Genomic DNA, 287,885 nt, shown 5'->3' with positions numbered 1-287,885 from the left:
AGTAATTCATGTCTTACATAATCAACAGTTATTTACAGTTTCAATTATAAATGATTAAGTGTCCTGTTCCCAAGAGTTTGTTAAACAGTGAAATGACCCCTTGATTTTAGCATTCACACCCAATAATGTGAGGATAATTGTATGCATTTACTTATATTTGGCATGCTGATGTTTTCTTGCAAAAATTATCAAATAGTTTCAACTCTTTGTGACTGCATATACTCTCTTCAAGCCTCATTAAAATATGATTTAAGGTCACAGATATCATCACAAAGATTATTATACAACAATGATACTGTATCAAGCAAGCAATCAGGATTCGACTTAATCAGATAGTTTAATATGAACACTTCTTGTTACTTGCTGCCTTATATCCAAACTAGAGTAAATATTGTGACTAGAAGTTTTTTCCTGCATGTATTACCATTTAAAAGAGGGTCATGATTCTGAAAAAGTGAAGACATTCACATGTAGCTTTTATTATTCACATATTCTATCTGACTATTTTGGAAATCAGAAAAAATGGAAAGCAGAAGATAAATTGTATATGCACCATCATAGTTTCTTTTTTCTAAAGTAAAGTGTTTTAGACCATTTTATAAAATCATGAAAGTCCTAAATTATAGAAATTATAGAAAGACTAGAAAATTGGAAAAATCCATAGTCTTATTAATAATTAAATATTTCTCTATTTTATTTTTTGAGATGGAGTTTTGCTCTTGTTGCCCAGGCTGGAGTGCAATGGTGTGATCTTGGCTCTCTGCAACCTCCACCTCCCAGGTTCAAGCGATTCTCCTGCCTCAGCCTCCTAAGTAGCTGGGATTACAGGCATGCGCCACCATGCCTGGCTAATTTTGTATTTTTAGTAGAGATGGGGTATCTGTATTTCACCATGTTAGTTAGCCAGGCTGGTTTCAAACTCCTGACCTCAGGTGATCCACCTGCCTCGGCCTCCCAAAGTGCTGGGATTACAGGTGTGAGCCGCCACGCCCAGCCAATAATCAAATATTTAAAATATGAATCTTAAAATGTAATTCTTGATTTAAGAATGAAAAAATATTTTTTGTTTCTTGAATTAATAATTTTTCTCCCACTAACACATAATAATTATTTTCATTTTGTTTTTAAACTTTTATGTAAAATATAACATATATACAATAAAGTAAACAAAAAATATGTGAATTATTACGAAGTAAATATGCCTGGGTATCCAGTGCCGAGACCAAGAAATAGATCATTATTAACACTCAGAAGACTGCCTCATGATCCACCAAATCAGTATTCCTTCCCTCTGTCCAAGATATAACCACTGTTCTGACTTCTCAAATTGCAATATAATTTTGTTCTGTGTTTGCATTTTATGTTAACATAATCATATAGTACTCTTTGTGTTTGGCTTCCTTGCCTCAATATTACATGTAGGAGATTAACCCACGTTGTTCTGATGTACCTGGAGGCCATTCATTTTCACTGTTTTATAGTATCCTGATACATGACTGAAACAATCAGTGAAAATTCTAGGCCATTATCTCTTCAAGTATTACTTCTGCCCTGTTATCTCCCTTTTCTCCAATTACACATATAATAGACCCTTTTACCTCTTTACTATATCCTGTACGTCTTCTATACTCTTTTCTATATGTTCTATTCATTTGTCCCTCCATGCTTTAGGTTGCTTATTTTCTTCTCACTTATCTTCTAGTTTACCAATTCGTTCTTTAGTCGTGTCTAATTTGCTGTTGAATCTATCCATTGAGTTTTCTGTTTTGACTAGTGTACCTTTTAGTTAGAGTTCCTAAATTTTTTATAATGTCTAGTTTTCTGACAAAATTCTTAATCCTGTCGTTTATTTTTTTTTTTTTTAGCTTAGGCAGCATATTTCTTTTGAATTCTCTTTTTCTTATCTGGATTCTCTGAGAATCTGTTTCTACTATTTATTGCTTATTTTGTTAATTTATCAAAAGTGATCAAGTTAATTTATCACTTCATGTGTTTATTTCTTTGTAATTGAGTGTTGTTTATTAGCTTTTAAGATTAGTAGAAATAGTTTGAGGCTTAAGATACTATTATCTTTATTCAGAGAAGACTTGCCTTGGTATCTGGTAGGTAGATAAAAATTCTAGCAATCTTAGATCATTTAAATACATTTATTTCATTTTTAAGTAGATTCCACTAGGAGAAAAGAGGATCTAAATGCCAGGCTCACCTCTCACGTTCTATTCAACTGCACAGGATAGAATGATGTAAGTGCTTCAGAATGATGTGATTGCTGTGAATCCAAAATCTCCCATATAATGTTGGTCAAACGTATAACTGTCTTAGCCACTCTAGGTTTTCTCCTTATCCTCTAGATCTTTGCCCTAAAATTCATGACTGCTTTGCTAGCTCTTTGAGATCTTCAACAGATTAAAAGAAAAATTGTTTAGCCCCAAATATTCTGGCTGTTCTTAAGAGTTAATACAAGTTACCTGATATACTTTTACTGAAATCAGAACCTGTATTTCTGTAACAATAATATCTATAAATGAGGCAGAATTTTATATTATAAATTTATAACACACAGGTGTTTAATAACAAAGAAACACTAATAGATTGATATTAAAAACTATTAAAGCAAACATTGACAGTGTTTTGGAAAAGGCTGTTTTTCCATTTATCTGTATACTTTGAGGTACTGTAGAATAACAATTAAGAAGTTGGGCTCTGGATCATATTTTTTGGATTCAAATCTCACACCTGCAACTCACTAGTTTTTGTGACCTCAAGCATGTAATTTAACCTATTTAGACTTCACTTTCTTCATCTGTGAAATGGGTATAATAAATGTTTTTACTTCAAGGTTTGCTTGGGTGATAAATTAAATAATTAATTAAAAGCACTTACAATGATTCCTGCATTTATCCAACATGATAAAGTGTTGAATATTATTATTACATTCTATAATGTATTATTATACATCAAAAATTAGTAGATAATTTTGTAATGTATTATCATATTGACTTCTTTCTATAATTATTATTTAATTAGTAAACAGATTGTGGTTATTGAACAAAGAAAATGATCATTCAATGATAATATCCAATTGAATGGGATGGGAACGTGTAATAGTTTTTGGAATTGTGGCATATTCACATCTCTTATATAATTCAATGCCATTCAAATTTGTAAATTACTCTCTAAGCCACTTGATTCAAGTCAGTGTACTTGGCAACTGGGTGGTTTCTATGTCCTCCATACAGCCAAACTAATATGTGATAATCCTGAGGAACTTCTTGCCAATTTACTTGTAAATCTTATTTCTAATAGCGAGGGTTTACTTGTGAGATTTATCTTCTATACATAGAATATAATACAATTTACACTAACTTGAATTTTTCACATGTTAAATTGCAGATGATATTATCCTTGCCTGCTAATTTAATTGGGTCCTAGACTAGTAACCTATCTCTGTATTTATTCATTTGTTTGCAGGCAAAACAATACATGGACCCACATACATTTATGTATTTACTTATTAATTTATCTGTGTAATTAATTTATTTCCTCTTGTTTTTCTGGAGAAACACTTTATATTGATAATGACAGAATACTCTGAACATTGGAAGAAAGGATTAGCCAGTAAGGCTGCTACAACATCAGTAAATATTAACTATAAACGATCAAATATAAATATATTGGCCAGGCATGGTTGCTCATGACTGTAATCGCAGCACTTTGGGGAGGCCGAGGCAGGCTGATCACTTGAGGCCAGGAGTTTGAGACCAGCCTGGCCAGCATGGGGAAACTCCATCTCTACTAAAAAATACAAAAATTAGCTAGGTGTGGTGGTGCACATCTGTAATCCTAGCTACTCGAGAGGCTGAGGCATGAGAATTACTTGAATCCAGAAGGTGGAGGTGGCAGTTAGCCAAGATTGCACCACTGCACTCCAGCCTATGCAACAGAGTGATACTCTGTCTTGAAGAGAAAAGGAAAGAAAAGAAAAGAAAAGAAAAGAAGAGGAGATGAGAGGAGAGGAGAGAAAAGAACAAGAACAAATATATATATATACCTTCTCAAAATTCAAATTTTACGGAAGCATGCAATTTAAAAAATGATTTAAGAATATTTTAAGCAGAAGTACTATATTTTTAAAATAATATTAATCGAACTATAATGTTAGAAAGTTTGGTATATAAACAAACAAGTTTTGGAACACTTTTAGTATTGAATTTAGTGAAGTAAAAAAATGAACGGAATGCTAGCAGGATCAATTCAGTGCTTAATAAGTATTTTTCTATTAATAAAAAAATGGTACCTCAGAAGTAAAAAAGAGTGTATAACATTGACAAATTTGAGTCTACAAAAATTGAAATTGTCTACATGGCAAAAGATACCATAAAACATTAAAATATAGAAAATCATTTGTGAGACAATATTTGCACGTCATATGTACAGTAAATGTAATCAACCCTAAAAACCAAAAGCTCTTGTAAGTTAAGAAGACAATACAAGGAAAAACTATTCAGTACAAGATTGAACAAAAGACAAAGCAAGCCACTGACAAAAACAGAAATGCAAATAGAAAATAAATGTACAAAAAAAGTATTCATCTGAAAGAACTACATATTGAAAGCTCAATGATATTTCATTTCCACCTATTAGATAGTTAAAACTTAGAAGACTGAAAACATTCAGTTATTTAGAGGGTGAAAGAATGGATATTTTCATGCATTGTTCTTAGAAGTTAAATTGCCACAGTTTTTGGAATATAATCCAACAATATCTACTAAAATTAAGAGTATTTGTTCCCTTTGACATCACAGTATATTTTGGGAAATCTATCTTAAGGACATAAACCATAAATATGTGAGAGTATATATGAAGCGATATGTGAATCAGCATTGTATTCTATGACAAAACTTGCAAACAAACTATTTATTGAGAAATGTTAAAGAAATTATAGTATAGTTACTATTCAATCTAAGGAATATCATGCATCTGGTAATCATATCGATATGCACAAGATATTAGTAAGAGGAAAATAAAAGCAAGACAAAGACTAATTTGTATAGCCAAAAAAACCACTCTAATTCTCAGGAATTTATTTTTCTTTCTGTTTGTATTAATACAGGAAAAAGTTAGAAAAAACATGTGCCTAGCTATAAATATTGGGTATTTTAAAGGGAAGAAAGGAAGGCTAGGAGAAGATAAGATTTGTTATTTTTTTCCTTACCATACTTATGTCATTCTATGTTAAAATTAGCATGTATTGCTTTTGTAATTTGAAAGTAAGTTCTAATAGAGCATAAAAAATAAACACAACAAATGTGAAAGCAAAAATTTCCTACTAATAAAAGATTTTGTAACGGTAGTTTTCTCTTATATAGATAAGATTATTCAAATTGTCAGCTATATTTGTTCATTAATTATAGTTGACATTATTATGTAATATAATTCAAATTATTTTTCTAAAAAACAAGCACTTTTATTTTTATCATGCGTCAAAAAGAATTATCATTTTATTTCTGGCTTTCGAAGGCTTGCAAATATATCAGACTAATCTTAATTCTGTTCCTTAGAATCTTCAGTAAAAACATCATTTTATTAACCTTTCCATGAAAATTTATTAGAATCCTCTCAAATCACTCCATCTGATTTGGTTGTACAACTTTTATTTTTATTGTACCACTCTTCTATGTTTAAAAATAAAATATTAGTGTCTAAACTTATACTGTAAGTACTATGAGAATAACTGGGCAGAGAGAAATCAAGAAATATTGAGTGAATAATTAGGATAACTAACTAAAAGGATACAGATCAGTTTTCTTCTTAAATGTATAATAGATGACTAGAGGTATAAAATAAATAATTGTTTCAAAGAATGGAGGATGTGGTAAAGGTAAAATAACATTAAACAAGTTGCATGTTCTGTGGATACAGTATCACTTCTCTCGTACTGTTTCAGAAGCTGAATTTGTTGCTTTACTTTTGGGATGTGTGGCACGAAATTTCTGAGAAGTTAATTCCCAAATTCAATTACTTTTTCTCAATTCCAATTTATTTAATATTGTTGGCAAACTTGGATGATTTTGTATTCCCATGTCTGGTGTGTTAGTTATCTGTGGTTCCTGTAACAAATTCTCGCACTTGGTAGCTTAACACAACATAATTTGATCATTTTACAGTTCTAGAGGTCAGAAGTCCGAAACAGTCCCACTGGACTAAAGTCAAAGTGTTGGCAGGGCTATATTCTTTTCTGGAGGCTCTAGGAGAGAATGCGTTTTCTTTCCTTTTCCAGATTCTAAAGGCTGCCCATGCTCCTTGGCTCTTGGCTTCCTTCCATCTTCAAAGCCAGCAATGGCCATTCAAGTTTGTTTCACATTGTATCATTCCGACACTGAGTTTTGCCTTCATTTTCCACATTTAAGGACCCTTGTGGTTAATTGGGCCTATTTAGGTAATCCAGGAGAATCTCCGTATTTTAAAGTCAGCTAATTATCTAACTGGCAACCTTAATTCCATGTGTACACCTGATTCCCCTATGCCAAGTAATCTAACATACTCACAGGTTCTAAGGATTAAGCTGCAGAAACTGTTTGGGGTCATTACTCCATCTACCACATTGTTTTGTTGCATAACAATGAAATAGATTAGGAAGAATCAGAAATAATAAATCTTTTAAGAAAAATTTTGTATATTACTGTTTTTAATTTCACCTTCAAGGAAGAAAAATGTGTAGGTATACTTTGAGATAGAGTATTTTAAAATTTTTTCTTTGAAATTTGGATATCCCAAAATTCACGTGGTCCCAAACTCTGGAATTGTTCATTTTACTAATTATTCCTGAATTACTGCACCTTCTAAAATAATTTGTATTTTAAAAATAGATCAATTTCTTTTACTGTTTATACTTTAAAAGTAGATATGTTCTTCATTTAAATGAAAGAATTATTTAATTCAAAATTAATAATTACTTTTGCCGAAGTACATTTTGCTGGCAAAAAAAATTGTTACAGACTCATGTCTCTGAGACCAGTGTATCGTTTATCTTCTCATCTGATCACTGGTTACTTTTGCAGCAAGATTATTGAGTTAGCTAAGGCATGGCTCCTTAGGCAACAACAGAAGCATGATTTAGAGGTCATCATTTCTAAAAACGACTGTGTATGTGCAAAGAAGGAAATGTCAAGCCCCCCAAATTTCTCTCTTGCAAGAAATAAATAGATAAAAACCTTCATTCCATTCTATTTATTTAATTTAGTAATGAAAATATTGTGCTTATATACCACTTACACTCTCCAGAGTTCTTAGAAATCTTGTTTATGCTAACTTTGGGGACGAAAGAAGAACAATGGGAAGTGTACACTAGACTAGTCGATATTAAATGCATTATTGCTATTCTTAAATTAATGCATCTTTGTTTCACTTTCCTAATTTGCAAAATAGAGAGAGAATGACGTTTGCTTCAAGTACTTTCTAGCTCCAAACTTTAATAATTTAAAAACCTCTTTTCTTGAAGACTAAATTCTACTTAGCATCAAGAAATTGACAGTTATAGTTATCTAGATAGTTCTTCTCACTATTAACTATACCATATTTAATAATTATCAATGAGAGTAACCATCATTTTCTCAAAAATGAGTTTTACAAGCTATTCTTTGCTAACTAAGAAAATTGTAAGTACACAGGATACCACTTAACACCTGTCTCGAGGGATGATCTTCTTGCAATTTCATGGAAAGCAACAAGCTTTTGCACTGGAGCTTTTCTTTGCACTGGCATTTTTCAAATGTGGAGTCGTGGGGGAGGAATCTCTGCTCCATCAGTTTTCTTGGCACATCAAGAAAAGTGTGTCTCTCTCACCGTTTGTTACTTCCTGGGCCTTTGGACCACAGAGCTCCACGTCCACTGACATACATGTTGTTTTCCCCCAATATTTCAAATGCTATTCTTTCTGTAGGTCTTAGAAATTCATTTTGCTTTCTTTCCTCTATAAAATTGCCATGACTAACTGTGTACCTAGAGAATCCTTCCTTCACAACTCTGTCTAATAGGTGGAATGCAATCATTCTTCAGAGTAATCATTTATTTATTCACTCATTTACTTTCCTGTTCAACTTACAACTTACCTCTTTAAATTCTTTTGAGTGACTTGCTCTCTCACTATGCTCTAGTTAAACTGACTTCTGTTCGGTACTTCAGACATGCCAAGATTTTTTTCACCTTGAAATGATCGCATGCACTGTCCCATCAGTCTGGACTGCTCTTCTCTTCTGCCATCCACTGTTCAAGGCTGGCTCCTTCTCATCTTAAATGCTGCATTCTCAGAGGCGGCTTCTCTAAGCATCTTATGCAGACCAGTTTATCTCTTTGCCTGCCACAAGTTAGGTTTTCTGTATATTTTTAACTTTCTGGTAGAATCCTATCAGTTCATGAGCAGAAGACCTATCAAGTTGGTATCGAATACTTAAGCACTCATTCGAGGAAACAGGGTCAGTCTGTCTGATTTACTCCCAAGCCTCTGAAGTCATCACATGAACAATGTTCCAAGAAGTCATCATCTGTTCCCTTAAAGCCCTGGCAGGGATCTTTGTGATTGTACATAGTTTGGTCTTTTCTCTTTCTCTCTTCAGTGACTTTGACCTCTCTATCCTTCTTTTCCAAAATTAACTTCATTAGCTTTAGGAGAATGGTAGATGTCTTAATCAGCTTGTGCTTCCATAACAAAATACTACAGACAGGGTAGCTTAAACAACAGACATTTATTTCTCATAGTTCTGTAGGCTAGAAAGTCCAAGATCAAGGTGCTGGCAGATTTGGTCCTTGTATAGGGCCTTCTTCCTCACTTGCAGATGGCTACCTTCTTACTATGTCCTCATGCAATTAAAACAGGAAACTTTGGTGTCTCTTTCTCTTCTTATGAGGATACTAATATCACAGGGCTCCATCCTCATGACCTCATCTAATTCTGATTACCTCCCAAAGGCCTCATCTTCTAATGCCATTACATTGGGCATTAAGACTTCAACATATGAATTTTGGGGAGACACAAACTATATTAGTCCATTTTGTGCTGCTAGAACAGAATACCACAGACTGGGTAATTTATAATGAGCAGAAATGTATTGCCTCACAGTTCCAAAGGTTGAGAAGTCCCAGATCAAGGGGCTAGCATCTGGAAAAGGCCTTCTTGCTGCATCATCTCATGGTAGATGGTGAGAATGTAAGAAAGGATCAGAGAGAACGAGAGATAGAAAGAGAGAGAGAGAAGGGGACTGAACTCCCCTTTTTATAACATATCCACTCTTGCAATAACAACATTAATTCATTCATGAGGACACCAGCCTTATAGCCCAATTACCTCTCAGTAGGCCTCACCTCATTGTTGCACTGGGGATTAAGTTTCCAATACACTTTTGGAAGATATATTCAAGCCATAGCATGGACATTTAGTTTATAACATAGGCTTCCTTTGTTATTCCTGCAGCTTGTGCCTGCCTTCAAAGATGTTACCTATGGCCGCAACAACAACTTTTGTCAATTGAACCTGGTTACCATTTCTGCTATCTTCAATCACTTTTTGGACATTGTTTTAGAGCAAAGTTTATAACCATGACATATATGTGGAGAATTTATTTTCCTTTCCTGCTGATACATCTTTAAACATTTTATTCCTACAGCTCTCTCATGATATTTCTTATATCTTTTCACATAGAGGCATTTTTGGCACATCGCAGTCCCTAGGACAGAGAGGAAAAGATGCTTTCTTTTTCATATCAGCTATCAGTCTTCTAAGCATCTCAACGACCTATTCTAATCAAGGCTGAAAAGTGTCTCCCTGGGACAGGTCCAGAATTCCCTGTATTTTTGTGCCTTCTGAGTTTCCCCAAGTAGCTGGATAGCATACATTGTTCTGCCCAATCTATTAGATGAGCCTGCTTCTTTTACAGCATGCCCAAACACTTTAGGGAGGGATGTCAAAATGTAAGACTTCGGCCACTTTTATACATTTTTTTCTCCTTATTTCTATAGGTAGAGGCTCAATTTTTTTTAAAGAAAAATCAGTATCTGAGTTTGTGTTTAAATGTCACTTTCTAGACATCCCTATTTCACAAGAGCTCCCTGGAAACTGCAGAGGAATCACCATCTTCAGCAAGCTTTATCAAGAATGCATTCATGAGATTCCCACTTTAAACATCCAGCCAAGCACTTTTATGTCTGTCACAGGGGCTTTAAAGGAGAGGCTGAAGAGTTCTCATTTTCAGCACCATCTCGGCTGTCGGTATTTCCCAAACCTGCACTGATGTCTGAGAATCCACATCAAAACTATTGCATCTGTCCTCAAAGAATGTCACAACTATTATTCTAAAATGCTCATTGCATCTATTTCTAGGGATGGTAATGATGACTCTGTACAACTAAGATAGGATTAATAACAATGCAGAGTTGAACTCAATTATCAAGCTCTGGATATTTAGTTGTCTTATTGAGAAAATCTGAAATTGGAGGGGCATAAAAACATGAAACTGTTTTACTTTTTTTCTCCTTGTCACCTTTAAGGAGACTTATGGGAGACTTAAAACTTTCCTGTCACTTTTGTATTGAAAAAAGTCCAATCTGGCCTAGATTAGTTTAGAATTTCAGTTTCATTTTTTATCTAAAACTAACACTCCTTTTTTTTTTTATTATACTTTAGGTTTTAGGGTACATGTGCACAATGTGCAGGTTTGTTACATATGTATCCATGTGCCATGTTGTTTTGCTGCACCCATTAACTCGTCATTTGGCATTAGGTATATCTCCTAATGCTGTCCCTTCCCCCTCCCCCCACCCCACAACAGTCCCCAGAGTGTAATGTTGCCCTTCCTGTGTCCATGAGTTCTCATTATTCAATTCCCACCTATGAGTGAGAACATGCGGTGTTTGGTATTTTGTCCTTGCGATAGTTTACTGAGAATGATGTTTTCCAGTTTCATCCATGTCCCTACAGAGGACATGAACTCATCATTTTTTATGGCTGCATAGTATTCCATGGTGTATATGTGCCACATTTTCTTAATCCAGTCTATCATTGTTGGACATTTGGGTTGGTTCCAAGTCTTTGCTATTGTGAATAGTGCCGCAATAAACATACGTGTGCATGTGTCTTTATAGCAGCATGATTTATAGTCCTTTGGGTATATACCCAGTAATGGGATGGCTGGGTCAAATGGTATTTCTAGTTCTAGATCCCTGAGGAATCGCCACACTGACTTCCACAATGGTTGAACTAGTTTACAGTGCCACCAACAATGTAAAAGTGCTCCTATTTCTCCACATCCTCTCCAGCACCTGTTGTTTCCTTACTTTTTAATGATGGCCATTCTAACTGGTGTGAGATAGTAACTCACTGTGGTTTTGATTTGCAGTTCTCTGATGGCCAGTGATGATGAGCATTTTTTCATGTGTTTTTTGGCAGCATAAATGTCTTCTTTTGAGAAGTGTCTGTTCATGTCCTTCGCCCACTTTTTGATGGGGTTGTTTGTTTTTTTCTTGTAAATTTGTTTGAGTTCATTGTAGATTCTGGATATTAGCCCTTTGTCAGATGAGTAGGTTGCAAAAATTTTCTCCCATTCTGTAGGTTGCCTGTTCACTCTGATGGTAATTTCTTTTGCTGTGCAGAAGCTCTTTAGTTTAATTAGATCCCATTTGTCAATTTTGGCTTTTGTTGCCATTGCTTTTGGTGTTTTAGACATGAAGTCCTTGCCCATGCCTATGTCCTGAATGGTATTGCCTAGGTTTTCTTGTAGGATTTTAATGGTTTTAGGTCTAACATTTAAGTCTTTAATCCATCTTGAATTAATTTTTGTATCAGGTGTAAGGAAGGGAACCAGTTTCTGCTTTCTACATATGGCTAGCCAGTTCTCCCAGCACCATTTATTAAATAGGGAATCCTTTCCCCATTTCTTGTTTTTGTCAGGTTTGTCAAAGATCAGATAGTTGTAGATATGTGGCATTATTTCTGATGGCTCTGTTCTGTTCCATTGATCTATGTCTCTGATGTGGTACCAGTACCATGCTGTTTTGGTTACTGTAGCCTTGTAGTATAGTTTGAAGTCAGGTAGCGTGATGCCTCCAGCTTTGTTCTTTTGGCTTAGGATTGACTTGGCGATGTGGGCTCTTTTTTGGTTCCATATGAACTTTAAAGTAGTTTTTTCCAATTCTGTGAAGAAAGTCATTGGTAGCTTGATGGGGATGGCACTGAATCTATAAATTACCTTGGGCAGTATGGCCATTTTCACGATATTGATTCTTCCAACCCATGAGCATGGAATGTTCTTCCATTTGTTTGTATCCTCTTTTATTTCATTGAGCAGTGGTTTGTAGTTCTCCTTGAAGAGGTCCTTCACATCCCTTGTAAGTTGGATTCCTAGGTATTTTATTCTCTTTGAAGCAATTGTGAATGGGAGTTCACTCATGATTTGGCTCTCTGTTTGTCTGTGATTGGTGTACAAGAATGCTTGTGATTTTTGTACATTGATTTTGTATCCTGAGAATTTGCTGAAGTTGCTAATCAGCTTAAGGAGGTTTTGGGCTGAGACAAGGGGGTTTTCTAGATATACAATCATGTCATCTGCAAACAGGGACAATTTGACTTCCTCTTTTCCTAATTGAATACCCTTTATTTCCTTCTCCTGCCTGATTGCCCTGGCCAGAACTTCCAGCACTATATTGAATAGGAGCGGTAAGAGAGGGCATCCCTGTCTTGTGCCAGTTTTCAAAGGGAATGCTTCCAGTTTTTGCCCATTCAATATGATATTGGCTGTGGGTTTGTCATAAATAGCTCTTATTATTTCGAGATATGTCCCATCGATACCTAATTTATTGAGAGTTTTTAGCATGAAGTGTTGTTGAATTTTGTCAAAGGCCTTTTCTGCATCTATTGAGATAATCATGTGGTTTTTGTCTGTGGTTCTGTTTATATGCTGGATTACATTTATAGATTTGCATATGTTGAACCAGCCTTGCATCCCAGGGATGAAGCCCACTTGATCATGGTGGATAAGCTTTTTGATGTGCTGCTGGATTCGGTTTGCCAGTACTTTATTGAGGATTTTTGCATGAATGTTCATCAAGGGTATTGGTCTGTAATTCTCTTTTTTGGTTATGTCTCTGCCAGGCTTTGGTATCAGGACGATGCTGGCCTCATAAAATGTGTTAGGGAGGATTCCCTCTTTTTCTATTGATTGGAATAGTTTCAGAAGGAATGGTACCAGTTTCTCCTTGTACCTCTGGTAGAATTCGGCTGTGAATTCATCAGGTCCTGGACTCTTTTTGGTTGGTAAGCTATTGATTATTGCCACAATTTCAGAGCCTGTTATTGGTCTATTCAGAGATTCAACTTCTTCCTGGTTTAGTCTTGGGAGGGTGTATTTGTCGAGGAATTTATCCATTTCTTCTAGATTTTCTAGTTTATTTGCATAGAGGTGTTTGTAGTATTCTCTGATGGTAGATTGTATTTCTGTGGGATCGGTGGTGATATCCCCTTTTTCATTTTTTATTGCATCTATTTGATTCTTCTCTCTTTTCTTCTTTATTAGTCCTGCTAGCGGTCTATCAATTCTGTTGATCTTTTCAAAAACCAGCTCCTGGATTCATTAATTTTTTGAAGGGTTTTTTGTGTCTCTATTTCCTTCAGTTCTGCTCTGATTTTAGTTATTTGTAGCCTTCTGCTAGCTTTTGAATGTGTTTGCTCTTGCTTTTCTAGTTCTTTTAATTGTGATGTTAGGGTGTCAATTTTGGATCTTTCCTGCTTTCTCTTGTGGGCATTTAGTGCTATAAATTTCCCTCTACACACTGCTTTGAATGTGTCCCAGAGATTCTGATATGTTGAGTCTTTGTTCTCATTGGTTTCAAAGAACATCTTTATTTCTGCCTTCATTTCATTATGTACCCAGTAGTCATTCAGGAGCAGGTTGATCAGTTTCCATGTAGTTGAGCAGTTTTGAGTGAGTTTCTTAATACTGAGTTCTAGTTTGATTGCACTGTGGTCTGAGACACAGTTTGTTATAATTTCTGTTCTTTTACATTTGCTGAGGAGCGCTTTACTTCCAACTATGTGGTCAGTTTTGGAATAGGTGTGGTGTGGTGCTGAAAAAAATGTATATTCTGTTGATTTGAGGTGGAGAGTTCTGTAGATGTCTATTAGGTCCACTTTGAGCAGAGCTGAGCTCAATTCCTGGATATCCTTGTTAACTTTCTGTCTCGTTGATCTGTCTAATGTTGACAGTGAGGTGTTAAAATCTCCCATTATTATTGTGTGGGAGTTTAAGTCCCTTTGTAGGTCACTGAGGACTTGCTTTATGAATCTGGGTGCTCCTGTGTTGGGTGCATATATATTTAGGATAGTTAGCTCTTCTTGTTGAATTGATCCCTTTACCATTATGTAATGGCCCTCTTTGTCTCTTTTGATCTTTGTTGGTTTAAAGTCTATTTTATCAGAGACTAGGATTGCAACCCCTGCCTTTTTTTGTTTTCCATTTGCTTGATAGATCTTCCTCCATCCCTTTATTTTGAGTCTATGTGTGTCTCTGCGCGTGAGATGGGTTTCCTGAATACAGCACACTGATGGGTCTTGACTCCTTATCCAGTTTGCCAGTCTGTGTCTTTTGATTGGAGCATTTAACCCATTTACATTTAAAGTTAGTATTGTTATGTGTGAATTTGATCCTGTCATTATGATGTTAGTTGGTTATTTTGCTCGTTAGTTGATGCAGTTTCTTCCTAGCCTCGATGATCTTTACAATTTGGCATGTTTTTGCAGTGGCTGGTACTGGTTGTTCCTTTCCATATTTAGTGCTTCCTTCAGGAGCTCTTTTAGGGCAGGCCTGGTGGTGACAAAATCACTCAGCATTTGCTTGTCTGTAAAGTATTTTATGTCTCCTTCACTTATGAAGCTTAGTTTGGCTGGATATGAAATTCTGGGTTGAAAATTCTTTTCTTTAAGAGTGTTGAATATCTGCCCCCACTCTCTTCTGGCTTGTAGAGTTTCTGCCGAGAGATCAGCTGTTCGTCTGATGGGCTTCCCTTTGTGGGTAACCCAACCTTTCTCTCTGGTTGCCCTTAACATTTTTTCCTTCATTTCGACTTTGGCGAATCTGACAATTATGTGTCTTGGAGTTGCTCTTCTCAAGGAGTATCTTTGTGGTGTTCTCTGTATTTCCTGAATCTGAATGTTGGCCTGCCTTTCTAGATTGGGGAAGTTCTCCTGGATAGTATCTTGCAGAGTGTTTTCCAACTTGGTTCCATTCTTCCCGTCATTTTCAGGTACACCAATCAGACGTAGGTTTGGTCTTTTCACATAGTCCCAAATTTCTTGGAGGCTTTGTTCATTTCTTTTTATTCTTTTTTCTCCAAACTTCCCTTCTCACTTCATTTCATTCATTTCATCTTCCATCACTGATACCCTCTCTTCCAGTTGATTGCATCGGCTACTGAGGCTTCTGCAATCTTCGCATAGTTCTCGAAACTTGGCTTTCAGCTCCATCATCTCCTTTAAGCCCTTCTCTCCATTGGTTATTCTAGTTATCCATTCGTCTAATTTTTTTTCAAAGTTTTTAACTTCTTTTCTATTGTTTTGAATTTCCTCCTGTAGCTCGGAGTAGTTTGATTGTCTGAAGCCTTCTTCTCTCAACTCGTCAAAGTCATTCTCCATCCAGCTTTGTTCCATTGCTGGTGAGGAACTGCGTTCCTTTGGAGGAGGAGAGGTGCTCTGCTTTTTAGAGTTTCCAGTTTTTCTGCTCTGTTTTCTCCCCATCTTTGTGGTTTTATCTACTTTTGGTCTTTGATGATGGTGATGTACAGATGGGTTTTTGGTGTGGATGTCCTTTCTGTTTGTTAGTTTTCCTCTACCAGACAGGACCCTCAGCTGCAGGTCTGTTGGAGTTTGCTGGAGGTCCTCTCTGGACGCTGTTTGGCTGGGTGTCAGCAGTGGTGGCTGCAGAACAGCAGATTTTTGTGAGACCACAAATTCAGCTGTCTGATAGTTGCTCTGGAAGTTTTGTCTCAGAGGAGTACCCGGCCGAGTGAGGTGTCAGTCTGTCCCTACTGGCGGGTGCCTCCCAGTTAGGCACTCAGGGGTCAGGGACCCACTTTAGGAGGCAGTCTGTCCGTTCTCAGATCTCCAGCTGCGTGCTGGGGGAACCACTACTCTCTTCAAAGACAGAGACATTTAAGTCTGCAGAGGTTCCTGCTGAATTTTTGTTTGTCTGTGCCCTGCCCCCAGAGGTGGAGCCTACAGAGGCAGGCAGGCCTCCTTGAGCTGTGGTGGGCTCCACCCAGTTCGAGCTTCCTGGCTGCTTTGTTTACCTAAGCAAGCCTGGGCAATGGCGGGTGCCTCTCCTCCAGCCTCGCTGCCTCCTTGCAGTTTGTTCTCAGACTGCTGTGCTAGCAATCAGCGAGACTCAGTGGGCATAGGACCCTCCGAGCCAGGTGCGGGACAATCTCCTGGTGTGCCGTTTTCCAGGCCCATTGGAAAAGTGCAGTATTAGGGTGGGACTGACCTGATTTTCCAGATGCCGTCTGTTACCCCTTTCTTTCACTAGGAAAGGGAACTCCCTGACCCCTTGCGCTTCCCGAGTGAGGCAATGCCTCGCCCTGCTTCGGCTCGCGCACAGTGCGCTGCACCGATTGTCCTGCACCCACTGTTTGGCACTCCCTAGTGAGATGAACCCGGTACCTCAAACGGAAATGCAGAAATCACCCGTCTTCTGTGTCGCTCAGGCTGGGAGCTGTAGATCGCTGCTGTTCCTATTTGGCCGTCTTGGCTCCACAGACTTTTTTTTTAAGATGGGGTCTTGCTCTGCCACCTAGGCCACAGTGCAGTGGTGCAATCATGGCTCACTGCAGCCTCAACCTCCTGGGCTCAAGCAATCTTCCTGCTTCAGCCTCCCAAGTAGCTGGAACTACAGGCATTTGCCACCATAAACAGCTAATTTGTTTTTTTGTAGAGGTGGTGTCTTGCTATATTCCCCATGCTGGTCTCAAACTCCTGGTCTTAAGCAATTTTCCCACCTCAGCCTCCCAAAGTGCTGGGACTACAGGCATGAGCCACCATGCCTAGCATCTTGTCTAAAACTCTTATCCTTCCCTCACGGATCAGCCTTGAATTCTGTGTGGAGGTAAAGATGTTCCTAGATTTATCAAAATAACAAAACAAAAACAAAAATAAAAGTTGCCCAGTTACATTTGAATTTCAGATAAACAACTTTTTTTTTTTAGTATAAGTATACTCCAAATAGTGCTTGTAGCATACTTTAAATTTTTTTGTTTGTGTATCTGAAATTCAAATTTAATGGGTAATCTTGTATTTCCTTTGGTAACCTATTCTATTATTATAGCCTCTGGATCCTCTGGGGTCTTTGGTGCATGATGGTGAAAAGAAATGAGTATCTTTTGTGTAACTGAGCACAAGATTATAAGCAATTCCTTCTTCATTGTTTCTCAGGGTTCTGTTGTGTTGCCCTGAGTCACCGATTTGCTACAAATATTTGAGCCCCAGGCTTCTGTTGGCCTGGAAACTTAAATACTTGATGAATCAGAGGAAACTTCAGGATAACTGGGACCAGGATTTCTGGGACAGTCTCTTTTCTTACGTGAAAACCTTCAGAGATGTTCTTTAAAATAATATTGGCCAATATTGTTAAGAAAACTACACATTTGCATGTTAATATTAATTTTATTTTTAATCATGTGATGAATAATTAAATCCTGAAATCACTTTTGGACTACTGACAATTTTATTATGAAAACACTTGAATGAGCTGATGATGCTTGTAATTTTAAATGAAGCCAGCACCTGAAGGCCTCAGATAAAATTTGTATTTCTTCACTCTGTCAAATGATGGGTAGTATACCAAAGTCACAAAGACATTTTTCTGAGTCCAGAAATAAAATATTCTTCATCATATTGATTTCTGGTGCTGCTTATTTTGCACTTTTAAACTTGTACTTTAAATAGTTATCACATGTGCAGATATATACAGAGGTATGCTATATATATAAAATGCATATAAAGTATTCCTATTTTTTGAGGCATTTTAACAAACACAAACAAAGACAAAGACAATATCATCTCTCTACCAACAGTGAATGGGCTTTCCCTGTAACTGGACATACTGGTGTTCAGATATTTAAAATAGGGATTAATGTTGGATTGTTAATACTTCAACTGGGATTTGAAATACAGATGCATATGAGATGGATTCTTTATGACCTACCTACCAGGTTGAGCTCAGATGGTTTGTTATTGTTGTTGTTGCCATGGGAAGGGTACAAAAGACAATGGTAGGATGAAATCAGGGAGATAAATTGATATACAGATGAAGCTTAGGCCATGTAATAATAACTAAGTACCTATGATATAGAGTTGTTTCAACTAAATAAGTTTGAATATATTAAAACACTTTTGAGAATGTTAAGTATTATAGCCAAACATAATTATTTCATGTTTTATAATTCTGTTTCTCTCTATTTGAATATAAATATTGACCTAATAATCTGTGCATGGCAGGAATTCTTATTTTAAAAATTTGCAAAGATTTAAGGGGACTTTCTGAAAAGTTCTTGGAAGCCTTATGGTTCTAATTATGCCCCCTGAATAGAATGCAATTTTCTAAAAATTTTCTTTGGAGCGATGCAGATTTTAGTGAATAATATGATTTAGTGAAAAGTTTGAAGACTTTTTTATTGAGAAACAATATTACAAAGGTAAATAAAGACATATTCCTGGGCACCCTTAAATAAATATAGTGGAATAAAGTGCAAGATAAAAATCTACTTAAACACGTAATTAGCTTGGCTATTCTTTATTCTCCCTATTCTTTACTTCCTAATTGTTATAATACTGACAATGTTATTTTTTCATAAATTTCTATTAAAGCTTTTATTTCCCATATCATAGAGATAATGGTCACAGATATTAGTAGTTTCTGATTCCTTATCTCTCCAAACTTTACCTTGATATTGTGAATAAATTTCACAGAATTAATTTCAGAATAAAAAGGGAAAAACCATAATTTCTGGTCATGTTTATGCCTGTTTGTGGTTTATAACCCCGTAAGTTGTCAAACTTTGTGTTCAGTTTACAGATTTTGAATACAAATAAAAAATTACACATACTGTATGATTTTTAGTTCTGTGACTTATAATTGACACACATTCAAGTGTTGGTGGATATATATAAGTATATAATAATTAAATATATATGTGTGTGTATATGTAAATTTTCAAAACATAGAACCATAAGACTAGATTTCTATTTTACTCATGATGTCATATCTCAGTGGTAACAGTAAGATGTAGTTTATAGACAAGGTATTTTATATATTAGATTATTGGAATTGTGAAGAAATAATCCCTTTGTTGAAAAAAATTGAGGTCTCACATCTGTGAATACTTTGTAAACCACAAAAAACATAACATCCAAAGTTGGTCTGACAGCTGAAGATCAAGGGCACATATCAAACTAAAAAACAGACACAACATCTGATTTTTCATTCTAGCAAGACATAGCTCATATTACAGTTTATGTCTTTTCTAATTGATTCAGCAGGCCTGACATTGAACTGCACATAATATAACCAGTTTGATGAGGTGCAACCTATCCTAAGGTTACCAGGTAACTTAAAAAAATTACACATATGTTCCTAAGTCTAGGGCTTCAAAATCGGACACAGTTAGTTGCAAATATATTTGAAAATGAAGTTTTCAATTGCTGTGCAATTTTAAGAGTTACTCTGCTGAAAAGGATGAATAAACAGCATACCAGAGACAGAATGAAAATATGTTCATATTAGGAAATACTGTATTATCATAGTACAGAAATGATTTTTGCATTTCATTAATGAAACAAAAATTTGTTTACTTTAAAATAGGGAAGTGAACTAGATGATTGTGTCATTTCCTTTCTAGCTTTAAAAGTCTGTAAGTAAATAACAAAGGTCAATATCACAAAAAAATAAAACAGTAAAGCCAAATGGAGATTTTCTTCTTATACTCTACTACTTGAATCTTTGCTCTGCCTTTTCCTTTCAAGTGATGTTTTCCTTTCAAATGATGTTTTCCTTAATATATCCTAACATGAATAATCAAGCTTTTGTGAAGCAAAGAACTGAGTGATGAGATAAATAAGGACAAATCCAGAAAGGTAGCTGATGTATTTATAGTCATACCATCTTTGTTCATTTTACTTTGAAAATGGATTTATTTGTATGTTGCTAGCAAATTTCTTAGCAAGGCAACCTCTGAATCTACTTTAAAGTTGTTGGAAGAGAGGAGCAAAAAATAATCTGATTCCCATTCTCTCTGATATTTTCCTTTCCATTACAAAAAGCCATTTGAAAAAAAAAATGTTTAGAAGCTGTTACTTTTGACAGCCACTGCAGAAAGTAGCTACCATTTCTGTACCTCACACAGCTGTCAGGCATGAGAACCCAGGAGCATCTGCTTGAAAAATCCCTAGTGTTATCTAAAATGAATTATTTCTAATAAGTCATTATTTGCCTCTGGCATCCTGGTCTTCAGTGTTGAATGTCTCTCCTGTCTGAATATGTTTTCTACAACTATTGATAATCAGAGCTGATGTGGACAGAGATCACTATAAAGAAATATACTCTTCAGAAAAACTGTGCCAATGTTCATACTTGGAAAATGGGTGTGATTTACTAAGATGATATATTTGTGTTTGCTTTTTGATATGTCTCGTAGTTCTCTTTGCATTTATAAGCTGAGAGTAGAAAAACAGAGGTTCAGAAGCAAAGGAGAGAGGGAGAAGCTGGCAAGAATATTTACATCCTAATAATGTAACAAACTACCCTAAAATACCACCATCCTTACCTCTCCCTCTCTGAAAACATATTTAATTTTTATAATTACTTGAGTGAATTATTTTTTAAAAGCATGCAGTTGAAAATTTATGTGCAGTATTTGTATTTTATCAGTTTTTCTCTGAAAGCTTTCTTGAGAAATTATTTTCCTATAATGATCAAGACAATATTCATTACAGAAGCATTCTAAGTAGAATAAATTATAAAACTGCTTAGAGTAGCACAGTTTATAATATAATTCCATCAGCAGTGTAGCACTATAGTATGGATTTTCAATAGTGAAGTATGAATGCCATAGATATTTAATACAGAATATGATGACTAAATGAATTATTTTTCTGAATAATTTCTAATCAAAATAATTGTATGAAATATTTAGAAATTTTTGGTAGAATTTAGAAACAAGTCAGGATTGTGTCAATCCATCCATTTTGCAGATGAGAAAATTGAGACCTAGATAAGATAAATCATTTGTTTATTGTCCCATTAATACCTGGTACAGAATAGACATGCAGGACCATTCTTAATTTATCAGACTCATTCCCAAGTGTAAGAATGCTTTTAGAATACAAGACTGTCATATGTAATTTATCAGACTCACTCCCAAGCCTAAGAATGCTTTTAGAATACAAGACTGTCATATTAATATGTATCATGTGTAAATCTCATATCAGAAAAATTTTACATGACTTCATACTGAAAAACCTGTGTAACATTTCATAGTCACTCTGATGTAACATAAGTAAAATATCTTATGATTCTTTTTTTTTTTTTTTTGAGACGGAGTCTCGCTCTGTCGCCCAGGCTGGAGTGCAGTGGCGCAATCTCGGCTCACTGCAAGCTCCGCCTCCCGGGTTCATGCCGTTCTCCTGCCTCAGCCTCTCCGAGTAGCTGGGACTACAGGCGCCCGCCACCACGCCTGGCTAATTTTTTGTGTTTTTAGTAGAGACGGGGTTTCACCGTGATCTTGATGTCCTGACCTCGTGATCCGCCCGCCTCGGCCTCCTAAAGTGCTGGGATTACAAGCGTGAGCCACCGCGCTCGGCCTTATGATTCTAATAAAGGTTTTGATTCATGGCACAATACTTTCTAAATACCAAGGTGATTTATTATTTGAACATTGTGGGTTCTTTGTGTAATTGTATACTCCAGTTCTTAGACATACAGCATACAATTTATTAATGGATAGAAGGTTTTGCTTTGGAACTTCAGACCTGTTAAATGGAGGAAAAGCAGTAGTTTGAATCTTTGGAATATACATCACAATAGTGCAATATTTAGTATATTAAAAATTTGAATTTCATAATCAAATTTTTCTTATAGTTTTGTTTGATCGTTGATGATGTATTATCATTCTTTGGGACATGTTAGCAAAGATGCAGTCTTCTTCATGTAGACGTCCTTAGAAGGTTACAATTTATAATACATTGGAACTTTGTATGGAACAACAACAGAGACTTCAGATAAAGTTGCTACTTCCTAAGAATACAGAATCCAAAAGAGAGAATAACAGATGTATTCCTAAGCATACTTCTCTATACAAAGAAAAGAAATGAAGAATATTAAGAGGTCAGGGTATACACAGTTAAGTTAGAAGTTGAAAAGAGATGGAGTCAACCTGAAAAAGCTTCAGAAAATAGGTATACCTGAAACAAACATTTAGACATAAGATACAATATGCTTTCCTGGAAATTGGTCCAGAAGTAAGAAATAGCCCTGGGATTTAAAGGTCACTCTGAAGCAAGGAAAGCATATTGCTAGAGAGAGTATAAAGCAGAGGCTAGTGAGACATGAGATTGACGGTGTAGAACTGTATAGGAAGAGAATTAGACATTAAAGAGACGTGTATGCACATGACTTCTAACTGTATACAGTCCACACTGTATGAAACACAGAATTGTGGGCAAGAGCATGACCCTGGAAGCTCAGCTCTGTATTTAAAAGTTCTCTGTAATTGTAAAATGTGGAAAATAATTCTACTTGCCAAATGTTTAGCACTTATTAAATTCATATTTTTTGCCAGGAACAAAGCACTTTACATATATAAATTCATTAGACATCAGGATAATCCATTGGAGTAAGTTTTAATGCTTTTGTTATGAGGATTAAATGGACAAATAAATGCCAAGAACTTAAGTGAACTTCAAAAGTTAGCAATTAGGATGATCATAATGAAATGCTCTTCAAATGAAAATAAACATAAGTTTAATCAAGATCTAGTTATACCATTGTTGGTAGTGATATCACCAATGTCAAGAGAGTAAATGAACCATTACAGCTGAAGCTATTTGTGAATTCAAGCTTCATTTTAGTATCTGGAGATCAGAATAAATCATCTTGTAAGTGTTCTGATGCTTCACATTTGTAGATCAACTATTTTTATTTGTTCATTGTCTTTCAGGAAGTGCCTTTTTTCACTGCACATAGATATGCCTTGAAAATGGATTTTTAATAAACACATGTTTGGTTTTGGCTGCCTGTTTCTGTTTAAAATAAATGTAATATAACAAAATCCATTGAGTGCAGCAAAATTTCAGATTCCAGTTGAATTTAGTTAAATTTCCACCCCTTGTCTACATCAGTTTTGAGTGTTTTTCTCACGTGCCAAGGGTTACCCAAAATTGCAGCCTGCTTAACAGAGCTTTGTAGAAATAGTTGGGCCCAAGTTTCTTCAACATGTTGGAGCAGGCACTGCTTCTAAGAGACTAGAAGCTAATGACTTTAGCCAAAGCTGAAACTTGCCTTCATGTCTCCCTCCCTGATCTGTGACATAGACCAATTAGAGTTAAATAAGGTTGCTATATTGACACCTATAACATGCAAAACTGGTGCCTGTATCAATTGCAATGAAAGAAAAGAGCAAAAGACTGATGCCTCCTGATTATTCACCCTAGGTAATGAGGAAACAGAACGGTATTTTTTATTAGATTTTGTGGGTTTTGATTTAAATATAGTGTAACCTTAAAAGTTTTAGCTTTTCCTAGTTTTCAAGTATTTTATTTGTATATTTTAATTTAGTCATTTAAAATAATTTTTAATCACTAAAGCAATATGAAGTACGTGATGAAGTCATATGTCAACTAGGCACATGATCACGATTCTTAAGAACCTACGGTTGTGCAAACATTAAGGATATATTTTCAACGTATTTTTTTTTAAAAGAATAAAATGACATAAGTCCTCAACTACAAAATATTCTTGAATATCATTAGGAATTATTTATGCAATACATTCACCTCAACATGGTGGTATTTTGTCTGTTACAATTAGGTTGCAATTTTTAGACATAATTTTAAAGATAATATGCTAAACTGAAGAACATATTGCAAAAGTGGAGAGTTGAGCTCTGATGCTTTTCAGATAGGCTAAAAAATAAAAAGGGAGTAAATTTTGAAAAATATCTGTGAGACTAAAATGATGATTGCAATAAAAATGCAGGAATAAAATATAGACTGTGTTCCTGTAAACTGGTAAACCTCTTTGGCTGAGCTCCAGGTAATGTCCTTTCTGTGTGAGCATTTGTTGTTCAGGAAGATGCAATATGCACATTGAGATGTCAGGAAAACGATCCCCTCTAGAATCTGTTGACAGCAATTCAACTCTAACTCCGAGAGCACATGTGTGATCTGATATTACTCATCCAGAAGACTTTTTTTTTTTTCATACTCAGGATGTTTTCTCCATTTTTATTTTTAATTTATTTCTTACTACAGATAATTTGTGTTGACTCATTTTTTCCCTCCATTCTCCTTTTGTTTTCAGTGTTTATTTCTTTTGAGCATGGCTCTCTGCTTTATTACTTAATCAACTTTAGAAATCAGATTCTTCTCTGGTCTGACTTAAATCTCATGTGAATATCCTGATTATTATTATACCATCCTTTATCAGCAGAAGTGATGACTGCCTTCTACAACAACACAGAGGATGTTTTTTTGCAAAGCTACATCTGGAATTCACACATGCTTAAGAAACATAAAAAGAAACCATTTCTCTTTATTGGAATTTGTATGGAGTAGAAATACATTGATATATATTTCAACTACTAATTTTTCTCTGGGGATGCCAGAAAATAATGCGGTTTTGGGTTTCAAGACTTTAAAAATGGTGTCAGATTTTCCACAGTTGAAGAGGCAATATAACAGAATGCTGAGAACATAGACTTCGGAGAGAGACATCTTTAAGTCCAAGTCACTTCTCATGGGACTTACCATCTTCAGATTTCCTTAAACTCCTTGAGACTCTGTTCCCTCATCTGTAAAATAGGGATTGTAGTATATACGTCACAGGATTACCATGAACATTAAGTGGAATCATGTGTGATTAGCAAAGTAAAACATCACCAGTGGAAGATGACTATTATAAAGAGGGTGGAAATTTTATCAAATGGCAATAAGGAGTTTGGAGCTGTTCCCATTATATCATATATTCCAGTCATACTTGCCTTTGCCACATGAAATGTGAGGGGTAAAGTAAATGAGCCAGGGATGTGTAAAAATTATTAGACAGGAAGCCCCGTCAACAACCTGGTCCTGACAATGGAGAACAGTAGAGGGGAGTATGCTATTCAAAGGATGGTAGAAGGGGTTTACAGTGAATGAGGGGCCCTGGTCTGGCTCTCCCTCATTTGAGAGAAAATGAAAGCATCAATTTAAAAAAAGGCACCAGAATATCTTATATCTCCGTGGCATTGTTCTAGGCAAAGGGGATGCAGTAATGAACAAAGGAGACAACATTTTCTGATTTCTCAGAGTTTATAAATGTGTGGCAAACACAGGCAATAGATAAGAAAAACAGGTAATTTATAACATATGATAGAAAAGGAATAAGTGCTCTGGAGAAAAATCAACCAGAAAGTAATTGAGAATGTTGTGAGGAGCAAAGGGCTATTTTATCCTGGATGGGCAGGGAAGGCGTCAGTGTTCATGAATTGAAAGAGATAGGAAACCAGCAGATTTCTGGGACTAAAATGTTCCAAACAGAAAGAAAAGCAAGGATAAATGCATTTAGGCAGGAAGAAAGATGGCATTCCCTCAAGAACAGCACAAAAGGCACTATGGGAAGTGGACTGAGGAGTAGGGGTGGAGCAGCCGCTATCAAAGAACTGAGGGACCTTGCAGGCCATTGTAAGGACTTCTGCTTTCCCTTAGCCTGAGTTGGTAAGCCAGAGGAGAGACCTGATAAGACTTACTTTAGAGCAACATTCACTCTGGCTTCTCTGTTGCAAGTTCTCAGTGATCTGTAAAGGAGATTAGGAAGATAGTTTGTTTAAAATCTTAACATGTGAAATGGTAAAATAAATGGTAAGAATAGTAACACATATTTATTCAAACTTTTACTATATACCAAATATAGATCTATCTTGTATAGATTTAATATTATATAATCTCATTAAATTCCTCCAATAATATGACATATAGTACATATATTAGCCTTATCTTATGGGTGGGAAAAACAGTTTACAGAGTTAAGCAACTTTTCTAAGATCACAGAGCTAGTGAGTTGCATTGAGAAGATCTGGTTCTAGAGTTCAGACTCTAATATGTCTTCCCCTACAGGACATTAAATGAGATCTAACTATTTTATACCTATGTGTGTATATAAATTTTTTAAAATTCAGTTCTTTCCACTATGCAGTTTAATTATTAGTGTTTAATCAAATACATTGCCTTTTGTATTAATGACCATGAGTGAATAAAAATATCTCCACAGATCCACATACTGTATTTTGTAGCAGGGACTGAAGGTCACCAGTTTTCTGTAAATCATATCAAATATTACTTAAATTAGCAAATGGATTATCAGCTATGGTAGAGTATTTAAAACACTAATTCATAAATGTAGGCTCTGTATATTTTGACAGTGTTTAGTTGGTATAGATGAATGGTAAATATGCTTTTTAAATGTGCACTATATTCCTTTTTTCATTTTGATTCATGATTTGGAATCTTGATTAAGTCTTTCCAGGAAAACAGCAGATTTTAAAGCAGATTAGAGTGAATAGATATTTGCTTTAAATCTAAGCCCTCTTTGAAATGTCTTCCGCTCGGGTTCCACTGATATGGTTAAAGTTCAAAGTGCAGTGATTGTTTTCAAAGCTAAACATTCTTCAAGAGCCCTAAAAAACTAGTTTAAAATGTTAGTGGACATATGCACATAGTAACAAACCATAGCTTTAAGTAAGTAGAAGACACATCTCACTTCGCATTTCATATAGAGAGGCTCATCCTAGCTTATTATAGACTCAATAATACCACCCTAAAGATGTCCATATCCTAATCCCGGAAACCTGTGAGCATGTTACCTTGTATTGCAAAAACAACTTTACAGATGTGGTCAAATTAAGAATATTGAGATGGAGAAATTATCCTGGATTATCTGGGTGGGCTCAATGTAATCATAAGCATCCTTTTAAGAGAGAGGCAGAAGACCAGAGAGGGAGAGAAATAGAAGATCTATGCTGCTGCTTTTTTTTTTTTTTTTTTTTTGAGGCAGAGTCTTGCTCTCTCTCCCAGGCTGGAGTGCAGTGGCACGATCTCGGCTCACTGTAAGCTCTGCCTCCCGGGTTCACGCCATTCTCCTGCCTCAGCCTCCCGAGTAGCTGGGACTACAAGCGCCCGCCACCATTCCCGGTTATTTTGTATTTTTAGTAGAGACGGGGTTTCACCGTGTTAGCCAAGATGGTTTCGATCTTCTGACCTCGTGATCTGCCCGCCTCGGCCTCCCAAAGTGCTGGGATTACAGGCGTGAGCCACTGTGCCCGGCCTAGGAGATCTATGCTTCTGTTGTCTCTTTTTGCAAAAATAGTCAAAGCTATTTTACTCAACTTTTCCAGTTAGGCACTGGGCTGAGTAATTTATGTTCTTTACGTTATGTATTTCTCAGAGCCTTATGAAGATGTGTTAGCTCCATGTAACAGATAAGAAGACCTGGGCTGAGTTGAGTGTGTGTGAGTGACTTGAGGTGGTAAAGGAGAATGTTTATGGGACCCTGGCTCCTGAGGGTGATGAAGGGTCCAGGTCTCACAAAAGAGATGCAGTCATGGTAGATCTCTAGTCCCAGAAGAGAGAATGTGTGGAGAAATTGAGACAGAAACTTATTAACATGGACTAGGCTAGCATATGGTGGGCTTGGAACAGTAGTAACAGGCTGGGCATGTAGGTGAGCAGGGGTATCTGAGGACCTGACCACTGGAAAACGGTAAGAAGGCTTTCTAATCACAGCTGCTCACTGAATGAGGCTGATCACTCACTACCTGCTCTCATCATCACCCTGGGGTAGCGCTTGAGAGAAATAAACCCTCCAATGACAGTGAATCTAGAAATAGGGGGAGGAGTCAAGAAGATGCCACAAGGCTACAAACAAAAGGATAAGTTGTCAGTTTTTACCAAAGATCCCCAACTTATTAGAAACGCTACTGAATAGTTATGTAATTATTCTAAAAACACATGGAATAAAAGGCTACTCTCTCAGAGGAAGCAAGGTATACTTTGAAGCCTTCCATGCCAAAACAAACAATTAAACCAAAACAAACAAAAAACCTTCCTATGTATACCTCTAATTGATTTTAATTAGAAAATAATCTCTTTGAGGTAAAGGCTTATAGCAACCATTCACACTTTGCATGAAATTCTCCAACAAAAATTTCTTTTTCTTTTTTGTTATAGGTAAAGAAAAATAAGTTATCAGTGAAGAAGGAATTATTTTGTGTCATGGGGCACTTTAGTGAAAATTGGATACAATTAGGGAAGTGGAATAGAGCAAGATATAACAAAAATATTCAACTAAAAAGGGAGGAGGGAAGGATGATCAAAGGATACTAACAACAAATTTTTCCTAATTTTCCATTTTAAGTGTGCCACTGAAAATTTTCTCTTTGGAAGACTTTGTGTGACACAGATTGCCTGTACGTTATCTTTTAAAACAGGAAAAATGTTTTGGTTCTGTCAAATCCGTAAAATAGTTGGCTCCAATTTCTTTCTCTCTCATATTTGAAAATGTGTCACAGAAACATGAGTTATTGTAATTGGATGTTTTTCTCATGGCACTCTATCTTAGTCCATTTGGGCTGCTATAACAAAATGTCATAGACTGAGTAACTTATAAACAGCAGAAATTTATTTTTCACAGTTCTGCAGGCTGAGAAGTCCAAGATCAAGGTGCAGGCATTTTTGGTGTCTGGTGAGAGCACATTTCCTCATTCATAGATGGCAGCTTCTTGCTGTGTCCTCACATGGTGGAAAGGGCGAGGCAGCTCCCTGGGGCCTCTTTTATAAGAACACAAATCTCACTGAGCCCTCATGATTTATTCACCTCTCTAAGGCCCCACCTCTTAATACCATCACATAGTGATTAGTCTTTCAACATATGGATTTTAGGAGGACATATACTTCAGACCATAGCATACTCTCGATTAAAATGACCATAAAACCCTCAGCCATGCACATCTATTTTTTAATGGCTCCTTTCTATTGCTCCCTACCTACCTATATATCTTATTTTCTCCCTTCCTTCCTTCTCTGCCTCCTTACCTTCTGATCTGATTAGGCTTTGTGTCCCCACCCAAATCTTATCTTGAGTTGTAATCCCTAGGTGTTGAGGGAGAGACCTGGTGGGGGGAGATCAGATCATGGGGCAGTTTCCCCTTTGCTGTTCTGATGGTTTTTATGAGTGTTTGCCGGTTCCTTTCTTGTTCACTTCTTCTTCTCCTGCCACCCTGTGAAGAGGTAACTTCTGCCATGATTGTAAGTGTCCTGAGGCCTCCACAGTCATGTGGAACTGTGAGTCAATTAAATCTCTTTTCTTTATAAATTACGCCCTCTTGGGCAGTTCTTTATAGCAGTGTGAAAACGGGCTAATACACCTTCCTTCTTTCTTTTACTTAACTAGAGGACATTACCTTAAGTGAAGCAACTCAGAAACAGGAAGTCAAGTACTGCATGTTCTTACATATAAGTGGGGGCTAAATAATGTGTACACATGGACATAGAGTGTGGAATAATAGACATTGGAGACTTGGAAGGGCAGGGAAGGGAGAGGGGGTGAGAGATAAGAAATTACTCTAGGGATACAATGTACACTATTTGGGTGACAGTCAAGACTAAAAGCCCAGACTTCACCACTATATAATAGATCCATGTAACAAAACTGTACCTGTATCCCTTACATTTATACCAGTTTTAAAAATGGAAAACAATGTTGTCTCAGTTTGCTAGGAAAAGATATGTGATACTAATAGGTACAAGATGAACCCTTATTCCATTGTTGAATATGAAGACTTCAAAGCAAAAACTGGTCCAATTTACTCTTATTCTTACCAAGAAATATAAGTCACAAAAATGTGATCAAATAACTAGCTATGATAAATGCACTGAATGTTGCAGCTGGGCATTCAACTGAAATGGCTGCACTCTGACTTGACACTAGTAGAAGGAAAAGGCCTCATTACCAAATTCAGAACTTGCTTTTAACATCGAGGTTTGAAAAATTGAGTTATTGCCTGTTGTGCTGTATTTGAGGGTGTAATCACCAAGCATTGCATAACTACCTGCTGTACTTCAAAACTGTACCCATGTGCTCTCCTGAGTCAGCTTTACTTATCATCTTCCCCCTCCTTCTCAGCCTTCTCATGAACAACTGTCAAGTCTTTTTTTCTTTTCATTTCTTTTTCAAAAACAATGTTAGTTCCGTATTCATTGACACTTTCCTACCACGTGATATATGTTGTTGGCTAGCTCCAGCCTGGCTTTCCTTTTTGGTTCTTTCACAAGCTGTTGTGCATGTAATCATTGTAGGGCTGGATAGGACAGACGGCTAAGTTTCAGTTTGTTCATTTATTTGGCAGAATGATCAGTTCAAAATTTTAGAAAAAGACAGAACAAATGCACCATATTGATGCATTTTGTCATTTGAGTGGCTGCTTTAGATGTTCTCATCTTCACCAATCACATTCATTTTTCCTATTTCTTTCAACTCAGCCCCACTCCTCCTCACCCTGACTCCCCACACAGACATGCACAATCGATTTGACTTTCAGGGGTCATAATTAGGCTTGCAGTTTTGAGGTTTCTGCTCATGGATTTTACCACTTAGCCAAAGTCTTAACATTCTTTTTCCTTCATCCTCACATTGCATTACACCATATATTTATATTTTTACTACAATTCTGGAAACTGATGGATACACACACATACATGCACATGCAAACTGAATAAAAGTTGCACTCTGCTATTTGCTGGAGAGAATTCCATTATGACGGTTTCAACACAGCACTGTTACTGGAAGTCACTAGTCAGGACTTTTAAACCATTTATTCCATTTATTCTAGCGTATTTTACCTTTCAATATTGTTCCTTGTAGACTTTGTTCTGTTTGCTTGCCCTTTTTTTTATGTTTACTTTTCTTTTACAACTCTGCTTTCAAATTGTAAGAAAGAAGAAAAAAATAACCTGTTAATTTAAGAACTGAGAAGGAATTCCTCTTAGGTGAAATGAATATGTTTCTTGAGACCAGCACCATGGTAGACCATCCATTTGGTTGAACAATGAATGATTCTCAGAATAGGAATAGGCTGGGTAAGAAGTGAGGCAAAGCGAAACATATTTCTATGAATGGTCACGTGAGAAGCATTCTGAGCTTCTCTAGGCAGCCTGAGAACAAGAAAGAAGATGAAAGTAGGTGGGGAACGACAGATCTAGAAACTCAGGCAATGGTTGACATTCTATATTAAAGAAGGGTGAAGCCTCCAATGTCAGAAATGGCTAAGAGGCTTTAAAATCAGATATAACTAATTCTTAATTCCAAGTTGTTCCCTATGTTACTATAATATGGAAACACCCCTTCTCCAAATTGCTTTGCACCAAAACTTCACACTAGTCTGCTAGTCATAGATAAATATACAACTCCAAGTGGCTGCTATTTGGGAGTGTGAAATGATTGGGGGTGGTGTACAGTGGGTGAAGAGGTGAGGAAAATCAAAGGCATAAGCAAGAAGCAAAGGCAGGGTAGTGATATAAACTTCAGCAAAAGTAACATTTCAGTGCCAATGGTGGCTGGCAGAAATTTAAGTGCCACCACTTCTCACTCTAAATCTGTAGCAAATATGAGAAGTGAGATTTGTCAGCTTTATTTAAAATGTCTTCAAGGCTGTGGAGTGCTTATTGCATCCAGGAGCTGATTTTTGCATTACAATATAAACTGCATTTAGAAAAGAGCTCTGAGTATATCCCATGATAGCAGTTTTAAATTGTGCATTTATGTGTATTGTTAGACAAAAGAGATAAGAAGAAACAGGAGGAGGGAGGTAAAGAAGAGAAGAGGAAGAAGAAGGAAAAAGGAAGACAGGAAAAAGATGTGCCAAAGTTGTTTTCATGTGGAGAGCATGAACTTTCTGCTACCGCCCCTCTCTCCTCCTCCCTTCCTTTTAATCCTCTCTTCTTTTATTTTCTTTTTCCCTTCTAATATGGTTTGGATTTATGTCCCCATCCAAATCTCATGTTGAATTGGAGGAGGGGCCTGGTGAGAGTTGATTGGATCATGGGGATGGATTTTCCCCATGCTGTTTGCACGAGAGTGAGTGAATTCTCATGAGACTTGATGGTTTAAAAGTGTGTGGCACATTCCTCCTTTGCACTCTGTCTCTTCTGCCACCATGTGAAGAAGGTCTTTGCTTCCCCTTCGCCTTCTGCCATGATTATAAGTTTCCTGAGGTATCCCTGTCATGCTTCCTGTTAAGATTGTAGAACTGTAAGTCAATGAAGCCTCTTTTCTGCATCAATTACCCAGTCTCAGGTAGTTCTATATAGCAGTGTGAAAACAGACGAATACACCTTCTTTTATTCCTCCCTTTTTTCCTGCCCTCCTGCTCTCATTGTCTTCCTGGCAATGAAAGAGAACAGATTGCAGTAGAAATGGTATGTAACAATTTTGAAGAAAGGCAGCTTTTAATCAGCAACACCTGTATTCTCTTTGGTTTTACTAACATCATGCAGGAAACTAATTGTGAATTAGTACTCATATGAGTCTCTGAATCTTCAGTGGGATGAAGTATATTTACCTAAATATGGAGGGCAAGTGTAGGTTTCTTAGTGAAGAGCTCGTCAGACGTGGGAGAAAAGTGGGTAAGAATGAGGAAAGGGCTTAATAAAGTTTTTGGAAATACAGCATTGGTTTTCAGAGAAAAGCTGTATGGGGCAACTGGGGCAAAATAATAAGCAATTGGTGGAAACTGGTAGTGTTCTTGTCCTTTCTCAAGGATACCAACCCTGCCTTTCAGACCATTTCCCTGTTATTTAGACTCCTATTGGTCTTCTTGTTGTCTCTTATTACAATTGAAATCAATTTATTAGTTGTGTCTTCTCTACTACATTGTAAATTTTATGATGGCAGGGACTGTAAATTGCTTATACAGTGATAGGCACTTACACACTCTTATTAGTATTATTATTAACCTCTATATATCCTCACCTAGTATAATGCCTGGAACACGGTAAATAGTCATTAAATGTTTACCTAAAGAAGGAATAAAATGACAGATGCAGAGGGGAGACACTTAAGCTGAAGAGGTCAATGAACTGACCCAACGTGTCCAAAGTGAATATTCTCACCTAAGGGCTAATTGTCAATCGGGTATATATGACTTTGTATATCATTTACATGCCTCCTAAGGATGTTCAAGTATAAGGAGAATTTGCTTAGTAAAATTAATTCAAATATTTATTAACATAAACAGATTTTAAAAACAATCTAATTTTAGCAAAATTATCTTACATTTTTTAAAACTTTAAAATGTATTTAGAGTTCTTTGTGACAACTCGTGGTGAGTTAGTCATTTTAATAGACATCATTTTAGTGAATTCTGGCCCTGAATTTCATATTGAGATTTTCATATAACTCATAATTGAATTTAACTAGATTTGAACTAATTGCTTATTACTTGTTTTATTTAAGAGATTAAAATGTATGGATTTGTTTATGTTATGGACTAAGATTCTTGCCCCCACCCCCCAAACTTCAGTAATGTTTTTGTCTTTTTGTAACTATTTCCTGTGGCAAATTCCTTTAATAATCACTTTTCCCACTGCAAAGTGTGAAGTACAAGGTCTCTAACAAATTATTCAAGTGAATGTTGACGTAAATTACACTGTAGATAGGCTGTCATTAATGACGACGGGTGTGTCCTTTTCAGAGACTATGATTTCCTGCTTCTTAAAAGAACAAGGATTGGAAATCCAAGTGGAGACTTGCTTGTGGTTACATTCTGATGACTCAGTATCATGATTGAAATCAAGGACCACATTTTTTTGATAGGTTGAATTTTTGAAAAGGAAACAGCACCATAGTTATGGTATTTCAGATGTTCATATGACCTAAATTTATACATGTATTTAAAATTTTCTTACATTGCTTCTATATATTTTCTCTGGAGTTTACACATTTCTATAAAGGAAACATACTACAAAAAATTAAAGATTTTAATGACCTTATTTAAGGTGTTTTGAAATTGCTTATTTATGAATGATTTTAGTTTGTCTAGGTTTAATATAACCTCAACAATCTGTTACAAAACAGCACTTTCAGCATTCTCTGATAATTCATAAAAATTTATATTACAGAAGGCTGAGTACTCTTCCCAAAGTCTCTTTCCTTTTTCATGTTGGAATTTAGGCTTAGTTGAGTGAAATAATTACAGGCAAGACTGGACATATCAAACCATTCCAAGGATTCCAATGATTCTGTTGTGCTGTGGAATGAATGGTGTTCTCTGGCATTTAAGGTAGTTTGAGATGGCAGACTATTTTGTTGCATAATTCAATAGAAATTAATTCAATTCAGTTTTATTGATGAAATAATTAAAACCTACAGAAAAAAAGAAAGTAACAAACACACAATGCACGATTTAGGTTTAACAGAATCTATTTTGCCATGTTCCTTGAGTTCACAGCTTATTTTTACTTTAAAGAAATAATACATTGAGGATCTCAGCAAAGCTTTATCCCTGGAACCCTCCCTTCTCTTGCCTGATAGGCAAACTACTCGCTATTCAGGAATTGGTAATAACCTAATGTTCTTTTATTAAGTATTGAATGAATTCATAAACAATATGCAAAATTGTATTGTGTACTTTTAAACTTTACTTAAATAGTATCATACCCTATGTATCTGACTGCAATTTGCTTTTCTCACTTAACTTGGTTTTAAGTTGTTAATGCACTTTACCAGTAAGAATACACCACAGTTTGTTCATTTCTCTGTGATGTTTCTGCATTTTTGCTGTGATAAAAAATACTGCAATGAAGGATCCTTATACTTGTCTCCATTGAGCACTTGTAAAGAAATTTATTTAACGTAGATATATGGAAGTGTAATTCCTAAGTCATAGGGCAAGTGCGACTTTAACTTTTCTAGATATTTCTAAATTGCTCCCTAAAGTCATTGCATAAATTTACATTTGAAGGTCAATATTTAGGTTTCCTTTCCCCATATCTTCATCAACATGTGGATGCTAATCATCCTAAATATTTGCCAACTGGAGAGAGGTGAAACCTTAACTTTTATTTCCTTGTGTAAAGTAGCTGGTTAAGATTTGTTACTATGAGACCAGAAGATACAATTACTTCTTTTTCTTTTCCATAAGACCTCTGGCATGAGGAATGACGTTCATTATATTCCTAGGTTTATGACACAACATTATTAGTCCAGGCATGGCCATATTTTTGCGTATCTGTTTGTGTATAAATAATGCCGTGGACACCCATGACCTCTTAAACCCCTCTCCCTTTGCATTCCTCAGCCCTAAAGTTTACTTTGCCTTTTAGGAATTTGAGTGTGTGTGTGTGTGTGTGTGTGTGGTTTGCATTTGCTTGTTGCTAAACTTTATAAAGAGAGTATCATATTGAATTGCTTTGGGGGTTTTATTATGTTAAGATTTTCCCACGTTTTTGCAGGCAGTTGTAGTTTCTTCTTTTTCATGCTCCATTGTGTGAATAAAACACAATTCATTTAACATTCTCCAGTTCAAGGCAATTAGGGTTGTTTGTAATTTTTTGCTTTTTGATTGTTCTTGTCAACATCTCTTGGTGCACATGGATAAAGTTTTCTCTTAGTTAAATTGCTATGAGTAGAATTGGTGGGTTTGGGGTATACAGATTTCTACTATACTGATCTTTGAAAGGTTTTGTAAGATCGCCTGTGTTAATTCTGTGTAAGATTTTAGCAACACTTCAATTTCTTTCCTAATGGTAATGCCATTTAGGTGTTCTATGTTCTCACAAGTTAGTTTTCTTAGGTTAACTTTTAACAAAGATATGTTCATTTCACCTAGGTTTTCAATCTAATTTGAACAAAATTATTGATAATATTTGCTTGTTCTCTTTATAATTTCAGTTGTATCATTAGTACTGTCTCCTTTGTCATTCATAATATTATATTTGCATTTTCTGTCTCTATCTTTTTATTCATCAGTATTACCAGAAGTTTACTTTTTTTCCTACTCTTAAAATAGCTAGAATTTGTTGAATTTTTCTATTTTATCTTCGTCTATTTTGTTATCTTAATTATCTCCTTTACTTAACTTTCTTTGGACCTATTGCTTGCTTTTAATTTTTTATGTTGGACAGTTACTCTTTAATTTTTAGTCTTTCTTCTTTTCTAATGTGAGCAGTTAAGGCTGTAAATCCCCCTCTCAATGTGGCCTAAGGTATTCCTCACACATTTAGATATACTATTATTATTATTATTCACCTCTAAGAATTGTAGTATTTCTTACCATTAATTTTTCTTTTAGACCAATGAGTTTTAATGCAGATTTTAATTTTCCTGTTTCTAACTTCTAACTTAATTGTGTTGCAGTCAAAGTACATGAATTGTATAATAGGTCTTATCTGAAATATTTTGAGATTTCTCAAATGTCATAGGATGTAGGCAACTGTGGTAACTCTTCCATATGTGTTTGAGAGGAATGTGTTTTTTCTACTAGTGTTTTCTTTGATGAGACTATATTAGCCTGGGAAAGTGGAAGGAAACAGATGAGGAGCTATGTTAATATCTAGGTATAATGCCATATAACTTATAATTGAATTTGTGGATTGTACAATTTTGAGACTGATGAGGTAAACCTGACTCAGATGAGATACTGATATATGCCAGATTTGCTTACATGTAGATTGCTTTCAGATCTAGAAAGAGAAGGTCGTAGTAACAGAAAGCCTGGGCCACCTCACTCAGCTTTCTTGTATGTTATGGTCTGCAGGTGGTGAAAGGAAAACACCATCTGTGCTGAAGAATGTAGCTAAGATCTCTGTGGTATACCTTGACTGCATTTGCTTTCTTCTCTCTGTGCTTTAGGTAAGTAAACACTACCTGATTTTCACAAGCAGTGCCAGTCAATGTTTATTATTGACAAATGTCAACAAAGTGATTGTGTACCTGACACATAATTTTTTCAATGCTGCTTCACCAGCCGGAATTCTCCACAGCTGGTGGTGCCTCTGCCCAGGCTTCGCTGGGGCCACTGGGCTCTGGCATCTGGATGAGAGGGAGACAGTGGCACCCCGAAACTCAGAGATGCCAGCAACCGTGGAGTCCCAAAGGGTGTTACAGCTTTTGCTCAGGGAGTCCTGAGGTCTGAGCCCCAAGGAAGTGTTACAGCTCTCTTTCGTTCCTGCTGCCTGAGCTTGGTGAAGGGGGGTTTGCCACACATCTCGTTTGGTCCCACTGCCTGCAGCTCAATGAACGGGGGTGTGTGGTGCCCAGCGGTTTTTTCACTCCTGTAGCTTGACGAGCAGGAGTGTGTGTAAACAGCACCTTTTGCACCTGTTGTTCCACAGTTTCCGGGTTCTTGTCTTCATGACCAAGAGGAATGAGGTATGGTGGACATCAGAGGGCGAGCAAGGCAGAGAAGAATTTTATCGAGTGACAGAAAAGCTCTCAACAACAAGAGGGGACCCAAAGTGGGTAGCCCCAGGATGAGTCCAGGATTTTCATGGGCTCATAATGGGGAAGTGCATGCTGACTGGTCCATGGGCAGGCCTAGAAAAAGCAACATTCAATTGGCTAAAAGGCATGGAGGAAGTTTTCACTCTATTTGTGGGCTCCACCCAGAACTGGCAGCTCAGGTTCTCAGGCTTCAGGCTGTCTTTGGTTTGAAGGTTAGGCTTCATCGGGGAACCTTCCCTGTCTGCCTAGGGATGCATCTGTCTCCTGTTGCTATCATACCTAAGGTCACTTTTTCATGTGTTCTGCCATTTAAGCTTTCTCTTATTTGAATAATCTGATTAAATCCTTTGTCCTTTCTATCTTGAATTGTTTGCTTTTCCTATACATTTCCACACACACAAACATATTCTGGACTTTACAACTTTCTCTTAGATGCAAAACAAATATGGTCTCTTGGATATGGACTATTTCTATATAGTAATTTTAATGTACAGAAAATTTTTAATTTAACGTCATACACTTACAGATACTTTCCTTTATAGTTTCACTTTCTTTTTTCAATTTCACAATTCTTTAAATATTCTATTCAGAGAATACTATGTGCCAGGTACTAGATCTAGGGGTACAGCAGCAAACACAATAGTCAAAGTGCCTATTCCCTTCTAAGCACTGATAATAATTGATATAAAGAAAAGTAAAACAGGGTAATGATACAGCAAATAGTAAGCATTAAGTGTGGAGTTTCGTATTTTATATGGGATGGCCAAAAACAAGCCTTTTTGAGTAGAGCAGAGAACTTTTTAGGTGAGGGAGGGAGCAACCCATGTAGCTATTTGTCTTGTTTAAAATTTTTTCACTGCTCTGATGGCACAACATTTACTCCTATACATTCTTGTAAAATATTTTAAAAATTAGCTTTTCATATTCAGGTCTTTAATCTGTTTAAAATATTTTTGTGTATACTTTGAGTTAAGAATCTAATCTGAACTTTTACTATGCAGAAAGCCAACTATTTTAACACCAGGGATTATGTAGGCCACTCTGTCTCCACTGTTTTGTAATGCTTTCTGTTGTACACCTTTGGCTTCATATATAATTGAGCCTTTTAAAGTAAGTTTTCTATTCTGTTCTATTGGTCTACTTATTTGTTTCTGTACCAGGATCACTAGTTTAATTAATGTGTTTTTGCAATAAGTCTTGATTTCCAGTTGACTCTTTCCTCCTCTTACTAGTTTTTATTTTATAATTTATGCTGATTATTCTTGGCCTTTCATCTTAAAATAGATATATTTGAGTATGAACTTATCTAGATTTATAAAAATTTTTAAAAATATTTTATTTTCACATGTCAATTCATTTAATGAGGATTGCCATCTTCAAGCTATTGAGTTTTGTCATCCAGGAAAGGACATATATCCCTATGAATTTAAGTCTGCTGATAAATCCTTCAGTGGAGATTTTAATATTTTATAAAGTTTTTATTTATTTCTAGGTAATCTACGTTTTTCAGCTTTTAATACTTTTTAAAGGATATTTTATATATTTTTTGCTTTTGGAAATATAAGTTTTTTTGGTATAATGATCTGATATTCAGCAACCTTACAGGGCATCCTCATTATTTTAAATATGTTTGTTGGTAGAGTCTCTTCTCTTCGACTTTCTATTTAGACAATAATACTATCTGTGAATAACAAAAACTCTTTATATACTTTTTGTTACAATACTTAGCCATTTTATTTATTTTCTTTCTTGTCTGTTTTTGTTGGTTAAAATTCCTTTTTTTGTTTTGTTTTGTTTTTTGTTTTTTTTTGAGACAGAGTCTTGCTCTATCACCCAGGCTGGAGTGCAGTGGCGAGATCTTGGCTCACTGCAACCTCCACCTCCCGTGTTCAAGCAATTCTCCTGCCTCAGCCTCCTGAGTAGCTGGGATTACAGGAGTCTGCCACCATGCCCTGCTAATTTTTGTATTTTTAGTAGAGACAGGGTTTTACCACGTTGGCCAAGCTGCTCTTTAACTCCTGACCTCAGATGATTAGCCCACTTCAGCCTCTCAAAGTGCAGTGATTACAGGCGTGAGCCACCATGCCTGGCCAATTTCTAATAAAATATTTAATAGCATGAGTGAATATACATATTATTATATATGCATATATATCTTATTATATATGCATTATATATGCATATATATCTTATTATTATATATGCATTATATATGCATATATATCTTATTATTATATATGCATTATATATGCATATATATCTTATTATATATGCATTATATATGCATATATATCTTATTATATATGCATTATATATGCATATATATCTTATTATATATGCATTATATATGCATATATATCTTATTATATATGCATTATATATGCATATATATCTTATTATATATGCATTATATATGCATATATATCTTATTATATATGCATTATATATGCATATATATCTTATTATATATGCATTATATATCTTATTATATATGCATATATATCTTATTATATATGCATTATATATCTTATTATATATGCATATATAAAAATAATATACTATACATAAAATATATTAAATTTATCATTTTACCATCTTTTAGTTATACAATTACACAATTAAAGGATTCTAAAATATTGTGAATTCCATATTATGTACATTCCAGTATACAAATTGTAAATTCTATACCTATACAAATAAATTGCACATAAATAATACACAAAGGACTATGCTTATTTTCTATTGTTTAATTATCTTTCTAGTCTAAGATATCATATTAGATTATTATGAATTTTTAAATACATTATTAAATATGATTTGCTAATATTTTAAGTATTTTTGTTAACACTTTAGCATGCATTTATCTACATTTTAGGGAAGGCTGGACTTTCTTTTTCCATGTTTTTACTGTCTTTTTCTATTATTTGATATCAAAATTATAATAGCTTAATAAAAAAGAATTATGAGTTTTTCTACTTTTACTACTTTGGCAATAGTTTGCAACAGTTAGGAATTATGTGTCCTTTAAATGTTTGTGGATGTTTCCTATAAAATACCTATCTACTTTTTGTTGATTATTTTGTTAAATGTAGCTTTTTAACTGTTGATTAATTTCTAACTATTTAAAAATATATTCCAATTTTCTATTTATTTTTGAGTCATTTTGGTAGTATTGGTTTTTCTACAAAATTGTCCATTTAATCTGGCTTTTAAAATAAGTTGTTCTGAATTTGGGACCTTTATTAAGGTTTTTAAACCTGTATTTTGTTACTAGTTATTACCTGTATTTTTTTCTTAAGATTTACTTACGACTGTCTCTCTTTATCTTGAGCCATCTTGCCAAAAGCATGCTTAAATTTATTAGCTTTTCAGAAAAACAGTTGTCGCATTTGTTATTTCTCATCATTATGTTTAAATCTATTTCTGTTATCATGTTATCTACCTTTTCTCTACATTCTTGGCACTTGCCTCATTGTTTGTTACATTTTTGTGGTTATTAAAATCGGTATTCATTCACAAAGGTTAGATATCAGCGTTAAAGAGAGTATAAACTAAAAAGATTTCTCTTACTTTTACCCCCGTCTGCTCAATTTCTATGCAGAGATTTTACGTAATTATCTTTACGCACACACACACACACACAATTATTGCCCTTCTTTTGTTACTTAATATCAGATATGTTATATTTTAGAAATTTACCTATACCACTACATTACGAGATTAAAACAAATTTTTAAAGCTGGTTAGTATTTCATTGTATATTTGATAATTATTTAACTATTTCCTTTTGATGGATATTGATGTTTTTTCCAAACTTTTGCTATCATAAACTGTGATGCAACGGTAGTAGTTTGCTGCATCTGACTTATCTTTACATATATTTTTACTGAATCATTTGGCAACAAATTACATACACTATGACACCTTACCCATATATATTTCACATGCATCTCTGAAAGATAATGACATTCTCCTGTGCAGTCACGATTTTATTGTCACATCTAAGAAAATTAATAATTCCATATATAAATTAAAATACAATTCTTATTCATATTTTTTCAATTTTCCAAAATATATTGTATATATGTAAAAATCCGGGGTTCAATTAAGTTTGACAAACTGCATTAGGTTGTTGTATCCCTTTAGTTATTTTGAATCTAGAACACTCTCTCTCTCCCTTTTTACTTTTTATTACGCTAAGTTTTTGAAAATTCCAGGCCAGGCCGGGCACAGAGGCTCATGCCTGTAAGCCCAGCACTTTGGGAGGCCAAGGCAGGCAGATCACCTGAGGTCAGGAGTTCGAGACCAGCCTGAACAACATGGCAAAACTCCATCTCTACTAAAAATACAAAAATGAGTTGGGCATTGTGCCGGGCTCCTGTGATCCTAGCTACTCGAGAGGCGGAGGTTGAAGTGAGCAGAGATCATGCCAGCCTGGGTGACAGTGAGACTCTGTCTCAAACAGAAAGAAGGAAACAAGAAAGAAAGAGAGAGAGAGGAAAATTCCAGGCCAATTGTGGCACAGATTTTATCATATTCTGGATTTTTTGGATTGTTTTGTTTTCTCATCACTGGATTCAGGGTAAGCATTTTTGGCAAGAATTTTATGTAAAGTATATTGCATTATCAATATTGGTTATGTTAACTGGCATTATTGGTGATGTTTGCTTTGGTCATTTAATTAAGGCAGTGACAACCAGATCTCCCTTTTACAAAGGTACACTTTCCTTTGAAATGTATAGGTGATCTTTGGATGAATAATTCAAAAGTATGTGAATATTTTCTATTTTAATAAGATTTCACTCAGAGGTTTCCACACTCATTATGATGCTTATCTGAATCAATTATTGAATAGAATTGCAAAATCATTGATTTTCTAATTCTTTCATTCCTTTTACATTTATTAGCTGTGATTCTTTAAAGAACATCCTTTTTCTTTTTTCCCTTCTCTCTTCTAATAAAACTATACTCATCATTTAAAAAAATGTATAATAATTCGTTGCAGTCATTATCTTAGTGCTCAAATTATTCCAAGTTTGGTTAGAATATGCTGCTTCAAGAAAGCTTCTCCTTTTGACCAACTCTTATTTGTTAATGAGAACATTCTTGATTTTTGAAATTGCATTTCAGTATGATTAAGATTGAGCATCTTTGCATATGTATAAAAGCCATATGTATTTTTTTCTGTGAAGAATTTATTAATATCCTTTGCCATTTTCAGTTAGGTTGCTCATCTTTTTGTTATTAATTTGTATGAATTTTGTTAAATTTAAAAGGACTAGCACTTTGGCTGTGGTTTTAAATATATCACATTTTTGTGACATTATGATTTTATGTTTCAACTTTATGATTTTTTCTTTTTGCGAGAAAGATTTCAACAATTTATCTTGTTAAAATGATCTTTTTTTTTCGTGGCTTCTAGAGTTTGTGTCAGTTAGATAAACCTTTTGCACTCTAGATTCTAAAGGAATTCTACCATGTTTTATTGTAGGACTTTCTACCATGTTTTATTATAGGACTTTTGTGACTTTATTTTTACATTTATACCTTTGATCTATTATGATTTTATTTCTGTTGTACGGTATGAACAATTAATTCAACTTTATGTTTTTCTAACAGTTTATGTAGGTTTCCCCACTTCATTTATTAAAAAATAATTTTAGCTTTTGTTTTAGATTCAGGGGGCACATGTGCATATTTGCTACATGGGTAAATTATGGGTATATTGTGATGCTGGTGTTTGGGGTATTAATGATCCTGTCACCCAGGTAGTAACTGTCACGGATAGTAGCCAATGGTTAGTTTTTCAGTCCCCACCTCCTCCGTCCCTCTCCATTAAAGTAGTCCCCAGTACCTGTTGTTCCCATCTTTATGTCTATGTGTACTCAGTGTTTAGCTTCCACTTATAAGTGAGAACATGTGGTATTTACTTTTCTGTTTCTGCATTAATTTGCTTAAGATAATGGCCTCCAGCTGCATCCATGTTTCTACCAAGGACATGATTTTGTTCTTTTTTATACGGCTGCGTAGTAGTCCATGGTGTATAACCAAGCCTCACATCATTTTTAAATAGTTCATATTTTTCCCTCTGGTTTGAGATGATACTTTTATCATTTGATAAAATTCCAAATTTATTTGGGCCAATTTCTGGTCTTTAGATTCTGTTTTTAATGTACCTGCACCACCAGGTTTTAATTACTGAAACATCGTAGTATATTTTGATGACCTTGTATTTTCTCAATCTTTGTTTTTTAGTCACGAAAAGTTAATATTTTCATATAATTGTAGAATTATTTTTCCTAGTTAAAAATGTTCTTGGCATTTTTATTTGTATTATGTTCCATTTATAAAGTAACTTAAAAAATTGACAACTTATGTTATTAGTATTCCTATCGAAAAGCATGACATATCTTTCTATCTGGTCAAGCTGTTTTTAAAAAATATACAATTTACAGGCCAGGCACGGTGGCTCACGCCTGTAATCCCAGCACTTTGGGAGGCTGAGGCGGGCGGATCACGAGGTCAGGAGATCCAGACCATCCTGGCTAACATGGTGAAACCCCGTCACTACTAAAAATGCAAAAAATTAGCCGGGCGTGGTGGTGGGCGTCTGTAGTCCCAGCTACTCAGGAGCCTGAGGCGGGAGAATGGCGTGAACCTGGGAGGCGGAGCTTGCAGTGAGCCGAGATTGCGCCACTGCACTCCAGCCTGGGCGACAGAACAAGACTCCTTCTTAAAAAAAAAAAAAAAAAAAAAAAAAAGGAAAAGCATGACATATCTTTCTATCTGGTCAAGCTGTTTTTTAAAAATATACAATTTACAAATGTCTTGTTAATTGTATTCTTAGCTCTTAAATTCTTTGTTGCTATTGTAAATGGTATGATGCCTTTCATTATTTCATGTAACTTGTTTGTATATACAAAGTGTACTGATTTGGAAATTTATTTATTTGTAACCATTACCTTAAAATAGTTTAAATCATTGTAGGAGAGATTTTTGTTGTTGTTGATGAATGTTTTATTTTTTCCAGGTAATTAATCATAAAATAATGAGTTTTTGTGTTCTTTTTTTCGTTCTTTATGCCTTTTCTTGTCAGTTAATGCCTAGAAAATGATAAATGATAGAGGTGACAATATATTTCTTTGTCTTATCTCTAAGATTAAGAAGAGTACTGTAATATTCCCAAGTACTACAGGTTGCACAAAGCAGTTCATCCCTATTCAACTGTACCCTATCCCAGTCCGTCCCAGGTGAAAGTCTTAGTAACTGCAATACAGCAGCCCGACTGGAGCTATCCATACTTGGGCTCGTTACTACCATTTGGCAGGTGAGTGAGTAAACCACAGATTTTTTTGAGTCTGCCCTCTAGACTACGTTCAATATCAACTGTCTTAATTCAAGTTCTTTAGAAAAATACCACAAAATAAGGAAATGCTTCTGTGAATACTGTGGAGGGAGTGCAGGAAGCAGAACACGGAGGGGAAAGACAAAGAAAGGTAAAATTTCAGGTAAACGCCTAGCCTGATCCTGCAGATTGGGAAAACAACTCTGGAGGGCAAAATATACTTTAGAGATTGTCTCATCTAAAGGCAAGTACGTTGGACTGTCATATTCTCAAATCAAGGAGTGATCGGTTAACATCCCTTAACATTCCATAAGGGATGCAAACACCCAGGCATCCCTACTCTCTGCCCACATGGGAAAAGTGGCTCCGTTAATCTAAGCGCCGTCCTCTGAGGAGAGTCACAGGTATGCCTTTTTAAGCAAAAACAGAAGCTAAGGAACAAATACCCAGAAATAAGAAAAGTGGTATGAGAAAATCTCTATAGAACATCAACTATCACCTACAATTGATAATATCTTTTCCTATTGATTTAATATTGAGAGAAGTGTGTTGAATTTTAAACATTTGCTTATCAAATTTTCTTTGTTATTTTATTGTATCTGCTTCACATATTTTGTGCTGTGTTCTTAGATGCATAAAGATATTTTATCTGTACAATGACTCTTCATAATAGTTTTTGCTTTACGGATTTTTTAGCTCCTATCTTGTAGGAATAGCAAGCACTGAATATGCAAGGAGAGTTGCTGTAAGAGAGAACATCAAAGTGGAAATAAATAGTCAATTCCTGTATCTTCTCTTAAGCCAGAGTCAGCGAACTTTTTCTGTAAAGAGGCAAATTATAAACATTTCTTATTTGGCAGGCCATTTAGTCTCTTTTGCAGTTACTCAACTCTACTGTTGTAATATGAAAGCAGCCATAGAAAATATATAAATGAGTGGGCATGGCTATGTTCTAATAAAACTTTATTTATAAAACTTCCTGTCATTAGCCCATTGCACTGACCTTGTAATGCCTTATTTGCAGTTAAGATATTGCTAAACAAAGAGTTGGCAAACTACACAGGAGCTAAGAAAAATGTTTATATTTTTAAAGGGCTGTAACACACACACACACACACACACACACACACACGCAGATACACAGAACATGGACAGAGACAATGGGTAGCCTTAAAGCCTAAAATATTTACTAGTTGGCCTTTTACAGGAAGTAGGCCAATGTCTGCACTAAACTCACAAAAATGAGTCTGGCAGTTTTTCCTCCTGTTTTCACTTTCTGAAATAATTTCTTTAAGGAGTTTATTTATTTCATAAAAATTTGGTAGGCCTTACCTGTAACACAAGTAGAACCTAGTTTTGTTTGGTTTTGTTTTTTTGAGCCAGGGATATCCTTGATTAGCACCATAAATAGTTGCCCTTCCATTCAGTTTTTCTGTTTTTTCTAATGACATAATAGAATTGATTTATTTTCCAGAAATGTATCCATTTTATTCTGAGTTTCATATTATTTTCCATATAGTAGATCACTGTACTCCTTTATTATTTAAAAATTCTCTTTAGCTCTCTAAGATATTTTCTCTTTTTTTAAATTCACATTTAATATATTTCCTAATTTTTTATTGCTTACATTTGCCAAACCTGTATCTAAATTATTATTCTTTCTAAATAATTAGATTTTCCAGTTGGGAATGTTTTCTATTCCCCTTTTGTTCTTAATTTTTTTATTTCTGTAATTATCTTTTTTTCTTCTTTGACTATATTCTTTTTATTTAAATTTTTCTGTTGAATATTGAGCTCATTTCCTCTTTTATTTTCTGATGAATGTATCTCAAAGCTTTAAGTTTTCTTTAATCTACTCTAACAAATTTGAACATATGGTTTTCATTGTTATTCAGTTTTAAGTATTTTGTGAATTTTTTCTCAGGGCCTATTTTCTAATTTAAAGACAAGTTGGTAGTATGATTTTTTTTTTTGAGACAGAGTCCCCCTGTGTCACAATCTCAGCTCACTATAACCTCTGCTTCCCAGGCTCAAGCTATTCTCCTGCCTCAGCCTCATGCTGGGATTATAGGCATGAGCCACTGCACCCAGCTGGTAGTATGATTTTTAATTTCCAGACATATAAGGTTTATTTTATTAGTTTTATAACTATTAATTTCTAATTTTGTTGCATGTTTATAGTAAGAGTGTGTAGTTTACACTGTTGATTCTTTGGAACTTACTGGGGTTTCATTTTTGTCTTCAATACGGATAGTTTTGTTAATGTTTCATATATGCTTGAAAATAATCTTTATTTTGTATTTGGTGGATGGGAAATTCTCTATAAAGTAACTGTATTAAGTTGATTAATTATGCTCTCCAAATTTTCTACAGTTTTGCTTATTTGTCTGCTTGAGCAATCTGTTTCTGAAAGAATATCACAAATTTTCAACTATTGTGCTTTTTTTAAATAATTGAGTTATGACATAAATACAGAAAGGTATAACAATATAAATGTAGGCCAGGCACAGTGGCTCATGCCTGTAATCCTAGCACTTTGGGAGGCCATGGCGGGTGGATCAGTTGATGTCAGGAGTTCAAAACCAGCCTGACCAACATGACAAAATCTCATCTCTACTAAAAATACAAAAATTAGCTGGGCATGGTGGCGCATGCCTGTAATCCCAGCTACCTGGGAGTCTGAGGCAGGAGAATCGCTTGAACCCGGCAGGCAGAGGTTGCAGTGAACCGAGATTATACCACTGCACTCCAGCCTGGGCAACAGAGTGAGTGAGACTCTGTTTCAAAACAAAAATAATAAAATAAAATAAATGTAAAGTTCAGTGAATTTCAGAAAGTTAAAATATTCAGGTAATTACTACCCAGGTTATAAAATAGTACAATACCAGGACTCTAGAACTGTTTTTGTTCTCCCTCGCAATCACTAGAAATGCTTATCTCCAAAGATAACCAGAGAGTTCTCAGACTATAGAATCATTTCACCTGTTTTTAAACTTTATATAAATTGGACCATGCAGTATTTGGTTTTTTCTTCTGTCTTCTAACATTATGTGAGAGTCACCCATAATGTTTTTTTTATATCACTACTGTTCGTCCTTTTTTTTTATGGCATTGCAGTATTTCACTGAATAAATACAATGATACATATATCCGTTGTACTGTTAATGGACATTTGGGTTATTTTCAAATGAATAAAGGTACTAGGAATGTTCTCATCCATGCTTTTTGGCATATAGATGCCCTGCATTTTTGCTGGGCATATTCTCAGGAGTGGGGTTTTCTTGTTCAAAGGGTATGTGTCTGTTTAACTTTAAAAGATACCACCAAACAGCTTTCCATAATGGATGCACCAATTTGTGTCCCCCCACCAGCAGTGTAAGAATGCTGGTTGCTCCATGCTGTCAGTACTCCTGGTATTGCCAGTCTGTCTCATGTGAGCCACTCTCAGAGGGAATGGATGGCTTATTGTGGTTTCGGTTTTAGTTGCCCCAATAACTAATACTGTTGAGCAGTTTTTCACAAATGAATTGACTATTTTATTGAGCGTCTGTTCAAATTTCTTGGCCATTTTTTTATTGGGTTGTCTGTCATTTTCCTATTGATTTATACGAACTTATTATTTATTCTGGAAATGAGACCTTTGCAAATTGCAAATATTTTGTCCCATTTTAAGATTCACTTTTATAATCAAATAATATATTTCGATAAACTCAAAATCTTAATTTTAATGTATTACACTGTATTTTTCTCTTTTTTATATTAGGGCTTTATGTGTCCCTTTTAAGAAATCCCTGCTTGCACAAAGTTTAGAAATATATTCTGCATTTTCCTCTAGATCAGCACTGTCCATTAGAATTATAATGTAAGCCACAACTTGGAACCACAGATATGATTTTAATTTTTAGTAGCCATAATAAAAAAATAAAATAGGTAAAACTAAATATGAATCATACAAATTATTAATAACTTTTTTGTTATTTTTCTTTAAGACTTCAAGTTCTAGTCAGATTTCAAGGGCTGATAACCACATGTGACTAATTACTATCATATCGGGTGACCCATTTCTAGAAGCATTCATGATGCGCCATTCAAATTTAGCTCCATGATCCACATGCAATTGACTTTTGTGTGTATTATTAGGTAGTATACCTAGCAAGGAGACTAGGTAGCTTACAGAAGCAAGTGAAGATCTTCAGGATCCCGAGCCAATCTGGGTCCCTTAGGAACTAAGATAGGGCATGATAGTACTAGGACTTTCTGAATATCTCTAATTTCTGCATACTCTCTCTTATTCCATGAGGATATTTGCAACACGTCAGGGAACATGGCCACCAGTTGTTCTCAGGTCACATCTTTACAATCTCCAACAACAGATGAAAAAAGCTAATTCTAATTCTGTTTAGAAATATCCCAACTCAGGTAATATTCCAATACTCTGCAGCCAGAGCAATGGATTATTTTTGGCCAGGCCTAGATTATATGCCTGTATTTATAACCATGGGACAGAAATTGTTACTAGAAAATGGTAGCTACCACTATACATTATTTCTATTTCTATTATGAGATGCTGTGAGGAAGCTAGGACTATTTCTTGTGCACAATAAGCAGTAAATAAGTATTTGTGAATAACACTAGGATAGTCTCATAATTTGACAGCTATGCTTAAAATAAGGCCTAATACAGGACGAAAAATATGTACTCATTTGCTTTGAACACATTTTTATGATACACAAGTATTTGAGGACCATCCAAACTCTTAGTTTACAAGCTTAGAACTAGCAATTTTAAGAGTTCAAGGCAATTCAATATTTTCTTCATAAACTGCATTTTCTACAGATTTTGGGGTGCTTAGAAGAGGTACACTGGTGCCCTTAGTAGCAATGTGCAGCTTTGCAAACATTCTGAGTGGTGGCCTCTATCTTACATGAAAGTACAATCCTTTTGGTTTTCAGTCTAACATCAGCCATTTTTCTTCTCAATTTAAAAAAAATACTGTGAGGAGGAAAATGTTATTTAATATTGAAAGAATAATCGTCCTTTATAATTCATTCACTTTCCTATCTGAGTGGGGTCTTTGGCTCAACTTATGAGTTCAGTTATTTATAACAAAATTTAAAATTAAAGTGTGACACTGTGTTAATTAGAGAAAGTTGCTATTCCCTGAGATTCCTAGCGTCCTACTTTTACCTCATATTTCTTCAGAGCTAATATGTTTCTCTTATTGGGAAACAAAAGCTGCTCCCCCTTAGGTACATTAATCAGGAAAATTGTGTGAGTGAAAGGAGATGTAGGAGGAGGAAGAGAATTGGAAAGAAAAGAATCTCTATTTAGCTTCCTTCTTTGGGAATTTTAGCAAGATTGCATGAGGAAAATGATCCATTTTTGTTTTTTGAAAGACATAACAACTGAGAAAAAGTATTTATTTTGGCTTTATAAAAACTTTAACTTGGTGTAGCCAAAACCAATTATATAGAATTTAGATAGATAATTTAAAAAGGAGAAAATGTAGCCTCAATTATTTGGATGGCAAAGCATTGAGGTGGTGTCATTTTCCCGGGTGCCAACATAACAGAAAGTGGTTCTGACCTTTTCCATGCTACTTTCCTAATGGCGATTTCTCATTTCTTTCTTTGATCATCCTCACCATACTTGACTCCCTTCTTTCCCTGCCAACCTCTCGCACACAGGCCTTTTGTTTGTGGTTTTTGTTCAGAGATTCAGAAGCTTATTTAATGGTGCGTATAAAGGTAGCTTCAGGGTAATGATAACATTCAGTTCTTCTCACTGAATCCAAAACCACATGTAACTATAGCCAAAAATGATATCTAGGATTTCTTTTCTTTTCATATTTGTTTTTTCTTGACACTTGGTTGAGAAAGTTAGAAGGGTTTAAAAATGTTTTGCCTTTTTGACTATTGCAAAGTAAATATTTTAATTTAGCTTACATTTTTAATGCATTTTAAATTTATAATCATAATATAACAATAGTTTATATAGTGTGGAAAAAAGTCATACATAATATCATTACTTTCTATAACTACTATTCTGTTTTCCTTTACAGGCTTTTGCTATATGCATATTTTTATGTAATTGTAATTGTGTAATTTTGAACTTAGAAATTTTTTTTGGTAATTCAAAGGAACAACATGACAATGAAGAATATGTATCTTTTACATAGTTCAAAAAAATCACCTAGTGCTAATGAGAATAGGAAAATGACTATTTTCTGGAGTCATGGTGAATTTTATATTTGTCACACTCAGATGGTGATTTAAAATGCTGGTTTATTATGAGTAGTAAGAAATAATTTTATCTTTTAATGTTGAGGAAGGCTTATAGTTGTATGTATGTGACAGCAATATAAAGTGTAGAATCTTTTTAATTTTGTAAATATTGGATTTGACTGTATTGCCTTATAAAAAACTCAAAATAAAAAAATAAAAATAAGCATTACACAAATTATGAAATTCAAACTGTGTTGTTATAAACAATGCAGCTTTAGGATACATTCCACTCACAAAACAGTCGCGTGTAAAATGTTTTTATACATGCATTAAAGAAAAAGAAACTCCTTAAAATGAAGTAACTATTTCCTGTTTCATTTTTTTTGAACAGCTTTTGTTGCTCACTACGAGTTGCTTTAAATCTCTGGAAGGTCTGTTCCGCATTTACTACTTCTGGATTGGCTAAAATCTCTTTAAAGTGTGTGCTTTGTTCTCTAAAAAGCTTAGGTCAGTTGAGCAACAAGCTCCTCCTGTTTTTTTTTTTTTTTTTTTTTAAAAAAAAGAGCTGAGTAATGCTGGAGCCTTCTCATGTGGCTGATGCAAACCTGGAGAATTTGCATCATCATTTAGCTGTAGTAAGTTGGTGTGACAGGCAGGCGCTTAAATACAAGCCCACGAGGAAGCTGAGCTGGTTTGTAATGATAGGGCGGCAGCAGCAGCAGCAGCAGCAGTGGTGGAACAAGGAGGTGGAGAATTGAGAGCACGATGCATACACAGGTGTTTCTGAGTAGTAATTAGATCGCTGTGAAGGAAAAAGCACACCTTTGAGTTTTCACCTGTGAACACGATAGCGCTGAGAGAGACAGTCTGAAAGCAAAGAAAGCAAAGAGGAAGACATCGATCAGTAACACCAAGAGACACCAAAGTTGAAAGTTTTGTTTTCTTTCCCTCTGTTTTATTTTTCCCCCGTGTGTCCCTACTATGGTCAGAAAGCCTGTTGTGTCCACCATCTCCAAAGGAGGTTACCTGCAGGGAAATGTTAACGGGAGGCTGCCTTCTCTGGGCAACAAGGAGCCACCTGGGCAGGAGAAAGTGCAGCTGAAGAGGAAAGTCACTTTACTGAGGGGAGTCTCCATTATCATTGGCACCATCATTGGAGCAGGAATCTTCATCTCTCCTAAGGGCGTGCTCCAGAACACAGGCAGCGTGGGCATGTCTCTGACCATCTGGACGGTGTGTGGGGTCCTGTCACTATTTGGTGAGTGCGACTTTTTCTCTGGGGGGGCGTGGCTGTGGGGCTAGAAAGCTTGCTTTCTGGGAAAGCAAATGGTAGTTTTTGAGGAGTGAATGGATGGCAAAGGCCACACCAAATTTTTAAAATTTTTGTTCAGGTACGTGAACTACCCAGACGCAGCATCCACTGTTGGTGTGATCTGGAACACCCTCAAATTGCTTCCTACAGGCTGTACTTTCTTTTCCTGACTAAGACAGGCTATTTTCTGACTTTTCTCTGTGGTGATGAGAGCAAAGGCTAACTTTCATGACCCAGTAAAAAACATGCACACTTTCTGTGCCGGGCGGTTGTACACTTAGCTTGGGCATTCTGGCAGCTGGCATGATGAATGAGACACCTGTGAAGTGGAACCTGGCATGGCCTATTTAGACATAGAACAGAGTGTTCAACAGAAGTCTTACTGACTTTTTATTAGCCAAACAAATGGGTGGCAGTCTTTATAAAAATATTTTTTAAGTTCATGTCCTTGTCACCTCTTAATATCCTTTCAAAAGTCCTTGACATGGGAGAGATGTATGATGGCACATAACTCAATCCCTATCATAATGGGGTATATTGCAATGGCCTGAGCATATTTCAAATTACTTTTCAGCCTTTCATCTCTTCTCAATACCCATACACTTTTGCAATGTAAGTTTTAAAACTTCGGTTGGGTGTTAGTTTTCTGTGCTTGCCCAGATCTGTTTTTTTCATTGTATTTCACTTGTTCTCCAGGGACACAGATGATTCGTCCACCTGTTCACTAAATTAATCTGAAGGGAACTGGCAGAAGTATAATTATGAATTTTTCTTCAAAATTTATGTCTCTTCTATTGATTTGACAATTAATAGTAAACAGGTAAATAAATGTCCCCTTATGAAGTAGGCAAATTACTAGAGAGCTACATGAGTTTGTTGTAAAGATGATAAAAACTGGTGAACTGTCAAACATTAAATTTGATTTATGCTATGAGGATTTATTTACTCTTCTTGGGAAAGATTCTGTTCTTTAAAGTTGCTCTTTGTCTTAACTCTAGGACTAACACTAACTAACAAGTACTAACGCTAACTCTAGGACTAATTAACAAGTACTAACTCCTATTCCCATGTGTACCAATCCATTCATTCTTTCTACTCAGGCCTTGTGATGTTTTAAATCATTGATTTGAGACTCATCTAGAGAACTCAAATTCCATTTTTTTTTTTTTTTTTTTTTTTGAGACAGAGTCTCGCTCTGTTGCCCAGGCTGGAGTGCAGTGGTGTGATTTCGGCTCACTGCAACCTCCGCCTCCCGGGTTCAAGCAATTCTCCTGCCTAAGCCTTCCGAGTAGCTGGGACTACAGGTGTGTGCCACCACGTTTGGCTTATTTTTTGTATTTTTAGTAGAGATGGGGTTTCACCGTGTTAGCCAAGATGGTCTCGATCTCCTGACCTCGTGATCCACCCACCTCAGTCTCCCAAAGTGCTGGGATTACAGGCATGAGCCACCGCGCCCGGTCCTCAAATTCCATTTTTAGGAAGAAGTTATTTTAAATAAAACTTGTTAAAACAAGGTCATAGTATAGAAAGATTTATAGAGGAATTATTTGGGGTTTTTAGAGTTTGTGGTATTATTTATAACTAATGTGCTTTATTAAATATTCAGTAACAATTGTGTATCATTATTTCCCAGTATTACTTCCCATCTTTATAAAATAATTTGGAGTAATATCATTATGAAAAACTCTAATAGTACCCTTAGCCACTATTAATATTAAAATATCTCTGGTATATGCACTTATAGATAAAGAGAAACCTAATTGTTGATCATCTTAAATGATTTTGTGCACCCTCAGCCTTTAAATCTTCCTACAGCACTTTATATATTCAGAATAAATCAATATCTAATCAGAAAAACCACAACCAGTTTACTGGACTTTGCATACTTATGTGCATGCAGCTTCTACTATGTGATTCAATTTTTGCACCTAATAAAAGATTATTCAAATGTAATAAAATAGATCAGTATGAGTATTGCACCAGTTAAAGTGATGTTGACTTGCACTATGAAAATATGCTTATGCATAAGTATTACATATCATCTTAAGCAAAAGCTCAAAAAAAAAAATAAAAAGAGAGAAACAGCTAAGGAGACTAGCTAACATTACACTTGAGTTGGTATTCTTTGATTAGTAATTGCAAGGAGTGTGCTCTTGTATTAATCTACTTATCTTTATTTGCATTGTATTTGTCACTTGAGTTACCAGAAGCTTTTGGACAGGAGTGCCTCTCTTACAGCAAGCAAAGCAAAATGTGAAGAAAAAATAATCCTTCTTTTTAAAAAGACTCTAGAACTCTGGGACCAACTGTAAAGAATCTGTACATTTGGTTTAATACATATATATACTTTTTTTTAATTGAAGGGTCAATACATGGATTTTTACATCTTGTTTTGAAGTTTTTTCATCTGGGCAAAATGGTTATGAAGCTTGAGACCTTTAAATGAAAATGATTCCCCCAGAACTCAGTTTAAACTTAGGGCAACCATCCTGGAGTTTCAGCAAAGCATACAGAGGTCTAGGTATTGATTCTCTGACAATAAATTCTGAGGTACTTAAGACTCTTTCCAATAACAGTTTATATTGGATCCTTTTCTGGACAGCCTACCAACATGGCGAATGTTTCCCCATGGAGAGTGAGTTGCAACTAGTTAAAATTAGTTATAGGTAGATGAAATACATCAGTGTTCCCCAAATATTAGTCTGCAGACTAGTTGCTTTAGAATTATTTGTGCAAATTTTAAAATGATAGAGATTCTTGAATTTCTCTTGTGGACAATCTATACTCTCTTGATTAGAGTCTGTTTTTCATTTGCATGTTTTCGAATTAAAAATTATTCCCAGACTGAGCACGGTGGCTCATGCCAATAATCTCAGCACTTTGGGAGGCTGAGGCAGACAGACCCCTTGAGCCCAGGAGTTCCAGACCAGCCTGGGCAACATGGTGAAACTCTATCTCTACAAAAAATACGCAAAAATTTAGCTGGGCATGGTGGTGTGTACCGGTGGTCCCAGCTACTTGGGAGGCTGACATGGAAGGATCACTTGAGCTTAGGAGGCAGACACTGCAGTGAGGCGAGATTGTGCCACTGCACTCCAGCCTAGGTGCCAGAGCGATACCCTATCTCAAAAATTAATAAAAAATAAAAATTATTCCTAGGTGACTTTGATATCATGATAAGTTTAGAAATCAGATATCAAATATGTGACACTAAGATTTCACTGAATATCCAAATTATATTTATATTGGACAGTTCTGTCTAAATTATTACTAATCAGTAATACTTTTCTACACTTTTATTCTCAGAAGTAGATTGGAAAAAAATTGTGTTCTTACATTTGAGCACTTGGCAGTACAGATAGAACTTTTCACATACTGACAGGATATATTTTTTATTTTCTTGTTAATTACTCGAATTAATAAGTATAGCTATATTTCATGTGGTGCTTGCCATGTGTCAGGCCATGTACTGTCCTAGGTACCCACTGCCACATTTATACACACAACTCCTTTATAAGGTAGAAACTGAGATCTCCGTTTCACAGAGAGTGAAACTGAGGTTTTGGGGAGTTGCATATTTGTCCAATTTTATGTGAATTGTATTGTTAAATGTTAAAAATTTAGCTTATAGTTAATTCGATCTAAAGTACACAAATATAAATTATAGCACCTCATTTTAAAAAGTATATTCTGGGCCGGGCGCAGTGGCTCACGCCTGTAATCCCAAAACTTTGGGTGGCCAAGGCGAGCAGATCACCTGAGGTTGGTAGTTCAAGACCAGCCCGACCAACATGGAGAAACCCTGTCTCTACCAAAAATACAAAAAATTAGCCGGGCGTGCTGGCAGGCAGCTGTAATCCCAACTACTTGGGAGGCTGAGGCAGGAGAATCGCTTGAACCCTGGAGGCAGAGGTTGCAGTGAGCAGAGATCATGCCACTGCACTCCAGCCTGGGGGACAGAGTGAGACTCTGTCTCAAAAAAAAAAAAAAAAAAAAAAAAAATATATATATATATATATATATCCTGGCTGGGCGCAGTGGCTCACACCTGTAATCCCAGCACTTTGGGAGGCCGAGGTGGATGGATCTTCTGAGGTCAGGAGTTCAAGACCAGCTTGGCCAACATGGTGAAACCCCGTCTCTACTAAAAACACGAAAATTAGCCAGGCATGGTGGCAGCCACCTGTAATCCCAGCTATTCAGGACCCTGAGGCAGGAGAATTGCTTGAACCTAGGAGGCAGAGGTTGCAATGAGCTGACAGCGCCATTGCACTCTAGCCTGGGTGACCAGAAACTCTGTCTCAAAAAAAAAAAAAAAAAAAAAAAAACACCCAGAGTGTACACTTCAATAAACATCCAAGATAGCCTTTTATAGAAACAGACTGAGTCAGAACTCATTTTGTTGACAAAATATATCCTACAAATTAAATGAAATCTTGGCTGAGTGCGGTGGCTCACGCCTGTAATCCCAGCACTTTGAGAGGCCGAGGTGGGCGGATCACGAGGTCAAGAGATTGAGACCATCCTGGCTAACACCGTGAAACCCCATCTCTACTAAATATACAAAAAAATTAGCTAGGCGTGATGGCGGGCACCTGTAGTCCCAGCTACTCGGGAGGCTGAGGCAGGACAATGGTGTGAACCCGGGAGGCGGAGCTTACAGTGAGCCGAGATTGTGCCACTGCACTCCAGCTTGGGCGACAGAGTGAGACTCCGTCTCAAAAAAAAAAAAAAAAGAAATCTTGCAAAGGCATAGAGTCCATAGTTTTCTAAAGAGTGGATACAGCTTGTTCATTTTGATTTTCCACAGAAACATAATTTATTAAAAGTTTTCTCAAAAAATAACTCAAAAAACTTAAAAGCTAACTCAAACATTTGGACTAATGCCTTGTCTTGGTGTGAGGTTGTGTTCTTCTAAAAATAGGTCAATATTATTGATATCTCTCTCCTCTTTTTCCCCTATTTCCAGGCTTTCAGCTCAAAATTCTGGAACACATGATATTGTTGTAGACATGTATCTTTGTCATTTCAAGTAAAATTACAGTGTTCAAATAGAATAAACTAAATCTCAACTGTGAGGATGTTAGAAAAGGAACTTGGCGGGTCTTAGCCATTAGATGATAGTTATTTGTCTTGAATAAGGATGCCATTCAGACCAAAGGAGGTAGTTACATCTCAGGCAACATATAAACATTATTGTATCTATTCTAATGCTGGGTGTCTTGAAAATGTATTAAATTGGTACCATTTTGTGACAAATATTTCACAGGAGCCTTGTCTTATGCTGAACTGGGAACAAGTATAAAGAAATCTGGAGGTCATTACACATATATTTTGGAAGTCTTTGGTCCATTACCAGCTTTTGTACGAGTCTGGGTGGAACTCCTCGTAATACGGTAAGAGCATAGTAGAAAGAATTAAGAAAAAATAAACCAATTCATTCTTATGAATCACCTTGATTATTTTTAACTGGTTAGACATATGCATGTCATGTGACTACATGATAAAAATGTCTACCTCAGGATATAAAGCCTGTGATAAAATACCTTTCTGAATTAAGATATTTTTAATGCAATTTTGTCACTGACAAGCAGTTCACCAGCAATGCCAAACTTTTAAAGGTAGGTAGATACCTTTCTTTAACTCTCAGCTATTCTCTTTGACACTTCTAGGAGAAAGATGCCTACTTGAAAGAATATGAACATGAAAATTCACCTGGATACCTTTTGACCAACTAGACAAAATTAAATATTGAAGTTTTCTCTTATTGTAGATTATATCATTAAGGCATTTAACTTTACTTAGTCCTCGTGACGAAGACACTTCTGTGCCTAACAGCTTAGTTGGTCACCAAGTCTTATACTTCATAAAAAACAGAGTTTGCATGACAGAGTCAAATGACTCATTTCCTTATATTAAACAAATCAGGAACTACAGTTCCAAAAGTCTTTTTTGATTTTATTGTTGTAACAGTGTGTTTACATTCCTGCTTGTCTTGGTTTAAAATCACACTGAATAGTGCTAAGTCACTCTGAATAGCAAATTTCCTTCAACTTTGTGGGAAGCTTATGATGTCATACGAGCATTTCAGAGTATCACAGTTCCTTAAGGCTAACTACTTCGATAAAATGTGAAGTGCACATTCTGATTACAGAATTTAATGGATATTACTAGGGAAACTTGCTCTTATCAAACTTATCAAACATATGTGATTGAGAGCTCATGTGAGCTTTTATGGCTAAGTGCCAAATACAGTGCTAGTAAGTATTGACAACACTAATCATGAGTTTTACAGTGTTAGAAGTCTTTTTTTTAAAACAAAAAAAGATCTTCAAAGTAGTATATGCTTCATGAAGTCTTTTTCATTTTAAACAACTCTGCATTATTTAAAATTGTTATAATGAAATAATAATTTTTTCCTTTCCTGAAATTCCTGTATCGGGAATGTACTTTCTGTTCCTTTTGGTTATCTCAATCTTATCTGCTCTTCAAGGGTCATCTTAAATCCTTTCTTTCCCACAATTAATTTCCTGTTTATTCTAATTTATGTTATTTCTTTCATCTCTAAATTCTTCTGAAAATGCTTTCTGTACTTCACATTTGGCATGGAACATGATACCTTCTATTCTTCCTTAATATTTTAGGCGTCTATATTTTGTTTCCCTTTTAAAACTGCCAACATTTCAAGCATATAAAGATAAGATCTTTTTGCAACCCATATACTACTTAGGTCAGTGCCCCTTTTTTGGCACATATTAAATTATTTTTGAATAAGTAATTGAAAGTTTAAAGTTACAATGTATTGTGTACAACATACTCAGCATTCAAATGCATGTACTACTTATTTAGACTGCTGGCCTGTCAGGCTGTTGGGCTTTGGAGCTTAATACAGTTGGACTTGACTCCGTCTTCAGCCATGTATTAGTTGTGTAACTTTGGCTCATTGCTTGGCATTATGATGAACATGATCATTCCATATAAATATAGCTTATATCTTACAGTAGCACAGATAAAATATTCATATATTAATTTATTTATTCCACAAACTGCTACTGAATGGTAAATGGCAATAAAAAGAGATCTAAAATCAAATCAGCCACAATTTCTGCTCCCAGGTAGCTGATAATCAAATGTTACTTTAATTTAAAAAAAAAAAAAACTACATTTCTCTGTGTGTGTGTGTCTGTTGACAGAGGAAAGTACTTTTGTATTCCAGAAGCTTTTAAAATACGTTCATATATCTCTTTGTCATAACATACTCATATTGCTGAGTTGGCCTTTTAAATAGGCAGAATAACAAATGACATGAGGAGGGACAAAATATCTAAGTATGTAAACATTTCTCTTCTTTTACTAATACCTATAGTTCCTAAGTACTTCCCATTAAAATTATACCTTTAGATTAAGTTAGTATTGCCAGAAATAATCTGTAACACACAGATTTCAAGGAGAGAAATATTATCTATCTGTACACAGCAGGGGTCATTAAACCAAATTTACGTGTTCACTATATATTCAATATATATTGGGTTTCCACTATATGATAGACACTGTACTAAACACTGGAGATAAAATTGTGATTAAGATAGATATGATTTTGTACCCTTAGAGCTCAGAGTCAAGTGGGAGGAAATCATTATCAATCGAGAAATCACATAGGTAAATATAAAATTGCTACTGTGATAAGCACTGCAGAAGACAGGCCAAGGCTTCAGTATGAATATACTCCAGGAGATCTGGCCCAGTCAGAGGTTGGAGAAGCTTTGCCTGGGAAAGGAACATTGAACCAAGATCTGAAGTATAAAACATAGTCAATGAGTTGCAGAGGCTGCAGGCAGAGAAGATTCATATCCTTCTGAAGAAGTAGGGAGAGCTTAGACCAGATGAAGCATTGAATGCAATGTGAAGGCTTTTTGCATATCCTGAACATATTTTGAAAGCACTAAAATGACATGATCAGATTTTAAATTATACATCAAAAATTGTATAAATGATGGAGAATAGGATAAACAGTTTTGTTTGGGGAAGATGGGAGGGTGTCTGGGGAAAGAAGAAAATTAAAAACCTTATGCCGCTCTCCAGTGTCAGCCGGCCAAAGTTCGGAACATGTAATGGTGGTTGGTTTTCTGATAATCTATGGATCAGGCATGAATGTTGGGTAACCACGAGAAGAAAGAGAAGCTAAAAAGGAAGTTTGGCATAAGAAATTAGGTAATTGCCATCGGGCACGGTGGCTCACGCCTGTAATCCCAGCACTTTGGGAGGCCGAGGCAGGTGGATCATCAGGTCAGGAGTTCGAGACCAGCCTGACCAATATGATGAGACCCCGTCTCTACTAAAAATACAAAAAATTAGTCAGGCATGGTGGCATGCGCCTGTAATCCCAGCTACTCAGGAGGCTGAGGCAGGAGAATCGCTTGAACACGGGAGGCGGAGGTTGCAGTGAGCTGAGATCGTGCCACTACACTCCAGCCTGGGGGACAGAGTGAGACTCCATTTCAAAAAAAAAAAAGAAATTAGATAATTACACAGACTTGCATGTATATGGAAAAAAATATGCATTCATATATACATACATCTAAAATGAAAAGGTCAGTGTAATTTTCTCATAAAAATATTTGAAGAATTAAAATAGAAAGATGTATTACCTATATTTCTAAATATCTGAATTTATTTCATATTCTTGTCTCATTTATATTTTCTTAATTGTATAAGATTATAATAAATCTATTATTTTTAAATTTATATTTTATATCCGAATGTTACTATAGGATTAAGAATAATCACTTGACTTTGAGTTTTTGTCTGTACAGAAAAAATAAGAGTAAAACAAAGTCAAGTATTTAGGCATGTATTTGCAGGGAACACTTAATACTAATTTTTTTAGGTTGAGTGTTGTGTTCATTCTTTTGACTATGCCCTGACACATTAGATCTGTACGGCATTAACTAATTCATAATATGGCTGAAGTTTACTTACTGACTTTTTGAGAAAGAAGATGGCTTCCTGTAAGCCTAGCTCTGTCAAGATCTCATGTAATAAACCAGATTTTTAAGGAAAAGTCAAATATGGGAGAGCAGGGGAAAAGTTGATAGTACTTGCCCTTGTTCCCAAGAATAGGTGAAGTTTAAAGTCTAGCCACCAATGTTATAGGAAGTATTTCATTTGGAATGTCTATGGCAATCTAATCAAGTACGGAATTCTGAAAACTATAGACTTTCGTATTTAACATGTTCCATATGCTAAATACACTCAAGGTAGAAAAAATTAATGAAAATGCAATTTTTTCCCCTGTGGTTAACCTAAATATATACTTTTTTTTTTTTTTTTTAGCCCTGCAGCTACTGCTGTGATATCCCTGGCATTTGGACGCTACATTCTGGAACCATTTTTTATTCAATGTGAAATCCCTGAACTTGCAATCAAGCTCATTACAGCTGTGGGCATAAGTGAGTATTATAGCTATACATGTAAAAAAGGAAAAACAACACAAAAATGATTGAAGACAAAGTGTCTTTAGACTTTTTGCATTGCGGGATTGCCTCTCACATCATGTTCTTTTTGCTTACAGTTCCAAATTTCTACTGGAAGGATTTGGAGTGGAATCCAATATTGTATTCCATGCCAGTTTTGTATTTGGTCAATAGAAATGATGGCTAATCTTTTTAAATAGTAAAAATCACCTTACTAGTAAAATATTAAGTCTATTATACATGAACAAGACTTCTAAAGAGGAAATCCCAATTATTTTAGAGATTATCTGAATTGGAAATTAGCTATATATTGAATTATATCTCATGTGTAATCATGGAGTTACCTTTATGTAGTGGGTGTGTAAGTTGTGTTTATACATTTTATAGTGTTAGCAGCTGTCACTCCCAGTGTTATAATGTTAGCTGCCTGTTGTTGGTCATGAAAAGAGTTTTCTTTCAAGATTGATTATTAGTAGTATTTTCCAACTAGGTTTCTTTATGGTCTCCAAATTGAGAAGTTGTTCATCTTTTATCAATGGGCACAAATATTCATTGATTAAAAAAAGAAACAGAAGCATATGTACAAAATTACATGAGTGATATGAAGACATCTATGGCTCTAATTTCCCAAAAGATGCCAGGTACCAAATCCTTAAATATGGGAAAGGATAACTTAATTCTAGGTGCCATTTGAATCACTGTCTTAAGAATCAATATGATCACATTTAACCGAGTTTTAGCTACTCATAAAGAGAAAGCTACACAGGAATAACTGAACTACATAATCATGGAAGAATTTTTAGTTTGTATGGCTAAGGTGTTTCAATGGGACAATGCCTGGGGTATTGCCTGTAATTTACTTATTGCCTGTAATTCATTTATTTATTTTTAATTAAAACTTAAAAAATAGATTTAGGGGGTACAATGCAGTTGTGTTACGTGGATATATTGTGTAGTGGTGGAGTCTGGGCTTTTAGTGTAACGATCACCCAAATAGTGTACATCGTAGATATTAGGTAATTTTCATCCCTCATCCTCCTCCTACCCTCTCATCTCTCTGAGTCTCCAATGCCTATTATTTCACACTCTATGTCTATGTGTATACATTATTTAGCTCCCACTTATAAGGAGAACCTATGGTATTTGACTTTCTTTTTCTTTAATTCCACTTAAAATAGTGACTTCCAGTTCCATCCGTGTTACTTGCAGCAAAGACATTATTTTATTCAATTTATTAAGAACACAATAAAAAATGGTAGTTATTTATACTTTTGGAAAAACATCATTTGAAGTTCCATGAGACTAGAGACCTATTTATTGCTGTATTTCCAGCCCCTCGCTTAGCTCCTAGCATGTTGTTGGTGCTCAGTAAGTATTTGCTGACTTGATTTTCTGAGAAGTCTAAGAATGTTTTCTCCAGCAGAAAAGTCTATAGTCTGTTTACCTGTTAAACTTGGAGGATTAGATAGCTTCAATATGTTTCCAGGCAGTGGGAAAATGATAAAAATGAAATAGAGTTTGCTTCATATTATATTCAGATCTAGCAGTCTTAAGTTTTTGTGGGTTGAACCATTTTAGCATAGTGGTTACAGTTTAGGCTTTGGAGGCAAACAACCTGGAATTGAAACTTGGTGTTACAATTCTTAGTTTTGTGATCTTGTGCTAATTTTTAAACCTATTTAAGCCCCAGTTTTATTTATTAGGAAAATGCCTATGGAAAGATAATCTATTAATATCTTGAATGGCTGAAGGAAGATGAAATTAAGCCAGATTTTTTTAGGTCATATTCTTTTTCATTATTTTTTCTTTTTTTTTTTTAGCTTTTATTTTGAGTTCAGGGGTACATGTGCAGTTTGTTACGTAGGTAAACTCGTGTCATGGGGGTTTGGTGTACAGATTGTCTCATCACCCAGGTACTAAACCTAGTACACAAGCTATGTTTTTCTGATTCTCTCTCTCCTTCCATACACCCTCAAGTAGGCCCAGTGTCTGTTCCCCTTTGTGTTAATGAGTTGTCATCATTTAGCTCCCACTTATACGTGAAAACATACAGTATTTGGTTTTCTGTTCCTGTGTTAGTTTGCTAAAGATAATGGCCTCTAGCTCCATCCATGTTCCCGAAAAAGACATGATCAAAGTGAGATTTTTAAGACCTTTAACAGAGTGCCTTGCCTATAGAAAGTTCTTGATAAGTCCACTGTTCCACTAAAGGACTGGACTAACAGCCATTGTTATATTCACCATTTTCTTGTCCCTTGAATGACTGAGGCAGAATCACATCACAATTATTATATTTAAAAAAGGGAAGAGCAGGGGTGGCATTTTTGAGAGCTCTATAAATTGACAATAATAGTTATTAATTAAAAGCCATAACCAGAAGACTAAGTAGATTGCATGTAAACATTTATAAATCCACAAATTTTACTCACTTTGGAGTTAAAATTATATGAATAATAATGCTATATTTATGTTTTTATAAGTCTAGATAACTCTCTTCTTGTTTATCCCAATTCAATTAAACATTTTAAAGGGAAAATTTGTATCTCTGAGGATTAAATGAAAACTGCTCAAACTAAACTTTAAAACAGTTCTAGGAAAGGATAACCATGTTGGGATTTACAAAACCTCTGTAGTAGACATTGGTGACGGAATAGTTAACAAGGAGCCTGAGTAAATCTTAGATGAACCCAGACATTTCCTTCTATTTTTGCCATGAGTTATTACATTCATTTTTAAATTTTGATGTTCCTTTTGCAAGCTTGAAATTCTGAGAAAGAAATGTGTTCCCATAATCAGCAACAGTTAAAAAGCAAACTGGATATCCTTATGACTCAGTGGTAGATAATGTAAATCAGTGCCCTAACTGGGAAAGTCAAACTGTCTTTAAGAAAAATGTAGCTTTAATGGAGCAACAGCGGGTGGAGATGGAGATAGAGAAGGAGAAATTTATCTAGGGGCAAATCTCTCACATCCTGCTTCCTTCAAAGTGAGTCTAGGTGATTTTCTACCTGTTAGGGGTGGAAGGTTACCAAGATGTAGAAAATAGAGTTTAATTGCATGAATTGCTTCCCTGTGATCCCTGGGAAAGGAAACAGTTTGTAGTCATTTGAAATCTCTAGTTAAGCATAGAAAAAGGGCAAACCTGAAGGGTTTTACTACATCATAGAAAAAAAGAATTTCAAATTTTGTGAAATGTTAGCCAACCGTTTGAGAGATGATAATGGGATAAGGGTGGGGGGTTAAGTAAATACTAATTCACCCCCATTTTTTTAAGCACTGTATTTAATTTCTCTCAAATTTAATGAAGATAAAAAAGTTTTTGCTTATACAAATTTCATCTATTCCAGTAAACATGTCAGGTGCATGGAAGTTTAGATGGAAAATCTTATAGATTCACATTTGGCTGCTCTCTTATAGCCCAATATTGTAATTACTTTTTCTTTCTTTCTTTCTTTTTTTTTGAGACGGAGTCTTGCTCTGTCTCCCAGGCTGGAGTGCAGTGGTGTGATCTTGGCTCACTGCAAGCTCCGCCTCCTGGGTTCACGCCATTCTCCTGCTTCAGCCTCCTGAGTAGCTGAGACTACAGGCACCCACCACCACGCCCGGCTAATTTTTTGTATTTTTAGTAGAGACGGAGTTTCACAATGTTAGCCAGGATGGTCTCGATCTCCTGACCTCGTGATCCGCCCGCCTCGGCCTCTCAAAGTTCTAGGATTACAGGCATGAGCCACCACACCCAGCCTGTAATTACTTTCTTCACCTTCTGTAGAAGTTCATGAATTTTCACTGCTTTTATAGATTCAATAGGCATTGAAGTATGCTCAGTATTTAAAATATTTATCTGTTCTGTATTCCTGAAATTGGACTCTATATAATTATACACTTGAATGTCAGAATATTATAATACAAATATTCTCCTTAAGATATTAGATCTAGTCCCAGATCCATCCCTAACACCATCAATTGTTGGATATCAATTTCCTTGCTAGTTTATTTTATCTATATAAAATAAAGATGAGTTAAGAGCCCCATCCTAATTCTCAAACTTTTGAAAGTAATTGGGAGGAACAAGCAAAGTAACATTTGTGATTGTATTGTGAAAAAAATTAGCCAGTTCTACAAACGTATTACTTTATATTCTTTTTGAAATCTATATTTTCCTGGCACCATTAAATTACATAAAAGAAAATCTAGGACTATTTCTGTGTTAACACTTCAAACACAGCATATGAAGTGGCTGTGTTTAAATCTTTGAAATCTGGCTATACCTACTTCTTTTCTACCATAAGTAACTTACCAACACAACCAATTCTTATATACATAGTATTAAAATATACAAGTACTGCAGAACAACTATCATATACTTTAGGAGGATAACATGTAAAATGTGGAAACAAAGGGTCCTGAAATCCCAGCTAACATAAATACGAACTTTTGCAGAGACAAAGAGCCATCGTGAGTTTAAAAGAACTAGGTACACTAAGGGGATCATGTATGTCTTTTGAACTACTTCCTCACTGTTACCTGGGAACTAATGGTAAAAGTGTGGGCTCCAGAGTTAGATTACCTGGGCTCCAGACCCATCTTCACTGTTACTACCTATGCAAACATAGGCAAGTTAAACAATACCTCGAGTCTCAGCTGCTCATCTGAAAAATAAAGCCAATAAAATGACTATGTCATAGAGATATGAGGATTAAATAACATTATTCATGTAAAGTCTTTGTACAATGTCTGCCATAAAATAAGTTTGTATTTATATATCACTTAACATTTTTATTCCCAACAGTGAGATCCTAGATATAGACTGTCACTCTGCTTTTTAAAGTGTTTGTTGCTACCTGTCTTCTCTAAAATTAATGCATCCGGGAGACGAATGCTAATAAAAAGATAAAAGGAATCCAGGCAGCCATTACAAAACAGCAGTGAAACAACCCACTTTATCTCAACATGTAACATACATACACAGTATCCATATATTTTATCAGTTAAGCACAAAGTACTCAGAATTCAGAAGCCAAGAAGAACCTGAACCTGGGAGAAAACCCAATATATCTAGACTCTGTAATCTCACTCTTCAAAACCCAAAGACAGACTTGAATTACATAGTGCAGAAAGAAATACTTGCCAGTCCTTAAATCACAGCTTCAGTCCTTAACATTCCCCTAAACATCCTTTTCAAATATAGCTTCCTTCAAATATGTATTTCTTATCTCCAGGATTTATAGATATAGCTTCCATTGCCACATTTCAGTTCTTAGGAAACTGCACCATAAGTAAATAAAAACTATATATCCCTGTATTTTTATTTTGGTAAAATTTAAGGCGAGCATACAAAAAATGCCCAAACTGATACAATTATTTCCTCATGTGTGAAATTAGCAAATTGTTATTCAAAGGAAGTAAAACTCGGAAAAGAGGGCTGGCCCAGATTTCTTTCATTATTGCAATGTGGGTAGGTAGTATTTTTTAAAAGTATGTATTATTTGTTTCAGAAACTCAGAAAGCTCGTGCATTTAGTGAATCCCAAGTCCCTTTTCAATATTGTTGGATAAGCAACATACATAGACATAAATTTCACTGTAAAGACACATTATGAAACAGCAGTTATAGCCACTGGAGAAGCTTCACTGTGCCTGTCACTGGCTGCCTTGTTACTTGTTAAGCTGTGCCTTCAGGGTAATTCAGGTGCCTCTCAGCTGGAATTTGGTGTACCAAATAACGAGTACAATGTCTGGATGCTCAGATAAAGCAGGGTTTTGAGAACCCTTTGAAAAAAATTCATCTTTTTTTTTCTTAAAAAGTTGTATTGAGGTGTAATTGACACAATAAACCACACATGCTTTAAATGTACAGTTTGATAAAGCGAGATGTATGTATTCACTTGTGAAACTACCACCACAATCAAGTACCCAGCAATGGGATTGCTAGATCATATGATAGATTTATTTTTAGTTTTTTGAGTCCCTTCCATACTGTTTTCTATAGTGGCTATACTAATTTACATTCCCACCAGCAGTGTACTAGCATCTTAATGAGAATTTTTGTTAAGCTATCTGAGAGGAAAGCAGGGTGAGATGATCAATTCATAATAACTGTTTAATTTTGTCTTCCATTTGCCTAAGAAAACTTTACAAAGTATTTTTTAAAATCCCAAATACTCAGGTTTTTTTAATATTTCAATAGGCATTAGGTACTTATACTCTTTATGAAAGTAACAAAACCTCTTATTTTCAAACATATAGCTAGTTAGTTGTTCCAAAAATAAGAATGCCTCTCTCTCTCTCTCCTGCCTTCCTCCCTGCCTGCCTCTTTTCCCTTTTATCCTTCTCCTTTCCTCTCCTTTCTTTTTCTCTCTTTCTCTCTATGTAACAGTTCTTTTCTACTGTGGAAAGAACTTTCATAAATACAGAGTGCTTTGGGTTGTAGGAGCCCTATTTGAAAGAAAACACTGCCCTTTTGTTGCTGGTGGCCACATGAGACAATTTTTTCACTTTTACACCAATGTTGAACCTCCTTAATTAAAACAATAATCATTATTGTGTAATGACTCATCACACAGTCATTTGCATAAAAAGGAAAGGAATCACTGGATGATGGAGCGGGAAGCAGAGTTACACTAACTTATTTTCCATATATAAGTGCCTTATATTGGGGAGAGATAAATAATTTTATTTTTGTGATTCCTCTGATAAAATAATGCACTTTGTCATTGACAACAGACCTGTCTATCCCTTCATGTTTTCAGCTTCCAACACAGATGAAATATCCCCCCTTAGATGCCCCTGTAGCTTATTCAGAGGTTTGGCCTTTTTGATCATTCTCATAATTACTCCTTTGAAATATTTCTTCGTTAGTAACACCGTATTTCACTTTGTATGAGATCGTCTGATCCCTTATTTTTCCCATCTTGGAATTTTTTCCAAAAACAAAACGTATTTTGTTTCTTCATTTACTTCTTAAACTTTTTTCATCTTTATTGAGGTATATATGACAAATAAAATTGTAATTTTAGGGTGTACAGTGTAATGATTTTATTTATATATATATATATATAGTGAAATGATTGTCACAATCAAGTGAGTTAACACCTCTGTCACGTCATTTAGTTACCCCTCTTTTTTTTTTGTTTTGTGGCGAGAACATTTATTTCAAGTATACAATTCAGTATTTGAAACTATAGTCACCAAAATGCTATATGTTCATTATAAAATGTATTACACTGTTCCTAAAAATAAATTTTAAAAACTGAAAATTATTTAGTGTTCTATTACCTATAAACACCTGCTGTTGATGTTTTGGTAAATATGTTTCCAGATCTTTCTATTTCTCCTTCCTTCCTTCCTTCCTTCTTTCCATCCTTCCTTCCTTCTATCCTTCCTTCCTTTCCTCCTACCTTCTTTCCATCCATTCCTCTAACTTGCTGTATTGATCAGTAATATATCATGAATACCCTTTCTTGTAATAAATATTTAACTGTCTCATAATTTTAAGTGGCTGCATATAAACTATTAAAATGATATACCTTAATTAGCCTTCCTTTAGGAGGTTTAGGCTATTTCCATTTTTTTTGCCTTTAAAGATTGTATGTTGCTAACATTTGCACTGATTGTTAAATTCTGAAGTGAGCTAGTAACTACATCAGGCAATGAAAACTGTGAGGTGGACTCATTATTATATATAAGGAAAACTTCCAATTGCAATTTGAATAATAAGAATTCTGTAGGAGTTTTGTTTCGTTCTTTGAGAAATATGTTTACATTTTAAATATCTGTTTAGGGAGAATATACCTTTCTAATTATAAAGGTTATAGTTAATAACTGTAAATGTCAGGAATAAAGTAGTGTTTTGGGTTGTTCTAAGCATAAGCTTGTGGAAAGAGTATAAAGTTGAAATCCATTTTCTAGAATAACCTCAGTCATCCCAGTAGAGTAGGGGAGAAAGGTCTTAGAGCATCACCATTTCCCTTGTGCCTTAGATTTTCTAACTGAGGATCCAGTTCATTCATTCAACAAAAATGTATTAAGCTACCTGGGCCAGGCATGGAGCTGGATACTAGCAATACAGCAATGAATAAGCCTTGCTCTATCCTTGAGGTTTTCATGGTCCACAAGGGGTCGAAGGTGTAGTTATTGCTGCTTGGGAAATTGTAGACAGCATCAGTAAGAATGAAAAATTCTGCTGGCTTTGAACCCAATTTGCATCCTAGCCTGGTTAGTCTTTTGCACTCATCACTTAGAATATTGTGCTCAAGCCCTAAAACATATCTTGAAAAACTATACTTATACGGTAGGTTGAAAGCTGCCCCTTCACATGCTAATTAGAAAGAAGACAACCAAAAGAAAAGTGCTGCCTGAGGCTAGTCCTGAGAGTGAAAAATAAGATCTGAGCCAACTTCTACACTTCTTGCTCCTTCTTGAGTGTGACCCACATTGGCAGGCATACCATCGTGGAGACAGAAAAGAGTTGTCACATCAAGCTAGAGAGTCAAATTCAGCCATCTGATTGGATGCTGGGTTTGGTTAGAAGACGTTTTTATATGATTGTCAGAGTACACTGTCCACTCTTACATACAACGAACAAGAGAAGAATTCTTATTGTCCAGAGGTTTTATCCATGTTTCTCAAAGTTTAATGTGCATAAAAACCAGCTGGAGAACCTGTTGAAATGTAGACTTGTATTCGTTAGGCCTGGGGCAGGGCCTGAGATTCTGCATTTCTAAAACACTTCTAGGTAATGTCAACACTGCTGCCTCATAGATTGCCCTAGTAACAAGGACCTAAAATGTCTTTGTGCCAGTGAGAATTCACCTTTTGTAACTTCATCTATTTGTTTGCAGCTGTAGTGATGGTCCTAAATAGCATGAGTGTCAGCTGGAGCGCCCGGATCCAGATTTTCCTAACCTTTTGCAAGCTCACAGCAATTCTGATAATTATAGTCCCTGGAGTTATGCAGCTAATTAAAGGTATGGACTGAAAAGTAAATGCTTTTTAAAATACTTGTCTGCTTTTGGTCTTTTTTAACACTAACTTTTGCTTGTACTAATAGAATCCTTAATTAGTCTCTGCCTGTGGAACTTAAACTCTATATTGTCATCTAATTGATTTGAAAGGCTGCTACATTGTGAGTGAGTTCGTTTTTACAGTTGAATGGCAGAAAGAGGATTAAGACTGGGCCAAGCAACAAAATAAGGCATCAGTGAATTTTCTAGGTTTAATGGTTTGGAGTGAAAACTCGAAGTGGAAAAAAAGATCTGTCATTTAGTTTTAGTTAAAGATAAATATGTCTTTTTTTTTACTTTAAAATTGTCCAATAATAGTAATAAAAATTAAAGAGAAAAAGGTATCTGGAAAATAATAAAAGATGATCAATAATTCTTTGACTTTCTGGTTATTATTCCTTTTAAATTGAGAGTGGTATCCTCAAATGAGGAGTCAATATGGGAACGGCATTCCTAAACACCAAAATTATATCACAATAAAATAGTTGTAAAGCTTAATTTTTACTGTTACATTATTTTTAATATAAAATTTGCATTTCTGCGATTACTTGCTGTATAGAGTTTAACACTTAATTTAAAAAAGAAATTGAGAGGTGACATTTAGAGTTTTAGTTGTTTTAGGAAAAAAGACACATGCAGTTGCTTGGATTCAGTGGAAATTGTTGGAGGACAGAGATTCACATGTGGTATTTAATTAGCAACAGGAATATAGCAGGAAATAAGAAAGTGAGAAGAAATTGTAAAGGAATGACATAACTTGTGCATGTTAAGTATTTAATGTTTACATTGATATTGTCTGTTCCAAGAAAGGGAATTTATGGAGAAATTTAATGACATTGCAGAAGAATTACACAAGGCAAAAGGAAATGCCAACGTTTGGTAAAATCATCACTGTTGGTAGAAGCATGAAATAATGACAAACACTGAAAGATCAGCCACTCTGGAGCTGGGAAAGGGAGCTGCTGTTGCCCATTTAATAAGCCTAGTGGGAGATCTTAGAGCCCTGCTGGCGGAAATGCTTTTATGAAATCCAGCAACTGCAGCCAACGCAGAATAAACACAATGAAGATTTTGACCGTTAGAGCTTGCACTGAAGAGAAGACAGGAGCTTGCTCTTCTAATACACCTTGGCCTCCACAGAGCTAGCCTGCTCATTTCTATCTTGTTCGTTAGGAATGTAGGCACAGTAATCTGTTTTGTTAGTGCTTTATTTTTCTGAGCTAACTCTTCAGTCTTTTGTAAGGAGTTTCTTCAGTATTTGAAAAGTGCAGAATCTCTGGGTCACTGGCTGTTCTTTAATACTAGTTTAGATTCCAAAAGATTATATGCTATCCCTTGAAACTAAGATTTATTTTCTTTTTCTTTTTGGTGTAATGTAAGATACTATAGGTAGCATTATAGACTTTATTCAGTTTTTACCAGGTATTTATATATGTATATGAGGAAGGGTTTGGTTGCCCAAATGTTGCTGTACTGCAAATTCCCTGAGAGCAGAGGTCATGATATATCTTGAGGTTTTTTTGGTGGCTACAATACAGAGATACTTTAATCAATAATCATGATATCAATGTTTAATATGACAGGCTTATTCAGAGATCTCATGCAACAGAGAAAATCCCTGAGAATATTAGCATATTTAATGTAAATTTAACATTTTAGAGACCATTGTTAGCAGGTATGTTTGCTCGATTACTATAAAATTGTGATTTTCTTCATCTCTAACATGATCACACATTTTTCACATTAATCTGAAACTCTAGTAGGAGACTTTGTTAATACAGATTGTGCTTTTATTTCTATTCTAATCATATCCTGAAAGTAGTCGTATGTTATGTATTCACTTATGAGAGTTTGTTGAACTTTCCTTTGAATATTGACTTTAATCTTCACGAGACCTCTGTTATATAGCCAAAGTATTCCTGAATTCTAGAAACAAAATGCCTCTCTTTTGTAATATTCTCAAAATGGCACTTTTGAAGATCTGTGCTTGTGACCCAGTCTTTATAGAATTTGGTTTTTCTTATTGATTATTTGGTGCTTCACTCTAAGAAATATTACGCCTTTATGCCAAAGAGACCACAGATTATGATAAAAGAATATTCAACAGATGCTTTTATCTGAATTCCACTGTTTATATTTTTCTCCTGGAAGGACACAACGATGTTTTAGTAAAATGGGCATTTCTGAATTTATCGTGTCATTTAAAAAGTGAGCTATGTTTGGGAATCATTTGAGGGAAAAATTGTTTAGTATATAATTCAACATTCTCCATTTTTGGTCTTCATACTCACACATATTATATTTATATATATATATATGTTATGCCTGGGCAATGAATGGAGGAAAAACTGAGATTTGACATGGAAGAGAGAGTGTCTCATATACATCATCCACCCCCTGTCCCCCTTCTGTTAATTTACATGAAGTTTTATTTTAAAACAAAGTCTCACTTCCCATTTGGGTAATCTTATTTCTATTTTCTTTGGGTAATAGAAACATTTTTTTCTGCTTAAGCTTGAATATTGACTGACTAAAGTCAATCTGAATTTCTAACTTTTAAAACTATTCAAAAGATATAAAAGAAAAAGTTCCATTGTGATTCACAAAATAGAGAAAAAGGTGATGAATAAAAGTGTTCAATTCACATGCTGCTGCAAAATTTGTTGAAACCTATTTATTTTAGAGTTCATTATAATATCTTTTCAATATTTCTAGGAAAAAAACATGTCATTCTCTAGGACAGGGTCACAGGGTGAGTGGACTTTCTCTGTAAAGGACAAGAAAGTAAATATTTTCAATTTTTCAAGCTGTATGGTCTCAACTCTGCTATTATAGGCTGAAATGAGCCATAGGCAATACTTCATGAATGGGTAATACTTCATGTATGGGCATTTTTAACTTATAGATAAAGAAAACTTTATCTATAAGAAAGGCTTGCGGCCAGACACAGTGGCTCACACCTGTAATCCTAACACTTTGGGAGGCCGAGGCGGGCGGATCACAAGATCAGGAGTTCGAGACCAGCCTGGCCAACATGGTGAAACCCTATCTCTACTAAAAATACAAAAATTAGTTGGGCATGGTGGGGCGCTCCTGTAATCCCAGCTACTCAGGAGGTTGAGGCTGGAGAATCACTTGAACCTGGGAGGCGGAGGTTGCAGTGAGCCAAGATCGTGCCACTGCACTCCAGCCTGGGCCACAGAGTGAGACTCCATCTCAAAAAAAAAAAAAAAAAAAGAAAGACTTGCAGTTTGGGTTGGCACACATGGTCCTCAGGATTTTCCAACTTCTCTTCTAGGAGGTAGGCATCTAATGAACAACATGGGATAAACAGAAAGCAGAAAGGTAAATTGTGTAGGAAAGGGGTCCTGGGATTTATTTCTATCTCCTCATTAAGCACAGAACCTTGGATAACTCTCCACATTTTTTTGCCAAGCAAAACATTATCTTTTAAGAATTCTATTGTATTCATAAAGATTATAATTTACAGAAAACCCTTTAGTATTCTTTTATGGTCACAGTAGAGGCATCCTCAAACAGAGGATTATTTTTCAATGCCATTTGCATCTTTGTTATAAATTCATTAAAAGAGAAATGTGAAATAGTGTTAATGATCAATGTACTTTTGGGACCCCGTCTATAGAATGGGTACAGTATTGTTAAAGATGGCAATCAACAGAGAGTAAGAAATCTAGACTTAAAACAGTATGGTTCTCTGCACCCCCATGTTTCTGGTTAAGAGTGAATAAGAACCAATTCTTTGAAAAATCCTCAAATCAGTCTGTTCTAATTACAGGTCAAACACAGAACTTTAAAGACGCCTTTTCAGGAAGAGATTCAAGTATTACGCGGTTGCCGCTGGCTTTTTATTATGGAATGTATGCGTATGCTGGCTGGTAAGTTGATAGCTCCAGATCTGGTGGTTTGTGTAGTTCATTAATCCCATTATGCACTCAGATTAAGTGCCAAGCAAGGTGCCAGGCAAATGTGAATAGCCATAATCCAGTGTGATAGGCTTTACTTCAAATGAGAAATAAGGTATTATCCCCTCCACCAGGCCAATTACTTTACACATGACAACCAAACATAACAGGTTTCCAGTCAAGGTGACTGCTAGATTTAGTCTGATGTCATAAAAAACAAACAAATGCTGGGTCTTAAGATCCAATAAAAATTACTTGTAAGTATGTACCAGTAAGGACATAATAGTGCCATAAGGTACTAAAGAATAATACTTCGCTTGTCAAAAGCCCTTTCAGCTAAAGCTCCAAGGGTGTTTACAAATAGTGATTAATTGATTTTTTTTCCAGCTTCTCGTGAGAGAAGTAACTCAGATGTAGAAATAAGTATGACATTCCCAGAAGGTAAATGGTAATCTAAAGGCAGAGAAAGAGAAACCAAGATAATACAGTCAACTCTGCTAGACAGTCTGTTACATTTAAAAGGACCTTACATGTTCCTTAAAATTTCCCCAACATCTGAAAATTTAAAAAAGTAAAGATGATTAAAATCATGATGCCACAGATATATTTCCTTTGATGTATGTCCACCTGTGATACCTACCTTTCTAGTTAAGGCATTAAAACTTTGTATTTGTACCTTGTTTGTTCAGATACTTGAAAAACAGTAATCATGTAATCATGGATAAGAGTGGGACTTTCTCTTCAGTAAATTTTATTGACCTTGTAAGATTTAGTTGAGATGATGGTTGCAAGAAAGCCTACAAGGTATTATCTAATTATCAAAATCATTGTAGTAAGATTAAATTTCATTGTTTTGGGGTAAATCATGGCAATATTTATTTTTTAATTATCTATAAATCTCACTGTTATACAGCTTTAGCTGTGAGAATGATCTATGAGCCTGGAAGTAATATTAGGAAACTGCACTAGCTCAAAAATTATATGAATGCATTTCCAACACAAATATCATTCCTTTTGTTTCTTTAGTTTTTAAGATCTTACCTTCTAGCCAATGCATGGAATATGGATACATTTCAAAATGAATGGAGCGTTTACCCTATTAATCTCATTGAATTATGAAAATATGGTATTAGAGGATAATTAAGGAGTATGGGAATTTAAAATCTTAACATGGCCTTTGAGGCAAAATATGCTTGAAGATTGTTAGAAGATTATGGCTCTAAGGAAATCAGTGTAAAATATTTGTATATTCCCAGAATATTTTTATAACCATTATATGTAAGCATTCGTTTTGAATCACTCAGTATTTTTGAAGTCTTTTTGCTTTTGTCCGAAGCACAATGTGGTGCTAGACATCAAAAGAACTGAGCGTGATCACAGGGTTAAAGCAGAATCAACTGTTCTATGGCTATTCAGCCTGGATCAGAGCTCTGTGCCCTGGGGCTGAAGCCAAGCTACTGTGAGGGTCACTGGGAGACACCAGAGCAAAGTGGGGAGGTAGAGAAAGCTTTCAGCTACAGCCAAGTGTTGGGAGCCGGGCAATACGCAATCATGAGTGTGGAATGTGAAGATAGTCACAAGGGAGATTTGATTAATTCTGTTGAATGCAATTTCTTTTGCCTGCGAGTACCATAGATCTGTTCCCATGCAATCTTAAAATATTCTTTTAGCCTCCTCACTTTTCTAATACTCAGAACTAAAAATTCAGGTCACTTGCTTTATGTAGAGCAAAATTTCTCCGCTTATGTAGGCTTTTGAGGGCTGATGACTTTCTCCATGGATGAAGACCCTTTTCATTTTGAATTATTGTATTAATATTTAACTTTATTGATGCTGACCCCAAAATGTTACTCTGATTACAACGTAAAAGGGGTTTACATGAACCTTTTTTAATACTTTTACCCATATAATCCTCATGTCTACTCCCTATTTGAAAGACCAAAAACCACTGACTTCTTTATATCCTTGAGGGTTCAATCACAGTATTGGAAAATAAGTCCAGGATTTAAAATGGAATATTATCTGATACAAGTGGCTTATGTAGGGGACAGATAAGTAACTGTTTCTATAACAGGTTGTTGTGCTACCTGAATGCTGCTTTGTGAAGACGCAGAAATAATCTGGCTGTTAATCTATGGTCATCAGTCTTAGAAAAAGGAAGCTGTGTTTAGAAAAAAATATAGTCTTTTGGTGTGGGGTTATAGAGGAAAAGTTATTATCTGGATGTAAATGAAACAAGATGGAGGCAAAGAATTCCAAAGAGAGGGGCATTTATTCACTTGCCAAATGCGATCTTGCCTTTCTGACCTTTCTCTCGCTTTCAAGATATAATTACAAGACTGGTTTGTAGAATTATCAGTGGGGAAGTGTAGATGATTCTCCGCTCCCTGTGCTGCTGCTATGACAATGTTTGATGCCCCCCTAATAAAAGGGCATTGAAAATGAGTAAGTCAGAAGCAAAACAGCTATTGTCATCAGAGTTTACCGCCCAGCCTGTTAGCCTGTAAGTAAAAGCAGCAAGACCATTGTTGTCCTGGAGACCTTGCTCTGCTAGCAAGGAAAAAGATACCACCAAGCCCGGGGTGGGGATATGAATAGAGGAGGTTTTTGTCTCTGAGGAATGCAGAACCTTTCTAGAATGATAAAGCTACTTCACAGAAACTTGAGTAGGGGAAAAGAAATCATTAACCCAGTCAGGTCACACAGTTGGGTCAGAACAGTGTTAATAACATTGCCAATGTCTGCATTCAGAGAAATACATCTGCCAGTCCCCCTTGTGGCCCTGGGGAACTCAGTCCCATATCCTGATCCAAAGCTAAACATTGCTTGGTAGAGTTTTCTTTTTTTTTTTTCAATTGTGTGATAGAAAATCGTTTTCAGTGTCTTTTTCTCTTTCTTTTAAATCCTATCCTCAATGGATTTAGTCTTTCTAAAGCACTTGCTGGGATTATTTTGTACTATTGTGTCAAGTCTAATCTAAAGAATAAGCTTCTTTTGAAAATAATTCACATAGTTGGGTATTGGAACGCATTGCTAGCATTGCAGTACCTTTTATGCACAATCATGGAAAAGCTGGAACAATAGATCTTATGAGCATTCTCTAGAGTCCTTGAAGTGTTGTAAACCAAAGAGAATATCATGGACTCATTCCTGGAGACTAGAACGTAAAGGTGGATTTCCCACAGGATGTGTGAATGTTTGGACTAAAACAAGAAGCTTTCTCCTTCCCACCCACCATCCTGCTCCAAAGCCCCTTCCTTTTCTCTACTCCCTGGAGCTATGGCAAATATTTGAAATTGTGTTCTATTTTTCATAAATATTTTCTTTCTTGCTTTAACATTGTGGGAAAAGACTACTTTCTAAAACAACTGTTAGGAAGGAACTGGCTATTTTTGACATGAGAAGCCTAAAAGTATTTCTTGGGGTGTGTGATTTTTTCATTGGTGGTGGTGTTTGTTTTTTGCTGCGCATGTGTTTCTTTTTTCTTTTTTCTTTCCCTACTTCCCATTGCCTCAGGCTTATAGCAAACACATCAAACCCCTCTTGGAGTGCATATTCCAGATATAAGTACTGATTGTTGCTTGCTTTCATGGTGTAACTACAATCTCTATTTATAGAAACTTATTTTCTGGTCATTAGAAAAATCTTTGGCTGCTGACTTTTTAGATCACCGTTACTGCTACTGTTCTGTCAGCTCCTCAATTGTTTCTACTTAAAACAGTCCTTAAAATTGTAGACACTTTAACCTTGAACATCAACTGACTACTTGTGAATTTAGATGGTTTTATAAAGATGGAGCAAGACAGGTTTCTTCATCTTTGTTTTAGCTGGTGAGATACTTAAAGTATATTAAGAGCTGATGGACTTATATTCCAGCCACTTGATTTTAGATTTTAGAGAATTTGTACCTATGAATCTGTGCTCCTGCATACCTATGTAAAAGGTTACTTTTAATAATAATAAGATAACAGAAGATTATATTGAATATATGATTTTTTTTATTTCACAAAAATTTTCTAAGCATATGAAAGGAAAAGGTAGAAAAGTCTTTGCCTTCATATGTTTGGCTCTTTCTATAGTAATCCCTCTGTCACACTTCTACTGCAGAATACTAAACAGGTGCTCATTTTCCTGTGCCTAACCCCTCTGCCACACTTTTGTGCTTGTATACTATTCTCAGTCTGGAATGACCTCACACCACCTCACCAGGGTAAGGTAAAGCAATTCTTAAAGGTTCAGGTTGGGTGATGCCTCCTCTAGAAAACCTCCTTTGACCTACCAGGTTGGGCTAGATCTGCCCTCTGGCTCCCACGTGCTTGCTCAAGTATTGGACCTGCACTGTATCACACTACTCTGTGGGACATTCTATGAACTATGGGCTCCTTGAGACTATGGGCTTACCACTTGCATATCTCTGACACATGATAAAAGCTCCACAAATATGGCTTAATAGAAAAACGATTTATGGGAATATTTAGTTGTTAGATATTTTCATCTTACTATAAGTAGTGTTATAGTTTTCATAATTCTGGGTTCAATGTTAAATATTTAAAATTTGAGACTTTGGATAATGGTAAAATATATTAATAGTTTATAATTTATTTACCTATTTTTAGGTTTTACCTCAACTTTGTTACTGAAGAAGTAGAAAACCCTGAAAAGTAAGTAGCCAGATGTACCCTGAAATTTTTATAAAGAATAAAATTTAAGATTACATAGTTTAAAAAGCAGACTTGAAGAAGGAATTCAGTGTGGGCTAGTCAACCTTAACATCATCATCATCACTGTAATTCTCTTAGACAGATAAGATTTATTTGACTTTATCATAAATTATATACAAATAGCTTAATTGTATAGTCTACATTCAATACTAAGTTGTCTTTTAACCCGAAAATAGGAAATAATAAAGTTATATTTTAAGTAGATGATCCCATATAAACACATACATATAACTTAATACCCACAGGATAGCTTGAACTAAAAAAGTTGATTATTTCTAACAATTCATGTAATCTTTTCTCATAACTATCGAATTAAAGTGAGTAATGTAATTAATGGATGATTAGTTACAAAAGCTTAGAAATAACTGCAGAATGTTATAGGAACTTATAAATTTGGGGAGCTGGGTAAGTTTTACTCTTTCTTTCTAGGTAACAATTTGGTAAGTAGATGATTTGATGGTGATTTATGTAATATTTTCAAAATGAACTACCTTAGAGAAAAATGAATTATTCTTATAATTTTTTCATAAACTTTGGATTTTCTACAGGAAAAAATAATTCATGGGCAAAAGAGGGAAAATTCAGAAACTATAGTATAGTATAAAATGTAGACTAAATTATAAAGTTATTTAATTCATTTTACTTTATTGAACATCTGCGATGTTCCAATCATTGTGCTGGGAACAGCTTTCATGATGCGTAAGACTTGTCTTGAAGTATTTTATTGACTAGTCAATGAGTCAAATGTGTAAACAAATAAATGTAACAGTGTGATTGGTGCCAAAAGAGATTATTTATCCAGTTTTGCAAAAAGGAAAGAAGGAAATACTTAAGTGTATCTAGGGAGATGTTATTTATAATAGTGTCTCAAATGATGAGTAGGTGTTCCTTAGGTAAATATAAATGGGAGAGAAGAGGGGTATGGGGGGAGAGAGAGAGAGAGAGATAGAGAGAGAGAAGAGAAACACAAACAAACACACACCAATTTCTAGGAAAAAGAACAAGTACAAAGGTGCATCAGTATGAAATAGCCTGGACATCAAAGAATATGCCTAAGGGTTGACAATTCACACTAAGATAGACTAAGAAATTCTGGCACCTGGCATCTTGGGAAATGGTAAACTGATTAGATCTGGCCAAGTATCAGGAATGTCAGAGTTTAGAACACACAAGCCAGCAATTGGTATCTGATTCAACTGCTATGCAAATCAATATGTAATTTAAACATGTGAAAGGCTACTTTATTAAGAAATATGACCAATTCATGCCAGTATATTCATATTTATAACTGGAATTGTAGGTCAAGAGCACATATTTACCAAGAGCTAGTTCTTTCTAAGCATTACTTGGAAATGACAAGCTACCTTATGACTGTAAACCCATTGATTACAGAGATAAATAGGTTGGCCTGCCTTTTTAGTTTTTGAGAATAACTTGTATGTAAGCAGCAGCATAGAGAAAAGACAGTTCTTACTGGATATAATATAAAATATATATTGAATTTTTATTACAGGAAATAAATTACTATGGTTCATAACTATGTCTGTTAAGTCTAAAGACATTTTAAAGACATCAATTATTAGAATTTAACATACGAGAATATTTTTATAAGCAAAAGACAAATTGTAGAGTTGCATACAAGACCTGTAACATAACATTTATTATATGATATGTCAGTGGTGTAGATATAATTCATATTATCTTTAATATTATTTAACAGTTTAAGCGTGATTTTTGTTTGATACATGATGTACAATAATACTATTGTGTATATTAAGCATATCTTTAAGCTACTTATGCAATTATTACCTCAACCCAATTTTCTGATGTATTCCACTAAACTGTGTTCCATTTAAGGATTGTCTCCTTCTCTTCTTTAACTGAAGGGCCTTAGTTGCACACCACTGATAATGTCCATGATTTAGTGCACACAGATACTAAGGAACAGTGATGGTGATGTATTGATTCAGTATTTGTTTTTTTTTCTGTTGCAAAGAAATTCCCTTATCTCAAAAATGGAAATAATAATAGCACATACTTCACTGGGTTGTATTGATGAATTAATATGCATAAAGTGCTTAGATTAGTGACTGTCACTTTTTAATTTCTACATAATTGTTTGGTTGTCATTACTACTATTATTGTTATATACTTTATTAGAGCAAGGTAAATGTTATTCACAAAATAGTGTTTTCTAGAATTCAATATTCCAAGCAATTATTTTTCTTCAGAGCTTTTGAAAGAAATGTAAAAATTTCCCATTTTGAAGCTTACTCTCTAAACTTCTACTGTCAAACCTCATATGCATTTTTATCTCTATTATGCATTCTTGATCCATAAAATATCTTTATGTGATATCTGTGCTATCTTGATGCATGCATACGATGTGTAATGATCAAATCAGGATAATTGGGTATTCATCACCTCAAACATGTATCAGTTTTTTGTGTTGAGAATATTCCAAATTTTCTCTTTTAGCTAATTTAAAATATACTGTGTTTTTGATAACTACAGTCACTTTACTATGCCACTGAACATTAGAACATATTTTATCTAACTGGATTTTTGTTTTCAAAACCAATTTATCTTCCTTACTTTCTCCTTATACTTTATAACTTAGGTAACCACCATTTTACTCTCTACCTCCATAGGGTCAACTTTTTTTTAGCTCACACATGAGTGAAAAAATACAATATTTGTGTTTCTGTGCATGGCTTACTTCGCTTAATATAATGTCCTCCAGGTTAATCTATGTTGCTTCAAATAACTGAGGATTTCATTCTTTTATTGGATGAATAGTATTCTAGTGTGTGTGTGTGTATATGTGTGTGTATATATATGTGGTATATAATATATATATAAAAATGTGGTGTATATATACCATATGCGTATATACATATAAATGTGGTGCATATATATATATATATATATATATGACATTTTCTGTATCCATTTATCCATGGATGGACTCTTAGATTGATTCCATATTTTGGCTATTTTGAATAGTGCTGCAATAAACATGAGAATGCAGATATCTCTTCAGTATACCGATTTCCTTTCTTCTGGATATATACCCAGCAGCAGGATTGCTGGATCGTATGGAAGTTCTATTTTCAGTGGTTTGAGAGCCTCCATATTGTCTGTACTAATTTACTTTCCCACCAACAGTGAATTTTAGATTCAGGGGGTACATGTGTAGCCCTTAAATTTAAAATAAAAGTTTTTTTTATTTGTTATATGGATATATTGCATGATGCTTAGGTTTGGGGTATGAATTATCCCGTTACTATTGGGTATGGGGCATAGTACCCAGTAGGCAGTTTTTCAGATTTTGCCCCCCCTCTTGCCCTCCTTGCTCTAGTAGTCCCCAATATTTATTGTTCCCATCTATGTGTTCATGAGTACCCAATGTTTACCTCCCAATTATAAGTGAGAACATGCAGTATTTGGTTTTCTGTTTCTCTGTTAATTTGCATAGGATAATGGCCACCAGCTGCATCCATGTTGCTGTGAAGGACATGATATCATTCTTTTTTATGGCTGCATAGTACATGTATATGTACCACATTTTCTTTATCCAACCCACTTTTAATGGGCACTTAAGTTGATTCCATGTCTTTGCTATTGTGAATAGTGCTGCAATAAACTTATGAGTGCATGTGTCTTTTTCATAGAATTACTTATTTTCCTTTGTATATATACCCAATAATGGAATTGCTGAGTCAAGAAGTAGTTCTGCTATAAGTTCTTTGAAAAATCTCCCAACTTCTTTCCACAGAGGCTGAATTAATTTACATTCCCACCAACAGTGTATAAGCATTCCCTTTTCTCCACAGCCTTGCCAGCATCTGTTATTTTTTGACTTTCTAATAATAGCCCTTCTGACTGATGTGAGATGCTATTTCATTGTAGTTTTGATTTGCATTTTTCTGATGATTAGTGATGTTGAACGTTTTTTCATATGTTTGCTGGCCATTTGTATGTCTTTTGAGAAGTGTCTCTTCATGTCTTTCATCTACTTTTTAATAGGATTACTTGGTTTTTGCTTGTTGAATTGTTTAAGTTCTTTATAGATTTTGGATATTAAACTTTTGTCAGATGCATAGCTTGTGAGTAATTCCTTTAATTTTGTAGGTTGTCTGTTTACTCTGTTGATAGTTTCTTTTCCTGTGCAGAAGCTCTTTAGTTTAATTAGGTCCCACTTCTCAATTTTTGTTTTTGTTGCAATTGCTTCTGAGAACTTAGTCATAAATTCTTTCCCAAGGCCAATGTCCACAGTGGTACTTCCTAGGTTTTCTTCTTGGGTTTTTAGAGTTTGAGGTCTTACATTGAAATATTTAATTCATCTTGAGTTAAGTTTTGTATATGATCAAAGATAGGGGTTCAGCTTCATCCTTCTGCATAAGGCTGGCTGGTTATCCAAGTATAGCATTTATTGAATAGGGAATCCTTTCTCTGTTGCTTATTGTTGTTGACTTTGTTGAAGATCAGATGGTTGTACATGTGCGACTTTATTTCTGGGTTCTTTAACCTGTTCCATTAGTCTATTTGTCTGTTTTTGTACCTGTATCATTCTGTTTGGGTTACTGTAACCCTATAGTATGGTTTGAAGTCAAGTAATGTCATGCCTCTGGCTTTGTTCTTTTTGTTTGGGGTTGCTTTGCCTATTTAGGCTCTTTTTTGGTTTCATATGAGTTTTAGAATAGTTTTATCTAATTATGTGAACAATGATGTTGGTAGTTTGATAGGAATAGCATTGAGCCTGTATATTGCTTTGGGCAGTACTGCCATTTTAATGAGATTGAGTCTTTTAATCCACAAGCATGAAATATTTTTCCATTTGTTTGCCTCATCTACATTTTCTTTCAACAATGTTTAATAGTTCTCCTTGCAAAGATCTTTCACTTCCTTGGTTAGATGTATTTCTAGGTATTTTTTGTTGTTGTTTGTGTGGCTGTTGTAAATGGGATTGCATTCTTGATTTGGCCCTCAGCTTGAATGTTATCGGTGTATAGATATGCTACTGATTTTTGTACATTGATTTTTATATCTTGAAACTTTACTGAAGTTGCTTTAAACACAGAGAATGCTTCCAGAAACATTTATGGGTGAATATCAAGCACAGATGGTAAAATTACGTGGACTTAGCCCAGATGTGTAATTTGCATTATTTTTTAGGTAGATACAGTTCCAAAATACCTTTAGTTACAAGGGAGAATAATTACGATTCCATCTCCTTTGTGATGTGCCAAGATAAATGTGTTTCCCAATCAGTCATGGATGCATGTGTCCAGGTGTGCTGCAACATGCAACTTCCTGGCAGCTGGTGAAATGAATCATCTGCTGAAGATACAACACCTTTTACGGTCTTCCTCCACCTAGACAATAAAATTTTCCTAAATTTGTGACCTAATAGATGATAATTAATTTAGATTAGTGAAAATACCAATGTGTATTAAAATATATAGAATGCAGAGTAAGTTTCCATGATCTCAATTGACTACACTTTAGGTGTAATTTCATTTTGAGAAATCTTTCAAATGACCTACCATTACTCCACGAGATAACTTTTGAGCTGCTATTATAAGTATGTGGTATAGGACAGTTCCTTAAGTGTTGTATCAAATGAGAGACAAAGGTGGGCAAAATTCCTGTTTGTGTGATTACATTTATAATGTTAAGAAATTTTCCCATGATCTTTCTTACAATGTTTTCTTCTCCAAGAATAGCTTTGAATTTATGGAAGTAGCAATCTTTCAAATACAACAATTGCTATTGAACTTTTATAATAACATAAGAATATTGCATTTACCAATTATCTATAACATGATGGCTGACTCCACAAATTAATATATTACAGTATGGATTGTATTTTGAGGGACGTGAATGTCCAAAGTTTGGACCATGAAGTTAAAAGCCTTTCCCCCGCAAAATGGCATATATAGTAATAATAATTGCTACTGTGTACATTCGTTTTAAAAAATCGTAGTGTTTGTGCAAGTGTAATGAATTTTGCCTTATGACGTGACTTTTGCGGTGACTATGCAATCTGTCATTGTTCAAAAAGTTACACAGTGCAAAGAACATATCATTGAGATGTATAATGTTTGTAATCCTGCTCTTAGATTGATAAATCATGTCTTGTGTTGATGAAAGCCAAGAAATGAATTGCTTTTCTTTGACCTTGGGGGTCTGAGATTAGCCAGTTTGTCTATTAGCCTTGTTCCAGTGTTCTTCTCACTTCATTTATTCCTTCTGTTTTGAAGAGCTGGAAACAGTAGACTTAGAGGAAGTCAGTAAACCTTGATGTCATCAGTCATTTTTGAAAAACAGATTATCAACACACTCTGAATAATCAACTTTAATAGAAGGTTTAAATAATCAGAGTTTCATGTTTAATTAATACTTTGCCTACTTCCAATTTATATTAATTGATGCCTCAAAGTCATCACACCTTGTACCAATGAAAACTTCGAAGAAGTGAAACTTGCTTTGGGAAAAATGCCCAAAGACCTTTAAGGCAGTGTGATCAACCAGATTGGTCTACAAATGGTCCACAATCATGTTATTTGCATTCAGTTCAGATGCTGCAGTCTTAAATTCTTAGTGTATCTGTAATAATTCCTTATTGACTGTGTAATTCTTTACGATACTGTTTTATAAGGCCTATTGCTTGTAGGACAGTTTTATAACTGTTACCTGAGTAAAAAAATAAGAAAACAAAATACGCAAAATATCTTGCCCAAATGTGTTGTAGCAAAGTTACATGACTGAAGACTAAAGGTTAATTGAAGCCTTTTATCTTGCATTTTGACAACTTAGGAATGCAGCTTGCTTTCTTTCTCTTTTTATTTTTTGAGACGGAGTCTCACTTACTCTGCTGCCCAGGCTGGAGTGCAGTGACGTGACCTTGGCTCACTGCAACCTCCGCCTCCCAGGTTCAAGCGATTCTCATGCCTCAGCCTCCCAAGTAGCTGGAATTATAGGCATGTGCCACTAAGCCCAGCTAATTTTTGTATTTTTAGTAGAAATGGGGTTTCACCATGTTGATCAGGCTGTTCTTGAACTCCTGACCTCAAGTGATCCACCTGCCTCAGCCATCCAAAGTGCTGGGATTACAGGCGTGAGCCACCACACTCAGCCAAGAATGCATCTTTCCATGAGAGACAAATATTCTTCTTCATATGCATTTAGTTTTCTAACTTAATAGTTGCTAGAAAATAACATATAATATCATAACTGTGTATGTGCAGATTACAGCAATATTGTATTTTGTAATCTTTTTATTACAAGTCAATGTTATCTACATTCTTAGACAACATTAAATATTATTTTAAAGAATTTTCCAAAGTTTCTATTACAAATACTCAAGTTGTATGTTTTTAAGATATGTATTAATTTATTTACAAGTTTATAAAGATATTCCCTGTGGCAAAATCAGGCATCTCTTTACTAATGACAATACAACATCATTAGAATTATCTTAAAATGTGACACTGCTTTTCTTCAATTGTTGAAATAATTGATACCTACATTAGAATCCTTCTGGGGTTTTTTGTTGCTTTTCTTTAGAAAATATACATAAAGCTTGGTGAATCCATTTTTAAATATGTTTCACAGTTGAAATAGAATTGTGCTAGTTGAGCCACTGAGGCAGACAAAAGAACAGTATTTGGCCAGATGTCACAGAGAAGAGATGATTCTATGTTCAAAGAACAAGGTCACCAAATCGCTCTTCCTTGCTTTTGTTCACTCTAAAAATTTCTCACTAATAGGACATGTGGTTGATGTAGCTTGGGATCAAAATTCTTGCATTTCTCAGCATCACATATGCATAAAAAATACATTTTGCCCAAAGACAGTTTGTTCATATAAGGCTGAAGTGTCAAATAAGTGGTGCAGAAATTATAGGATTATATTATAATATTTTATCATGGGGTAATCAAAGAAGACAGATATTAATCCTTCAAGTGCTTTGTGGAAGCCATTTAGCTTTTCTTTCTTTCCTTAATTGTAAGGATTCCAATTCCACTATGAGGCAAAATTTGAAGGTCAATGCTTTACTTTCTTTCATAATAGTTGTTTGAAAGTTCTAATTTTAATCTCATTGAGTTTTATATTTTGAGGCTAGAACAATAAACTCTTGTTTTAGGAGCAACAACAGTGGATGGTTTAATTTTATCCTATGTTTTTGTTCCCTTACCTGAGAGAGAGGGAGGGAGGGAGAGAGAGAGAGAGAGAGAGAAAGAGAGAGAGAGAGAATACAAGTGGTATGATGAGTAGAATGATAGAATCACAGAATTTCAAAATTACATGGGACCTTGAAGACCATCTAATCCTTTTTAACCAGATGCAGAGATCTTCTCTATAATACCTTTACACAGCAATAATTCATGTATGATAAATTGAGAAACTATTAATATAACTTCCTTGAACTGGGCTATCAGCCTTTTTTACTTCCTTATGCTGATTAGCAACCTGCTAATTGCTATGACTATTTCAAGCCTAGATAAATTTTTGGTTAGCTGGCATAAACGATGGGTCAAATATTTTGACTGCAATAGATACAACCAAAATGAGAGTTAAATAAAATACATCAGAGATTCCAGAGTTAGAATCCTGTTATCTGAAAAGAAATACCTTCTATAATCAGAAGCATTAAGTCAGCCATTATATTGTCTCCAGTTTTTGAGTCCACACTTACATAGCCCCCCTCATCCATATTCTTATTTATGCACATAGGTTACCTTTGTTCTTTTCTTTACGTCTGGATTTGAAAGTTAGGTGACTGTGACCAAAATGAGGTTCACAAGTAAAGCTCACAGTCTGTGTCATACTTGGTGAAAAACTTCTTAGACAACTAAAATCTAGTCCAAGGCTTGCTGCTGTCTGGGCATTCGTGCAGATGCAATGTTGTTTAAGATTCTCACCGAAATAGAATAATGTCACATGTAGTTCACTAAGGGTAGAGACAAGATGCATTTAGGTTATTATATTTACACACACCATGCACTGAAATCATTTTGATAACTTTATTCTAGTCACATTCAAACACTGACTTAGATTATTGATCTCAGGAAAATGAGCAACTTTTGAATTTGGATAGGCACAAGCTAAAACTGTATTACCAATGTAAACATCTCAAATGAACCAAATGAAGTTGAGACTTTCCAGTGAAAAACATATTTTCTTTACTTCTATGAACTATAAAAACATCTACTTGCTGAGTCTTTGAAAATAGCACTGGTTCAGGAAATCAAAATTCTAATCCTGTCTCTTTTTAACTAGCTGTTTGACCTTGGACAGACCTCTAAATTGCTTCCGAATCTTTGTTTGCCAGTTTTAAATGGAAGATGATAATCCCTATATTATAGTTCTCATGGGGTTGTGAGGATAAAATATGTGAAATTCAAAAATGTTGATGAGCTCTACAAGTAATATACAAACACCATCTGTAACCAAAACCTATATTCTTCAAAGATTAGAATATTTTATAATCTTTGAAAAATTAGAGGATTAGCATAGTTGTTTTATGAACGGGGAGTGCCTTTTCACATACATGACCTATTAATCAGCTTGAAAAGTTGTTCTGCATCATCAGCAAAGTGCCCAATTATTAGTAGTTAAAAGGTTCAGAAGATGATGAGAATCACTATTTATTTTATAGTCTACTAACCTCCCTCAGGTGACAATATGCTCACACTTCGTAATCAGAATGACTTCCTGGCAGATTTTTTTTTTCTTCTTAACCAAATATTTGCATGCTCACACCCCTATTGTCATTGTCACTGTTGGCTGGTTGTGCTGATATAATGGATGGGCTGTTTGTGTTTCTACTGAAGTCACCTATTTTTAGGTCTACTATCTTACCAAGAAACTCCTTTACGAAATCTGACAAACAAGATCTTGATCTGAGTGGCTGGCATCACGTATTTTAATATTTTATTTTTACTTTTTCTAGAAAAGGAGCTATTCTGTTGATACAAAACAGAAGAATACAAATACAAGTTCACTCCCAGATAATTTTTATGAATTTTTGCTTAATTTAAAAATATAAGCCCATTATTAAAAACACAAACAGTATCTGCTTTCTGACAAGTAGATTGATTGCAGTGTAAAAGTAGCACCTCAGATTACTTTTAATAACATGATGTATATTATCTTCATTCTGCAGTGTAGAAAGCTGAAGTTCAGAGTAGTGAAGTCACTTCTCATGTCCATATAGTTAGCCAATGAGAAGACCAGAATTGCAATCCACATTTACCTGGTTCTAGGCATATTCATACTCTTTCTAACATGACAGCTGGTTTTTGGGAAATAAAACAAAGCTGATCCATGAGGTTACAAGGTGGTTAAATGGCTAAGGAAGTAATTTTGCTATGGAAGAGAAAGTTGGAGGAAGAGTAGAACCTAGAAAAGTAGAACAGAGAAGTGAAGATGTCTCAGGCAGCGGGTGAGCATACATCAGCCATAGAAGAATTCTTGGTTTTAGGGAATAGTATGTAGACTGTTTTGACTAAAGGAAAGGATTGTGAAGAGGAGTCAAAATCAAGATAGTAGTATGATGTGGATAAGGGGATACAGCAACTCTTAGCCTCTACTATAAGAATTTTGCATCTTATCCAGTAGCCAATGGTGGGATGGAGTGTGGGAAAACTGTTGCAAGTTTTGAATGTATGGGAAGCAGTCCTTGGAGACAATTAACTTTATGACAATTTTAGTGGCTTTTCCTCTTGTGATACATATGCAGTTTTTAAAAAGTTATAGTCCATGAATATATGTTTTAGTTTTATTTTGCGTGTTTATTTTTAACAAAAGCAAGTAACTCTGTTAATTGCCTCATACACCTGCATCATTGCTAAAGTCAGACAATATGATAAATAATGTGGCAGAAATTACAGCAAACAGCACCATAATCTCCACACTGTCCAAGTCCAAAGATATGGATCAAACTGCTTAGAGAAAAAGGATGTATCAGCATAGTGTTTACATACTATGCAAAAATATAGAGCTATCTTTTTTTAATGAAAAAGATACCAGCATTTATTTTCCCTGACAATGGAAGAACAAATGGGATTTAATTAAATGAGAATATAGTTCATTTTAAAATTAAATTTATATTTCAAAAGCATTGAAATGAGAATTTGGTTAGGCATTGGAATTCTCAAAATAGAGATAAAAAGGATTATTGTTTAGCCACAATTTAGGGGATTCAGGTTGAAAAAATGACACACTATTGCCTAAATGTGTTTCTAGTTCTAAAATATTATCGTTATCTTTTTAGATTACTGAATATATGGGAACAAATGTAGGGAAGCACACCTTACACCACAGGCCTATTTTATTGGAGTGGAGAGAGAAGAAGTTGTCACGTACTTGTAAGGTAAAGGAAATCCTTAGTTAAATTTTCCTTTTTCTTATAAGTATGGTAAGGTCAAATAGAAATCTTAGATCAGAGTTTCTAAATATTTTAAATAAGGTGTATTAAAGATTTGATTTTACTCATTTCGTATTCTAAGTGAAGAGCAGGTATAAGGAAGAGAGTAAAATAGCAATGCCAGTGCAAGATATGAGTCAGCCTGGGGACAAATGGCACTTCCAGACACAGTGAGCATCACACTGGTGTTGTGAAGGTGGCTCTACACTTGGAGTCAGGTGGCTACAGTTTTAGCTCTTTTGTAAATATTTGATTTTATGTCGTTAGCTACATCTTTTGTCCTCTCTGAGCCTCTGGGTTATTGGCTGCAAAAAAGAAATGGTAGAGTAGCAAATTCTGAGTCTCCCTTCAACTGTAGCATGTTCTATGATTCTTGTCGATGACACACGAGTACCTAGTTTGACAAGGAGAGTACATCACTATGGGAGCATGGCTGAAGGGTGGAAATGTAAACAGAATATCTGTCTTAGGGACACTTAAGAAAAAGTGTCAAGAACATGAATCAAGAGAAAGGGATGCTATGGCCATTTTCCAGATCCCATGATGGTTAGGAGATTAGGCAGGACCAAAGTTTCCTCAGTTGTCTTAGAAAATGTTAAGAAGTTTGAATGGGTAAATGGAGGAAATGAGTCCAAATTGGCACCCCTTCAAAATGGAAACTTAGTTATTAGATCTGAAGATCTAGGATTATATGCAACCTATAGAATTGAATTCTACTTAAGGGATCACCTTAAGTAGAGTGTCTTGTGATACATGGAGTGTACCAGGAAAAATATAGATTTTAAAAATGCTTGTTAAGGGCACCATTAATGTGGTATAATGATGAATCCCTAATCCTATTTACTACTTTTACTATATATGCCCACAGAAGATATAAAATGGTCTGTAGCCTCTGTGGTCCAGAAGGTTTATATTAGTCTTTTATTATGTGATTCATTATTTTTCTCAAGAGCATAAACATATGGGATTGCCCATAAGTATCCATAGATGCAATTACATGAGAGGAATCTTTTCTGATGGGTCTGCTACATTTCAATATTAGACATTCCCCGTAATTTAGTTAGGATTGCATTTATATATTTCTAATATGCTGCGTACATAAAGAAAGAGAGGGAGCAATCCTTGTCATGACTTTCAAAAGTCTGCATTAATTCATTCCTTTTCCCAACTAAGTGGGTATTCTAATGCTTACCTTAAGATCTTTGTGAGAATTAGATATAATTTATGGCTGTGTCTGACAATGCTTTCTCGTAGTAGATACTTATTTAATGGTAGATGGTTTGCTTTTTATTGGTATTAAACATCATGTCATTAGTTCATTTGTCACCCATAGGGACTATCAGATCAGGATTTGTGGACATGAGGAAGTTGTTTCTTTTCTTCTGTACTGCTTGACTGTTGGCTTTGACAAAACCCATTCTCACAAGGGAAAAGACACCCTTACTTGAAACACCCAGCCGTGGGAAATGATAATTATCTCAGTCTCAGAGTTGGAGCATTTCTAATCTCCAATGCTGGAGGTTGTTTTTCAAGAACATATAGTATTTTTATAATTGGTTTTCTAAAGAGACAGGCTCATAGTTTTTTAAGTCACATGGTTTTCCTGGCTATTTAGTGCTATACCATATTATCTTTCTTTCCCTTTCTTATGTGCTTTCTCTTAAAATTATAGAAGTGGAAGAAATACATCTTTCTGTGACAAAAGCTTAAACAATAACCCGTACTGATACATATTATTGAGAATGCAGTGATCAAATACAAAGGCCACTGTTTTATATATCAAGCTGTACAATACTATATCAAAAATAGTTTATGATATCAAGTTGATGGCATAGCACTAAAATAGGCCATAATATGTAAAAACTAGAGCTTATAATACATAGCCATATAACACAAAATAAGATATTAAAGAATAGAGTGTATGATTTTATGAGCAAAGTCATTTCTAGGTCCTGGGAGACTGCCCCTGGCACAATGCTTTTCTTGGTATCCCAAGTCCCACCTCTTCCGAAGAATCTCTTCTATTGGCTTTTCATGATGCTATTTCTTCTTCCTCCCTGATATTCTATGGTCATGGCTATTCTCTAAGAGATAGATAGCAAAGGATTTATTATAGTAATATCTCTAAATTTCAAAATGGTTTCAATTATCATATTACCTGTGTGTACAAGTAGTTCTCTACTTGGTTACCTTCTTCTATTCACACATTGACTTGGCTTAGTGTATTGGACTCATTGTCATAATTAAAACCACAATTAATTTGACCTTGAGAAAATAAATTAGCCGGGCGCAGTGGCTCACACTTGTAATCCCAGCACTTTGGGAGGCTGAGGCGGGCGGATCACAAGGTCAGGAGATCGAGACCACGGTGAAACCCCGTCTCTACTAAAAAATACAAAAAATTAGCCGGGCGTGGTGGCGGGCGCCTGTAGTCCCAGCTACTCGGAGAGGCTGAGGCAGGAGAATGGCGTGAACCTGGGAGGTGGAGCTTGCAGTGAGCCGAGATTGCGCCACTGCACTCCAGCCTGGGTGACAGAGCAAGACTCCGTCTCAAAAAAAAAAAAAAAAAAAAAAAAAAAAAAAAAAAAAAAAGAGAAAATAAATTATCAAAGCCTGTGATGTTAGAGTTAGAAGGGGAGGAATCACCAAAATTCACAACCCTTTTATTGTGAAGCTAATGAAATAGAAGCCACAGAGATGGATTAATTTGTCTAAATTTATAAGTTAAAATCCTGACCCTTTTCTAGTACTCTTTCCAAACGTTTGGTGTTGTTGAATAGAAATCTAAGAAAGATGGTTATGGCAAGATTTTAGCCTTGAAATTAGCTGGGGGAAATATAATCATTAGAAGTGACCTCTATGTCATTTGAGAATAGAACAAAACTGCTTTTAAAAATGTGTAAGAGCATTAAAATTTGCCTGCGTTTGACTTTCTAAAGCTGTTAGTCAAATAGATAATGAATGAGGGTGCTAGGCTAGTTGAAGTAAGTTAATCCATTTCAGGTCATTTACTGAAGGTCATTTGGTTAGAAGATTAAAATAGAAAGTTTACGATTGGGAAATGCTGAAATGTTAGAATATTATAAGGAAATAGCTGCTTTTTATTGCCTTTACCATCTTTACAGATACACTGGCTCTTAAAATAGGTTAAATATCATTTGTGGAGGCAATATTTAATTTTTCTGTTATTGATATTGTCAAACAAACTCTCACTTTCTATATTCTGGCCTGAGGCAAGTAAAAGAGAAATTAAAATAGAAAACAAGATTAACTTTGTTTTCAGCCAGAAAATGACAAAAAGAAATGAGGGAGATAGCAAGTGGAGGTCATGATTTTAGGGTACTATTCTCTAGCTGCTGTGGGTCTTGTGCAAAAAAGGTTAAATGTGTTTTAAATGTATGTAAGTGTTTAGCTATTTAATCCTCATAGTGCAGTGTCCTCTTGCCAAGGAGAAGTGATCAAGTGGCAAATGTTGGGGGAAAGCCACTAGAAATTGAAGTCAATGATGTATTTCTCTGAGCTGCGGAATTGTTTGTCTTTATGCCAAGTCACAACGTGGACTCTGAACTGCAGCAAGGGAGAAAGCTTCAGTTTGAATACATAGGTGCTTTTCAAACCATTGAGTTTATGATGCAAGTTTGTGACTAGGCAGAGCAGGTATTTCCTGTTCTCTAAAAGATAGTGCTAGTTCTGCTCTATTGTTGCCATTTCTGTAGCAATACCTGGGTGGAATTCCCTCCCTGCTTAACCCTGCCTCCTCCACTCCCTGCCTCTGATGTATGCGCACTTAGAAACACAGGATATCCTCAACTCGTCAAAGTCATTCTCCGTCCAGCTTTGGTGATTCATCAGAATTCTTTGTAAATTATGGGTATTGATTCTTTATCTATTATATTATTTGTAAAAGGTTTGTCCCAGTTTTTCACATCACTCAATTTTCTTTATGAGCCCAGCTTACAAAATTGCGGTTTTGTTTCTATAATTTGTAGTTAGATATAATAATCATTTTTTATTTCTGTATTGCTATTATGATCCGCAAATTTTTACGTCCCTAGATCATTTTCATCTCACCCGTATTTTCTGTTTGTTTGTTTTTCCTGGTTTCTTATTTACAGCCCGCTCTTTGCCTTATCTGGAATGGATTTTTTTTTTAAACCTGATATAATATAGGCTCTTGACTTTCCCCCAATTTTCTCAATATCCCAGTATTAGCAAATAGTCATATTACTCCTTAGTTTATGATACTTACATTATAAATCTTGATACTTGTCATTATATTATATTAATATATTTTTATGTTATATACTAAGTTGTATTTCAAGGCAATCTATTCCTCTTGCCTTTATATAGATATATCAACCAATTACTATATAATTTTATTAAAAGTTTATAATACTCTTTTTTAATCTGAAGGGAAAGGTAGCCTCAATTATTATTATTTTTCTCTGAATAAGTTGACATTGAGTATAACTTATATTTGCATAGAAGTAGTTTTTACTCTTAGCTGTTCACGTGAATGAAGAGAATCTGTATAGTGCTTTTAAATTTAACACTCATGGTGTTTCAAATTATCTTGGTAGTGTTATCTCTCATAATTAAATCTGCTCTATATAAAGATATAGTCCACGTATATGGCTGAGTCTTTTATAGTCCAAAAATTTATTTTTCTATGTACTATGGTTTATTAACTTGACTTATTTTTCTTCTTTCAGATTTAAAAAATGTTAACTAATTAAAGTAACTTCCCAAGTACCTACCAATGACATTAATCTTCCTCTTTTTGTCTTTTGTTCTTTTACCCCCTAAATCCTATTAATACAGCAACTTTTTAATATGATTTTCTACTTTTCAGAATACTTCTTAACAACATAGCAAATGCCAAAATATTAATGGAAGTATTAATGAAAACATGCAAAAAATATTTCTTTATGATTCTGATAATTATTGAAATTGCCTTAGATTAAACATGAATAAATTTAACTATTATATATGTATTCAAATAGTTGGATATATAATCCTGAGAAAGAATCCTTCACTACATATGTTATAAAAATGGTAATGAACACATTATCTAAGAAGTCTACACTAGAAATAATAAGATACCTTTTCATTCTTGACATCTTTCTTCTTTTTGAACCAAGTATCTGTAGAAAAATATTTGAATCAAATTTTAATGAAATTCTCATTAGAGATTTGCTACTTTTCTTACTAAATGGCAATATTGCCAGGCACGGTGGCTCACGCCTGTATTCCTGGCACTTTGGGAGGCCAAGGTGGGCGGATCACCAGAGGTCAAGAGTTTGAGACCAGCCTGGCCAACATGGTGAAACCCTGTCTCTACTAAAAATACAAAAATTAGCTGAGTGTGGTGGCAGTTGCCTGTAATCCCAGCTACTCGGGAGACTGAGGCAGAAGAATCGCTTGAACCCAGGAGGTGACGGTTGCAGTGAGCCGAGATTGTGCCATTGCACACCCGCCTGGGTGACAAGAGTGAGGCTCTGTCTAAAAAACAATAATAAAATAAAATAATAAAAATTAAATTAAATTTAATTTAAAAAAGGCAATATCAATGTTAGCCTATTTCATAACAAGTCTTTTTTTTCCCCATGGTGCTTCATCCTCACTTGGTATATTCTGAATATGCATACACAAAACACGATTGTGTTGCTCTTTCAACTTCAGTAGTCACGGAAGGAGCTCAGTATTTTGACAAGGAATGTGAGCTGGCCGTTGTATATTTAGAAGTGAGTCTTCCTTGTGTTCCTTTCCCTTCCGAGTGTTGACATTATTTCAGTCTGTGGCTATTTTTCATTGGCTGGTTTCTCTAGATTAGTGAGGCCTGATCCTTTCCATGGCACTCACACCCTGTTTGTTTGTACCCAACTCCCCACTGATGGCTGCTGGCTGATCACACCATGCTGTTTTCGTGTTTTATGGAGAAATGTTCACGTGTGGCTGCTGTGTTTGATATTAAATCTGAGATGAACTTCAGGAGATTTCCTGCTTTTTATTACCAATAATTTTGGCTAGGGGCAGTGTTATCCTGTTCATAAATCAGGTGTTCTCAGAGATTTAATAATTTAGAATTCACATGAGGATTTGGTGGAATAAACATTTCCTTTCTCTGTTAAGCTGCCTCTTAACTTTCTTCCTATCTTCCCCTTTCTCTTCACTGCTTCCATTTTTTTAAGTCTTTGCCAAAAATAAAAATAATAAAAAATAAATAAAACAACAATAAAAGAGGCCAAAGAAGCCAGAAACCCTTTCTGCATGTGGTTACAAGCCACATAAAAAGCAGAGTTATCCTTGAGGATGACAAACAGTCCTGACAGTCCTTCTCAAAATGTTTGCACTAGAGATTTAGAGGAAACACTTCAAGGGCCCTTAATAATGCTCATTGAATAGTCTTAATATTTTTATGGAATTGGTGAGTATGAATACATAAATAAAGATATTTGAAGAGACTATAAGGAGTCAGAAGATGTTTTAGTTTATCTTCATATTAAAAACAGTAGGTAATGGAGAGTCCCGGGGTGGGAGACCTACTTAGAAGAAGGAGGTAAGGTTTCTCTAAGGAGGGAGACTTTGATCTGAGAAAAATGGGGCAACCATGTGAAGATCAAGGGGGAGTAGCACACCAGGGAGAAGGTCCTCCATGTCTTGTCCTGTTTGAATTTTAGATTCCATGAGAGGATGAATTTTTTGTGTGTAGCTGATGTCCTTTATCCCTTTGCTTATTATAATGTCTAGCATATAGAAGATATTTAACAAACATTGGTTAAATGAATGAACTCGATATAAAGAATGTTAATAAATGCAATGGGAAATATCCTCCTGAAATTCAGATGGTTTTAAAAACATTTCTTGCAATAAGGTTTTGATAAAAGCTAAGGTTGTAAGATACAGTAATTTATGAAGACATTACGTGAGACAATACAGTCAATGTATGTGACCTTCTAGAGGTCTGACCTGATCCCACAGACAGCCTTTTTAGAATGCAGAAGAGCGAACAGATCACTTATCCTTTAAATGATCTTCTGTAATGATCATTATTTTTCAGCCAGGCTGACACTTTGAAGTTATAATGATGGAAGGTACTTTGATGTGCTGTACTGCTGCTTGAGGACAGAATCACATCTTCAGAAGACAGGAGAAGAGATTGTAAAGTTGGCATCCTATTCTCTCCTGTGAATGACAGAGCAAAACAAATGCAGAAACTTCCTTAGGATGCTCTGTTACATGAGCAAGTGGGCTTAACTGAGTTTTCAAAGAATTCTATTAAACAATCTTTAGGGATTAGCTTTATGTGCTAAGATTATTAAATAATGAACTTTCAAGAAAACGAACTTTAGATTTCATTAATTCAACACCCTTGTCAACTCATGGGGAAGTGTAAGTCCAGAGAGATTTGGTGATCCGTGTTTCTGCTAGTGATGGAGACATGACTAGACCCAGACTTTTCCATAATTCTGTGAAATCAAGTGAATACAAATATCAGAGACAGAACTCCAGAGAAAAGGTGTCACCAAAAGACAATTTACATTTGGGATGATATATAAAGACATTTTTCTTCGTTGTAGAAATTTAGAGTATAAAGCTGAGGGAAATGATGGAAGCAAAGAGAAATTAGGAGATGGACAATTGTATGAACCACTTTTGTTTCCCTTGGGCAGAGAGTCCCTGAAGCCATTAGATAGTGGCACTTGACTTGAGAAAAATGTTCCTAAAGAGAGGGACATGAATCTTTGTAGTCTAAGAAAAGGCATTAGTAAATATAAAATGAATGCACAAAAGCTTATTTTTCAAAAGTTTTAACTTTTGAGCTGAAAGATAAAAGATCACAACATTTCCATTTCTGCGGGGAATATGAATCTTTACAAATGGACAGCCTGAGGAGAGGAGAGGGAGGGCTTACAGGAGGTTCTGCCATTCTGAGAGCCTTTGTGACCTTTTCAGGAAGCTGTCAACTGTTCCAACCAGGAGTCTTCATCATCACTTTCTTGACAGTGACATATTATCTCTCTGAACTGGCAGGGTGCTTAGCCCATCAACTCTGTTTTTTTCTCTTTCCCATCTTTCCCTCTGCTCCATTCAGCTGCTATGTCATGTCCTCTGTGGCCTTGGCATGTGGATTTACCACTTTAACTAAAGCCAGGCCATTTCTATTGGCTTCCCTATCAACTTTATACTTTTCCTACTAACATTAGCTTCATTTGCTAAAATTATTTTTCCCTTAATTACCCTAAGAGTATGAATAGAGATTTATTGCAGTGAAAAATTATTTTCAATTTTAGGATCAAATATGTACATACATACCTATATAATCGTTCATATTTAGGCATTTTATAAAACCAATTCATCTGTATTTTATTCATTTATTTAAGATGAAGTCTCACTCTTTTTGCCCAGGCTGGCGTGCAGTGGCATAATCTTGGCTCACTGCAACCTCCGCCTCCCGGGTTCAAGCGATTCTCCTGCCTCAGCTTCCCAAGTAGCTGGGATTACAGGTTCCTGCCACCATGCCTGGCTAATTTTTCTATTTTTAGTAGAGATGGGGTTTCACCGTGTTGGCCAAGCTAGTCTCGAACTCCTGACCTCAGGTGATCCACCCGCCTCGGCCTCCCAAAGTGCTGGGTGTGAGCCACCTTGCCAGGCCCAATTCCTATATATTTTAAACTATAGGAAGCCAGTGTTGGGTCCACAAAGTGATGTAAAGACATGACTTGGAGCATCTAGAACAGTGATTTTAAAACCTACCTCAACTACTGGAACACCTCTTTCTTTGATAGAATGTCAATACATAAAACTAGTAAGAGAGGACTCATCTGGTTGAAATGAGTGAGAACAGGATAGTCTATAATCCCATTGCTTATCTTATATTGTAATTCCCAGAGCACCCTACTTGAAAGCCAGTTGTTTAGTTGACCACCAGATATCAAAGTGAAATGATCAATATTAGTTGCACTTGCCTTTGTTGGTCAGAAATGTTGGAGGCAATTTTGGGTGGTAGAAGCAGTAGTTCGTTTGGTGGGATTGAATGTCTCCATGTTTACTTGTTTCATTTCTTATTGTGCAGCAGAAATGTGATGGGACCTGGTTTGTGTGTGTATAGTATAAGTGTTGTCAGTTCCTTCTAAGACATGTGTTTACCGTCTAAGGGAATTTTGAACCTCATTCCCATTTACCATGCCAAAGTATATATATCTATTTTATGTTGCTTTGTTTTTAGTATAAGAGTATATTTACTTAACGTTGCTTGTCTTATTAGGAGTCCTTGGGCAAAACAAGGGGCAATTGTACTTTGTTGGATGGGTCGCAATTTTCAGAAGTGCAAGAGATTTTTAAATTTCAAAATAGCGAACAATGGGGTCTATCTTTCCTCTGTTTTGGGGAAGTAAGAATAATAATTCTTCTCTCTCCTAGCTTTTAAAGATGAAAATCAGTTTGTATTTGATATTGTAATTTAGGATATCATTTTAATAATTTTATATCATATACTTGTCTCTTATAAAACATAATATACTATAAAATAAAATTTAATGAGGACCCATTTTAAGTCTTGTATAGACTAATTAACTAAAAGCTACAAAAAGTCTTGATATAATGAGGTCCTTCATTCTTTTATTAGTTAGAATAATGCTAGCTGTTACAACAGACAACCCACAAAATTTCAATGGCTTTAAACAATCAAAAGTTTATTTTTAAAAATTATATAACACTCCATTGTTGGTGTCCCTGGCCACCAGTAGGCTTTCACATGTTTATTCTGTGACCCATATTCCTTTCATCATGTGGCTTTGTCATGCTATAGGTCCTTTGCAACTATCTCACTCAGGAAAAGAATGTCACAAGGTGACACACTTAACCATCTTGTTCTTCAATGACATATGTACTCACATTCTGTTTGCAAGAATGAGTCACCTTCCCCTCCTAGATAAAAGAGGGGCTGGGAAATGTGGTGTCTGTCTTGGTAGCTGCTTCTCATAAATAACTTATACTTTGGAAAGAGAAAACAGACTTTTGGTGAGTAGTTGGTTGTCTGAGCTGTAAATCTGAATCTTAGAAGCACTATTATAAAAATCATTTACCAAAATGTTGCATTATCTTAGTGTTGTGTAGACCAAATCCTGAGGAAAATAATAAATTTTTTTAAAAAATTAAAAACAACCTAAGAGATACAAGAATTGAACATCAGTGTAAAATTTAATGTATTACTATTAAAATGTTTTGTCTTCTTAGTTTTTTAATTGCTAGTATTTTATTTAAAACCAATTTTGTTTTTGTACACTAGAACTTCCCTACAAATATGTTTGTGTTTATCCATGATAAATATGGATAACTGTAATATATCTGGAAGACACACTCTAAATCTTTAGAAAATGAGAAAAAATGAGATGCAGACAATGCAAATTTTTTGTGGGTATGAAATGCAAGCAAATGAAAATTTACCCTCAAGCTACATTTTGCTGAATAATTTTATTTAGTCATGAATTTATTCTCATAGTAGAATAAAAATAATGAATAGATAAAACTGCTTATATTTATGTTTCTGATTGCTTATTCTTCTGTATTTCTGAGTTGCGAGTTTTCATTTTAGTTCATTTTTCTGTGTGGTGGTGGCTAAGAGTGACCCTTCTGGCCATTTTTCTATGTGGCTTTGCTGCACTTTTCTCCTTCCTTTATGCATCTCTGCACATTTTTCCATGAGCTTCCTTTAGCCCTGCAGTCTTTTAATCTTTGTCTGTTCGTTTCTTACATCTCCCTACAGGTCTCTCTGTCTTCTCTTCTTTTATGGAGTTCTTCATCTGTGGACAATGGAGAATGGTGAGATTTAGATTAGACATCAGTGGTATTGAAATTTAAAATGTCTCAGTGAAAACACCCATAGCCTTGCCGTGGTTCAGTAAGAAGCAGAGGGCAGGTGTTTGATGCTGGAAATCAGTAAGATCACTGTGCACATTTATGTAACAATATGCTCGGCCCATCACTTTGTTCAGCCTTGGCCCAGAATCATCATTAAGCATGAACATGAACCATAGACCTTTAAAAAATGTTCATAAATAGGCTTATTGAATGTTTTCTTCCTCTTACTATATTTTTTTCAGTGACCACCTATGCCTTCCCTGCAACTATGTGCTATGTCTCTTCAAATACATTTCATTTATAATGTTTTTAATAGCCAAATTCCCACTCAGTAGAAAACTAGAGTTACCGCCATAGCACTAAATGACAATGAGGCAAAATCACTGAAAACACACAAAGAAATGTGTGTTCTTCTGCAGATGCTCTCAGTCATCTGTAGTCCAATTTTTTTCATGTCTGGAAAACTATTTGTTTTCTTGAACGCTTACTTGTACTTCAATCCCTGCTAGAAATGTCAGAAATCACAGAGGCAGATAGGACAGTTCCATGTCAAGGGGTCTCTGGAGAGTTTAGTGTGAGCAAGAGTCAGGAAAAGTATGTCAAAATGTATGGAAGATAACTCATGTGAATGAAAAATACGGATAGCTTTTCTTTGAAATGTACTCATTTACTTTTTTTGTCTGCAACACATGACTGAAGTTTGAAGGGTAGAATAAAATTAACAGCTGTGGTAATAAGATAGAGTACTTCTGCAAAAAAGTAAATTGGTGGGTTGAAAAGAGAGAAGTGAGAGATATTGGCATCATTTCTGGGTCAGACCTACAGAAAAGCTTTCAAGGTCTTTATAGGGTCACGGTAAAGAAAATGTGAAACAAGTATGATTCAAAAATAAATGCTTTGAATCAAAAGGTACTTAATATAATTATAAGTACTTTATGTTGAGGTAAATTACAGCTGCATTTCAATTGTACGTAAAGAAATAGTCCCCAGTTTCCCTTTATGTTTTAAATCTTACATTTTAAGGCATTTGCCATTTTTTGCTCTTCTTAATTTTTTCTCTTTCCCTCCTTTCTTTTTTTCTGAATGCCAAGTACATTTGTTAAATATTTAGAATTTTTAAATAGAAATGTGAAGCATCAACCATTTCTCTCCAGAACACACAAATGTAGGTTTTGACAGAACTGCCTATCCTCATCCCAACCCCACAGCACAAAGACAGGTTTAGATGCCCCAGGATCCATGAGTTCTGTAGTCACCATTCTGTGTGTCCAACAGAGGGGAGTGTATATGATCTATTTGGACTTGCACAAATCTCAGAAGACTGTATTCATGTTATAAAATAATCTTGAAATATCCTAAATTCAGGCGATTAGAGAATTACTCATGTAATTCAGACCACTCATGTAGGCTGAATGTCAGAAATCCTTCTAACCTTCAGGTCTCCTTGACTTCTCTGGAGAATCAAGCTAGGTTTACTCATTTCATTTTCATAGCAAGGATCACTTTTAGTGAAAATGATGCACTGGAAACAATAGTCATTTCTGATGCTCCATGATACAGTTGCAAAGCATGCTTTAAAAAAATGCACCTTATTCTGCATTATTTGCAAGTTTATTTGTGGTGTGAATGTTTTTTCTACTATTTCTACTATTAGATGTGAAGAAAAATATACTTGGTTTAAAATGTGTCACACCATGACAATTAGTCTTCTAATATTTGCCTCATTTATATAAAATATAATACATGTTTGTCAGCATGTAAAGGTCCTGGGGGCCTTGTACCTAGAGTTAAAGCAGGCACAAAGCAGCCATGACATTGTGACAAGATATACCATGCATGTGGAACTTAGGGCCAGAAGATGTGGTTTCTGGTTCCAGCCCTCCCACTTACTACTTTTGTGATCTTGGTTATGTCACTCAACCTCTCTGAGCCTTGGTTTTCTTGTTTAAAAATTGTGGGTATTACTTCCTGTTTCCATGGGTTGTTGTAAATTTTGTTTGCACATGCTCCTTCTCATTCCACAAGTGATTTAAAATGACATGCACATATTTAAAGATAAAATAAGATGCATTTGCCAGTGCTTTGTAGATTATACAAACATAAGTCGCCTGCCATCATTATAGGGCCATTTTCATTTCTGGGGAAGCCTATCACTCAGAACAAAAATGCTTCTAAGCACATGTTTTGGAGACTTCCATTTAACAATTTCAAATAAAGCAAGTATGTGTGACATAGACTGGTTATAAGTGCCAATTTAAAATAAGCCTATAAGAAAAGAAGACTATCCAAGACCTTTTTGACTGAAGACCATTTACAACTAATAAAAATAGCAGACTCTCACATACTTAATGCCTGTTAATTGAAAAGAGCATATATGACAAAAAGCTGTTAGGATTAAGTAAGTCTTGTAAATGGTATTTCGTTAGTCATAACAAACATGTACTAACATTTGAGAAAGACCAGAACTTAATTTTGTTAAAAGTGAGTCATTTTTACTCAGCTTAAAAATAATGCTTTTGTTGCATTTAGGATTGGTGGATACCTCACAAGAACACAGAGGCTTTGAAATATCCGTGGCCTACTGGTTCCTTCCTCTAATTCCCTTCATTATCAAGTGCCATTTGCCTTAATCTTGGGTTACTAGCAATGCTATCTGCTCTCTGCATCTAAAGCCTCCAGAAAGATTGCTCTGGCATGGCCTAACAGCTTTTATCAGCTCACCCAGTGGCTCTTACACTTTGATACTTGAAACCTAGAGTTAACTGTGTAGGGCCAAGCTCTTCTGAAGGAGTCAACTGCTCTCTTCTGTCAATAATGGCTGTTTATGCCAAAACAGCCAACAGAGCCTCCCCAGCCCCTTCCCTCTGTCAAAGTGAAATGGAACCTAAGAATGGAAGCTAGTGGCTATTTTGCCATACCCCAACCAACTTGCCATTGCTTAATTCCATCTAATTATCAGCTGGGCATCGTAGCTCATGCCTGTAATCCCATCACTTTGGTAGATGGAGGCAGGAAGATTACTAGAGGTCAGGAGTTGGAGAACAGCCTGGCCAACACGGTGAAACCCTGTCTCTAATAAAGATTAAAAAAATCAGCTGGGTATAATGATGGGTGCCTGTAATCCCAGCTACTGGGAGGCTGAGGCAGGAAAGTTGCTTGAACTCGGGAGGCTGCAGTTGCAGTGAGCTGAGATTGTGCCCCTGCACTCAAGTCTGGGCGACAGAGTGAGACTCTGTCTTTAAAAAAAAGAAAATTTTTTTAAAAAAGAATAATTATAGAGAAATTACTGGATATGCTGTGCATTGCAGCAAGATTAGACTCTTTCTCTTGTTTATATTTTAAACTGTTGTTTTTCTCACTAATATCTGTAGAGTATATTTGGCTGATAGTAAGATTGTTAGTCTGTTTCTGCTTATCTGAGGCATGCTTACCTTCCCTCCTTCTCTATAAAAAAAGTTTTTTTAGGGAAATTTATTGTGAGCTTCTGCTTTCTTTTAAACAATATATAATTTTAAAATTCTATTTCCCAAACAGTGAAACTATTTGAAAACATTTACTTGACATTACAATTCATGTTACACAGAAAAGTGATAAAAATCATGAAATCAGTTTGTCCCCTTCTTTATAATAAACTGTAGTGTCAAAGAATACATGAGAAATACTAGTTTGATAAAAGCTCTAATAAACTTTATATTAAACTATGATTTTCCTTTTAAGTAATAGAGTTGAGGGACCCACATGCTTGAAAGTGAATACACTTTGGTGGTCCAAATGCCCAAATTTCAAGGTAGGGTGTGTATGCACCTGAATTCTGGGGCTTCCACTTACCAATTGTGTATCCTTAAACAGTTATTTAAGCTCTTGAAGACTTTATTTTCTCATATATAAAATGTGCTGATGTTCCTAACTCACAGAATTTTCTAAGGACAAAAGGAGACACATATGTAAAGTGCCTAATAAAATGTTGGGCACATAGCAGCCCAATGGTAGCAGCTGCTCCTGTTGTTTTTGTTATTAACAAACAGAATGAAGGGAAACCAAACTAGAAGGTTAGATTTTCTAGGATCCCTTCTGCTTAGATCAATTTAGGAAACGGCCCTCAGAGAGACTGTAATGTCTAGGCAGGAAATAGGCAGGGGGCTGACTTGGAGGATCTGGACTGGGAAGATAAATTCTATGCTGGGAGAGCCACAATCCCAAATTTCAGACTTCTTTCTTTCTGCTATTTTGCAGCATCATGTGATGTGACAGTACTCTCTGTTTTGGACAGGTTACTTCACTGCAATTACTAATGTCACTTCATTTTTTATTAATGGAAACTTTATATACCTTAATCATATGCTTGCAAGGAACAGAGAGTCTTTTTCTCTTCTTTTCATCTCTTCCCCTCTCCTCCTAGAAAGAACTTCCTCCCCATATAGGATGTTATAAAAGCTGAAAGGATTCAAGGTCAAAATAATACACTGAGTGGTTGAAAACCTATGTATACACCTTCATGTTCTCCTTGTTACCCTTTTGCATTTACAATAGCCCTTTTTACAAAGAAACAATTCATCTTTAATTTGCTTTATGCCATTCATCCTTTTATATTTGATTGGCTCAGTGATTTTCTTTACTTAAATTTAGCATTTATCAATCACAACTAGCAATGCACGTTATAGTGTTAACAGAAAATTCCACAGGACCCTCTTCACACTGGGGAAGGGGACCATCTGCTACTTTCATATTAGGATGTCAGGATTTAGAGGTCAATGTGTTTCCTCATCAAGGCTGAAGGCTTTGGGAATCAGGGGAAGTGTCAGGCTCCAAGCAGCATAATGAATGACAGTTGCTGACTGGCTAGGCTCGCATGTTTTCAACAGGGGTATCGCTGTTCAGTATAATGTGCTGGGACTTAGTGTGCTAAACACACCCAGCTTGGGTAGTGAGGCAGGCTGTGCCTTTTCCCCCCTGATTCTGAACTGCATTTTCATCTTGGAAGAAATTACATTGAGGTCTTCATTAGTGGCACCCAGCAGGGTGAAGGCTCCATGAGGGCTGATAAGCACTATGGCTGAAAAATGATCAGCCTTTGTGCGGGCAGTTGAAGGTTTAAGTTGCCTGAACTGGAGAGAGTCTGAAGAGGCGATTATGTTAAGCAAGTAATGTGTATTGGTAACATGGAATCAAATTATTAGGGTCAGTAACTTCCTGGCTTTCCCAGTGCATTAAATGAAGACATAATATTGCATTCGTGTCGGGTACTTCTTGATGCCACATAGTGTCAGCACTGTCCGGTCGTCTGTACTTCACAGCATGTCACCTCTAATTTCATGGGATTATCTGCGCTGTTGCATTATTAGATACTCACTATCTTGAGCTTCCTTTGAACTCACAGCAGGGCAGTGCAAAGTCATTACTGTGAACACTTCTGTGCTTTCTTGTGTTATATACAAAATTATGGCCACATTTAGAAAGGTAGCTATATCCCACTATCTTACTTCCAAAAGTGTGCATTTATTTGGTGGGAATGACAGCTATTGATGGAAAAAACGTTGAATGTGAAAAATGTTTTTAAGGACTAGTGTTAGAAAGGTGTCAAGGCAGTGAATTAGTATTAGAAATGTTTATAGGACAGTGGTTCTCAAAGTGTGGCCTGATCAGCAGCCTCAGAATCACCTAGGAACATATAACTACTGAACTGGAAACTGTGGGGTGGAGCTCAGCAGTCTGTGTTTTAACAAGCCCTGCAGGTGATTCTGATGCATCTCAAGTTTGAGAAACACTGCTGCAGCATTTATGGAGTACATGAATGACATAAATCCATATGTTGTGGGGTATAGCAATAGACAAGACAGACGAAGTATCTGCCCCCATGGACCTTATTAAGTTACAAAGGAATATGTGGTTCTTTGCCCTGATGAAATGTTTATACATACCCAACAGAGCCTATAATTATTGTAGATACCATTATATTCTTCATTTGAATTAGCCTGTTATTTTCTTCCGTATCAGAGAATGACTAACAAAAGATAACGAATAAGTGATTCCTTTGTGCATTTCAGAACCATTCCCCTTGCAATATGTATATCCATGGCCATCGTCACCATTGGCTATGTGCTGACAAATGTGGCCTACTTTACGACCATTAATGCTGAGGAGCTGTTGCTTTCAAATGCAGTGGCAGTGGTAAGTCCAAGTTGGGAAAATGCCAATTGGAATTTAGGTTAATGAGCTGATGCAATTTTATAGTAGTTCCCTCTAGCAGAAAGTGTTTTGAAATTCGGTAATCTTTTCTTGACCTGAATAATAATGAATATTTAAAAAATTTAGAGCATACCTTAGCATATTCCATTTAACTGATATATCTAAATTCCTATATGATTTCCCATTATTTCTAATTTCTTATAAAACAGTTTCACACATACATGCTTGAAAATCTGTCCAAGCTTATTCTCCCAGCACGTCTTTAAAGATAGGTGGACAGTTATTGAATCTAAATAAATGCATTTTTTGTATGCAAATTACAATTTATTCTGTACACTTTCCTGTTTGTAAACTTTTCATATGCAAACTCAAAATCCTTTCCCCAAGTGTCACTTAAGAATTTTGATGTGGACCATATAAATTGGTTTTCCTAGTATATCCTTTTGAATACTAGTCCTGGGATATTAATACATTTAGGAAATACTGGGTTATTCAAAGTTAAACAGATGTTGTTATAACACTTCTCAGAATATTAAAGATACCAACATGCATTTTAACTCCCTAAGAAGTGGATACACATAATTTTATAGCATTTTCCAAAATTTATTTGACACCAGGACCATCTTTATCCCCAAAGATCATGTTATAAGACTGTTATTCTGTGACACATAATTTTATTTTGCATAAAACTTAGCTAGTAAGAGACCATTCACTCTTGACCTCATAACAATGAATGGTGAAAAGTTAAGTTCCCATACTTGATGTCAGTTCCTTTTAAAATAGTTAGTATTACCTCATAGCAGCAGCATCTACAGGGAATAAATTATCTCATTTCATTTGAAACTGTGTATGAGTTCACTATATTGAAAAACACTGACCACTGCTCTAAGTCCCACCAGACAATCAAATATACAAAGCTTATTGAAGTCAGGTCAGTCATCTCATCTTTTCAGACAAAGGGCAGCACTTATTCTTTGGGCATAATGTGGCCCACTAATTACATAGCACCAGCTGCATCAAGGACAACTAATGAATCCAACACATTTTCTTTTTTTGGAAAATACATCCTTCACAGAAATTTGCAATATTGCACATATCATGTCATAAAAGAACATTTTAAAAGTTGTGTTTATCTTTTAAGTTTCTGTGGCTTATTGGACTTATATTTGTGTTCTAGCCTTTTTATAGGAAACCACAAAAGAAACTGACAGACACATGAGGGGGAGGGAGGGACTTTATAAACAGAGGTTTAGCTAGTGTGATTTTCTGGGAAAAAGATTTTCAGAGCTACTCATATATATGCTATAAATTATGAAGTCATCAATTATTTTATTTACCTCCTAAGAGTGGGATTGGCATATGAAACACATATCTGTAATACTTCTCAGTGTATTTCCATATAAAATATGGTTTTCCAGGCTAAAGAGAAAGTATTATGCAGAAAGATTTCTATCTCCAGAAGTAGAACTTCTGATTTGAGCTTTTATCACTTGTCAGAGTCAGAGACAATACACATCATAGTTGATAAAGATTCGATAAATGGATCATTGCTTTTTGAAAGTAGAGAGAAGGTGCTTGTTTCGACCTTTGACTATAGTTTTGCAACAAGCAATACCATGATCCTTGCTTTTGATTATTGTCTACAGAGTTAGTCTGATCCCAACCAAAGAGAGAAATTATAAAACATACAAGTATCACCAGGCTAATAGAAAGTCATAGAGCAAGTTTGGCCTAGATTGTTTCATTTTATTCCACTTTCTGGCAAGGCATTAATTTGCTTCGTTCTTTCTTTCACTAGACCTTTTCTGAGCGGCTACTGGGAAATTTCTCATTAGCAGTTCCGATCTTTGTTGCCCTCTCCTGCTTTGGCTCCATGAATGGTGGTGTGTTTGCTGTCTCCAGGTGAGTGAGTTCATGTATTTCCAGAAACACATTTCTGTTTTTGAGATTGGATCTGATAAGGATAACTTTAAAAAGAAAAGAAACAGTGCCTCCAAACCTGTTGTTTTTAAAGGGACATGCAAGATTGAAATGTTGGTCCAAGTATCAACAGCACGTTTTATTCTGTCCATTAGAGGGCACTGCTTGCCCATTAATAGCTTATTTGGAAGACCGTCATGTGGCTTTTTAAAAAATAGTATTTCCACAGAGTCTAACAATGGCATTTTATTTCTGGTGATATAATTTTCTGTTTCTCTGAAGATGCCACGAAAAAAGTAAAGTAAGAGACATCAGAAATCACCACCCCTACCATCAGTATTTCCTTTGTTTAGTTTGATGCAATAGTCTTTTTGTTTTAATATAAGATTAAAACCCAATCAGATAAATGTGAGTGCTACATATATGCGTGTGTACCTGTGGATGTGCATGTGCGTGTGTTTGTTGAATTGGATTGACAACACACATATAATACTAGGAATCTAGAACTAGATTTCCCATCAGCTATTTATATGTAGAGAGAACTATACCGAGTCAGACATTGCTATTCTTTCTCTTCAAAGAATAATATAGTGTTGGCAGATTTTGTAAAATTCAAATTTAGATTTCCTATGATATTTCTCCACCTTATTTGAAAAGTGAACTTAGGCAATCACCTAAGAAATGCCTGATCATTTGGTATGAAAAAGATGCACATTTTCTCTGGGATTTCTGGATTTTCCCTTTGAAATGATCAATCATACAGTCAACTCCACCCACATTTCTCTCCCATCAGGTTATTCTATGTTGCGTCTCGAGAGGGTCACCTTCCAGAAATCCTCTCCATGATTCATGTCCGCAAGCACACTCCTCTGCCAGCTGTTATTGTTTTGGTAATGCATATTAACAAGTATATCTAGATATAACCTTGAATAATAGGTTAGCAAAAAGGAATTCCAACCAGACATTAGATAGTACTTTACTTTCTCATTCATTTCTCTAATGTATGTCATGGTGGAGTTTGGGAGGCAGGATATCTTCCATCTCTTCCCTTTACTCCATGTTTCTGATGCCTATTTTTTTGGGGCAAAAATCACATCACCTCTCTTTCATCTTTGCAGAAATGTGTAAGGTCTAAGGAAAATGATTAGCTTGGCTCCTCTCATCAACATAGCACCTCACAGAAAAGAATGGAGTATTAAGTCCCAACTACTTAAGGAAAGTAGAGCAAAAAGCTACAGTCCAAAAAGTACCCAGATGTATCATCTAGGCACCTTATAATGAAATGCACACAAAATTGAAAGAATTGATAAAATCCTAGACAGTGCCATGATTCATTTAAGACATTTGAGAGCATGTGTCTTTTATCCTGCAGGATAAAAATAAAAGCACCACGAGGTAAATTTGAGTTGTAAAATTCTTTCTGCAGAGCAAAGTGTTGTGAAATGTGAGCTACAGAAGACTGTATGAGGTGTAAAAGTCCTCAAATACCCACTGGCAATGTTATATTCATTTCTACTGATTATTTTGTAACATTTCTCTCAACTGGAATCTGTTGTCAGGAGCACCATAGAATGCACTGAACATTTTTTTCATGCATTTAATTTGTTTCAGAACGTTTCCTTGAAATTTCTTTTTAAAGTATGTGTACTCTCTGTGCAGAATCTGGACGTTAACGTCACTTGTGGGAACAGAATGTATTATTCCGTGAAGAGGGCTTTCATTTTAAGCCTCTGCTATCAGTCATGCTGTCCTTGGCATGTGCAGCTGCAGAGACTTGCTAAGCTGATCTCTGCGCTTCATTCTTCTCCGTGGTCTTGAGGGTCACACATGGCAAGCACACCAGGAGAGTAAATGTGGAGGAAAAAAGGTCAATGTTTTGCAATCAAGAGCCAACAGAATCACCTATGAGTGTCTGTGTTTCCTGAGTGTGGATAGCCAAGAGCTCATCAGAGAGCATTTGCAGAGCTTTCTGTAAATCTTCCAGTTGGGTCTCTTTTACTGTTTATTTTCGGTTATTTACTAATCATCTCAATCTTTGAGTCTTTCAATTTTGAGTCATTGAGTACCCTTTCTTTTACTCTTTGAAAACATACTATCTTCCCTCAAATGCAAAAGGAACTAAAAACAAAACACAACATTCATATAGAATTCCACTTGAATAAAGTATAATGGCCATATCACTCTCATACTGTCCCTGGTGTGTAAATGGATTATGACAGCAGAATATAGAAAAGAGATTAGTCAAATCCAGGTTTTAACTATGATGATAATTTATGAGTATAAATAATTATTTGAAAAAGGTCATAATGGGTAGTGAGGTTTTTGTTGTTAATCATCTCTATTTTCACTGAATTCACCAAGCTTGCTTCCCTTTCCCCCATCAGCACCCTTTGACAATGATAATGCTCTTCTCTGGAGACCTCGACAGTCTTTTGAATTTCCTCAGTTTTGCCAGGTGGCTTTTTATTGGGCTGGCAGTTGCTGGGCTGATTTATCTTCGATACAAATGCCCAGATATGCATCGTCCTTTCAAGGTAACCTCAGCAATCTTGATGGGTTTACATAAATCTTTCTCCTAATACCTAGTCCTCCCTTTGTCATAACTTGCTGATGGGGAGGTTGGGCTGGGGGCAGCATCTGTGGAATAAAAATGTTTAACTCTTGCAGGTAGTGCTTTCCTGTTGGATTTATTTTAAGTTGGAAAAAAATAGTTCATCCAATTTTTTATGTGATGGGCTTGAACTTTGTATGTCACATTTTTGAAAAATGACGGTATGAATGAATGTTTGGTATGTTGATTTTTCATGAATGTGTTCAATGACCTGATACACTCAAAGTATGGGCTACTTCTGTCTGTCTTTATGCTGGAGTTGTGGACAGCCATGGTGAGAAGGAGTAAGGGAGATACTTTGTTAATGCCAATTCCAAAAAGGAATTTGCCTTTACAAAATAGGCATTTTAAGTACTTAAATGTTGCGACTTGTTACACTGCTCTTTCTCTATATTATACATTCTAAAAGGAATAGAAATGTAAAACATATAGGGAAAGAGAAGATCTACGAATTTACCACTTAATACCCATTTACCATAAGTAAGCATCTCCGTTTTGGAGGACTGGAGAAGAAGCTTGTCTTCTTCTTCAGACTTGACTCATGGATTGATTTGACCTCACCATTTATTTGTTTTTAAGAAATGGCATAGATAAGGTTGTCAGTCATGTTGTCAGGATTTGTTTCTAGTAATATTCATTGCCTAATGCTGGTGGCATCTTTATTAGCGGTTGAATAGGAGTTGGCTTGTTTTATTCCCGTCAGTTACTATTGTGGATCACAACAGAAAAATCAATATGCACTGAAAGACTTTAACATGTTACAAGCAGCCGGTGCTCTTGACTCCACATTAAAGTGGGTTCTAATCATAATTATCAAAGAGCCAGTCTTTTAAAATCAAAACCATAAATCATCATGGCATTCAACTAGTAAAATAATTCCAACAGAACATCCCTAATAAAATATCCTTTTTTGTCCTTAGAGTTTGTTCTATCAAAGATTTAAAAACAATTTAAATTAAGCTGAATTACATTTAAGGGAGTACGTTTAATACATTATCTGTGCACCATGAAAGAGATTTTGCTATTAAGGCACGTTGGTGCCTGTCACCTGGTCGCATTACTACAGCATATCACTAAAGTATATGTCATGACTGACACGCTCATCTCAAACCCAGCTTCTGTTGCTTGAACATGTTTGAAGTGACTTTTTTTGTGTTCTGTGTTCCAGGTGCCACTGTTCATCCCAGCTTTGTTTTCCTTCACATGCCTCTTCATGGTTGCCCTTTCCCTCTATTCGGACCCATTTAGTACAGGAATTGGCTTCGTCATCACTCTGACTGGAGTCCCTGCATATTATCTCTTTATTATATGGGACAAGAAACCCAGGTGGTTTAGAATAATGTCAGGTAAGAATTTTAAATACTTTCAGGACATTGTGCAATACCATGTAGAAAACCCATAAAGGTGCACATACATAATGTACTGAACATTTAAAAATGTAAGTGGCACAACTGATGATTTGAGAACATTATGGCATTTTAATTGGAACTGCTTTTTGGCAGGAAGGACATTTAGGGTACACCCGTTGAATCCTTTCGGATATTAGTTTGGGCTGCTGTAATCACTTCTTAGGAGAAACAGCTTTGTTTTAGATGAAATTTTATCAGTAGTTCTCTAAACGACCTAATCGCTCTTTGAATCCCTTACTAACCTAATTATTTTCCTTCTGGTTTGAATGCAGTTTAGTGATTCTATATCATAAAATGTAACTTGATGAGTGACATGAGATTTGTTGGGAAGTTAGGCAGTGGCCTGCAAATGCCTTAAACATTATGACTGTACGCTACCTTAAAAGGAAGGGTGACTCATGAAGGATTATAATAACAAGAACAATGGAGAGAACAATAGCAGCTTCCACATATGTGTGCACATGTATGACTTCATTTCATTTTTTTAAATTTTACTTTAAGTTCTGGAATAAATGTGCAGAACGTGCAGGTTTGTTACATAGGTATACATGTGCTATGGTGGGAGTGTAAATTAGTTCAACCATTGTGGAAAACAGTGTGGCAATTCTTCAAGAATCTAGAACCAGAAATATCATTTGACCCAGTAATCCCATTACTGGGTATATACCCAAAGGTTTATAAATCATTCTACTATAAAGACACATGCACATGTATGTTTATTGCAGCACTATTTACAATAGCAAAAACTTAGAACCAACCCAAATGCCCGTCAGTGATAGACTGGATAAGGAAAATGTGGCACATATATACGATAGAATACTATGCAGCCATAAAAAAGAATGAGTTAATATCCTTTGCAGGGACATAGATGAAGCTGGAAGCCATTATTCTCAGCAAACTAACACAGGAACAGAAAAGCAAACAGCACATGTCCTCACTCATAAGTGGGAGTAGAACAATGAGGACACATGGACACAGGGAGAGGAACAAGACTTTATTTAATTCATATAATATCCTACTGAGGTAGGAAAATTATTATCCCCAGTTAATAGGCTTTGAATTATAGCATGAGAGAATTCAGGTCACTTGTTCCAAGTCATACAGATGATATAAAGTAGAATAGCTGAAAGTCAAACTCAGGCAGTTTTATATTTTAGGAGAATCACCCTGGGGGTTGTGAGGATGGATTAAGATAGGTTGGGGCTGAAGACAGAATATTGACTTTGTTGGTTACAGCAGCAATCCTGATGAGAATTGAGGGGGGTTCTGAAGACAGGCAGTATCAGCAGGGTCTGAGAGAAAGTGAAACATACTAAAAGGAAAAATCAGCAAGACTTGGTGACCAGTTAAATTGGGGGAGGAGAAAACACAGATCACTAGGTAGGAAGGGTGCTTATGAATAGCCTGTGTTGTGTTGAAAGCGATCTCTCTGTCAGAAGCTCTCCTGAGTCCTTTCCCCTACATGATCAGCTCAAGCAATCCTCAACAAGGTTGATGTGTGAGGTGCTATTATTCCCAAGTCCAGATGAGAAAACCAGGGCTCAGGAAAATGGAGAATTTATTTTTGAGTGTATGTATTTTAAACCATAGAACTAGGAATTGAACCCACATCTGCTGGACTTCTAAGTTCATGCTCTTTTTAGAGTGGATCCCTTGTGGAAGGGGGAGAGAGACAGACAGAGAGATAGGTAGGTAACAAATATAGCCAGAAGGGCAGATCTATTCTCGCTGGTGAATGTGGTGAGTTTAGAACATAGCTTTCATACTTTTTCTTTGTTTTAATTTATTTACTTTACCATAATTAACTTTTTAAATTCCAGTTAAAAGTTTAGGGAGATTTCTGGTTAAATTATTAATAAATAATGCCAGTGTTACTAAAAAACAAACAACCAAAAACCTTGATATGCATATTGAATCTCTAGTATGCTGTGCAGACTCATTGAGAAGTCAGTCCTTTAAGGCAGAGTTTTGTTAATACCTTTTATTAGCATTCAATTGAATTTTGCATCTTTAGATCTTATACTACTATTTATATCTGGATTTTGTTTCCCCAAAGAAATGTAACTATACAAATGAGGTGCTTTATGGCTGACACAGGCACACTGATTGCCTTAACAGAATATTTAATCTCTATTTCCTCTCAGATCACACTAGCTTTCTGTGGAATATTTTTAAGTTTTCTGTGTTCTAGACACTAAATATAGAGCCTGTTCTGAGGGAAAAGGGATCGTATTAAATATCATTTACCATTAGAGTTGCTTTATTTATTGCTAATATTTAGGACAGGTTAGCACTCATCACCGTGAAATCTATGTCTGTCTCCCATACTAACCGAGACAGTTAAAACCCCTGAGCAGCACAGAAAATTGAGAATTGAGGAAGAAACAGCTGGTGGTCCTAGAGTTAGACTAGAAGAGAGGGAGCATGATGAAAGAGCAAAGCCATTGTTCCATCCCACTTTAGCAGGCATTTTGTTCCTCCTGTTTGGAGTCAGCCAACTCTAATAGTTCTTTCCTCTTGCTAACAAACACGTGTGTACTTTGTATTATTTCTTTGTTAGTTCATCCCAACAAGCAGTTTTCATGCTTGATCCTTCATTGATGTCTTTTGGTGTTCATGTAATTTTAAAGTTTTTTGCTATTTTTCTATCTCTAATGATGTTTTGAACATTTCCAAGGCCTCCAAATTTAGTGTTAGCCATTTGTGAAACTAGCAGCAATGGAGTAGTCCCATAATGGTTATTTGGTTCTCAAAAATGCCATTAAGTCTTACCAGGGAGCATGGCAATTCTGCTTTTAAACTGCGATCATTGTAACTCTTTATCTTTATAGCTGCCTTGAAAGTGAGTAGCAAAAAGCAACAGTCCTCCGTAATTTTGTTTTTTCTCTGAGGCAGCATTCTTGTAGTAAAATAAAGAAAATTCATAATATTTATTGCTGCAATAGGAAATATTTCCTTAGCCTTTGGCTAAAACAAAACACTCACATACAGACACACAAACAACAGAATCCTGAAGCAGCGCCCTGACCCTTCTCCCAACTACTCTGTGATCTTTCTGTTAGAGAGAAACTCAGTGTGAACTTAGAGACCAAGAGCCTTTGCTTGGAGCAGTTTGTTCAATGATTTAATATCATGTCCTTTCATTAGGTAAAATTCCATAGCCTTTATATTATCATTTATTTTTACCCTGATCATGCATGAGTAGATTAGCCCTGTGAAAATGATAGTCTATATCAAAATACGTTTTACCTAGGCTGTTTCCATGAAAAACGAAAGGTAACCAAATAGCACTCAGAAAATGGTGAAAGGCTGCTGAGAACTGACAGCCAGGGAATGTTCAGAATCCAAGGAGCTGAGATTTTCAGAGATTCGATAAATCTCTCCAGCCACAGGATGCCAGTATTGAACCACTTTTTGTTTGATAGCATTTCTAGGGAGAAAAGAAAACATGCTCTTAAGGGAATGGTGAGATACACGGAAAGCTTTTTTCTGCCATCTGTGACAGAGTGGTTTATTCTTCTGGTGGGTTAGTTATATTATTTATTTACTTATAGAAACACAAGCTTCTCACGCGAGGAAAAAGGGGCAGATACCCCAATGACATACGCAAATACACAAAGATAGCAAGACCTGGCAAACCTGGGCCAGGACTCAAACAGCAGCCATTTTACTTGGCTGTCTCTATTTATCAGCCAAACCTTGTCACGGGGTTGAGTGGGGTGACTGGAAGTGGGTCCCTCCTGCTCAGGGAGGGAGATAGAGGACAGCCTTATTTAAACAAACAAAATCTTTTTGATTATAAAAAACCAGACTGGGAAACACCAGCAGAATGACTAATGCATCTTTGTGGACAGTGAGTTTGCAAATCCAGAGTCCTAAAAGCATATGCTGCATACAGTGGGTCAAGATAACTTCATTTATGTTAAATCACTGACAGCTGAATAATGCATTTAAAAGACTGTTCACAAAGACTGCAGTGCAATAGGTAAGCTAATTAAGCTTGCCTACATTTCTTAGGGGTCCAAACTATCTTCATTGTAAGAATAAAATGAGATCATGCTTGTGAAAATATTTGTAGCCTTAAAAAAATACTATTATTCTTATGAAAACTTCCAGAAAAAAAAATGGCCTTGTGCTACATCACAAACATGGCAATTTTTGCTGTAGTTCCCATATTGGTACCAGGTATGGTTGGGTTAAATCAAATTTTGCAGGGTCAGTTGTTGTTTCAGATTATTTCAAGAATAACTACTGAACATGAAAGGTAAAGCTAAAAATACTACAACTGTTATTTGTTCCTGTACCTTACAGTTACTGAAAACACCAAATGCAGACTCATTAACATACCTTTATTTAAAGAAAGAGTACCAAGGGTTGATTATCCTTAAAGCCAAAAGACTGTTTTTGAACATGGATGTAGACAGGACAGTTGAATGACACATGCTCTGCAGCTTTCCCAGGCAAGCAGGAAGCTTCCTTAAAGACATACTTGCCTCTCTGGAGCACCACTGTCTGGTCCACTGCTGTAAGATAATCTAGAAGGAAAAGTTGGTGGGACTCCAACAGGTACTCATGATCAAAATCAATTACTCTGCAGAAGGCTTCATTACGATGAAAGTCATTCAAATCCTGAGATTCCAAGAGAGATCACATAAGAAAGACATAGTGGATATTGTCAACAGGGCTGATTAAACACAAAGGAAGAGGAAAGATAGCAGAAAGTGTGCAAAACCAGAAGAGAGATTCTATGGCCATGTGCCACTGAATAATGGACCGAAACCAAGCTTTTAGGAAGGAGAATGACACATTAGGGAAGCAGCAGGATCTAAGGTGCTCCTCATTTGTCTGAATGGAGGCGATGTTATGACATGGGGAAGCAAGATGTCTAAGACAGCAGACATCTGGGGGTCCCTGAATATAGAGAAACATTTTTGGAAAAGGCTTTCATGTTGGGTGTAGAGGGCAGTTGTGGAGATTAGTTCAGGAGGCTGTGGGCAGGATCTCTTTAGGGAGGCAGGGCTGTAGATGATGTCTCTTTAACATCACTGCTTTTCATTTGGCCATTGCAGATGCCTGAGATCTCTTGTTTTTCTGTTTGTTTGTTTTAAACTACTGTCACATATCCCTAGCCCCTTCTCTGTCTAAGCTACATTTTCTTTACTATTTATTAATATTTCCTTTTCCCACAAATGCCTATTTTTATAGAATAATTTTGTCATTTCCCTTTTCTGAAAATATGGGCTTTAATTGCTCTTGAGTGCTCCCTTATGCGGCACTTACATCTCAATGTAAAGGGTGGGCTGTGTAAAATACAGTTTATTTAAGAAACATTCACATAGAGTTTATAATTTACTGAGACTGTGCTGGGCCCTTTACAATTAATGTAGACTGTAAAATTAGTGGGCTGAGGACAGTATCTTTGACAAACACAGAAAGAAAAGGATGAAAAAATACCTTTTTTTTTTCGAGATGGAGTTTCATTCTTCTTGCCCAGGCTGAAGTGTAATGGCGCAATCTCGGCTTACCACAACCTCTGCCTCCTGGGTTCAAGTCTCAGCCTCCTGAGGAGCTGGGAGTACAGGCATGCGCCATCACACCCAGCTAATTTTGTATTTTTAGTAGAGACGGGGTTTCTCCATGTTAGTGGGGCTAGTCTCGAACTCCCAACCAGGTGATCCACCCGCCTCAGCCTCCCAAAGTGCTGAGATTACAGGCATGAGCCACTGCACCCGGCCTGAAAAAAATACCTTTTAAAAGGTCATTAAATATGGCTTGAAAGGAGCTATTACAGATAACAAACCATGAATGAGGAGAAAGATTCTATGTCCAGATGAAAGACTATCTGGGTCTGAAACCATCAACAGGTCAGGCTCTAAACAGCTCCAGGACTAGCAGGACGTTGAAAAGATTCTGTAGGAATTCATTACAAAGATAAGAAAAGAAGCAAACTGGCTGGGCATAGTGGCTCACACCTGTAATCCCAGCACTTTGGGAGGTCGAGGCGGGCAAATCACTTGAGGTCAGGAGTTCGAGACCACCCAGACCAACATGATGAAACCCCGTCGCTACTAAATATACAAAATTAGCCGGGTGTGGTAGCACATGCCTGTAATCCCAGCTACTTGGGAGGCTGAGGCAGGAGAATCGCCTGAATCTGGGAGGTAGAGGTTTCAGTGAGCTGAGATGGCGCCATTGCGCTCAAACCTGGGCAACAAGAGTGAAACTCCGTCTCAAAAAAAAAGAAAAAAAGAGGCAAACAAGAACCAATGTCCTCAGAAACCAAGGTCATAGAGTTCTAGAAATGCTGAGATAAAATGACCTTAGAAATCATCTAGCTCAATGGTTCTGAAGGAAAAAGGGTAGACCTTCTGAACACTGGAGCCAGCCTTTCTCAGGATGCCCTCAGTTCCTACATTTTTGTGTCTATCATCAGAATTACAGACTGCTAGGCCCCATCTTCAGTTTCTAATTAATTTAGTAGGTCTAGGATTGAGCTTGAAAAGATCCAATATGGTAGTTGATGCTAATTTTGTTGGTCCAGGGACCGCACTTTGAGAATCACTGATTTAGTCTCTCATTCTACTGATTAGGCAAATTAGGCCCTAGGAGATAAGACAATATTCTCAATACCATGTTACAAGTTAGAGAATGAAAATTATATTCTGATTCTCCTCCCAATTCTTCTGAGGAACTGATTGATTGTAATCTCATAGGTGCAAAAAGAATAAACCAATTTTAAACTGAATATGAAGTGTATTTTTAAACATTTATTTATATATTGGTCCTACTGTTTCAAAATATTTTCCCCCTTCTGGTCCATGAATAAAAATCCTTATTTGAATGCAAAATATTAATGTATTCTTGCTGAGAAGCCATCATGGGAAGTTACAGAAGTGACAAATAAATTAATTGAGCATGATAGAATTCTAATGAAGTAAGTAATTCTTGAAAGTGCTCTATGAAGTAGACAGTTGTGTGTTTTTGGTATTCAACCCAAAATAATTCATATTTTGCTGTTTTTATGCATTTCTGATTTCCATGCATTTTAAATTTATTTTTATTTCTTTGTAGAGCGAATAACCAGAACATTACAAATAATACTGGAAGTTGTACCAGAAGAAGATAAGTTATGAACTAATGGACTTGAGATCTTGGCAATCTGCCCAAGGGGAGACACAAAATAGGGAGTTTTACTTCATTTTCTGAAAGTCCAGAGAATTACAACTTTGGTGATAAACAAAAGGAGTCAGTTATTTTTATTCATATATTTTAGCATATTCAAACTAATTTCTAAGAAATTTAGTTATAACTCTCTGTAGTTATAGCAAGTGAATATGCAGTTATTCTATGAGTCGCACAATTCGTGAGTCTCTGATACCTACCTATTGGGGTTAGGAGAAAAGACTAGACAATAACTATGTGGTCATTCTCTACCACATATGTTAGCCCGTCAAAGAACCTTCAAACTGAAGACTGAGATTTTTCTGTATATATAGGTTTTGTAAAGATGATGGTTTTACACACTATAGATGACTATACTGTGAAAAGTGTTTTCAGTTCTGAAAAAAAAAGCATACATCATGATTATGGCCGAGAGGAGAGAAAGAAATTTATTTTACATTGACATTGCATTGCTTCCCCTTAGATACCAATTTAGATAACACTCATGCTTTAATGGATTATACCCAGAGCATTTTGAACAAAGGCCAGTGGAGATTGTTGAATAAATTAAAGAAGAGTTTCTAGGGGCTACTGTTTATGGGACACATCCAGGAGTTATGTTTGTTTGAGTAAAAATCCTTGAGAATTTATTATGTCAGATGTTTTTTTCATTCATTATCAGGAAGTTTTAGTTATCTGTCATTTTTTTTTTCACATCAGTTTGATCAGGAAAGTGTAAGTGTGTAACACATCTTAGAGCAAGAGTCAGTTTGGTATTAAATCCTCATTAGAACAACCACCTGTTTCACTAATAACTTACCCTGATGAGTATATCTAAACATATGCATTTTAAACCTTCAAATTACATTATCAACATGAGAGAAATCACCAACAAAGAAAATGTCCAAAATAGTCCTATATCTGTAATCATATCTACATGCAATGTTGGTAATTCTGAAGTTTTTTAAATTTATGGCTATTTTTACACGATGATGAATTTTGACAGTTTGTGCATTTTCTTTATACATTTTCTGTTAAAATATCTCTTCAGATGAAACTGTCCAGATTAATTAGGAAAAGGCATATATTAACATAAAAATTGAAAAAGAAATGTCACTGCTAAATAAGATTTACAACTGATGTTTCTAGAAAATTTCCACTTCTATATCTAGGCTTTGTCAGTAATTATCATTCAACTTGCAAAAGAGATAACTGATGAGAAGAAAATTGAAAGAATGAGAATCTGTGGATAAGTGTTTGTGTTCAGAAGATGTTGTTATGCCAGTATTAGAAAATATTGTGGGCCGGGCATGATGGCTTACATCTGTAATCCCAGCACTTTGGGAGGCCAAGGCAGGTGGATCACCTGAGGTTGGGAGTTCTAGACTAGCCTGACCAACATGGAGAAACCTCGTCTCTACTAAAAATACAAAATTAGCTGGGCATGATGGCATATGCTGGTAATCTCAGCTATTCAGGAGGCTGAGGAAGGAGAATTGCTTGAACCCGGGAGGCAGAGGTTGCAGTGAGCCGAAATTGCACCACTGCACTCCAGCCTGGGTGACAACGTGAGACTCCATCTCCAAAAAAAAAAATAAAAAAATGTGTATGTGTGTGTGTGTGTGTGTGTGTATATACATATATATGTATATGTATACATATACACATATATATGGAGATGTGTATATATCCATATATACATATACATATATACATATATATGTGTATATACATATATACGTGTGTATATACATATATATGTATACACACACACACACACACACATATATATACGGTGGAACTTACAAATTTGTGAGAGCAATATAATGATGAAATTTTGAACTGTTATTTATAAACATCTAAGGTAAAATGGTTAGTCATGACCAGAGTATGTTTCATCCTTTAATTTTTGTCCATTTGAAAATAAGGATTTTTGAAAGAATTATACCAATTAAAATTATTAAAGGCAAACAGAAAATTGTCCAAAGTAGAAATGATGACCTATCATTTGGAGCATTTCCAATTCAGTAATTTCAATTTTGCTCTTGAAAACATTTAATATATATCCAAGACTGACATTTCTTTAGCTGAACCTAACGTTTGGGTCTCTAAGTGAATTTATAATAACTTCTTCCTTCCTTAGCATATGGTTTTCAAAATTTGATTTATAATTCCTATTTCTGGTAAATATCGTTCATTTGTCCACATCTCTCCCTATCATATGTTACTGGAGGTAAGAATTTCTTTTATATTCCTATTTTTTTCCCCCATAGACTAGGCTCATAGAATTTAAACAAGCAAATTTTCCTGAGCTTTTTCTTGCTGAATGAAAGAAGACTGGTAAATTCTCATAGAGAGGTTTGCATAGTTGTTGGCTCTTCCTGGGGTTAATGTGCTTATATTCACGTGGCAAATTGGTCTCAGAATTTAATTTATTTATTTTTGATTTGAATTTCTTTTTAAAAGTATCAATTTAAAAGGTAACTAGAATTATTCTTTCTCATTTTCAAGAGTGATTTTTGCATTATTAAATTTCCCTGCCATTGTAATGCCATTTTAAGCAGAAAAAAAGTCAGCCAGTAATTAAGAAAAAAGGTGATGGAGATTAAGTAGTATTTTGGCTTATTTTTAGGACTCATGATGAGAAGACACAGAGTTCCTTTAATCAGGAAATTAATATCCATAATTTTCATTCAAAATTGTAGTATGTAAAGAAGATTCTCATTCAAAAACTCTCCTAAACACTTATTTATATATGTTTTTATATAAGTAAAATTTTTCTCATATTTTTATATGATATGCACACACACACATGCACATACTACTTACTACATGTGCAGTACTTGTACTTTGTACCATGCATATTCAAATGTTTATATACATAAGCTTATTATAACATAAAAAGTAAAAGTAATGAATACTGTTTAAAATAACTAATATAGTATTTTTTAATTTTTGTGGGGATGGATTCTCAAATACTTAATTGTGATTTTAAAAGATCCAGTAAAGACTTCTAAAGCTAAAACACAATTTGATTTTAAAAAGAATGATTCTCCTTACACAATTATAAATATTTGCAGTAAATATTTTCCTCATAATACTGTTTTGACCCCATTTAAAAAGTATTAGATTCCTTTGATCAAATGAAAACTGAACCTTATAAATGGTTAGCTGAAAGTAGACCTTATTCTTGTCCTTCTTTAGAAGAGTAAAGATTTGTCCTAGGGAAGATGGCTGACTTCGGTTCCAAACATGTATATGCATTTAGACTGTAGCTCCTCAGCCATGTGGACACAAAATTTGGACAGCTTATTAGGTTACATTAGCAATGCATGGTGGTTTCTCCAACACTAAGATATTCACGTTGAAACAGATTTCCTGTTCGTCTTATGTGTCTAGTAAAATTGTTTCCCCAATTACAATTTGACATATCAATAGAGGGTTAACAAGAGTATAATTACATAGCAGAATTCCTCATGAACTATAATCAGTCTACAGGAAAATCATTATTTTATCTTGATTAGCAGATGAATATACTGCTAAGAAAAGGAGCAACTCTGACCTTTGTTAAAGTTGATCTTTTGTAATTGAGGTATAAGCTTTGTAAAGATAAAAAAACTGAAGGCCAGAGAATCAGGAAATGAAAGATAGTATGTGACTGAAGGTAACAATATTTTAATGTTATGCAATATAGTCAGAGAAATATTAAAAATTAGTTGTTTGCTGTGCATAGGTGGATCTCGCAAGAAGCTAATGAAGCCTAAGCTTCAGTGCCTCTCACTTAGACATGTTCCATTCGAGGTCCTGAACCTAACTTTGCATTAGGAATTCTGTACTAATTTTGTTGAAGAAGACCAGCAAAGTTGTGTATACTTCTACCCCCACAAAATCTGCATTGTCCATGTGAGTAAAGTAAAATAATTCCTGTTATTTTTTTCTATTAGAAATAAGTATGGAGGATATATTTTTAAAAATTTATGAGTTAATTGAAATATCCATATATAACAAGTGGCTTTCTCACAATATATATGGTGTGATATATAGAGAGATAGTTTCACTTTCATCATATTTTATATGTTGATTCTGAACTATAGAAAAATAATAAATGGGACTTTAATTATAGCTCTTTTTCTTAGTTTGGAAAGAAATATAGAGATGTGGGATTTGAATGCCCATGAAAGACATTTTATTTTACTTGAATATATTCTTGCTTCATTTTACCCTCCATAATATGTTGTACATTAGTGCTGATCAAGTTTACAGAGTTACATTTTGCTTTCCTAACCATTCAAAGTCAGGAATTAAAATATGGCATCGTATAACTGGGAAGAAGCTCATAGTGGATGTAGAGTAGATAATGGGTCACCTTGATAGCTTCTGTTTACATTACTTGTATATGGGCAAAATAATTATTACCTATATGTGTATTTAAGCTTAATTTTCATATAAACAGTATTTTAAATCTATGTTAAAATAGATAATATCTAAAAGTGTGATCTCTAGGTAGTCGTTAGTTTATTAGTATTGTACTTTAAAAAGATTTTTAAATAGGTCTGGCGCGGTGGCTCATGCCTGTAATCCCAGCACTTTGGGAGGCTGAGGCGGGCGAATCACCTGAGGTCAGGAGTTTGAGATCAGTCTGGCCAACATGATGAAACCCTGTCTCTACTAAAAATATAAAAATTAGCCGGACGTGGTGGCAGGCGCCTGTAATCCCAGCTACTCGGGAGGCTGAGGCAGGAGAATCACTTGAACCTGAGGGGCAGAAGTTGCAGTGAGCCGAGATCGCATCATTGCACTCCAGCCTGGGGGACAAGAGTGAGACTTCGTCTTAAAAAAAAAAAAAAAAGATTTTTAAATAATAGCTAAAAGTATGATCTCTAGGTAGTCCTTAGTTTATTAGTACTGTACTTAAAAATGATTTTTTAATAGTCAATTTTGGGAGATAATTATTTTCCTTGTATTTTCCAATTAGTTGGTGTCTAAAAATAAATGTTTTGTCTAATTTTAGATCAGGTATACATTCACAAAAGCATAACTCATAGTCTCACAGGAAATTCACAAATTTTCCATATGTTGTGAGATAACTGTCCTTTCTACAACCTCATCACAATGAATTTATATAGTTACCTAGATTTTCTTAGTGTGAATCTACCAATTAATTTTCTTGGTAGTTATTTTTTTCCCTCCTCTCTGTTACTATTGGCCTTGAAATACACACAGGATGGTTACAGTGTCCTAATAGCTATTTGTTACATGTGTGTGTTTCAGCGTACTTGAATCAAGTGTACATTTATAGTACCAATAACCGCCTTTACAGCTTTACAGTTAACAATTCTCTCACAAAACTGTAGAGCATTAGGCATCTGAGAGCCATACAGAGGGCCACACTTGTTCCAAAGCGAACATATTTTTTTCTCCTCAACATATACACTACTGATTTTTTTTAAAAGTATGACTTTCAAGTGAATTAATGTATTGGTTAGGAGAACTGCTTGTTAAGTCCTTATTACCTCTTGTTGAAGCCTCAAAAGGCCGTGCTGAAAGCCAGAGGGGAAAAAAAGAGTAATGCACAGATATCTCTTTTGCAGTGGTGTCTGTATTTTGAGTACCTTGTGTGACAGGGTATTGTGTACAGCATCTTGTGGGAAAACCTATTAGGCCTTTGCATGTTAAAGCTGTATAATTTGTTGGGTTGTGAGTGGTCTGACTTAAATGTGTATTATAAAATTTAGACATCAAATATTCCTAATTAACTTTATTAGATGCATACTTGGAAGCACAGTCATATCACACTGGGAGGCAATGCAATGTGGTTACCTGGTCCTAGGTTTGAACTGTCTGAACTGTCTTATTTCAAAGGATTTCTGAATTAATTTTTCCCTAGAATTTCTCCTTCATTCCAAAGTAGAAACATACTTTGAAGAATGAAACAGATTGTTCCCATGAATGTATGCTTATACTCGACTAGAAATGATCTATGTTAAATGACTGTGTATATGAATTATTTCAAGTACTACCCCAAAGAACTTTCTTATTGCTCTGAAAGAAGAAAAGCAATGTAAATCACTATGATTATTGCACAAACCACAAGAATTCTTCAACAATTTTAAGTAATCTGATCCTCTTCTTGGAGAAAATTGTTACCTAATAGTTTTTCCTTATGAATGTTATTACTACTGGTATAAATCAAATTTCTATAAATTTCCTACTTAAGTCTTAAGAACTGGGTTCTTCCTTTGATGTTATTCATGTTCAGAAAGGAAATAACACTTTACTGTTTTAGGACAATTCCTAGAATCTATAGTAGTATCAGGACATATTTTGCTTTAAAATATATTTTGGTTATTTTGAATACAGACATTGGCTCCAAATTTTCATCTTTGCACAATCGTAATGAGTTTTCACTAGAACTTCTCAGCATTCAGGAACTTTGCAAATATAAGCATCATACGTGTTAAGACTGTATCATTTAATGCTATGAGATACATTGTTTTCTCCCTATGCCAAACAGGTGAACAAACGTAGTTGTTTTTTACTGATACTAAATGTTGGCTACCTGCGATTTTATAGTATGCACATGTCAGAAAAAGGCAAGACAAATGGCCTCTTGTACTGAATACTTGGGCAAACTTATTGGGTCTTAATTTTCTGACAGGATTTGACTCAATATTTGTAGAGCTTGCGTAGAATGGATTACATGGTAGTGATGCACTGGTAGAAATGGTTTTTAGTTATTGACACAGAATTCATCTCAAGGTGAATCTTTTATGTCTTTTTATCGTAAGCATATCTGAATTTACTTTATAAAGATGGTTTTAGAAAGCTTTGTCTAAAAATTTGGCCTAGGAATGGTAACTTCATTTTCAGTTGCCAAGGGGTAGAAAAATAATATGTGTGTTATGTTTATATTAACATATTATTAGGTACTATCTATGAATGTATTTAAATATCTTTCATATTCTGTGACAAGCATTTATAATTTGCAACAGTGGAATCCATTGAGCCCAGTGGGAAAGTCTTGGAACTCAGGTTACCCTTGAGTGATAATGCTGGCAGCCATCTCTTTGATCTGTGCTTAAACTGTAATTTATAGACCAGCTAAATCCCTAACTTGGATCTGGAATGCATTAGTTACGACCTTGTACCATTCCCAGAATTTCAGGGGCATCGTGGGTTTGGTCTAGTGATTGAAAACACAAGAACAGAGAGATCCAGCTGAAAAAGAGTGATCCTCAATATCCTAACCGGTCCTCAACTCAAGCAGAGTTTCTTCACTCTGGCACTGTGATCCTGAAACTTAGTAAAGGGGATTGTGTGTATTTTATACAAATTTAATACAATGTCTTACATTGATTGATAAATTCTTAAAGAGCAAAACTGCATTTTATTTCTGCATCCACCTTCCAATCATATTAGGAGAACTAAGATATTTATCTATGAAGATATAAATGATGCAGAGACACTTTCATCTGTGGATTGCATTGTTTCTTAGGGTTCCTAGCACTGATGCCTGCACAAGCATGTGATATGTGAAATAAAATGGATTCTTCTCTAGCTAAATGATTTCCCTCTGGGGAGAGTTCTGGTACTGCAATCACAATGCCAGATGGTGTTTATGGGCTATTTGTGTAAGTGGTAAGATGCGATGAAGTAAGTGTGTTTTCATCTTTTGGAAACTCTTGATGCATGTGCTTTTGTATGGAATAAATTTTGGTGCAATATGATGTCATTCAACTTTGCATTGAATTGAATTTTGGTTGTATTTATATGTATTATACCTGTCATGCTTCTAGTTGCTTCAACCATTTTATAACCATTTTTGTACATATTTTACTTGAAAATATTTTAAATGGAAATTTAAATAAACATTTGATAGTTTACATAATAAATATCATGTTTTGCTTTCTTTTTGAGCAGTGTATATTCATTTAAATTGAAGGCCTTAGTTTTAATGATTGAATTTATCTATTACTGATTCCACGAATTTGTTGGAGCATCCCACTTCACACCAGTTTCCTGTACTAAAAACTGGAAGTGTTGGCAGACCCAGTCTCCTAGAAACACTCCTCTTTCTCATGGTCTACATCCGTCTGTCCTCTGATCTGAAGTATCTAGCTCCTCTTCTATTTCCACCTGTACAAGTTCAAAATCTTTTCATTTCATGCCTTTAACAAGAATTTTGTCTTTTATCGCTTTACACTCTCACCTGTTTCCCCAGAATGTTCTTCCTGAAACTCAAATGAGGTCAAAATTTTCAATGGTTTCACATTTTTTATATATATATATATATATATATATATATATATATACACACACACACACACACACACACACACACACATATATATATATATTTTGTTGATGGATAAAATTCAAACTCTTCCATACAACACGTAGGGTTTTCCATCACCTGTCACCTTTCTGTCTCCAGCTTTCCACATTCTCGGCAGCCATATTAAATGTGTTCTCAGTGGTTCAACAGCAACAAAATATGATGCCATTATTTCTTTTTACACACTGAAGACTCTCACAGGAATTATATTTTCCTCCCCAACTCCCATCTCCTTATTCCACACACAGATAACTTCTACCCAACATTTAAGTTCAAAAGTAACCTCTTCCAGAAGCCTTCCCCAAGTTGCTTTAAGACCTGACACCTGAACTCATTCATCATCTGGAGCACATCTTTTTTTGTAGAACTCATTGAATACTGCTGTAATTGATTTACTGGACTCACTTTTCTGCCTGAATTTGCTGATTTTGTCTTTCGCCAACTGAAGCTTAGTAGGTGCTCAATTAATGTTTATTAAATGAATAAATTCAGTAAGTGCATGCATGAATAAATGACATTCATTAGGTTGCAAGGTAAGCTTTTTTATGATTAGCATAGAAGCAGGTTTTGTTACTCCTAAATTTAAGCAATCCATTAGATTCTATGGAAATAGATTTTCTGTAAAACCTACAGTGCAGAACAAAAGCAAGCTGACTGGGAAGTTTCAGTCAGTCTCTCTTTTTCTCTACCACCACAGGTAGGTAGGTTCTGATGAGGGAAATACTCAGACGAATAGCCTATTATGAATTATTTAGGTCCCTACATTCTTGATACAGTATCTTTTCCATATATCTTGACAAAAAATACTGGTCTGATATGTAGAGCAGAAAAAAATCTAAATTTTTGATGATCAAATTTTACTTGGAAATAGACATGGGAGATTAAATAGCACTTTTCCCTGGGTAAAATGTTTTGGGAGAACAAGGAAAAAAGAAACCAACAACTTTGGCACCTATTAAATTTATACAGTTTTGAAAATAAATGCAATCCATGAGATATGTAGATATACTTATTTAAAAATTAATAAATATGACATGTATTGAATTAAAATATATAATGTCTAGTAATTTGCTTTTAAATTGTCATTAGGCTTTTAAACATGCTGGTTCAGGTTCAGATAGACTTTTGTAACTGGAATACATCTAAACATTTTTTCTTAAATTTTTAGGCAATGTTTAATTTGTAAGGATTTGAGATGATTATGCATACTGGGACAAGCAGGCTTTGGGTGGGTAAGTGTACTGTTGCTTTTGTGCTCCACATGCCCTAACAATTACATTTGCAGACTCCCTAGAGATCTGACTTTGAAAGTCAAGCCTGTTTTTTTTTTTTTGTTTTTTTTTTTTTAATGTCCTTAAGCAAAAGAACACCTGGTCACCAGTGGGCAGTGGCTAAAACTATGATGTAAAAAACATTGGATGTTTGAAAGAATTTAGAAGTAAAAATATAATTAGGATTCAATTCCTTACAAATTTTAGCTTTTAACATTTATTAATCTCTGAAAGGCAAAAAACAGGATTTTGGAGGTGTTAATGCAGGCTAAACACTACAAACATTGAAATAACTCTCCATCTACGATAAAATAACTTAGTAAGTATAAATGAAGATAACCCTAAGAGACGTATGGGAAAGTTATTTTCCACTAGTTTTCATTTTTATTGAAAATAAGATAAACTAATTTTACTTTTGTTATGTAATTAACATTGTAACTGTATAACATATCATTATGAGCATATGTTTTGTTTCCTAAAATCTAAGGACACCATAAAAATTTATTTCATGTTCTGAATGCTGCCTTCAGCTTACTTAATGTTCTCTTTTTAATTCTCACATTGCCATGTTCCTTTAATAATTTGTTACTCAGTGATCTACAGTCAAAGTTTAGCTCTTCGTTCATTAATTCAGCAAAAATTCACTCAGCACTTCCCCTATGACAAATCAGTATTGCGAGTGCAACGACTAACAGTTTAGGTAGTGCCCCTGCCTCATGAACCTACCATCTAGTTGGGGGAAAGATGCTTTTTCTTAATCAGTCAAATGTGTAGTCACAAATTAGCATTAGTCTCAGGTGCTGTAAGATAGTACAGCCAGGTGGATGTGATCTGGTCTGGGATGTTGGCAAAGGCTTTCCTGAAGATGTAGTATGAGTTGCTATTGAAGGATGTGTGCACATTAACCAGATAAGAGGAGGCAGGGTGAGGAGTGTTACAGGCAAAGTGAATGATGTGACAATAGCCCTAAGCCAGAATAAAATAAGCAAGGCTTGTTTAAGGAAACAAATGAAAGACCAGCACAACTAGAACATAGGAGCAAAGTACAGAATTCACTCCAGGAGGAGCAAGTGTAGAGCACTTATTAGGCAATATTCTAGATTTCAGTATTTACCAATATAATGGAGATAGCATAGGCAAGTGAAATGTACATATAATATAAACAGTGAACTTTATCAAAATTTCAAATATTTCCTTCTCACATGTACATAGAATTTTTTTAAATAGTAAAAAAAAAAAGATTTGGCCGGGTGCGGTGGCTCACGCTTGTAATCCCAGCACTTTGGGAGGCCGAGGCGGGCGGATCACGAGGTCAGGAGATCGAGACCACGGTGAAACCCCGTCTCTACTAAAAATACAAAAAATTAGCTGGGCGTGGTGGCAGGCACCTGTAGTCCCAGCTACTCAGAGAGGCTGAGGCAGGAGAATGGCGTGAACCCAGGAGGCAGAGCTTGCAGTGAGCCGAGATTGCACCACTGCACTCCAGCCTGGGCGACAGAGCAAGACTCCGTCTCAAAAAAAAAAAAAAAAAAAAAAAGATTTGAGTTTTATTTTTTTAAAAAATCTTATATTTTACCTTTGTAAACTGCAACGGGCTTAAGACACATATTTGGAAAGAGAAAATAATTGGAGGAATTATATAATTAAGAAATGTGGGAAATCTTATTTCTAGGAATTTTACCATCGTCTCTCCTTTGCATGTTTCCCTCCTCTCTTCCAAGTTAGATTATATCTGATCTACATTGTTAAATACTCACTGATATTATCTCTAATATTTGTGATTTTTAAAAAATACTCTTCTGGTGTTTTGATTTTTTAATCTAATTTTAACTTCTAAAACTTATTTATTTATTTATTGAGACACAGTCTCACTCTATTGGCCAGGCTGGAGTTCAGTGTCACAATCTCGGATCACTGCAACCTCTACCTCCCAGGTTCAACGGATTCTCGTGCCTCAGCTTTCTAAGTAGCTGGGATTACACGTGTGCACCACCATGCCTGGCTAATTTTTGTATTTTTAGCAGAGACAGGGTTTCACCATGTTGGTCAGTCTGGTCTCGAACTTCCGATCCCAAGTGATCCACCTGCCTCAGCCTCCCACAATCCTGGGATTACAGGCATGAGTCACCATGCCCGGCCTAAAATGTATATTTTGCCCACATGAAAACACTAAACAAAATCTAATTAACATGATGTGTTGTTAACAAAGTTATTGTCTCTCAAGTAAAGGCATTTATTTGGTTTTAATGGTTTACTATGAAAATCTTCAATATAATAAAATTATTTAAAGCTTTTTCTGATTCTTTAGAGACCCAGAGAATGATTTTTTTTGTTTGTTTTTTTCTACTCTTCATAATTCACAATAAAAGAAAAGTGGCTCTTGTAGCAAAAGAACAGTAATTTTGCTTAAGGGATTAAAAATAGAGAAAATATTATTTTAAATTATTTAAAGAACGTTTCCATGGAAAACAGGGAATCCTATGATATAGTTTTCTCATACTCAAATTTCCCTTACCTGAAATGTTATTGCCAGATGTTTTTCTATGCATTTTTAGTGATATATTGATTTCCTTAAAAGAATAATTTGATATCATCCAGATGTGCCTAATGATAAGAAAAAGCTAATGTAGAAAGTCTACAATTATTAGTAAAACACTTTTTCAAATTAAAGCTCTCAGATTTCAGTGAAAGAATATTGAATCAAAGAACTGAAAGGGCAGAAGAAATTGAACAATGGTTCAATTTTGTAATAGATGTTATTTATCATTTTTATTAAACTTTGTATTAGCTATGTGCCTTGTATTGACTAGGATACTCCTCACCTGTGACTATGAATAAGACAGATGACAAGCCTTACTTCCATTTTTGGATTAAGAAAATGAGTCCAAAGTAAGTAAAATGGCTTGCCTAGAGTAACAGAGAAAGAGGTCAGAGTAGATTTTGATTATCAAATGACTCAAGTTTCAAACTGTTGAATCAAGCCATCTCTTAGGTGAAGGCAATTACTTAATTTATAAGGCAATCAATTATTAAATATTTTTTATCTACTATATGATTAACAATGAATTTTATGATGTAGGAAATGTACCATGATTCTTCAGCCCTAGGAACTCACAGTAATTCAGCTTGGATAAAGATGAATCTATAAAACCACAGGAATACACAATTTAATACAGGGTATGATTAACTGGAAACTGTGTGTTATAATTGTAAATAAGTTAATGGATAAGAGATGCTGGGCTTTGCTTTAGTCCTTAAATATTTGGAGGTGATTGACAGGGGGAGTAGAAGTTGATTTCAGATCATGACATATGTGTGGTTTACAATTTCAGTAAAGACATATAGTAAAAGTGGACCATGCTTTGGGTTTATAAAAGCATTAAGTCCACGTAGACTAGAGAATAACAAATACGACGAAGTTGGTTGTATTATATTCACTTATGACAGAGCCTTTAAAACATGAAAAAGAATTTGATCTGAAGACGGAAGTCACTGAAGGTATTTTGGGCAGGAATAATGTGGTCAAAGTGGCAACTAACCAAGGTTATGTTGTCAGCTCTGCTGGAGAGATTATAAGGAAAAAATCTAGAATCAGCAAAATATAGCTGATGAGCTTTTGCAATGAGCAGGAATGAAGAAGTCTAGATTGGGATTAGTGATGAAAGCAGATAAATAAAACATTTGTGAAGAAAAAACCAACAGGACTCTATGCCTAACTTACTAGAGTAAGAGGAAGATGAATCATTGTGACTCTGAGGTTTCAGCTGAATGAGTTGATGATTAGGGAAGTGTGTGACTGAAACAGGCATGCTTGGTGATAAACTTCTGATTTCCCTTTATGGAATGACTGGAGATTGGCAGACATTTCCATTTGTGAAGTCCTGAATTTGGGGTGGTGAAAATTCCACTGGGGGCCAGGCACAGTGGCTCATGCCTGTAATCCCAGCAATTTGGGAGGCCAAGACGGGTGGATCACTTGAGTTCAGGAATTCGAGACCAGCCTGAACAACATGGTGAACTCTGTCTTTACTAAAAATACAAAATATTAGCCGCGCATGGTGGTGGGTGGCTGTAATCCCAGCTACTCAGGAGGCTGAGGCAGGAGAATCGCTTGAACCTGGGAGGCAAAGGTTGCAGTGAGCCGAGATCATGCCATTGCACTCCAGCCTGGGCAACAGAGACAGACTCCATCTCAAAAAAAAAAAAAAAAAATTCCATCTGGATATTTCCCCTGATTATTAGATTACAGGGCAAAAGCCCAGGTGAGAGGACAGGATTCTAGATACACATTGTGAATGTTCTTGAGGAGGCGAATAACATTCTTTTCCACTGGGTCTCTTAATCAATTAAGACATACATCTAAATTATAAGGCAGATAGAAGAACAAAATATCACCATCATGCAGATACAGCTAACACAGGAGAATATGACTCATAGCTATGGACAAGTGGACTTTCTAATATTGAACTCTAGGGTTAAAAAAATGTGCCCATCTAACCGTAGGCAGCCTTGTACCATTGAAGCTTTTTCCCACGGATCCTTGACCCTGTAAAACTTACAGTGTGAATTAATGCCCAGTAGAATTGATGTCCTCTGTGGTCAGGCTGCTTCCCAAGAAGAAAATACATATAATCAGTTGTTATTGTTTTTTTTCCACCAAATTCACCTATAAGATTAAGACACTACTGTTCTAGAAAGAGGCCAAGTTGATTTCCATATGTAACAAACCTGCACATTGTGCACATGTACCCTAAAACCTATAGTATAATAAAAAAAAAAAAAGGAAAAAAAAAAAAAGAAAGAGGCCAAGAGTATTTCCTTAATGTAGCTCTTAATGAAAACAAATAACAGGCATGCGAAAGAACCATCTCCTCTTCCGCACCTTATCACACCTAGGCATACTCTGAGAGAGATGATACTTTGGGTTTAGAAACCATGTCTATTGCACTTTGTAGCCACAACCTAACTCAAGTAGGCTGTCTGGAAAATATTAGTCTCAACATATACTTTTTGATGAAATGAAATTGCCAGTTGAAGATGATGTGAATTGATGGCTTTCCATCAGTGAGAATGTAAAAATGGAAGCACATAGCCCCATGGAATAAGCTTGCATGAGCTGGGTAGGAAATGAAATGAGGCAGGAGAACGAAGAGGGAAAAGAGCAGTGGGCATCTATTAAGAATCTTTGGATCTAAGATGAATGTCTATTTTAGATGATGAAACAATTTATTGTAGTTTCAGAATACCTTCATTGATGTCATCTTTTATTTCTCAAATTTGTTCAAGTTGGATGGATGGCAGACATCCTGAGCTTTGTGTTTCAGATATGTGGTGAGTGAAAAGATGTCAAACAATGATCGCTGTATTATCTTCGGATCCCAGAAGCAGTCAAGGACACAATTTTCAGCCTTACCAAGCTTGTCTTGTTATGGTCTATTAGATTGTATTGTTTGATACTCTTTTAGATGCAAGTAACAGAAACCAATTCAAGTAATTGAAACAAAAGAGGAGTTATGATAAGAATACAGTAATGTCTTGAAAAACCCTTAAGGAATGCCATCTGGCTCAGAAGGGCTGAAAATCTGGAAATGGAAAGCGATATGAAACCAGGCATTATTCTCTCTCCATTTCTTATCTCTATGTCTCTGGGTGACTGTATTATAGCTCTATTCTTCCATGTACTGGCTTTCTCTCTGCAATGCCTTAGGCTATACATCTTCCCCAATTAAGAGAACAACTCAAAGACTCAAATCTTTAGTCACAATAACAGATACTAAGTTCTAACCCCAAATAGAGTCTAAAAATTGTTCTAAGGTCCCTGCACAAGTAGACGGGTGAATGATTTTGAAGAAGTAAAATTCCCAGAGAATATAATGCCTATAACAGGTTTCGTCTACACACACACACCCCACATACAGTTACACAAAGCATGAATAAATCAAGAAAGTGGAAAGAATGTGAAAAGTGAAATGCAGCCAATAATATCTAATGACTATCAAATGCATATTATATGACTTTAGTACATTCTAAGCGCTAACAGTATGCTAACTTGTTCAATCCTCTTGCCACTTTGTGAGGTCTACACTACTATGAAGCAAGGTGGAGTTAAGTAGTTTGTCCAAAGGCACACGGCAAGTGTCTGGCACATTTTAGACACCTTTACATGAAAGCCTCTTAAAATTATCCCTGTTCTTTGATCACCAATTGTTTTATTGTTCATCTATTCATAAATATTGAAATTTTTTTGCTTGTCAGACAAAAGCAGAAGAAACTGCTGTCATGGGAGAATTGATGATGAATATTACTTGGTTCTTCAGGCTATCCATTGGCTACAGGGCATACTGGCATTTGCCTCACCTAGCTGTAGGGGGATGTTAAGGGTGAATTACAATTTGGGAAGTTTTCTCACCAAGGGAAAATCCAGCAAATAGAAAAGCAATTCAAGTCATATAATAGGCCTCATTTCCACAATCCTGCCATGAGGGTCATAGCTAGTAAAAATGATTACCAGCTACTATTTACTTCTAATTAACAATTCCCCTTTCCACTTGGTTTCAGAAGTTTCTGTTTTGTCAGGAGAGGAGTGGCATGAGCAGTGGGCAGAACAATAGGGAGATGTGGATGCATTTCCAATTTCAGTTAGAGATTTTATCACTTCCTCAAAAATGGTTTAGATCAAACTGACAAAACATGAAAGTACAGAATTTTTTAACATGTATAGACACATTTAAAATTAAGCTTACTAATATACATATTTATATATATTTACCTAATATATTAGTATATATATTTAATACCTAACAAGCAAATAGAGTTTTTGAATATCCATGGACCATTCACAAAAATTGAATTTCTCCTGGGACTCAGTGAAAACTAATTAAATTCCAAGAATTCAATTATCTGAGAGACTGTGGCAATAATATAGCAAAATCAAATCAACAACAAAAGGATAGCTTAAAATTCTACATATCTGCCATCTTAAAAATACATTGTTGGCTTGGGGCGGTGGCTCATGCCTGTAATCCCAGCACTTTGGAAGACAGAAGCTGGCCACCTGAGGTCAGAAGTTTGAGGCCAGCCTGGCCAACATGGCCAAACCTCATCTCTACTAAAAATACAAAAATTATTGGGAGGCCGAGGTGGGTGGATAACAAGGTCAGGAGTTCAAGACCAGTGTGGCCAAGATGGTGACACCCCATCTCTACTAAAAATATTAAAAATTAGCCAGGCATGGTGGCTGATGCCTGTAATCCCAGCTACTCGGGAGGCTGAGGGCAGAGAATTGCTTGAACCTGGGAGGTGGAGGTTGCAGTGAGCCGAGATCGCGCCGCTGCACTCCAGCCTGGGTGACAGAGCGAGACTTTGCCTAAAAAAAAAAAAATAAAAATTAGCCAGGTGTTACATACCCGGCTAGGTAGCACATGCCTGTAATCCCAGCTACTAGGGAGGCTGAGCCAAGAGAATTGCTTGAACCCAGGGGGCAGAGTTCGCAATGAACCCAGTGAGCCGAGATCGCACCACTGACTCCAGCCTGGGCGACAGAGCAAGACACTGCCAAAAAAAAAAAAAAAAAAAAGGTTAAAACTTTAGGTTAGGGAAAAACAGTTTCAAAACTTTAGGTTAGGGAAAAACAGTTTCAAAATACTTAGAAGAGGATGATAATGAAAAAACAGCACGCCAGCAGTTTTAGCTTCTAGCTAAAGCAGTTCTTAGAGAGACATTTAGAAGGCAGGTGGAATGGAGCTGTGGCCACGGGAAGGAAAATAACGACGACAGAAAGAAAGCAGCAACAAAACCAGGTGAGGGGCTGCACAGGTTCAGCAAGAGGAAGGATCATGAACTGAGGAAATGCTTAATGGTGTTAAAAAAATAATAATTTTGAACAAATTAAATGCAATAATGTATTCCATTAAAATCGGTTTTCAGAAAGGGGAGTTATTAAACAGCAAATTACAATGATACGAAAGGGCTGTGATAGAAATGTATGTACCAATGAAAAATAGTGCATGTTTTAAAATAGCACAGCTTCTTCATTTATGCATCTGAGGTTTAAACGAGAGAGGAAAAAATGAAGAAAAAGAAGAAGGATGGTTAGTTTTCCATGTTAGCAAGAAAAATCTGTCTCGCCTATAGAGTACTGCAATTCCCTGCTTCACTGTCCAGAGAATTTACTACTATTTTTTAGGTTTGAGAAAAAAACAAGTATAGAACAGACTCTCTCACTTCTGAGCTTTTCTAGCAGAATCTATAACCTAATAATCTGCAGTGTCCAGGCAGTGTAATTTTCAAATAAGATACTCTCCGCAATTTACCTTTAACCCTTTTTTTTTTTTTTTTTTTTTTGAGACAGAGTCTCACTCTGTCACCCAGACTTGAGTGGTGTGATCTCAGCTCACTGCAACCTCCGCCTCCCAGGTTCAAGTGATTTTCCTGCCTCAGCCTCCTGAGTAGCTGGGACTACAGGCACATGCCACCACGCCCAGCTAATTTTTGTATTTTTAGTAGAGACGGGGTTTCACCATGTTGGTCAGGCTGATCTCCATCTCTTGACTTCGTGATCCACCTGCCTCGGCCTCCCAAACTGCTGGGATTACAGGCATGAGCCACTGCGCCCGGCCACCTTTATTACAGGCATGAGCCACTGTGTCTGGCCACCTTTAACCCTTTAGTAAATAGAGCTACGACAAGAAGCCTTGAGATGAGCTTATTAGCTTTTTAGCTATATAATAAAACGAATGTGGCAATGAAAGATCCTTCCAGAGATGTTCATTGAATCTCAATATGAATATAGATTTTAAATCATTGGTTTATCCTGTAAAATTGTTTTCTCTCATTTATCAAACCTGATTCTTATCTGCATTATACAAACACAATAATTTGTATTTTTAAACTGGAAATTTACCATTGAAACCCTGATTTGCTTTATACAACATTTCCTGTTATAAATGGATTTTCCAGATTATCAATAACTAAATAAGTTGTGACGTTTATAACATGCATTAACTTTTCTTTTACTGATGACATGTTTTTCTCACTGTTTCTTAACATTATTATAATTTACTGTTAAAGAATGTCCTTCTTTTTCCTAGAAACTGAACTTTTTTTATAGATGTACTATATTATATACTTTAATTCAATAATTTAACTCGTTCAACAAACAAAAAACTACTGTGCCCCAGATTGAGTGTTGTGCATTCAAACATAAAGCAGTTTTTCTCAAGTAACTAGCAGCCTGATGAAAGAGACCCATAAACAGATATAAGACAATGCTTTAAGGGCCTGATAGCGGCATGAATGGGGCATTGCGGCAGCATGATAGTTAATACCTAATCCTACCTAGGGAGCATAGAGATGAGATTCTAGAGGGATGATTTATAAACAAGGCATTAAAAACTAACCAGGCAAAGGGGTATAGGAGGGTTGGGATTGTGAAAAGCATTCCAGCTGTTGTACATGCTGGGCACAACATGTGCAAATTTAGAATGAAAATATCACACAAAGTGCACAGGGATCTTAAGCAGTGTTTGAGGCAGAGGAGAGAGACATAGGCTGCAGACGTAGGCAAAGACCAGGTCAGATGGCTCCATATAGGACTTGGTGAGGAAGCTGTATATGATTCCTTTGGGTGACAAGCAAGGAATATCTCTACAAAAACCCTGAGTATTTGAACAGAGTAGATTATAGAGAATCAACACATAAGAAGGGTGACAATAAAGAGGTCTGTGGCAATTGTTCTAGGCAAGACATTGAAACTAGCATTGCAAAATTATAACTGAGACAGTGAAAGAGAGTGGACCTAACCTACTCCATCTCGCTTCTAACATCCAAACTGTCCTTGTTCATTCCTGGGTGTAGGTTGAACTAACTTTGGGAGGAACTTAGTTTATAGTTTAAAACAAAGAAAATAACAGGCCTTACCCAAAACCTCCTTCTTGCCTGTGGACTAGACTGCCTTTGTAGGACTAACAAATTAACCACAAGATTAGAAATTATAGTTTAGAAGTCATGCAGATAGAGGCTACAAGACTCTGACTCTCCCTAAACTGCTCCTAAAATCAGCGTTTGAGATACTTTGCAGACTCTGCACTTGATGGATAAGGTGGCACCACCTAGATTGATAAACTGGCTCATCTGATCTGTGGCCCCCACTCAGGAACTGACTCAGTGCAAGAGGACAGATTCAATTCCGTATGATTTCATCTCCTACCCAAACAATCAGCACCCTCGACTCACTGGCCTTCCCCTACCCACCAAATTATTTTTAAAAACTCTGATCCCCTAATGCTCAGAGAAACTAATTTGAGTAATAATAATGAAACTCCAGTCTCCTGTACAGCCAGCTCTGAGTGAATTACTCTTTCAGTATTGCAATTCCACTGTCTTGATAAATCGGTTCTCCATAGGCAGTGGGTAAGGTGAACCCATTGGGTGGTTACAACATAAGCACCAAACCCAGTCTGTGGACATAGAGACTGTAATGAGGGGACATATTGGTTGCCTATAGCTACCAAAATAAATTACCACATACTTAGTGGCTTAAAACAGCATAAACTTATATCTTACAGTTCTGGAAGTCAGAAGTCTGAAATGGATCTATGGGGCTAAAATCAAGGTATCAGCAGAGCTGTGTTTCTTCTTATTACTCTGGGGAAGGGAATTGTTTCTTTGCCTTTTCCAGTTTTCCTGCATTCCTTGGCTTAAGGCCTCTTCCTTGAGTCCCTCTGGCTTCTTTCTCTGTTGTCACATCTCCTTCTCTGTCTGTGATCCTTCTACCTTCCTTTTACAAAGATCCTTGTGATTATATTGGGTTTGGCTCATTGAGATAATCCAGAATAATCTTCTTATCCCAAGAGCTTCAATTTAATTACATCTGCAAAGTGTTTTCTGTCACCTAAGAAAACACTTTCACAGGCTTGAGGGATTAGGATGTTGACATCTTTGGTGGGCCATTATTGTGTCTATCACAGGGAGTAAATGCAAAAAGTACTTGGGAGAATTTATTAATTTATGAAGATGGTGTGGGATGAGTGAGGGAGACAGTAAAATATTCCCAGGTATTTAATTTACTTAATTTTAAGAATAGAGATGTTCCACAGACACAGGGAGGGGAACGTCACATGATGGGGCCTGTCGGGGGGTAGGGGGCAAAGGGAGGGAGAGCATTAGGACAAATACCTAATGCATGCAGGGCTTAAAACCTAGATGATGGGTTGATAGGTGCAGCAAACCACCATGGCACATGTATACCTATGTAACAAACCTGCATGTTCAGCACATGTATCCCAGAACTTAAAGTAAAATAAAATAAAAATAAAAAAGTAAACAAGAAAAAAATAGCGGTGTTTATCCACTAAGATGAAGCATATTAGAAAGAAACTCATTCAAGTGTGAAGACTATAATGTTGAGTCATGTAGACAACTATATGTGACAACTCCAACATTTAAAACTACGTATGTGGCTTGCATTTTGTGGTTCACATTAGTTTTTTACTAGCCAGTGGTAGTCTAAAAAGTCCTGTTCCAAATACCTTTGGCCTATGAAAGTTCAAAGCCTCTTCACGATCTCTTCGAATTCCCAGATAGTCCATTTTCATGGGGCTTCCTCCAAATATCTGCCCTATACACATTGTCTGTGTTTTGCTCTACATTAGCACAATATAAAATTTAGAAGCTTTATCAGTTATTTAAAGAAAAGGATTTGTATGTGTAGAAACATTATTAACAATGTATGAGTCACAGAATCACATCACAAGCCCTGCCTTCTCTTTCACTACACATTTTCTCCCTTAATTCTTTATTCATTCTTCCTTTTCTTCTTTCTTCTGAGAAACAAAGCAAACTATCTCTTTTTCTCCTGCTAAGTAGTTCAGTAAGCGTCTTATTCTGTTTGAGCATGCTTTTGAGATTTGTCTCTCTTCCTGAAATCAGGCAGTTTTCTCCTTAAGATCAGGTCTAGTGAATAAAGTTTTCTTCATCTTTTTACACTTGCAATACAAAGATGAAAGTCACTGGAGAGATTTTTTTGTGTATTCACAGTCTAGAGGGGGATACAGGGAAGGTAAATAAAAATGAAGAGAGATATGCAAAGCACCACCATATAGCAATGTATAGAGGCTATGGGACCATAGAGTACAAAAATGCATATCATTAATTATGTGAATTGATGAACGTAATTAGTAGCTGAATCTTTTTTTTTTTTTTTGAGACAGAGTCTCACTCTGTCACCCAGGCTGGAGTGCAGTGACGCAATCTCGGCTCACTGCAACCTCTGCCTCCCAGGTTCAAGCGAGTCTCCTGCCTCAGCCTCCTGAATAGCTGGGATTACAGGTGCATGCCATCAAACTCAGCTAATTTCTAATATTTTTTGTAGAGATGGGGTTTCACCATTTTGGTCAGGCTGTTCCCGAACTCCTGACCTCAAGCAATCTGCTCGCCTTGGCCTCCCAAAGTGCTGAGATTACAGGCGTGAGCCACCGTGCCCAGCCTAGTAGCTGCATCTTCTTGGCTACATTCACAGTATGCTCCAGCCAAGTGACCATGTGACATTCATCACTCTACATCAAATTTTCTACTCAAAATTTAAATGTAATTTTATCACAAAACCACTTATTTAAATAAAATTCTATGGAAAAGTGGAAACTGATCAATAAAAGCACTCTTACTCTGATTTTGGTGAGAGATGTGGAGCCACATCTATTCACCTATTCACTCCTCTCTGCTGTTACAAAACGTAGTAACCCCCAGTGGGACTTTGGGGGGCATAGTGTAAAAAACATTGTTCTGTTTTCCTGGCCCCTGAGACACTCTACTCTCCCAATTTTTCATTTCTGATAAGTCCTCTTCAGTGAATGCAGAAGGCTTCTCAACTTCCAAATATCTCTAAAATGCTGGTTTCCTGTTGCTCTCCTCACTCTCAATCTTCCTTGTGTGTTTTTATCCAACATGGTTTCAACTCTGCTCCCTAAAGGCTACGTTCATCCAAATTTAAACTGCCAACAGCATTCTCATGCGGGCTTCAGGTTCCAATAGCAACATACCTGCTAGATATATCCTGTTGGCTTGAGCTTCCACAAGCACCTCAACTTCTACATGTCACATTTAAAAAGTAAAGTAGGCCGGGTGCAGTGGCTCACATCTGTAATCCCAGCACTTTGGGAGGCTGAGGCAAGCGGATCACCTGAGGTCAGGAGTTCGAGAGCTCCTGGCCAACATGGTGAAACTCCATCTCTACCAAAAATACAAAAAACAAACAAACAAAAAAATGAGCCAGGAGTGGTGGTGGTGGGCCTATAATCCCAGCTACTAGGGAGGCTGAGGCTGGAGAATCACTTGAACCCAGCAGGCAGAGGTTGCAGTGAGCAGAGATCGTGCCATTGCACTCTAGCCTTGGTAACAAGAGTGAAACTTGGTCTCAAAAAAAAAAAAAAAAAAAAAAAAAGTAAAAATAAATAGGTAAAATTATTTTGACAGCATATTTTATTTAACACAATATATCCAAAATATTGTTTTCTTAGTAATCAATATAGAAATTATTAACAAAATATTTTACATTTCTTTTGTTGTACTGGTGTACATTTTATACTTACAGCACATCTCAGTTTGGATTAGCCACATTTCGGGTGCTTAATAGACACGTGGCTACTGGCTACCATACTGGACACCTGTGAAGCAGGTTCGCTGTGTACTGGCATCAATCTTAGGGGAGGGCTCTAAACACTTTGTTAATAACATGCACTGGTATCAATCCACACGATTCCAGTGAAACACTCACACAAGTGTAGCAATTTTACTACTCAGAGATGGGCAGCAAGGGACAATAGAAGTCTAAAATCCATGGTGAGCCAGTCTCCTAAGGCTCAGGAACACTGGCCAGGGTGGATGGAGCCTCATATGCCTGGGCCCTATGTCACACCACAGCTGAGGGACCCTGAAAAGCACTCTACCCTGGGTTTTATACCCAGGGGTAACCTGACTAGCTGAGCTAAAGCATTGCAAGCATCCATCCTGTTCTAGGAGGGTGAGAACAGAGTCCAAGCTATTCTAGTCAATTCCTCCTTATTCCAAGATGTTATATTCCCAGCATATTCTATAGCTATTCTAAAGTGAGAAAGGGAGGAAGAGCTGGGTTGCAAGGCCACCAGAGGCCTCATTCTGCAACATCAAAAATTTAGATGCGCATAGTGTAGGTAACCTGCATTCAATGTTAATATTTTATTTTTAGTGTTTCTCTGGAATTTATGACCTTAGCACAAACATGGAGTTGCATTTTGAATGACACTTAACCAGGAACACATTCTCACCACAGCTGCCTAACTATTAGCTGTATAACTTAGCACAAATGAACACATACTTTCTTGAGTAGGAAAAAAATGGTTAAGCAGCAGTATAATGTATTTTCTTTCTTTGCCTGGAAAATGCCCCCAAGAAAGAACAAAAGCCACCGAGTTGAGTCTTCTTATACACATTCAAATTACAGATCTATTGAGAAACATACTAACTGTATTTAGTTATGGGAAAGTCTTTATTTATGGAATGCTTTGAGCAGATGCACCTGGTCTGTCAATGATTGCTTATGGCAAACTGTCAATTGTTAGGAATGAAATCTATGGATGTGTGGCCAAGACTTTCTAGGAAATTTTATGAAAGCTATTTCAGTATAAAATAGAGATAATGCATGATAAAAGGTATGTCTTCTATGTAAGCAGTGTTGTTGCATATGTTATTAGAGATTACCTAAGTTAATCAGGGCCAGGAAGTATTCTGATCTGGTGAGAAGACACCAAGACAGCTAAACTAGGGGATCTGGACTTTGCCGGTGCCATGGATTACTTTAAACTCAAAATTATTAGGAAAGCCTGATACTGGGTAAAATCGCTGATTCATGTGAGTTTGGTTTGATACTTCAGTTATTTGTGGTTTTTGTTAAAAGATTGAAATATTTAACATGAAGAAAATGAGGTCTATGAAGATATGCTTGGTGACATGGTTGCAAATAAGCTCTGATTATTAAGCAAGTACTTGAAGGTCTAGTAGAAATTACTTTGTATGAAGTGGTGTTGTCCTAAATAGTAACCACTAGCCACATGTAGCTGTTTAAATTTAAATTAATTAAAATTTTAGAAAGTTAAAAAGTCAGTCCTCAGTTGCACTAGCCACATTTCAAATGCTCAATAGCCACAAACAGTCAAGGCTAGTTTATGGACAATATGAATACAGAATGCTTCTGTTATTACAGAAAATTCTGTTGAACAATCCTTTTCTAGCAACTGAAGATATTATTGGGTACCATGAACCAGAAAGAGGACTTAGTTTTGAGTTAGAACATTCCAATGAAATATTACAGAGATGTCTAAAAGTAGGAAATAATTTGGTATAAAAGTAGGAAAAAATTTGCTTTGGTTTTGAGACATGAAAGAGATTGGAGAAGAGGAAAGAGGTATAAGCAGAGACCTGGAGAAATGGGAGAAGGCTATGCATTTTGCCATATAATTCTGTATTTGTGAGTACTACATTTTTAATGGCATTACTGAACTTGAGAATAGGCAGCAGTGTGTGTGTGTGTGTGTGTGTGTGTGTGTACTATTAAAGGAACCAAACTTTCTTTATGAATAGGTCTGGAAGTAGACGGCACCAAGAAAAAGTAAGGCTATACAAGAAGGCTTTGGCTTTTCTACTATTTTAGAATTTATGATTCAAGCCATATACCTAGATCCCTAAGACAGAGAGGGAAGGAAGATGCACTTAATATTTGAATTATGGTAGTACATGACGTGGTGTCTGACATGAAATAGATCCTCAATAAAATGGTTAAATGAATGGATTAATCCAACACCAGTTGGCTTTCTTGAAGCAACTTTTGTTCATAGACAGCTATCAGTGTGTGGAAGATTAACGCAGCACAATCTTTGACTTGTTTTGATTTTGCAATGACAATGTAAATTTTGGTCAATTGCAGTTCAGACATAAGTATCTTTAGAAGCTAAAAGGTAGACTCACTTGTACTGGAGGCCTCTTAACCTTTGGAGGTTCATAGTTTTTTTAAAAATTTTAGATTTATTGCTGTGCTTAGTACTCTGCAGTGACTAAGTAGCCACTAATCTACAGCATATCTTCAACTACAGAGTAAACCTTATAATTCTACAGAGATTTTGCAGGCACCACCAAGTTGAAAAAATGCAAAAATTAGATGACATGAATACATTAACCTTTCTAACTCACTCTACGACAATTCCAGAAGCGCATCTCAGTTTTGATCCTGGCAAACCAGTCCTGGGGTCTGACTTAAGTGCTTAAATTTTCTTGTCTGGTTTAGATTCAGTGTTGCTGAACTGTATAAAAAAGACTTCATTAAGTTGACTTTCATTCTATTTATGCCTTTGTCATTTCCTTCAGTGTTTAAGGGAAAATAACACATAAGAAATCATTGCTGACAGGCCTAGAATTTGTCTTCTATTATTTATTGTGATACTCCTCTCTCCACCCACCATTATACTCTAACAAGTCAAATATCAGTGAAGGAGATGTTTAAGACCCTGTAATTCACAGCACGGTATCTGTTTTGACTATATTTAATAGCCAGCACGTACTCCAAATGAGTTAAAGCATGTTATTGTGTAAGCATTTATTTTCACTATTTTATTGCCTTGATAAACATTTTCCTACTTCTCCACTGCTTTTCTGTTCTTTTGTAAGTTTATGTCACAGGATATAACTAGCTAATGAGTAGGATTAGATACGGCACCAACCAGGCTGTTAAGTGTAGCAAGTTACCACCACATTAGCAAATGGAGAAACACATATTAAACACTCTAAATACTCTGGCCTCACATATTTTTTCACATGTCCATGTCTACAAGAGGCTTTCCTCTTGACTCAGTACCTAACTTGGTTTTCTCTGTCCGAGGGATTGGCATCACCATTTTACTTATGGCTCAAGTCAGAGATTTGGTTATCAGTTTCAACTTCCCCCACTATATCCTGTACGTCCATTATATTTGATAAATTTTCTGATTGTATTGCTTACAAGATAATTTGAGTGAAGCTGAGTTCTCTCTCTTCACCTCCTTTCAGAATTATCTAGACTGTGTATCATCTACGGATGACTAATTAGAAAGACTTTAGTTTTTCTTTTATTCCCAGTAATGTCCTGTTATATAACTAAATCAGTTACAATTTTGATTTTACAAAATCTTATTGTATTTAATAGCTTTTACTTCTTCAATAAGGAAGAAAATGGGAATCTGGATATATTAAAATATTGACTTTTGCCCCTTTCCTTAAATTGTCTTCTAAACTCTGATGAGAGCCTAGCCATCTATATCAAATGTACCATAAAACTCAGTACACATGCTAGAATTAGCCCTCCTGTAAATACAAAGTAATGCTGATGCAGTTAGATCACCTGTGCTGCAAGTACTGTCCAGAAATCATTCCACAATTCTTTCAGTTTTCTTTATAAGAGTTAAAGTTTGTTCATAGCACAGTTTGGTTTGTTGACTAGTTATAATTATTATGTATTAGCTTTGTGTAATTTACTGGAGTAAATATCAAGGGATATTAAGGGGAAATAATAAACATGATATGTGCATAAAAGGAGCTATATAGTAATGCAAGGGAGAATACAAAAATGATTTTAAAAACATGAATAGCCAACTAAGGTTGTAAAATGTTGTACTAAAAATTTGAATATTAGAATGAAGATAATTTTTACAGTTTCATTGACAATGACAAATAGGAGACAAGCTAACTGCCAATGATATGATAAGTAAATAAACGGGATAGCATACAGACACTAAAAATGATACTTTCCAAAAATGTTTAAAACATGAAAAATGCTCATAGTATTATGTTAAGTAAAAATAAAGAATGTATAAATCAAAATCATCTACATAGTAAAAAAAATCTGAATTTATGCAGCTTTAAGAAGTTTACCTTTCACCCTTTCATAAAAACAAATCTCTTTTGTGGCTCAGTCCTTATAGCTGTATCTGCCACTACTTGCTGGTTTCATATGTTATGTCCTCCACCAATCTGTGAAAGCTTTGGCATCTGGCTTATATCCATCAGAATAGGCTACATCACACTACAACAATAAATGACTCAAAAACTCTATTGATTTATAATGATAACTATTTCTCTCATGCTAATGTCCTCACTTATTAGCTCTGGCTCTACTCCTTGTTGCTTTCCCTGTAGAACCCAGGGTAATGGAGCCTTCTCTCTCTGGAATTGTGTCACTGAAGAGAGGAAAGAGACATGAAAGACCACACATAGGCTCTTAAACTTTTGCCTCTCATCAACTCACATCACTTCATGAACATTTCATGGGCCCAAACAAGTGGCATACCTACTCCCAAGTTCAACAGCATGAGGATGTGGAAACACAGAGGGACATTACAAGAAGGGAAATAATAATATTTGACCTTACAGTAAATAACAACACTCATCTCTCATTCCCTCAGCTATCTCAGATTAAGTAATTTCCACCACTACTCCATTTGAACCATCTATACTCATGTCATATCTTATATATTATGGTGTTAACCCCTTAAAAGAGTTGAAATTCTGTCTCCTCACACAACCTCTTGAATCCTTACTCAAGAAGTGATGGAAATATTTCACTTAAATGAGACTGTAGGAGATGTATATTGTTCAAAGGCAAAAACGCATTGTCATCCACTTGTAAATGGGCAGGGCTTTCTCTGTGCTGAGCTAGAGTAGTCTGGTACTATTGGTGGCCTGGATCATGCTCTTCCTTAGAGATGCTAGGGCCATTTATACTTACTTTCTCTCTCCCTTTTGGATTCCTTCCCACATAGCCAGGTAGGATGGGTGAGTGAAATGAGGATACGATCAGTTATAGCTTAATAAAATTGGAGATAACTATCGTGTTAAATCTCTTGAATCTTTTGTCTGCTCCTTTTGGAAAAGGTGGCCTTACCTTGGTTTGAATAGACAGAACATGTGACTATTATTTGGCCTTTGGTCTAGAAGTAGAAAGAGATTTCCTATTTAACTATTTAGTTCCAGAACTTTTGGACTTGAATATACACTAGGTTCTTTCTAAAACATAAATAATGATTGTTTTTGGCTTATGGGATTATATATGAGTTTCTAAATTTTATTTTTATAGTTTTTCAGATCTTCCAAATATTTATTTCACAATAAAAACATTATTACTTTTATAGTAATAACAATATAATAAAATTATTTTGGAAAACAACGTAAGAAAAAGTAAAGAGTAAAGAGAAAAACTATGGGAGAATGACATCAGGGAAACAGGGATAATTCCAAGTCCTTTGAGTGTCTATATAATACCTTGTTTACTTATATATTTAGCATAGTTCTCATGTTGAAAGATGTTAGTTTGACCTTATGGTGGTATGGTCCTAGTGATCCACAAATATCCAAAATCTACACCAGACAAATCAGCTATTTTTGTAGTTCTTGGTAAAAATGAACAGAAAAGGTAACACAAGGGAAAAGACACTACAGGAATTTCTAGGTCTTTAGGAATACTCCAATGCATAACTCTTGTGAGTTATCCTGAAACATAAAGATGGAGACCATTTTAGATGGAGTCCAGAAATCTGGACTCAGCACACCTAAGAAACTAGAAGCAAAGAAGTCTGCCTATGGGTCCTATGTTGTTATTCCCTTACTGAAGTATGAATATGTTTGAGGATTTCTAACTGAGTACACCAACCAGTTAGGAAAGGAGAGTGCAAAACAAGACGTCTTTTCTCCAAGCCTTGGCTGCTTATTTTGAACATTTTCTTAGGCGTAGAGAAGATATTTGCTTTTGTGTCTGTTTATCTAATGGAAGGAAAATGAAGAGAGATTGAGTCATCAAAGTAAAGGACTTCAAGAGGGAGATACAGGATAGAGAAAGAGAGACAGACACACACAGAGAGGGAGACAGAGGGAGACAGAGGGAGAGAGATTGCATGATCTTAGGAAGGAAAGGTCCAGAAAAAGTACGCATTCACTAGCAAAATGTTAATAAGATATCCTAGGATCCAAATATTTTATTGAAACAGTCTCTTTGAAGGAGAAAAGTGAAACTTGTTCTGAGCATTCTGTAGCCAACACTGGAGAGAAATGCAGAAGCTAGTCACTCCATGTTGAAATGAAGAGATGAATGTTAGGATAAACGAGTCTTCTAATAGTTCAAGTGGATTGGAAGGCATATTAGGGCTTTTGTTTCTTAGAGAAATATAATCTTCAGTCTTTATTCATCACTGTGTTAAGTTTTTAAACCAATCCAGTGGAAGATTTATCAGCAAACTTTTATGCATAAATTTTATGAGGAATTTTAATAAATTCTAACATGTGACGGATCTCCTAAGTATCATGTATCTAAATTATTAAATTAATATTCACAAAATGGACAAAGCAAACATTTCAAACAGGCAATTCTCTGTCACATTGACAGATTTACTATTATTTGTATTATTATACAAACAGCTTTTAGAGATGTTATGGTTTATTGGAGCAGTACATTGTATTATAATGGCTTTTCTGGCTATTAATAAACTGTTCTTTTGAAAACACTTCAGAAGATATTACTGACTTAAAAAAGAAGATAAAATTACAAAAATTAAAACGTTTCTAAAGTCAAACCTGTAAGTCAAACCATGTAAGAAGCAAATACAATTCGGTATAAGAATAAAAGTTAAAGCATTCTCCAAGAGTTTAAAAAAAAAAGCATTTTTGTATAAAAGAAGTCTTTACCGCCTTAATCCATTATTAAAGGTGACCATTCATCCTTAGTAATCAGATCAATTTGTGCTGAAAATTTAGTTCTATATGTGTGAATTGGAAGTGATCTTATTAGTGTTCTACTACATCAAGTTTGATAAAATCCCCAATCCATTTCAGTTAAGTTTCTATTGATCCACTTAAGAGATCAATTTGGACTTGTTCGATTCCTTTGTCAAGGGATTTCATCTGGCTTGAGTTTAACGTTATGAAATAATGTGATTTAGAAATGTAAGATAGAATAAAAAAGAGTCCAGATGAGTGCTGACAATTATTTGAACTCTAGATTTTGCATCTGAGCATTTGATAGGGCATTGCCATTTAGAAATGGGCTAAAAAAAACAGTAGGACACAGGGGTCAAAGAGTGCCTTTCAAAGTAGTTAACAGTCAGATCATCCCTCACAGTTACCAGTGATTATGTCTTCTGTGTCATTCAACAATTTGAAATCTATTTTCAATAAAAAATCAAAATATAGATTGTTTTATTCTTAAATGTGTTTTACATATATTTGTACTGATTTTCAGTAGTAAAATATTCCCTTCATGCCTACTTTTTAGTTTTTTTAAAAATTATTTTCTGCATTTCATCTTAATTTTCCTTAGAAAAGAAAGGATCAATGTAAAAATGTGTAGAGATCTCAAGGACAATTGCTGTAATTGCACCTCATAGCCATTTTTTTTTTCTGCCTCTTTCCTCTCCTTAGGGACAGTTTTGGAAATGGTCTTAGAATGAGATCAGCCCAGAAACATTTCTATTTCTCCCCTAATTCTATTTTCTTATTTGTAGAATGGACTAAGAACTCTTTTCAGCAGGAAGCAGTTGTCAAGGCTCTGTGTTCTGCCTGGCAAAGAATAGGTATATGGATCTGCAGTCATCCTGCATTTATTCAGTATATCAAGGAAGTTCAAAGTCAAATAGCAATAAAGAGATTGAAGTTAGAGACTAAAGATAATGCAAAAAAAGTTAAAGACTGTAATTGCTGGTTAACATGATACCTACTGCCATTGTATCCTCCAGTTTTCAGCAAAGAGAACAGAACCATGGAGTAAGGGATTTTTCAGAATTTATGAAAAGAATTACACTACAGATACATGTAAGAGCTTACTGGGGAAATCAAGCTCTGGAAGGAAGACATTGGAAGATTAGAAGAAATTGTCACTAAGAAATCATGAAAGCGCTGGTGCAAGCAAACACATTGGATCTTGTGAAGAAATCCAAGAAGCCAAGCACACGTCAGCTGAAGTGGGACCACACACAGGCGTGCACATACACACACGTTCTAACAGCATCAAAGCAGAGAAAAAAGAATAATGAAGACAAGGCCCTAGTCAAGGAGCCAAATATGATGACCAATTTCTGCCATGATTTTATTTCAATTATTATTATTAAATAATTATTAAAGGTTCATTTTAAAGACTTCTGTTATATTTCTCATGTATGTTGGTTTACAAAATAAAAGGCAATAGGCTAGTAAAAAGGAAATTCACCTTGACATACATAGAAGATTTCTAGGTTCAATTTGCTTTACTTTACAGATGAGTAAATTGAGATCTAGCAAGCTTGAGATTTATCCAGTATACAAACAATTATGTGACACTCTGTGACATAAGACAGAATTCTGTTAGTCAACTCCCACTGTAGTGTTTTTTCTGTTATGCTTTGTTCCCCTTTGAAGAGACAATTTCACTTATACTGCTGGCCAGGTCTCACACTCTGAAACACTTGGATCCTGTAACTGGCCTTATTGACACTTACCTTAGCAAATCTACTTTTCAAGCCTTAATTCTGAAAGGCTGGATGGCCTCTTGCTTCCCTGGAGACTAGGATGTAAGAAGTGGGTGACAAATATAATTTACTGTTTCTGTGTAACACAAGAATATTCATATTTATCCAATTTTACCAAGAAATCCTGAGAACCTGTTATATTCCATGTACTGAATTAGGCAATATGAAGAAGTGTAAAAAAGATCAGAACTGACCTCTCTGCTTTAGAAAGACATAAATTTTAGGTAATTCTACTGATTCATTCTGTTTTTCCATATCACATTCAGCACCTTCACATCAGCTTTTTGATGATTGAAAATGCTTGGTAAAGTGGGTAGATTAAATATTCAGCTCAAATTTATTCTGGTAGACAGAAAAATAAAGGGTGTGAAAAGTGGTGAAATTAAGTGTTTTTTTTCAAAGTTACAATAAAAGATAGAAAAAAATTACAGCAATTGCAGGCAGGTTTCCACATAAGAAAATTCTGTCTTTTAAAACTGGAACACACAATGAACCAAACTCTATCCTAAAATGCTACAATCTGAAATTAAACTCTGCTGGTACAGGAACAATTAAAATGGGAATACCTAGATTTCTGTACTATCTAATACCTGCTTTGTCTTCCATTTTCATGAGATTTCTAAGATTACCCGAACAAATTATAACCACATGTAGTTGTGCCTGTTGATCTTTCACTATTATTCTGTTTATGACATGTAAAGTAGAGCAGTAAGTTGCTGATGCTATTGGTTAATAATCACAGCAACACTTGGAGCTTAATCAATCTTCAATTTATTGTCTGTGCAGCTTACAGTCAATGCTACAATGGATATTTTTTCTTTTTATACATTTAAAATCACAGAAAAATTGCCTCTCTTTCTTCTTCTAGGTGGTGGGCTGTTCCTTCTATGATGTTGTGGAAGAGATCAATAAAAATAAATTATCATCAGCCTTTCAATAAGCTACTGAAGGTGGAATCTACTTTTCCTAGGGATAGTCATTCTATAATCCTGTTTCTTATGCCAAGAGAGGGTTGAGAACAATTAGACAAATGAAAGTACAACTAATGAAAGTGATACAGTGTCAATTTCTAGGGTGTGATTAGTGAAGAATGAGTGAGCTGAGAGGGAAGGTGATGAATGTTTGCTGAACATACAGAGGCAATTCTCTTCCAGATTGACACATTTGTGCTCTGCTTGATTCCCTCTGCTTCCTGTTGCTGAAAGCTCTCCATAAACACCCATGCTTCCTTGTCTATTCTGTACCTCCACTTCTACACATCCTTGTTTCCACATGACAACTAAATTAGCCTCCTTTGTTCTACCTGAAGGGAGGACATTGGCAAGTGCATGAATGTAACTTGAATACAGGTGATGCCAAAGGTTTGGCCGCATTATAGAACATGAAAACACAAGGGACAAATAGTGGGAGAGATGCCCAGTATTCAGAGTTCCTGCTTTTTCTTCTATGATAGTATTCCCTCAATAATCTGAAGAAACAGGGCCCTACTCTTCAAGTCATTTTAGGTGGTTTTGTGAGGTCTCCTTTTGTTGACTTGTCTCATAGTTTTTTTGTTTTGTTTTGTTTTTTTTCTGAGACAGAATCTCACTCTGTCACCCAGGCTAGTGCAGTGGCATGATCTTAGCTGACTGCCACCTCCGCCTCCCGGGTTCAAGTGATTCTTCCACCTCAACCTCCCAAGTAAGTTGCTGAGTTCCACCTCAACCTCCCAAGTAGCTGAGACTACAGGCACACGCCCCCATGCCTGGCTAATTTTTGTATTTTTAGTAGACACAGGGTTTCACCATATTGGCCAGGCTGGTCTCGAACTCCTGACCTTCTGATCTGCCCGCCTCGGCCTCCCAAAGTGCTGGGATTACAGGCATGAGCTACTGCACCCCACTAGATTTTTTTTTTTTTAATGTTATATCATAGAGGAAAAGAGAAACCAACTTTGATTTGCTCCAGGTCTGCTATCTTTGTTGTTTTGCTTTGGAGAGCACCATTTCACTGAATTTAGAGAACTTACGAATTATCAAGGAAGGGACTAAAATATGACAAAATGATAGAAAAAGAGACATATGTGAAAATATGTTTATAGAAATTGAGTCTTTTGTCACAAAGAAATGAAAGAAGAGCAGGGATGATGGATTCATGGCAACAAAAATTCTAACCAACCTGCTAGCAATGCATGGAATTGATACATATATCAACTGAAAGTGCATGGGATGGAAGGATAAACTCTGGCCCTTATTATTGTACCTTTAGTTGAGGAGGCAAAGGCAGTGATTGCTAGATCTCACGTGTCAAATTCACATTATATTTTGCAATCACAATTTTTTTAAATTATATTTTAATTGACAAATGGCAATTATGTATATTTGAAAGATATAGTGTGATACTTTGATGTATATAAACATTTCAGGAAGATTAAGTCAAGTTAATTAACATGTCCATCTCTTCACCAACTATTTTTTTGTTTGTGGTGAAAAGAAGAAAAATCTACTCTTCTAGCAATTTTGAAATATACAACACATTTTTATTAACTGTGGTCACCATAGAGTGCAATAGATCACTAAAACTTATTCCTCCAGTCTAACTAAAATTTTGTACTTGTTGATCAACATCTCCCCTATACCTATCCCTTCCCTACCTATGGTAACCACCTTTTTACCTTGTTTCTTGAAGGTTGATTTTCTTACACTCCAATGTAAGTGAGATGGTATAATATCTGTCATTATGTACCTGGCTTATTTTACTTAGCAGAATGCTCTCCAATTTCATCTATGTTGTTGTAAATGACAGAATTTCCTTTTATTTTGTGTGTGTGTATGTGTGTGTGTGTGTGTGTATCACATTTTCTTTATCCATTAATCTGTTGATGGACTCTTGGGTTGCTTCTATGCCTTGGCTATTATGAATAATGAACATGGGAGTGCAGGTATCTCTTTGGCATACCAATATCTATTCCTTTAGATATATGCTAAGAAGAAGGTACAATCACAATTTTTAAGGCTCCCCTCCAATGTCACTTCTTTTAGAAAGTATTACTTGTTTTTCTTTCTATTTAACCCTTCTGTCCCAAACCTCCTTAGACACGTTTATCTCTTCTCTTCCACATATAACATGCCACCAGTTACAGTAGTTTTTATTTAAGTGTATTGATTTAATGGTGATTTTCCCAAGGATCCTGAACTCCTTGAAAACATGAATTACATTCTTTTAATATTTTTTATTAAAAAAACCTATCAGAGTGCTTCATACATAATTGGTACTCAATATTTTAAAAAATTAATCTGAAAGAAAGTTGTTAAAGAAGTAGTTTGATTTTGAAGCAAAGACTGGCAGAAAAGGTCGAACGTACATAGATCTCTGTGAAGCATTAGAAAATGGGCAACCCAGGTGGTCAAATCTCATCACACCAGCTGTGAGGTTTGAGTCAGTTTCTTGCCTTTTTCCACCATATTCTCAGCTCCTATAATTCTCATCCATTCTAAGCAGATACAGATACTTAATATTCAGCAATAAAAATGAACTCAAAGCAAATAATAGAAAAGAAAATGAGGGCATCAAGTGGTCCACTGTCATTCACCAACATAATTCATTGACTTTTCAATAGAATCTAGGGCACCATATGGGTACACTGAATGAGCTTATTTCCTGAACAACAAAACCAAAGTATAACTCTGTGCAACTATGGGAACAAAAGAGTACCAAGAATATGTATACTGTTGGAAATTGGCCCACAAGGATAGGAAGAGTCCATTTGTTCAATATTCATTTAATTCTTATGCCCAATCATAATTTCTGTAAGTAGCAAAAATTAATCTAAATCTTCAAAAATAGCTCTTTAAACATTACGATAAGTACATGTAGTATTTTATTACCTTCCACAAAAAGAGAATCAGAAACAAAATGTTGACCACTTGAAGTTTGCTTTAGACACTGTCAGTGCCTCCTTATGTCTGATATTCCTCACTTTTTTTTTTTTTGTGAGCATGGCCACCATACTTAATATGGCACCTCTTCTGAGTAAAAAATTTTAGTTATTAAGTTTAATTGAGCAGAGAAATGTCATGTACCTTTTAAAAGGATTTTGGAAAAAAATAAAAGAAAAGAAAGCAGGATTCAATAAACACATGACGAAGGAAACAATTTATTGAGTGGGAGTGAGGAGCCTATGTGACAGTGCTGAAACTTGAGTCTGTAGATGTATATGTAGTCTAGTCATGGCATGCATTCATTAACTGACGACAGCAAGCAGGATTTTGAAATATTTGTTTAAGTTTAATGGCTGATATAGTATCTTGAATAATTGATTTCTTAAAGAAGTTTCTAACCTGAGTCTTATTGTGTCCTGACTACATGAAGAAATATGAGTCCCACAGTGGATAAATAGGCCCTGTATGTTCTAAATGAGTAGAATATTGACCTCTACTCTTTCCAGCAGTGTGGTAGAGCAGAGTGGTGGAGACGACTTATGAAGCAAGTCTACCACATTAATTTAGGTGACATACTCTTTCCTTCACAAATACCTTCAACATTTTCTTCCCACACAGCAAGTGCCTTTGCCTTCTTTTGAATCAGCAATAACACTTGCTCACTTCCACATATTTAAATAACCAGCTCATAAAAAGCATCATAGTTTGTTTACACATATTATACAAAAGCAAATGGAGTTTGTTTGTAAAATTTCACATTTAGTACAAGCCTTTCAATACTTGCTTTTAGTTAAAATATTAACTTTTGGAACATTCTCATTGGAAATGACAATATACAAATAAAATATACAAATAAAAGTAAATACATGTTATATATATCACATTCTTACGCTATATATGTTACATATATCACATTCTTACGCTATATATGTTACATATATCACATTCTTACGCTATATATGTTACATATATCACATTCTTAGGTTATATATGTTACATATATCACATTCTTAGGTTATATATGTTACATATATCACATTCTTAGGTTATATATGTTACATATATCACATTCTTAGGTTATATATGTTACATATATCACATTCTTAGGTTATATATGTTACATATATCACATTCTTAGGTTATATATGTTACATATATAACATTCTTAGGTTATATATGTTTTTATAACATTCTTACGTTATATATGTTATATATATAACATTCTTACGTTATATATGTTATATATATAACTTTTTACGTTATATATGTTATATATGACAGTTATATATGTTCTATATGACAGTTATATATGTTCTATATGACAGTTATGTTATATATGTTCTATGAGTTATGTTATATAGGTTCTATATGACAGTTATATGTTATATATGTTATGATATTTATGTTATATATGTTATATATGACATTTATGTTATGTATGTTATATATGACATTTATGTGTTATATGTTATATCTATGACATTTATGTGTTATATGTTATATCTATGACATTTATGTTATATATGTTATATATATGACATTTATGTTATATATGTTATATATATGACATGTGTTATATATGTCATATATATAACATTTATGTGTTATATGTTACATATATAACATTTATGTGTTATATGTTATATATATAACATTTATGTGTTATATATGTTATATATATAACATTTGTGTTATGTTATATATAACATTTATGTGTTATATATGTTATATATATAACATTTATGTGTTATATGTTATATATATAACATTTATGTGTTATGTATGTTATATATGTGTTATATATACTAATATATAATATATTATATATATAATAGATATAAATAACTACTAAGAGTATTAAAGCTGTGGAACCAGAAAATAAATAATATGACAAAATTTCATTACATTGACACTGAGTTTGCTGTTCATCACCTTCAAATTCTAAGTTCACTTTATTTTAGTAGAAAAACTGTATATTTTTAAAGTATAGTCCTCGAAGAGAGTCTTTTGAGTGCTGAATGATCAACAATGTATCATATTTATGGTTTATTTTCTTGATGCATTCCTGTAGCCTTGGAGAGCAAAATTCTAATGAATATGGCCACTCTGAATTTTTTACAATCTTCCAGCTCTGTAAATATTAGAAGGTATTTTGAAAGCCAAGATTTCTCATCTTTATACTTTATGATAGAATTGTAAAAGTGAGGCAGGTGGACAGGTAAGAGTTTTAATTACTTTACCATTTAAAGTAGAAAGTAAGAGATAAAAATAAACAAAAGACAGGAGACATCGGCAAGATGGTGAAAGTCTCGGGCTTCAATCCCCCATCACAGAAAGTTCAGCAAACAACTATTCACAGATTAGAACATCGTTTTGAAAACCTCAACACTTAGAAACAAGCCTTTGACACCTATGTGGTCCATAGAACTGAATGAAATCTAAATTAGAAGGATAAGGAGCATGGTCTCACTCTGACTGTGCTGCCCTTTTTCCTCCCCCAAGTTAGCACGATGCCAGAGGGAGAGGATTTCCCTGGGCTCACAGTTTTTACAGGGGGAAAAGAGAACTAGAGGTAGTGATCCAGCTTTCCTAGCATTCTGAGTTATTTACTACAAGCCCACTCTAGTCTCACAGGGAACACTAGGGAAAATGATATAGCTAGAATGCCTGGGGTCAGGTAGAAATAAAGAAAGGAGGCATAAGTCATAGTTACCAGCACATGAATCTTGGTAATGCCTCTGTGCTGTTGCCAGCTGTGGAGCCTGATCAGAGACATCAGTCAACCTTATAGCCCATCCACAAAGCTGAGCTGGTTGCCTTGAGAAGCATGGTGGGAAGTTCAAGCTAGTTTGAGTTTCTAGACTGTTATTCTCCTTGCCCACCTCAGAGCCTACTCCAATGGTCCCACCCAGTCAGGGAGATGCTAGCCTCCTCCCATTTTAGAGAAGCAAAGAGACTAGACTGTCTTGATCCAGAAAGTCAAGCAGCAGCTCCATCTAGCCATAAAAACCACCCAGCGACCCTGCATAGGCAAAAAGACTTCGGCCTCAGTGGATTTCAGAGAAGTGAAGGGGCTAGACTGGCTTGACCTTGGAAGTCAAGCATCAACTCCACTCAGCTGCAATTTCATTCAATGACCTTACCCAGGCAGGGAGATTCCCATTTCATGTATTTTAGAGAAACAGAGAGACTAGTTCTGCTTGACCTAGGAAGTTAAGCAGAGCTCCATTTAACCAAAAAAAAAATCTACACAATGACCTTTCCCAAGCAGGGAGACTCTCACCTCCATGGATTTAAGAAAAGCAAAGGAGCTAAATGGGCTTGACCTGGGAGAGGTCAGCTAGTCAGCTCATAGAAAAGCCCACTCCATGGCTCCACCCAGACAGGGAGGCAATCCTTAGTCACACATTTGTAAGGAGCATAGCCTCTGTTCCTACCTGTCCTGAGTAGCACTGACACCTAAACTTGAAGCCAATCCTACAGACCCACTCAAATATAGATCCCAAATAACTGAATTGCCTGTCCAGGGAATATATCTTGTAACTTACCTGACCAAAAGCCATTGTAGTACCCAGCCAGTAACTTTGCCTCATAGCAGAGCCCAGGTAGTGGTCTCACCAGATAGCAGCAGCCCCATCCAACATTAGAGTGAAAGCAGCATCCTAGTCAGCTAAAGAACTCAAAACAAGCTCTGCCTGCCTGGGATTGTTAAGCTGGCCCTTCCAGAATCAGAGACTAGACTAAATAGTGAAGGTCTATTCCTGCCAAAGAACACCTGAAAGGGCCAGAGGGGAAGCTGTCTCCTCAAATGCACAGACAACAGCACAAGAATGCAAGAATTACCAAGAATCATGTAATCATGACATTTTCAAAAGAAACTACTAAAGCTTCAGTAATGGCCGAGCACGGTGGCTCGTGCCTGTAATCCCAGCACTTGGGAGGCTGAGGCAGGTGGATCACTTGAGGTTGGGAGATTGAGACCAGCCTGGCCAACATGGTGAAACCCTGACTCTACTAAAAATACAAAAATTAGCCAGGTGTGGTGGTGGGATTCTGTAGTCCTAGCTACTTGGGAGACTGAGGCAGGAGAATTGCTTGAATCTGGGAGGCAGAGGTTGCAGTTAGTCGAGATCGCACCACTGCACTCCTGCCTGGGCGACAGAGCAAGACTCCAGCTATAAATAAATAAATAAAGGACTGCAACAAAATGGAGATCTATGAAATGATTTGCAAATAATTCAGAACAATACTCATCAATAAGTTCAGTGGACTACAAGAATATATGAAGAGAAAATTTAATGAAATTTAGAAAACAATTCATGGAAACAGCAATAAGACTGACAAAGAAATAGAGACAATAAAAAAGAACCAGATAGAAATTCTAGTGATGAAGAATGCAATGATTGAACAAAAAAAAAATTAACAGAAAACTTCAATAGCAGATTCAAACAAGCAGAAGAAAAAAATCAGAGCTGAAAGAAAGAACATCTGAAATTATTCATTTAGAAGAGCAAACAGACAAAAGAATAAAAAAGAATGGAGAAAGCTTACAGGAATTATGGGACAATCAAGAGACCAAACCTTTGCATAAGGATGAGAAGAAAGAGAAAAAAGGCCAGAAACCATATTTAAATAAATAATGACTTTCCTAATATGGGGATAGATGCCAACACCCAGGTACAGGAAGCAGAGAGAGCTCCAATTAAATTCATCTCAAATTGAGTACATTAAAACACATAATAATGAAACTATCAAAAATTAAACATATATAAAAATGTGGGAGCAGCAAGATGTAAGAGATACATCAAATATAAAAGTGTCAATATGACTATCAGTGGATCAGTGGATTTCTCAGCAGAAATCCTGAAGGTCAGGAGAGAATGGAATGATATAGCCAAAGTTTTGAAGGGGGTGGGAGGAACTGCTAACCAAAAATACTTTATCCAGTAAAACTATTTTTCCATATTGAGACAGTAATAAAAATTTTCTTACACAGACACCCAAGCTTAAAGAGTTCATCATCACTATACTTGCCTTATAGGAATTGCTAAATGGAGCTGTTTAAACTGAAACAAAAGGCTGCTAATTAATAACATGAAGCATAGTAAATCACAAAACTCAATGGTACATGTAGAGCAGAGCCATATTCAAAATACTATAGTTCTGTAATGATGGTGTGTAAAACTATTAATAAAAATTGTAGGTAAGATAAATTGCCAAGAGATATACATTATAAAATGATGTAAATTTTGACATCAAAAACATAAAATATGTGTGTGGAGGGTGGAGAGTGTAGAGTACGTATAACTTTCTGTTGCCTTAGCATCCATTTTTAAATGTAAGTTTAACTTTTTATTACCAGAAATAGGGCCCAGTCACACTTGGCACAGTTTCCTATACTATACTCACCTAAATGGTTCCAGCCAGTGACCAGAGATAAAAACTTAGAGGCATCTCTCCCATGTAGTAGGCTGGGCTCCCAGCTTTTCTCTCACTTATTTTGGATAGACCATTCAGACATTTGCCTGTGAATTCTAAGTGTCTACCTTCCAGTCACAGCGTAACCTCCTGGAAATAATGACTGCTTGCTTTAAAACCATCAGTTACAGCTGGTGGTTTCCCTACAGGAAAACTGTTTGGATAATGCCCTGGACCCAATAAACGCATTGACACATGGGTCTCTTCTCTTTCTCTCTACCAGAGCCCCCTGACCCCAATGTGGGTATGGCTTCCTGACATGCCATATAGCCTCCAGGGTCTGTGAGTACTAAAATCTCTTAAACTATTATACAGTGGTTGTGTCACTGAAGCCACACCTGCAATCTGACCTCTGACTGTGAAGCCACCCAAAGGAGACTCATGCAGGTGAATCCCTGGGTGATGCTCTTCTGTCTGGACATCTGGTAGTTGCTGAAAACAACAGCTATCAACTCAAAGAGTTTTATCCAAAACAATTGATGTAGAAGGTATGATGATAGTCAAAGCTTGGATACAATATCATTGTCTGCCCACTGGGAATAGATGACTTATTTTCCGTATCAGATGGTCCAGTTGGTATCTGATGGCACTACTACTTATCAGTATTCAATCAAGCTATTTCACACTGGTGCCTACTTCTGCTCTCAGGTGTTGCCTTGGGGATTTGCTTGAAATTGTGTGGCTGTAGACAGCTCTATGAGCCCTTAAAGTTCTTTTGAAGCTGTCAGAGAGCAAGTCCCAATATAATCAGGGTGTGTTTTCCTTTGTGACATCATCAGCTTTTCTTGGGATCTCAAAGGACCCTATGCATCAGGCCACTATTTGAATGTGTGTTGCTCCTTGTGGCAGGTACACTGTTCCAGTGCCCTGGGATTTCTGTAGCAGTCAGTACTGTATTGATTATAAATGGTGAAGTCCTAGTATCTTGCTAGAGTGAGCTGGCCAGGATGGTGGAGCTCTACCACCATTTCACAGGTTATAGACAGGTGCCACCAGGTTTCAGGAAACCAGCAATGACCCCTCAGTAATAGTTGGAAAGTGTGACATGACACTGGGCTTCACTGTGTTGGTGAAGAAGATGTGAGGAAAATAAAAGGTAATTAATTTAATTACCTTTATATATAGAACATTAATACATATATATGCAAACACAATATTTCAATATAAACATATAATAAATAAATTGTATATGTATTTCCCATAATTTGATTTCATTGGAAAGTCAAAATTCATATACTAAAGAATTTTTGTTAATAACAAAAATGATAAAGGGCACTGATTGGCTTTTGTGTCTCCATAACAGAGATTCTAACTTAACTTTTAACATTTGCTAAAATGCACTAATTGACCAAAATGCATGGGCTTAATTAATACTGGGACTCAAACCATAGTTACATCTGGGGGTCCCACTAAATTTAAATATTGTACTTCTATATTTTGCCTGTATAAAATACAAAAATGAGTATTCCTCAATTTAACTATGGCCATGCCTACACTTCCTGTAATCATATACCCCACTGCTATAAAATATTCTATGTTGGACTTAGATTCTCTGACACAGTATGTAATAAATTTAAATTAAAGTAAGTTTTTGGCACTTACAAATTGGATTGATAAAATGGGACCCCATAACCCCCCCAGTTAATAGTCAATATGGTCCAATGTAAGTTGAAATGGGCTCCTCAAGGATTAAAACTAAGTATATAAAACCTAATTACTAAAAGGATAATTCTCCCTACTGCTTTTCCATTTAGCAGCCAATCTTTCCCTGTTCCCAAATCTGAATACACACACACACACACACACACACACACACACACACACACACGGTGCCATACTATAGACTACTACAACCTTAATACTGTGGTCCTATTCATGAGAACCCCTATACTCAATAACTAATATTATTAACATTGTTGATTCAACCCAATCAACATCTGGTACATAGTTTGCTCTTACAGATTTGGCTAACCTGTTCCATTCAGTTTCTATTTCTACATCCTTTCACAGCTGCAGTTTGCCTCTGCCTTTGAAGAAGTACAATACACCTTTCTGGGTTACCCATGGGATACTTCCCAACAGCTTTGTCATCACATACAATATTTGCAAACAAGATCTTAATGGCATCCACTTTCTCCAGGAACACAGGTACGACATTACATTAATATCCTCATCCAAGGAGATTCATTGTATACAACCATTAAGATCAGTTAAGTCCTATATTTCTTAGTACTTCTGATTTTTGGTGGCAACATATTCCTCAATTACAAATTTTACTTCTAAATTAAAATCAATAGGCACTCCTGTGAGTGTCCTCAAAAAACTCCTTCACTGTAGAGGCTTTGAAAACCTTTTGGCCTGGTGCGGTGGCTCATGCCTATAACCCCAGCACTTTGGGAGGCTGAGGCGGGTGGATCATTTGCGGTCAGGAGTTCAAGATCAGCCTGGCCAACATGGTGAAACCCAATCCCTATGAAAAATACAAAAATTAGCCAGGTGTGGTGGCATGCACCTGTAGTCCCAGCTACTTGGGGGGCTGAGGCAGGAGAATTTCTTGAACCTGGGAGACAGAGGCTGCAGTGAGCCAAGATCGTGCCACTGCACTCCAGCCTGGGTGACAGAGTGAAAATCCATCTCAAAAAATAAAAAGAAAAAAAATGAAAACTTGCTTCCAGGAGTCCTTGGACCACTGATAACTGCCATTGGTTGCCCCAGGGCTTCTTATGCAAGATATTGCCCCTCTTGGCTTTATGCTATACACCACTAAAACAACAAGTGCCTGGCTACCAACAGGGATCTCTTGAAAATAGAGACTTTCACAAACCCTAAATCTGTGATTCTCCATACCCAACTGCTCATTATGCTTTAAGTAATAGAAATGGCACCCTACAAACTTGGCATAGCTACCAAGGCCTCTCTAAGAAGAGCCAAACCTGGGCCTTCTGGTGTATGCTACCTGAAGGAGGGGTGGCTTCCCTGATCCTCAGTCCCTTAAAAGATGCCAGGGTCCTGGAGGAGGTCATCCTTACCCTATACCCCTTCTCTACCTGAGAAGCCCATTGGGAATAACTGATTAAATGATAATGAGTTGGCAAACTATGTGGACAGCACTGCTAACCATCATACATCATGGTACTTAGTGGAATGTTGCTTCTTTCCATCCCTTAGCCACAATGTCCCTGTGTTAGGACATTTTTTTGCATCGCTATAAAGACTGGGTAATTTATAAAGAAAAGAGATTTTATTTTGGCCTATAGTTCTGCAGGCTGTACATGAAGCATGGTGTTAGCACCTGCTTCTGCTGAAGCTCAGGAAGCTTACACTCATGGCAGAAGGCAATGGGGAACAAGCATGTCACATGGCAAGAGAGAGAAGGGGGAGGTCCCAGACTCTTTTAAAGAACCAGATCTTGCATGAACTAACCGAGGGAGAACTCAGTTATCACCAAGGGGATGATGCTAAGCTACTCATGAGGGATCCACCCCCATGATCCAGCCACCTTCCACCAGATCCCACCTCCAACGTTGGAAACCACATTTCAACATGAAATTTGGAGGGGACATGCATCCAAGCCAAGTCATTATGACTCTGGCCCCCCAAATCTCATATCCTTCTCACACTTCAAAATACAATCATCCCTTTTCAACAGTCTCCCAAGGCCTTACTTATTCCAACATTAACTCAATCAAAGGTCCAAAGTCTTATCTAAGACTTGAGGCCAAGCTCTTTCCACCTCTGAGCCTATTAAATCAAAAAATAAGTTATTTACTTCCCAAATGCAATAGTGGTACAGGTGTTGGTTATACATACCTGTTTCGACAGGGAAAAACCAGCCAAAAAAAAAAGGAATGGGGGGCAGCAGGCTCCAAGTAAGTCCAAAACCCAGCAGGGCAGTCATTGAATCTTACAGTTTCAAAATAATCAACTTGGACTCCATGTCCCACATCCAGGGCACACTGGTACAAAGGGTGGGCTCCCAAGTCCTTGGGTAACTCTGTTGCAGGGTGCAGACTCTGTGGCTGCTCTCACAGGTTGGAATTAATGACCTATAGTTTTTCCAGCTCAGGATGCAAGCTGCAAGTGGCTCTATTATTCTGGGGTCTGCAGGATGGTGGCCCTCTTATCACAGGTCCACTAAGCATTGGCCTGGTGGGGACTCTGTGTGGGGGCTCTAACCTCACATTTCCCTCTGGGAACTGCCACAGAAGGGATTCTCTGTGGAGACTGCCCCTGCAGCATGCTTCTGTCTGGACACCCAGGCATTCCAAAACATCCTCTGAAGCCTACAGGGAAGTTGCTGCACCTCTTTCACACGTGCATTCTGAACACCTGCAGACTTAATACCATGTGGAAACAGCCAAAACTTATGGTTTGCACCCTCTGGAGCTTCATTCTGAGCTACACTTGGGCTCCCTTGAGCCAAGGCTGGAACTGGAGTGGCCAGGATGAGGCGAGCTGTGTCCTGGGGCTAAGCAGGGCAGCAGTGCCCTAGGCCTAGCCCCTGAAACCATTATCCTCCTAAGCATCTGAATCTATGGTGGTAGAGGCTGTTTTGAAGACTTCTGAAATGCCTTTGAGGCCTTTTTACCATTATCTTGAATATTAGCACTTGGCTCCTTTTTAGTCATGGTAATTTCTCTAGCTAGTTGTTGCTCCACAGCCGGCTTGGATTATTTTGTTACCACAGGACCAGGCTGCAAATTTTTCAAACTTTTACACTCTGCTTCCCTTTTAAATATGTTTCAACTTTAAGTCATTTCTGTATTACTATATCTGACTGTAGGCTGTTAGAAACAGCTAGGCCACGTCTTAAACACTTTGCTGCTTAGACATTTCTTCCACCAGATATGCTAGGTTATCACTCTTAAGTTCAGCTTTCCACAGATCCCTAGGATGTGAACACGATGTAGCCAAGCTCTTTGCTAGGGCATAACATGGGTTGGGCATAACATGGGTTGGGCATAACATGGGTTGGGCATAACATGCCCAATAAATTCCTCATTTCCATCTGAGACCTTGTCAGCCTGGTCTTCACTGTCCATATTTCTATCAGCGTTTTGGTCACAACCAAAGTTCCACATTTTAATTCGTCTTTCTGTCTTCTTCTGGGCCCTCCAAACTCTTCCAACCCCTGCCTCTTACCCAATTCCAAAGCCACTTACACATCTTTCATTGTCTTTATAGTAACATCCTGCTTTTGGTACCAATTTTCTGTGTTAGGCTATTTTTGCCTTGTTATAAAGGAATACCTGATGCTGGGTAATTTATAAAGAAAAGAGGTTTTATTTTAGTTCATGGTTTTGGAGGCTGTACATTAAGCATGGTGCTGGCATCTACTTCTGGTGAGGCATCAGGAAGCTTACAATAATGGCAGAGGTGATGGGGACCCAAAATGTCACATGGTGAGAGCAGGAGCAAGAGAGACAAGGGGGAGGTCCCAAACTCTTTTAAACAACCAGATTTCATGTGAACTAACTAAGGGGAGAACTCAGTCATTACCAAAGGGATTATGCTAAGCCATTCATGAGGGATCTGTTCCCATCATACAATCATCTTCCACCAGACCCCACCTCCAACATTGGGAATCACATTTCAACATGAGATTTGGAGGGGACAAACATTCAAACCATATCAGTCCCTAATAAATGATGAAGACCAAGAAACAATGCACTTAGCCAAACTTCAGGCCATTGTGTTTGCACTAGATGCCCTGGTCAACAAATGGTTTCATCTTTACATTTATTATAAGCTATTAGGCCATTGCTTAAAAATTGTCCCCTTTAAGACAAAAAACAAAGACAAACCAAACAAAACCTCTGGGAATTTCTTGATTTATAGATACCCAAAGAATAAATCAAAATTACAAATATCCATATGTTCTGAGGCCACAGTTTAAGGCTTTGCTGGGATATTTCTTATTCCCTTCAAAGTTACAAGCATTACTACTACTAAAAAAAGGCACAAATTTCACTTATTAAAATATATCTTGCTAGGTTCTTGAAAAAGACATTCAATAGAACTTTCACATTCTTGATAGCTCCCACATAACTGCTTTAATTGAGAGACACAATGATGCCCTCAAAAAACTTATTTTCTTTTCAAATTCCACGACAACAAATAAACTAAGGTTCTCCAGTTTGTCCCAGGCCTTAACTACTTTTATATACATTTTTGATCTTGCTCCCTTCCCACTAACACTGGAAGCCAGATGGAGGACTCATATTCTCCTAGGATTCATTACAATAGATTGTCCCACAGACCACTTATCTATTCATATAACCAGGGACCCATTTAAACCTAAACTTTCACCCTGAACGAAACCTTGTCAGGGGAAGCTGCACATTATTCTATTGATTATTGGTCTTATTACTACTACTGGTTTGGGTACTTTTATTGGTTTACAACCAGACATCCAAATCCTTCAGCAAATGATTGTTTCAGACAATTATGCTAAATACTGTGTCCTACATTAACACAAATGGGTACCCACTTGAAAAGAATACCCAGTCCAACATTCCAGATGACATTGACCTGACCCAAAATCTCTCCACTGAGATGACATTACCTCAGATGACATCATCCTAACCCAAGACCTCGATGTTGTAGATGACTTCACTCTTTACACTAAACCTCCACCAAGGGATGCTCACAGACTGCCTTTCCTAAGGCGGAAAATGGACCCAGCACATTTTTACATATCCTTCTAAATTCACTGTCCGCTTATCCTGTGATCCCGGTATACTTCTTTTTCTGTGGTCAAATATATACCCTCACACTTCTATACCTAAAGAGAATTCTGGTACAGGTTACTAAAATTAATGGAGATTATTGCTTTCCTCAAGAGGCACCAATTCTATGTCATTAAACCCTTTAACTCCCTGAGGAGAGGACTTACCCACTCTCTGATGTCTTTCTCTACCACCTACCTCCAGCTTTCTATTCCAGTCTCTTGCCCTGTGTCTCCACACACAACCACCACAACTACTCTTTTCCCTTACAGTCAATAGATCTCCACCACTCAACTCCAACTGCCTTACTTTTTGAGTATGATTCTAAGACATCATGAGATAAATTGTACTGAATGTTAATGATTTTATATTGCTTCAGTATATTCCTTTTAAAATATAAATTTATTAATACTAGAAGCAGGGTTCAGGCCACCTTGACCCTGTTTTCAATACTGTATCCCACTTGAATGGCTCTAGTCAATGACAAGATATAAAAACATAGAAGCATCTCTCCCATCTAGCAGGCCAGGCTACCTGCTTTTCTCCCACTTCCTTTAAATGGACCATTTAGACATTTGCTCAGGAACTTAAAGTGATCACCTCTCATTCACAATGTAACCTCCTGAAATTAGTGCCTATTTGTTTTAAACCTACTGATTAAAGCTCTCCACAGGAAATTTGGATAATTCTGTGGGTCCAATAAAGGAATTGACCCAAAAGTCCCTTCTCTCTCTCTCTTCTTGCAGCCCCTGGCCTGTGTGTGTTTGCGTAGAGAGGGCATGCTATGTACCCCCCAGGATATGTGAGTATGAAAAACTTTTAAACTATTGCATTCTGATTGTGTCATTAAACTGCACCTGCAATCCAATCCCTAACAGTAAGACCACCTAGAGGAGACTCGTGCAGGTGGATCCCCTGCTGGTGCTCTCCTATATGGGCCTCCGGTGGCTGTTGAAAACAGTAGCTACCAATGAGTTATTAAAGAAATTCAAAGAGTTTAAATGAAAACAGGGAGTAAAATGTACTACTGTTGTATCAAAGTTAGTTAAGTCATCAAAGTTAAGTTGTTATCAGCTTGAAATAGGCTGTCATACATATGAGATGTTCCATGTAAGCTGCATGGTAACTACAAAGCAAAAATCTTCAACAGAAGCACAAAACAAAACTAGAAAATATTCAAAGCATACTACTATTGAAAACCATCAAATCACAAAGAAAGACAGAAAGAGAGGAAGAAACAAATTCTTAATAAAACGACGAGAAAACAAGAAAATGGCAGTAATAAGTTCTTACCTATCAATAATTATCTTAAATGTAAATAAGTTAAATTCTCCAATAGAAAGAAAGAGAGACAGAATGAATAAGAAACAGGACCCAGTTATGTCTTGACTACAAGAGACCCACCTCAATTTTAAGGACACACATAGAGTAAAAGTGAAGGGATGGCAAAAGACATTCCATGTAAATAGAAACCACAAGACAGCAAGAGTAGCAACCAAATAAAACAGACTTTATGTCAAAAACCATCAAAAGAAGGGCATTATATAATGATAAATAAGCCAAATCCTTAAGAGAATAAGGCAATTGTAAAAATACCTTCATTCAACATTAGCACACATAAATATATAAAACAAATAGTAAAAAATTTGAAGAGACAGATTGCAATTCAATAATAGGAGACTTCAATACCTCACTTTCAACAATGAAAAGACCATCTGAACAGAAAAATGATAACTAAATATTAGACTTGAACAGCACTTTAAATTAAATGGATGTAACAGACCTATATGAAACAGTCCATGCGGTAACAACAGAATAGATATTATTCTCAAGAACAAACAGAACATTCTCCAGAATAGAACACATGTGAGGGCACAAAAAACAGCCTCAACAAATTCGAGAAGACTGAAATTATATTGAATATCATTTTTGACTACAATAGCCTAAAACTAAAAATCAGTAAGAGGAATTTTGGAAAAACTACAAATACATGGACGTTAAACAAAATACTCCAGAACAATCAATGGGTCAACAAAGAAATTAAAAGAAAAATTTTAAATATCTTGAGATAAACAAAAATGGAAACAAAACAAACCAAATTTATGGGATACAGGAAAAGCAGTTATAAGAGGAAAGTTTATAGCAATAAATATCTAGATAAAAAAAAAACTAAAGCCAAACAGAAAGATCACAAACAACTGAATATTATACCTCAAGAAACTAGAAAAAGAAGAACAAAGCTCAAAATTAGCATGAGGAAGGCTGTAATAAATAACATGGAGAGAAGAAATACATAACATGGAAACTAGTAAAACAATACATCCATGAAACTAAACTTTTTTAACTTTTAGGTTTAGGAGTACATGTGCAGGTTGTCATACAGGTAAACTGCATGTCACAGGAGTTTAGTGTGCAGATTATTTAGTCACACAGGTAGTAAGTATAGTACGTGATAGGTATTTTTAAAATCCTCTCTTTCTTCCTATCCTCCAACCTCAAGTAGGCCCCAGTGTCTGCTGTTTCCCTATTTGTGCCTGTGTGTTCTAATTTTTTAGTTCCCACTTGATAAGTGAGAACATATGGTATTTGGTTTTCTGTTCCTGTGTTAGTTTGATCAGAATAATGGTGTCCAGCTCCATCCATGTTGCTGCAAAGAAAATGATCTCCTTCTTTTATATGGCTGCATAGTATTCCATGGTTTATATGTGTGACATTTTCTTTATCCAATCTACCATTGATGGGAATTTAGATTGATTCCATGTCTTTGCTATTGTGAACAGTGCCCTACTGAACATACGCATGCATGTGCCTTTATAGCAGGAGTAATTATATTCCTTTGAGTATATAACCAATAATGAGATTGCTGGGTCAAATGGTAATTCTGATTTAAGTTCTTTGAGAAATGGCCACACTGCTTTCCACAATGACTGAGCTAGTTTACACTCCTACCAGCAGTGTATAAGTGTTCTCTTTTCTCCACAACCTCGACCCTCGCCACTATCTATTTTTTCTTTTTTTTTTGAGATGGAGTCTTGCTCTGTCACCCAGGCTGGAGTGCAGTGGCATGATCTCGGCTCACTGCAAGCTCTGCCTCCAAGGTTCATGCCATTCTCCTGCCTCAGCCTCCTGGTAGCTGGGGCTACAGGTGCCCACCACCATGCCAGGCTAATTTTTCGTGTTTTTAGTAGAGACAGGGTTTCACAGTGTTAGCCAAGACGGTCTCGATCTTCTGACCTTGTGATCCGCCCACCTCGGCCTCCCAAAGTGCTGGGATTACAGGCATGAGCCACCATGCCCAGCCATTTTTTTTTCTTTTCAATAATAGACATACTGACAGATGTGAGATGGTATCTCATTGTTGTTTTGATTTGCATTTCTCTAATTTTGATGTTGAGAATTTTTTAACATGCTTGTTGGCCACATGTATGTCTTCTTTTGAAAAGTGTCCGTTCATGTCTTTTGACTACTTTTTAATGAGGTTGTTTCTTTTTTGCTTGTAAATTTAAGTTCCTTATAGATTCTAGATATCAAACCTTTGTCAGAAATACAGTGCACAAAAATTTTTTCCCACTTTATAGGTTGTCTAATTACTCTGTTGATAAGTTTCTTTTGCTATGCAGAAGCTCTTTGATTAGGTCTCATTTGTCAAATTTTTATTTTTGTTGCAACTTCTTTTGGTGTCATTATTAAATCGTTGCCAGGTCCTTGCCCCAGAATGAAATTTTCTAGGTTATCTTCCAGGAATTTTATAGTTTTAGTATTACATGTAAGTCTTTAATCCATCTTGAGTTGATTTTTGTATATAGTGTAAGGAAGGAGTCCATTTTCAATCTTCCACATGTAACTAGCCAGTTATCCCGGCAGCATTTATTGAATAGGGAGTCCTTTCTCCACTGCTTGTTTTGGTCAGCTTTGTGGATGGATGGGTGTGTGTGGCATTCTTTCTAGAATCTCTAATATGTTCTGCTGGTCTATGTGCCTGTTTTTGTATCAGTACCATGCTGTTTTTGTTACTGTTGCCTTGTCATATAGTTTGAAGTCAGTTAACATGATGTCTCCAGCTTTGCTCTTTTTGCTTAGAATTGACTTGGCTATTTGGGGTCTTTTTGGTTCCATATGAATTTTGACCTAGTTTTTTCTAAGATTTTTTTTTTTTTTGACAGAGTCTCGCTATGTCAGTATGGAGATTATATCAGTAACAAGAAAGTCTTACGTCAAAGAAAATCACAAGATCTCATGGCCTCATGGCTGAATTCTACCAAATGTTTAATGAAGAACTAATACCAATCCTTCTCAAACTCTTCCAAAAAACTGAAGAGGAGGGAACATTTCCAAGCTCTTCACGAAGTCAGCATTACCCTGATACCAGAGCCAGACAAGGACATTACAAGAAAAGAAAATTACAGGCCAGTATCCTTGATGAACATCATTGCAAAAACCCTCAACAAAATGTTAGCAAACCAAATTGAACAATATATTTAAAGGACCATCCATTATGATCAAGTGGGATTTATCCCTGATATGCAAGAATGGCTCACCATACTCAAGCCAATGAATATGATACATTACATTAACAGAATGAAGGCCAAAACACCATGTAATCATCTCATTAGATATAGAAAAGGTATTTGATAAAATTCAACATCTTCTTTATGATAAAAACACTCATCAAATTAGGTGCAAAAGGAATGTACCGCAACACAATAAAGGCCATGTAGGAGAAGTCCACAGTTAACATCATACTTAATGGAGAAAAAGTGAAAGTCTTGCCTCTAAGATCTGGAACAAGACAAGGATGCTCACTCTTGGCACTTACGTTCAACATAGTATTGGAAGTCCTTGCCAGAGCAATTAGACAAGAGATGAAAATAAAATACATATAATTAGGAAAGTAAGAAGTAAAATGGTCACTGTTTGCTGATGACACAATCATATATATAGGAAACCCTACAGACTAAATTAAAAAAAAAACCTGTTAGAATTAATGAACAAATACATTAAAGTGGTAAGATACAAAAATCAACATGCAAAAACTAGTCAAATTTTTGCATGCTAATAACAAACTATCTGAAAAAGAAAGAAAACAATCCCTTTTATAACAATGACAAAAATTAACATACCTAGCAATAAATTTAATGAAGGAAGTAAAAGATGTGTACACTGAAAAGTTTAAAACATTGATGAAAGAAATTGAAGAAGACCCAAATAGATGGAAAGACATCCTATGTTTGTGGATTGAAATAATTAATATTGTTAAAATATTCATTCTACCCAAAGTGATTTACAGATTCAATGTAATTACTATAAAAATTTCTATTTTATTTTTCATAGAAATAGAAAAAACAATGCTAAAATTCATATAGAATGGTAACAAACCTTGAATAGCAAAGGCAATCATGAGCAAAAAGAACAAAGCTGGAGGTGTCACACTAGCTGATTTTAAACAATACTAGGGAGTTCTCTAGTAATTAAAACAGCATGATGCTAGAAAAAAAAAAAAGACATATCAACCAGCAGACTGGTTGAAGAGAGCCCAGAAATAAACCAATGCATGCACAGTTGATTGATTTTCAACAAACCTGCCAATAATACATGGTGGAAAAAGGACAGTCTCTTCAACATATGGTGGTGAAAAAACTAGATATCCACATGAACAATATTGGACCCTTATCTCACACCATAAATGAACTAAAAATGGATTAAGAACTTAAACTGAAGACCAGAAACTGTAAAACTACTAGACAAAACACAGGGGGAAACTATACAACATTTGTCTTAGCGATGATTTTTTGGATTTGACACCAAAAGAACATGTAACAAAAGCAAAATAGACAAATGGAGTTATATCAAACTAGGAAGCTTCTGCACAGCAAAGGAAACAATTAATATAGGGAAACAACCTATGGATTGGAAGAAAATATCTGCAAGCCATACATCTGATAAAATGTCAATATTCAAAATATATAAGGAGATCAAACAACTCAATAGCAAGAAGACAAAAAGCCCAATTTAAAAATGGGCAAGGGGCCTAAATAAGCACATCTTAAAGGAAGACAAATGGCCAACAGATACATGAAAAAATACTCAACATCACTAATCATCAGGGAAGTGCAAATTAAAATCAGAATGGAATATCATCTTACATCTGTCAGAATGGCTATTATCAAAAAGACGAACAATAACAAGGGTAAGAATGTGGAGAAAAGGAAACCCTTGTACACTGTTGTTGGGAATGTAAATTGGTATAACCATTTTGGGAAACCATATGGAAATTCCTTAAAAAACTAAAAATAGAATTATATGAGGCAAAAATCATATTTCTAGGTATTTACCCAAAGATTTGAAATAAGTTTGTTGAGGAGGTGTGTGCACTCCCATGTTCACTGCAGCAGCCAAGTCATAGAATCAATTTAATTGTCCATCAACAGATAGATAAGGAAAATGTGGTTTATATACACAATGGAATACTCTTCAGCCTTATGAAAGAAGGAAATGTTGTTATTTGCATGTATGCAATTGGAGAACATTATGCTAACTGAAATATGACAGGCCCAGAAAGACAAATACTACGTGTTCTCGACTATATATGGGATCTTAAAAGAGCTGAACACATAGAAGAGAGTAGAAAGTAGTTATGGAAGTTGAGGGATGGGATAATGTGGAAATGATGATCAATATGGGTTTTTTAAAATATCTATTGCACAGTGTGGTGGATATACTAATAGTTGATAATGGTGTATTTTTTTTTTTTTACTTGTTTTTTTTTTCTATTTTTTTTTTTTTAATTATACTTTAGGTTTTAGGGTACATGTGCACAATGTGCAGGTTTGTTACATATGTATCCATGTGCCATGTTGATTTCCTGCACCCATTAACTCGTCATTTAGCATTAGGTATATCTCCTAATGCTGTCCCTCCCCCCTCCCCCCACCCCACAACAGTCCCCGGAGTGTGATGTTCCCCTTCCTGTGTCCATGTGTTCTCATTGTTCAATCCCCACCTATGAGTGAGAACATGCGGTGTTTGGTTTTTTGTCCTTGAGATAGTTTACTGAGAATGATGGTTTCCAGCTTCATCCATGTCCCTACAAAGGACACGAACTCATCATTTTTTATGGCTGCATAGTATTCCATGGTGTATATGTGCCACATTTTCTTAATCCAGTCTATTGTTGTTGGACATTTGGGTTGGTTCCAACTCTTTGCTATTGTGAATAGTGCCGCAATAAACATACATGTGCATGTGTCTTTATAGCAGCACGATTTATAGTCCTTTGGGTATATACCCAGTAATGGGATGGCTGGGTCAAATGGTATTTCTAGTTCTAGATCCCTGAGGAATCGCCACACTGACTTCCACAATGGTTGAACTAGTTTACAGTCCCACCAACAGTGTAAAAGTGTTCCTGTATCTCCACATCCTCTCCAGCACCTGTTGTTTCTTGATTTTTTAATGATGGCCATTCTAACTGGTGTGAGATGGTATCTCACTGTGGTTTTGATTTGCATTTCTCTGATGGCCAGTGATGAGGAGCATTTCTTCATGTGTTTTTTGGCTGCATAAATGTCTTCTTTTGAGAAGTGTCTGTTCATGTCCTTTGCCCACTTTTTGATGGGGTTGTTTGTTTTTTTCTTGTAAATTTGTTTGAGTTCATTGTAGATTCTGGATATTAGCCCTTTGTCAGATGAGTAGGTTGCAAAAATTTTCTCCCATTCTGTAGGTTGCCTGTTCACTCTGATGGTAGTTTCTTTTGCTGTGCAGAAGCTCTTTAGTTTAATTAGATCCCATTTGTCAATTTTGGCTTTTGTTGCCAGATAATGGTGTATTCTACATTTCAAAGTTGCTGAGAGTCAATGTCAAACATTCTCACTACCAAAAAATGTTAAGTATTTGAGGAAATGGATGATTTAACTAGTTTGATTTAATTATTCCACATTGTATTCATGAATCATAACATCATTCATATTGTACTCTACAATTTTCTACAATTATAAATTGTTAATTTACAATTCTAAATAATGAGAAAAATGAATAAATGGCTTGTCTTAGTGTTAGGAACAAATTAAGAGATTTGTCTTAGTGTTAGGAGCAAATTAGACAGATTTTTCCTAAAACCTCCAGTTAGTTTTGAAATCTTTGTATTTTCAAAAAAAATGCAACTATAATAGTCATTTCCTTTTCATTTAATAATATTATACTATACTTCTATGTAACATTTTGACTTTAGGATACTAAAGTATAAATAAGATTAGATAACTAATTTTATGTGTTATTATTTATACTCTGCATTATTAAAAATCTATAAAGGGGCTGACTTATAAGATTAAGATACCAACTTTTTTAAGCAAGAAATTAAAAGAAAATAAGTAGGAAAACTGAGATAAATATTAAAACATAAAATGCATCACATAATATCCAATATACTTGGTTGAAAATCTGACCTCAATTTTCCTGTTAATATAGAAAACATTTAAGAAGGATTTTATTCCTTATACTGTAAGATTTTTCCTACACATCTTACTATGAGCTTATAAGAAATATGTATTTCCAACATGGTATATTTAACAAAAGAACAAAATAGTGAGAAAAGATTGTTAAATCAAGTATGAAAGCAAACTAAATTTTAATCAAAGCATAACCTAAATTAGTTTTGGGGTCCAACTTTTAGGTAGTATGATATGTCTCCTGGTTGTATGAAGAACAAATGAAGAGAATATTAAAGTGGACATTTGTATATTTTTGTAGTAATATTTATTCAGCATCCCTCATATGCCCTGAGATTATAGTAAATACTTTTATTATGATAAATTTTTCAGATTGATTGACTAGGTTCATGAGGAATTATAAGTATTCAATATAAGCTGAATATATCTAGTTATCTCTATAAAACATATGGGAATGCCAATGATACTGGCCAATTGGGAGAACATCCAGAGGTATATTTGGATACTGACGCCCCTTTTCTTTTTCCATAAGTCATGCAAACATTCTCTGTTCTCAGATGTCAGTTAAAATAATGTTAACAATATTTATTGAATAACAGTTATGTGTCACAGTATGTAGTTGCTACAGTTGATATTAAGAAAGAGTAAATCCATAACTTAAGGTGCATATAATATAGTAAAGGTATAAGACAAACTTAAGAATGTAATACACAATCTAGTAAGGAAGGCTGTCAAGAAGTATCAACAATGTCTGATACAGTGCAGATGAGGGAAGGATGGCTTCTTTTGAGGGACAGAAAAAAAGGTTTCATGGAAGAGGTGATATTTGAAATGGATCTGGAAGAATTGATACGATTTGAACCAGAGGATAAAGGTGTTCCATGCAGAAAGAATGCCATCATTCTAAGAGCCCAGTGGCATTCAGTTCTGTTCACATCCTTAACTCTCTGTCCCCAGACCCCAAAGAAGCAGTCACAATAGGAAAAGTCATTTCATTTCTACTCTTACTTACAGGGCTTTAGCCTGCATCTCACACTCTCCAGTTTGAAGCATGTGTCCTGTCCTCTCTCGGTGTGCCTGGCTTCATTAAGGAATCCTCATTTTTGTAGCACTCATCAAATTGACAACTTATTTGGATGGTGTGCATGACTTTTCTCATCAGCAACTCTGAGAGTTGCTCTGACTCAAATCACTTCCTAGTGCCCCAGCAGCTGCCTATTGATAAGATTACAAGGGATACTTCTCCTTATTCCTCTCCCTCCTTTCCCCCTGAACCAGGCATATAACATCCCACACTCCAGACTAGTTGACTCCAGGGCCCTGATTTTCTGCCTGTCTGGGGTCAGGATAAGATAATAGGAAAGCACCATATAACACAGGAACTGTGAGTAATCTAGTTTATTAGGAACAGGAGATACACTCAGGAGATTGGTAAATTGTCGGCTGGAAAGATAATCTAGGCTCATATTGTAGAAGTCTTTGAGTGACAAGCTGAGAAAATTGTATTTGATTTGATAAGAAATGAGAATCCAATGGAGGATTTTGAGCAGAGCTTACTGTTTGCAATTAGCTCTCTCTCTCTAGGTACTGGGTATGTGTATGAGTGTGTGTGTTTTCTATGATATATTCTTATAGGAAAAAGAATAGGGTCTATTAGATTTTCTTTGCATAGTGCCACTCACAACTGTGTGCATATAAGAAAGGCTTTGTGGAGATGAGGATGATGAGGAAATTTGGGAAAGTTTATTAGACCACAGTGCTTTGCAAAATGTCACATTCATAAAGGGCTCAAGCATTCCCGAGAGGGAAACATAAAGATTATCAAAGAGAAAGTAGGCAATGCCAGTAAAAATGGAATAGGTATTTATCCTGTGGAAGTCTTTAGTTTTAACTGGCAGAGACTAGATGGAAACTGAAACAAATCTCAGAGTTTCATGCTATGCTGACAGCAGAGATGTGGTTCAGTTAGCTTCTTGCCGAGTGTTTAAAGGATGCTGAAACTCTTCCAGTTTACAGTACATTTGGCAGCTCCCTGTTGGATAATCTTTTTTATGTGTATTCTGTTTAGAAGTGAATTCTACACCAGTTATTTTAAGTATTATTTTTTAAATCTGTTGCTGTGTTAATTATAGCGAGGACAGCAGCAACACAATAATAGGCTGACGGGAATGTTTTATTTAATGAACCAGGGAAATATCCACCAAGGCTGTATAGAAATGGCAGTGGACTGAAAATAATCAAATATGAATGGGTTTAGGTAGCCAATGGCACTGACAGCTTATGAAGCTGAACGCCAGATTTTTTTTTTCCTGCTGTAGTTTATGTGAGAGTCACTGAAGAAAAGAACCCTTGGCATTATTATATTTTCTTGTGGAATGTAACTAATTTCACAGTGGAATAATTTTGACAAGAGTTCTTAGTTTCCTTCCATATGTTGTATTTCATTTTTTAAAAAAAGAGGTCTTTGCCCTGGTCTTTGAGTGCTATTGAGCACCATAGAACAGCTGTTTATTTTTTGTGCCAAAAAAAAAAAAAAGAAAGGTGAGTCACAGTAAATTGCTCTTACACAATTGCACGCTAGCATGAAGACCTCAAAACCAAACAAAGCAAGAGGCCATCTTGACTCCTCATCAAGGTCTGAAGCAAAGTGAAAATTATGGATGAACATTTAATATTAAGTTCCACATCTTCCCTCTGCCCCTGCAGACCAGGTGTATAACCACCTTTGTTTTAAAGACAGGTAGAGGAGTTACTGTGTTTTCATTCAAATATGTAAAATTTGAAAAGCAATAGCATAAGTGGCTGAAGTTATAGAAAATTAAATAATTTTTACCCTTTTCCTGTAAAAAGATATCCTACAACTTGTATGTACAATATGTAAGGAGGAAAATAAAGAATACCTAGCAGTAGTACTGATTGATGTTGGATTTTTTGAAGGGCAGGCCTTTCATTTCCTTGAATTTTCCATTGATTTACTTCAAACTATCATTTCTAAATAGTTTTCTGGGACTAGGGATCTTCGCATGAAATCTTCAGTATGTTCTAGGATACTTAATTCTGGCACTTATTTATCTTACAGATTAAAAAGAAACTTAGAGCCTTAAATGGTTGGTTATGTGAGCTTTCCTCTTCCACCTCCACCCCATACACATGAACTCACACACATAGGCACGCGCACACACACACACACACATACACACACACACACACACATACACACACACACACAATCTTTTCCTGCTGATATTTTTAAATTGTATGCCAAATAAGAACCAATTGTCAGGCCTCTGAGCCCAAGCCTGCACGTATACGTCCAGATGGCCTGAGACAACTGAAGAACCACAGAAGAAGTAAAAATAGTCAGTTCCTGCCTTAACTGGTGACATTCCACCATTGTGATTTGTTCCTGCCCCACCCTGACTGATCAATTGACCTTGTGACATTCCTTCTCCTGGAAAATGAGTCTCAGAAGCTCCCCACCAAGCACCTTGTGACTCCCGCCCCTGACCGCAAGCAAACAACCTTCTTTAACTGTAATTTTTCACTACCTACCCACATCCTATAAAACTGCCCCACCCCTATCTCCCTTTGCTGACTCCTTTTTTTGGACTCAGCCCGCCTGCATCCAGGTGATTAAAAAGCTTTATTGCATACACAAAGCCTGTTTGGTGGTCTCTTCACCTGTACGTGCATAACACCAATCTGCTGAATAATTTCTGCTTGTTGTAAAGGTAGAAAATAATTTTTTTCTCTACTTTTTCTGAGTTCTTAACTAGTCCCTCCAGTAACAAAAGATAGATTAAGAGGAGAAAAACAAATAGAAGTTTATTAACATTTATTCCTTAGATATACATTCATTCTAGATATTCAGAGAAATTAGTCAATCTCAAAGATGTGGGCTTAGTTCAGGCTTAAATACAGTCCTCTACTGAAAAAAAGAAAAAAGAGAGTTGGAGGACCAGTAATGTGGTGGTAACCAGGAAAAGCATGGAAAACAAGGGTAAGGTTTGTTATGCAGATTTAAGTCAGTGCCTTGTCTATTGATAAGAATCTCTAATGATTTAAAGTCATTCGCTCCTGGTGCAGAGAGGAAGACACCCTTACCAGTGGAGATTTTCTTTATAAATGTAAATTTCCCTTTACAAAAAAGTAACCTCTACTCTATTTTTAGGGTTTCTCATTTATCTGTAGCACCTTCAAATAACCAGCTCAAAATAATCCTTATGCTAGGGAGCCATATTTCAGGGTGGCATATTCTGGTCTCCTACATAATTGTTCAACTAAATATCAGTAGAACAGGAAAAAGAAGAAGTAGGGCCACAACAAAACAATGCTGTAAATGCTGTTAAATGTGGCTAATACCAGTGTAATCATTAAAATTTAACATGAATTTAAGCCCAAAAGAAAAAATAAGCACACAATAATTCATTTAAAAAAATTGTGGTTGATGTTCAGTACCTGGTAAGCTAATGTACAAGAGGCATGAAAAGTTGAATAAGATATCTGCTCTTGAGATCCTCAAAGTCTGATAGCAAATGTAGAAAGAATTATGACATAGTATGGTGAGTTCTATAATAAATTACACCTGCCTTTACAAAAATTATAATAGTGAGAAAATTATGACAGTGAAAGAGATCTGACCTAACCAACTTCATCTTGCTTTTAGCCTCTAAGCCGCCCTTGTTCATTCCTGGGAGTAGGCCAAGCTAACTTTTGGAGGAATTTCATTTATACTTTAACTTTGAAACAAAGATGACAATGGTTTCTCCTGACACAAAATCCCTCCTGGCCTGGGAACCAGACTGCCTTTGAAAAACTAACAAATTAGCCACAAGATTAGAAATTACGGCTCAGGAGTCATGCAGCCAGAGGCCACAAGATCACCAACCTCCCCAGTTGCTCCTATAGACAACATTACTATTGTAAAACCTAAGCTTGGTGTTTATGGTATTTCTCAGGAAGTACATTCTGATGGATCAGCTGGCGCCACCTAGACTGGTGAACTGGCTCATCTGGTCTTGTTGTCCTCACCCAAGAACCTACTCAGTGCAAGAGAACAGCTTCAACCCTCGCAAATTAGCTTTAAAAAATCCTAGCCTCCAAATTTTCGGGAGGCTGCTTTGAGTAATAATAAAACTCCTGTCTCTTGTTTAGCTGGGTCTATGTGTATTAAACTCTGTCTTGTATTTCTCTTGTCTTGATAAATCAGTTTTATCTGGGCAGTAGGCAAGAAGAGCCAGTTGGGTGGTTACAAAATGAATAGTTCACAGGCAGTGATGGGGCTCACATCACATCATCCCAAAATATGATTGTAGGAGACCAATATATACAACCCTAAAATATGCCTCTATGGCATATTATTTTGAGAAACTGCAGACATAGAAGCAGCTCTAAAAAGTTGATCCTTTGTAAGAGAAATTGACATCTATCATGAAAATATCTATTTGTAAGGGTGTCTCCCTCTCTGCACCATGAAGAGAGAGATGGGTAATTGGAGAAGATATTGACTTAAATCTGCATAACAAACCTTATCTTTGTTTAAGGTGCTTTTCCTGGTCATATCATAACCAGGCCTTTCCCCACATCCTTCTTTCTTTGTTTCAGAGAACAATAGTATGTAAGCCTGAAGTTTAAATGCTTTTCTTTGAGATCCACTCTAGAGAATTACTCATTTCCTAGCTGTCTCATATAAAAATATACATGTTAATAAACGTGTTTATTTTCCTCCTATTAATGTATCTTTTGTTAGAGAAAGTCCCACATGAGAAATATGAGTGGTAGAGAAAATTATTTTTTCTCCCCTACAGCAACTAGAAAATAAGGAGGGTTATTAGTAGCAGAGTCAAAAAGAAGAAAGCATACACTGGAAAAAATTGTAACTCATATAAAAACAAAACAGATCTAATTTTCTTAATATGTAAAAGGTTTTCATAAATGAGTAAGACTAATTACCTACTAGAAAAATGTGAAAATTACATAAGCAGATAATTCATTAAAAAGAGATACACATAACCCTTAAAATATGAAAAGGTGCTGAACTTGAATCATAATGAAAGAAATAAAACATAAAATTACACTGAAATAACATCTCTTACCTATAAAGATTGATAAAGATATGTAAGTTTGATACACTGTCTTATCAAGAATGTGGGAGAAATGTGAACTTCACATATTGCTTGAGAAAGTATAAATTGGTACAACACATATGGAGAATAACTGAAAATATTTATCATAATTTTATACTCTCTGATGGAACAATTCCAATTTATTCTGTGAGTATACAAGTATGTTTTTGCAAAATGACATATGTGTTACAGGAAAGCGGTCCCAATCCAGACCCCAAGAGTAGGTTCTTGGATCTCATGCAAGAAAGAATTCAGGTCCAGTCCACAGAGCAAAGCAAAAGCAAGTTTATGAAGAAAGTAAAGTGGGCCGGACATGGTGGCTCACGCCTGTAATCCCAGCACTTTGGGAGGCCAAGGCAACAGATCACTTGAAGTCAGGAGTTCAAAACTAGCCTGGCATGGGAAACCCCATCTCTACTAAAAAAAAAAAAACAAAAATTAGCCCAGCATGGTGGTGTGCACCTGTAATCCCAGCTACTCAGGAGGCTGAGGCAGGAGAATTGCTTGAACAAGGAGGCAAAGATTACAATGAGCCGAGATCGTGACACTGCACTCCAGCCTGGGCAACAGAGCTAGACTCTGTCTCAAAAAAACAAAAAACAAACAAACAAAAAACAAAATTAAGTTAAATAAATGAAGGTAAAGTGGTGAAAGGACAGCTACTCCACAGACAGAATAGGACGTTCCTGAAAGTAAGAGGAGGAGCGTGTCCACCCTAGGTACAATGTTTGTATATATAAATATATATAGGATGAAAATAGATCTTGGGGAGATGTGCTCTGCTACAAGAGTTTGTGATAAAGGATTAATTTTATTAATTACTATATTTTGCAATAATTGATATTATCTTTAAAGCAAAATTACAAATGCGTTTGTTCTCCAGATAGCAGGATATCTGGACACTCCGGATAGCAGGATATCTGGACACTCCCAAGTCTGGGTCTGTTTCGTAAGCATTGTTAATTTGTTCCCTTAACCATAAACCTCTAGAGGCTAAGGATGCCTCATTTTCTGGAAATGCAGCCCAGCAAGTCCCAGACTAATTTTCCTAGCCCTCACTCAAAATGAAGTCGCTCTGGTTCAAATGCCTCTGACATATGTACAAGACTATTAATTCCATCATTGCTCATAATAACAAACGTTAAAAATCATTTAGAGTTTCATAAATAGGAGAGTGATTAAGTATACTATGCTATAACCCTGACATAAAATACTATACAGCTATATGGGAATGACGCTACACTCTCTATACTGATATGAAAACACCTCTTTCCAAAACACAATCATTTAGCGGAAAAAGGAAATGTTCAGAACACACTGCATAGCTGTTGTGGGAAGTCAGGGACCCTAAACGGGGGGACCGGCTGAAGCCATGACAGAAGAACGTGGATTGTGAAGATTTTATGGACATTTATTAGTTCCCCAAATTAATACTTTTGTAATTTCTTATGCCTGTCTTTACTGCAATCTCTAAAAATAAATTGTAAAGATTTCATGGACACTTATCACTTTCCCAATCAATACCCTTGTGATTTCCTATGCCTGTCTTTACTTTAATCTCTTAATCCTGTCAGCTGAGGAGGATGTATATCGCCTCAGGACCATGTGATGATTGCGTTAACTACACAAATTGTACAGCATGCATGTTTGAGCAATATGAAATGTAGGCACCTTGAAAAAAGAACAGGATAACAGCAATTGTTCAGGGAATAAGAGAGATAACCTTAAACTCTGACCGCCGGTGAGCTGGGCAGAACAGAGCCATATTTCTCTTCTTCCAAAAGCAAATGGGAGAAATATCACTGAATTCTTTTTCTCGGCATGGAACGTCCCTGAGGAACAGAATACGCGCCTGGAGGTATAGGCTTATAAACAGCGCCCCCAGGTGCACCTGTCTCTTATGGTCGAAACTGCAGAGATGAAATATACTCCAGTCTCCCATAGCGCTCCCAGGCTTATTAGGAAGAGGAAGTTCCCACCTAATAAATTTTGGTCAGACCGGTTGATCTCAAAACCCTGTCTCCTGATAAGATGTTATCAATGACAATAGTGCCCGAAACTTCATTAGCAATTTTAATTTCGCCTCGATCCTGTGGTCCTGTGATTTCGCCCTGCCTCCACTTGCCTTGTGATATTCTATTACCCTGTTAAGTACTTGATGTCTGTCACCCACACCTATTCGCACACTCCCTCCCCTTTTGAAAATCCCTAATAAAAACTTGCTGGTTTTTGTGGCTTGTGGGGCATCATGGATCCTACCAACGTGTGATGTCTCCCCCGGACGACCAGCTTTAAAATTTCTCTCTTTTGTACTCTGTCCCTTTATTTCTGAAGCCGGCCAACGCTTAGGAAAATAGAAAAGAACCTACGTGATTATTGGGGCAAGTCCCCCGATACATAGCACACTACTATTTGTGTAAAACCAGAGCAAACTTGTCTTTGCTAATTTATGCATAAATATTTTTGGAAACACAAAGTCAGCCAATGAGAAGTGAAAGGGAACAGCATGAAACAATAGTGCAAAGGAGACTTTTCACTACCTGCCTCTAAATATGTTTGGATTTTGGACTATGTGAATGCAATATCTTTTTGTAATTGCCTGATAGGATTTTTTTCTGCCAACTGCACACACAAAATCAACTCACTGAGACCACAGTATTGCACTAAAGAAAGAGTTTCACTGATGCACGAGGAGCTATGCTGAAGATGGAGTTATTACTCAAACCAATCTCCCCAAAGGCTTGGAGGTTAGGGTGTTTTGAGTATAGTCTGGTGGGCATGGGGCTAGGGAATGGGTGCTATTGACTGGTTGGGGATGAAATCGTAAGGGTATGGAAAATGGTTCTCTGGCGCTGAGTCTGCCTCTGGGTGGGAGCCACATGACAGGTTGAGTCAAGAATCACAGATCTGGGTGAAATCAGCCAGTCATCAGGAATGCGAAAATCTGAAAAAACATCTCAAAAGACCAATCTTCGGTTCTATAACAGTGATGTCATCACAGGAGTAATTGGGGAAATTATAAATTTTGTGACCTCCTCAACAATGGCTGGTTATATTTTAGCAGAATTAGGCTCCCTTCATAATCCTAGCCTTACGGCCTTTCATTAATTTTACAAAGGCAGTTTAGTTTTTGGGAAGGGCAATTATCATCCTTGCTTTAAGGTTAAACTATAAAATAAATTCTTCCCAAAGTTAGCTTGGCCTATGCCAAGGAATGACCAAGTACAGCTTGGAGGTTAGAAGCAAGATGGAGTCAACTATGTCAGATTTCTCTCACTGTCCCAATTTTTCAAAGATGGCTTCACTATTTGAAAAAATGAAAATTTTTTTTTAAAAAAGAAAAAGAGGAGGGAATAAATACTTCCAATCTCAGCAGTCAGGAAAGCCTTTAGAAAGGAAGTGGTAGTTGAGCTGAATTTTGGAAGACGAGCCGTTCAAGCAAAGAGGAAAGATAAATGAATGGCACGAGGAAATACTCAGAAATATGAAAATATGTGGAGGGTCAGCAAAACCATAAAATGACACTTGGAAGGAAGCTTCAAAGAGCGAAAAAGAGAGCAGTGAAATATAAAACAAAGGAAGTGGAAAGCTCCAGGAAGGAGGGCATGATCATTAGCATCAAAAGCTGCCAGGAGGTCACCTAAGGCTGCAGCATTCCCGCCGTTTATCTGCAGCTTATCTGCAGTTGATCTCCACTTTCTGCTCTTGACTTTTTGCCATTGGACACTGTGGTTAAAGGTGTTGGTTTTATTTCTAGTTTTGCTAACCAGTGATTTGCAGATTCTTTGCTATCAATGTGTTTCTTTGTTAGGCACTTGGATAACAAAAAGTAACAGATACAACAGATGACTTTAAAAATTTTTAAATCTATTTTGTGAGAAAAATTGCATCAGCTAAAGAGCTTGTGGACAATTAGAATGCAGTATACCTAAAAATGCAAAATGTACAAATAAATGTATGACTTTCATAGCACTTAGTTTATTAAGATACATTACAGGGCTTATTGAGTGGCAATCAAATGAGGTAACACATGTAATAACAAACCATCATGGAGTATGGTATGAATAGAAGGAATGCTGATAGAGACAGTAATGACGATGTAAACATAATGATAATCCTGTAATGAAGGGAACATTTCATCCTAGCTGTTTTCCTTTGTGCTAAGCCTGTTCTTCCCCATGCTTTTTCTTCAGAACGTTCCATAACAGTGTGGTTAAATGGATAAAACTGGCCAGAATTCCAAAAAAAGCTTCGTGAATTTATGTTGGGAAAATGAGCAGGACATTCAGGAAATAAGAGGAGACTGGATGATGTTGACAGAAGGAATAGCAGGAGCAGAACTCTAGTCTCCTGAGAGGGTGTGGCTTGTTCTAGCCCCAGGGAATGGGAAGAGTCTGCAGTTCTGACCTGATCATAAACTAGGGGTGTGATAGCGGCCTGGTCATTTCACCTTTCTCAATTCCAGTTTGATTACCTATAAAATGACAAGATCAGTGGTTTCAAATTTTTCTTTTAGAAGTGCAATTTTATTTTTCTTAGGTAAACTGTGCTTAAAAGACCAGTAGATAGAACAGTGGTAGGAGCTGCCCTGGCTGGAGCAGGTATGGGCAACCATCTGCCCTCTTTCCTCACTGCCTTTTGAGATGGCCTCTGAATGAAGCACCATAATCCAGTAAATGCGGGAATTGGACCATCTTATGGCCCATTCAAGTTCTAGTTTTTTTTGTTTTTGTTTTTGTTTTTGAGACAGAGTATCACTAACACCAGGCTTGAGTGCAGTGGTGCGATCTTGGCACACTGCAACCTCTGTCTCCAGGGTTCAAGTGATGCTTTGCCTCAGCCTCCTGAGTAGCTGGGACTACAGGCACATGCCACCACATCCGGACTTTTTTTTTTTTTGGATTTTTAATAGACACGAGCTTTCACCATGTTGGCCAGGCTGGTCTCGAACTCCTGACCTTGTGATCCGTCCACCTCAGCATCCCAAAGTGCTGGGATTACAGGCATGAGCCACAGTGCCCAGCCTCTAATTTTTAAAATTGTCCATGGCTGCAAGGACTTCATGTCTAAAACACCAAAAGCAATGGCAACAAAAGCCAAAATTGACACATGGGATCTCATTAAACTAAAGAGCTTCTGCACAGCAAAAGAAACTACCATCAGAGTGAACACGCAACCTACAGAATGGGAGAAAATTTTTGCAACCTACTCATCTGTCAATGGGCTAATATCCAGAATCTACAATGAACTCAAACAAATTTACAAGAAAAAAACAACCCCATGAAAAAGTGGGCAAAGGATATGAACAGACACTTCTCAAAAGAAGACATTTGGCCGGGCGCGGTGGCTCACGCTTGTAATCCCAGCACTTTGGGAGGCCAAGGCGGGCGGATCACGAGGTCAGGAGATCGAGACCACAGTGAAACCCCGTCTCTACTAAAAAAAAAAAAAAAAAAAAAAATTAGCTGGGCGTGGTGGCGGGTGCCTGTAGTCCCAGCTACTCAGAGAGGCTGAGGCAGGAGAATGGCGTGAACCTGGGAGGCGGAGCTTGCAGTGAGCCGAGATTGCGCCACTGCACTCCAGCCTGGGCGACAGAGCGAGACTCCGTCTCAAAAAAAAAAAAAAAAAAAAAGAAGACATTTATGCAGCCAAAAAACACATGAAAAAATGCTCATCATCACTGGCCATCAGAGAAATGCAAATCAAAACCACAATGAGATACCATCTCACACCAGTTAGAATGGCCATCATTACAAAGTCAGGAAACAACAGGTGCTGGAGAGGATGTGGAGATACAGGAACACTTTTACACTGTTGGTGGGACTGTAAACTAGTTCAACCATTGTGGAAGTCAGTGTGGCGATTCCTCAGGGATCTAGAACTAGAAATACTGTTTGACCCAGCCATCCCATTACTGGGTATATACCCAAAGGATTATAAATCATGCTGCTATAAAGACACATGCACACGTATGTTTATAACGGCACTATTCACAATAGCAAAGACTTGGAACCAACCTAAATGTCCAACAACGATAGACTGGATTAAGAAAATGTGGCACATATACACCATGGAATACTATGCATCCATAAAAAATGATGAGTTCATGTCCTTTGTAGGGACATAGATGAAACTGGAAACCATCATTCTCAGCAAAATATCGCAAGGACAAAAAACCAAACACCGCATGTTCTCACTCATAGGTGGGAACTGAACAATGAGAACACATGGACACAGGAAGGGGAACATCACACACCGGGGACTGTTGTGGGGTGGGGGGAGGGGGGAGGGATAGCATATACCTAATGCTAAATGACGAGTTAATGGGTGCAGCACACCAACATGGCACATGTATACATATGTAACAAACCTGCACGCTGTGCACATGTACCCTAAAACTTAAAGTATAATAATAAAATACTCCAGAAACAGAAAAAAAAATCACATAAACATTTCAATGTTAAATTTCCTTATTTGTAGAACAAAGGCTTATGAGGTAATTGTAAGAATTAAATAACAAATCAAATAAAGCATAAAACAATCATAAAACAAAATTGTCCATGGCTTTAGTATTCTGAGAGCACTGAAAAGGTGATCAGTCAAAGGATGAGATTATTCTAAAAACCATTTCTCAATGTTTGCTTTGATCATTTCAGTAGTATTTCAACTTTGGATTATAAAAAAGCTATTTCCTTGGGCATCATGGTGGTCTAGGAACCCCAATAACCTTACTGAGATACCTATATACCAACCTCAGAATCTTATAACTGAAAGATACGTGGGTTGGCAGTTATATATTATATAAACCTCAAAGACAAAGACAATGCAAGCTGTTTTTTAAAAAGTCTCAACTTAATATCAAACTATGCTTATTGGCATTATATTACTCCTATAATACATGCACAGGAAAATAAATAATTTTATCACAGAGGAGCAATGCATCAAAAAGCTAATTTTCCTCACAGCATAGATAGTTCTCTATATTTCATTATGTCACATGCACAGTGAAAGGTTATTGTGTGTGTCAGGGTTCTCCAGAGAAACAGGGTCAATAGGAGATATATATATATATTATTTCCTACTATATATATAAGTATATATACATAAATATTTAGGTTGGTGCAAAAGTAATTGTTTTGGACATTACTTTCAATGGCAGTAAGGGTTTTGGACATTGCTTTGAATGGAAAAACCTCAGTTACATTTCCATCAACCTTATACACACACACACATTCACACATATATATGAGATTTATATATACATATATAATTATATATATGTGAGATTTATTATAATAAATTGGCTTACTTGGTTATGGAGTCTGAGAAGTCCCATGAAGTCCCACAATCTGCCATCTGCAAGCTGGAGACCCAGGAAAACCAGAGGTGTAATTTGAAGGCCTGAGAACTGGAGAGCTGATAGTGTACATTCCAGTCTGAGTCTGGAAGAGCACTGAGAGCAGAAGATTGATGTCTCAGCCCCAGCAGTCAGGCAGACATTGAATTCAACCTTCCTCAGTCTTTGTTTCATTTAAGCCCTCAGTGGATGGGACAATTCCCACCCACATTGACGAGGATCATCTGCTTTACTCAGCCCACCGATTCAAATGCTAATCTGTCTTTCGTTCTTCTTTTTTTGTTGTTGTTTGTTTTTTTGTTTTTTATGAGACAGGGTCTCACTTTATCGCCCAGGCTGGAGTACGATGTTGGCTTACTGCAACCTCCGCCTCCCAGGCTCAGGCAATTCTCGTGCCTCAGCCTCCCTAGTAGCTGGGACTACAGGTGTGCACCACCACATCCGGCTAAGCTTTGTATTTTTTAGTAGAGACGGTGTTTTGCCATGTTGCCCAGGCTGGTCTCAGACTCCCAAGTTCAGGCAACCTGCCCACCTCGGCCTCCCAAAATGCTAGGATTACAGGCATGAACCACTGTGCCCGGCCTTCAGATGGTAATCTCTTACAGAAACACCCTCACAGACACATCCAGAAATAATGTCTGATCAGTTATCTGGGCATCCCATAAGTTCAGTCAAGTTGACATGCAAAATTAATCACTAGTAATGAAATTCAAAGCTTAAATGTAGTTGTGATTTGCGGTAAACTTTTAGGCTATACTTAATCAATCTACATTGGTTTATTATACAGAGATGGTACCACCCTAATAGTTTGTTGATTCATATTTCTAATCCTTACATGGTGTTTAACTTAATGTTGGTAAGCCAGCTTCTTGCTTTCCAAAAAAATAAAATACGTCGATGCTGCCTAACTGCAATTAACCAACATTCTTAAAGCATTTGCCAGAATGGATTGTTTATGAGAACTCATGGTGCTCAGCACTCACTTTCTTCAATAAAATCAATTGAAAAGATCAAACTGTTGGTGAGTGAGGACTGTGGTGGTTTTAGCTGCCTTCTGATTGCTTGGGCAGATGTGTGTCAGCATGCTTTCTCTTCTTCTAGGGAGTGAAGGAAGTCCCCTTATGTGTGTGCCCAGGACTGGCTCCTGTTCCTGGAATAAACACCATCATGTTGTGCAGTCTTGCAGTTTCTAGTAAGTGCTGTGCATGATTGGCATGTCCTTCAGAAAGCAGCAAGCCTGGATAGGAGACAGAAGGGAAAGCGAGAATGATATCAATAGCCTCCAAGGGGATTTATTTTAAAGCCTGCCATGTTGTCAACATTGTTTCAATACGACAGCTGAGGCTTTTGCCAAGTATTGAACATCTGACCCCATGTGGCTTGTCACTTTAAGCTGTGCCTTTTTCTAAATGGAAGGGCTGACCCTCCGAGAAACCACAGCCTGTGTCTGGTTCATCACCGAGTTCAAGATGATTATCTGAAGTTTGTTTGAACCTCAAGGGAGAATAAAATTGAACTGAAAATCTCACCCCAGCAAATTTCCCCAGTGATGTTTGGCCCTTCAGCTTTTGCTTAGAAATGACATGAAAGCAGCTTTTGTCCCCTGGTCATTTGGGACTGGATGGTAGATTCCAGATGTATCATATGCCATTCTGGTGATAATCCAGCAGGGAAAGAAATGTATTTAATCATTTCTGAAATGAGAAATAGGACATGGAGTTTAATTCAGCTTAAACATTGTTTAACTTGTGTTTCTTTTGCTGATAGATATTGTCATATACAAGTTTATGCATTTCAACTTCCAGAGACTGAGAATTTTCCTACTAAAAATTCAACAGCTAGGATAAGTGAAATCTAAGCTTTCAGAAATAGTCAATAAGAATGCAAACTTTGAAGTTAGACTTGGGTTTACATTTTGACTCTACCACTTCTTAGAGACGAAACCAAGAGCAAATCATTAACCTCTCTGAACTTTGCTCTACTTATCTTTAAAACAAGGTCGACAGTGCCCACTTTATAGGCCTGAAGTAAAGATTATATAACCTCTTAGTGTCTAGATCTTAGTAAATTCTTTATAAATGGTGACAATTTTTATATAATAAACAGAGAATACAGTAGATATGTAATATATGCAATAAGCCTGTGAATCTGTTTTATTCATATTTGCCACTAATCCTTCCAAGGTAATAGATCTTATTAAAAACAATAATCATAGTAATGCAGTGATACCTTTGGAGAGATATTATTTTACTAAACATTGCCATTTTACTATATAGATGTTTAAAAGAAGGGAATTGTGTCTTTATACTTCACTGCATATTGTAGGTACTCGCTATGTTTTGCTCTAAAAAACTGACATACCACACTATCAACCAATATTTTAACAATTTTTAAATAACAGAACTTTATGTATAATATTAAGAAATGAAAAGCATTTTTATCTTGGAGATTGTAATTTAACAAGTTTTGATCTTCAAATTTTTGTCTTCCTAAACGAAGGAACATTATCATTCTTTGAATTGTAAACAATTACGCCAGGCATGAGGAATAGTCCCAAGCTGGGTGTGGAATTTGCAGTAGCATTGAGATGGCTTAATGTGACAGTTGAGGACCAAAATGTGTTAACTAGCTTTGTGGCATTTCAGCTGGACTATGTGGATAACTTTCCTTTCTAAACATTTATCTGGTGATATCATGTATCCTCATATAATCATATCAATAATAAAATAGGAGTGGATTAGTGGGTTGGTTCATGACTTCACATCGTTTATTTAGCACAGTAAGATGCCATATATATATATATATATATATATATGTTATTGTTGTTTGTTTATATTTTAGACAAGGTCTTGTTCTGTCACTCTGACTGGAGTGCAGTGGCATGATCATGGCTCACTGCAGCCTTGACGTCCTGGGCTCAAGTGATCCTCCCACCTCAGCCTCCTGAGTAGCTGGAACCACAGGCATGTGCCACCATGTCTGACTGATTTTAAAATTTCTTGTAGAGAGGGGATGTCACTATGTTACTCAGTTTGCTCTTGAACTCCTGGGCTCAAGTGATCCTCCTACTTCAGCCTCCCAAAGCGCTGGGATTACAGGTGTATGCCACTGTACCTGGCCAAGATGCAAAATTTTAAGTACTTAAAATTTTCTGTATTTAAATTGGTAGTTCTAGCCCAGGCATGGCGGCTCACACCTGTAATCCCAACACTTTGGGAGGTACAGGCAGAAGGATCACCTGGGCCCAGGAGTTTAAGGCTGCAGTGAATTAGGATCCTAGGACTGTGCCATTGTACTCGAGGCTGGATGACAAAGTGAGACCCTGTCTCATAATAACAACAACAAAGATACATTTGTACTTCTAACCATAATTTTTTTTCTTTTTAAACTCTTTAGTTTAATTATATGGTTCTGTCAATGAAATTGGGAGGCAGTAAAAATTGAGTTAAAAATATTAATTTTAGGGCTGGGCACCGTGGCTCGTGCCTGTAATCCCAGCTCCTTGGGAGGCTGAGGCAGGCGGATCACCTGATGTCAGGAGTTCAAGACCACACTGGCCAACATGGTGAAACCTTGTCTCTACTAAAAATACGAAAATTAGCCAGGTGTGGTGGTGTGTGCCTGTAATTCCAGCTATTCAGGAGGTTGAGGCATGAGTATTGCTTGCACCAGGGAGGAGGAGGTTGCAGTGAGCTGAAATCATGCCACTGAAATCCAGCCTGGGCAACAGAGTAATATTCTGCCTAAAAAAAAAAAAAAAAGATATTAATTTTGATATATTAGGGGAGGTAGCAGAAGTTGAGCTATTATACAGGGTACAGCAAAGCTAAACTGCCTGATTTATTGTATGGCTAGAAATGCAAACAAAGTCAATTCCAAAAGTGGTGTTTTCAAAATACTTAGAACAAAGCTATCAATGGAATAATAGCTTCTTGGGGAGGCTCCTTTTAAGAAAAATATCCATTAGAATGGCAGGTAGTTTTAATGCATAAGTAATTTTATTCCTTTATAGTAACACACCATGCTGTTTTATTTAAGAACTTGGTCTTTTCCTGGATACTAGTCCTATGCTACTCACTTTCACTATGTCACTCCAATAGAAAACTGAAAATTATAAAATAAAGCATTAGAAACTCTTTTAAATTTTTTATCAAAAGAAATTGTTCCTAGCAGCCAGTGATTATGTCTTCCTAGTCAACCTTAAACACGAGTCGACATGGATAGGAAAATAACACAGTAGATATCTTGATTGCTTTTAGCTCTCTGAAAACAGGCACTTAATTTCCTTCACAGAAAAAAAATTTTTTTTTTCTTTAAAGTTGACTAGTTAAGTGTAGGAGTAATCAAAGCAGCCAACTCTGGAGAAAAGGCAGTGACTTACAATTTGGTTCATTTACTTAGTGTATGAATTTGTTTTCTAAACTGTATCATGGGGTAATAATAGGACTGATCATCATTAAGTAGGCCTGTAAGAAGGATGGCATGAAAATATTTGAAACAGATGACGGTGCACGTGTTTAGAAAGACTAGAAGAAAGGCTAGTGTCTTTCAGGTTCTGTGTATGTTTCCCTGGATTTAACTTCATCCTCTCATATTATATTTTTTATTTTTAAAAAATTGTATGTTCTTAGGAATTCGGAAACTAGACAGTCAACATTTCCAGCTGAAGTCAGTTACATGGTAGACATTCTCTGAGCTCATGCGTAAGATATTTTTCTTTTCTTTTTAAAATATGTCTTAACTCATTTTCTCCTCTGACATCTGTATTTCTATCACCTTAATGACTTAAGGAATATAAACTGGATTTATTGTTTTGATGAATGTCTAATCAGTCTAATGGCACCTGACTTATCCAAATTTCCCCAAAGAGAAATGACTAAATTCAATAGGAAAATTATTTCATTGGTCTTATGCATCACACATAAGATAGTAATATTCTTTTTAATAATAGCATTACTTTGTTGGTAATTACTTCTGTTAATTTCACTGAAGGCATTTTAAAAAATGAATTATACTCTACCTATCTCTTCATAACTGTGTTCTATTAGTTTCTGAACACTTCTCCATTTAATCAGGGCTGTTTGGAATATCTCTTCTATTCTTATTCTACTAAGAATGCCTGGGTACTTGAAAGGTTAAAAAATAAATAAAACAAATTTAATCATAACTAAAACCTCACTGAATTTTTTTTATACTCTTTATTAGTGGATGTGATCTCAAAGGGGCCTTGTTTTATCTCTCATAGAAAGATGGAGTTGATAAAGTTGTAATTCAAATTCTGCTAAAGTTAATCTTAAAACAATTATTGTATATTGCACAATTAACTGTAGTCTAAAACTCTGCCATGCTTTCCAGTTTACTCTCATAGTGTAATTCTCACAAGCAATATAGACCATGCCTACTATGGGCTTTATAAAATAAATGAAATAGCCAGAGAGTATACAATACCACTGGGATGCATTTTTTTTTTTTTTTGAGATGGAGTCTTGCTCTTGTCACCCAGGCTGAAGTGCAATGGCACGATCTCGGCTCACTGCAAACCCCGCCTCCCGGGTTCAAGCAATTCTCCCTGCTTCACCCTCCCAAGTAGCTGGGATTACCAGTGCCCACCATATGCCAGGCTAATTTTGTATTTTTAGTAGAGACGACGTTTCGCCATGTCGGCCAGGCTGGTCTCAAACTCCTGACCTAAGGCGACCTGCCCACCTCGGCCTCCCAAAGTGTTGGGATTACAGGCATAAACCACAATGCTGGACTACATTTTTATAAAATTGTTTCTCCTAAATATATCCTGTTAATAGCATGAGGATGCTTCATACCTATTTTTCTCTCTCTGTGCTTCAGTATTTTTTTCATTCATTGTACTGTTATTAAGTGTACTAAGGAGTAGCTCTTTCAAATAAAAGTTGTTTTTTTTTTTTCCAGCTAGAAATCTTGGTATCTCCTGTTCTCCCCTTGATCCTCTCTCCTTGTATGTCTGCTGTTTCTCAACCACCTCATACAAGGATAAAGAGGTGGTGGCCTCCTTGAGCTTTTAAGAGTCTTTGAATGACTCTTAAATTGCTTAGAGGCTTTTCTCCCCTATCTAGAGTCTTTCGAAACTGTGACTCAATTTTTTTCCTGTTTGTACAATCAGCCCTTTGTCTTTGGGGGTTCCATATCTGTAGAGTCAACAAATCAGATTGAAAATATTTGGGAAAAAAATTGCATCTGTACCAAACATGTTCAGACTTTTTCTTCTCATTCCTTAAGCAAAACAGTATAACAACTATTTACACAGCATTTATATTGTGTTAGGTATTATAAGTAACCTAGATATAATGTAAAGTGTATGGTAGTATATGAGTAGGTTATATGCAAATACCACACCATTTTATATCAGAGACTTCAGCATCTATGGATTTGGGATCTGCAGGAGGTTCTGGAATCAATGCCCCAAAGCCCACGGATATTGAGGGACAACTGTACTTGGAACTGATATGTGTTGCTTGGAAATTAAAATTCCTAGTCTAAAGCTTTAAAAGTGGCTAACCTAATACAAATTTCAAGGTCACTTTTTTTTTTAAGAACACATACCATTACCTAACATGGAAAAAGAATTAGTTTACAAAGAAAACATAGACAAATTTGGTCAAAGACATTGAGGCAAGGAAATAAAAAGGAACCATTAAAAACTGAGTTAAAAGGATGTTTTCCAATTTAGAAAGAGAGATTCATCTTCTAAAATCCTTTTGAAAATAGTGCAGAAGCCATAAAGTATATAATTATTTCTCTACTCTAAAAATGGTATATGATTGAAACAACATAATATTCTGGGGAAAAAAAAAAAAACCCTAATCACTTCAGTTATATTTGTGCTTTGTTCTTATAAGCCATTTTCATTTGCTGAAGCCAGAGGACTATTAACCTAGTCTCTGAAATTTTGAAGTGTCCTGAATCCTGTTTTCTGTGAACAACTAAAACTCGATTATATACATAAAGTGAAATTTCAATAACTGAACATATGATCGTAAGATCTTATGAGGGGATGATAATCAACAGAATTAATGAGAGTGTTTAATTTCATGCAGCAATTTTCACAAAAGGTAGAGTACAACAGTAAACTCCATGAGTTGCATTGTAATCAAGCTCCTCTTGTAATGAATGCAGGCCCTTAATTTATTGAAACTAATTTTGAAATCATGGTACCATACATGCTGTCTACTGTAGAAATAATTTATAAACATTAATTGCAGGAAAGAGAGGATCCATTTGCTTCAAAGAGCCCATCAGCAAGCTGTCCTTCCTGTTTTATCAGTAAGCAAAGCTGAGAGCAAATAACAGATGGGACTGTCCCTTGGTGGTGGCGCAGAGCACGCATGAAATATAGCACAATCTTCCTCCAGTGTGTTATGCTTTTAACAGTGGAATATCAGAGCAGAAGAGGTGTGGGCCAGGATGAATGACTGTCTCTGATGAAACATTCTTTTCTTCTAGCAAGATTCCTGTAGCAGATTGAGCTCTGGCAGTTGATCTCAGTGGCTTGATAGAGTGTCATTATAAAAATGCACCTGGAAGATTCTGTGGAAAAGAGAAACCTCCGAAGACCAAGGTGAATCCAAGGCCTGATCTGGACTCTCAATGGGTGGTTAAATTCTATTTCCTTTAAATAAGCATCAAAGACACCACAAAACCACAGATAAAGCTGCCATAGACAGCTATATTTGGTACTCATTTATCATTTGTCACAATCATTTCATCCTCTTGCAATATTTTATTCTACTTACTACTTCTACAAGAAGGTGAGTAGTTGTACATTTGATGTGTGTTGGGGGGTGTGAGGCTAAAATCTTCTGCCTCTGTTGTTTGTATAACCACACTGAAGGCTGTTACTAGGGCTGTGGAAGCTGGATTTAGTACATGTTATTCCTAATGGAAAAATCTATCAGCCCCACTTCAGTGGCTATTATTAAACAACTTTTAGTCAGTCAGATGGGAAGTGATCCCCAATTCCACTAGTAGATTCATGCCCCGTTCATTACCCCTGTTCACAGTAGCTTTTCTAAATGTTTTTCACTTATCCTGGGTTTCTAAGTCTGGCTCATTCCTTCAGCTTTGGACGCTTCTCTTATGTCCTGTTGAAGTGAAAAGATCAAGGCTGCCTGATCTCCTTTAACAAACAACTGTAACCTGCCCCTCTTTGATTTAGTGTATCATTGTCATCATTAGTCCTTTTTCTCTCTCCTATTTTAGGGAAAAAATTACCCTCTTCTTTTAAAAAGTTAATCCACACACATGCTCTTAATTTTACCCATTTCCATTCATTCTTCAATTATCCCCGTGATTACTGAAATATTCAGTCTTTTTCTCTTAAGTGCATTCTCTGATTGACTTGATGAATTTACCTCTTATAAAGAAAAGAAACAAAGCATTACTTCCAAATCTGCATTGCCCTTCAAGCTACTATCTCCATTTCTATGAAATTTCTTAAATGATTAGTCTGTCATCATTAGTTCCTGTAATTGTTCTTCTTTATCTAATTTACTCCTCTCTTTACTGCAGTCTCACTTTCTGCTCCCCAGTCACTTGAAACTGTTCTATCAAAGCATCTAATTCCTAATCTATCAAACACAGTTATGATCATTTCAGACTATTAGGCATATGAACACTCTTTCTACATTGAGCTTTGAAGTCTTGGCAGAAGGCAGGGCTTCATGTCTAAGGATGAAGAGGTAATATGCTTTGTCTTTCTATACTCAGGCAGAGAGGACAAAGGCACATAGCCTTGGTTTGACAGTCAGATGGTCCCATCTGGGGATAGAGGAAAAGCGATCCACAGTGCCACAGTAGCAGCAGAGACTGGAACAGTGGTGATAGTGCTAGCTAGAGACTCTGTGGTGTCCCAATCTAGCCTTTTCCTATACAGCGTTTCTTGCTGACAAATCTCCCTTGGTTCCCACTGACTTTCTGAGCCTTCTTGGCTAAGTTTCATATAATTCTGTGAGCTAACTAATATCTTTGCCATAAATTACTAGCTTGCCTTAATTGAAACATATTTGGTTTATCTTCCTTTGAACTAAAGACCTCATTAGTACAGAAAGTCATACTTTGGAATCAGTTTAATGTAATAGAGTTTTAGGGAAAGTGGAGTGAAAAGTCAGCAAGTGGAACTGATTTTCAGACTGGGGCCAAAAGGGGCAAAATTCCATTTGTCCTCACAGACACGATCCTGGTAGCCCATCCTATGCCATGGTGAAAGAGCTAACTAAACAGTGCCTTTGGTCCCTGTAATGAAAGGCGCTCTCAGAATGAAATGCCTATTCAAGGCGAGGTTTTGGGGAAACCAAGTTGCCACTGTCATTGAAAAGATGAAAGACTGTAGGGATGCAGCTGATGTTTGGAGGGCACCGAATAGCTAAAAAAAAAAAAAAAAAAAAAAAAAAGATAGGCTGGGTGCGGTAGCTCACGCCTGTAATCCCACACTTTGGGAGGCCGAGGCAGGCAGATCACGAGGTCAGGAGATCGAGACCATCCTGGCTAACACGGTGAAACCCTGTCTCTACTAAAAATACACAAAATTAGCCGGGCGTGGTGGCGGGCGCCTGTAGTCCTAGCTACTCAGGAGGCTGAGGCAGGAGAATGGCGTGAACCTGAGAGGCAGAGCTTGCAGTGAGCCGAGATGCGCCACTGCACTCCAGCCTGGGTGACAGAGCGAGACTCCGTCTCAAAAAAAAAAATAATAATAATAATAAAAGATAAATGATAAGCTAATCTTCTTAAATTATTGATTATGGCAAAGACTGAGTTCTTGGAATTCTCACAATCCTAACAGAGTCTCAATTCTAATTCTTTCAACTTTCATGTAGGTGAAAATCAAACTCCAACTTTGATATTATGATCGCCAAATTGTACTATCAGTTGATTTTAGAGTCTTGCCGGTCCTTGTATGAGCAAGTGAGAGACAGCAATGCTCAGAAAACTATAGGACTGGAGGATCCTAAGCATAAGAATTAGACAATGTGGGGTGATTCCAAAGCCTTGAACTCATAGCCTTTTCCCCCGCTGTAGTTGTGTGCTGGAGCCAGCTCTTGCCAGCTCCTGAGATCAACTGCATTTATCTCATCTCTACTCTGTGTCCATGATATGATGACAATTTGAAGTCAGTTACAAGTATTTGAAATGCCACAGTCAGGGCTGTCCCTAACCCCCTTGCCAGAGAATGGATTGTTAAACATTTGCCAGTGCAGTACTGTTAATGGCATCACAGAAGTGCATCCTCGTTCTTCGACGGAGGTGGCTTTTCTTGCTTGGAGACTGTATTCCCTTTCTTTTCCAGAGGCTGACTTTGCAAGAGAGAATCCGTTTACCACTTAGAACCGTGAACACCACCCCCATCCCCGTTTATCTCCAGACTTGAACTAGTGGTTAAATCCCAACATGTCCCAGAGAAGTCAAATGCATTGTAAAATCTGGGTGAGATTTCTTTCATCGTATGACAACAAAACTTGGGACTATGTGTACTAGTGATTGACCTTGGACAGGTAACGTGTAATTTTTCAAAAGAATAAATGTATCACTCTGAGCTTCTATATTGAAAGAGTTACCCAGAGTGGCTACAGTGGGTCTGATTCTTGGCTCATTTGCTTGGTTATAATCTGGGTTTCAGGGAGGCTTGGGATAGTGAAGTTGAGATCCTAGAAATCTCTTAAATAATGCAGGGAAGGGTAGCAAGTACTCTGCGTTGGAATTATACATAAATCACCTTCATCCTAATTTATTACCCAAGATGTCTAGAAGATAATTTCTTTACCAATATCTTGAGGAACGTATTGGTGAAGGGAGTTTTGAGGAGTTTGTTCTACTGTTCTTCCTAAGCTGAGGATGTTGATGGCAGATGCTTCAGTTGACATGGTTTCCCTGATTGAAATAAGAAGGAAACTATTCTAGGGCAGCAGAGGCCAAGTAGCAGCATTCAAAGGAAGGACGCAAAATTATTGTGGTTATCATAAAAGGCAGCAGGGCAAGCTCATCAGCAGAGTGTTATGTATTACAGAAATCTTTGGTAGTGGTTCACCAGTCACTGGGTCCCTTGACTGAAACAGATGATAGTACATTAGTCCTTCTTGATTTGTGTTATGGAAAACACCCCACACCTGGGAAGTAGAGGTCTGACCTGGGTCATCATTACGGGAAGTTGCTCATTCTCTCCCAATTCTCAGACCTGAGTTAACGCCATAATCAAGAATTCTTTGAAGATGGACTCAGCAATAATATCACTTGTTTGTGCAATAAATCTTCCCAGCCTTCAGCAAAGGATCTTTGGCTATTGCAGATATTGCAGATAAATAGCTTTTAATCTGGTTTGCCTATTCTTTGTTTGGGGGTTTATTCAGAATGGCTAGAAGATGCTGTCCTTTTGGAGAAAAAAATTCCAAAGAGCTACTGCTCTTTTACACCAATCATCTAGCAAACAGCATGAATAGTGATATTACATTCTAAGGGTAATGTGCTTTTAGGGGTCAACATTCACATAAACATTTTCAGGTACCAAATGTTACTGTTTTAACTTTGTGACAAAAATAGACTGCTTGCATTTTAGGTCATGCTGATAAAATACTTCCTAGAATCTGGCTACACAGACATTTCATGCCAGGTATTATTTATATGTGAATAGAATGCAATAGAATGTGAATAGAATGCAAAGGAGCTATAAAATTCCATATAGTAAAAATACATACAGTAAACATGCCCTGGAAAACAGAAATAATCGGAGCTTTGGGATATTGTTAAACACCAACTCGGAGCTATCCTGATTCCCGGAGACTGAGAATAACACTGTCTCTACTGATCAGAATGGCAAATTGTACTTCAGGTTATAAATTGAGTTTTGATCTCAGTTGGCCTCTAGGTAGTCCAGTCTTGTGGTTATTTTTCTGAGGATATGACTGGAATAGGTCTCTTAGGCAACTGGCAGAATCCCCAACTGGGTCTCTGCACCATGGAGTAGGGCTATTGTGATAGAAAATGCCAAGCTTCTGGAATTGCCCTTACCTACTAAAGCACTAAAATCCAAAGCAGTATTGCATTCATAGATGAATTACGGAAATTAAAAATATCTTTAAAAGCCTGAAAGATGTTGGGTTGATGATTCGTGTCTCTATTTTGTCCTGTGCTTAGAAGATGTAGTGATACTGAGCGATCATAAATTGTACCCCTGGATAGTCATTTAACAGATATTTATTCAGTAGCAACCAAGATTCATGCTTTGTGCTAGGTGTCCGGGGTACAATGATGAGCAAATCTTGACATGGTCTTTGCTTTTACAGCACTGATAATTTAATGGTACAAACTGGACAGTCACTGCTCAAGATAATTCTATAAGCTTGTGTTACAGGGGAACCCTCTGTTGTCCTGGGGTGTGTGTGTATCTGTGTGTCTGTGTGTGCAGGGAGTTTTGGAGGAGAAAATGGGAAAGGTAGGAAAAGTCTTACTTCAGCAAGTGATATTTCAGATGAGCTCTAAGGCAGAGGTAGGTGTTAAAGAGCACAGACAAAGGAGTCCGTGCAGTGATTCCATAGCAGGAGAGAAAAGTGTGCTTGAGAAGCGAATGGAGGACAGTACACCTGGAGTGAGGAATGTGAGGTTCAGAGTGACCAAGAGGAGCCTGAAAAGTAGACAGGGACCTGAACTTGCAGGATTTTCTCTGATCTGAATAGCAATGAGAAATCAAGTGTGTGGCTTTAAGCAGGGACGATATAATATCATGATTAGACATGTAAAAGAGTTCTCTGGGTGCAGTATGGGTATGAACAGAGAGTAGCAAGGTATGTTATTGAACTGTTGCAGTGAGAGTTTGTTGTATGGATGTAGAAATAGGAAGATAGAGTTATGAGACACTTAGGAATTAATATTAATAGGACTCATGATTGACTGTTGGTGATGGATTGAATACTGGGTGGGAGACAGTAGAAAATGTAAAACAGTGTTCTTATATTTCCGGTTTGCATAGCAGGATATACATAAATATGTATTATATTCATCGTGTATATACTGAATAAGATTGGGGCCAATGATCTTAGACCTATAATATTTGAGGGGCCTGACACACATTCACATGAAGATGTTGAGTGAGAAATTAGACATGAGGATAAATAGGAACTGGTTCGGTGATGAAATAAATATGGAAGTCGTTGGTCCATAGATGGGAAATGAGGTCCATTATGTGGAGAAAATGCAGAGGGAGGAGAGAAGAGCCTGAGGCTGTGCACGGACAGACATCAGCACATGGGGTAAAAGTACCCTTTGAGAAACAAAAATAAAATCCTATGCCCCTAAACCAACTGAATAGACCCCTTCTTGGCCAAGGGGACCTCAGAGAAACCTTAAAAATGGAGTTCACAGCCATGACACGATGGGAGGTCAGATGTGCCTCGCATACCCCCTCCCTTGCTAACCGCCACTAGGCTCTCTTCCCTAGGTGTTTAACAGAAACCAGCCCTTTTGAAAGATTCCTTCTGCCACCGATAAGAACCAACTGCCTGATGCTGCCCCTCCCTTTCAGTTTTTTTTTTAATTTATTTTTTATTTTCATTTTTTGAGATGGAGTTTCACTCTTGTTGACCAGGCTGGAGAGCAATGGCACTATCTCGGCACACTGCAACCTCCACCTCCCAGGTTCAAGTGATTCTTCTGCCTCAGCCTCCCGAGTAGCTGGTATTACAGGTGCCTGCTACCACACCTGGCTAATTTTTTATTTTTAGTACAGACGGGGTTTTGCCATGTTGGTCAGGCTGGTCTCGAACTCCTGACCTCAGGTGATCCACCTGCCTCGGCCTCCCAAAGTGCTGGGATTACAGGTGTAAGCCACTGCACCTGGCCCTTTTCACAGTTTTGACACAGCAACTGACCAGCATTCCTTCCTGATAAGAGACCATTGACCATGAAGTGCTCCTGGGGCCTGTCTTTGGAGGCTGCCACATAGAGGTTCTTTGTGTCCTCTGGTTCACCTTTTGATGAATAAGGTCTAATTGTAATACATTTAAATGTTAAGTCTTCATCCCAGAGTGAACATGGGATGCATGTTACACATGCTGTGCATCCCCTCTGTGAATATTTATATCTCCTTCTATGACCTGCTGAATATGTATACTTAGCCACCCTGTTAGCCATAAATCCATCTTATTTTTCCTATCCTACTCTCTACATGCCTGTTTCCAGCTTCTGGCCAGAGGCTGCACTTCTCAGACTGTCAGAATGGTCGCCGGCAGGCTCCAACCCTTCATGAGAAGAACCTTTAAGCTCTCCTTTCAGATTTATGAAGTTAATCACTCTTCAGCTGACACCCTAAAGTGCAGTCAGTAAAGTGTGATGCACTCAGCAAGGACTTACTAAAGGTTTATGGGACTAAAAACAAAACTGATAAGAGGAAAGAGCACCCTTCAGGCTCTCTGACTTCTTGCCAGCTTAGTCTTGGGTTTGTTTTTACTCTTTAGCTCCACTGCAACGTTTGGCTGGATTTCTCTGGTTCTGATAATCTTGGGTATTAGGTATTTGATGAGGTAATTCAAATAGTGTGTAAAGTGTTTCTTATTGATAAAATGAATTTTGGATACTCTCTACTTCACGCTCACACTAATTTTTCTTTGTGTGCTTTTTAATACTTAGCAAACTCTATTTTATCTTAAATTCTTCATCTACGAATCTACCCACCACTCAAGCCTGGGAAAGCTGGCAGAGGATGCACGTGTTTTACTCACCTGAGTGTTCACAATGCTCGTGAGGGGCCTTCCTGATGGTAAGTGCTGCTCTTTCTTATTAACGTTCTTTTTTCCTTTAAAATTTGTTTCAATCCATGAGGTAAAAAATAATGACGATATAGATAGACGAATAGTTCATGTCGTTTTTCCCTGCAGTCAAATAGACAAAAATTTCAACACAAACTTTTATTCCTGGTATTTGGCTTAAAAGTAAACGTCAGGTACGTCAAGAAGCTAATGGTGTTCTTCGCATATCTCAACAGTCACTGATTTTTCTACTTAATATAAAAATGCATTTCCAAAATCTTACCACTGGGGGGCAGCATCGTGCAAAGCTAGCCTTTAGTTTTTCCTTCCTGTGTCCAGTATAGAGTGCTCCTAACATCTATCACAGACTCGTGCTGTGCCATTAATGGAAGAAGAGCCTCTATCTGTCTGTCTGTCTATCGGTCTATTTTCCCTTTGCCAAATTCTTTCCTCTTCCTTTTTTTCCCAGAGTTCTTTGTGAGTTAAAACTTCTGTTTTTGAAACTTCCAGGAGCTTAATTAATAAACATGAAAACCAAGTTGAAGCTGGCACAAAGCCCTTTTTTGCTCAACCACTTGGGCATGCTAGGGTAATTGTAGTTATTTACATTTGGCATCCAACTGGCTCGAAGACCAACACTGCTTTTTTTTTTTCCCCTATGAGTACCGAAGCTATTAAATTAAACAGGTTAATGTGGCTACAGCATTTCGCCCCCTACTATCTCCACAGCTATAGTAAATCTGCCACCTGTTTATTTCCATAAAAATTCAATTACAGCACCACCAGTTATTCTTCTTATGTGAGCAATTAACTTTAGGCAGTTTCAGGCCACAGAGAAAGGCCAGGCTGGCCTGCTCCTTTCTGCTTCGCTCCCTTTAGCCGCAGGTCGTTCTTTCGCTAAGTGGCTGTGCTCCTTCACACCAGTGAAAAAATGAAAAAGGAAAGAATAGACTAGACTGCTGGGCACAGTCACGCCAATGAAAAAGCAAAAAGCGAAAAACCGCAAACAATCTTCTGCCTCCCTATGCCCAAGCCTTGGAGGCCTGGGGAAGTTAGCAGCAAGCCGGCAGCCAGGGCCACAGGGGCACACCTGTGTTTAATAGCACACCAAAATGAAGAAGAAATTACTTGCAATGTGTTCATTTTCTTTCTTCTTTATATTTGTAAAAAAATGTGATAAAGGAAAGGCTGGTAAAATGCCACAGCGTTCTGGCTAAAGCAACAACACAATTGTGAAGAGAGAAAACCGCATTCATCCACATGTCCCAGCAGGAGCTATCACCAAAGGCATTGTGAAGCAGTTGAGCAGTTACATCTGCTCTCCTTTAACAGGAATGAGTCTTTAGTACCCGGTTGCAAATGTTGACTTTTACCTTTTCTTTAAATGTCTGCTACTCTTTGTCATATTTCTTCCCCTTCTCTCCAAATTCTACCAATAAAAGTAAAAATTACTGAATCTTACATCTAGTGATTTTCTGCGTGACCTAATTGTTAAACAGGGATTGAGGTACTCGCTTTCCATCGATCCCTGTAATGCCATTGACACTGATTTATATTTCTAGTAAATGTATAAACATGGTTTTAAGAGTAGGTTAGACTCTGAAATAATCTCTAAGTAAATCTTACCCCAGGTTCAGGTTAAAACAAATACTTCTTCATAAGTAGGTTGGTACCAATTCCTACTGAGAGGTGACAGCTTGTTGGCAGTCCTCGCTGGCTCTCGGCACCTCCTCGGCCTTGGGGCCCACTCTGGCCGTGCTTAAGGAGCCCTTCAGCCCACTGCTGCACTGTGGAAGCCCCTTTCTGGGCTGGCCAAGGCCAGAGCCGGCTCCCTCAGCTTGCGGGAAGGTGTGGAGGGAGAAGCGTGGGCGGGAACCGAGGCAGCGCGGGGCGCTTGTGGGCCAGCACGAGTTCCGGGTGGGCGTGGCCTTGGCGCAGGGGAATCGGGGCTGCGCGCGGCACTTGTGGGCCAGCATGAGTTCCGGGTGGGCGTGGGCTCGGCGGGTCCCTCACTCCGAGCGGCCGGCAAGCCCCGGGCAGTGAGGAGCTTAGCAACTGGACCAGCAGCTGCTGTGCTCGATTTCTCGCAGGGCCTTAGCTGCCTCCCTACAGGGGCAGGGCTTGGGACCTGCAGCCCCCCGTGCCTGAATCTCCCCCTCCTCCCCCGCCCCGCCCCCCCGCCGTGGGCTCCTCCGCAGCCTGAGCCTCCCCAACGAGCGCCGTCCCCTGCTCCCGGCGCCTGATCTCATCGACCACCCAAGGGCTGAAGAGTGCGGGAAAATGGTGCAGGACGGGCAGGCAGCTCCACCTGCGGCCTGTGCGATATCCACTGAGTGAAGCCAGCTGGGCTCCTGAATTTGGTGGGGACTTGGAGAACCTTTATGTCTAGCTAAGGGATTGTGAATGCACCAACTGGCACTCTGTATTTAGCTCAAGGTTTGTAAATGCACCAATCAGCACTCTGTGTCTAGCTCAGGGTTTGTAAATACACCAATCCACACTCTGTATCTAGCTAATCTAGTGGGGAAGTGGAGAACTTTTGTGTCTAGCTCAGGGATTGTAAATGTGCCAGTCAGCACCCTGTCAAAAAGGACCAACAGCTCTCTGTAAAACAGACCGATTGGCTCTCTGTAAAATGCACCAATCAGCAGGATGAATAAAAGCAGGCTGCCCCAGCCAGCAGTGGCAACCCGACAGGGTACCCTTCCACACTGTGGAAACTTTGTTCTTTTGCTCTTTGCAATAAATCTTGCTACTGCTCACTCTTTGGGTCCACACTGCCTTTATGAGCTGTAATACTCACCGCGAAGGTCTGCAGCTTCACTCCTGAAGCCAGCCAGCCCACGAACCCACAGGGAGGAGCGAACAACTCCAGAGCGCCGCCTTAAGAGCTGTAACACTCACTGCAAAGGTCTGTAGCTTCACTCCTGAAGCCAGCCAGCCCACGAACCCACAGGGAGGAACGAACAACTCCAGAGCGCCGCCTTAAGAGCTGTAACACTCACTGCAAAGGTCTGTAGCTTCACTCCTGAAGCCAGCCAGTCCACGAACCCACAGGGAGGAACGAACAACTCCAGAGCGCCGCCTTAAGAGCTGTAACACTCACTGCAAAGGTCTGTAGCTTCACTCCTGAAGCCAGCCAGTCCACGAACCCACAGGGAGGAACGAACAACTCCAGAGCGCCGCCTTAAGAGCTGTAACACTCACTGCAAAGGTCTGTAGCTTCACTCCTGAGCCAGCGAGACCATGAACCCACCAGAAGGAAGAAACTCCAAGCACATCCGAACATCAGAAGGAACAAACTCAGGACACGCGCCTTTAAGAACTGTTAACACTCACCGTGAGGGTCCATAGCTTCATTCTTGAAGTCAGTGAGACCAAGAGCCCACCAATTCTGGACACACTATCGAAGTGTAGTTATTATCAATAAATTCAGAGAATAAGAAAAACATCAAAAGAGAAATAATTAGGGTATAAATAGATGATACAACCCAAGGGCACCTTGAACCCCTAGCTAGGATAGGTGTATGGAGGGCTCAGATTACGCATCCAAATTGTCACGTGTCTGAGTTGATTCCTGAGCAACATTTGCTCAAGCAGTGTTGCTGCGCAGGCATGGATGTCAGATGTCGGCTAGTCCTAAAATACTCCCGGGGGATTAAGTGAGTGTATATAAATATCTCCCTCCTTTGTTCCTGCGTCTGAAGGTGCCCTACACCCGACAGCATTAGTGCACTGCTAGGATAAAAGTATGTAATAAAATGGACTTTGAAGGCACATGTCACAGGAAAAAATACAGTCTAATTAAATTTAATCTTCTTTAAAATGGTTACTCAAAAGAGAGACTCTGTTAGAAGTTCAAAAGGCCTATATAAATCCTCCCGAGGCAAGTCCATACCTAGAGCTCACATATGGCAGTTGGAAGAGGAAAGGAAAATTTAGAAAGTTTGTTTCATCTTGGTAGGGCTGATGGGACTTTAATGAAGAGAGACCAGTATCACATGGCCCTGAGATCACATTCTCTGCTGTCAAATGGGTTCAAGTTCACAGTCTTGAAAATTGTCCTTTTGCTATATTCAAATGTTCTCATGAGCTCTTTTCAGTTCAAAGTAGATGTTAAAATGAGTTTTAAGTGTTTATTCTTTATCCTAGATTTTGGGCAGATGCCTAATTTCCATAGCTTCCTTACCTCCTGAAGAGTTTCAGGCTTTTTGCTTCTGCCAAAATGAAGCAAACCTACAGCTTGGTACTTTGAAGTTTGAGTTAAAGCAAAACTAAATGGACCATGTTTATCTGATCAATTAAGGCATTGCCTACATCCTCAGTACTGATGTTTCTCATTTAAGCAGCGTTCTATACAATTAACAACAGAAATAGAGTTTGGGGAAAGGGGGGTCATTATACAAAGAAATGCAGGAAGAGCCTGGAAGAATTTGACTAGGCTCCAATACAAACTGCATAAACTGGTCTCCAGTGTAAACTGAAGAATGTTTTTGTAGAAGTGGGACTGTAGAAAAATATTTTTTAAAGTTCCAAAAAAAGAAGTTTGATTTAAAACTCCTATTAGGTAAAGTGATCTACTAGATTTAATAGTCTTTAACATGATTGATGTTTTTAATTAAAAATACCTCATCTGTCTCTCAGGGATTAGCATGTGTACAATTCAGTTTAACTACAGTTCAACAGGGAGAATTCTATAAACAGTACCATGCTAAGCAGAGTATTCAATTTAAAAAAAATAAAATGAGCATAAATTAAAATTCTTCTAAGAGTTTACAATTTTTTTTTCTTGAGACCAAACCGAACAACACCAATTAATTAGTATGAGAATGAATGATAGGTAATTGAACCCTCTGGCTGTTCCCAGTCAACGTTCTGTTCTACTATTCCCAGTAATAGCTGGAGATACACTTGTTGGCTTCCATTCCAGCTAGCTCAGGACCTGTGTACACAGCCCTTTCTATAGAAAGACAGGAAACCCTCTTTCCTCAGAATTCCTACTAGATTCCTTAGTCCTTGTTTTGAGCGAATCACGTCGTCCAACTGGCACCAACAGATTTAACTTGAAACTTCGTAAAGAAAATGATGTGCTTTTTGATATCTGGCAGATTCTATGGAGATTGCCTTCCAAATTCAAAGATTTGTCTCCGAAATTGTGCCTTGGCAAGAAAACTAATGTACAATCTTCACACACAGGGTGTGTTTCACTTCAATTTTAATACTATAGAGGTAAAAAAAACAGCTTTCTCCAAGTTCCAAGTTTTATGTCCATGGTCTCTTCAACTATAAATGGGAAAAAATAGCAAAGATAAAGCTATTAATCTGTCTGACCCATACTCCCCTAAAAAGTTGCTTTTACTTTCTAATATGGTTTTCTATATTTATTTTATGATTTACTTCTATAATTATTTTTATGATTTTTCTGATTTATTTTATGCATCTGTTTCTTCCACAAAGACATATGATGTCTGTCCAGTTATTTAAATTGTGATAACTTTTAAACTTGATTTATTAAATATATGGTGGAGATAACTGTAGAGACTTTTGTGGAAGCCTGTACAAGAAAAAAGTTTTCCTGGGGAAAACTGTTTTAACATGGTACATGTCTTGATAAAGATCTGTGTTGATTTAATGGAAAACTTAATTCCTAATGTATTTATAAGTAAAATTTTGTATCATTAAATGGCAGCCGATGGGGAAAACTTGGGGAAATAAATCACTTTTCCTTAGAAAAACATTCATTTACATTTTAACCCCTGAGACAATGTTACTGATGATATTATAGTTAGATCATTATTTACCATTTCAGATTTACACTAAATATCTCCATTTATCTAACGTGGATGAAGGTGTTCTTGGGCCTACGTACATCTTTAAGTAGACTAATGAGATGACAATTTTGAAAAGGGTAAGAAAGTGTAAGGAATATTTTTATTCTATTATGTTCAAGTTGTTTTTGGTTTCTTTTTTTTAAGAATGTTTCAAAACTGCTTTGGCTGTATTGAAGGTGGAAATGAGGATTTTTCTCTTAACAACAGGTAATTGGTACAATGTGATCTATTTCATGTTTGGAATGATATGGGTCTTGTACTTAAAGTTCCTGGGTTGAAAAGAGCTGTGTGGAAAGGAGAAAATAAAAAGGTACAAAATCAGTGAAGCTAGAGAGATAGAATCATGAAAGGGGCTACTCAGGATATCACCCTGTTTAACCTTTTGTGCATTGCTTATTGCTTCTACATAGTTAAACTACGATACGCTTAGGCAATATGTATTGGGTTTGAACTTTCAAACCACAATGAGGCTATTTTTAACCTGACAGTTAATTTTTCATCTCAATAATGACAGAAAAATTATCAAAATTTTGCAGATATTAAGCCTATCAATGGTTGGAACATTTCAACTGCTTCATGTAGAGCAGTGGATTTAAAAATTTGTAATTAAATAACCGAAGGACTTGGACCTTTAGTTGTCTGTTTACTGGAGATATAAACCCCTCATCAGCCTCTTTTCTCTCCTCAGAAAGAGTATATTTTGTCCCAGGTTTATACAAATATCTCTGAATCTGAACTCAAATTTTCAAGCATTTCATCTAAATGTTGTGCATTTTCTCTTTGACAAACTATAAGTATGGGCATCTCCAGCTATGCTGCATGTTAATTGTATTAGTTTTAGGCTACCAAACCTGCTCCAATATCGACTCGCATCACTCTATTTATCAACTTAAGACAAGAACACTTTATGACCCTCTTTGGCTTAGAGTGGACTCTGTGGGTCAGAATGTTTTGTTGGTTATTTCCCAAGAACGCAATATGAACTCCGGGTTACACATTAACAAGAACCACTAAAAAAGTTAGGTCAGTGGAAATTCTCTCAGGACAAATTGAATAACGTTTTTGAGATTTTTGACTTCACTTTGTTTTAAATTATATTTAAGACGTCGATCTTCTGGCCTCATTTTTTGGTTAGTTTTTTGTGTGTGTGTTTTTTGAGACAGAGTCTCACTCTGTCACCAGGCTGGAGTGCAGTGGCGTGATCTCGGGTCACTGCAACCTCCACCCCTGGGGTTCAAGCGATTCTCCTGCTTCAGCCTCCTGAGTAGCTGAGGCTACAGGCATGTGTCACTATGCCCAGCTAATTTGTGTATTTTTAGTAGAGACGGGGTGTCACCATGTTGGCCAGGATGGTCTTGATCTCTTGACCTCAGCCTCAGCCTCCCAAAGTGCTGGGATTACAGGCGTGAGCCACCACATTTAGTCTTCCTCACATTTTTGAGAGAAGACTGACAAACCACCCCTTGTATAAAATTTGGTGTAACTGGCTACATTTCCACAATTTTCTTTTTTCTGTTATTGTGTGTTTTTTGGCATTGGTCAACCTCGAGGCAAGATTCAGTGTTACTTTCACTCCCAACTACTACTATCCTTTTCTTTTCACTCTGTAAGTCACTAGTGAGAGGTATAGATTTAACTAAAATGGAGGCTTTATTAAGTTCCCAAATTTTATTCATAAAATTGTGCTTAGACCTTTTTCTCCAAATTATTTTCTCTATTTCTCAAAATATCCCTCATCCTTTTGAGAAGGCAGCTTTTGTGTGAGAAGAAAAAATAATTGTTTTTCCAACTGCAAATAAATTTTATGTATCATATTATGCTAATTTGTAGTTTCACTTGACTTGAATGGAGAATTCCTAATGCTCTTTAGCTACTGTCAGCAGTAATGCCTTAAGGTGAGTCAATCAAGAATTAACATTATTGTATTTGATACTGTTCTCTAAAATAGGTCAATTCATTTGGTTACTTTGGCACACATTATGTAGATAATTAATCCTAGCAGATACTCCGGTAAGCCTCTTGTTTTATATAATTTCATGAATGAGAATTTTCCATGGTTATTTTTAGCAATAGTAAATCTTTCTTGAAAATTTTCAGGCTAAACAAACTAGAACAAAGCTTCTCAAACTATCTGTGATGAAGGACTGTGTCTTCTTATTATTATTTGCTTAAGTTTCACACAGTCACAGACCAACACTTTTGTAAAATGCATTTATCATGTGCTTGGATGGCATGACAATATAAAATTGTCATATAAATTTCTTGGTGCTTATTCTCAATTTCTGTACCTAGCTCGCTGTGGATTGGTAGCAGTTTGCAGACCACCACCAGTCCACGGGCCACATTTTGAATGGCTTTGATGGAGGTTATTTTCTCTGGTAGAACTTCGGAGAATTGATTAACAGATTGTTCTTATATTATAGCAAAGTTAAAATTTATTTAAGAAAGATTCATTTCTCACTGAAGGAAATCTTTTGTTGAAGTGAAATATTTATTCAGGATGGAATTTTAGTTAGGCTTGTGGGTTTTTACAAAAGGATGGCCACATCATCATTTAGTAATTTAATCTGCCATTTCTTATCCCATAGATAATCCAGTGCCTTGCTAGAGAATATAAACTTGGAATCCTACTTCTGTCAAAAGTTTACATGGAAGGCATTATTATATCTTTTGGATGTCTTCTAGGTATTCCAGGTTTTGCTTTAGATTTGATTTGCTCATTTGTTTCTGGCTTGGACTGAATCAGATTATCAAATATCTGATTATGTAAATCATAGTGCCTTGGCTTCTGACAGAATCATTTAATTGAGAAAATTATAAATTATTCCCATGTATTTAGAGATGCTGTAAAAATATTAATATCAAGCCCAAATACTACATTTCCTTCAGGAAAACTAGGCCCTGGTTACTTAGATGTGAGCAAACTAGGCATTTTACTTGCTTTCAAAGAACATAGAGTCTAGTGGGGGAGACAGGTATATAGTCACGTAATGAAAAAAAGTAAATGTATAATTATGTTAAGTGCTCATCTTAGTCCATTTGGGCTCTTATTGAGACAGCCAAGTAAAAGGAGCTCCTCAGAGAATCTCCAGCTGGTCTGAGCATGAGGAGGAGGGTGGGGCCTCGGGAAGTTCATGCCATTTGCAGCAGGGAAGGAGCCTAGCCCCTCCTGTTCCTGGGCGGTTACAGGGGATTCAATCTGTGAGATGAGGGCCTGTAACAGAAACCCCTGTCTCACTTTGCTGTGTTGTTTTTCCTTTTTCCTTTTTGCCCAGTAAATCCCCCTCCTCACCCTTCAAAGTGTCCGTGAGCCTAATCTTTCCTGGTCATGTGATAGGAGCCCGGATTTTCTTACAGCATTATGACAAAGATATCATATATTGAGTGGTTTATAAGCAACAGATATTTATTCCTTATAGTTCTGGGAAGTCTAAGATCAAAAGTCCAGTGTGGTTGGGTTCTGGTAAGGGCACTCTTCTGCCTCATATGTGGAAGAGGAAAACAAGTTCTCTGGGGTCTCTTTTGTAAAAGCACTAATCCCATTCATGAGACATCTGCCCTTGTGACCTAATCACCTCCTGGAGGTCCCACATTTTAATACTATCACATTAGGTTTCAATATATGAATTTTGAAGGGACACAAACATTCAGAATATAGCAGTACTTATATATACTTATATCAATTATATATTAATATCAAAATTATATGTAAATAATATAGAAACATTATTATAGAAGTATATTTAATTGTTGGAATTATTCAGCCCAAAGGGATGATTCTATCTTCCATTTTCTGTTTTATGTTACCAGGTAATGATAGCATCTCACAGTTCAGTTTAAGGAAGCAATACAGAGACATGCAGATCATCCCTAAGACATGAGTACCCCATGTGAGGGTGTTGTGAGGGCCTAAGAAGAAAGACAATCATTTGGGACAACGTTCTGAGAAGGGAGATGGTTGCTGCCCTCGTGGATTTAACAGACTTGGTTATGTGGCTAGTTTTTTTTTTTCTTCCATACCTGAACTGTGGTGTTACTCAAGAGAATCGTCTGAAGCTTGTGTTGGATAGGACAGGCAATAACTTCAAACTGAATAATGAGGCCCAAGATGGACAGTCCCTCGTTGAGGGTGAGAGCCAGCACCCTTGTAGACTGTGACTACAAGGCCAGCTCCTAGAGCTAGAGTTCCATATGGACAAGGACAAGCTCTAGCTAGATCAGAACAATTTCATCACAAAGCAAGTTTTATTTTCAATCATCGCTGCAGACCACAAAGGTCAGGCTAAATATCAACAGATCTCTATTGTGGGAAAATCTGGACTTTTGGCTTATTATCAGTACTCAACCTTGATAGGCAGCACCAGATTAACTGCTAAAGATTCTCTGCATCTTTATCTCATTAGCCTTTTACATTTTATCCTGTTTCTTAGCCTCAGCTGGAGGACTGATACAGTCAGGTCCCGCTGGGGCAACAACGTAAAAGGTGGGAAGGAAAATGTTCATGTTGACACCAGGGTAGTGAAAGCTATCCAAGCTATGGGGAATTTAATGCCGAGGAAACGCAAGATCAGGGTGGAGCATCCGGCTGGGGTAGCTGCCTTTCACTGGACCCCTACCAGCCCAGTTTGGGACATGCAAGGGGAACAGCACATAGATAAAGGCTTTCTCAAGGTTTATGAAAGAACAAATGGCAGCACAGCTAACCTCTAGTGCAAATAAAAATCATACATTTAAGGAAATTTTAATTCCTGCCTGGTTAAAACCAAAATATATGCTATAATGGTTGATGACAAAAATTTTGAGAGTAAAAGTAGGTTTGTAAATATTCTCCAGTCAATGACCACAAAACTGTTAGAGAATTTCCCATAAAAAGCAAAGGCCTTCTTTCAGATTTAATTCCTATGGATTCTGAAATTTATCCTTATAGATTTGTGTTCTTATCACTTTTACCAAGAAGAGCAGACACTGTCCTTCCACGTTCAGCTGTAAGCCACAATGATTCTGGTTTTCCCTCCTAAAATACAACCTTTTAACTAGAAGCAATGATTGCAAGACTTACAAAACAGATGTGCTAGAAAATTGTATTTGGTCACAAATTTATAGAGTATATTTGTCACTGGTAACTGAATTTTCTCAGTAACTTTGTGATAACTAACTCATGGGCTCTGACCTCATAGTTTTGTCTTTTTTACCCCACCAATATAAAAAGTGTAAATTTTCTTGCTAGTCAGAAAAATACTCAGACCTTAGCTTTGTTTTTCTTGTTTTCTACTGACCATGTAAGAAAATAAATATGATGGTCTGTGGCAGAGATTGTGACTGTCTAACAACATGCAATCTTCTTTTCTCTTTAGTAATAGAATTTAAACTTTATTTAATGAAGCAATTTGCCTAGCTAGGTAGGAATTATTTGTGTTTTCAAAACATTATTAAGGATCAGGGAATGTTGTATACTAATATGTCTCTTGACATACAAGAAACTTGCACTGGATTCATTCAACTTTGGAAGTGTTTAAAGAGTTAACATTTATTTTAGTGGATTGTGTATATTTATAGGCCTCATAATGACAGATAAAAGGCACTGATTTGCCCTGAGTTCTGAATGAAATCTGTGGAGCTGAACTAAGCTTAAAATATATGTGTGTGTGTGTGTGTGTGTGTGTGTGTGTGTATATATATATATATATATAGAGAGAGAGAGAGAGAGAAACAGAGAATATTGGACTTTAATATTTTTACTACTTTACAAGGAGACAGTATTTTTATTTGTTATTTTAATTTCTGTGTGGTAAAATGATAATGGAAGAATGTTCATTATGTTCAAATTTGAGGAAAATATCCCATCCTAGTATTTGGAATATGATGGCCTCTTGTGTGCCTGAGGTATCTGTGATTTTTGGCCTGCTGGATATCCATTTACTAATAAAAGTACTCCTGTTTTGCTTTATTAAGCCACTTTTCTCCAATTCTCATGTGATAGGGAGGAGTTGACTCTACCTCGTAACTCCAGGGCTGAGAGGATACCCAGCCTATAGAGTCACAGGGATTATTGTTTCTGGGATAAGCATGTGATATAAGCCTCCAGGTCTTCCCTCTGATGGGATTAGTAAGGTAGAAGGAAGTACAAATCACAACAATGTTGATTCTCTTTTTAATGGCATGGAAAAGCCTATCTGAGAATTAAGCCAATACAAAGGGTAGCAGAACGAAGAGATGGAACACAACCAACTCCTGATATCATACTTTGAAGCACATGTCTGAAACTGCTGCCACATCTGGATTTTTTAATTTATGTGAAACAATAAATTCCTTTCTTTGCATAAACCTAGTTTGGGATGGTGTTCTGTTACTTATAACAGAAAGAGTCTGACTAACATGTGGTGCTCACTCTATACCCCTCTCTTGTGAATCATGTTGGATCATGTAGCTGGGCATAAATGGAGAGTCAAAGTAGAATAGGGAGGGAATGTAATCTAGTATTAAATGTGTTTTAATGGTTGATGTCTGTTCTGACCTATTTCAGAGACTTAGTGGGCAAAAACTTAATTTTCTACTTCACTGGGCTTAAGGGACTACAAAAATAGATTCTCTCCTAAGAGAGACACCAGTTCCCTGGCTGAACCTTAAATTACCTATCACTGGATATAGATTAAAATAGAATAAGAAATGAGCGGGCACAAGGGAGAGAAGAAAATGTTAGGCTGCCTTCAAGCCATGCTTCCCTCTGCCAATACCATTATTAGCCCTTCCAAGGAAGCAAGAGGTACCAGTTTTGACTAGTCAGTGTGTAGAGCAGCTAACAAGGCCACACTGACTTGTGGGTGGAGTTACTGTTCAATAAAACTGTGCACATCTATGCTGGCTTCTTATCTCTCTTTCACTTCTTGGATCCATGCAGTTGGATGGGTCAAGTAAGTGAAAGGTTTCCTTGGGACATGGTACTTTCTTCTGCTCTGCTTCTCTTTCTTTGTCCCTCTCCTCCTCATTCTTTCTCAGGCATGCATTAATGTGCTGTTCTCAAGACTTTACATTCATGGAATTAGATGTCTCTTTTTGGAGCATTTAGACTGTGTACTTTAGCTCAGACTTTACAAGAGTTCTGAACATAAGGGTCAGGAACTTGCACAGCATTGAATACTGAGGTACTTTGTATCACATTTTGCTGTTGTTATTTATGTGAATAAGAAATAGTGTGTTTATACAATAAGAATGAGGTAAATAAACATTTTTTTTCTTTTTACATTATCTTCCAGGAAGCTACAATCCAAATATATGGTTTAACTTTTATATATGTGAATAATTCTTTGGCTTCATAATCTATATTCACAAGATTGTACTCAAGGGATCACTGGGCTGTGTTTTCTTTTTTTTTGAGACGGAGTCTCGCTCTGTCGCCCAGGCTGGAGTGCAGTGGCGCAATCTTGGCTCACTGCAAGCTCCGCCTCCCGGGTTCACGCCATTCTCCTGCCTCAGCCTCTCTGAGTAGCTGGGACTACAGGTGCCCACCACCACGCCCGGCTAATTTTTTGTATTTTTAGTAGAGACGGGGTTTCACCGTGGTCTCGATCTCTTGACCTCGTGATCTGCCCACCTCGGCCTCTCAAAGTGCTGAGATTACAGGTGTGAGTCACTGCACCCAGCCCTAACTGAGCTTTTAAATAACAATATTTTGAATTATTTTCCTAGGGTTTTATAAATTTCTCTTTGATTTGAATCTGCTGCTGGTGAATTGTGTTCCCTTGGAGGTATCTTTCCCTGACTTTCCATGTTTCTCATATCCTTATGTTGATATCTGTGCATCTGGTGTAACAGTCACTTCTTCCAATTTTTTGAATTTGCCTTCCTAGGGGAAGAATTTCCCTAAGATACATTCATGGTGTTGGTTGGATAGGGTACTATGGCTTTGATTCTGGGTGTGTGCAGTAATGGAGTAACCATATGAGTTATTTGGCTATAAATAGCATCAGTAATTTCTGTGATTTCCTCAGTGGCCTAGGGTGCAGTTGTTAGTGGAGATTGTGGTGAAGTTTTTCTGCAGACAGGAATGTCAGGTGGGCCTGACAGTGGGGCCCCAGTGGTGACAGTGGCAGACTGACCATGCCTCTCTCTGGGCGCCAGGGCAGCATAAGCCAGAACCATTGTTAGCAGGTCCATGTGGGTCAATTCTTGGGCCTCCATACAGTTTGCTTAGGTGCTGGCAGTGACAGCAGTGGGCTGACAGGCGAGTGGGTCTTTGGGTCGGTCCCTGGGCAGCAGATGTGGCATGGAAAATGAAAGTAGCAGTGGTGGAACAACATTTTTACTCCCAAATGATCTATGCTAATGTTGGTGGTGGCCGCAATAGGCTGGGCAGGCCAGTCCTCAGGCCCACAGGTAGTATGTGCAGGTGAGTGCCAGCTCTGGTGAGAGTAGCAGGTTGAGTGGGCTTGCCGTCAGATTCCCAGGAGGAATGCTCAGTTGCTAGTGGTGGTGGAGGGGGCTGAGCCATCCCCACCCAGGCTCTCAGATGGTGTGGTTGGGCACTGGATGTTGGGAGGAGCCATGCTGGGTGTGCCTGTCCTCAGGCATCCCTAGTGGTGTGTCTGGGCACTGGCTGTGGTAGGCAAAGGTTCCTAGGCCTTTGGTAGAATGCTTGTGTGGGGTAGCACCAGCTGTGCTGTGGACTTTCTCCTGGTGAAGGCAAGGTTGCTTTCAGTCATATCAGCCATAAACAGTTAACTGGGGAGCATCTGCATTGGTTCCAGTTGGTGGCTGTCGGCAGGGTAGCTTGTCCACAAGAGACTTGCAAATATAAAGTGACTTCATTCCTGAAGATGGTGGGATTGCTGCCAATGGCTCACACTTTGGACTGGCACTAGCAGCCAGCTGTGGAACCTGGTTGCAAGTGGGGGATGTCAGTAGGGCTCCAGGGATAAGAAGATAAAGGGGTGTTGAGCCTTAAGACAAGATGCAGTCTGTTGGTGGCTGGACTCTCAAAATGGTGCCTTTCTGTAGCCTCTTAGGACTTGAGGAGTGTGTAGGACTCAGTGTGAGTTCTTTTCTGGAACAATGCTCTTGCAAGATCTCCAGGTAGCTCCCTATATTAGTTTCAGGGCCTGTGTGGATGAAGGGGCTCTCCCAGGGCTAGGATTACAACAGTCTGCAGTGGGAATGTGGACCACTAGGAGTTACTCACTTACCCTTTCCTCACATTAGGCAGTCTCCCTGAGATTCTAGCCAGTTCTAGCCGAGCAGGGTGACTCACTTCTCTCTCCTTCCTTGTGTTACGTGTTTCCTGTCACTTCTCTGTTGAATGCCTGTGTTTTCTCTTAGGGAATCTATTTGAAGTGTGAATATCTATTCACTCTTTTGCTTCCTTTTCATAGAGGAGGCAAGTATCAGATGGCTCTAGTCAGCCATCTTGAAGCCCCTCCTTCCATCATTAAATTATCTTACCTTTAAAACTGAAATTTAAGAGATCCACTTCCAAGATGATAGTGTGATGACCTCTCAGGATGCATTCCCCAGTGAAACATGAAAAGCTGATGAAAACTATTGAAAAGAGGAAAAGAAAACAACCAACCACCTAAAATCTCTGGGAATAGTTCTACAAGTATATAGCAAAGGAAGAAACATTTATTCAATAAAATATACTACAACAGAATAAGATATGAATATGTGGCATTTGAATCACAATCCATTTCCTCTCTCTTGCCCACTCCAGCTCAGTTTGACAGAATTTTTATTTAGGATGCATGAGGCCAATAGATAAAGCTTCTTCTTCCCTCAGCTCTCAATAAAAGCTCACCTTATTGTACCATGAGAGAAAGCTTCCTGCACTTCTCATTTCCTCCAACTACAAGATGAAGTGAAATTCCTGGTGAGTATGGCTGGGAGTTCAGGGACTATCTGCTTTCATCCCACTCCTATTTGTAGAATGGCAACTGTATCCCACAGAGGGAAAGCTGGGAATACTTGAACCGAGATTGCTCTAATCTCAACTTGCTCATAGGAAAGAGGTTCCATGATAAGAGGCAAACCGAGAAGAGTAGAGGCTACTGTGGTACGCTGTGCGCAGAATAGTGGCTCAGAAAGTTTTTCCACAGGGAGAGGCAGTGACCAAAAAAAAAAAGAGAGCTCTCGTGCTCTCCCCAAATAACTGATTTTATTTGAAACAGAGTATGGGGAAGTTTAAGGATGAGGGTATACCTATAAATAGTAGCTCTTTTTCTTTTTTTTTTTTTTTTTTTGAGACGGAGTCTCGCTCTGTCGCCCAGGCTGGAGTGCAGTGGCGCAATCTCGGCTCACTGCAAGCTCCGCCTCCCGGGTTCACGCCAATCTCCTGCCTCAGCCTCTCTGAGTAGCTGGGACTACAGGCGCCCGCCACCACGCCTGGCTAATTTTTTGTATTTTTTTAGTAGAGACGGGGTTTCACCGTGGTCTCGATCTCCTGACCTCGTGATCCGCCCGCCTCGGCCTCCCAAAGTGCTGGGATTACAAGCGTGAGCCACTGCGCCCGGCCAATAGTAGCTCCTCTTAATTGACAGCAACACTATAAACCATAGGCCAGCTAGTTCAACAAAGAAAACCAGGAAAAGGGACACCTAAGAAGAGCTCTGCTAGGGTTTTTGGAAAAAACTCAAAGACAGGCTTCAAAATAATCCTGCATAAGACACCAGATTTAATCAGATCAGACTGCTGAGCAATTTGTGTTTCAGGACATTGTCAAAACCAGTAGAGCTGGTAATTAGGGAAGCATTATGGGTAGGGTCTAATACCAAATGAAGCAGCCACCTTACCAGAGATACCATGGAAAGGGTCAAAGAGAGCCCTGCTAAATAACTGCTATAACTGTGTTCCCTGAGTGACACAGGGGAAAAGCAGCCATCTTCAAGCCGAGAAGAGAGGCATCAGCCTCAGAAGAAACTAAACTTGCCAACACTTTGGTTTTGGACTTCTAGCCTCCAAAGTTTAAGAAAATAAGTTTCAGTTGTTTCAGCTATCTAGCTTGTGACACTTTATTATGGGAGACCTTACAAACTAATATAAGTAGTCACAAAATACTTTTTATACTCATGAAGAAATAAAAAAAATTTATTTATTATTATTATTATTTAGGACAAAGCCTCACTCTGTCACCGAGGTTGGAGTGCAGTGGCGCAATCTCAGCTCGCTGCAATCTCCACCTCCTGGGTTCAAGCGATTCTCCTGCCTCAGCCTCCTGAGTAGCTGGGACTGCAGGCATGCATCACCATGCCCAGCTAATTTCTTTTTCTTTTATTTTACTTTAAGTCCTGGTGTACATGTGCAGAACATGCAGGTTTGTTACATAGGTATACATGTGCCATGGTGGTTTGCTACCCAGCTGATTTTTTGTATTTTTAGTAGAGATGGGGTTTCACCATGTTGGCCAGGCTGGTCTCGAACTCCTGACCACAAGTGATCTGCCCACCTCGGCCTCCCAAAATGCTGGGATTACAAGTGTGAGCCACTGTGCCTGGCCAAAAAATTACATTTAAAAAGAAACAACCAATGTATTAATAGACAGATATGAGCTACAAAGAGAAATACTAGAAATGAAGAAGTAGTCATTGAAATTAAAAAATCTACTAGATGAGCTTTCTAGACTGGACAGAGTCATAGAGAGAATTAATGATGTTGGATACTTGTTTTGAATAATTCACTCAGAATATATCACAGCAATGGAACAGAATAGAGAGCCTAGAAATAACGCTGCACACCTACAACCATCTGATCTTTCACAAAGCTGACAAAAACAAGCAATGGGGAAAGGACTTCCTATGCAGTAAATGGTGCTGGCATAACTGGCTAGCCATATGCAGAAGACTGAAACTGGACCACTTCTTTACACCATACACAAAAATCAACTCAAGATGGATTAAAGACTTAAATTTAAAACTTAAAAGCATAAAAACCCTTGAAGGTCACCTAAAAAATATCATTCTGGACAGAGGACCTAGCAATGATTTCATGATAAAGATGCCAAAAGTACTTGCAACAAAAATAAAAATAAAAAAAGGGACCTAATTAAACTAAAGAGCTTCTGCATAGCAAAAGAAACTATCAACAGAATAAAAATACAATGCACAGAATGAGAAAAAATATTTGCAAACTATGCATCTGACTAAGGTCTAACTATCCCAAATCTATAAGGAAACTAAACAGATTTACAAGCGAAAAACAAACAACCACATTAAAAAATGGACAAAAACATGAACAGACATTTTTCAAAAGAAGACATACACGCGGCTAATAAGTACATGAAAAAATGCTCAACATTACTAACCATTACAGAAACGCAAATCAAGGGCGGGTGCGGTGGCTCCTGCCTGTAATCCCAGCACTTTGGGAGGCCCAGGCGGGTGGATCACGAGGTCAAGAGATGGAGACCATCCTGATTAACACGGTGAAACCCCGTCTCTACTAAAAATACAAAAAATTAGCCGGGCGTGGCGTGGTGAGCGCCTGTATGAGCATGTGCATGAACATGAATTTTTTGTTTGTTTTTTTTTTTTTGAGATGAAGTCTCTCTCTGTCACCCAGGCTGGAGTGCAGTGGCCTGATCACTGCAACCTCTGCCTCCCAGGTTCAAGCAATTATCCTGCCTCAGCCTCCCGAGAGTAGCTGGGACTACAGGTGCATGCCACCAGGCCCAGCTAATTTTTTTTTTTTTTTTTTGTATTTTAGTAGAGACAGGGTTTCACCGTATTGCCCAGGCTGGTCTCGAATTCCTAAGCTCAGGCAATCTGCCCACCTCAGCCCCCTAAAGTGCTGAGATTATAAGCGTGAGCCACTGCCCCCAGCCCATGCATGTGAATTTATCGTAGAATAATTTATATTCCTTTGGGTATATACCCAGTACTCGGGAGGCTGAGGCAGGAGAATGGTGTGAACTCAGGAGGCGGAGCTTGCAGTGAGCCGAGATGGCACCACTGCACTCCATCCAGCCTGGGTGACAGAGCGAGACTCCGTCTCAAAAAAAAAAAATGCAAATCAAAACCACAATGATATACTATCTCACACCAGTCAAAATGGCTATTATTAAAAAGCAAAAAAATAAAAATAAAAATAAGAGATGCTGCCGAGGTTGTGGAGAAAAGGGAAGGCTTATACACTGTGGGGATGTAAATTAGTTCAGCCATTGTGGAAAGCAGTTTGGTGATTTCTCGAAGAACTTAGAACAGAATTACCATTTAACCCAGAAATTCTATTACTGGGTATATACCCAAAGGAATATAAATTCTTCTACGATAAATTCACATGCATGGGCTGGGGGCAGTGGCTCACGCTTATAATCTCAGCACTTTAGGGGGCTGAGGTGGGCAGATTGCCTGAGTTTAGGAATTCGAGACCAGCCTGGGCAATACGGTGAAACCCTGTCTCTACTAAAATACAAAAAAAAATAAAATAAAATTAGCTGGGCATGGTGGCATGCACCTGTAGTCCCAGCTACTCTCGGGAGGCTGAGGCAGGATAATTGCTTGAACCTGGGAGGCAGAGGTTGCAGTGATCAGGCCACTGCACTCCAGCCTGGGTGACAGAGCGAGACTTCATCTCAAAAAAAAAAAACAAACAAAAAATTCATATTCATGCACATGCTCATCACAACACTATCCACAATAACAAAAACATGGACTCAACCTAAATTCCCATCAATAGTAGACTGGACGAGAAAATGTGGTACATATACCCCATAGGATACTATGCAAAAAGAATGAGATCATTTCCTTTGCACCAACATGGATGGAGCTGGAGGCCATTATTCAAAGCAAACGAACACAAGAGCACAAAACCAAATACCACATGTTCTTACTTATAAGTGGGCACTCAACATTGAGTACATATGGACACAAAGAAGGGAACAACAGACCCTGGGGCCTACTTGAGGGTTGAGGGTGGGACAAGGGTGAAGATCAAAAACTGCTTATCCAGTACAATGCTTATTAGCTGGGTGATGAAATAATCTGTACACCAAACCCCTGTGACATCCCGTTTACCCATATAACAAACTGTACATGTACTCCTAAACCTAAAATAAAAGTTAAAAAAAAGGAAAAGACAACCTACAAAATAGAAGAAACTGTTTGCAAATCATATATCTGATGTGTCTAAATTCCAGAATACAGAAATCATACATCTGATATGTGTTTAAATTCCAGAATACTACAACTCTACAACAAAAAGGCAAACAATCCAATTAAAAACAAGCAGGGTTGAACAGACATTTCTCCAAAGAAGGTACATAAATGTCCAATAATCCCATGAAAGATGCCCAACATCATTAGTTACTAGAAAAATGCAAATCAAAACCGAAATGTGAACCATTTTACACCTCCATGAATACCAGTATTCATTGCAGTACTTCACAATAGCCCAAAGGCACAAGCAACCCAAATGGCCATCGACAGATGAATGGATAAATCAAATGTGGCGTGTATGTGGAATGAAATGTAATTAGCCATAAAGAGCAATGAAGTTCTACAGGCTACAACATAGATAAACTTTGATAACATTTTTCTAAGCAAAATAAGCCAGACACAAAAGGACAAATATTCTGTGATTCCATGTATGAAATATCTAAAATGGTCAAATTCATAGAGAGAGAAAATAAGTAAGAAGTGACCAGGGGCTGGGGATAGGTATAATGGGGAGTTATTTCTTAATGGGTAGAGTTTCTGCTTGGAGTGATAAATAAGTTTTGAAAATAGATAGAAGTAATGATTGCACAGCATTGTGAATACAATAACGTCACTGAATTGTGTATCTAAAACTTGCTAAAATGGCAAATTTTATTTCATGTATATTTTACCATAGTAAAAAAGATAGTTTAAAAATGTGGAACTAAAGTTCAAGACAGCAGTAATGAGGAAGGCGGAGGAGAGAGTACACGGAAGAGTGAGAATGTTTTGCTCCTTATTCAGGGAGGATAGGGATATTAAACAAATTTTGGCATTGCCGGAAAATATTTATATAAGAATGTCTGTTCAAATTTTACAGTTAATTACTAAAAGAACATAAATATATTTTCTAGTTTCAAAATGAGCAGAAGAGAAAGAAGAACAGAAAACAACATTTAAAAAAATCTCTGGCTGTAATCCCGGTGCTTTGGGAGGCTGAGGCAGGCAGATCATGAGGTCAATAGACTGAGACTATCCTGGCCAACACAGTGAAATCTCATCTCTACTAAAAATACAAAAATTAGCTGGGTGTGGTGATGTGCACCTGTAGTCCCAGCTACTCAGGAGGCTGAGGCAGGAGAATTGCTTGAACTTGGCAGGTGGAGGTTTCAGTGAGCTGAGATTGCACCACTGCACTCCAACCTGGCGACAGAGCGAGACTCTTTGTTAAAAAAAAAAAAAAAAAAAAAAAGGAAAAAGAAAAAAAAAAGAATAAAATCTCTGGAGTTTACCAAAGGCTGATGACAGGAAAAGGAGACTATAAGTTAGCTGACTTAGGAAGTGAGACAGGCTCTTGTGAGGGCCACTTCTGATCTTCTGTACCTTACTGTGTGTAACAGAGGGCTGGACACCTGAAAACTATTTTGCCTAGAAATGTCTTCGCCAGCTGGCTTCTGTTAGACTCTCACAGTGAGAGGCATTGGCAAGTGATTGGAAGGTAGAAGGAAGTGAAAAGCTAAAATCCCTCTGCATTCGTCCGTTTTTTATGCTGCTGATAAAGACATACCCAAGACTGGGTAATTTATGAAGAAAAAGAGGTTAAATGGACTCACAGTTCCATGTAGCTGGAGAGACCTCACAATCACGGCGGAAGAGCAAGGGACATCTTACATGGTGGCAGGCAAGAAAGAATGAGAGCCAAGTGAAAGGGGAAACCCCTTATAAAATCATCAGATCTCCTGAGATGTATTCACTACCAGGAGAACAGTATGGGGGAAACTGCCCCCATGATTCAATTATCTCCAACTGGGTCCCTCCCACAACAGGTGGAAATTATGGGAGCTACAATTCAATCTGAGATTTGGGTGGGGACACAGCCAAACCATATCACTCACACCCTTTTAAAGTTTTTGGTTGGGGGGGGTTGCTAATACTGTGACTCCTTTAGCAGCAGTCACAAAAAGTGATGTGGAGCACTTGGTTCCTGCAGCGTGTTTCCACAGCAGCACAGGTTTTGTGGGTCATAGCAAAGCAGCAGTAGCAGCAGTCCTGGCAGCACAGTGTCCTGCCTCTATCTGTCCCAGCTGTCTCAGCTATCCATCTTCTGTGACATCTGCAGGTAGCTTTGGGCCCCAAGGTTCCCACACTATCAGGAAAATGGGCCAGAGATTTCTGCAAGGCAGCTTCAGCAGTGGTTCCACATAGGAGTAGCAGCAGTGGGGCTCCAGCAGCTCCAGGTGGGCAGGGACCATGGCTGTAGGTGACACTATATCCCTTCTGCTCCTCTAGCCTAGGATGGTGGTTGCTTCCTGCAGATACCAATCAAGGAAGTTTACTTTTCTCTTTTGGCTATTCCAGGCTTTCTGACCTTTTTGTAACTATACTCTGTATTAAATTTCCTCCAATTGAAATAGCAGTTGAAGTTTCTGTTACCTTAACTAAACAATGATACATGATGGAAGGGCAGTACTTCAGAAACCAAACTAGTTTTCCTTTTATCTTTGTTTCCAGACTGACTCATATGTAATATAATTTAGTATTATTTATTTTTGATATCATATATATAGAATACTTTCATTGATTTCATACATGATATAAAATGCAAAAAAGTTGCATGATAAAAGATATCTTAAATCAAAATAAGAATATAAATCAAGAAAGAAATATAAATTTGTATTTCATAGTTTGATATATTAAAGTACACTAAGTCTTCTTGGGAATTAATGGATGGTGTATAAGTAATAACATGACTTAAATCAAGATAAGAATCACGTGATAAGCCAGTACATTTTCTTTCTCCTGACAACTCTTTTTTTTGGCACATATAGAGAAAAAATTGTAATTTTACTTTAGAAAATCTCTTCTAATATTGTTTACTGGATTCCAAGTTACACATTGTAATATTTTCATGACTTGTCACAATGAACCCATTAATAGGTATGACATTTCCTGATTATGTTTGAACTGTGATAACATATTTCTCCAATGAGTTGCAAGGAATCAAGATGTGATTCATTAAGCATGCTTATGAGTTTTTCACATAATTACAAAGAGAAACCATCCACGTGAAAATAAAAACACAATTTTAGGCATAGGAGAAAAGCTTAACTTCTATGAATATTAGCTCCAGTGAAAGATGGAATACACCAAGAGAGAAATATGCTGGGTGGACACAGCATTATGGAAGAGAATGTGCCTCCCTAGTTTTGTGCATTTCTGTGCACTCTTGTAGCTAAGGTCCCCACACCCAGAAATAATAGATGATGGTATCAGAAAGGTCTTTAATCCAGAATTTTCCAAGTATGACTAAAAGATTTGTTGTGAAAGGTTGAGATTCTAATCAGAATGGGAACTGTATATCTTACTACACATTAAATTAGGCACTAATAAATATATATATACATACATAATTAGATTTTGAAATGGAATTTCTGTTTTTCGCTTCTTTATATGTGGCTCCTCCCCTTCTGGATCAGCGCAGATTGCCTTAAGTGGTGTAGCATAGCGGAGTGTAGGCTCTGGATGCAAGCTGCCTGGCTTCATTGCCTGGTTTCATCACTAACTGTGTGGTCCTGCATGAGTTACTTAATCTCTCTGTACCTCGGTATCCTCATTTGTTCAATGTTGTGAGTATAAAATGAATAATACATACAACTACTTAGCAAGATGTCTACATCAGTTGCAGACTATTTCCAAGCAGCACATTACCATATTAGGATTGTTATAGCTGAAATGCAAAGAGAACAAAAGAGTCAAAGTCAACCCCTCACCCTTTAAAATAGGCTCTTGACGTCCATTTCCGAGATTATATTACTAAAATATGGGCTTTCAGTAGCAAAGGACAAACACTTGAAAACAGTTTTCTAAATTCCAGATTTTTCCCTTTAAACATCAAGAACAAAAGTATAGAGAATTGAACATGACATTTTTACTATAAACTGTAAAATAGGAAGGATAGCTTCGGGACAATTTCCTGCCAAACAGGAATTAGATAAAAGCTTTCCTCAGCTAGAGGAAACATTGGAACAAGAAAGAAAGAAACACATTCAGGCTTAGAAGCTCACTCCCACATCTTTGATAATTTCAGGGAGAAGGGGCATGTTCTCTGTTCCCTTTCGGGAGGCAAAGCTTCATTATGCTCTCCAAATGGGATGCCAAAAATGTTTTATCCAAAAGTTTTGGATTTTTCAGGCAGAAAGAGGGCTTGAGATAGTGTCTTCCACTACATCTCAGAGTTATGAAAGACCTGGTGTAAAGAAAATCAAGAAATTGCTTCATGCCTTAATGGAACGTGGATTTGCAAAGAAGGTTGGTAAATCATAGGAGACCTAGGGTTGAGATGAGCAAATAAAACGTGTAGATATCAAGGCTATGCTACGGGTTTTGGGTACCAGCAAGGATACTTGTAGGTGTGCAAAGGCAAGATGGGACCACTTTATGTTAGATGTAGAAACAGAAAGAACTAAGCTGGCCAAAAAGACTCATGGGAAGAGTAATACAGTCCATTGGAACCTGAGGAGAGCCCTTGTAAAATACATTCCCGCGCGACCTCTGTCGTGATACTCTGCTAGCAATTTTTTACTCTCAAAAGCTTTCTCATGGAGGAGTAAGGCAAGAGGCAAGCATATAAGAAATGTGTGTATGTACTGTTGCTACAGAGTTTGATAAAGGACTTGTCTGAGTTTTGTATCTCTATTAACAAAATAATTACCTTGAGATCTTTTCCAATCAGATGTGGCTGAGTTACCTGGAGAAGGCTGCATTACATTTTTAAAAGAAGGCTCAGAGAATAAGTTGAATGCAGTAGGGAGAAATATGGAAAATTGCATATTTGCACATCTGACTCATAATGGATAATTTCAAACCTTCTATAAATAAAAGTTTTACAAACACTGCACAACACATACTTCTAAGCCCTCTACACTAAGACTTGTATATGTGAATGATAGAAAAGGAAAGGGGTCCTCTTCTGGGGTGCTTCTCCTCTTTCATATGCATTGTCTCTGCCCTGCAGTTTCTCTTCTGGTTTCCACAGTTTTTTTCCACAAGCTGTGTAAGGATGAAACAAAACTTCACTTCAAAAACATTCTAAATTCCTAGTTATCACATTTGCAACTCAGTGCTGCCTTCCTGCCTGCATGATGTTTCTATTTGTGCTGTTGATCTCAATTATGTTCTCTTATCCTTGCTTTTTAGATATCCTGATGATTTCCGTGATTCTCGTAGGTTCTGCAGCTCTCTTTATCACGTAGGCATCCTTAATTTAACATTTTCCTCCTCTGCTTCTGTATTTGTCCTGCTGCGCAATCAGCATTCTGGATGATGCATCAGTAGGAGGGTCATTGTAAATCACCTCTGGCTTAGAGTTGAGCTGAAGAGCGATTCCTCATTCCAGAGCAAGGCAGCATTTCGTTTTTAACCATAAATGTTCCGTTGCCAGCAGCAGCTAGAAGATGTTACTTTTTAAACATTTCCCATCTATAATAATATTGTATAGGCAGCAAGAATTCTGTATGTTGGCCGGGCGCGGTGGCTCACGCTTGTAATCCCAGCACTTTGGGAGGCCGAGGCGGGCAGATCACGAGGTCAGGAGATCGAGACCACGGTGAAACCCCGTCTCTACTAAAAATACAAAAAAATTAGCCGGGCGTGGTGGTGGGCGCCTGTAGTCCCAGCTACTTGGAGAGGCTGAGGCAGGCAAATGGCGTGAACCCGGGAGGCGGAGCTTGCAGTGAGCCAAGATTGCGCCACTGCACTCCTGGGCGACAGAGCAAGACTCCGTCTCAAAAAAAAAAAAAAAAAAAAAAAGAATTCTGTATGTCCCCAGCTAAGGACATATTAAAGAGATAATTATTTTTTTCAATGATGATACTTTCATGAAGATTGAAATGCCATTTTCTTGTGCACTATTATCCTATAACCAAACACCTATTACTTGTGATTGTATTCCATTTTCAACAAGTTTGAGTGGATTTGAAATATATGGACGCTACGTCACTGAAAAAGTTAATTTTCCTTCTTGAGGAAAGATAATCACAGAATAACCAAATTTAAGTTTCACATGCCAATTTTGATTACCTTTCTATAAGTAGTTAGAATGTTATTTTTTAAGCTACAGAGCAATTAATGATTAGAACTGCAGGAAGTATTTAATTGGGTATTGATTTAAAGCCAAGCTGTTGTTTGGCTGAAGCATTGCATTATAATTAGTGGACCTTAACCAGACTTTAATTTTTCTACACTATATTTGATTTTCAAGCGTTGTAATAGCAACCTTCAAACAATCTATAGAGCAAGACTTGTACTATTCCTATTAAAGTTTTAAAGTTTTGACTGAATTTTTAACATACCCTAAAGACTTCTGGCTTTTGATAGTAACTTCAAAGTTTGCTGCATTGTGAAAACAGTACACTCCAGATTAAATTCTCCCATTGACATATTGTCAGTTAGTCAATGAATTCATTCATAGTTTCATACATGATAATTTTATCAGTGGCAGGGTTTACTGAGGAGGACTGTGCCTTTTTTCCCTGCAGTTCTGTAGCCAAATAGATTCTCATTTGTTTGGAATGGTACAGCTAAACACTTACTTGAGGGGCAGAAGATGGGGGCAAAATGCCTTTCAAAGACTCATCCATAATAACATTCAATGACTGATTAGTCTCTGTAGAATGGAAGAAATATATGAGTTTGTAATTTTTAAAATGGCCATCTGGCCACTGTTTGATTTGGTATATTACTTTAAATTCAAGCCTTGCTATGTTTAAGATGACTACTTAAAATTTTATATTTGGAGGATTCAATTAAATACGTATCAAGTTCACAGCATCATTAAGATCTGTAAGGATACAAAAATGAACAAAACATGCACGTTACATGTAACAAAACGTGGATTACAGCCTACTTTGAACACAATACTGCAGAAATAACTAAACCACAAGGCAATACACGCTGTATATAATGTACTAATTAAATCTTTTTACAAAACTTACTAAAATTCTCAATCATCTCTTTTTTAATGTAAATTTTATTCTGTATATATAGGGTATACAACAGGGGTCCCCAACCCCTGAGCTGTGGACAAGTAGCTATACGTGGCCTGTTAGTAACAGGGCCGCACAGCAGGAGGTGAGCAGCAAGTGAGCATTACTGCCTGAGCTCCACCTCCTGTCAGATCAGCAGCAGCATTAGATTCTCACAGGAGATGAACCCTATTGTGAACTGCCCCAGTGAGAGATCTAGGTTGTGTGTGTGCTCCTTATGAGAAGCTAACTAATGCCTGGTGTTCTGAGGTGGAACAGTTTCATCCCAAAACTATACTGTCCCCACCCCAGGTCCGCGGAAAATCTGTCTTCCAGGAAACTGGTTCCTGGTGACAAAGAGATTGAGGACTGCTGGTATACAGCATTATTTTATAAGACAAATATATGTGTGTGTGTGTGTGTGTATACACACACACACCTTTACATATGTAGTGACCATTATATATGTAAATATATATACGTAAATTTACATGTATATTTAAAATGGTCACTATACTGGAACAAATTTGCATATCTATCATCTCACGTAGTTACCCACTTTCTCCTCACTGTGATAAGAACAGTCATTGAGCAAAAATCCTGAATACAATTCACTATTATTAACTGCAGTCCTCATTGGATCTTTTGATTTCTTCCTGCTACATATTTGCTACTTTGCATCCTTTGACCTTCATCTCCTCATTTCCTCTTTCCTCTGACCCTGGTAACACTGTTTTATTATCTAGCACAATATGTTTGATTTTTTTTTTTTAGATTCCACATGTGAGATCATGTAATATTTTTCTGTCTGTATCTGGCGTATTTTATTTAGCCTGATGTCTTCTAGGTCTATTCATGTTGCAGCAAATGACCAGTGTATCAGTCTTTAAGGCTGAATGTGTGTGTGTGTGTGTGTGTGTATTCATGCGTGCGCGCATGCCATTCATTGTCCTACTTACAAGTGTTTACTTTTCTTCCCAGCTGCTATTACAGCCAAATATCCTTAATTTCAAGTCTTATCAATGTTAGCTAATAGTTGCTACGAAAGATTCTATGGTATAAAAGTTTCGGTCTCCTCCATCTTATTTTGCTATTCTAACATATGAGTGTAGCTGCTTGTTTTTTGCTGTGGGGTGGTTTGGGAATTTGTTGTAATTCCCACAGCAATTTCAAGTCTGGCAACTGGTGCTTCCTTTTCAACGTGTGGAACAGCTACTTTGTGTCAGCTCCTGGGAGAGCTCACACACTGGGGAAACAGCAGTGGAACACTTGCAGGAAGGGTTATACTGGCTGAATTTTAAAACACTTCAATGGATTCAAGACTCCAGTACATTTTATTGATTGTGTAGCTCAGAGCGTAATTGGTTGAATCTCTCAGGAAGTAGATGTTCAGGATTAACCATGCGGTATTTAGATATGAGTCACTAAGTGACCTTTAATTTACTCTGCGTCTTCAAAATCAGGCGGTGTGAAGAAAAATGAGGCAGTAGATTGTAGATTTATTTCCATTTCAGATCAACTCAGTCACTTGCTGGTAAAACAGCATAGCAATTTTGCATGCTTATATATAGAACTTATATAACTATATTGATTTTGATCACTGATCAGTACATTTTAGGAGGTGGACCTGTGTGGGAATATGTATGAACTGATTGAAAAGGGTATTTATCACTTCGTGAATGTTTCTCTTATGTAACGAAGTATGAATGGCATTTAACATTTGCAGAATTTTCAGTTGTCTTAGAGAATTATGCTTTTCCCTCTTTGCATGCTGATGTTTATTCACTTGCACTTTATTGAAAATATTTGATAGTTCAAAACCTTTTTGAGTATGTGTGCTTGTGTGACTCAACTTGGTATTTCAGTAATGTTATAGAAAAACCATTTTATCAAATATTATCAGCATATTAGTCCCAACAGAACTGTGCCTTTTATTTTGATATTGAAATATTTTCACTGTGAACACAAAGAACTACTAAAAATATATTAATAGTTATATTGTAGTAGCAGAGGAATTCTGGACTATGACCTTCTTTCTGTATTAGTGAATTAGTGATTGGGAAGCAAATAATCAAGACATGTACGATTACAGGCTGTACATGGGTTCCTCTGAGAAAGGAGATGGGCACATAGGCCTGAAAGTGCTAATGGATTATTTACTCACCACTTAGGACACATGCTGGGTAAATGAAGTAAAGGGTGGGGTATCTTGTTCAATATATGAATAAATAGATAAGTGAATGAATAACAAAATAAAAAAATAGCCAGTACTATTATTGACCACCATGATTAAGTTGTATTTTCTGTTACCCACCTATGTTTTCTCAGTTTTTGTTTTATAGCAGAATGGGGAAACACAACCCAAGCAGATACATCTAAGTAACAATAGCAATGATGTCAAAAAGAGTGCCTGAATACTTAGGGTGGAGGTCCTGGGCGTGCAAACTGAAGCCTCCCCTTTGCTGTGGCCAGGAATCTGCAGTGATTGAGAGCACAGACTGCATCTAAAATTCCACCTTTCAAAGTTCAGCATATTACTTTTTTTTTGATAAGCACCTATATAGGTAAGAAACTTAAGCTCACTATCCTTCAATTTCCTCATCCGTATAAAGTGCATAATAATTGTCCCTATCCCATAGGAGTGGCTTGGATATTAATGAAATAATATATGCAAAATATTTAAGACAGTTTTTGGCAAATTTGAAGTATCAGCAATCATTATTATAATAATTATTCCTTCTATGGAATCTTGAATGTTTTGTCCATTTTCTTTCGTAGCCTTCAAAACTTGCTTTTCTATAACTGATGTTCTGCATTTATATCTCTGATCACTGGGGTTGTCTGCTGTGTTACTCTGAGAGTCATGCTGACCTGAACCACACTCCTGTTCTCTTGTGTTCCAACCCTGATATTGTTCTCCCTTTTCCTGTGTGGTCCTTGTCATTCTTCCTCTGAAATTTCTAGTAGAGGGAAAGAAAGGATGTTCCTATCCATTCTTAAGGTAAGTCTGGCTTTCTCTGTTTCTTGATATTAAAACAATGCTTATAGTCCTTCCCTTTCTCTTGTACTCACAAGAGATTTTTCTAGGAACTAGTTGGGAAACAATAAATGTGGGTGCTTGGAATACTGTACTCTAAAATACCTCTCACTCTGCTAGCAGTCATCCAGTGGCCCAGATCAGAGCTCAGCCTCTGTCTCCTACTTCTGGTGTCTTTGCTGATCACTCAAACAACACCTTAAAGTTAACTGAATATCATCCCCAAATCTCTTATTTGATATTTCTAATTTTGATGCTATAGACACCAAATAGTACTTCAAAAAAATCTCTTTATCATTTCTCTAAAGTTGCTACTTGCTGCTTCTATTACATGTTTACAGGAAGCCAAGTAGAGAGGTTGCAGGATAAATGCAAAGACAGACAAGTGGGTATAGCAGGGCTATGCAAATGAAGAAGTCTCAAAGCCAAAGCAAATCAGTAGGACTCTTGTGTTACTAATAGGTAGAACAGAGTAAAGGCAAACAACTTGAAGGTCTAAGGACATGTTTTACATGATGATTTTGTTCAACTGAACCCTGTTTCCTTGACCCTTGAAGTTAGAAATGGTTTAGAAGAATGTCACACTGAAGCAGGACGAAGCCCAGCTGCTTGTGTCTGCTTCCGCCGACCCATTCCTCTCAACGTCCAGCCGCTTGTGGCTCTGCCTGCTAGCGTCTCGGGGTTTTCATAGGTACAGGATGGGGGCATGGCAGGCCAGGGTGGTCTTGGCAAACGCAACATTTCCACGCCAAAGCAGGAGTGCTTGTCCTCACCTAGGTCCGTGGGCACAGGCCTGGGGTGGAGCCTAGCCAGGGACCACATTCTTCCCTTCTCAGCACTTCCCTGCCCCACTCCTGTATCAATACTAAAAAGATATTATAATAATTTTCCTTTACACATATATTTTATTTCTCTATAGAAGACTTGTGTTTTTGACTATTCATGAGTCATTTTGAAGAGGCTGAGTGTAAATCTAGTTAGTGACCAGACAGGGGAAAATGCTGCTTATTTTTTAAAATAAAAATCTAATGGAGTGAATTAAGAGGACAATTCATTACTCTCTCATGAGAGATTTCAGAAAAACATTGCCACCATTCAGCAGAGTCGATTTGAAGATTGTTAAGGAATATGTGAAAGAATGAAATTCACAGATAGAAATGATAAAAAGTAAAAGCATGTCCTGAAAACTACAATACTTCTTGTTCTTAAAAGGGATATGAGAATATGAAATAAAGTGATGACTTTTAAAGCAGATGTACAACACTGTGTATGCCATTCTGTTGGTATAAATCATAAAAATGCTCCACAATGTAAATGCTTAGGATATTTGTATTGAATTACTGCAACAATAATAACGTGAGATGAAAGAAAGGCATCCATATATGTGCTAATTAAGAAATGGCAACACACTGTAACTACTGCACAAACCATAAAATATTCAGTTCATGTTTGTTGAGAATCCAGAGAGGTTCTGTTTTAGCTTTATAGGTGCAATTTGGCTGGAAAAGAGGTGTATGTGAAGCAGATTGTTAAATGCTCTTTTACCGTTACTTGCTGTTTAACAAGGTGCTCCAGTGTGATGAAAGGGAAAGACAACTTGGACTTGAAACACTCCTTTAAATCACTTTTATGAGTTTCAAGAAGGATATTGACCCCTCGTCTCCGAAAAAGTGTCTTTGCTTTGCAAATCACTTTGAGGAGTATAAAGTCTATTCTACAGGTATTGATCAAAGTGATGTGGCTGAATAGTTAAAATGGTTGGCTCTAAGTTTAGTAGTGCCTACTTTTTTATTTGCATGTTAAATTCAGAATGAAAGTAATGAGACTCATAACTCATTCCTTAATTGGTCTTAAAAGTATCCGACCGAATTTTGTTTTTTCTACATCTACACATGAGGCTACATAACAATACATAACTAAAATAGTTATTTCCATGATCAAGTGTTAGTTAATTGAAATGATCTGACAAACAATACTATATAGTTTCTTGTTTGTTTTATTTTGAATGTCAAATTTGTTTAATTTATTTTTAGATGTCAATATTTTCAGTCTTTGAACCAGACTTATGTTTTAAAATTTTTGGACCTATGGACTTTACATTTTCTAAGTAGTGTGCCTAAATTACTTCTGATTCTATAACTTTGTAGATAATAACATTTGCTTGTTAATGTCTTCACATTCCATGCTGATCACACAGGCTCTCTTGCTATCAAGTTGGTAATGACATATTGAAAATGGGTCAGAGTATTATGCTGATAATAGCCATTTTGGGAACTCCACACCTCTTCACCCACTGGCCACTCCCTTTGTAGCCTGAGTCCTATAATGATCTGGGCAATTTTAGCTGAGTGCTAATGACTCTATGGATCAATTGCTTTAACTTGGTTTCCTCACTACAGCAGAGATCTTCGTCCTGGTAAAATTACTAGTATGGGTCTAAGATTGCCTGGATAGTGTTGAAGGTTTTGCACAAAGCTAGTGCTCTGGCTAAAAAAAGTTTCTGAAGGCATGCGAGTGGAAGCATTTTATATGAGAGAAGAGCATATTTTGTGTCCTAATGATAGAGGCAGGAGACAGCCAAATGTTGCCCAAGTCATTCATTGTGCACAGGCAGCTTGCCTAAACATGCCCATGGTGAAAAATTCTGTCCCTTAACACATGCTCAGTAAGGGAAATAAATCAATGTAGAGTGGCTCAGACTAAGGGCCCACGTGTGCACTGGGAGAATGGGGTGGAGCCACCAGGAATTCACACTTTATGCAGGGCAGGAGCTGGGCCTCTTCAGCTCCTGTGTGGTGGCCTGGTATTCAAGTCTTGTGAGGTGGAAAACCTGTGTGCAGGACTCCTCTTTTTGTTGAGAGTTTTCCTTTTCACTTAATAAATTGCATCCCCCTCACCTTTCAATGTGTCCGTGTGCCTAATTCTTTCTGGTTGTGAGAAAAGAACCCGGATTTTAGCTGAACTAAGGAGAGAAAAATCCTGCATCATGAATTATAAATTTGCTATTAGAATTTACCAAGGCTGGAAAAGGCATATAGTTTCAGCTCTTCACTTGAAAGAATCCAGGCTTACTCAAGCTGCCTGGAAATATATTTGGAGTCCAGAGTGTAAGCATTTCTTTACTCTTTCTTTCAGATCACATTTAGTCAGTGTAGAGACTACTTTTTGAAGTAGCGCTAGAAGTATCTTTTTTGACTCCTTCTTTGTTCCTTTTTTATGTCTCCCTTCCTGAGGGGCCTGTTTCATTCTGCCCATTCCCTTTGTAATTAAACCAGCTTGTCTCATTTTTTTGTTGATGTCTTCCCAGGAATGGGCATCAGCAATCTCACTTGGCTCTGAATGTTACATTCTTCAGAGTGGAGTTTTAATGACACTGGGGTGGCTTTATAATGTGTCGACTTTGTAAGGGTGAACTAATTTTCTGAAATTTCCTTTCCTGCATGTTTCTGGTTATGATAAGATCAAGATATATTCTTGTGAGAGATTTAGAGACTGGGAATGAAGCATTAACCACTCTGTAGCTCACATATGTTACTGACAAGTTACTGACATGTCTCATATATTGGTGTGAGGCATTAGTGAGGCTGGCAATTGCTGTGTCTTCTGCCAGATTCTTCTTTAGCTTCTCTGACTCCTGGGTGTATGTGCTTAGCTCCATGAAGGTGGGCCCTTGCCTCTGCAGGACAGTTTTTTCACCAAGGTCATACACACAAAAAGGACTGACAGGTCTCAGTTTGGCCTTGTGGGCTCCAGCTCATACTTGTGAGTTCCAGGTGGTTCTTTCTCTCTACCACATTAGGTCCATCTTTCCTTCCCAATTGCTTGTGTAGTGGACTTCAAGGTTTAGAATTAAATGCAAAGACAATTGCTTAATCAGCTCCCCAGATTTCATACTAGTTTGGTGGCAGAAATAGTTCTAGAAGAACATAATTTTAAAAGTGATTAATCTGAATTTGTTCTGGGTTTTCTGAAATTAGTTCCTTGATCTGATTACATATGAAGGTCATTATATGTTTCCAGTGGTAGAGAGGGCTAGACTACGTCATGCAATGGAAAAGCAGTTACATAAATTATCACTTTTAGATACTTGTAATCAAGTACTTACAGATTGCCAGGCTCTGGTGACCATGTATTTGCTGTCATAAAAGCTTTTACTAAAAAACTGAGTATAATGGCATTGGTTGGTTGCTTATAACTATGCTGGAGACCTTGGGGGGGAAATACATGACAGGTGCAGAACTTCACATTTCCAGCTCAAAGTCTGCACAAGGGACTGGAAAGCTTCTATGATTCCTCTATGTTTTGTAGTTATAGAGCTGAGATTTGTGAAACTCAAAATCAAATTTTAATCTTGAGCATGACTGAATTGCAATGCAAATGATTCCCCAACCACATAAGGTCTCCTGTTAAAGTTAAGGCATTGATTAGGCAAGGAGTGGGTTTGTGAAAATAGGGGTGGGGACATATGAGCAGATTTGAGGATGCTGGAGTGCTTGATCCCCTATATTTCCCTAAGCCTTGTTTGTCAGTTGAAGCAGCCCTTTTATTCTTGCTTGAGGTGTTTAGCCTTTCCTTGTCTGAAGAACCTGTAAGGGCTTACCCTGGGTGGGTTGACTTGCAAGGCACTGCTGATCCTTCTCAGGATATACCTCCATATCCTCTCCTTGCTTCTAGACCTAGAACCAAACTCAAGTCCCAGTAGACACCAGTGGGTATGGTAAAAGCATAACCTTTGAAGAGGTATAATACAGACAGAAAGAATTGCACGTTTTTTTTCCAATTTATAGTGACAAAAATCTGGAGAATATCTGTGGGAAAGGAACTTTAAGGAAGAAATATTAAATTGGGTCAGGGAACTTAATGATATGAACCCACTTAGCAAAAATTCCAAATTTAATGTCTTAGCTTGAGAGCAGCTAGAAATTGTTCTAACCCCTTGGTTGGCTGCTTGACTGATACATAGATCTAAATGCAGCTACACTAAGTAACATTAAATACCCAAATCTTCTTCATACATAGAAGAACAAGGAATTCAAAGGCTTATGAAAATTGAAATGCTAGAATGGATTTATCATGTAAGATCTGCTTACCATCCTGGGATGGTCCAGAGGATACTCTCTTCCACATGGCTTTGATAAATATATTCTTGGAGAGTTCTGTGATGGTTCTTCTCTGCAGACCAGATCTTACCATGGGACTGCTGCCATCAGACTGGGATTCCTAGAAGTAATGAGGATGATGAGGTTTCATGGTGGCAGGGGACAAATGGAAGCACTTAATTGACAAAGACAAAGTGGGCATGCTTATCACAATAGACAGCAGAGCCAAAGTCATAATCAGAAGAGTATAGCTCAAAGCTCTTTGGCATTGACTAATTAACTTTGGTGTTCCATAAACTAAAATAGAGTGCATTCTCATTATTCATTAATTCTGTATTTGCAAATTCACCTACTTGCTAAAGTTTATGTAACATCAAAATTAACACTGGCACTGCTTTTGAGGTCATTCGTGGACATAAATGTGTGCAGAGTGGCAAAAAAATTGATTCACAGACACACGTATTCTCAGTTGAGCTCTAAGAAGGCCTAGCTATGCCTTCTTGTCTCAACTCTCATACCGTAAACAAGTGATCTTTTCATGGTCTGTGTAGCGGCACATTTTCTGCATTTTTGTGCTTTTTGTTAATGATTGATTTTGCTGTTTAAATGGCCCCCATCATAGTACTAAAGTGCTATGTAGTGTTCCTTAGTGCAGGAAGGCTGTGCTGTGCGTTACAGAAAAAAATACATCTTAGATAAACTCTGCTCAGGAATGAGTTGTAATGCTCTTGGCCAATAGGCCAAGTATCTTTAAACAGAAACGCACATAAAATAAGGTTATATATTGATCAATTGATAAAAAGTTGTGACCAGAGGTTTGCAGGAACCTAATGCTATATTTCTCCTAAGAGCAATGGTCCGGTATTTGCTAATTCAATATTCATGACGACTTTATAGAACATAACTGCTGTGAATAACAAGAATCAACTGTAGGTGGTACTGAAGTCTTGATTTTGAAAGCAGAAAAGCTCTAAGTCCAGTGAACTTGATTTATGAAAACAGAGCCACAGCTTCTTAATCATTTCCCAAACTTGAGCCACTTTACATACTCAGATCCCCTTGAATGGAAGGAAAGCTGGGTCCTCTTGAGGAAAGATCTTGCCACAAATATATCATGCTAATCACTGCCCAGCATTGCTCCATGGGACTTGCATCCATTGACCAGGGTTTTTGCATATTTTAAGGGAATTACTGGACACTGGCTCTGAAATCACATTAAATCCCGGAAATCCAAGATGTCACTGTGGTCCACCAGTCAAATAAGGGGCTTTTGGAGGTCAGGTGATCAATGGATTTTGGCTTAGTTTCTCACACAGTGGACCCAGTTGGTCCCCAAACATCCTCTGTCATCATTTACCCACTTCTGAAATGCATAATTGGAAGAGACATACCCAAGAACTTGTTTCCTGACCTGTGAAGAGAGGTAAGTCACTAGAACTGCCTCTTCATGAATTGGGTGTAAACTAAGTGAAATACTACATTCCTGGAAGCACTACAGACATTAGTGGCATGAAGAAGGACTTGAAAGATGTAGCGGTTATGATTCCCACCACATCATCAGTTGACTGGCTTATTTGGCCTATGCAGAAGACAGATGGATCTCAGAGAATGACAGTGAATTAAGGAAACTTAATTGAATGGAAACTCAAATTGCAGCTGCTGTTTCATTTCTGGAGCAAAGCAACACATCCCCTGCTCTCTGGTATATAGCTACTGACCTGCATAAAGACTATAAAAAACAGTATATTTTCATCTGGCAAGGCCAATAGTACACTGTGTCCTACTTCAGGGATATAGCAGCTCCCCAGCAAAAAGTTATAATCTCTAGCCCAGGAATCCTGATCACAGTTCCCTTCCACAAGAGAACATACGCATCCATTATATCAATTATATAATTCTAATTGGGTCAGGTATGAAGGAGCACATCGGTAGGACACTTACATGCCAGATGATGAGAAATAAATCTCACAAAAAATTAGTATGCTAGCTTGGCAAAATTTCCAGTTATTCAGTGGTATGGGCCATGCTGAGATATCCTTTTCAGTGTGAAGAACCAGTTACTGTACATGGCCCATCCAATCACTAAGAAAAATGAACAATACCCTGATAGGTGTCTTTGGAATTTGTGTGTGGTACACTGACACATTTATTGATGGTCAATAACTTTGAGTGAAGCTCAGAACAAAGGAATGCTTCGCAACAGGTCCAACTGCTGTGCAAGCTGCTCTGACATTTGGATCATATGACATAGCAAATCCATTGATGCTCAAAGTGTCAATAACAGATAGAGAACTTCTCTATTTGGAGCTTACATCAGGCCCCTAAAGGTGACACACAACAAAGCACTTAGGATCTTGGAGCAAAGGCAGGCTATTCTCTGCAGAAAAACTATAGTCTCCTTCTGAGAACAGCTTTTGGTTTGCTACTGAATCTCAGTAGAAACTGAACATCTGATCATGACCTGCCTAGTTACCATGTGACTTGAACTGCCCTTCGTGATCTGGTGGAATCCTATACATCATACCATAAAGTCAGGCATGCACACCAGCACTCCATCATCAGATGGAACTGGGCCCTGAGGGCACAAGTAAGTTGTGTGAAAAAGTTGCCAGGACACCCATGGCTCCTACTTCAGAAACAGTCTTTTCTTTCTCAACCTGTTTTTGAGGATTCATGGGGAGATCCCTATGCTCAGTTTCCTGAGGAAGGAAAATTCAGGAACTAGTCCAAGAGGTATGACTGCTGCACTACAGCCCTCCTCTGAGAAGGCCCTGAAAGGGAGCGAGGAAAGAAAATTTTTTCAGTGGACACAAATTCAGGGTTCATACCTGGCTGTCCATTTAGTTTGAAAGGAGAGATGACCAAAAGGATGGGTGTACAGCAACTCGGACTGCAGCTAATGCAGTCTGTTGGGTGCATTTGCTGGATGGTCAAGTGGGCATAAGCTTTGGAGATATTTGTGTGTGGATGCTCACCAAAGAGTGACTTCACTATAGAAGGATTATAACAATCAAGAAAGAGAATGATTCCTTTGGTGAATGTCAGTGAGCCTCAGGCCTCATGTAATCAGTTGATGAATAAAGTGGTCATGGTGGTACGATGGAGGTTATATACATATATTTCCACTTACTGAGGCCAATATGACCATAGCCACTAATGAGTGCCCCATCAGTCATCCAATGTGATCACACTGATATGTCACCATTCCCCAAGGGTATCCGCAAGCTACATGGGGGCAGGTTGATGGCAATGGGCTGCTTTGATTAAGGAAGGCATTCATTTTACTGGAATAGACACAGTGGATACGAATTTGCCTTAGATTTCCTTAGTGTCTCTGTCAAAACTACCATCTATGAATTTATAGACTACCTTGTTACTATTTTCCTTTTTTTTTGTTTGTTTTTTTTGAGACGGAGTCTCGCTCTGTCGCCCAGGCTGGAGCGCAGTGGCGCAATCTTGGCTCACTGCAAGCTCCGCCTCCCGGGTTCACGCCATTCTCCTGCCTCAGCCTCTCCGAGTAGCTGGGACTACAGGCGCCCGCCACCACGCCCGGCTAATTTTTTTGTATGTTTAGTAGAGACGGGGTTTCACCGTGGTCTCGATCTCCTGACCTCGTGATCCGCCCGCCTTGGCTTCCCAAAGTGCTGGGATTACAAGCGTGAGCCACCGCGCCCAGCCTCGGCCAGCTTCTTTACTGCAAACTGTTTCATCAGCAAGGTCTTTATGACCTGTATCTTGTGCCAACCTCCTATCTCATCCTGTAACTAAGAACACCTAACCTCCTGGGAATGCAGCACAGTAGGTCTCAGCCTTATTTTACCTAGCAGCTGTTCAAGATGGAGTCGCTCTGATTCCAACATCTCTGACAAGACATAAAGGTGACCGTTTACAGACACTACTAAGCCCGCTTTCACGATTCTGAGAAGTCAACTATCTGTTAAAAATTATTATATATGTATATATCTCTTAGTGCTTCCGCTTCTTTCACTGAACCTCAATGATACAAACATCAACAAATCTTTTTTGTTTTTTTGTTTCCATTGAATAACTTTCTAAACATAACTCTGAAGCATAATTATACAAAAACAACAAACAAAAACACTTTTGGGGTGAGGCTGGAGAAGGACAAAGAGGTTGGGGTATATAGAGAATAATCTTTTGTATCTTTATTGTGGAGGGACCCTGAAGAAACTTGAGACAGAAAATTATAAAAACAAGATTCCTCCTCCGTGTCATGCTCTTTTCAAAGCCATGACCCCTGGGGAGACTAAGACACTCTTTCACTGGGACACAGGAGAGCACCAGGGAGCTAAGATGGTGTCTCTAGACCTCCGCAGAAACCCATAATGACTAAGACTCTCAGCTTCATCACTTTTTTTTTTTTTTTTTTGAGACGGAGTCTTGCTCTGTCGCCCAGGCTGGAGTGCAGTGGAGCAATCTCGGCTCACTGCAAGCTCCGCCTCCCGGGTTGACGTCATTCTCCTGCCTCAGCCTCTGAATAGCTGGGACTACAGGCGCCCACCACCACGCCCGGCTAATTTTTTGTATTTTTAGTAGAGACGGGGTTTCACCATGGTCTCGATCTCCTGACCTCGTGATCCGCCCGCCTCGGCCTCCCAAAGTGCTGGGATTACAAGCGTGAGCCACCGCGCCCGGCCACTTCGTCACTTTTAACTTTGAGACCTTGGGAAGGCTACTTAACCACTCAGTTTCCTTCTAACTTAGGACACTATTCTGAGATGGTAATATTTGTGTTAGCTATTATCATTATTATTCCCCCACCTTGCCTCAGGAGATCAGTTCCCTCCACATTGGGAAGTTTGTGATGAGCTGAGGAAATATTGCAGGCAGTGCTGCTCAGCTGACTCAACACTAGCTGTCTTGGTCCCCACTGTCAAGGTTGCTGGCCTTCCATGTATCAGTGTTCCTCTTACAGATTTCTGAGGTCCCCAGATCTTGTACTGGTTTTCTGGGTCTTCTGAAGTTGGCTCCAAACCAAACTGTTTGCTATGAGCCATCATAATGCTTTCTCCAAGAGGAAACAGTGTTTCCCTAAGTTGTAACATTTCCAGTTGTCCCTCTGAGGAGATTGGGACTTTGGGTCCCTCAAGAACCCTGCTTTTATAGGTTTATTGCTCCATCTGCTGGAAAGATGTATAATACAAGCAAGAGCTGGGGGCTGAGATCTCACTGGGTGCCTGGCACTGGGCTAAGATCTGCACCCACATTACCTGGTTTCACTTCCACAAACACTCTATCAGTTCTGTCTTACAGCAGAGAAAACTAATGCTTACAGGAAGTGACTTCTCTCCATCATTCAGCTGGCCTGCCAGCATTGGACCCAGCTAGTCTGGCTCTGGAAAGTGTGCATTTTATCACTATTCTATAACCATAGCTGATTTGGGCTCTATTAGGGTTGGAGTAGAAATCTTTCCTACCCACTAATAAACATATGTATTCTATGTGCGGCCTTCTCAAAGGAACTTAAACTCACACATTCAGAGAAAAATATCTATTTCATAGAATTTCGAGGAGTCGAGAAAATATTTTAATGTAAGCAATCTAGCTTAGTGTCTGACATGTAGTAAGTTCTAAATAAATGCTATTTACTTTACCTTCCTCTAGATCCTTGTAGGGCCCTCTCACTTCCATCTAACTGTGGGAACATTTCCTATAGCCCTACAGCATATTTCTGAAGAACTAAAGATGTTTTAACCCTCGTTTATCACGGGACCCTAATCATCATACTTTGAGTTCCCATTTCCAGTTCAGAAGGCTCTACCTCAGTTTCCTCTCCATCGCAAGACCAAAAGGCCCTTAATGCAAGTAAGATCCTTGAGGACTTGCTTTGATATTTCAGCATTAACAAGGCAGGGTCAAGATCTCTTTGCTCTTCATTCGTAACTTCCTAGGTACTAGATTTAGCAGTGTTAGCACTAGCTCATATTTGCAAATCTCTTTGCAAGTCCAGATTTGCTCCTGTACAAAGGAGGTGATTCAGAATGCCTTTCCTTTAGCTTAGTATGTAATGCAATGTCATGCCGATTAGTCAATAGAAAATATGAATCAGCATGTTTGCAATCAGATCAAAACGACTTGCAACATGTATTCATCATTGAGGGGTTTGGCCTTTATTAGCAGTGCTGGGAAAATGCCTGGATATTTAAATATTCTATGTCATTCCCAGGTTAAACTTCCTGTGCAAATTAAAGAAGTTCGACCCAATGACCTCTAAGGTTTATTTATCTTAAATTCAGGTGCTTTCATATTTCATATCTTGTTCATATTTACCAAAGAAAAACCTTGGCACCTTGCTGGGTATCTCATTAAGATTCAAAAATAGGTACCGGGGTTCTTATTAATTCTAGCTTGAAAACTATAATTAATAATATACAAATTTAATTTATGGTATTTTAGTGACATTTTATCATACTTTTATTGCAAGGAAATTTGGTTTTTTAACTCTTGGTTTATCGATGTTTACTTTTTTTTTTTTTTTGAGACGGAGTCTTGCTCTGTCACACAGGCTGGAGTGCAGTGGCGCTATCTCGGGTCACCGCAACCTCTGCCTCCTAGGTTCAAGCGATTCTCCTGCCTCAGCCTCCCGAGTAGCTGAAACTACAGGCACGTGCCACCACGCCCAACTAATTTTTTGTATTTTTAGTAGAGACGGGGTTTCACCCTGTTAGCCAGGATGGTCTTGATCTCCTGACCTCGTGATCCGCCTGCCTCAGCCTCCCAAAGTGCTGGGATCACAGGCGTGAGCCACCATGCCTGGCCCAATGTTTACTTTTAAAAACAGCTTAAATATAAAAGAGCTTTTATACATAGCTCTTGATAGGAAAGTTTAATGGTCAAAATTTGAAATGTGATGAAAAACATTTCATAACTATCAATTTCACACATGAACTTTAAAATTGTAACGTACGGTATTTTTATTAAAAATACCACCATTCTCTATATAATTCTGAACATTTCTGAATAACGTTAAGTCGACTAGTTATAATATACCTTTAAAAGAATGTTTTAAATTTGTCCCTCCCTCTGTGGGAGGAAAGTTGGCCTAGTTGAAGTTAGGAATCCGTGACTCTAATCCAGGTCTCTTGTATAAAAAGAAAATATACTTTAAAGAACTTGGGGATAATCTTATCAAAAGGGATTAGAAGATGTACTAGAGGAATTATGATTTGTCTGGAGAATCAAATGGCTCACAATGGTTATTACCTTGCTTAAGTATATAGTAAAATAGACTGATTACAGCTTCCTGCTTACCAGAATTAAATACTACAATTTCTAAAATGCTCCTCAGGTATTTTAAATCCTTGTTCATTTTTTTTTTTTTTTTTGCTCGTTGGCATTTTGTGTTGTAATGAGTGTGCAGAGAAAGTCTGCATATGTCTATTATATGAGCCCCTACACCTGTTTTACCGTCTGCCTCTTTTAACAGATTACTCTAAGGGCAATACAAAATACTTTGATTTTTCAATTCAAATCAGTCATATTGGTAATATGGCATTGCTCTGCTAACTAATAAATTATTCTGCGTCTCAAAACATGTGGCCTGAAAGGAAAGGTCCAAGAGCACGCGTGAAAAGGAGTGCACCCTTGTAGCAGCAAGATTTGTATTGCATTCTGCTCACGTGGATTCCAATCTGTAGCATTTTATTTGACTGGTATACTTTTACAAAATAAATGAAATCAAGAAATTTGAATTTATCTATTTCAAGGAAGCCCAGTAAACTTTACTTATGTTGAAAAGGTAGGCCTGGCATGGTGGCTCACGTCTGTAATCCCAGCACTTTGGGAGGGTGAGGTGGGTGGATCACAAGGTCAGGAGTTTGAGACCAGCCTGATCAATGGTGAAACCCTGTCTCTACTAAAAATACTAAAATTAGCTGGGCGTGGTGGCACGTGCCTGTAATCCCAGCTACTCAGGAGGCTGAGGCAGGAGAATCACTTGAACCTGGGAGGTAGAGGTTGCAGTGAGCCGAGATCATGCCACTGCACTCCAGCCTGGGCGACAGAGTGAGACTCTGTCTCAAAAAAAAAAAAAAAAAAGTAAAAATCTAGATAAGGACCTCCACCTCTCAGTATTTGCTTTAGACTATAAGAACACTGTACCCTTCAAAGGCTATTTATTTCCCTCCCAGGACATGGGGCCTAATGTTCTATGGCACATTTGTCATGCGACAGCATGATTTATATGTCTACATTAGAATTCTCTTGCTTCAAAGATGAAACAGCAACTGAATATAAAGTTATATATTTGGGGTGGGAGTTGATATAGATATAAATAGCAAAACTCTTAATGTTAATTATTATATAACTTAAACATAGACAGCAAGAAACAGACTAGAGTAGCAAGACAAAAAAATTTAAAAGTCATTTTGCTTTGTCATTTTGCTTATCTGAATTTCTTATTCCAGCTACAATTCTCCTTATAAATCAGTATTTTCTAATCTCACTCTTGATGCAATGCTAGAGCTCACTGTGCTGAATAATAATTTTTTTCCTCAGGTACAGAAGAATGAAGAAGGAATAAACAGACCTTCTGGATAATTGCATCAGCCTTCCCCACTATTCCAATGCCATGCTAACATTTCAAGTAATGTCCCTTTTGTCTTGCTGAGAAAAAATCATTTCATGATTTATTACACTGAATTAAAGGCTATGCACACTCTGGAGTTGGAACATGACTGAAGGGCAAGCAAGCGTAAAGGATATCAGAAACAGTTGGTGTGTTTAAATTTTTCTGAATTTCTCAAGTAAACTTTTTAGAAAGTGGTCAGAAGATAAAATGGTTATATAAGTTACTTAAACTGTAGATGATGGCACCTTTATCCATATGTAATAGAATTAAGCTAAGAATTAGTTCTGCAGAAAACTTTCTCTTTTAGAGATTTCTGTTTTATCAGATTACCATTTGCCAAAGCGAATTTCATAATATGTGACTTTTTTCAGTATCATTAATTGTCATTGAGCTTGAGAGCCTGAGTTTTTGCTGAAATTGTTCCAATGCACAGAAAATGCCATAAAATTGAGCCTACCATGTTTTTGTTTTTTTTTTTTTTTTGGATATTACCTACACTTGTAGAAAATCAAAGTTTATTCTAGTTGTTGTATGCTCTGCGTATCTGAAATACAAGAGGGGCTTCAGTCACTCTGGAAGTGGTGATATTTGATTTCTCATTTCTTACTATGGTCTCTCTCCAGATAAGTAAGTTAGCTATTTCATCTACTTGTTCCTCAATTAATGGCCTTCTTGATTAAATAAGAAGATGACAAGGTTTCTCCTTAATGTGAAATTTAAATTACACAGAGCAAAAAAAAAAATTTTATTAATCTTTAATACCTCCCATGGAGACTTGAATTCTTCACTATACAGTCCAATAAATGGAATAGTTAAATATTTAAAGGTTCCAGCAAAAAGTTCTAGCCAGCTGTACTGTTCTAATAACAAAGTCTATCAACTTTTTTTAACTGAGGAATTTTGTGATATTTTATGAAGAGAAAGATAAAACCTGCTTAGCCAGCCAATTACCTGCCTGCTTAAGGCAGATTATTTATCCTAGAAGTCCCATTGTCTAAGGTAGATAATTTATCCTATTGTCTTCTACTGACATTCATTTCTATTCATCATTTATAAACTTTATTGAAACATAATTTCAAAATAAAAATATATGCCGCCATCATCATCACCAACAAAATTATGTTGATGACAGAAATCTTACTGTTTTCTCAGACTTAATCTATCCTCAAAATATACTTTTCAAAACATTTAAAAACTTGATTCTCTTACAAGTTGAGAGAGGATGAGTCAACAATTTATTTAACTAATTAATGATGAAAACAATAGGATTGTAAAACTGATTCATAAATTTATAGATAAGACAGATTTATAGTCCCTGACAGACATAATATTGACATAGGATTGTTAAATTAAATAGAAAGCTAGTACCCTTCAAGGATTTGTCGGTGTAGCTTTCGACTGACAGAATAAAACTCAGATTCACAAAAGGCCAGAGGGTTTTTTTGGGAGAATTATATCAGCAGAAACACTATCAGCCACCAGCTTGCACTGTTAAGTGAGAAAGACAGTACAAAATGAAAGGGGGTCATTGAACTCCCAGAAAATAGGCTTAGAAAATGATTCAACTGCAAACGTGCTAGTTTTCTTGAAAAAAAGGGGCTAAATATTTGTTGCTTAGCGTCATGAAGTTTGGGGGATAATTTAAGCAGTAGACAATTAAGACGCAATGAAAGGTTAAATGTTATATTTGAAATAGGTGTTTTTCACACAATTTAGAAATGGAGATAAGAAGAAAAATATGCAGATATCGATAACACAAGTAAAGTAAGATAAATATCACAAGAGAAATTCACAGAAAGTCTGTGTCAACTCGTTGAAAGAGTGAGCAAAGAGCATTCCTGGACATATTGACTAGAACCAGGCAAGATGTTATGCAAGAAGAAGTAATTGAAAACACAGGAATTGAATTTGAAACCTAACAATTAGAAGTTGTGTGACCCACAGCTGGTCAACTGCCTTTAGTTGTTTCTCTGAATGAGAATCACTCATGAGGATTAAATAGGCCAAAGGTACATCCTTTTTTATCCAGGGTGGTCTACCTTCATGCCATTTTCCCAGCAAATATATTAAAAGTGCCCTCTTTTACTCTCAATGAAGTCTTGCTTTGGATGATGAATTATATGGTTACCTGAGGATTGGTTGAAATAATGCACAGGCAATTTTAAAAAGTGATACTAAATTAAAAAAAAACCCACCAAAATTTTACACTTTGCAAGAAACATAATTAATTTTAATAAATTTTATCACAAAGTTGCCCTTTGCACTTACATACAGATATGAACAGAGGCTTCATATACTTACATATATGAATGTATATGTGAGCACATTTATACTATATACCCCAAAACATATAAAAATAGAAAGCATGTTTGCATAACAGTTTAGAAAGATTAATCTGACGGTGATGAGTCATATAATTCAGAGTAAGGAAAAAGATATTGCCTCAAGTTTGGTATTGGATTTTTCCATTTCACGCACAAGATTGATGAATTTCTGTCTAATGGGGTATAGTATATGAAATCAGATATAACATATCTGTGGTTATGTCTCACCCACAATAAATTATTTAAAAAGGAAGCAAAATCAATAAAACAACAAAAAGCTCAACTTTAAACACAATCACCTGGGGTAACTAGAGGAGCAATGGGAATAGCAACTGAAGGATAATTAGTCACAACTGCTTTCATCAAATATATTTTTGGTGCAGAGAAAAACTATTTTCATTATTCCCAGAGCGAATGAGAATGCAGAGACATGAATACTTTGGTTGGGATTTAGAAATATAGTCAAACTTTAACAACTTTATACAACAGTTCTTAAAAATGTATTAGTGTCAAACTCACCCTTTAGTGACGAAGAGGAGTGACAGTGAGCTATCTTCACACAGCTGATTGCAGAGAATAGTGTGTGCAACGTCATTGCAGGTACCACTTCAAGGTGATTCACTGGAAATCTGTCTTGAGAATTAAAACATTAACCAGAACTTTTAATAAAATTTTTAAGCTAAAGAAAAATTCACTGGCTTGAGGCACTTTTTCAGAACATGGATTTAACACTCTGGCAAGGGCCTGAGGATGAGGCAACCTTGCTGCTAAGGTAGCTTCTTAGAAGCCTAAATAAATTGATAACCCAAAATGAGGGCAGTGAAAATACCTGTGTTGACCTGGCAGAGAAAGTAAAAAAAAAAAGCTTAGATGTGGACATCCTGAAATGTATGTATTAGGTGAGGCCATAACACTTATGAGAGAATTATGTTATGTTCCAGGGAGGACCCAAAGGACAATCTAATCACCAAGGGCACCATGGGGATAGAAGGCCATTAGCATTGCTGAGAAATCCAGCGGTGGCTGTGCTCTGCAGACAGAGCCACCCACCTCAAGGGTCACGTTGCATTTCTATTGTTCTAACAATCATAGAATTGTTTTTTGTTTTTTTGTTTTCTTTTGAGACAGAGTCTCACTCTGTCGCCCAGGCTGGAGTTCAGTGGCGCAATCTCGGCTCACTGCAAGCTCCGCCTCCCGGGTTCACGCCATTCTCCTGCCTCAGCCTCTCCGAGTAGCTAGGACTACAGGCGCCCGCCACCACGCCCGGCTAATTTTTTGTATTTTTAGTAGAGACGGGGTTTCACCGTGGTCTCGATCTCCTGACCTCGTGATTCGCCCGCCTCGGCCTCCCAAAGTGCTGGGATTACAAGTGTGAGCCACCGCGCCTGGCCCAATCATAGAATTGTTCATATTCTAACAATTACAACTAACCAATTCATAACTTAAAGGCAATTCTTACACTCAATGATTTTCTCAAAATTGAGGTTTAAGCCTGAGTTGTACTAAATTAATGGTATGAATGTATGTGCTGCTTAAAGAAAGCAATTGCTTTTCTCTTTGCACTCGTGTATTACCTGTCTTCAAGAAAACTGTATTCTGCATAAAGTGTAATGTGCTGGGTGGTCAGAAAGGTTTAGTAGAATGAGCACAGGCTCTCAAATCAGAAAGAATTGTAATTTTGGCTATAAAAAGTATTTGAATTTTAAATTATTTATATTTAATATATTAAGCTCTTACACTTATTGAATGCATATTATGTGTGGATAACTCTTCTGGGCGCTTTATTTGGAAATAATTATTTAATCCTCATAACAACCCCATGAAGATCATACTATTATCATCCAAAGTTTACTGAGGAAGATGCTGAGGCAAGGTTGGTGACTAGTAACATGGCCACATTTGCTGTGGATAGGTCAATCCAGGACATCTGACTTCAAAACTTGCAATCTTAGCCATATGATAATTTGCATCTTTATTTTGATTCATGATTCTAAGAAATGTTTATTGAGCTCTTACTCTGTTACAGATCCCACAGAACCAGCAAGTAATGGAATTAAAAAAAAATTTCTGCTCTCTTGGAGCTGACATTATAGTGGGAAATGGAAATAATTAGGAGATTGTTGTCATATTAAAATATACAATCCATTGTGCCTGAAACTATGGAGGCTAAAATGAATAGCTTGCTTCCTTGAAATCTTAGGGAAAAGATGATTAATGTTTGCCAAAGAATTGAAAGGCCCAAATTGAGAATAATTGGAGTCTTTCAACTTGCCATTTTGCATTCTAGCAAAATCGTACATCTTTGATTTAATAATTAGAAGGGAAGCAAGCTACTGCTCCTTTGTATATAATTACAAGCTTGTTGCAGGCAAATAATTCTGTATATTAACTTTTTCACATTTTTGGTGAATCATTATCTCTTCAGTTTCTGACATTATAACAGCGATCATATTTGTATACTTTCTATCAAATTTGCCTTGATATGAAGGGGTTTTACAAACTTATTTATCATTTATGCCATGTATAGTGTTATTGGGGATGTAACAAAAATAAAAAACTGTTTTGACCCTCAATAGATTTACAATCCAAAGCAGAGTGGGAGGAAGAGACCTACAAGACCATGTTTCATTGGATAGCTTTGGAGTAATATCTATAATTTTAGAAAAAAGTTAAGAGGAAGAAGAAACTGGTGTCAGCTAGACTTAGAAGATTTTACAACAGAGACTGGCTTCCATTCACTGATCAGATATTCACTGATTTTTAATTCTTACCACCAGAGAAAAAGTCATTATGATGAGGGTCCTCAGGAAAGACAATACAGTCAGCCGAGAAATACAATTTTCTTTATCTACTGTTGTTTCCTTTATACGGACCATTGAAATATATACTTAACCACCAGCAAAACTCCTATTAAACACAAGTAAAAAAAAATTACTGCATGCAAAAGAGTGGACACCAGGCAAAGTGGTAATTTATTAATTTTCAGGATTTTTGTTGTTGTCATATGTAATTTACCCCGTAAGTTTACAATAAATAATTGATGTAACTAAATTTATGGATTGCAATTAATTACTAGGTTTGTACCACGATGAAGTAATATATATGTTGTCTAATTTAATAATGATTTGTCTACAGAATTCAACCAACCGCTCATTACAGAATCTGATGAACCTACCTTTAGACTACCTGTTAAGATACTATATATGATGTAGTAGGTTTAACAAATAATGAAGGACCTTTCATCCTTGATTGACTCAAGTAGGGACGGAGGGTCTCCAAGAAATATAAATGTAGTCTGCTATAATGGGTATTAGCTAGATTAGCACTTCAGAAAATGAAGAATGATTTTCATTATCAAATGATTATTTGATACTTCCATTCTGCATTCTAAGCACATATTAGTTGATGTACAGGTGCTGCTGGGTAACTGGAAACAGACCACAAAATTGCTCCAAAAGATAAAATTCTCAAATAACAGAGTTATCATGATTGTAAAAAAAGGTATGATAAATACATAAAGGCTGGCAAAAACGGGGAAGGTTTAAAACTGTAACCTTAGTTATCCTTCAATAAAACATAGTTAAAGTAGAATGAAGCAGATGTTTATTCTGGTAGATTCTACTGCAATGTTACATTTTAACTTAATATTTCTGTTTTGTGATTTATTTTTAGTATAGCAAAATGTTTGGTTAATATTGTGGGTATTGATACTGTGTTAAAATTTGTGACAGTCTATTTAATTTTTCAGTATGAAGAAGTATTACTGCTATGATGAAATATTTACTTTTGTGGTGGAAATAAATAAGAAAATAGAATTGACTAAAAGCAAAACAAACCAATATAGAAAGAAAAAAAAGTCTGTTATTTATCAACAAAACATTAGGAAATTTACATGCTTAAAGTAAACTTTCATTCCCTATTCCAAAGTGCCTTATATATTCTACTCTCTTTGCTTTCACATAAATTTATTCTATGCTATAATGTAACTGGTATACTATTAAGTCCCATATATATCTATAACTATGCCATATAAAGTTAATGGCATAGTTTCAGACTTCTCATGCGTCCAAGCATATGAATTAACAGTTCCTATGTCATTGTCCTAAGATTTGTAGGTTAAACCTTGGATATTCCCATCTGAGCATCTGTACCAAACAGGAAAGACCTGTGCGAGTTCCTGAGAACCAGTGCTCATTCCAGAAAGGAAAGGTTTCTTTCCAGGAAGAAATGTCTGAAATTCAGTGAATTAAAATCCTCACTGAGTCTTCATACTCTTTACTTCTCCCTGGAAAAACTGGCTACGAAAATTTAATATTCTGTCATGTTAAGATCAAGCTCTATCAGATCAGCCATACATATCAAGTACATTTTGACAAACTTGATTCATACTAAGTGTTTTCAAATTATGAACAACCAAGGGTCTTCTATCCAAAAATACTGATTATTTAATTCTGAATATCATTACAGAGCAGTAACATGCTCTCAGCATTTGGGGATACAAGAGTCAGAAGATGGACAAGACTCCTTCCTAACAACAATTACCACTTAATTACAATATACCAAGTAGTATTTTATCTGCTAGGTATATTGGACTTACTTTTCACAGGTAGTTTATACCAACAAAATTTCTAACCAAAATATTTCTTAAAAATTACTGATTTTATTTGAAATCATGTGCAGGAAAAATACAAACATATCTTGAATTTCCATTTGTCTATTAAACAAAAGGGGATAAATATGACTAATATCATTTAACAAGAGAAATTATAGACTATGAAAAGAGTAGCTTATTTATATCAACTCACAACACTTTCCAGAGAGAGAAAGAAAAAGGCTAGTATGTGGCCTGACCAAGAAGTTGGCCATCCTTTTCCCTTTCTTTGTGGAAGATGGTCCTGATAGGATGGAGACTTAAATAAAGGGATTGATTTGTTTCCTCCAGCTGTCCTAATAGTGAGTGAATAAAATTAACTGTGAACTATTTCAATCAATTACTCAATGATTGACTTGCATTGATTAGAAAAGAGCTGATTCTTTGCCATGGATATCTAGATACCTTGATGATTCTATTTTGAGCTAATTTAAAAGTAGGACAATACCCACTGGATGGAAGTTTCAAAACTCGAAAACAATAAAACCCACATGATTTTATTTCTTTTAATAACTTTTGTGACAGTGAAATTGAAGTCTTACACACATTTTTTTTTTTTACTCCAGTGTCTTATTGGTTATCTGGAGCAAAATTCAGAAAGGAGAGCAACTATGTAAAAAAGTAAGAATTTTGGCTTGCTATGCCATTCTTAGAGATTTCTTTTATCTTTATGTCTTGTGTAAAATTTAAACAACTTCCTGTACTATAAATAAGATATTTTGAAGGCAAGGATATGCATAGGTAATACTTTAGAAAATAATTGTGATTCCAATTCTGTACTTAGCACTTAATATTAAAACTTCCTTATAGGGAATATAATTTTCTGCAACAGATAGTGCAATTTTGTTTCACCATTAACAGGTAAATAAGTAAATATACATTTAAATAAATATTATAATCTTCATTTGTTAATACAAACATTATAAATTATTGAATACTTTTTCCAATAGACAAGCAGCTTTAAAAATCTGCTTTCACCACTTTTTTTTTTTTTTGAGACAGAGTCTCGCTCTGTCGCCTGGACTAGAGTACAGTGGTGAGATCTCGGCTCACTGCCAGCTCCGCCTCCTGGCTGCACACCATTCTCCTGCCTCAGCCTCCCGAGTAGCTGGGACTACAGGTGCCCGCCACCACGCCCGGACTTTTTTTGTATTTTTAGTAGACACGGGGTTTCACCCTGTTAGCTAGGATGGGCTCGATCTCCTGACTTCGTTATCCACCTGCTGCGGCCTCCCAAAGTGCTGGGATTACAGGCATGAGCCACTGTGCCAGGCCACTTTCACCATTCTTAATCCTCTGAGGTGGGGAGGTCTTTTAAACTATAGTTTGTATAACTGAAAATCAAAAGGAAAAACTTTTAATGAAGTTTTTGTAAATAGTAAGAAACATAAGGGAATACCAAAAGCAAACTTTTTTGAATGCTTACTTTTGGGGAAGCATTGAATTTTATATCTGGTATATGATAATTCATATCTTAGGATATGCTCCCGTTTCTATAAGTAGGAATTAGGAAACACGGAGAGGTGAATTTTTTGCTCATGAATGAATTTACCCATTAGGCATTTTTGAGAGGGATCAGTAGTCAGCAGTTATCACTTTCTTCTACTCTTCATATTGCTAGAGACATAGTGACTCCATGTCTTATAGAATGTTCATTTTCTCTTTCACTTATCCCATATCATGTGCCAGCTATTGATTCAATCAATTTTAACAATGAAAGTTCTAAACCAGGAACCATTTACACTGGATCTTACATTTGCCCTGGGTAAGATGGCAGTTGATGGCAGTTTCCATGTGCATCAGGAAGAAGTCTTCATTAGCTTCATGATGTTAAGTCCTTAAATGTAATTTTATCACGGAAAACATAACCTATATTCAAGCCTTAACCTTAACTAAGTCCTCATATTCGTTGTTACCCTTACCAAATTTTTCTTAATTGTATGCCTAACATGCAAATGATACGGCCAGGAGACAGGGAAATACTGGGTAGAAAAGGGCAGTTCCCCAGCAAAGGCCCCACCCTCAAGCCTGAAAAACCATGGCCCTAAATGAGGACAGGCATTCCTGTTGTCACACCCAAAAAGTTGCCTTTTGGCCTGCCATGCCCGGTATCCTGTACCCATATAAATCCCGAACCCCAGGCTCCAGAAGCAGATGAGCAGGTGAGCAAATGAGGAGTCAAACAGATGGATAATAGAACGACACAGCAGAGAAAGAAGAGGAATGTCTGAATACCAAGAGGAGTTCAGCTGGGGGCAGTTGGAGAGAGGTTTGGAGACTGAATGGCCAGTTTCCAGGGGAAGATCACCTTCCCATTCTATCCCCTCCTTCTGGCTCCTCATCCAGCCCACTGAGAGCCACCTCCACCACTCAATAAAACCTTGCATTCATCCTTCAATCCCATGTGTGACCTGATTCTTCCAGGACGGTGGGCAAGAGCTCAGGATACTGAAAGCTGTCACACTGGCTCTCTGCGCTTGAGAAAAGGCAGAGGGTCCATTGAGCTAGTTAACACTTCAAATCATCTGCAGACAGCAAGGCTAAGAGAGCATTAGTTAACACTGTGGCTGCAGGCACCCACCCCTAGACACTGCCATGTGACCAGAGCCCACAGTGCTTGCTCCAGCCTCTGCACCCGCCTGTCTGCATGATCCCTCTCCCTCAAGGGGTTTGAGCAGCAGTGGTGACCAAATAGCCGAGCCACTCCCCTGTTGCAAGTCCTGAGAAGGGGATCATGGAACTCTCCCATTTCACTTAGGCAGGGAAGGGGTAAGACTCTGGGATGGACTAAGAATGTAGATTTTACATATCACTTGATAATTTGTTACCAATTATTTGGTAATTTTTTTTTTTTTTTTTTTTTGAGACAGTCTTGCTCTGTTGCCCAGAGCTGGAGTGCAATGGCCAATCTTGGCTCACTGCAACCTCCACCTCCTGGGTTCAAGCAGTTCTCCTGCCTCAGCCTCCCGAGTAGCTGGGATTACAGGTGTGCACCACCAAGCCCGGCTAATTTTTGTATTTTTAGTAGAGATGGGGTTTCACCATGTTGGCCAGGCTGATCTAGAACTCCTGACCTCGTAATCCACCCACCTCAGCCTCCCAAAATGCTGAGATTACAGGCATGAGCCACTGTGCCCAGCCTACTTGGTAATTTTTAAAAGCTACAGGTTTAATAGTTAATTTCTCAAGCAAATAAAAGATGTTCCCAACTCCAAACTGCTTTATTAAATAATTTAACCTAATTAAATAGAATTCTGATCATGGACCATATAGTTTATTATCCAAACTGTAGCCACAGGCAGTAGACAGGATTGAATCAGACAATCCTGCAAGATCACCCACCCTCCTTCAAAGAGATATTGTCTATGAGTGGACATTATCCTCACAGCCTTACACCTGTTTTTCCAATGGACACTTGCATATGAAATGACAGAAGAAAAATTAAAAAACAGGGCATCCCCAAAGGCAAAATAATGTAGGCCCAACTCAACACAACAGAGAGGAAAAATTGCAGAATATAGCACTCATCCAACTTGAGCTGTAAAACGTTATATTCTTCAAATAATTTTCACTACCACTCTATATAACCATGTTAAATACATTAGCACAACATACTGATGAAAATAAATGTCTTCCAAGATTTGCACATAAATGCAAAGAGGATCGTAATCATTACTTTTAAGAGATTCGGGGTCAGTTGGTGTGTGTGTAGGGGAGTGTGTTTTATTGTGATATAATTCAAAAACCATACAACTGAACAGTTTAATATGTTAGCAGAGTTCTCCAACCATCACCACTATCTAATTATAGAAGAATTACAACACCTCAAACACAAACTCCATACCATTTAATAACCACTCTTAATTCTTCCTTCTCCCCACTCCCAGGCAAACACAAATCTACTTTCTGTCTCTGTGGTTTTGTCTGTTCTGGACATTTCATATAAATGAAATCATACGATGTCTTTTCTGGCTGAATTCTTTTTACAGTATAATAATTTCAATGTTCATTCATGTTGTAACATATATCAGTACATCATTCCTTTCTATTTCTGAATGATACTGAATTGTATGGACATACTACATTTTGTTATCCACTCATCAGTTGCTGGACATCTGTATTATTTCCATTTCTGAGGTATTATGTGTAACACTGCTATGAACATTTATGTGGAATTTTTTGTGGACATATGTTTTCATTTCTCTTGGATATATACCCAGGAGTGTAAATTGCTGGTCATATTGTCTCTGTTTTATAATATATTTTGAGGAACTGCCAAACTGCTTTCCAGTGTGACTTCACCACTTTAAAATCCCACAGCAATATATGATAATTACAATTTCTCCATATCCTCACCAACATTTGCTATCATCTGTCTTTTTATCTTAGCCGTCCTAGTGAGTATAAAGTGGTATCTCCTTATAGTTTTGATTTGCATTTCCCTTCTGGCTAATGATGCTGAGTATCTTTTCATGTGTTTCTTAGCCATTTGTGTATTTTTCCTTGAAAACGGTCTATTAAGATATTTTTCCTTACTTTGAATGGGTTATTTGTTTTTTCACTAGTGAATTTTAAGAGTAGTTTATTCTAAATACAAGACCTGTATCAGTTATACGTTTTGCAGTTTTTTTCCCTTTTACTGGATTGTTTCTAAGAGTCTGACTCCATTATTGATGTGTGACTCTCGGCAGCTTTTAAAACCCCATCCTAATGTCTTCCCCTTCAGTCTCCCAGTGGACCATGATGATAAGAAAGTCTGGGTTTTCCCACCTTTGGCACTGAAGGGAAGTTCAAACCATGCAGGGGGACCCTCAGGCCAGCCTCATCTTATAACCCCCATAAAATCCCCAAACCATTGTCCTTTCCTGGCTCTCAGACATTTTTACACCTTCTTGGGAGCCAGCTTGCTCACCTAGAAAGCGTCATCCTATGAGGGAATGTATTTGATAACCTGTTGGCGCATGTGTATTGTCATCAGTCTTGACACCAGTAACCAAATTTTGGGTGGGAGTCCATTCTGTTTATAAGACGTGGCCAAAGAATTATTTTTTAGTATCTCAGTAGTGTTTTTCAAGACACGAAATTTAATAATTTTGACAAAATTCAATTGATCTTTTTAAATTTTGTCACATGCTTTTGCTGTCATTTCTAAGACTTTGGACAACTCAAGTGTACGAAGTTTCACTCCTATGTTTTATTCTGAGTTGTATTGTTTTATCTCGTACCATTAGTTTATACTCCATTTTGAACTAATTTTTGTATATGGTGTGAAAGGAGGGCACAGCTTTATTCTACTTTATGTGGATATCTAGTTTTCCTAAAATGATTTGTTGAAAAGGTTATTCTTTCTCCCATTGAATTGTCTTGGCACCCTTGTTGAAAATCAATTGATACTAAATGTAAGGGTGTATTTCTGGGCTTTCAATTCTATTCCATTTATCTATGTGTCTATCCTTATGCCCATATAACACTGCTTTGATTAGTGTAGCTTTGTAGTAAATTTGAAGTGAAAAAAAAATATAATGTAAGTTCTTCAACTTTGTCTTTCTTTTTTTAGATTATTTTGGTTATTCTGGTTCCTTTTATTTCCATATGAATTTTAGGAACAGTTTGTCAATTTCTTAAAGAAAAAGGCAGTTAAGATTATGATAGGAATTGCATTGCACCAGAAATTGCATTTGAGGCCGGGCGCGGTGGCTCACGCTTGTAATCCCAGCACTTTGGGAGGCCGAGGCGGGCGGATCACGAGGTCAGGAGATCGAGACCACGGTGAAACCCCGTCTCTACTAAAAATACAAAAAAGTTAGCCGGGCGTGGTGGCGGGCGCCTGTAGTCCCAGCTACTCGGAGAGGCTGAGGCAGGAGAATGGTGTGAACCCGAGAGGCGGAGCTTGCAGTGAGCCGAGATTGCGCCACTGCACTCCAGCCTGGGCGACAGAGCAAGACTCCGTCTCAAAAAAAAAAAAAAAAAAAGATACGACATTTTATTTTTTTGTCAGTATCTTTCCTTCCCTTAGTGTCTTTGGGTCCGTTTTCATTCTTAGGGAACCTCTTTCCATTAAAGATGCCTCTCTGTTTTTCTCTTGGTCGTATTAGTTCCCTTTGATTTCTATATATAAGAATATTTTTTAATGAAAAACTTACTCTTGAGGAAGTGTTTTTATAGCCTATGCAATATTTTAAGAGAGCAAACATTATTTCCTATTCATTTATTACTCAGATGTTCTATAACACTGAATTCTAATTTTAGCGTGAAGAATATGAAAATAGTTGCTGATATCTATGGTTGCCAGATTTAGCTAATAAAAATACAGGATACTCTGTTAAATAAGAATCTCAGATAAACACAAAATATAAACATTTCTAGTATCAATATTTCTGCTGCAATATTTGCGATTTAGTTATACTAAGAATATTTTTTATTTGAAATTAATATTTAACTGGGCTTCCTGTATTTTATCTGTATCCCATACCCATGTCATACCCAAGAGAGGAGTAATTTTAGGATTTCTTGGGATGATAACTCTTTAGACACTTATGATTTCTTAATTCCAAAGTATTTCCTATGGTAAATAACATTCATCTTTGAATACTGGGCAATGAAAAACTCCATAGATAACTCTCAAGAACATTTTAAAATTCAGCTTTATATGGTCAATACAATGTTTTCTGTTTTCTCCATGAATAAACACACATTTCAAAATTCTTTAAAAAGTTAGCAGTCATATGTATTTTTAATAAAATTAAAGAAACAAAGAAACATGAAAGCATACCTATCATCTACATTGTACTAATTTTCCTATAAACCATTCAGAAACATGTGTCCGTTTTGAGAATAAAATATAAACCCATACATATTTTATAAGATTGTTCATAGAAAAAAAAACTTTACTTTTTTCCACAAAAATTAGAGCCTACATGCACATCAATTTTGAAACAGATTTTTATCCAAATTTGTCTTGTTGGAGCTAAAAATAAGGAGTTTCATAGCTCATACCGTGTACTTTAAACATGTACAGCCTAAAGCACAATTTTACAACTGAATTTTAAGCCCCTGTGAAATGGGGTTTCTAATGGAAATGCTGACAGACTGCTAGCTGCAGGGACACCAGCAGGCACCATTATAATAAATGGGTCTTAGGGAGACATGATATAGGCCCACAGGTAATTAATGGCCGGAGTAAAATAAAATATAGGCACACCATCCCACTGAGAGCATGATGCAATGGAAGAAACTTGTAATAAAACACAAAGAATGTCCACTTAGCAAAGAACTGTGAGGAAAGACTTGTAAAATAAATCATGAGCCAGGACTGTAGCTATAAGCAATCATTGCATATTCCCTAGTAGTTAGACTTTTTACAAAAACACTGTAAAAATAATTTTTGGCTAAGTAAAATTACTCTGTGTAATGAATTGAGAAGGCAATGAAATGTAAACTCAACTACTCAAGAAAGCTAATGATATCCAGGGTTTTCTATTTGGAATGTTAGCTGTAAGAAGTCCAAGAATAAGACTCCATAATGCAGAAGAATTGCATATAAAATATATTCTTAGAACACAGAATAATATGGCTGTATTATCTCTTCTCCAAATGTCTTCATTCAGTCTCCTAACTGCATTTTTTGTTTCTCTCTGGAGTCCAAGAAGGCCCTTAGACCATTGGCCATAATTTTTCTTGATATTTGAAGTCTGTAGTAACTGTTGGTTAATTTTTTTTTCTTTATGCATTACAGGATGATTGACATCAACTTAAGTAACTGAAATTCATTTTAAGCTCATCTCCACATTTGCCTTTAGCTGAGTGGTTATTTTGCAAAGTCAGTGCTTGTAAGTGTGTGATTATTTCATTGTAGACTAAAATGTGTCCTGAAGACAGTGCAGTCAGATTAAGACACTACTACTATACAGCTGAGAGAATCTGAAATATGTGGCAGGTGGAGGAGGGCAGTTAAAAAGACAGAGAGAGAGAAAGAAAAGAAAAGAAAAATGACTATGCCACATTATTAGCCTAAAATTTTCAAGAAATTTCCATTAATCCTCTCTGTTACTTCCTGGCCTCAAGGTGGCAATAAATTAATCCTACATATTAAATGGGATGACGAGTCCTGAGAAGTTTGAATGACTTGCCAAGGTCTCATAGTTAAGACACTGGAGAAGTAATGACAAATATCAACCATTTCCTCCTGCTGAAGTTTCCCATTATAACGTATTGCCCTTGTAATTTCAGAAAAGAGTAAAATATTTTTTTGCCGAGTTAGATATATTCATAATTGCCTTACAAATATAGATTGTGGCTGAATAATTTAGATAAGCTGGCTTCTAATAGCAATATCTATATAGATGTTGAGTTGTGTTTTCCTATACATAAAAGCATCATCAGTAAAAATCAACTATCCTTGTTTTCTCAGTAATTACTTACTGGAAAAAAAAAAACTTAATAAAGCGACTTTTGTCTTTTTTCTTAAAATTTGTCAAAATATCCAAAGCACATTTTGAAATTCGTAATTCTCTTTTTACTCCCTTTCTTATTTGACCTATGAAAGCTGTCATTGTAATGATGTTGAGTCAAATTTGCTGTAATGAAAAAATAATAGCAAGTAACTAAAATTCATCAACTTTTAAATTTCTGATTATGAAAAAATATTTTTGAAAAATTTATGGAAATTCATGTATTTATATTTTTTGGTTGGGTGACTGGTGTTATCTACTTCCAATTTTTAGTTTAGTATGATTATAATTTTATAGTTGGAATGTGGTGATAACTAAATTGCTTATCTTAAAAATAATGTGGAAGTATGGTGGACCAGTACTTTTAAACTCTATTTTTTTTAGAACTGTATTTTAATTGCATTTCCAACCTTTTATAAAAGTAGGAAAACTCCTTTAATGCTAAAAAATAAAATTGAACGTGGGAATCTAGGAAGATAAGCAGTTAAAAATGAGAGAATCTACAATCCCCTGTCACCTTTTACTTCTGTTTCGATAGCCACATGGGGTGTGAGTTACATGAGGCAAAACCGAGCCCCCTACAACAAGGGAGTCAGCCAGGAGACATGCAATAAGGCCCAAAGTGCTATATCCTCAGTGAAAGAGCAAATTAGAAGCGGGCCCACTCCTCAAAGAGAGGCAGGAGAGAACCTGGCCTTTCTTTTTCAAGTGGAGGAAAATTATTTCCCATGAAATAATTGCATGAAAAATTTACAAGGCAGTCCTCATGTGAATTTGTAGCCCAAGTTCATATGGCCTTTGTGGTCCAAAATACGTTTAGCTTGCTGTTTATTTATAGGTGATCTCTGACATATAAAGTATTTACTATATCTGGGTTTGATTTCTTCACATTAGGATGCTTTTATTAACGTCTTCAGTCAATAAGCCAGCTTCTAAGCCTCATAAAATTGGATTTAAAGCATAGTTGATAATTTGATTTCAAATTATTTATAAAAATAATATCCATATTTGTGTTTTTACTGGGTATATACTACAGCCAAAGAAATCCTTTCAATTACGTTTTAATGTCTGAGTAGAAAGTTTGCGTGTTAAATGATTATTTGTATCATATGTGCTTAAATTAATAGCTTAGGAAAGCTATAGACTTTAATAACTACTTTTCCCAAGTTTAACTATAACATGTGATTTGTTTTTAATTTACAAATCTGCTAACTTTTGCAAAAATATTAAAAATTTTTCTTTTAAATTTTGATCATTGTTAAATTAACTCAATTATACTGAAAGATTAAAATTTTATATGTATGACACCACTTACATGATTGATTATATTTACATTTTAAACTATAGTTACTAAGTTTATATAACTAAATCTCTTAGGATTTTAAATATCAAGAAGACAGATTCACAAATATAACAAAATCTACCTATGCACTTAAACACCACTTACAAATTAATAAATATAAATATTTTTTGATACAATAATTTATATTATGTGTAAACCCAAGCGCAGTTTGAAAACTCAAGATAATTGTCTTATAGTTAAAATTGTCAGAGGCCTAATATGATTGGCCTTTAAATACATCAGACATTTTAAGTATTTCAAATACTTAAATGCAAACACAAAAATTATCACCATACTTAGAAAATTGATCTTTAAGCTTAATATAAGCACAGTACTAATTTTCTGATTTGCTTTATGTTTTTGTATTTATTTCTATGTCTTCCAATTATTACAAACCAATCAGTCATACAAGGGGTCTTCAAAAAGTTCATGGAAAATGCATATTATGAAAAAACTAGGCATGAACTTATAAATGATCTTGCACCAAAATAAACTGATACTAACTGTGATAACATGTCTGAACGGGATTGAGTTTGAGGCACTAAGAAGGGTATGTCATCAGTTTGAAAAGGGCCCATATCAAAGCAACATGAATTCTGTTAAAATTGAAGCAAGAACAAACATCAAATTATAGTGAAGCTTGGGTCAAAGGATGGTGACATTATTGATAAAAAGTTTGTGGGAACAAGTCCCTCACAGAAATCAGTAGTTTACAAATGGATAGCACATTTTCAGAGGGATGAGACAATGATGAATATGAAGCCTGCAATGGCAGACCATAGACATCAATTTATGAGGAAAAAAATTCATCCTGTTTGCGTCCTAATTGAAGAGCACTGACGATTAGCAGAAACAAGAGCCAACACCATAGACATCTCAATTGGTTCAGTTTACACAATTCTGACTGAAAAATTGAACCAACTTGGCTGGGCGCGGTGGCTCACGCCTGTAATCCCAGCACTTTGGGAGGCCGAGGTGGGCGGATCACAAGGTTGGGAGGTCGAGACCATCCTAGCTAACATCGTGAAACCCCGTCTCTACTAAAAATTCAAAAAAATTAGCCGGGTGTGGTGGTGGGCGCCTGTAGTCCAGGTACTTGGGAGATTGAGGCAGGAGAATGGCGTGAACCCAGGAGGCGGAGCTTGCAGCGGAGCTGAGATCCTGCCACTGCACTCTAGCCTGGGCGACAGAGCAAGACTCTGTCTCAAAAAAAAAAAAAAAAAAAAAAAAATTGAACCAGCTTTCCACTTGATGGGTGCCAAAACCATTGCACTCAGATCAGTTGCAGAGAACTGAGCTTTCAAGGGAAATTTTAAACAAGTGGGATCAAGAACCTAAAACATTTCTTCAGGGAATTGTAACAGGGCATAAAACATGGCTTTGCTGGTATAATCCTAATGACAAAAGACAATCAAAGCAATAGCTACTAAGAGGTGGAAGTGGTCCAGTCAAAGTAAAAGCAGACCAGCCAGGAACAAAGATCATGATAACAGTTTTTTGAGATACTCAAGGCATTTTGCTTGTTGACTATCTGCAGGGCCAAAAAACAATAGCATCTGCTTATTATGAGAGTGTTTTGAGAAAGTTAGCCAAAGCTTTAGCAGAAAATACCTGGGAAAGCTTCACCAGAGAGTCCTTCTCCAGCATGACAATGTTCCTGCTCATTCCTCTCATTAAACAAGGGCATTTTTGTGAGCGTTTCGATGGGAAATCATTAGGCATTCACCTTATGGTCCTGACTTGCTTCCTTCTGCCTTCTTTTTGTTTCCTAATCTGAAAAAACCTTTGAAGGGCACCCATTTTTCTTCAGTTAATAATGTAAAAAAGACTGCATTGACGTGGTTAAGTTGCAGGACTCTCAGTTCCAAGGATGAACTGGTATCAACTGCTTATAAAAATGTCTTAAACTTGATGGAGCTTATATTGAGAGATAAAATTTGTATTTTTTATTTTTATCTTTAAATTAAAAATTTCCATGAACTTTCTGAAGTCCCATCATACAAATAAAAGGATTGGAATTAAGATCTAAAACTGGCTGAAGTTTTTTGTTCTCAAACTTAGCTCCAAGACAATTCCAGTTTGGGTAATGGCCCAAGATTCTGGACAGGCATATGGGATCTGGGTTTGATTATGGGATGATTCCACTGGAGCCAGAGGTTAAAATGGTTAATGGGTACAAACATTCATTTACGTAAAAGGAATTCGTTCAAATGTTTGTTAGCAGCATGGGATGACTATAGTTAACCACAATGTAGTTTTCAAACTAGCTGAAGGAGAGGACCTGAAATGTACCCAACACATAGAAATGATAAATACTCAGGTGATGGATACCTTAAATACCCTGACCTGATCATTATACATTCTATGCATATAACAAAATTTTACATGTACCCTGTAAATATTTAAAATTATAATGTAAATAAACAAAAATAATGGCTGTTTTGGGAAATAATTATGTCTGTATTGAAGGAAACCAGGGAAAGTGAAAATTTAAAAGTCATGCTCTTTAGCTTGGAGTTTGTAGTTAAATTATTATAATTTTTTTTTTGAGATGGAGTCTCGCTCTGTCGCCCAGGCTGGAGTGCAGTGGTGCAATCTCTGCTCACTGCAAGCTCCGCCTCCCGGGTTCAGCCATTCTCCTGCCTCAGTCTCCCGAGTAGCTGGGACTACAGACGCCCGCCACCACGCCTGGCTAATTTTTTTTGTATTTTTAGTACAGACGGGGTTTCACCGTGTTAGCCAGGATGGTCTCGATCTCCTGACCTTGTGATCCACCCGCCTTGGCCTCCCAAAGTGCTGCGATTACATGCGTGAGCCACTGCGCCCGGCCTGTAGTTAAATTTTTGATCCGGTGAATGAAGTGTTCCCTGGATAACTTTAAAGACTCACCCTCCTTGTATTTTCATTTTAACTGTTTTTGATCTTATAACCTTATTTGGAAGATGGAATTCTATACCCTACAACTGCTTACACCATACATTTCCTTGTTGTCAGATTGCAATTTATAAAATTTATACTCCATAATTTGTTACACAGGATTAGTAATTTAGTCCAGTAAGTATAAAATGATAATCAACTAGACAGATAACAAAGTAAAATATAAAAAGCAAACAAAACTCCATTACCTTTTCCTTGAGCAGAAAAAGAAGTTTTATTACTTCTTTTTCTGCTATAAAATTATCATTTTATACTTACTGGACTAAATTACTAATCCTGTGTAACAAATTACTCTTGAAATTAGTAACATAACCAGTTAATGATTATAACCATTATTTCCCTAAAGTTTTGTGAGCCAGGGATTTGAAAAGGGTCCAGCTGTTGGCTGTACCTGCAGTTATTTTCAGGCCTGACCAGGTTGGGGGTCCAACGCAGCTCACTCACATGATTGGCAGATGATGCTTGTTGTTGGCTGGGCCTTCAGCAAGAGTGGTCCACTAGAGAGTCTACATGTGGCCTTTCTATATGGTGGCTCACAGGAAGGTAGCGTTAGATTAGTTGAATTTTTTGTATGGTGGCTCCAGCGTGAGTGGTACAGCAGGTATGGTGGAAGCTGCAGTTCTTTTATGACCTAGCCTAGGAAGTTGTATAATTTTATTTTCCTCTGTGAGCTCTTGGTCAAAATAGTCACAGTCCATACAGATTCAAGAGGAAAGCATTGTCTCCCCCTCTAGATAAGAGAAATGTCAAAGGCATTGTTGTCATTTAAAATAAAATTTCACACATATTTACGGACAAATTGAAGTAACTTAAATTGCCCCCCCATACTGTGACTTATCCAATCCTAAAATTATGATCTTGTTATATGGCCTTTTTCATTTAAGCCAAAGTTCAAGACAACTTTTTCTTTTGTGTGCGTGTGAACTGTTTCAGTCATTAAATTTATTATATAATTTTGTGCACCATAAGTTAAATTGGTAGTTCTAATTGAAGTGGTAAACTATTATTTGCAATGAAAGATAGGAAATTCATTTTGATTCACTCTTATAATGCTTTTACATGTAAGAGCACTTTTATTTTATTGCATTATTTTAACAAAATATTTTCTTACTACTAGAAATAAGACATTCTTTAATTGATCAATAAAACTTTAAGGGCCTTGTTACAGATGTTACAAATAGAATTTATCAAAGGCACTTCTGTCATCAAGAAAGTAAGAGATTGCTTGAACATAAGATACATCAAATTAGACAAGTAACAATACAAATCAAGTATTCTACAACTTATAAATCAAGACAGAGGCTTATAAAAAATAAACTGGCTAATACTGCCCAAGGTAATTTATAGATTCAATGCCATTCCCATCAAGCTACCAATGACTTTCTTCACAGAATTGGAAAAAACTACTTTAAAGTTCATATGGAACCAAAAAAGAGCCCGCATCGCCAAGTCAATCCTAAGCCAAAAGAACAAAGCTGGAGGCATCACGCTACCTGACTTTAAACTATACTACAAGGCTACAGTAACCAAAACAGCATGGTACTGGTACCACAACAGAGACATAGATCAATGGAACAGAACAGAGCCCTCAGAAATGATGCCGCATAGCTACAACTATCTGATCTTTGACAAACCTGACAAAAACAAGAAATGGGGAAAGGATTCCCTATTTAATAAATGGTGCTGGGAAAACTGGCTAGCCATATGTAGAAAGCTGCAACTGGATCCCTTCCTTACACCTTATACAAAAATTAATTCAAGATGGATTAAAGACTTATATGTTAGACCTAAAACCATTAAAATCCTACAAGAAAACCTAGGCAATACCATTCAGGACATAGGAGTGGGCAAGGACTTCATGTCTAAAACACCAAAAGCAATGGCAACAAAAGCCAAAATCGACAAATGGGATCTCATTAAACTAAAGAGCTTCTGCACAGCAAAAGAAACTATCATCAGAGTGAACAGGCAACCTACACAATGGGAGAAAATTTTTGCAACCTACTCATCTGACAAAGGGCTAATATCCAGAATCTACAATGAACTCAAACAAATTTACAAGAAAAAAACAAACAACCCCATCAAAAAGTGGGCAGAGGACATGAACAGACACTTCTCAAAAGAAGACATTTATGCAGCCAAAAGCACATGAAGAAATGCTCCTCATCACTGGCCATCAGAGAAATGCAAATCAAAACCACAGTGAGATACCATCTCACACCAGTTAGAATGCCCATCATTAAAAAATCAAGAAACAACAGGTGCTGGAGAGGATGTGGAGAAATAGGAACACTTTTACACTGTTGGTGGGACTGTAAACTAGTTCAACCATTGTGGAAGTCAGTGTGGCGATTCCTCAGGGATCTAGAACTAGAAATACCATTTGACCCAGCCATCCCATTACTGGGTATATACCCAAAGGACTATAAATCATGCTGCTATAAAGACACATGCACACGTATGTTTATTGCGGCACTATTCACAGTAGCAAAGAGTTGGAACCAACCCAAATGTCCAACAACGATAGACTGGATTAAGAAAATGTGGCACATATACACCATGGAATACTATGCAGCCATAAAAAATGATGAGTTCGTGTCCTTTGTAGGGACATGGATGAAACTGGAAAACATCATTCTCAGTAAACTATCGCAAGGACAAAAAACCAAACACCGCATGTTCTCACTCATAGGTGGGAATTGAACAATGAGAACTCATGGACACAGGAAGGGGAACATCACGCTCCGGGGACTGTTGTGGGGTGGGGGGAGGGGGGAGGGACAGCATTAGGAGAGACACCTAATGCTAAATGACGAGTTAATGGGTGCAGGAAATCAACATGGCACATGGATACATATGTAACAAACCTGCACATTGTGCACATGTACCCTAAAACCCTAAAGTATAATAAAAAAAATAAAATAAAATAAACTGGCTAGAACATTTTTAATACTAATGCTCTGATTTGCAATGGTTGTGTTATTTTTAACATGTAAATTACTTTTAACCAGAAGAGTTTGTCCAGAAAGACAATGTTTCTCCACAATTTCTAAAAGCTCTAGACTGGGTTCTCATGGTCTTGCTGAATTACAAGGAGTCTTTGCTAGAAGTAGGTGGCACAATGGGAATCTGTGGCTATAATTACATTCCTGTTCATCACCACTGATTCTACCACCTCCCAAACCTCTCTCCTTGTGGTAGTTTCCTGAATTGCTTTCATCCTTAAACTATTGTTTAAAATGACTTCTTATTTTGAGATTTAAATGACTTTTAAATAAAGTTATTTACATACATAAATCTAGTTGTAGTAGATTTACATACAACTAGAGAAACAATTTAGAGATTACTCTTCACTCAGTTTTCCCCAGTGGTAACATCTGGTAATAGTACAGTAGAGTATGAAATCACAACCAGGAAATTTACATTGATACTGTCTGCCAACCTTTTTCAGATTACATCAAACTTACATGTACTTGTGTTTGTATGTGTGTGTTGTATTCAGTTCAGTGTAAATTTATCACATGTGTAGGTTCATTTTTTTCACCATAGTTAAGATACAGGAAAGTTCTGTTACCACAAACATCACCATTATTGTTCTTTTATTAGCACACCCTCCTACACTATCCACACGTATTTACTATTAGATTCAACACACATATAGGCTGGGTGTGGTTGCTCACACCTGTAATCCCAGCACTTTGAGAGGCCGAGGTGGGTGGATCACTTAAGGCCAGGAGTTCGGGACCAGGCTGGCCAACATAGTGAAATCCCGTCTCTACTAAAAATACAAAAAAATTAGCCAGACCTTGTGGTACATGCCTGTGGTCTCAGCTACTCAGGAGACTGAGGCAGGAGAATCGCTTGAACCTGGGAGGTGAGGTTGCAGTGAGCTGAGATCACACCACTTCATTCCATCCTGGGCATCAAAGCAAGACTCCATCTGAAAAAAAAAAAAAAAAGATTCAATAACAATTTAGTAAACATAATTAATACAGCTAAAATATAGGAAAAAGAGGACTATAGAAACTACAGATTTTTAATTGAAAGTATTCTTAGAAATGATTAACACACATAATCACTTTTACACACTTGTAACTCTTTATTGTTCCACAATTGTAACTAAAGAAAAATTTATAAAGGAAATATCAATTCCCCTATTAAATTCCTGTATGAATAATTGGAACGAGCATCATATATATTAAAGTGTAAAGTTTTAAATGTGACCGAATAGTCTCTTCTTACTTGTTAACTTATATAATCTAAACTTTTTTTATGTGTTGTTTTAATAGCATTCATAGTAGAGCAATCATCTTGCAATGGTGTATCAATGGGAATGAAAAAAGAGATTTTAAGCAATCTCAGTAATCTCAATATATTTATTGTTTTTTATCCAATAAGGCAAGTGATGCTGTATTTTCCAAATTCACCTTAAATCCTTTATCACTAGTTGTTTCCAACAATTTATCCTTTAAAACCTTATTTAAATTTAAATTACCTTTAGTTGAATGAAATGAATTTTGGATCTATAATTTTATGTTTGGGTCTTCTTTTGATAAAATAATATATTTTTAAATTTGCAAGTTGTCTGTGATATCTTTTATAAGCTGCAATATCATCTATTCCATATCCATCACCTACTTCACTTATAATTATACAGAATCTCTGTTCATCCAAAAATCTAACTTGGGTTTTAGTTCTTCAGTCCTTTCTACCATTAATAATAATTTTGATGCATTCATTCTTTGTGTAGGTATATTAAAATAATTTTTAAAATTCCTAAGACATCAGATAAGTAAACAAGTGTTCCAGAACAATTCACATATTTAACAATTTGAACAAAATTGAAACTCATATATGGATATGCCAAATTTGTTTCATGATTCAAACATCTTCCACCAAACTTTTTTCTTGAGCATGCCATGACAGTTATTTATAAGCAGCTTTTATGTTATCATATAATAAAAAGGATAATTTTTAGTTTAATGTATTAGGCCTTACATAAATCCCAAGTTTTACTGTGCTATGAAACATACTGTTTAGTAGAGCTGACATTCATCAGACTTTCTTGATGAAAGAGGTAATGGGTTGATTTCCATCTGCTAGAGTCTTTAATCTGAGTTTCTACTCTGAAATGTTTTTCTGTCATTAGAAGTTACTTCTATTCAAAACTTAAACTTCAAACCATGTTGACTGAAATTTAAAACATACCTTGATGCCACAACAATGTCAAATTGTTAAAGTATGTGAAGTATGTACTCTTAATTTCTGAATTCAGCTTGCAGATGGGTTTCAGTTGTGTGTTTGTGCATACCACCATTGGTCTGTGAAACACACTTGGAATAACACTATGTTAGATCCTTTTTCAGCCTAATAATTATGATTTACTCCCCTCAGAAGAGTTAAGACTAAACTTTCCCCCTTATATTCCTGAAGAATCAGCATTTCTGAAGTCCAGAAATACCAGGTTTTAAAAATACATAGATATATATTTTTAACTCTCTAAGATTATTAATTTGAGAGAAAATAACTTTTATAATTTTCAACACAATAAAAAGTTTATTAGAAAAGTTTAAATATCATCCACCTATCAAATAGCTCTTCCTTTCATTTACAAACAGAATAACATGTCTGAGATGACTGGAAATATTTTCCTAAAACTTCAGTATCTGTATGTTCATCTAGCTTTCCTCTGCTTTTTATTTTGGTCTATTTCACTAGTGTAAGTATTCTGATTAGTTTCCACTGGTATAAAATGAAACAGATCCACACATCAACTGTTAGATATGATCCTTTTATGTGCTGGTATGTTTCTCAGACTTGACACAACTTAAAAATTGTCAAGGAAAGTGAACCCCTTTTCAATTCAGTGTTAGTCAAGTACAAATGGGTTGTTTGTACAATAAACTCTGCTGGTATTCTTGGGTATATAAGCTCTTGGTTTCAGGAATTTTTTTAAAGTTAGGATCATAATACAAATTTATAGTTGTATTTTTGCAATTATGTAGCCTTTGAATTATTAGAGCCACACTGAATGATATGTGGGACTATTGTTTACATGTTTTTTCTGAGCCCTGTAGTTTCATTTGTACACAAACTAAAAAAAAAACTGAACTATAAACTATTCTCCATAACTAATTTCTGAATTTCCTTCTTTCTACATAACTAGAAAGCATCTTTTAAAATGCATTTATGATACATATTTTATCCAAATAATAATTTCCTTGGCTAAATTTGGAGAATTAAATTACCCATTTTGAGACTTCTCACACATAGCAGTAAAATCTTCAACTAAAGAAGTTTGATAGCTTAGTGTCAATCAGGATACACCAGTAGGAAATTTGAACAACATAAATGTAAATGCCAAAATATTTAAAATCATCCTGATTACATTTCACATGGAAGGAAAATCACCTTAATTTTGCATTTTATGCCAGCAGGAAACACTATATCCGTACCATTTTTATTCACCTTAAAGCTTCCCACATTGAAAATGATACATATTTACTTATTGAATGGCAAATCTGTTCATACTATGGAAAACTAACTGTATGAATATAACATCAGAATCTGAGGTGTTTTTTCTGTGAAACACTTCTGCTTATGTATGCAGATGGGCTAATAGTGTTGCTACTGTCATTAACCCAGAGTCACTTCCAAAATGCTATGCTGAGAGATTATTTTCCATGATTACAGTCTTGGGTTTCCAGTTACATGGCCTATTTTTGAGCATAATGCCATTTTTCTGGACTCTTCACAAAACACAAAGATTTTGCTAAAATAAATTAACTGTGTGGTTGATTGCCTCCCAACTCCATATTCTCTCAACTGCAACTCCTGTTTTTCCGAAGCACAATGCATTGTTCCAGATCATGCCCCAGTAAGTCACTGACTTATCTTTCAAGGCACTTGCCTCCTATCAGTTCACTGGGTGGCACATCTCTGTTCCTCATTGATTCTTTTCACACAACCAGCCTAGCAAATCTGAATTCAAATGAGCAGAACATCAGTGCTGATGAACTGTTACTCTGCAACACTTTTGCTGTTTTTTAATCCTTCCATTCAATCATAGTGACAGTATGTACGAGGCATTAGTAAAATTAGCTAGATTCTGAACACAATTTCAGACACATTAATTTTCCATTAATATTAATTTCCATTAATTTTTCTTTTTTGGAATTTGTACCTTGGTTTTTTAAAGCTTGGCTTCGTCTGGGATACATCCCTTATTGATATATCTGTGTACATGCATATGTGTATCTACATCATCTATTTATATCTATATATAATCATGACACCTAAAACGTTTTTGTTTTTCTCCATCTGAGTTTTGTCAGAATCATTGCTGATCATCACCCAAGTGTGGATGTGAATTTGGGAGCCATCCTTACCTCTTTTTTATTCTTAACTACACATCCCTACCCTGTCTTGTTTTTACTTTTTTTGCTTCTCAAATTACTTATATTTTTAGCTTACTGCATTTCACCCCTTCAACAACTCCCAGTTTCACTCAGTAAAAGCTGAAGTCCTTAAATGACTCACATGGTCTGGAGAGATGCCCTCTTCTCTCTGACCTTACCACATTGGACACTTTTTGAATAAAAGCTTTGCTTCTACTCAGACACACTTGCACACTCCCACTAAGTGCTGGCTTTCCTTTCTACCTGGAAAACTCTTTTCCCAGATACTTCCATGACTGTGTCACCTCTTTCAAGTTTTTTACCCAAATGACACTTTTTAAAATGAAGTCTTCCTAACCATGCATTACAGTCTTCACCCACCAGTGACCTCAATCATCTGTCTCCCTTACATGTTCAGCTTTTCACCACAGCATTTATCATTTTTCTAATATACTATATACTTCCTTATTTATAATGTTTACCATTAGTTCTTATCACTACCTTCACTCCTACTTTCCCAGCTAGAATGGAAGTCCACAAAGATAGGATTTCTGTCTCTTTCATTCACGAGTACATGCTGGTTTCCTTGAGCAGTGCCTAACAAAAGCAAAGCTGCTTATCAAGTAAATGTTGAATAAATAAGTGAATGGGCCATACCTAAACAGATAAGCAAATTGTAAATATCCCCCAAAAGTGATTAAGATATTAATTTCCCACAAAAAGATACATAGATTCAATACAATCCGAAATTACAATCAAGCAGACATTTTGTAGAAATTGGAAAGCCTAGTCTAATATTCATAAGGAAATATAAAGAACCTAGCCTAGTCAAAGTATCTGAAAAACAAATAAACAAACACAAAACTGTTGGAGGACTAAGCCTCTCTAATTGCAAGACTTATAAAGGGCTGTAGTCACTAAGAATGTTTTGCATTGTCTTAAAGACAGACAAATAGACTCTGGGCATTGTGGCTCACACCTGTAATCCCAGTGCTTTGGGAGGTCCGGGTGGGATGATCACTTGAGCCCAGGAGTTCGAGGCTGCAGTGAGCTATAATTGCACCACTGCACTTCAGCCTAGCTGACAGAGCAAGACCCTGTCTCTATAAAAGACAGGGAGGGAGAGAGAGAGAGAGAGAGAAACAGAAAGAGAGAGAGAGAGAGAAATAGATTAATGAACCAGAATAGAAAGTCCAGAAAGAGATTCACATACACATGAACAATTGATTTTGAAAAGTTTAAAAGCAGTTAATTGGTGAAAGAATAGGCTTTTCAACTAATGGCAGTGGAATAATTGGATATTAACATACAAAAAGTGAATTTGATCTATGTATTGTATCACACACAAAAATTAATTCAAAATGAACTGTTGTCCTAAAAGTACAAAACTTCTAAAAGAAGTAAGAGACTATCTTTGTGACCTTTACTTTGGCAAAAATGTGTTAGATATAATACGAAAAGTAACATATAACATATAAAATATAACATAAACATTGATGAATTTGTCTTCATTAAAATTAAAAACTCTACTATTTTAAAGACTATGTTTAGAAAATGAAAATAAAAGAAGCCACAGAGACTGAAAGAAAATATCTTCAAATTATATATCCTTTATCAGATATATAATTTGAAAATAATTTCAAAATAAAGATTACATAAAAATCTCCTATAAGTAAATAGTAAAACAACCAAATTAAAAAATAGGTAAAAGATAGCAATGAACACTTTAATAAAGAAAATATATAAATAGTAAATGAATACAAAAAGCTTCTTTATATTAGTTATTAGTAAAATGCACATTCAAACCACAATGAGATTTATCATTTTGTACTTATTAGAATGTTTAAAATGAAAAAGATTGATTATATCAGGTATTGGCAAAGATATGGTGGAATTTGAACTCGCCTCTAGTGCTGGTGCCAGGTAAAAGGGTGCAACCACTTTGAAAAAGTTTGGCTACTTCTTAGAGTTAAATGTTCATTTGCCCTATGATAAGTCATTTTACTCAAGGTTATTAACTCAGAGGAACAAAAACATGTGTTCATATAAATGCTATGACACAAATGTTTATAGAAGCTTTATTTGAAATATCCTAAAACTGTAAATAATACCCATTAATAGATTAATGAATAAACAAATTGTGGTGTATCCAGGCAATGAAATACTATTAAACCCTAAAAAACAGTAACTATTAATACATACAACAACGTGGATCCATATCTACATAAGTACGTGAAGTGAAGAAAGCCAGACAAGAAAAGGTACATAATTGTGTGATTCTGTTTATATAAAATTGTAGTAAATACAATAAATCCATAGTGCAGATGTAGCCTGTGGACAGGAGTTGAGGGGAGGGAAGGGGAGATTACCAAGCGGTTGAAAGATACTTTTGAGGGTAATAGATATGTTCACTACCTTGACTGAGATCGTAAGTGTATACATATGTCAAAACTTATAGAATGTATGCTTTAAATATATGCAGTTGATTATATGCCAATTAGTCTCGAAGATGTTAAAAAATTCAGTACTCTATTCTATTTGATGGCTTATCAAAGCTTCAACTGATTTCAGTTTTTTAAAATTGTAAAACTTCCTCAGTGGTGATGTAATTTGGGATATTAAATTTGCAATATTAAACTTAAGTGTTTTGTCTTTCTTTTTTCTATAAATTATTATTATTATTAACTGTCTTTTAAATTTTGATATTTCTAATAATTTTCAAATAAGTTTTCGATATTTCTGTTTATATATGTTATATAATTGAGTTGTTGTACCATAATTACTTTCCTAAAACCATTCCTTGGGAGATCTTTGTTCTAATATTTTACTTTATAATCCCTTCTTTTGATCTAAGTAATATAATCAAGCATTTTTCAATTGGTTTTATAACCTGCCTTCATTATTCTTTGATAAAACTAATGTTCATAGAATTTAAATCATAAATACAATTAAAAGCAAACAAAAGTGTGCAAAGTACAAGGCAGATAAGAGTGCAGTACCTAAAACAATCTTACAAATCGGCAAGAAAATGGAGAAAGAGTATGATATATACTGAGAAGAAAAAAACCCATATATATACGCATTTAAGAAATAATTCTAAACATCAATGAAATGTAAATTAAAATGAGATTAATGTGAAGAAGACATTCCCACACAATGATGATAGGATTTAGAATCGAACAATCCACCTACAAAGGAATTTAGCATTTTTATACTAATCTAAAACTTGATCTAATTACTTATAAAAACATTAATGTCATGTTTAGGAGATAAACAGAAGAAAATGGAGCATTGTAGAGTTGTGTGCTCAGAAAATTTGGGACAAGGCGTATTTCCTATTACAATCAGTGAGGAGTATAATATTTTATGTATTTAATACAAATATATGGTACACAATTAAAAATTGCCCTTAATTGTAATTTTCCATTGAATGGCTGTTTGTATCATCTCCGCCTTTGTAGCTATCAAATATATATTTGTTATCAATTCTACCTTGAAGAATCTTCACAGAAAATTATAATTTTTAAGTTATTTGTGATTTATTTTATGACAACTTACCTTAATTTCAGTGTAATATCAGCTCATGGATTTTTATTCTTATTTCATACATGACACATTTCCTTGCGTTTTCTTTTTAGAATGGCAAATGGCTTCCTGAAACTTCTTTTCTGGTTACAGCAGTAGAATATTTTTAGAGGTTTTTTTACTTTTTTAAATATTCAGATGGTTATATGACACCCCTCCCCACTTTTGTGTATTATTCATCCACCTTGAGGAATCTTTTATTGCTTTAATTACACTAAATGAGACGAGTTCCCACAAGATTCAGTTTTGGTAAAGAGGTAAGGGTTTGGAATATACTTGCCTCGGTTCTCTGTTGTCTGGATGGCAACACTGGTGAGGAGATTGATTGGTTGCATTTTTTCCTGGATCCATAGCTAGAGAGTTTAGGTTGACATATTCAACTGTCACTCTAATAATACTCAATTATTTCTGGAAAATACATTCCTTTGAAATCTTTTCCTTCCTCTTTTTTTTTTTTTTTTTTTTTTTTGAGACAGAGTCTTGCTCTGTCGCCCAGGCTGGAGTGCAGTGGCGCAATCTCGGCTCACTGCAAGCTCCGCCTCCCGGGTTCACGCCATTCTCCTGCCTCAGCCTCTCCGAGTAGCTGGGACTACAGGCGCCCGCCACCACGCCTGGCTAATTTTTTGTATTTTTAGTAGAGACGGGGTTTCACCGTGGTCTCGATCTCCTGACCTCGTGATCCGCCCGCCTCAGCCTCCCAAAGTGCTGGGATTACAAGCGTGAGCCACCGCGCCCGGCCTTCCTTCCTCTTAATCACTCTGAAAAGACACTATGACAAAAAAAAGTCAAAATCTTCAGTTCTTCAAACTCAGGGTCATTAGGGTTCTTTTCTCAAAATTATCACACTTGACTTTTTGGGACTATTTATCCCAAAAAGCAGGGTAATATTATCAGCACTTCTCCATCACCCATCCTCTCCAGCACCCATTTTCTCATCCTGCCCAGTTTGTTCTAGGTTCGTTGGCTTTGAAGACTAGCTATTTAAGAACTAATGCAGAAAGGGGATGGAGAAAGATGCTCTGACTCAAAAATAATTCATTAAGAAGACAATTGGCTTGTTTTTCTGGCTGGTATACATTCTAGATCTAAAGCGGGAGGTAACTTGCCAATTTGTGAATCTGTGTGTCATTAGATTCTATATTACTGAAGCAAAGTTGGGATTTGCTACAACCAGTGCTAGTTTTTTAGTAACAAGTAAATATTCTCTCAAAATTCTGTAATAAGTTGTCTGAGTTTTTAAGGGTTTTAAGGCTTCACATTTCTATGTCATTTAAAACATTTTAGGAATCTGAAAGATGTAAAGCAGATGACATTTAAGCTTAAAAATCTGTGATCTAGGTTTGCCTCACTTGTTTTGAGATACATTCCCAGAATTTTACTGCAGCCTTTTGTCTTAGATCCAAGTTGTGAGAGTAGAATGCTCATTGTGATCTCTGTTCTAAACTTAGTATCAAATAAGGTCTGAAGTCTGCAGACAATTTAGCCATGTTGTTTCAAAGCTGTTCTACTGGGAAAATTTGTGGCCATCAAAATATGTAAAAAATGTGTGCTCAACAAATTAAACAGCAATGGTATTCTAGTAGAACACTGAACACCATTTCAAGTGCGTAGGTATAATCATACTGAAGCATTTGGCAACGTGTGCTTGATATTTTAATATGTGCAGAAAAAATAAGTTATAGCTCAACTTGATTACTCCAACACAAATTAAATTAAGTACTGAACTTGAATTTGAGACGTTGAAACTACATGAGCTCAACTGCTTTGTTTGTAAGTCCTTAATAAAGATGCATAAAATTTCCAGAGGTATAGAGAACATAATTTCTGACCTTGGGAAATTTGCAATCTGATGCATATTCCAACCTTCTGATGTTATGCAGACCAATATAACTCAACATATTTTTTAAAAAAGGAAAGTAATAAACATAGCTGATCCTTGTAATGCTGATTTTTTTATTCAGCACAACAAAATGAAAGCTGCAATAAAAATAGAAAGGAAATGGCATATTTTTCTGTAAGTGGTAAATGACTTGAAAAAATTTATACATACAATGTTTCATCAAATTAATATTTTAAATGACTTTAATTTGTTTTAGAAGTTTGCTTTCAGTTATAGCCTGCCACCGACTACACTAAACTCCCAAATGCTGAAGAGCTCGTGATACTCAATACATAGTTTGATTAAATGAGAGCATATAAAATGTTGTTAATTTAGAATAAAAACAATGGTTTCCCTTCCTTTTAAAAGGTTTTCTAGGAAAGAGGTTTTCGAAAATTTTTTAAGCCTTTGTGAAACTTCAAAAACGTATACAGGTAAATAAACTCTTCTTTTTATGCATTAATTTAAAAATAGGCAATTGACTAATGCTTTAAAAATCATTCTTTGGTTCATTACTAATCTCTTAATGTCTACTAAGCTTACTGCTTTCCTGCTACTCAGTAAAATCTATTAGAGGTTGCTATGGATCTTTGTAATATGGGATTTTTGTAATGTGGGATTTTGTAAATGCTAGAAGCAGGTAACAGGCTGCCAGGTAACAGGCTAAGAATCTAGGAGGGAACACAATATGAGTTTCAACATGCTAGATTAATCCCATTTGCCCTTACATGTCAGCTCTCTACTCCTTTTTTGCCCTGCTCTCTGACCCTGGAAGGTTAAGTGAGGTGAACAGCATTACTGGTTTCTAATAGGCTTTTGCCAATGGAGAATGCAAGCAGCATACTATAAGAAGCGGGGAGTGGGGGATGGATGCTGTGTCCTTTGAGAGAAGATTACAACTCCTCTCAAGGCAGCTCTTCTTTGAAACTGTAGCATCTTCCCCTCCTCTGTCCTAGCCATGGATGTATGGGGACAGCCCTGGGGTTCTACCTTATCCCTAATGGTTTTTCTACAGTACATCCTGTAGACTTGTTTATAAAAACTTTGTTAAATCCTTTGAGAATAATAATGATTTGAATATTAAATCTGTTTTGTATTGGGCCCCCATGAGAAGAAGGTTTTGAGTGGTACTTACGAAAACTTGAAAATATAAGAATGCATAATCTGCCTTATTCAATGTAGACAATGTTTATTATCACTTCAGATTTTTAGAGAATATTGATTAATCTTCTCTGAATACCCTTGCTTATCCTAGGTTTCATTTGTGAAAGTATAGAAGAAAGAAAAATATAATTACTGACTTTAATTGAAACTAAGTACTGATGAAGACAATAACAAAATTGCTAACTAGGAAAACATAAAGAACTTAACTGCTAAAATCAATATTTCACAAAATTTTAATTGGTCTTAATATTTAAGGTAGACATTTTATAAACTATTAATTGTAATATCTTTCAATGAAATATCATTTTCAACATGCTCAAAGAGGTACCAATGATTTTTCCTCCATTATTCTAAGCAAACCGAGCCTTCTTTGGCAGTAACAATGACATGATTTGGATCATAACTGAAATAAGAGAGTGCCTCTTTCTTACTTTTATGCTCTTTACTAGAGCACTAAAGCATCACCTTTCTGAAAAAGACTCAAACTGATAAGATAATTTTTAGAAAGCCTCTAGGAAAATAATAAAAACACCTTTAAATTTTTGTTTAAATGTCTGTAAAGCATTTTTTCCCCAAAGGAATGATGAAGAGACAAAAGAACCACTCATTCACTGCAGGTTTGTTTTTGCCTCTCTGTCTCTTTTCTACAAGTGGATTTATCAGAAAGAATGCAATGAACATGAATTATGAAGTAAAATCTTTCCATGGGAAATTCTCACAGACATGTAAATTAATGGAAAAAAATCTCTCAATTTCAAAATGCTAAACTCTGAATAGTTTAAGGAAATGAAATTAGTTTTGCTGCCTAAAATTGTTTCCTAAAAATAATACATTATATTGAAACACTGATGATTGATATTATAAAATCTACTTTAACAATGCATCGTAGGGACTTTTTATTTATGTATAAACCAAATTGCTTCACAATATTATTATCTGTCAGATTTTTATTTTGAGAATGGTATCTGTGTCTGAGTTTGGGCTGTATAAATCAATTATACTTGTGATCTTGAAGTAAACACAGCCCACATTAATCTTTTGGTTACTTGTTTTTTCCTAACACCTATGCAAGAGCCTCTATACATCATACACATTTGTTTATTGCTGCCTTCAACTTTTTGATTGCTATAAGAAAAATTTCACCTCTATATCAGGATTATGAGTGTTTTTGGTTCATGGACTGTACCGTATGCTTCTTTAAGAGTTTCTAAAGTTCATATTAAAGAGTTATGTACCCATTAGAAATGTTTGTGGATAGAGTTCAATGAATACAGCTATTGTGCAGCTTATGCTAAATTGTCTGATTATAGAAGTTCTATGAACATAAGAATAGTTATTTGAAACAAGGTTTAAAAACATAGAGGTTTAGTCTTGAAAAAGACCTTTTCAGGGCCTGGCCTGGTAGCTCACGCCTGTAATCCCAGCACTTCAGGAGGCCGAGGCGGGTGGATCACTTGAGGTCAGGAGTTCAAGATCAGCGTGGCCAACCTGGCAAAACCTCATCTCTACTAAAAATACAAAAACTAGCTGGGTGTGGTGGTGTGTGCCTGTACTACCAGCTACTTGGGAACCTGAAGCATGAGAATAGCTTGAACCCGGGAGGCAGAGGTGACAGTGAGCCAACATTGCACCACTGTACTTCAGCCTGGGGGAAAGAGTGAGACTCTGTCTCCAAAAAATAAAAAAGAAAAAAAAAAAAAGAAAGAGAACTTTTCCATTTTACCTCTAAGTACCAGCCTATTGAAATGCATATTATATAGCCAACTTTGTTTTAAGCAGTTTTAATGCAAAGATAATATACAAATAGATCCAAATTATTTTATGTTATAAATTGAAAAATACGGTAGACACTTTTAGGCATTTTAGGTTCCTCAAATTTAAATACTTGCACTGGTTAGGAGGACCCCTCATGGACTAAGGAGTGTTGAGAGTCAAGGCTTCACTGCCCACCAAATTGAAGCTGTGAAAGTTAGATAGTTTTTCCTTCTTCCATTTGCTGGGGAGAAGGGACACAACTTGCTGAGACTTACATCTTGAGGACTGAAAGCAAATACATAGGGAGGTTAAAACATTATTTATGGCATTGAGAACTTGAGGCACTGCTGCAGTGGAGACAGAGCATCCTAGTCAGACTGTTCTAGAACCAGCCTGGTCTACTTTGCTAGTCTCCCTTAGATTCTGTTCATACCACATGCTTTTTTAAGCTTTATTGATTCTCTGAATTCTTTTCAGCTGAAGTTATCTAGTCTTGGTACAGTTGTTAATGAAATTGCCTTTGCAAAGATTGTGAGGGAGAGAAATCTAACATGGCTGACCCCATCTTGCAACTAACCTCACAGGCTGGCTGTCTTTGCTCATTTCTGGGCATCAGCCAAGCTGATCTACTATGGTAGATCAAAATCTACCACGGGTAGAGTTTGATTTGTAGTTTAACTTTGAAGTAAGGATGATAATAACCCCTCCCTAAAACTGATTCCCTCTCCATCTTTGTAAGACTAATGAAAGGCCACGGGATTAGGCTTATGAGAAAGACCCCAATTCTGCTAAAATGTAGGCATAGTTTCTATAATCCCTTACTGCTCAGGAGTCATGTGGCCAGAGGTCACAAGATTTGTCACTTCTCCAATTGCTGTTATGGATAACATCACTGTTGTAAAACCTAAAATTTGTCTTTTGAGATAGTTTTTAGACTGACCCCACCTGGATTTGTGACTCATGACTCAACTAGTACTGTGACCCCCACCCAGAAGTGGACTCAGTGGATGAGGACCGTTTTCCACACCTGTATAATTGCTTCCCCAACCAATCAGCAGCACCCATTTCCTAATCCCCTGCCCAACAAACTGTTCTTTAAAAACCCTAACCTCCAAGCCTTTGGGGAGACTGATTTGAGTGATAACTCCATCTCCTGTGTTACTGGCCTCCCATAAAGTTAAACTCTTTCTTTACTCCAGTGTCATGGTCTCTGTGAATTGATTTTGTCTGTGCAGTGGGAAAGAAGAACCGATCAGGCAATTATACTTAAAGTCAGAAACTGTAACTGATGTATAGGTAAAAACCAAAATGTACCCCAAAATTTAGGAAGTTAAATGATAGTATTATAGCAATATCTATAAGCAAAATAAAGGGTGACTGTGGGTTTTTGTTTTCCTAGAAGATCCATGGAAGAGAAATACATATGTTGAAACTTGATGGATGAGTAAAACTTAAAAAGGCAGGGGTGAGAAGGGTGGAAATTCCAGGTCACATAAGCAACATTGCCAATGTCATGGAATCAGGAATGCATTATAAAGGGGAAATGCCCATTTTTGGAGAATTAATTTTCAGTATTTCTTTTGAATCTCACTATAGTTTCCTTACATATATTACTCTTGTTAATTTATCTAACATCCCCAAATAGTATTCATTGCCAAAGGCTGGTGATAAATAATGTTTGTGGTTTATAAATGTTTACACAATCAAATGTCAACAGATTCCTGAATAAATATGCATATGAATGATACATACACACATGTTCATATATTAACACTGTCTTATTGAATTTTTTGTACCCTATTTTTTGGGTCCTTTCTTTTAATAGGTCTTCAGTTGCTGCCTGGTGTTGTTGCCATGATTGATGGCTATTCCATGGTGAGCAGGTCTATGCCAACATAACCCCAAAGGCCAAAGGAGCTGAGAGGCTGAAGAAAGAGGCTGACAAATCCAGTTTCTCAGAAAGAAACATTTAATAGAGAGTTATGGAATGAAGCCATGCCTGGGGCAGCCACAAGATGGTACTTCCTGCATGGTTATGCCAGACCAAGGGCTTATATACAATAGGCAAAGGGTATGCATGCTTCAGAAGAGGTATGTAAGGCAATTAAAGTCATCTTATCCCCTTCAGGGATATGTGTCACAGACTATGTGTGTCATAGACTACAATTTGCTCAAGAGCAGGATTTATGGCAAGTATGTGTTTATCATAAGATTAAGGTGGTTTTGACCTAAGGGTAGAATTTACCAGTAAGTAGGTGCTGTTATTAGTAGATAAAGTAGAAATCTTAGAGATATTTCTGGCACTGGGGTCAATCACTAGTCAACATGGCAGATTAGCATAAAAGATAGAGTTCCTTTAGCCTCCACAGTGACC

The 287,885-nt window shown here is 36.7% G+C and overlaps 1 protein-coding gene and 3 long non-coding RNA genes across 6 annotated transcripts; 3 read left to right on the top strand and 1 right to left on the bottom strand.

Moving 5' to 3' along the window:
- The first annotated feature begins 51,918 nt into the window (after positions 1-51,918).
- On the top strand, positions 51,919-129,273 carry SLC7A11 (solute carrier family 7 member 11). Its single transcript, XM_055275930.2, has 12 exons — positions 51,919-52,605; positions 57,929-58,055; positions 61,993-62,108; positions 70,972-71,097; positions 74,930-75,029; positions 79,673-79,717; positions 108,122-108,245; positions 110,062-110,165; positions 110,977-111,073; positions 112,568-112,717; positions 113,963-114,140; positions 121,275-129,273. The coding sequence occupies exons 1-12, from the start codon at positions 52,329-52,331 to the stop codon at positions 121,334-121,336; spliced, it is 1,506 nt and encodes a 501-aa protein (XP_055131905.1). The 5' UTR covers positions 51,919-52,328; the 3' UTR covers positions 121,337-129,273.
- Positions 117,234-163,619, bottom strand: LOC134736492 (uncharacterized). The gene is made up of 4 exons (XR_010120548.1): positions 163,509-163,619; positions 124,521-124,642; positions 118,551-118,832; positions 117,234-117,633 (listed from the first exon to the last, which is right to left on the bottom strand). It is a non-coding gene; the product is annotated as an uncharacterized lncRNA (long non-coding RNA).
- Positions 163,620-163,771: 152 nt separating this feature from the next.
- LOC129480323 (uncharacterized) lies at positions 163,772-216,744 on the top strand. 3 transcript variants are annotated; one of them, XR_010120545.1, is made up of 8 exons: positions 163,772-164,011; positions 164,926-165,063; positions 170,390-170,445; positions 199,046-199,160; positions 200,309-200,418; positions 206,213-206,342; positions 212,307-212,369; positions 215,973-216,744. It is a non-coding gene; the product is annotated as an uncharacterized lncRNA (long non-coding RNA). The 3 variants fall into 3 exon arrangements; XR_010120546.1 differs by lacking the exon at positions 212,307-212,369 and adding an exon at positions 212,141-212,239; XR_010120547.1 differs by lacking the exon at positions 200,309-200,418.
- A 28,479-nt stretch (positions 216,745-245,223) lies between these two features.
- Positions 245,224-250,117, top strand: LOC129480322 (uncharacterized). The gene is made up of 3 exons (XR_008656990.2): positions 245,224-245,315; positions 247,115-247,263; positions 249,955-250,117. It is a non-coding gene; the product is annotated as an uncharacterized lncRNA (long non-coding RNA).
- The last annotated feature ends 37,768 nt before the right edge of the window (positions 250,118-287,885 follow it).

The sequence above is a fragment of the Symphalangus syndactylus genome, chromosome 4 (assembly GCF_028878055.3).
Source record: "Symphalangus syndactylus isolate Jambi chromosome 4, NHGRI_mSymSyn1-v2.1_pri, whole genome shotgun sequence".
In the NCBI taxonomy this organism is placed as follows: Eukaryota; Metazoa; Chordata; class Mammalia; order Primates; family Hylobatidae; genus Symphalangus; species Symphalangus syndactylus.
Note: the sequence above shows the minus strand (reverse complement) of the source record. Positions and strands in the feature narration are given on the sequence as shown.

Excerpts from the sequence above, each read along its gene's own strand:
- SLC7A11 (XM_055275930.2), top strand. The coding sequence starts at position 52,329 with ATGGTCAGAAAGCCTGTTGTGTCCACCATCTCCAAAGGAGGTTACCTG. Across the intron at positions 52,606-57,928 it reads TGGGGTCCTGTCACTATTTG|GAGCCTTGTCTTATGCTGAA; the intron begins GTGAGTGCGACT and ends AATATTTCACAG. Across the intron at positions 110,166-110,976 it reads GGTGTGTTTGCTGTCTCCAG|GTTATTCTATGTTGCGTCTC; the intron begins GTGAGTGAGTTC and ends CTCTCCCATCAG.